Genomic DNA, 228,817 nt, shown 5'->3' with positions numbered 1-228,817 from the left:
AAACAGAACACCTAAGAAGGAAATCCTGTTTAAAAAAAGTTCCAAAAGCATAAAGAGTCACTTACATGTGCACCAGATAAATTCGCCTTTCTAAAAATTCTGGGAATGATTTACAACAGTAATTCAGACAGGTAATATCACTGCAGCCAGTGGATTAACTGTAAAGGTTCAAGGGTTGTAGCATACCATGCAAATCCTCTTCACGAACATCACTGTGAATATTAGGAAACTTCTTCGCCAATCTGAAATCTATCTACTCATTACCGCGTAAACAAGGTTAATCTCATCATTCCAATACCTGCTTTTTAAATATCTCTCAAGACAGCACACGGGATTTAATCAGGTTTACAGAAGGAATCAAAGATACTTTGCACAGATAGCTTGGGCTTAGTAGGTAGCGTAAGGACTTACTGATGCCATTCACATCTGCTCTGCACCTTCCCGTAAAACCTTTATTTCCCAGCTGATAATGAATTGCAGCTCTCAGACTTGTACAAGTCCTGAAGTGACATAATCATCCCATACTCTTCAGGTACATTGTTATGCTAAATAAGGTACCTCACCTATCTAAGGAGGTCCAGTCTCAAATTGCTGACACTGAATCTTGCTTTACCCATCTCCTAATGAGCGGCTTTCTTCTTCTTCTTGCATGGATAGTTATAATCTGATACAAGCACCTCTTGACACCTCCTGATAAGATCAATGTATTTGGTTTACCAACCTCAGTACAATCCAGTTTACAGAAGCCTAAAAGCTTCAGCAGTTTTTCTTCCACACCCTTTCCAATTTGTCAGCATCCCTTTTCATGCACAGAGCTGGACAGCAGAGTCAAGAAATGGTTCGTTACTGCCATATGTAGAGATAACAATACCTTGCAGCTTTTACACAGCCAAAAAAATCCTAACAGCGAGCTCACATTCAGCCCATTAAGACTGATAGCACATTATCCTAACACTAAGATATCCTGAAACTGTAGAATCTAAGGAGGTAAGCAGCTCAGAACACTGGACACGAAGCACAGTGCTCATTATTTAGACACCAACGTCCCACATGGTGGGCGCTGCTCAAGTGTCCAACAATCACCCACATCTAGCATCTTCACAGGGATCTGTGTGGAATGGTCTCCTTCATTCCAAGCTTCACATGAGAAAAATCTCTTTTCATGTTCAGCTTGCTGAAAGTTTCAGTAGATTTCTTTAACATCCTTTTCAAAGTATTAGCGCTAGCACTATACAAGCACACCACCATTACTGCTCACAATTAAAAAGCAGCAATGGACGTGAAGGATAAAGCACTTGGCAACTCCAAGTATAGTACTTCCAGCATGAAATGTGGTAGGTATCTCAAAGTAGCCACGGCCCACAGAACGCTAGGGGTTGGAAGGGACCTCAAACCCTTGGTACCTATATGCAGCATTCCACTTTTGGCTGTTGTCAAGATGACACATTTGGCTACCGTTAAACTCACAATAAGAATCATTTCCTCTGTCTCGTGGCTGAACTAGATGTTGACCCACCAGTAAGGGAAGGTGTGGCTCCACATCCTGAACCACTGCCTAAAACTGCGGCTCCTGCTTAATTATAAAAGCTCTGCCAAGCAGCAAATAAAAAGTACAAGATGCTTTTCCAAATCTAGGGTGCCAATGACAAAGCAGGTGCACAGCACTGTTACTTTCGAGGAGGCGCTGCTGATGACAAGTGGTAGTCCCGCTGCCAGTGCCATGAGCTTCCTACCCACTTAAAAAAGGCCGTGAGCACGTACGGAGGACTTCGGGGCAGGAAGTGGATTGCGGGGAGATGACTCGCCAAACTGCTCAGACGACCCCCCTTAGGAGCCTCTCCATCTAAGCAGAGGCGCTGTGAGCACATAAAGCATCCCTCAAACTGAAGGCAGCTGAAGTTTAGGATAGGCAAGTTGCCAGGAGAATCGCTATCCTAAAAGCATCACCAGACATGCCACCTCCCCTGGGGACTGCCACGTCCCGCATCGCTCCCGAGGTCACCACGCCAGGCGCGCCCACCACAGAACCGCCAGCCGCTGGCGCGCTTGGCCGGCCAAGCGCGGCGACCGGGTCCTCCGGTAGCAGCGGAGGTGCCTAACAATACGCCCGGCAGCCCCGCATCACACTGACCAACGCTTCGGGGCGGAACGGACGGGTCGGGCGGAACGACAAACGCGTCAAGCTCCGCGGCGGGAAACGGCCCCTCCGCTGCCGGTGTGTGTCGGGGTGGGGGGTGGGGGATAGGCGGTGTCACCACGCCCCCCTCGGCGGCTCGGCCCCTGCGCCGCGTGCTTGGGGTGGGGGGGGGCGCGCGGGGGAGAACGGGGGAGCGGGTTCCCCCCGCTGCCGCCGCGCGGTGCCCGCCGCCTTCCCGCCCTCCCCATGCCGGGCCAGCGGCGGGGAGCGCCGCGGTGAGGCGCGGCCAGGGGCGGCCGTCCGCGCCGGCCGTACGAGTGGTTGCTAAGGAAATGGGGAGGGCGGGCGGGAGAGGACGGGGCGGGCATCAATCACACAAATTCAATTACAGGTATCGGGGCTGGCCGTGAAAAGCGTTGCAGGGCTTCAAAAGCCGGGGATTAGCCGTGCCCCTGGGAGCTCCCCAGGCGAAAACAGCGACGCGCAGACCGCGCCGGCAAGGGCTCGGTGAAAAGAAAGGGGGGCCAGGGGATGGCGGGGAGAGGGACAAGTACAAAGGGAAAGGGCTGATCCTTCCTCCCCGGGAATTAGCCAGAAACCGAGGCGTGCGGAGTGGAATTGCTGCAGTGTGTGCCCCGACGTACGGCGGAGCTGGCCTCCCCTCGGGGGAAGGGGGGGGGAACGGGGCTGCCGCCTCATGAACAGCCTCCTCCGCCCCCCCCCCCCGGCTCCCCACCGAGGGGTCAGCTGTCATTGCATTTCGCAGAGGGGGATGCACAAAAGCAAACAACGTCCCCCGCCTTCCTTCCCTTCCCCCCCAACCCCCCCAAAAAAGCCAGCAGTCTAGAAAAATACACGGCTCCGCACACACAGCCCAACACGTATACACACACGCACTATATACACGACTCTGCATGAACAAAAAGTTGGAAAAAAAAAAGTACTGAACAAAGTTGGAGGTCACCAGACACACACACCCCTCGGCGAAAATTCAGAAGGAAAAGAGCGGGGGGGGGGGGGGGGGCGGGGAGGGGGAAGAAACAACACAGCCCAAAACCAAAAACACACACCTCCTCCCTAGAGAGGCTGAAGGGAAGAGTCTGGTTGCTGTGGTGGAGTTGATCCTAAAGTTAACTTTCAGCAGCCCGTTTCCAGACAGCAGCGCTGAATCTATTTGGATAAAACGCGTGTGACCCAGACACTTGGCGTTTGGCCCAAACGCGTTGCACCGGCAGCCCAAATAAAAACAAGAGTCTGCCTCTCCCTCTCTCTCCTCTCTCTCTCCCCTCTCTTGTACAACAATGAAAGAAAATAGCGAAGACAAAATCCGCACTCACATCGCCGGGGAGCGAGAGTCCACTTACCTCCTCCTACCAAACAAAGTCCCTTTGAACCCCGGGCCGCCGCGGAGACAGACACACACACACACACACCGATAAACGCGGCTCCGCGGGGTTAAGAGTCTGGCAAATCCCAAGCAGCTCGAAGTAAATCAAAACCACACGCTTCCATCTTCCTGACGAGCCCGGCGAGAGCCCGACATCCCCGCCAGCACCGGGCTGCGGAACGGCGGCCGCGCCGACCCTCCGAGCCCCGGCACAAAGTATGCACTTGTCTGACCGCGGCAGCGGACAACGCCGGACACGGCGCGGCCAAACGCGGGGCTTCCTTCACTGAAAGCGATCCGGAATAGCTGTGGGTTGTCGCTGGGGCTTGGGGGCTGCTTTGGTTTTCATCTGTTTTGCTGTTTGTTGGTTTTGGGTTTGGATTGGTTTTTTTGTCTTTTTTCCTTCCCTCCCTCTACAAACGATTTAGCATTAAAAGTTAGGAAAAATCTTTTTAAAAGCGCAGTACTCGAGACAGTACTTCATAAATCACTGTACTCCTCTCGGCTGAAAATCCTCGCACCCCCTTCCCCCATCCTCCAAGGTTTCTCTCTGAAATTACTCCAAATCCACCTCGCCTAATGCAATATAAACCTCCCCCCGCTCCCCAAAGCCCTGCACGCACCATTATTCGGGACACGAGAAAAGCAAAAAAGTTTCATTGAATAGCGTGAAATCTTCCTTACCGTTTTCATCTTCAATTTCTGATATAAAGTAAGTTTCAAACAATAGAGATTGCACAGGACGATCCCCGTATTCCTCTCTGCTTTTCCCCTCTGTGCAAGCAACCATCAGGGTTTATGCTCTCCAACAGAGTAAGATTCTCTAGCCTTCCTAAAAGGGGTTTTTAGAAAACGGGCTGGCTTGGCAGGAGGAAGGATGCCATCAATTCACCCAACCTATCACCCTGCACATTTTGTCTTTCCAACAAAAAGGGGGGGAGGAAGGAAGGAAAAACAGGCTTATATTGGGGTGGGGGTGGGTGCCCTCCTCTTGAGCAGCCTCCTCTGTGCAAAATACCATGTGAATATCATCTGAGTGGGGGGGGGGGGGGGAAGGGGGGGAGCGAGAGGCAGAGAGGGGAGGGAGAGAGAGGGGGGGGAGAGGGGAGGCAGGCAGAGCAGGAAGGACTCAGGAAAGTTTGGTTGAAGTAGCCCCAGACCTCCTCTCGCTGCCGGCCCCCGGCCAAGCCGAGCGCGGCGGCAGCAGGGAGCCTTGGCAGCCTCGCCCGGGGGACGGCGCGGAGCACGCTGACGTCAGCCTGCAGATGTGCCCCAGGCCGGCGGCGCTACCGCGCATGCGCGGGCCGTCACGTGGCGGCGGGGGGGGCAGGGGTACATTTGGGGTAAAGACAAACGGCGGGGGGGCGCTGAGGGGGGGGGAGGGGGCGGTAGGGCGGTGAGGCCGCGTGCACCTCGTAGCAGAGGGGGCCGGGGGGGGGGGGCACGGAGGCAGCGTCCCTGGCGCGACCCCCACCCGCTGCCGCGGGGTGAGGCGGGAGCCGCGCCGCCGGCGGGGAGCCTTGGCTGGCAGCGGCGGGGCTGCTGGGACGGCCGTGACACCGCTGCCGCGGCCCCGGCGTGCAGGCGGCTGGCGCCGGGCGGGGATGCTGCCGGTGGGCGGCGGGCCGGGGCGGCCCATCCCTCCCGTACCGGAGGCCCGACTCGCGCCCCATAACGGGCCTTCGCAAAACAGTTAAAATGTCACCGTTTCCAGATGAGAGGAGGCGGTGTCCGAAGCCCGCGCAGCGAGCAGCGGCTGGGCGACCACCGCAGCGGGGCCGGGACCGCCTGCCCGCTGGGCCGGGGGTCCCGCCTGGGGGTCCCGCGGGGCCGGGCCTTGCCCGCGTTGCGCTGCCGCTTTCATTCGCGGCGGGGTTGCGGGTGGCACTGGGCGGCCGCGGGGGCAGCGGGGCCACCCGCGGGCGGCGTCCCGATGTGGAGGCGAGAGGAGGGGACATGGCAGAGAGCAGCTCGCGGTCTGCGGGGTAGCTTGTGCTCCGTGAAGCCGGCGGTGGCGCGCAGGGGGGTGCGGGTGTGTGTGTGTGTGTGCATGGAATCCGAGACTTGCCCTCCTGACCGCCAAGTTAATTTCCGATACCCAAAAAAAAGAGAAAGAAAAAACCCTCCTGAATCGAGGCTCTGAGGTTTCATGCTTCTGCTAACTGTGTTTCCCGAACGGTGCGGGTGCGCCTTTTCCTCCCGAGCCGGAGGCAGTAGGTGTAACTCCTCTGCTGAATCTGTAATAGCTGGCTGGCCTGCGAAGCGATTCGCAAGGAAAGGGTCCAAAAGCACAGCTACTCCGGGGACTTTTCTCGGGGGTCGAAAGAACAGGATCGACCTGCAGAGCAACCCCCGCGACGGAGCAACCCCCGCGACGGAGCAGCCGGACCTGCGGCGGCCGCTCACCGTTTCCAATGGAGACGCTGAAGCGCTGCTGTAAGTGGAAATTTGGTTCCACGTGAAAGCACGTGAAATTTATCCTAGCAGCAGCTCTTAGGAAAATAAGCACAACCCCCTGAAAAGGTGTTCGCGTTTGTCACCGTTCTTACTGAACCTTCGCACTAAACACCGTAAGCACTTACTTGTGAGACGCTCGCACGGCCGCCGGGCACACGAGTGTTCGGGTGCTCCGGGGAGGAGCAGGACGCACCGAAAACCGGAGCCCCAAACCCAGTGCTCCTGAGGAGCACGGGCATGCGGGGAGACGCTTTATGCTGGAAATACGTTGTCAACCTGCTCCCCCCGGGTTAATTGCTCATACCGAGGGCGCCATCCTGCGTCGGCGAGCGGGGAGGGAGCGCCCGGGACGCGCAGGGCTGCTCACTGCCCTGGGACACCTCCTCCCCTCCTCTCTCCTTCATCCTATACGTGCTTGGACCATTCCTGCCTTGGTGGCTGCCTCTGGGTACGTCTACTCAACCGAAACGGGCATTGCTACGGCTGGGCTTTTTTGTCGTCGGCGTTCCGAAGTTGCTGCTTCTGCAGCAAATCCATACGGAAGACGTTCGCGGGGGTAAACCGGGCTCGCTGGCAGAGCCAGGTGCACTGTAGCCACATCATCCGTCTCCGTGGGCAGGCATGGTGACAGGCTCTGCTCAGCCTTCTCTGCAAACTGACTGGTATACGGGGGGAACTGGGAGACGCTGCCCCTTTGAAAGGACAGATTGTGAAGAGAGAGGGAGGTTTTTTTCCCCCCATTCTGCGTTAGGACCAAAAATAACGTTTTGAACAGACAGACGCGTATCGCAGCCGGTTGCCTCATGCCTGTGGTATCCTCATGGGATTTGGGAGACCTGACTTCAAATCAGACCCTGCCCGAATCAGACCGGGGAATGCTCATGTTGCCGTCTGACGGCTAAGCTGGGGACTATTCTGGTGTGGAAGACTGGCCTGTCCGTGGCTGGAGCTGCTCCACCGTGTATTACTAATGAAATACTCATCAAGCTAAAAAGAAAGACAGCTTATCACTGTCTGGTTAGGGCCCTCACATGGGTTCAACTCCCTGCTCTAAATCAAGCAAAGTAAAGCAAAGATATACGGGCTCTGCAAAACCCAGCTGCTTGCTCAGACCAACAAGTTATTTATTCCCTGTCTCAGACAACTACATTTTCTTGCCTACACAAGCTGCTGGAGCTGAGAAAATGTTTCCAATAGCAATTTTGTCAAAACTGGTATATTACCAGGAAAAGCTTTGGCTCCAGTTAAAAAATTCCTGACCATCTGTGATTAGAATTTCTGACAGAATTCCCAATACAGTTTGACTTACCTGTTTTGCTTTACTGCATACAGTAATTTTTCAGAGTGAACCTCATTCAGATAAAAATTGTGAGCTTATTTGATGACTTTTAATTTTGTTTCATCAGCCCAAGTGATAGCTATATACATTTTCTTCATAATCTGCTATTATTTTTTTTTTTTTGAAAGAAGCTTGAATGGAAAGTGGCATGCAGGTTCTTAGCATAAACTCTTCCTTTGCTGCAAGCAGAAGCTTTTGTAGCCAGGATAGGAATTCTACTGTGAATTCTGATAATACGTAAAACTCGTTTGGGCAACCGTGCCTCAGATGCTCTGGAGAGTATTACACGTTCACTGAACACAGAACATTTTACTACATGTCTTAACCAGTGTGTTAGTCTTTGCTGGCCATGGAAGCAGTTAGATAAAGCACTCTTTGACTTTAGTTCTTTGAGTCCTTGGTCTTGGCCAACAACCAGTAAGATTGGCAAGCTTGCTTTTTTGTTTAAATAAATATTTATATTAAACTTCAGTTTAACATTGTTAGGTATATTCACAGCTATTTGGGGTTGATTCCAGCAATCTTCCTTTTAATGGAAATAAATACGGAAGAGAAAGCTACAAGTCTTTGGTAAGCAGCACACTTCTGTAAGAAGAGATTCTTGTTACCTGTATATTTGGGTGGAAAGTATGAGGTTTTCTCTATGATTTCTTTTTTTACCTGGTCAGCGAAGACCTGAGGATAATAACCTACCATATTTAGAAATTTCCCAGCAGCATTTGGGGAGAGAACACTTTTAAAAATGAAATATAAAATGATGTTATAAATTGATGTTAAAAATTAGGCTAAAATACTTCGATTAACCATATAGTTGAACAAATAGTACATTACAACCTCACATTTTTATGTGCTGTGGGGAGAAAGGCTCTTGATGTGGTAAGGGCTTAATTTTCACTCCCGTGAACTAAAAGATTGCAGGAGTGCTTGAAGGTAATGATGCTATAGAGATCCAGTATTTCTCACTGGTATTTCCTTGTAAATTTTGCTTACAAATCTCATCTCCCCTTGTAGGAAGAGATCTATAAAACGTCTCTAGAAATGACCCCGGGCCATGTGTTCAGCCTAATACTGACCACTTGCCACCAGAAGTTGAAGCTATTGTGCCTGGCACTTTGTATTTCAGAGAGAGAATGCACATCAAAGTGTACTTCCCATTGGCAAATGCACTCCTTTTGAGTTGAGCTGTCCTCGATGGCCCTCTAAACAAAATTCACAGCCATCGATTTGGCTTCAGGGGCGGCTTTGAGGCTACTTCTGCTCAGCAATGTGGATATTGCCAAGAATGTCTTCATTTAAATACAAAGAGCCTTACCAAAGGCAGGATGGTAAGACCGTCCTTTTCTAGGATGCTCCCTGCAAGCAGCTGTGTGTGTTATGCTGATGTGGAGTTTATCCCAATTCTCCTTGTTTCTGCAAGACCCCGTGAACCCAGCCAACCCGATTCTTTCAGTATAAGATTTGGAAATAAAACTGGAAAACTTCATGTAAAGCTTGGCATCCTCCAGCATGTCCTGGCCAGTTTCCTCCCTGGTGGAACACAGATGAGGCAGGGCAGAGAAAATATCAGAGAATACAAATGTGGTGAGAGTAACACTTGCTCAAAAAAAAGGAGGGGGGAGGTGGACAGTGGGAGGGGTAAGATTAAATACTTCTCCAGTAAATCTGAAATGAGTAATCTTAGAGTACTCGAACTTATTAGAGAATCCCTATAGCAGAACGGATGTTGGCCTCAAATTTTGCAAGCAAATAAGATGGAACTGTTCTTATCCTCTTCAAAGCAGAAAGCTTAGGGAAAGCAATACAGTTCCATACAAGAACAGGAATAGTTGTAAGCAGAAAAGAAGAGGTAGCTTTGGTGGGGGAGTTGCTTTATATCAAAGACGGTATTTTTTTCCCGCTTTATCTATTTCCAGCTTCCCAAGTCAAGAGATAGATATCAGAAAGAAGATTGGGTCAGTAGGCATAACAGTTTGTTTAAAGGGAGCATTTTCCAGCTATATGTATTTCAATTTTTTTCTGTGTATTCTTGTTTTGTTATTCTCCTACTTCCACAGAAAGTTCTTTGTAAGGTCTGAACAATCTGTAAGACTTACGGAGAGCAAAGCTCAGACAAATTGTGCAGTATGTGGAAAATGTGTATGGAAAATCTCTATGGAAAAATTTGACAAATGGTATTCCTCAAAGATTGGTGTACACAGAAACATATAAAAACTATGCAGAAAATCTTAACAAATACACAAGAATTCTGTTATTTTGATTTTAGAATGAAAAATCTGGAATTAACTCACGAGAAGTCTTGGCTATTACCATGCAGAGCACTGCAGCATTTTGCAGTCTGGCACGCACCTCTGGGAATGACACTCCCTGTGCAGAATTAGGCCCCCCAGTCTCAGGTGCCTGAATGACTTGTTTAGATTTTGAATTGAAGGAGAGTTACGGTAGTCATATTGATGAGCATCACAGACTGCTCATTTAGCATCTGCTGAACTCTGTGGTGATTCCCCTTCTCTCAGTATGCTGCATATAAAAGCATGAACACATAGGCTAATGTCAGAGATTGTAAAATTGGATCGTGAAATGAGTACAGATTTATTTTGAATGGAAAAAAAGAATTGGACTTTCCTCTCCATATTCCTGGACTGTATAGCTGGAAAAGATTTATTAAAGACTCTAGACCATACGGTGCATACTGCTTTGGACACAGATTACAAATTAGTCTAATTTAGATGGTTTTCTGGCATTCTTTCTACCACAGTGTCTTGCAACAGCTTATAAATGGAACTATCTTTAATAAAAGCTGTTAGGCCAATGGTTTGAAGAAGAACTTAGAAAAAAAATAAATTACAGCACTCACCTCTCCGCTTGTAACTTTTAGGTATCCATCCAAAATGCAAAGACTTACTGTTAATGCAGTAAGGTGTTACGTGAGTCTGTTTAGTAATTGCATTTATTTCCTCTTCTCTCACAAGTAACTTCATTGTTCATTTTCTTACAGGATTATCACAGCACCAACAGCTAGCTCCCTGTTTAGGGAAGTGTTCTGCTTTTTGAAGGTGTTTATTAAAGCCCTTTTAAAGTGTCCAGCATTTCCCTTTTCCAATTGACTTAGGACTGGCTGGTTTTGTGCAAAGATAGCCTGTGTAGCAGTAAGGGCCCTGAACCTCGTATTGCCCCTAACCTGGGACTGGTTAGACACCAGAGACTGGAAAGTAGAAACAGGTATTGCCATGTATGCTTGCCCTCGTCTTTGCCCAGTTATCCCTAGTTATCCCCTTGTAGCCACTCTTGCAGACAAAATATAGGGCCCGATGAATCTTTGCATATGACCCAGCAGCTGTTCTTACATTAAGTACAGTCTTCTTCAGCTTCTTTGGTACAAGTTGTAAGTGGCTTAACTTAAAAGCACTTCCCAGTTCCCACTAATTTCTCCTGTAATCCACTGGCATTCACAGGCATCCACAAATCCACTGTGCTGTTGGATTTCATACTGAGGCAGCTCAGGAGTGTCCGTGTGTTGCATTTAGCTGCTCTGATGTGAGAGTAGTCATCTCCCATGAAAGAATACTAATAAAAGTCCAAAATTCCCCAAGTAGTGACATCAGCTATTTGTCAAATGAACTTCTCAAAGCCCTCTGCCACTTATGCAAAGCCTGGGAGCAAGAGCAAGTACCATGATGATTGAAATTTATATTAACCCTTTCAGAGGATGAACTTTCTGATATTTCACTTGAAATACATTCACTCTTGCATATATTTTCATTTATTATACATTAAAATCATACTGTTATACTCTAAAGATAAAACTAGAAGGACTTTCTGTAAAAGATCAGAGGCACAACATAAGTTTTGCAGGATCAAAAATGTCTTTTACACATTTTGCGGAAAACTCAGCTGTGCATTAAAGTCAGAAACAAGTTTTTGTTTCTAAGGAGTCAAATGATTACATTTCTTAGTTACAGGCCTATATTCTGGGCACGATCTGTGAATTGAAATATGAACTGTGTTTAGCGTACTTCTGTTCCTGCTATAGCAATTAGGTGATTATTTGCATTGATACGCAAGTTACACTGGAAAAGGATAAGATACAATTTTTCTCAAAAACTTTCAGGATTCTTAATACAATGGTTCTACAGACCTGTATAGTATATGCCATTATTTTTGCATTCTGGTATGAAGTAACCATAAAACCTTTTGGGGACATGAAGATGATGGTGTGTGTCTGTTCACACATTTGAGGGCAAAGCAGGAAGGAAGAGCAACGTGTTCCTGTGTTTGTACTTACATGATGACCCAAGATCAAAAGAGGCCTTATTCTCCATGTCATCATCACTGGAAACTGTGACATGGACTCTAGCAGCAACCTTCTGAGTTCATGAAAGACTAACTTCTCCTAACTTCCGTTTTCCCCTTCCACCACCCAAAAAACCCTCATCAACAAAAAAAACCCCAAACAAACCACAACCAACTCCTCTCTGTATTCCCGCCATGCTTGAAACTCAATTAGTAGTAATAACTTCTGTGTATTATTTTTGGTTTAACCCCAGCTGGCAGCTAAGCCCCGCACAGCTGCTTGCTCACTCCTCTCCAGTGGGATGGGGAAGAGAATCGGAAGAGTAAAAGTGAGAAAACTTGTGGGTTGAGATAAAGACAGTTTAATGGGTAAAGCAAAAATTGTGTGCACAAGCAAAGCGAAGCGAGGAATTCATGCACCACTTCCCATGGGCAGGCAGGTGTTCAGCTGTCTCCAGGAAAGCAGGGCTCCATCTCACCCAATGGTCACTTTTCTTCCCCCAGCTTTATATGCTGAGCATGACATCATATGGTATGGAATATCCCTTGAATCAGTTGGGGTCAGCTGTCCTGGCTGTGTCCCCTCCCAGCTCCCTGTGCACCCCCAGCCTCCTTGCTGGTGGGGTGAGGTGAAAAGCAGGGAGTACCTGTCTCTGTGTGACCACTGCTCAGCAGTAACAAAAGCATCCCTGCATTATCAACACTGCTTCCAGCACAAACTCAAAACACAGACCCATTCTTGCTGCTATTAAGAAAATTAACACTATCCCAGCCAAAGCCAGCAAGTAATTAATAGTCTGTCAAGAGATTTGTGAGCCAAAACAAAAGTACTCAAAGCAAATGGAGTAACAGCTAAAGAAATCTGCAGGCTTGCAGAAAATGCGGGACATTTATTTTTAGCTCATTGCATCCACAGTTGCAGCCAGCTATAAATCTACACAATTTCACTCACAGATTAAGCTTTCTGGCGATTAATGGAGTAAGCTCCTATATAAATTATTGCACGAACAGTTTTCTGCATACATTTAATTATAAACATAACATGATTCTTCCACTACTACCGGTCTGTATAAAGTTTGGCTAACATGAAGTACCTCCAGCCATCTTGATTTAAAAGTGTATTTACACGGACAGCCAGGAACATGCATAAGGAGTACAAACAGAGAGGGAGATATCCCATTAGCAAGTGTATCTATGGTGGGGGTTTTTTTCTGCTGTCTTTAAAAGAAGGACATAAATGTTTGTCTGCTTCCTCAGCCAGTTAATGCTCATCCTGAGTAGTGCATAAGTCGAAGATGCAGTTGGTGTTTTCTAAGATATCAGACGGGAGCAAAAGGGACAGAGGTTCAATTAAACATTAATTACTTCGTAATTCAAGGATCTGCGTAACTCAGATAGTTTAAGCTTGTGCAACATTACACCTTCATCTGGTACAAATATTAAGTCAGTAGAAGTACTACAGTTTAGTAATTATAAAAATGAGGTATTTTACAGCTAATTCCACCACTGCAAGACTGCGTATTCCCCAAGCCTCGGCTCATACCTCTTCTAAAGTGTCGTTAATTTTATGCCCCACCTGTGGGTACAGCCTGTCGTTTCTATTTAAAGTCTAGACACAGAGCATTTTTTAATTTCTCATTTTCGAATGCCTGTCCCTGGGCCGTTCTCCTTGTGCTCAGATGCAATGTCTGACTTTCAGAGGTGAGAAACAGAATTGGGATTCTCTCTGTGAATAGGCTTGGGGGAGGGTGGAAGAGTAACCTTTGCTCTGCCCCAGATTCTCGGCTTTGCACATGAATGGATACTCTTCCATTGGGGTCTTTCTTTGGGGGGATGAAGCAAATTAACTGCAAATGAATACCAGGGAATTCACTTTGTGCGCTATCTCTGCAAAGTTTTTTTTCTGAGACTCTGTGGAAAAAAAGAGAAGAAATTCAGGGGCCTGAAATGCTTTATGCAAAACTTTCAGAACAGGCCGGGCATGCCCGCATTCTTCCCATGCTGCTCTACAGTAATACTGCACACAGACCTCTCTAACCAGCAGCGAGGTTTCTTAGGAAAGATGGAGTGTAAAGTACATCACTATAATTCTTCTGAAGTTCAACCCTAGTTTTGAACATGAAAAAGGTTTATCCTTGTTTGTTTAATCAGTGCTCCCCAGCTAGGAAAGACAGAGGTGATGTGCTTAATTTTGTTTTTAGTTCGGAAATTGGGGAAATATGATGCGCAGAAAAGGATTTTTTCATCTTGGGAACAGAACTCTATGTGACAAAATGCCCACACTCACTCTTAAGTATGATTAGGCATTATAACTTATTTTCTCAAAGAAACCCTGATTGTGTGTGTGCTATTAAACAGGACGTATGTTCTAGTAAATGTGCTCGGGTGAACTTGTTACTACCAAAGAGTCTTCTGCCCCTTGCTGACATCTAGGCCCTTAAGCATCTCACAAGTTCTTCCAGCTGTTTCATGTGTGTGTTTCACATGGACACATGGGCAAACGTTGTATGACTCAGTATGAAAAAGGGGTAGAAAAAGATGGCCACTGCTACTTTTTATGGTGTCTCAGTTATGAAGGATGCAAGGTGCACTTACTGAATCTTACAGCGTTTTCAGGTGAGGCAGTGGCACTGTGATCAGCAATAGTGAATGTTGTGCTTTGTCCACTGAGCATGTATTGCCATCAGCACTGGGAAAAAGAACATACCAGGGTGATCCTAATTCTCTCTGCCTCTCCGATCCTGTGCTGGAAGAAAGTGAACTCTTCCCCTGAAGAGATGCATTAACAACATTAATGGTAAGTATGTGCAATATTAATCGTAAGCGTGTGCGGTCCAGTGGTCATTTCCCCTTAGTTTATTAAACAACTTTTCACAGATAAGTAGCAGCTTACTATATATTAGTTGGTAAGGTCACACAGGCTTAGCAACTCCAATGCATATAAAAAAATCTAAACTATTTTATTCAGGTCTATTTATATAGATTTAAATATAGGTTTGTTTCATAAACAATACGTATACATGAAAAAATTGTACATATGCTGCTATTAGGAGTCTGGGGGAAGGGTTACTATTTAAGTTAATTCTTTATAATTTCAATTAAATAATGCTTTGCTATTAAAAAAACAAACAAACCAACCCAACAAATGGATATTGTCTTATAGTTAGAGTAATTTGTTTTAATCCCGTCTTTTCTTGTCTTCATTTTTGACTAAGAATTTTCTGAAACATGCAGATGGTTTGATGGTACTTACAAGCTCTGTAAATTTAGTTATGAAGTATATAGCTGATTATCTGGTTTAGATTCAGCTTTTGAGACAGGTGTATAAGCCCTCAGACCAAGGAGTTCTGCTTTTGTGGATGAATACAAGTAGTGTAAATTACCCAAATTATTTAAAAAAAAAAAAACATTCAAATTTAACTTGAGCTAATTAACTATATAGTTAGAAGGTGATTTGAATGATTAACAAACATTTTTGGTTTATCCTTTGGGAAAAAATGAAAGTAATTGAAAGGAATTCCTCTTTTAACATACAGTTTATTTTGGATATACTTCTTATCCATCTTTCTTCCTGTTATTTTACTAAAATAAACATACTTAACTGTGTTACAAAAACAGTTAATGAGTTCAGAATCTCCCTACGAATGTTACAGTTCTGTCACTGTAGGTAATTTGTATTTCCCAGCTTCACACTTGGTCATCAGGCAATCGTCCCACATCAGGCAGCATAATACTTTAAACCCCTGAGCTATGGAGTCAGGGACCGGCCAGCTGGAAGCAAAGTAGGTTTCCCCTTACCCATTGCCAATGTGCTGGACTCAACCAATTCCCTGAAGAAAAATGACTCTATACTTGGCACACAGCAGCTACTAAATTTAAATTCCTACCGCCCCTATATACTAAGCTTTCTATCTGGTTCAACACTGAAGTCCTATGATTTGGCCAGCTTGGATTCAGAAAGGGATTTTAGCCATCAATAATTTTACTGAAAATGATGCTTTGCTTTCCTTTCTTTTACAGTACTAAAGGGAAGTTCCAGTGCGATGGAAAAAAGTGGTAGATACAGCCAACCTAACATGCCATCAACAATTGCTTTGGCTCCAGCACCTGCGCCAGTCCACATCCGATTGCAGGGTTTCATTTCTCTCATGAGTTACTGTCGGCTAGAGCAGTGTGCTTGTTTAACCAGCAAATCTGCATTGAATGCAGATCTTCTAGAAAGGAATGGACAAGGAGAATTGTTAGAATAGTTGCTTTCACTTAATGAGAAAAAAAAAATAGGGTTCTCAACTGTTCCTGGGACTCCATAAATTTCATCCAACATCATATGGAAGAAGCATTATATCTCCCGTTAGATCATGTTCTAAACTAGCCATGTCTGTTGTACCAGTGACGGATACTGGGTAGGAGGTAGATAAGCATCCACAACTTCGACTTAAGAGATCAATACTAAAATGCAACTATTATAGATGCAGAAGCATGATTCTCTGATTTTGTAAGCAATGAACTCAAGGTAATGTTGGCTTTCAATGAAAGCAGGATTGGCTGCTTTATTTTTATTACTCTAATTTCGGCACGCAGGACTCTGTAACTGTCTCCAGTTTCCTTTATGCCTACAGACCCTTTTTATGTCAAAGAAAGATGGGATGACCCAGTAAAACACCTTATAGACAACCATAGTATGTATACTAACATTGAGATGGATGTATACTAACTTAACAGAAAACTACTGTCAGGTGCTCAGAATCCTTATGTGTATCCCTGAAAACAGAACACAAAGAGAGCTAGCTTTTTCAGTTGTGGTGTTAGACAAAGAACTTTGGGATTTTTTTTCTGTGTGACATTCATATTCTAATGTCTAACCCATATTAAGTCAGACTCAATATTACTCACAACATTTGTTCAATAAAACAAAGGTTTAGAAAGAAGAGTCTTTATCCAAGCTGAATGCCGTTCAGGTTGCACTGCCTCCCTCCACTGCTCTTTCTTTTCTCTGCAATACACCATTTGTGTTTGAGGCCATGAAGACTCCCTAAATCCAGGTTTATCCACCTGTGGTCAAATCTTTGGACTTTTATTCACCTGTGATTACCCACTTACAATGGTCAGTGTTTTCACCTCCTTTCTTCTGGATTTAGGAATAGTGATGGTGAAGTTAAGAATAAAGTGGTTTATCTGATTTAAATATTTAGGCATCTTCACATTTAGCGGTGAGATAAAACACAATCTTCTGTTAAACTGTATATCCAGAGCACTTAGCTGGTATGTGAGAGACTCACTTTCATGTCCCTGTTTCGAGTAAGTCAGTATTATTTAGAATAACTGGGATTGATTTAAATAAAACCATGGAGAGACCTATGCTTGATGGGTAAATTGTTGTGTTGTCCTGTCATTCAGCTACAGAAATTAAGGATCACACCTTTGCTTTGCCCTAAGGAATTACATGTCCTATCTAGGAGCCCTTATTAATAGACTGGGAGGGCGGGTGGGTGAGGGGGAGAAAACTAGTTCTTTCTCTTTTATTCTTGTTGGTTTTGTTTTTGGTTTTTTTTTCCTTTGTAGAGCTGCTAATCATTTCCATAAAAATAATACAACAAACTATAATCTATGACTTGAATTTTAACTTCCATAAAACTGTAAAAACAAAAGTCCTTGTTGGTTCCACCTACTTTGGAGTATAACTACTACAACGAGAGAAAAAAAAAAGTCAATGAAACGGTACACCTTCCACTGAAAGATTTCCAACTATTCCAACACTACATTTATAGAAACTTGTTCTAAATTCGACTTTTTGGAAAGCTGCTCTTTTCCACAGTTTTCTTACTTTTCATAAAGCTTAAGAGAGGGAGTACGATTTGGAATATGCTTCTACAAATTGATCTGCCAGGAGTGAAGAATGTCAGCAATCAGCAAGCAAAATACAAATCCTTTCTAAAGAAAAGATGCTCCCTTGCAAACTCTTAACTGGTAACAGTTTTTTTTAAAAATAAGTAAGGACAGATAGCAGTAACAAATAAGCAGCAAATAGAAATGTAGTACCTAGCATGTGCTTGATGTTTGGTCCACAGTTTTCCACATATACAAAGTGTAATGGCAGCTCTAGACATTCAACAGGCGAAGCAATATGGTCACTCAGGCTACAGACTAAAGACAGAGCTAAGTACACAGTGCTGATTTATTCATGCTGTTTATCAGCCTCTTCCAACCAAGTGTTGTTTGCGTTTGTGATGGAAGTTACTTTTTCCACCTTCCCAGCTTTGGGCAGTGGCAGAGTTTGCCCTGTACCCAAATCCATTGTTGAGGAAATGTTGTCCTTTTCTGATGGAAATAAATTATTACATTCTGGGAACAAAGGACTGGAAGGCCCAGTGAAAGCTGACCTGGATCTCTGTGGCCTGTTAGCACAATCTATCTTTTAAAATACATTCACTGTCGGTGGCTTGGCATCAAGTAGTAGGCTAGTAGAAAGGAAAATGCGGCAGAATCCAAGGCCACCTACAAGAGAGGTCCACAGCTTTCTTTTGTGGGAATATTTTTTGTATTTTAGCATTTTCCAGCTGGTCCTGGCATGTGGGTTCACTCACAACACTTTCAGACTTCCCCCATGTGGAGGGGGACAGATGCCTGTCTCATTGCAGGTATGTGGTTACCAGGGTCAGTTTTCCATCTTTTAAAAAGTGTTGATATAGGTACCCAAGGCAGATTTTCTGGGTAATACCAAGTACCTTCTGGCCTTTCAGTTTCATGAGATAATCTTCTGACAAATGGTCCACTGAAGATGGGAGAGGGACAGCCGAATGATTGACAGAAAGTTTGATGTTTGTGCTGATGACGTCCTTCTCTGAAGACAGCATCAAGTAGCATATGAAGAGCCTTAAGAATTACCTCCCCAGGAGATTGAGACACTGGATCAAAATTGTTAGACTTTGTAGTCACATGGAAAGCAACTGTTCTTACTTCCATAAAGGAGACTTACCAGGTCTTCTTGGTTTCCTGTAAGCTGGAAATGGAAGGGTGATGCATCAACCCTTCTCTGAAGGTATTTATTGTCCTTGTTTTTTGCAGCAGCATCCCAATCAGATCAAGGTTGGCTGCCCAGAATGAGAAGACACTTGAAAACTCAAGATGACTCCCAGCAGCTGATGGTCTGTTACTTTTTTTCTTTTTTTCCCTGGTTAAGAGATGATGTAATGAGCTGCTGGAAGGGGACACTCTGCCATATAGCTCCTAATGTGTTGGGAAAGACCTAGACTTTTCCCGGTTTTATTTTGCATACCAGGGCTTTTGCTTCTAACATGATTCAGTGCAATTCTCTGAATTTTCTTTCACAGATTTACAACATAATGAATTACTCACACTTATGTTACTGAGAAATAATATATGTATTTATAATCCCGTGGTTATAGAGAAGGTTTTGGGAAAGTCTAAAAAAGAAAAACATGCCCTGAACTGAGAATTCTTCATTAATTTCAATGAAGAAGGACTGCAGGCCGTGCACTGCTCACAAAGCAGCTAAAACTCTGCATCTGGTAAAAAACTTCTTGATGGGAAAGTGTCTATTCCTTCCTCTGGACACGTCTGTACAAAGAACAGAGATGCATCCCTCAGTATTGCTTCAGAAACCAAACACAACTATTTTTTCAAGGCATTAGCTTTGAAGAGAAAATCTTGAGAGAAAGCTGTGCCACAAAGAAAGCAACTGGATAAAGGTTCAGAGCCAAATATAGGTCTGTTTTGAGTTACGATAGGGTTAGGGAACACCCCGCTGTGAATGCTGTCTGACCTAGAAGATACTGATTTTGGAAGGAGAAATGGGAGAAGAAAGGAAATAGAAAACATAAAAGAGAAAGTCGAGAACAAAGTATAAGGAAGGAAAACTTAGAATGTGTATGGAGGAAGATGGAAAAAGAAATAGACACAAAATCTCAAGAAAAATCTTATTCTTGACTTCCTCTGTGTGGAATACACGGGCTGAGATGTGTACACCATGACCTTCGTAAATATTTTTCTTTTTTTTTTTAAATTTTAGGCTAGTAAAGGATAAATAAATGCTTCATATACTGTGTGGTATATAAAAACAATAGCATGTTATTTTTACTTCATTATGTACCATTATGCCAAAACAGCTTTCTAAAACTGATCACATCTTGTCTAACCCTTGAATCATAAGTTTTTTGAAAGGAATAGTGATTAAAAACAACAAAACAAAACTGTCAATATGTATCTGCCATACAGGGTACTTACTAGTCATTGTGATGATGATTTATGTCTTAAGTTTGTTTGAAACATACTGTTAATGAACAATGACATTTTGAACACTAATACTATTGTCAGTAAATTTATGCAAGGGATTTCCTTAATCATAAAAAATCAGGCATAAATCTTTGAAATAAAATGTTTTCAGGGGAAAATATAACACCTTAATTAAGTACCCCATTCGGTCTGATTCAGACTGATTTGTTGCTTATGGACAATTTGTAGTGTGATAATAATTTGCTAAACGCCCGTATCTGACAATGCTTTTTCACATAAGCATTGTTCATATCACATTCTATGATTCTATGATAAGCCTGATCTCTTCCAGACATATGTAAGTTTATTGGGAAACAACAGGCTAATATTACTTCAGTATTATTTACTGCTTAAACTGCCTTCTGAACTGCCAGCACAAACTAGATGTTTCAAAGTGAAACACATCAACTTCAGTTTGATTGCTTCAGTCTCTAAGTACCCCTGTTTATTAAAATTGTCACTGGGTTTGTCTCCCCTTGCAGAGTGACAAGGACGTTGCCTACCTTCCAGACTGCATTTTGCAAAACAGCATCTTGAAAACAACCTTGCTAAAATGTGGCAGAGAGAACTTTGTTCAACAGTCATGATAATCCTGCTTGCTAAGCATTGACGGTGCAGTCATCCAGCGGGACCATTTCATCCGTAGTGTGGCCCCACAGACAGTCTTATCTCTAGTGGAAAAGAACTGCAGCAGGAATGAATTTGGCTGAGTAAAATAACTCTCTCTTGATTTAAGGTGAAGTTTGTATCTAACTCCTGATAGTGCTATATAAAGTTAGCTAATTTGTTTTAGCATGTTTTGGCATTTCATTTTAAGTATGATTCCTATCATACATCCTACTGGTACTCCACCTGTCCTCTACCAATTTCATTTGCTTTACGTGATTCTTGGCTCTCTAAAAAGTGCTGCTTCTCTTGCAGTAATTCACAGTTGATCTAGAGATGTAATATTTCATAAAATTAGTATCTGTGTTACATTATAAAATTTGAACGCTGTTGCAGCTACACTTTTCTTGACGTAGAACAGTCACAGTTTGACTAACTCAGTCAAGACACCGTTGTTATTCTCAGCTTCAGTGTTCCTGAACTGTAACCCATATGTGAGAGCTTTCTGAGTTAATCATCTCAGAGTCAGCAGCCCAGAAACTTGCAAATGTTCTTCAAAGCCCATTTTGTTTGTAACTGCCCACACCAGTCCTATCTGTAAGAGGGACGTTGCATTCAAATGTGTGGGTTGTTTTTACCAGGATTCTGCCAAGATTCTCACATACACAGCTATGGTGATGTTTTTATACCTTTCCCAGTTCTTCAATATTTCATCTTCCCAAGCAATCGACGGTGTGCAGTGTTGCCAGAATCTTGTCCTATACTTTTATCAGGTCACACTATTTTTGTCAAGCTTGTGCACAGTCAAAGAATGTACGGACTGGACAACTTTAGCCTTCATATGCAAGAGCATCAAAACTAAGCTCCTGTGTGCAGTCAGGGGTTGCCCTGCAAAGTTAAAGCCATCTGGGATCTACATGATAAAGTCTAGTTGAATTTTTAATTTGCAGAACAGGTAGGAGGACGACTCTGAACAGACTTGCTAACTGTAAATTCAGCTCAGTTGAAGTTTCACCTTTTCATGATGAAACACAGACCTGCTCCCTTTCTATTAAGCAATTTCACTCATGTTGACCTCAGCCTTTGGATTCTTCCCTTAAATACAACAAATTAATTACTCAGTTTTCCAGCATTGCAGGACTGTAATCCACACATTCGTGGATGTTATAAAAATACAACTTCCAATGCAGTGAGCGTCACAAAAAAACCAAAGTCTCTAACAATGAAATAGACACGAGCCCAAAAAGGAGTGATACTGAAATAAAAACATGATGCACACTCAAGTAAAAAAATCTAGATGCAACTGCATCATGTTATGCATAGACAGTAGTGTTGAAAGCTAACGCTTGCTCTTTGGGAACATTTATTAATATAGATTAATCATTTAATCATAAGAGCTTTACAGACAGTGCAGATATAGATGCAAAATAAAATATTTCTGTTCAATAGAACTTAAAGGAGTAACACAGATGAACTACTATAAGTTATATAGATTTTAAGCACTGTAATTTGTTTCTGTGGAGAATTCAGTGTTGTCTCAAAGATGTCTCTAGATGCTGACACCAGAACGATGGCTTGCCTCATCACCAAAGTTCTCCAGTGTTCTATTAAACGAAATAAAAGCACTTTATAATCTTAAGGAAACTTGAACAACCAATTGTCAGGGAAATGATCTATTGTAAATAGAAAAGGACTGCTTATTTATCAAGTAAACTGCAACATTAATCTACTTTAATTTGTATTTTAAGTCTTTCTGCCTGAAACAGTCTCCAGCAACTCATTTAAATGCAACCTAAATTACCATTAGAATAGAAATACCACCAAAATTGCATTTGTCTTGGCTAACTATAATCCAAAAGCTCATTTGGAAGCACCTGCAAGCAGCGTTTGTTGCCAAATAGAGAAGCAAGATTATGTTTCATTTGACACAATAAATTTTCTAAAGTACAGAATTTAAAACATTTGCAGAACAAAGGACTTCTTGTAACCATGGCTGATTATAATTACGAGTAGTTCGGCACTGCTGAGGTACCTTGGAATGCTCATTGTTTAACCTGGAAACAATCTGAACTATAACATAGTGTTAGTATTGCCTGAGAATATGCATGAAAGAAGGAGTCTCACAAGCTTAATCACTAGAATTTCACCTCCAGGAATGGGGAAAGGTATTGTGATCAAAAAGTTCTTATGCTAAAACAGTTTGAAGCAAAATAAACAAACAAATAAATAAATAAATTTAAAATCCAATTAAAAAAAAACCCAACCCACCAAAGCACAAAAGCAATAAAAAACCACAGTAGAACAAACCCAGTAAACCAAATCAAAACACTGAAAAAACCCCCCTAACTTTCTCCCAGAAAGTACATGGATTAGCTATACTTTGCAAATAAATAACTTAGAATGAATTGCAGACTGAAAGCAAACAGGCACGAGGTGATAATACCTTCCCAGATGGTTTTCTGTGCTGTTTATGGGACTTTTCCTTTTTTTTTTTTTAAAAAAAAAAGTTTCAAATACAATATAAGATTTGGAAAATGTAGTTGCATTGTACCAAAATACTGAAGAATAATCAAAGTTTCAAGATGGACTTACTTTTCCAAAGTTCAATGCCTATGACCAGCCATAGAGCAATCTTGATTAGCATCACCCATTTTCTCTCAAAACCACAAAGCTCACGTGTATTTCTGCCAAAGCTTCACATCCAGAAACTTTTATGCCAGTCTTTCATAACGACAATTCTTTTATCTGCAGCAAAATCCAGACAAACACAACAGTTGATTTTAATGCCACCATCAAAAGTTGAAAAAATATCTGCAGAACAATTTAGTTGATTCTCCTATATTTGGCCTCTGATTCAGCAGGTGGTTGTTTATCCATAAATTAAGCCCTGGATGGTGACAGGGTTGTGACTGACACCTTCTGCTTGACCATATAAAGCCATCAGCTCAATACTGGGAGAATATGGTACCAGTTAGATGGAGATGTAGGATAATATGATGTTGCTTTTCTTCAGATAAAGGAAATAAGAATTTTAGCTGATGGCTCGGCTTGATCTCTTCTACAACTCCAAAGTAAATCAAAACAACCACTTCTTTTTATAAGAGTTACTGAAGAGTGAGTGAGGTGCAAAAATTGTCATACAAATATAAAACGTTTGTCATTGCTGACAATATCTACTGTTCAAGTATCAACTGTAGTATCCGAACATGTCCAGGGGAACTCAGGTTTCCAAAAGTCAGCTCCAGGATAGTTTTAATGTAATTCAAGCTCATGCCATGAAACTGCAGACCACGCAGTCAATTCTTTTAAGAACAGACAGATAAGATACTGTCATCAGCTAGAATCCCAGACACCTAAATAGGTGTCTGAATTGTGACTCTTGTGGCCACAGATTAGGCATGCTAAAAGTTCTTTCATTACACAGATGATCCATATGAGCACTGAAGAGCTGATGATGAGGATATGAATAACCTGGGTACATCCTCTTGGATCACTGTTGCCTTAATTTTAAGCTCTAAATTATTTTCAAGAGGCTTAGAAGATCTGTAGGTTAGCAGCAGCCTGGCAGACTAAATTTCCTAAAAAGATGGGAAGGAATGAATTTTCTCATGAGACACATTTCTTTCTAGATCGGCACCTGCCCCTTTGCTCCTCCTCATCAGGATGCCACAGACCATGATGAGATCTCCCCTCAATCTTCTTTTCTCCAGGGTGAAAAAAACAAGGGACTTCAGCCTCTCCTCATAAGACTCCCCCTCCAGACCCTTCACCATCCTTGTTGCCTTCCTTTGGACACTCTCCAATATTTTTATGTCCCTCTTGTACTGTGGTGCCCAAAACTGCACGTAGCACTCAGTAGTGAGTGAGTAGTGAGCACGTAGCAGTAGTTGAGGCTGAACCAGCACAGTGTAGAGCAGGACAATCACCTCCCTGGACCGTCTGGCCGTGCCATGCTTGATGCACCCCAGGACATGGTTGGCCCTTCTGGCTGCCTGGGCACACTGCTGGCTCATGGGTAACTTGCTGTCAACCAAGATCCCCAAATCCCTCTCAGCATGGCTGGCCTCCAGAATCTGATCCCCCAGTCTGGATGTGCAGCCAGGGTCGCCCCTTCCCAGCTGCAGAATCCAGCACTTGCCCTTGTTGAACTTCATGCTGTTGGTGATTGCCCAGCTCTCCAATCTGTCCAGGTCTCTCTGCAAGGGTTCTGCACCCTCAACAGAGTTAACAGCTCCTCCCAATTTGGTGTCATCTGCAAGTTTAATTAAGACACCCTCTAGTCCTGTGTCCAGGCCATTTCTGAAAATACTAAAAAGAACTGGCCCTAAAATGATACCCTGGGGAGCCCCACTAGTGACTGGCCACCAGCCAGATGGAACCCCATTCACTATTACCCCCTGGGCCCAACCCTTCATCCAATTGCCCAGCCAGTGCATTGTGGCTTTGTCTAGTTTTATGCTGGACATTTTGACCAGCAAGATACTGTGAGACACAGTATCGAAGCCTTACTGAACCCCCAAAAAATAACATCAACTTGTTTCCCTTGGTCAACCAGCTGGGTGATCCTGTCATGAAAGGAAATCAGATTGGATAGAGAGGACCTTCTTCTTCTGAACCTGTGATGGCTGTGACCAATGACTGCATTACCCTTTAAGTGTGTTTCAATAACTCCCCGTAGGATTTTCTCCATCATTTTACCAGGCACTGAGGTGAGACTGACAGGCCTGCAACTACCAGGGTCTTCCCATGGGACAATGTTTGCCAGCTTTCAGTCAACTGGGACCAGTCATAGCCTGTTACAAACATGCTTGAGTTTCGTATTTCTTCCTCTTGGAAGTACAGGTATCTTTATTTTGAAGCTTCTTAAATTTTGGCTGAAGGACAATGACAAAAATAGCTCAAATGCTGTATCTTGAGTATTCAGGTGCAGGATGAATGTGAGAGCAATGGCTGTAGTGCTTGTGAATGATGTCTACACTTGCTGGCAGAAGATTTACCTGCTGTATTAATTAATGATACGAAACAATTATGACAGAGTAAATTCAGTCATTATCAATAGCTGAAGGTGGGGGTGTGGGGTAGTATTTGTGTGTATGCCCAAGTGGTCTCTGACTTGTTTCAGGGAGCAAAGGGCTAACATACCCAGAAAAAAATGTTTATGAAAGAAACAGTGCTGTTTTTATTCAAAGACAGAATTTGAACTTACAGTGATAGAGACCGCAAGTTCTTGCCATGAGCAGTGAGAGGGAAAGTTTTTATGCCATCCTGACCTTTCCCTTGCAGCAGTGTACCAGGTGTGTATATATTGCTCTAAGAAAAAGCTATTCAGGAGTTTATGAACTTGCATACTTAAAGTACAACGGTATGTACAGTGGAATCTACCCCAAACCACATGCAAAATAGAAATTTTTTCCATGAAGCGGAGCAGCATACTCAAGTGACAGATTTAATACTCAGTGTTAGATTTAAACCCACTGTACAGGTCTGCCCCTTTCCACTGAGGTTTCTCATCACCAAGGCAATTTATCCTAAGTAGTAGGAAATGAGAAACGAAGCCCGAGGAGCTGAGTAGGGAGGAATATGGTACACAGCCTTTGTTACTAGCAGTGTAAAGTGGGAGCAAAGGGGTATCTAAATGCACCGTAAAGCAGACCTGCTGTGCAGACCTCTACACTGTGAGTTGCTCAGTGTAATTCATTGATGTGAACGTGCCCTAAAGGAAAACTTCACCGATATCACCCCGGACAGGTCAGTGTCATGTCCAGTGAAAAACTGGATGTGCTACTTCCACAGTTCAACTGTGAAACTATTTGTCACAGGACATTCTGGACATTAAAAAAAAGTACATGGATTCAAAAAGTGATTACTCAAATGCACAGGAATCTCAGTGGAGGACATCACATTGGTGATTATGAAAACACTTGGCTCTCTTCCTGGCCCCTGCTGCAGGAATGGTACACACAGACCTGTTTTGAAAACCAAACAACACGCTGGATGTGAAGCACCTGTTGAGCTGTCCCAGCGCCATAGCTTTACCATGGGTAGCAAGCTCACCTCCTTCCTCTGATCCTTTGTGGCTTTTTCACAGTGAAGAGCTTTGAAGCTGTGCATTAATTTGCACACTAGCAAATACACTTGATACACTTACCTAAAGAAAATAAATGAAGGCTGCTCATTGTTTGCCCTTGACTGGATCCAGGAACAAAACTGTTATTGTGAAGTGACTGAGGGGTCCAACAACTTGAACCAGCCTCTAAGAAAATTCCTCACTATCCATGCATTTTCATTACATCGAATCTGCATCTGCTCAAACTGGTAGCTGTGAGCGTTCATCTAATTTCCCAGACTTTTTTTTCAGTTTTGTAAAGTTTACATTAACAATTCCCTATTCCACAGAGCACACGTAGGCAGTCTCAGTATCAGCATTTACGGAAGTGTTGATTCCAACCAAGTAACTGTCACTCTGACATGCACAGAGAAAAAAAATGGAGAAGTTACCCTATTCTGTCTTCAGATGTACACATCAACCTTACTGACTGTTGATACTATCGATGGAAGATCTTATTCCAAGTTCTTCTCATAAGGAAGATCTGTTTTTCATTACTGCCTTGAACTTCTTCCATTTACTTGCCAGGATGTTTCTAGGAGCTAAATTTTTCGGCTAGCCCTGTTTCAGTCTGAAACAGCTTCCCTTAAAAACTGATAGTGCACTTTAGGCCACAAGAGAAAACTCGTTACTTCTTTCTACAGCCTTCCTTTTGCTGTACTAAGTGACTTAACTGAGCCTGAAGAAAAAGCTCTACATTGAAGAGCTTTTTGGGTTCTGAGCATGTCTGAAACCTAAGCAGAAAGGCTTTAGGGAATGCAGTAAGTTACCGTGGAGCTGCAAGGAGTCTCAAGGAGTATCTAGGCATATATTCTCAGGGTCCCAGAATTAGCAGGATAGGTATTTCTGAAACAATTGACTCCTAATTTTCTTTAATAATCACTCATAAATCTAAATTCTGTAAACCTGCATATTTTGAAAATTTGTACTTGCCCTTCAAGTTGAGTTTTGTAATTCAATATAAAGCTTTATATGAAGTGCTTTCTCTTACATCTATTCTGGTAATTTACTCAGATGAGATGTGATTTTGTGTTATGAAAAATAATATTAGACCTTCTCTAGAGCACTCACTTGCAGACTATCCTATCTCCTCAGTGGTTTTGTGTTATTTTGGGGGATGGGGTGTTGGGCTTTTTTCTTTTTCTTCTTTTTAAAACTAAAGAAGTTATTTGTTGTTTAACGTTTTTTCTTCAACTTTCCAATGTCACCAGAGAAGCAGACATCCAGGGTCAGTGAAGTATTTGAGCTTTGTAATATCAGAAATAGAGTGAATGGATAGCAGAATACAAAGTATTTAAAAACAAATGAAAAAAAATCTAGTAAGACAATGCTAGAAAGCAGTCAAGAAATGTAGCTATTTCAATAATTTAAAATACTGTAAGGTAAATGTGTCTAGGCAGACATTAGACCTAGACTTTGAATAACAGAGAGTAGTTTGAAACAAAAAAAAGTCAATGTTTGTACACAATAGCATACACTGGGATCTATACTCATGCCTGATCACCACTTGCATGGGTAAAAAAAAACCAGCATTCACTCAATATTTTTCCTTAACGTTTCGTAGGGCTAGATCTTAGATGGTTTCCCTCTTCCTCCCCCATGCACTTTACCTTGTAAAATCATCACACGAAACAATCTATTCAAGACTTTAATTTTTCATAGTCTGATTTCAGTCATTGTGTTTAGTTTCTTTATCCTGGAAGATGAAGACAACTTCCCAGTACGTGTGATGGAGAGGGCTTGCATGGCAAGGTTTTGGTAGCAGTGGGGGCAACAGGGGTGGCTTTTGTGAGAAGCTGCTGTAAGCTTCCCCTGTGTCTGACAGAGCCAATGCCAGCCAGCTCCAAGACAGACCTAGTACTGCTGGCTAAGGTCAAGGCTGCAAGCCATGGTGGTAGTGCCTCTGGGGTAACATAGGTAAGCCAGATGAGGAGTGAGAAGATGGACTTCTCAGTGACATCCAGTGATGGGTGGGTGCAAGCTGGAGCATAGGAGATTCCATGTGAACGTAAGGAGAAACTTTTTCACTGTGAGGGTGGCAGAGCACTGGCACAGGCTGCCCAGACAGGCTGTGGAGTCTCCTCTGGAGACATTCACAACCCACCTGGACATGTTCTTGTGTGACCTGCTCTAGGTGATCCTGCTCTGGCGGGGGGTTTGGACTAGATGATCTTTCAGGGTCCCTTCCATCCCATTCTGTGATTCTGTGTAGATGTGAGAGGAACAGCTCTGCAGACAGCCAGGCCAGTGGGAAGGTGGGGTAGTCACAAAGATGTTCTTGCTGTGCAGGTAGGAACTTGGCCTCATTGCCCATGATCCCTTAAGTCACCACTTTCTGTCATGTGTCCAGCGGGCCTGCTGGGCCTTTCCTACAGACTATAAGCTGTGGTTCCAGTGACCTCTCTCTCTTACCCTCCCAAGATACACTTCAACCTACTCCCAGAGCTCTGTCACTAAGTGGAGGAGTTACTGAGTGGTGAGCACGTGCTCACCCCTGCTGTCCTGTCCCAGTGTAAAAGCAGGCACACCCTGCAGCCGGGCACCTGGGTGGCTGTGTGTTCCCACCATCACTGTCTGCATCCGTCACAGAGGGTGCAGAGCTGAGCTGAGAGTCCATGGCTTTCTGCAGGGTGGATATCATAGCTCCCTGGTTGAGGTGGCAGAGCTTCAGCACCCTTCCTGTGTGCCCTCCTGTGCCATGCCCTGGCTGCTCACACTCTTAGAAGCAATTTATACCCGGAGTGTGTGTGTGTGTGCTTGGCTGAAATTGCACCTGGCCCCATCCAGGTCTCATTCAGGCTCCTGGTGGGTCTCTTGGCTCCCCCTGACTTTCCCCCAGTTTGGGAAACCCCTGTGCACCATGCTGGAGCACTCCACCAGAGATCTGTCAGCCTTCTTACATGTTTATCTTGAAGCCAATAAATTTGTTTGCAAAGGCTCTGGAGAAAAAGCCCCCACATTCTTCAGATGATACTACATTGTTAGTTCCAAATGTTTGCAAGGCCGTGTACCAGAGGAGCTGAATTACTTCAAATTTTGCCACTGCAGAGTGCAACAAAATACAAAAGGAAACTGAGAAGAATTAGTGAAATCAAAAAAATTAACACATAAAACATAATGTACGAAGTGTAATTTTTAATAAACCCAAGATTGTTATAAATCTTTATTAATCTGAAATTGCATATTCTTAAACCAGCTAAATCTCTCCAATGCAAATCTTGGCATCACTTGCCATAAACCTGAAAGCAAACTCTTCACAGTGAACAGGTAAAAGCAGCGTGTTGGTATTTTTTTACCTGTTTTATGCCTTGGCTAAATATACACGGTATTTTTAAAACAATGAAAACCCAAAGAGTTCTATAAGAAGACACTGCAGATACAAAAGGAAAGCATGAGCTTATAGCACTAAAGTATGCCTCAACCCTGAATTAAGAGTGCTGATGTTTCTCATTTCATCACACACTGATAAACACCGAGGTCAGGCTACATGTGAAAGGCTTCCAGGCGAATTCTGTTTGGATCTTCTGGATGTCTCAGGGCAATTCCACTTCGCAGCAGCAACTCAATGTAAGGTTGCCAAAATGACTCCCTGATTTCTACATAGGGCTCATGCGGGGTGCTTATTATTTTGTCCACAAGAATCTGAAAGACCAAAAGAATAAGATTTAGGAAATGAACAAAACAGCTAGATTTTTATCTCCTTTACTTAAATTTGTACAACTTATTTTAATGAGATATTTATGTAGGCAATATAAGAAATGTAAGACCTGTTCAAGACAGAAGTAAAATGAAGCAGTTCCAATTAACTTCATTACATCTTTTTGAATGTTAACTTTTGAACAAGATTTCTCCTTTTATCCAGACTAAGTTTTTCACCATCTGTCAAAAATTCTGAGTGGGTTTTAGACAGTGTAACTGCAAATGCCTAAAAAATCTCAACATGAAGGTGTTAAATCCTTATATGATTAATCTTTAAATCAGTATCTGTTAATTTAAGATTAAAAGCATTAGGTAAGAGGGAAAGCTAGATTTTTGGTAATCACATGCATGAAAACCATAATGACTTAGTGTCAACAAATCACTATTCCTCACTCAGATTTTAGCAGAATAGAACGTCTACTTAAATGTTTTCAAAATTTTATTGCACTAATAGGCTAAAAAACCTGAATGTCAGTTTAAAGTGGGAATAATTAGTTTTTCCAGCATTTTGTGTCCTTCTGTAGGTAGTGTTAGAAATAAAAATGTTTTCACCTGTGAAAAGAAAGATATTGTAGTCCTGGATCGTTATGCTTGCACAACAAACCTTTTTGCTCTTCTCATAAACGGATTATCAAAGTTCTTAGCATCCCTCCTTGTTTGGCATCTGACAACAATTATCTCCCCTAGATAATTCTTTACTACTCCTTTGTTCCTCATCGAAAGATAGAATTTATTAATGGAGTTAGAAACCAAAGATCAGTTTTGAACATTCTTTCTCTGATCTTGGAGACCATGTTTATGCCCTCATAATCTTTCCGATCCTACAGCACTCTCTCTATTCATCCCAGATGTTTCATCTTTGTACTCAGAGCTTCTCTAAATGTTATAGGTTTCCTAATTTCAGTATGTACAGAATGTGTCTTCATTGCTCAAGGAAAGCTCAAAATCCTCACTGCCAGAATTTACTTTTTTTGACCTATTATTAAAGAAACCCAAACAACCACCAAACAACTACTCTTCTATTTCAGAACATTCCAGAGAATTATTTCACGTTATGTCTTATCTGCCCCAATTCTGAATATTTACTCCAAGTGCATTATTTTAGGTCTGTCTAGAGGTAGTCCTTTCTGACATCTGACATTCCAAAACAACCTTCATGGCTGCAATTTTACATACAATTGTATTGTAAACAGTCTTTCAGTTCTTAAACGAGTGCACTAAATTCTCAATCAGAAAGGAGCAGCTTTCAAACTGTTTAGAAGAATTACTACATTTGCAAAAAATTACAGCTCGTTACTGGAATAAAAAGTAGTATAATAAAAATGCTGAGGTTTGCATGAGAAAAGAGTTCCCTGCTTGCTTACTACTTTTGCTAATTCAACAAAGTTGGTACTTTATACCTAAATAATGTAAGTGCATACACCTAGCTTGTCAAAGTGCATTTATTGAAAATGTAGGCTTTCATTATTTAACAAAAAAGATGGAGGTTGAGGAGACATGGTTAGGAACATGCACACTGATTGTGATTTTGTGACTGAATTACGTTTTTACAGCAGCAAATCCTAAGTCTCCAATTATATTACAAAGATGACTTTGCATTTGTCTCTTTAAGAAACTTTATCTGCATCTAGGAAAGCACTTTTGAAATTTAGCAGGCACTTGAACCTAGAACCAAGTTGCTCAACAACAAAACCCAAAACAAAACAAAACAAAACAAAACACCCATAAAACAAAGATAAGGGATATTGACAGATTACGCCAAGATACTTAAAATTAAAAGTAAGTCTGGATTTTTGGAAGTGGTATGTTCTCCCAAATGGAAATCAGACATTGCTTGGATATGTTCACATTTTGAAGAGATTAACAATGTCAGAAAAATATGAAGAGCAATTTTGAAGCATTAGAAGAGCCTTTAAATTCCAATTCCACAGGGAATATGGCTATTTTAAATTCTGATCTGTTTTCAAGCTCTGCCTAATTTGGCATTAATAGCCATGCTGAGATACTTGAAGCATGTGAAATGATTTTGATGATGTAAGCTCAAAGTCTGGACTTTAAACTAAAGTACAACAATGTCATAATGACCAGATCATAGCATCGTAATACCACATAGTTGTTATTCATCAAGCTTTCCCTTGGGAAAAAACATTTCCCCCCCTGTGATGCTCTTGCACAGATGCTTACAATTGCCTGAACAGTGAGGACGGAGGAGAAACAGAAATTTTCTCTTCAAATGCTACATTTAAGATAAGAAGGAACAATGCTAGTGGAAAGATTTTTAAAGCTCCTTCAAAACTCTACTTTGCAATTCAAATCCATAAATTGCACTGTGAAAACACACACTTAGCAATGCTGCCATACTTGTAAAATCAGTCAGAAATGGATGGATCAGATTAATCTATCGCCTCATGTGAGAGAATAAACCAGTTAATACACAAGCCTACATATTAATTGGTCCTTCTATATCTGTTAATATATTTCACAAATAACTCTACTGAAGCAGTGCAAAATATAGCATGAAATGGAACAACAGATATTTTGTTAAACATAGTATTTGTCTCCCCTAATATTATCCACTAAGTCTCATACAACATTTTTAAAATGACCATTATAAAATTAAAGAGTAAGGGGTAATAATTCTCCAGTTTTAAGGTGAAGTTTGGTCATCTAAATTATTGTCACATCTCTTGCAATTTGCAAAAAATTAGGGTCTTCATTTGATAGGAATTAAAATAGAAATCTGACCTAATATTCTTAAACACTCTACTTTTCAATTAATGATCTTAACCATATGTTGCATACTGTTATTTATCTTATTGGAAAATGCCCCAAAGCTCTACATAAAAACCTTCATCTTACCTCTAACATTTCTGGCAGTGTATTCAGTTTTACAGATGGATTTTCATTAGATTTCTGGAAAGAAAACCACACACACAATCCCCGCAAAATTAAAAGAAACCAAAGCTAAATAGTCAGGAAAACTGTTAATTAACAAATAAAAATAATTACAGAATTGCTTAATTGTGTACTACACATCAGATAAAAACTTTTCTGTAGATTTAGTAATGACAAAAATACACAGCAGTATTTAAATCATTTATCTACAGGTTCAATATTAGATACTTTATATGTAATATTTTGAAAAAAAGAAACATTAAAAGGATTAATCTTAAGACATCATAGTATATCTACCTTGGTTTAAGTTTAAAAAAACCCAAGTACATCACATTTATAAATGTAGTGCAGTGCAAAACATTCTATGAATATGATCTGTTAGGAAAAAATGTTTTTCTTGAACTTCAGAAAAATGTTTACAGTGCAAATTTAACACAGCTCAACACTGAATTCATAGTGTCTTAATATTTATTCACGATTAGCCAATGTCTTTACTTACTCTGACTTTGGTTTAAAAAATTGGAAAAGCTTAAAAAGCTTTAGTGATTTAAGCTTCAAATCATTAAAAACTTGGAAAAAGAAGTCTCTGATAAAGTATCATTTTTAGATCAATCCACTGGAAAATTACTCCGTTTCATTAGCAAATAAAGTCGTTGGCCTATAGATAAAAATATGATTCTGTGAATTCCCTAGGCAGCAATGCCAACAAAACTGCTCGTGCTGCTGCACAGTGAACCCAATTCTTTAATTTTTCCATTCTATCATTTTTCCCCTTCCACTTCACATCCCATAGAAAGAAGATTATACAGCAGTGCTGTTGAATATATGAACTTAAGGTATTAACAGCTGTGCAGCACCCTACACAGATTCCATTTATGGAATAGAAGAATACAAGCAATCAAGAAGAATTTCTGAAAGTTAAGTTCTGGCTCCTTTTTTTTGTAGTCACAGTTCTTAATATTCTCACCTTCAGAAAGGTTGCAACCTATGGAGCTAGGGCTCAATAACACCTGCCTTTGTGCCTTTATTTGTTTTATTTATAAGGAAATACAATCCACACCAAGGAACTATGAAAACTTCTTTGGAGCAATCATGAGGATATTTTGTTGCCTCAGTTCTATTTCTCTGGCCAAAAATATTACTGTGTAACTTAGGTAGTGGGTACAATATTCATGTTACGAAGTTAAAATAACTTCAGGAATTACTAGAACCGATACACTAAGAATAAAATCTGAGGGTATCAGTGTAAAGAGGCTTGCACTCTCACAGCACTAACATTTTCCTAAGTTTTTAATATACATTGACTATATTGTTTTGTAAAATTGAATTAGTTACATATTTTAAGTGTCATCAGAATAATACACAGCTCTAAAAAATGCATGCAAAGCCACTTGAAAGTGGGATGGCCAGCATTTATTTATTTATTTGAACTGAAAGGCACCTATTCCTTCCACAAGATAGATTAGCATAAAGAAATACTCCCCAACACATGACTTCTCATATTTCTCATCTTAAGCTTGCTTCTTTTTTCACCCGAGGTTTGAAACCTGGGATAATTCTTGCCTCAGTCACTACCTACACTAAAGGAGTTGGTTGGGTCATCGCAACAGCAGCTAACCTGGCCTGCTCTGATGCAGTCTTACCTCCCAGTCCCAGATGCAGGTGCTTGGTGAAAGGAGGGTGGAACAAGAACAGCAACAATTGGGCCACTTCCCCCTACACTGAAGCCATCCCCTACAGACATGTCCTCATGCAGAGCTACTGACAACACAGGAAGCTTCCACAAAGTGAAGCAAGGTTCCTGATGTACGCAGAGGTAAGAGCTGGGTGCTTCCAGAGCACTGAATCAAGCTGACAATAGATGCAAATCGTGCTCCCTGCAATCAGTGTAGTAGTAAATTTCATTGCTAATGCCTTCAAATTCCATTTCTGATATAATAAAGAAAACTGTAGAGGTGAAATGGCTGCCTCTCCTGCTTTCACAGCTTACCACTTAGTTGCACATTACAGGGGGACCTGCAGTTGAACCAGTGAAACTGAACTGAATGAAAAGATACAGAAGAAACTATGAATTCACAAGAAGTCAAAAGAAAGAAGAAAAACTGTTTAAGAGTTCAGAGAACACATAAATAAAATGAAAACTAGGACAAGATAAGACCTTGTTTGGAAATTTATCAAAATACACTTTACATTTAAGTTAAATTTAAAAACCACCCCCATACACCAACCCCCTCCCCCAACAACCCAACGAAAAAACAGCCCCATAAAAAGCCTCACAGACTTTAGAAGGTGGCTTCTGCAAGCATGGAAAGGGTTGATTAATCCCCAATATCTTGAGTCTTTTTTTTTTCCTTCTTTAGAGCTTAATAAGGCAAATTACATGGGAAAGAGATGAAGGCAGGGTAGCTGATAAAAATTTCTGACAGTATATTATAGAATCATAGAAGGGGCCTTTAGAGGTCATCTAGTCCAATGCCTCTGCAGTAAAGCAGGGACACCTTTAACTAGGTAAGAGGTTGAGAAAATTCAAGCAGTTTATTTTGCTCTTGTGCAGGAGATTTTACATAAAATCTTTTTCAGATTTCGGAAACACACAGGAATTCACTGTTTCTTATATTTAAAATACAGCTGGATATGACCGTGAGCAACTCGATCCAACTTTGACATTGGCACTACCTGATGATAGTGTTGGAATGGAAGATCTCCAGGGGTTGCTTCCAGCCTAGATTTTTCTATGACGTCACATAAATGGGAGCAAAGAAGTTGGTGTATCGTATTACAGAAAAAATATTTTTAAGGAAATAATAATGACATATATGGGAAAACAGACAAGCACTTAAAATGCATCTGGGAAAGTCATTAGTGTTTAAAGAGGCATGTCCTAGAACAACTCTAAGATTAGTAAGTTTGGGCAAACAGGGAGATGACATATTCAGGCTGAAATCAAGAAATGTATGACTGAAAGATGACTGGTAGTGAACATCTCTGAAGTTTTGATTTCTTAATGTTGGAACAAAATGTCGCTTATTTAGTAACAATGGGAAAATGGAAGGCTTTGGTATGTTAAAGAACTAAGACAGACCAAGATATTTGCAGATGGTTGAATGAGACTTTGAAAAAGGACACAATGGCCTTGAAGACTCCGTTTGGTATTTTTATGTGCAAAATATGTATTTCTTTGCAAAACTAAGATTTCCCCCCTCCCATCAACTGGAAGTAACAGGAAGAAAAAGGCAAAGATGTCATCAGTTGCTTTTGTGATGACTGTGAGCTAGTTGTTGTGGTTATAAGATTTAATTTTTTTTTTTTACCAGGTTCAGAAAAGATGAATCTAAGTCAAAGCAAATATATCAAATTAGTATTACTAGGATAAGCCAGGGAATTGAAAAAAAATCTTATAGAAGAACAAGAAAGCTTTGCTAGTTGAATTAGTAAAACAAACACAAAGAAGGTATAAGATTGCTGTATATAAAATATACCAGGAGGAATAAACACAAGAAAGAAAAAAAGAGCTTTTCTCAGGACAATACTGGCATAGCAATGCATGGACCTGTGTTATAAATCTGTGAATAAATTTAGACTGGAAGTTAGGGTACAGTTTCTAACCAGAGTACTGAGGTACTAGAACAAGCCCCAAAAGAAACAATATTAACAAAAATGATTAGTTTTAAAATTGACCTCAATGATAATATTAGAGAAATTATATTATGGTGTTGTCTGAAATAACAGGGAATTGGATTAAAGAAATTATTTCTATTTCTGTATTCTTAAGCGTGTCTGAAATCAAAATCAACCCCTGCCATTTTTGCAATTGTTCTTTCAAATAGTACTGGTAAAAGGTTTATTTTTACTGCAGACTTTGAATTTATTATGCAAAATACTCCCTTACTATTTTCCCCTAAAGTTTTAAGATAATTTTTGGCCCAGTTTTCCTGAACAGAAACTGATGGTTAACATTCCAAACTACACTGTAATTATAAACACTTGTCCTTATTATTGTTCCAAAAACATTGTTAGACAATTAAAATTTGCTTTGCCAAGGAAAATATGAATCTCCTTGCCTAGTCCAGTAAAAAAGAAAATGGAACAATTTGGAGTGAACCCCTCACCATTTCCAAATTTGGCACAGTTTGCAGTTCAGTAAGAAATACAATACATTGCTATGCATCTCATTGGGTAAAGGATATATGCATTAAAAAGAAAATATCCAGCTGGGAACAGGCTTAAATAATATAAACCAGCCTGAAAAATATCAATTAAACCTAAAAGATCAGCTGTAAGAACTATACTTACTTCAAAATATAACTCCAGATTCCATGCTAGAACTTATAAAAGATATTGCATGTAATGAAATAGAAATTCAACATTGCAAACTTAACAGTTAAGAAAATCTTACCTTCTTTTCAGCAATTCCAGCTTCCTCTGGAAGGGAAAAATGTTTTCTTAGGAATTCACAGAACTCATTCAAGAGATGCTCCTTAAACAATTTTACTTTCTGTGTTTTATTTTTGATTTTTGATTCCTTCACCCTAACACTAAAAACACAGCAATAAAACATGAAATCAGTAAAATAATTAAGGAGTTATTCTCAAGTAAACAAATAACTTATTTTCTATTGCTATATGATCAAAGACATGGATCACAGGATATAAGCACAGTAACCATATTTTCCATGTTTCAAATATGGATTACTAAGTTATCATATGATCCATTTAACAAACAGGGACCATGTTTTAAAAGTTTGTTTGCTCTTGTTGATATTTAAATTCTTCAATATACAAACACAATACTGCAGAAATACCTTTTACTGGAACATGGATTAACTTGCTTTTTTGCTTCTTCTTCAATTTTATCAAGAATACATACAAGCCTCTTCTGTTCGTTGTAATACTGCTGTTCTCTTTGAAACATGAAAAAATAGGAAATGGCACAACATATAAATAGTCTTCCTCGACAATCAAAAAAAAGGCAAAAAAAAGCAAGCATGGTAAAAAAAAAAGCTTAGAGCATTTCTAAGTTAAAATTATTCTATTACCTTTTCAGAGCTTCTTCCAGTTGTTTATCCTTTGACTGAAGTGCTGACAACAACGTTTCAAGATCACTCTTTGCTTTCTGCAACTAATAAAAAGTAAAAATAAACCTCTAGTTTGCAGGTAGCTCAGTTTGTTGTATTTGTCCTATGTAAGATTATATCTGTAAACCTGTTAAAGAGGGCCAGTGTTATCCAGAATTTCTTCAGAAATATGGCTACAGAGTGATGCACTATTTTAAAATCCAGTTGGAGCTATTTAAAATGTTACTGTCACCAGTTGCTCATTAGTGACTTATTGAAGCTCTGTAAAACAACACAGTTGAATTTACCTGAAGAGAACTATAGAGCACACACCAGCCGCTCATCTGATGAAAGAGTGAAAAGGAAACACCTGCAGCACCAAGGCTGCATTGTCTAAACCATTTCAGCTGTCTGCAAGAATGAATCTGTGCTAATTGCACCAACATAAAATGTTCAGCACTCAGAAAACAAAGATGCTGCAAAGACAGACTAAGCGCACACATGAACTAAATAGTTCTTAGTGATACCGACATATATGGGAGAGAGGGAGAAATAAAGACTACTGCAGCCAGAGGTTATATGAATTGCTGAAGACAGGAAACAGTGGACTGACATTGGACTGGGTCTTTCATTAGTGCATTATCTTCTACGAAGTGGTCTATGGATTTTTTAAATATAAACCTATGATTTGGCTGTATTTTGTCTCCTTCCACGCAAACTATAAGAACTTTCATATTTAGCTCACAGAAATAAAAGTTGTGAAAATATTCAGAGACAAGTACGCTCTATACATGCAATACCTGGAAAAAAAATCTTGAATCCTCAGGAAAACACAAAATGGGTATCAGATCAAACATGCCATAGCAATACAGTCAAATGAAAAGTGTGTAACCAAATTGTTAATAGTGACTATTAACAGTAGTTTAGTTCCCTGATGTGATACTAGAGGAAGGAAAGCTGCTCATAATGCCAATTTTGTTGGTTTGTTTTGGTGTTGGGCATTTTTTGAAGCCATATCCACTGGAATATTCTCAGGTCACGTTTCATAGCAATATGCAATCAATATAGTGTAATGCTATCTCTAGGAAATTGTTGATTTGCTCTTTCTTCCAAGGTTGGAAGAAATCAACAAAGTATTTGCAAATTATTGTCACAGAATTCTGTATCTAAGAATGTTATGTTACACATAACATTATTTTATATCAAGTATGAAATGTAATATAGAAAAGCTTTTTGTGTCAATGATCATTCATTACAAGTAGGAAATTTTAGTAGCTATAATACAGAAGAAAAACATTAGAACATCAACAATACCTGAAAAAATATATGCAATATTTTAGCAGTAGTCCACCACAGGAGTAGAAAGAGGAAAATGAAGCAATTGTATGCACTTATTTTATTTTTCTTTCCATTAAATGTTATTATCAAACAAACAAACAAAAATATTTACCTCTTGTTTTCCTAATGCTACCAGTACATCCGGACCAGAAGAAACCACTGAAAAATAAAATGAATTTGGTGTTTTGCATGGGTTGATATAGACTTGTTTATACTGAAAAGCAGCCTGACTAGAGTGGAACTTGCATAGCCTCTAAAAAAGTATCACGGCTGTCAGCAACTGTTTAAGCCCATTTTGTGGTGTTCTGCTGGGCTAGGCTACTGTCACTTTTCAGGAAGCTAAATTAGACTGAAAAAAAAAGTGTGGTGCTAATACTTATGGTGGGTTTTTTGTGTGGTTTGGTGTTTTTGTATAAATTCCTGATCTAGTTCAGATACATAGTACTGAAATATGAAGTACAGTCACACTTTAAGACAAAGAAGCCCAATATTTTCAGTGGAAATTCTTCCAGTCTTCCAATTCCCCAGAACAGCTTCATTTAAGGTGGAAGGCCCAGCAAGACCAATATCCTAACCAATATCCTAACTCCAACCCTGAGCAACTGCAGTGCTTAAGGGAAAGTATGACACTGTTCAACAAAGCGGCAATGTTTCCCCAGAATGCTTCTGCAAAACACAGTGATTCATGGCGCAGGGATCTTCTGAATAAAAAGTGAACTTTTGTATTTGATAGCCTTTGAAGAACTCCAATCAATTCTTGTTTCCACGTCAACAGGCAGCATATGACTTCAGAAAAAGTGAAGCATTTTAATCTATTAACAGGAGAAATGAAAGCTAATCTAACAGAATTAAATCTTAATATGGTAATTTTTGTCTAAGCTTCAGCTCCAAATCACTAACTTTAAATATAATTACTTCAATAAAAGCTTTTCCTTTAATTAATAGGAAAACCCTTAACCCTCCCAAAAAGAATTAAATAGTGGCTAAATACCACACAGTTGATTTCACAAATTTAGAAAATAACTGGTTTTGGTAATTTTATAGTTTTTATCTCCACAAATTTTGAGAAGCCTTAGATTAGTAGTTCTAAAAAGTATTCTGAAAATCAGTAAAACTACTGCATTCAAAATGCATTAAATTCTACCACAATAAAATCTCTTTTCCACAGATAACTACTGTCTGTAAATCTTGACACAAAATATGAGTGCTCCCAAATTAAACTCATATTAAAGAGCTGTGGGAGGTAGCAGTTTGTGCTATTATTATAGGAAGATTTCTTTAATGACTGGAATGTCCTCCATACACATTTAATTGGTATACTTTTATTCACCTTCACTGGCGTATTTGAAGAAACCCATACAAGCCTCTCCACCTCCACCCCTCTATAATTATAGTGAGCCCCCACTACCTGGAATTATCAATTTCTACTATTGGTTGCTGTTAATTAATCTTTTTTTAGATGCCAAACCCTGAGTAAAGGCCGAGTGTCAGGAGAAGGGTGCCAGGTTCTTCTCAGTGACATCCAATGACAGGACAAAGGGCAACAGGTGCAAGCTGGAGCATAGAGGGTTCCATGTGAACATAAGGAGAAACTTTTTCACTGTGAGGGTGACAGAGCACTGGCACAGGCTGCTCAGAGAGGTGGTGGATTCTCCTTCTCTGCAGACATTCATAACCCACCTGGACGTGTTCCTGTGTGACCTAACCTAGGTGATCCTGCTCTGGCGGGGGGTTTGGACTAGATGATCTTTCAGGGTCCCTTCCATCCCGTTCTGTGATTCTGTGTGATTCTATCAGTTAAAGCTTTTTCAGTTACGAATCAGTGCACTCACAAAAAAAAACCCAAGCCCAAATGTCAAACAGAATTGCCTAGTGATACATAGTACAATTACTAAGCAAAATACTACCAGACACTAGGAATGTAAAAACAACTACTATGCACATGTTTATTCAGAAACTCCTATTAAAACATGAGGAATTTGGCAGAATACTGATATTTTGCAAAGAAAACCAGAAATTATGCAGCGACCAGAACTGTTTTATATGGCTTAAAATATGGTTGCTTCCACTTCCTTATTTTGCAAAGGTAAAAGTTAAATTATATTTTTATGAGCCAAATGCTTGTTAAAAACAAGTTTTAATTCAGCCGACTTAGCAGCATTAGAGCTACATAAATAGTACCAGAAATTAAGAACAAGAGACTAAAGAAAAAAGCTTTGAAAAAAGTAAAATCTGCATTGTGGATTTAAGTCTGTTTGCCAATACTGTGCCCAAAGAAACATAGAACTGCCAAGTTATAACCTCTGAAAATAATGTTTAAAATCAAAATGCTGACAGGCCCTCATTTACAAGAAATGAACTGGCCATTACTAAAGCAGAAACCAAAGTAAAAAGACAGCCTGACATTCAGGGTCTATTAGTGAATTGTATGAAATTAGTATTTATGCTATTCCTATTCAGATAAATTCAGAAAATGTTTTTGATTAATTAATTCCTCCTTCAAAACAAACTATGTAGAAAGGAGCCAAGATTGACAGAGAAGATGTAACCACAGTAGACTTCATTTTCATATAAGCAATGTAACTCTATTAAAATTCTTAGCAGCAACTTCTTTTTTGTTCCCTCAAGAAGATAGCCAAGAAGGCAAAGGTTTGGCTGCAAAATATTATTTGCATTATAATATGCATAGATCATTTCTCTAGTACAAAATTAAGATTTCTAATAATAAATCTTATCATCTGGGAACAAAAAAGAATGGTTGAGCAAAGCAAATCAGCAAGCCAATAAAAATAGGTCAAGCCCCAAGAATATTTTTAAGCAAATAGCTTAAAGTTTAAAATAATTGCATATTTTAGTAAGGAAACCTAACACATCCAGGTATTTTACCCAGATAAAAACCTCTAAGTGCTCTCAGTTCATTTACTTTAAGCCAGCAGCTTATTAATGAGCAGCAGCCAAGAGCCAGTATTTCCGAAATTCATTCAATGTCATACTTTTGGTCTAAATACCTCTAAGAAGCATTTGAAGCTCACCAGACAAGACAGGCTTGCAAAGTACATTAACTATGTACTACTATGTACTACTTTCAAAGTACATTAACTATGTACTATGTACATTAACTATGAATTTATTCTAATAGGGCAACAATATCTATTTATAAGAAAGAATAAATATTTTTTCCTCCTCCTATTATTTGATCACAATATACACCAAGGACAAGAGCTTTGAAAGAAGCTGTAAAAGTGACTACCCCAACCCTGTTCTGGCATAAGTACATTCAAGTGAGTCAATGTATCCATTTAACTGTGTTGAAAGGTGCCGACAGTTCCTTCACAGAAGGAAGACAGAACAAGCACTACCATGATACTAATGATAGTGTAGTGTGAACTGTTTTAGGAGTCTCCAAACGGAACATCTGAAAAAACATATTACTTTACTCACACTTATATTCTGAATGGTTTTATTTTCAGTGTCTGGCCACGTCAGCCTTGCAACAGGATTAAATGAGTTGGCAGTGATGCTAATGTACTAAAACAATTTTGAAGAACTGAAGAACTTAAACCTTTTCACTGATAATGCCTAACAAAGATAAGAGTTACCACTTGTCTCAGTGGTTTGTGCTTCTTAGGATCAATAAGTAATCTGTATTCCCATGTTTGTAAAATAAACTGGAGTGTTTTTCACCACTTTTTCTTGACCTGAAATCTCTGACCCCTGTTAAATACAAACTAGGTATTTCATTACAGCGTAATGGGCTTAACACTAAAAGCTTATTTCAAAGTTTCAGTTTTCATAAATCAACATGCTTTTGTGAAGTATTAAGATTAAAAAAATATCGTAGGAGGCATGGTTAAAATATTTCAGCATAAATTATTGTATTAGCAATACTTGCAAAGATTAAAAAAAGAAAAAAGAAAACAAAGACAAATTCCTTGCCAAAGCAGTTCTGTCCTAAGAAAGGAAATACAAATGAAAGATGAAGAAGCAATCACAGAAAGAAGTAACCTGAAGAAGGGTAACGGCATTATGAACTTCTATTGTTTTGTTAGGAGATAATAATAAATAACTGCTAACCGTTATTTTTCCATTTAATGGACTGACTGATGAATGGTGACATGAATCACACGTTTATTTGTCCAGAGTCATACAGAATCACAGAATCACAGAATCTTAGGGGTTGGAAGGGACCTCAAGAGATCATCGGGTCTAACCCCCCTGCCAAAGCAGGCTCCCTATCTCATATTACACAGATACAACTAAGTTGTAGTAGGATTCCATTTGAATTCTAAGTTCAATTTAAAGCTGAAGTGCATACAGAATATAGAAATGACAAATCATGCTACTGTGGGAAGTATTCAAATTAATTTTTATGTAGTTACAGTAAGAAAATACACTCATCAGATGTTCAAAATCCATAATTTAAGATGCCTAGCAGTGTGGCCTTGTAGCCAAGAAGGCTAGCAGCATCCTGGGGTGCATCAAGAAGAGTATTCTGGGTCCCCAGTTCAAGAAAGACAGGGAACTACTGGAGATTCCAGTGGAGGGCTATGAGGATAATAATGGGACTTGAACACCTTCCATATGAGGAAAGGCTGAGAGCTCTGGGTCTGTTTAGCCCAGAGAAGACTAAGAAGGGATCTCATGAACCCTTAGAAAAACCTGAAGGGTGGGTGTCTAGAGGAAAGGACCAGGCTCTTCTCAGCAGTACCCAGTGACAGGACAAGGGGCAATGGGCACAAACTGGAACACAGGAATTTCCATCTCCATATGAGAAAAATCTTGTTTACTATGAGGGTGACTGAGCACTGGGACACTGTCCAGTGTGGTTGTGGAGTCTCCTTCTCAGGGGATACTCAAGACCCACCTGGATGTCATCCTCTGCAGCCTGCTCTAGGTGATCCTGCTGTAGTAGGGGGATGGGGCTAGATTATCTCCAGAAATCCCTTCTAACCCCTATGAATCTGTGAATCTGTAAAGATACTTTGTAGTAGTTTATATGTGTATATCTTACATGGAAGAACTTACTTACCTTCAGGGGTTCTTTTTTGCCATTGATGTAATTCCTCTAATAAACTTTTTACTTGCATTATTAAAAGGGAAACCTGTATAACAAGAAAAGAAGCAAGTCTTGAAGTGTGATGCCTTGTATTGGAGTAAAATGAGATAAAACAGGACAAAAATTAAGTTTATACAGCAGAAATTAAAAGAGCATCTATTACAATAAACCACTTACTCCTTGAAAAGATTAAAAAAGTCACTTGCAGGGATCAAGAAACATTTTTATCCTTTTGTCAAAAGAGAGAATCAGACATAGACAGAGTTGGTATTTTCCTCCCTAACCCCCTAATTTTGTCTGTAATATCAGACAATGACCACAACTGAAGATGAGCCACTGGAAACATTGACTATATGTCACATCCCCATCCCTCCTTAAGATGCACCACTGATACACATTTAAGGATAAACAGACTGTGTTTGATCTGTGTAATAACCAGTTAAAAAAAGTTAGTTGAAAACCCGAAACAACTACAGATTTTAAAAAAATTATCTATTTTAATATCTTCCTGTGCTCTAAAGAAATAATATACTCATTACTACCATTCCACTTCCTGAAACTGAAGACTACACCTATAATTTTTCTCAGATAGCATACTACAAGTAATTGGATAAGAAATTAGCATATATTCAAATACAAAAGGTACTGCTGATATGGTCAAGCATTCCATAATTCCACTGTAGACTGCATTTGGCTTTCACTGACTAAAAAGAGATAAATACGCTAAGAAGCATCAGCCAAGTTTCATAATAGAAATATTAAGAATTGACAACTTCAGTTTTAGGTTTTCACTACTCAAAATAACTTTGTAAAGTGCATCTTCAAAAAACAACCTTTTAAAACAAAGGAAAATAAACCCAAACCAAACAAAATAATCACCATACAAACATCTTCTATTTTCTAGATTAGGTGGTGTCATCTCTTTTGTAATGGAGCACTAGTCTTGAAAATGTCATCAATTCATTCTTTGTTCTTTTAAACTTGATAAAAAAAGGAGGTACAAAACATTCTGGATATTCTAGTAACTGGAAAAAACCCCTTTCAAATAAATTAACACTACCACTTGGCAACCTTAAATACATACAGTGAATATGTACATCAGAAGTCTCTCTCTCATGCCCTATATAAACTCCTAGCAAAATATGCTGCTCCGTAAATAATCCGCTACATTGTAGAGTAGAATCAGTCCTGTGGTGGTCCAACCCCCCCTCCTTCAGCTGCCTGGTACTTGGCACAATTTCTCCCCTTCTTGTGAGCAACATACCTGTTCAACAGACCAGAGTGTCAAGGTAACCCCTTAATGTGCCTGGCTCTTGCTTACTTGGTAGGAAGAATGGTACACCTGTGCTTGAACAGCTGTGACATTCCTGTTCCCTCATTACTTGTGAACAATAGTGATAATCGATCATGTCCTGACAAGTGGTACACCTGAACCTGAGCTGTGGCCCAAAACATATCATCATTCAAGCTGGGCCAAAGTGGAAAAGTACTTGGCAAAAGTTAATTATACCAGCTCCTACAAATAATGACTTTGAGATCCTTGGGAGCTCTCCTGGATTGCTGCAGGCTATGACCAGTATAACATTCACATTCACACTCCCCCCACTCCAAGCTGAGACACCACTCAGATGCAAAGATCACCATAATCATCCACCAGGGCAAAACCACCTTTCTCCAGTCTCAGCTATTGCCCATTGAGGAATGCAAATGAATTGTATTTACTCTAAACTCAAAGAGGGATATTCTAATCATAAACAAGGTTACAGTCTTGACTGTCAGCTGTTGAGAAATACTGATGCATTGTGAGAATTTACTCTAAACTCAAAGAAGGAAATCTTAACTATAAGCTACCTTCCTTCAGTCACCTCTGTTGTGGGTTTGTGTGGCAAGGTTTTGATGGTGCTAGTGGGGCTGCAGGGGTGGCTTCTGCAGGAAGCAGCTAGAAGCTTCCCCTGGGCCCAAAAGAGTAAACACCAGATGGGGTCAAGGACAGACCCACCGCTGACCAAGGCCAAGCACATCAGTGATGGTCACAGCACCTCTGGGAATCACATTTACGAGAAAAAAACCTGCAAGCAGCTGCTTTTTGCCTGCGGATGGTCTCTAAGGTCCCTTCTAACCCAAACCATTCTGTGATTCTATGAGATACATATATATCATTACACTTAAAGTTAGCGTTAATCTTACGTTCAAATGTGTAATTATGTTACTGTTTTGGTCATAAATATATTTTACTGAATTACTTTACAGTTAGTCAGTTGTCCCTATTCCCACACGTCCTGTCACTGGATCCAAGGGAAAGGAGCTCAGCACCTCTCTCCCCATAACCCCTCCTCAGGAAGCTGCAGAGGGCAATGAGGTTGCACCTCAGCCTCCTTTCTCTCCAAACCAGACAAGCCCAAAGTCCTCAGCTGCTCCTCACAGGACATGCCTGCCAGTCCTGTCACCAGCTGTGTTGCTCTCCTCTGGATATGTTCAAGGACCTTAACATCTTTCTTAAATGGTGGGGCCCAGCACTACACATAGTACTCAAGGTCAAGCTGCACCAGTATTAAAGTAGCAGGGTAGCCCCCCCTTCTGAACAGCTGGTTACTGTTTTGATGCACCCTGGAATGTACTGAACTTATTGTTAAACCAGCACCCCAGATCCCTTTCTATGGGGCTGCTCTCACAGAACAGTAGGGGTTGGAAGGTCCCTCTGGAGATTATCTAGTCTCACCTGCCTGCTAGAGCAGGATCACCTAAAGCAGGCCGCACAGGACGGTCCTAAATGTCTCCAGAGGAGATTCCACAACCCCCCTGGGCAGCCTGTTCAGTAGTCTGCCATGTCAGAGCTGAGAAGAATTTCCTCTAACTAAGATGGAACTTCCTGTATTCCAGCTTGTGCCCAATACCGCTTGGTCCGTCACTACTGAGAAGAGCCTCGCTCCTTTCTCTACACATCCACCCTTTAGGTATCTATAAGCATTACTTACAATCTCTCTTCGTCTTTTCTTCTCTAGCCTAAACAGACCCAGCTCTCAGCCCTTCCTCATAAGAAAGATACTCCAGTCCCATCAACACAGCCTGGTGCCTGGGGTTATTCCTCCCTGAGTACAGGATCCTACACATACCCCTGTTGTTCCTCTCTGCCCAACTCTCCAGATCTCACTGACTGGCAGTGCAGCTTTCTGTTGTGTTGGCCACTCCTCCCAGTTTTGTATCATCAGAAAGTTTGCTGAGGGTACATTCTGTCCCCTTGTCCAGGTCATTGGTAAGTATGTTGAAAAAGACTAAACTTGATTATAAGGATGCTATGAGAGACAGTGGCAAAAGCCTTGCTGAAGGCAAGGTAGACAACATCCACTGCTCTCTCCTCATCCACCCAGCCAGCCATACCATTATAGGAAGCTGTCACATTGGTCAGGTATGATTTTGCCTTGCTTAATCCATGTTGAAGCACTCCTGTTAAACCTCTTTTCCTTCACATGTTTAAGAAGGATTGCCAGAACAAGCTGTTCCGTCACCTTTCCAGGGATGGAAGTGAGGCTGACTGGCCTGCAGTTTCCCCGTGTCCGCCTTCTTGCCCTGTTTGAAGACCAGAGTGACATTGGCTTTCCTCCAGTCCTCAGGCATCTCTCCTGTTCTTCATGACCTTTCAAAGATGATGGAGAGCAGCTTAGTAATAACATCTGCCAGGTCCCTGAGCACTCGTGGGTGCATCCCTGCAGGGCCCATGAATTTGTGAATGTCAAGTTAGGTTAAATGTTCTCTAACCCGATCCTCCTCAATCAAGGGAAGGTCTTCTTTTCTCCAGACTTTCTCCCCTGTCTCCAGGGTCTGGGATAAGTGTAAGCTGGCATCAGTAGTAAAGGCAAGAAAATTGTATCTTGAAAGTTTAAGTATTAATTACAAGGGTATCATGTGTCTCAGTAAAGCTGCAGAGAAACAAAACCCTCAGTCTATATCCAAAGTTATACAAAATTTATTTCTGTTTAGAGAATTTTATCCAGGGTCACAAAAGGAGAAGATTGTATTTTAAGCATTTGAATATGTATCTTCATTTATTTATTCTGATCAAACAATAGTTTAGAACAGTTTATTACTAGCAAGAGATTAATGTCAGTAATGACATTGCAATTAAAAATCAGAATACATTAAAAAGATTCACCATCTGAATAAAAGTGCTCCTTTTCTTAGTTACTCAGTCAAGTGCATTGAATCAACCATCTGAATACTCTTACTGAAATCACATAAGATTAAAATTTGTCGACCTATGTGTTTTACCTGACCAGCCTAATGTCAACTATTTATACTTCCCAAATCTGTGTCCTCTTATAAATTCTACTTTAAATGTTCATATTTTGGATTTAAAAAAAACCCAAACCTCAAACCAGTGAGCCAGCACTGCCTTTTCGCACGTTCTCCAAAATTTGTGGGATACAGGAGCTCACATTCATACACTCAACATAACTGTTCATTTCTAATTGAAACACATCAGTTTCCCAACGATATCCAGAAATGGGGAATAACTGCAATTTGAAAATACAAAGTTCCAGAGTAAAAGGATCCATGTAAAGTTTCACAAATTACAAACTACAAATTACATATACACAGATAAATAAATAGTCCAAATGGGTATTGAAGTTACATGCTCCTCCACTTAGCTGCCTATGTTAATAATTTGTCAGTTGTGTGGCATGTAACTTTTTTGCTATACATAAATGTAACTTTTCACTATTTGCTAGACACCTACTTCAGAATACAGCTTCATGATTAATAAAGAGTAAAACTGTTCAGCTTTAGAGAATGAGTGAAGATTAATTTAGTTTCCTTCTTTTGGGAAAACACCATTATCTTTACAGAAAATTAAATACTTTGTGGAGAACACTAATAAATAAAAGGTCTTACCTTGTCATCTGAATTCAGTATCGGTTGTTTTCCTGGAAGTGTTAGCTTGTGCTGAGCCTTAGTAGAAAACAACAAAACACAAAAAATCTTTACTTACTCTTTGCTTTTGTAAGAAACATGAAGCTTAGTAATTTCAACAAATCCTTTAGTATAGGAAAAAGTGTTGTCTTGGCTTTTATCACATCCCTCAAGAGCCTGACCCACAATAGCAAATTAAGAAGTATTTTTAAATCACACAACAGTAAAAAGAACCCCAAACCAAACAACAACCCCCCCCCTTCAATTAACTGAAAAGCAGAAAAGTAGCAGCCACTTCATATAAATATACATACATATTAATTGATGAAAAAGATACAGTTTAAGGGAAAACGGTATCTTACAGTTTAAAGGAAAAGTTGATGTGGGGAAAGACACTGAACACATGAAATACATGAGAAACTGGGAAAAGAGAGTCATAAATGAGGCTGGATAGGAAAGCTGCTAATAAATTAAGACACTTGCTGCTACTATTCTGGCTCTTCAAACAAAGCAATTACATTATAAAATATATTTTTAGTTTTAACACATTTAGAAAAATATACAGTACACTTCAGAAATGGTCTGGTTTTCAGAAGTGCACAACATCAGCTCCCACGACTGCCATGGGATACATATCAGGTCTGAAATTCAGGCCACTGCAGATATCCATGGTTTCAGCAGAAAACACCTGCAAAAGTCTGCCTTGTTTCATAAATGTCAGCAATTCAACCTGCCACATGATGGGGCAGGATGCATTCTACTAAGCAGTAAAACTACTATATGATTTGGAAACCTTGTTGTTAATGTTTTGGAACCAAAACACAATATAGAATTTCTTCAATAAAAACTGCTAATGCTGACACTCAACCATTGGAATATTAGACCACAAACCACACAACCTGGAAGGTCATTTGATGGCTATTGTTTAAATCTTTTGCTGAAACGCATGCACCCAGGATACAACAATCACAAAGAAGTAAAAATAACGTTTTAATAAACTTCTAAAAAATAATGCACATTATCACTCCCCATATGTTTCTGGGGATGCTGAGAACAACATACAAGACAGTAAATATTTTCAATTAAATTCGCAAATGATAACCCTTCTAACTTTTAATCTAAAAAATTCAAATAAAGTTCTCGTAACACTCAGACTTGTAAGATGCATAGCATTCTCCCAGACCTGTTTAAAATTTGTCTTTCCTGGGATCCTGTAAATAAAATTAAATCACTCCAAAACGTTATCCTACTGAACTATATACTGGGGAAATGAATTTTATGCTTGAGGATGCAACTATCATTTTGCATGAGTGGATGTTAACACCATAGTTCTTCTAAGGCTCTTTCTCCTCCCATTCTCTCTCTCCTTTAAGATCCAAAGTACTTGTGAACAGCCGTTGAATCCCGTCTTACATAAGGCTAAAAAGAGAAGGATCTGAAGTCTCAGTGTGGCAGTACTACCAGAACACAAGTAAATTGTTTAATTTTCTTTTTGTTTCAATGCATACTCCCATTCTATTTAACTAAATCATAACATCTTTACAGCACACTGCAAAGAAAATTTGAAACTGCAAGGCATTCTTCAACCCTGCCAGGCTTTCTGAATCTCATTTTTCTTCCCACAATTTTTTGGGGGCTCATTTTGTTGTGGTGGTTTCATTTGGAGGGGGTGAGGTAAGCATGCAATGAAAGATGGGGGACACACACCGAAAAAACACAAAGAAAAGTTTACAACAAATCTAGTCTATCACTTGTGATTTCCATACCTCTTGCATCTGCGTCCAAAGACTCTCACATTCATCCAAGAGTTTTGTTTTGGCATCTGCAGGAACAGACGTGTTGTCCATGACTTCTAATGAATCTTCAGCCTACTCAAACAGAACAGTTATCATGTAGATACACAATAATTATTAACAGGTTACTGAATAATATGTTTTTGACCTGAAGTATAAGGTAACAGAACAATTCCTCTTAATCCAAAGCTCTCAGTTAACTCCCTGGCATTACTAGATAGCACCCAGCCATTCAGTAAAATCAGATAAGTACATTGCTACAGTAAAATCTGAAAACATTAATAAGATCACAAAGTCCTAAACTTTCAAAACTGCTTTGATTATCTGTAATGGCAATTTTTATTTTGACATTAATAAACAGTAAGAGAATCTCAAATCTACAAAGCTACACTTTTCTTTCATATATCTGTGAAGTTATTAAGCATAGTTACTTTTGCTCTGCCTTCCAACAAGTGTTCTAATCTATTTCTCCTTATGACATCTTGAATACAGAATCTTTCTTATTAACAAATTAAAATATCCTGGAGGTTACTAGAAAAACACACAAAAGAACCCTAAAGATATACAGGCAACCAAGGAAAGAAGGTACTAGGGCAACCAAGAGAAAAATCAATTAAAGTTAAAGAGTTTGAGAAACTGTTGGGTCAGATAAAAACCATATAAATTCAGAAATCTAATACAAGTTATATCTATAAGGAGATGCATGAACAACGGGAGCATTCAAAAGGCAGACCCAAGAAGGGATAAAATGGCATTCAAAGGGTTTGTTTTTTACTAAGGTAAATCAAACTACAGGAATTCCCTAGATGTACAAAGCACAGAAAACCTTTAAAAACAATTAAACAGATCACTATGACCAAATAGTTAAGAGATTAAAAAGAGGCATTAAAAAAGATAAAGATCTAAAGAAGAAATAAACATCTCTGCCTTTTAATGAGGCACAAATTCCTAACTCAACCTTTTGTTCATTTTCGGAGCAAAAACACAGCATCAGAAAAATTTATGTTGAAAACCCAAATAATTCAAAGGGAGCAAAATATTCAGCTTGTACCTCCAAAGTTCAAGTATGTCATAGCAGAATGTCTAAGAAAAAAAACAGAAAGACTCACTGAACACTGAAATTATTCTAGAGAACTGAAAGGTAGCAATATTTCTACTAAGCCTTCCTGGCAATTTTGGTACATTAATAATTAAAACCAGAACACTAGAAAATCTTGATTGCCATGATCAGATAAGGTCTAACAAGCACAGGTTTTGCAAAGGAAAATAATTATCTTCCTAGGAGTCTTGGAATGACTCCATAACATAAAAGAGAACCAGTTCACATAATTTATTAAGACTTCTGAAATGCCTCCAGTGAAGTCCCCCACAGAAGGCTAATAAAGAAACTAAGCAGTCTTGAAATGCAATGTACTTTTTTTTTTCTAAGACGAAAAACTGTCAAGGAGACAAAGAAAGAAAGAAAGAAAGAAAGAGCCTAAACAGTAAATTTTCATCAAAGCAAAAAGGCTCCGCAGCAGACCTAAGAGGGCCGAATGAAAATAACGTAAAAGTGGGGAGAAAGCAAAAAGCCCACAGGTTTGTTAAAAGGGTCCTAGGGTGGAATAAACAGCCCAGTCCCGCTGTGTCCCCCTGCAGTAATACAATCCATCAACATGGAAACACGACATGACATAAATTTCTATTAAAAACCCCGAAGAAAATACCAACCAAAAAGCAAAACCCCAAAATGTTTACATTATTACAATGATTTTGTTGTTGTTGACTGTCAAAATGTCCGTGATGGTTTTTATAAGAAGTTTCAAAATGTACATGTTATGATGAGGTACTACAGGCCCTTGTAGCAATGAGCGTAACTGACTTGTGGTTTGAATATTGTGCTGCTAATTACCTTATAAACTATATGCATCAAAGTGTAATCTTCAGGTGTTTTTCCTTGTGGCTTGCAGTTTTCCCTATTTCCATATGGTGAAATTAGGTTTCAATTTGTACACCCTACTTGAAAACTGAAGAAGTTCTTTGCACATCATTAATCTCAACTCATTCTCATTTCAACATAGGATTCCTTCTTTCCTCATTTTAGAACTAGGTAAAAACTACACACAGTGGGAAGTGTGCATTCTGGTGAAACAGCAAAGTTGATACCAAATCCGTGGTCAGGTTGGTTTTCCAAAACTAACAAATAATTTGTTCGGAAGGGAACAAATAATAGCTTGTTGTTAGTGAGTGATAGAAGAGGTTAGCAAATCACATCAGTAAATATACAAAAATATAAGATTTCCTGAAAAGGGCAGTCTTACGTTGATGAGTTCTGGGATTTCATTTACACAGCCCAAGCATGTGCAGTAAAATTAGGGTTAGGTTCTTTCCACCCTCCAGTGGTCATCAATTGTCTTCCTCCTACTATGTGCTAGTTTAACTTCAGGCTTCCTTTGTCCCAGGCCATCCTTCAGCCCCGGATTCCCTACTTAAGTGACAGCAGGCAGGTGGATAACACCACCTGGGGCGCTTGTCTTTAGCAGTGATCCCCCAAATCTTTATTTGATTATTGAACCTCATGGGTGAGGTTCACTCCTATTGCCTATCTTTTGCACGTTTGTATTGTTTGGGGCCACTGAAGCCAAATGGAAACCCTCTGGCTTGACTTTTAGGCAACTGAATAGTGGTTTGATTTGGGCTCAGGGCATATTATCTGTTAAAGTAATTCAAGGCTCAAACACTTCAGTCTCAGCTTACAGGACCACTCAAGTTTGAACTACCTACACAGCGCCCCTTCCCAAGCCCTCCCCCTCCCCGGGTTGTCTCTGCAGAGATGGGGCCTCAAGGCAATCCAAGGCTGAGTCGCCTTGCGGCACCCACCCTGCGAGTGGCCCTAAACGTTACCAAAGCCTATTTCTGAACTCTGAGACAGACGATACTTTAGTAGATCCATGTATTCCCCAGTTTCTAGGTGAATCCTTCCCCGAGAGATCGATTTTACCATTATTATTTTAAGGCAACCGACAGCAATACCTATCACAGCAACAGTAACTGTAGAGTGTCCGCAACTGGTTAGTAACCCGCACATAAAAAACCACTTCCCAGCCAGCCGCCTTCATTTCCTGGAGGTTTTCCCGAGTAGGAATTGGGGTAAAGCTTTCATGGATCACAGCGGGGCCTGAGTTAGGGGTCTAACCCTTCCATCGGCCTCTGCGCCAGCCGCGCTTTATGGGGAAAAGGTTTCGCGTCAAGGAACACAAACCGACCCGCTCCCGGAAGAAATCGCGCGGAAGAGTGACGGCAGCCCAGGGGAAACCAACGGGGAGGAAACCCCAGGGAGAGGAAGAGCGAAGCCGGGTACGCATAACGCCACATAAGCGGCTAGGCACGGCGTTCCCGCTCTCTCTGGCGCCAAGCCCCGAGCACCCGCAGCGGCGGGAGAGGGGAGCGAAGAGGTGGCGCCTCGCGGGCTGGTGCTGGGCGCGCCGCTCCCGCGTAGGCGGGCAGGGCACTGCCGGGTCGCGGGGCCAGCTCGTTCCCTGCCTTCCCCGCAGCGCCGCCACCGTACAGGCTGCGAGCCGCCCAGAGGCACGGAGAGCCGCTCAGCTCGGCGGCCAAAGCTGCCCTCGGGTATGCGGCGGCGGCCGGCGGGGCCGGGACTGTGTCACCTACCTCGTCCCCGGCCGTTACCGCGGCGGAATCACGGGCGATTCGATTCAATCCGGCCCCACCCAATCTCCTTTCTCCTCTTCGCGCGCTTCGCCCTCATTGGCTGCAGCCCGTGGCGTCACTCCCCAAGCTTCCGCTGCCGGGGGTGGGGGTTGGGAGTGTGGTCGGGCAGCATGGCGTCGGGCCACTCGGAGCGTAAGCGAAAGCAGCCTGAAGCGGTGAGCGGCAGCGAGGAGGAGGAGACGGCGGTGGCCGTGCCAGCAGCAGCAGCAGACGAGGAGGATGAGGAGGAGCGCTGGGTCGGGCCGCTGCCGGGGGAGGCCGCGCAGGCGAAAAAGCGGAGAGGTAACGGGAGCGGAGCCTTCGCCCGCCTGCCCCTACTCGGGGCAGCGGTGCAGGAGCCGCTCGCGCCTGGTCCGGAGCGGTGGGGTCACCTCCGGGTCGCAGGCCCTTGCGCCGGGCTAGGAGCGCCTGGGGACAGCTGGGCAGCCGGCGGGGCACGGCGAGGCCCCGCGGAAGCCTGCGGCTTGTTGCTGTGTCTGGTCCGTAGAGCGACCCGGCGCTGCAGGGGCCGCTCGAGTGCAGGGTTATGGGCCGGTGCCACCGTGTATCTGCTTCGTTTGGAAGCCGCCCTCATGCTTACAGCGCTTGTGTTGCTGAAGCTGGGCCGCTTGCAGCTATGGGTTACCTCTTCTGGACCCCTGCCCTAAGCGGGAGGAGGCAGAGAGGCCCCGAGGATGTATTGATGCACCCGTCAGTTCACAGCTCTCTGGGTGCTGTGGTGAAATAAATGTGAGTTTAACGATGATCCGCAGATGCAAACCGGCTGCTTCAGTAACAGATTCCACGGTGCAGGTATAAGTGTAAACAGTCGAGGGACAAAGGCTTAAAATCAGATTATTCTAGGTGGGACAGTTAATGGAATAGGTCATTGCCAGTGCTGAGACTTTAAGCAGCCACACCTGAATGGGACCTTGAGTCTTCTAACAGCTTTAGGTGTACATTTGGCTTTGGAAGAAAATGAGATGGGAATGGCATTGTAACAGTAACCTAAAAACTGTTGTACTGATTATGTATGATTTTTTATATACATTCAAACAACTAAAGTAATAATCACTTTAAAAGGGAGCATCTGTATGGATTAAACCAGAGTTTGGGTGGCTTTTGTCTAGCAAGAATCTGTGTGCAAAGACACAGTAGCTTTTATTATGTTTGCACATATTATTACTAAAATGTCAGTAAACTGTTCAAGGATAAGTAAGGGAGAAGATAGATGCACTTCTGTGAAGAAAAAAATCCTAATTTTTCTTTTTATTCTGTTTAGTGCTTGAATTTGAACGTGTCTATCTTGAAAACCTACCGAGTGCTTCAATGTATGAACGCAGTTACATGCACAGAGATGTCATTACACATGTAGCATGTACTAAGTAAGTGTCTCTCTTTCCCCACTATATCTCATTTTCAGAATTGTATTTTTGTATCTGCTAGGAAGTTTTCCTTGTAGAAATGTTGTAATGGAAAGGTACTATGTCAAAAGGTGGTATATTAAGTTTGTTTTTTTTTTCTTTGTTTGGGGTTTTTTGTGTGATTTTTGGTTTGTTTTTTAAGTAAGTGCAAAGGAAAGGACTTACTGGGAAGCAAGATGAAGATAGTTAAAATAGCCTACAAGAGGATCTTGTTCAGTATATAGAGGAGTAAGAGCAACAGACTGAACCTGAGCAAATTATGATTCATTAGAACTGCTGTGATTGAGGAGATGGCTTTCTTCTCTTTAGGGAAACAAATGTGATGGGTTGACCCTGGCTGGAGGCCAGATGCCCACTGAAGTCATTCTATCACTCACCTCCTCAGCTAGATGGGAGAATATATGTAATGACGGGCTTACTAGTTGAGACATGGACAGGGAGAGATCATTCAGCAATTAACCTCATGGGTAGAACAGACACAACAAGAAATGAAATGCATTTAATTTGTTACCCACTGAAACCACAGTAGGATAAGGAGAAATAAATCCAAATTTTAAAACACCTCCTCCACCCCTCCCTTCTTTCCAGGCTCAACTTTATTCAGGATTTCACTCTCTTCCCCTTCTTCCCCCCGCCCCAAGCAGCACAGAGGACAGGGAGTGGGGGTTTCTGTCAGTTTATCACAAGTTGTCTTTGCCAGACCTTCCCCCTTCTAGGAAGGGCTACTCACACCTTACTCCTGCTCCAGCATGGGATCCCTCCCACAGAGACAGACTTCCACCAGCTTCTCTGATGTCAGCCCTTTCCCATGGTGGCTTCAGTTCTTCACAAACTGTTCTACTGTGGCTGGAGGTACAGACCTCCAGGCCCAGACTGCTCCAACCTGGTCCCCCATGGAGTCACAAGTCCCCCTCAGCAAACCTACTCCAGCCTGGGCCTTTCTCTCCATGAGCTCCAAGTCCTGCGAGGAGCTTGCTCCAGTGCGGGCTTCCCATGGGGTGACAGCATCCTTCATCTGTCTCCACCAGCTCCAGTGTGGGGTCTCTGCTCCTGTGGTGGTTCAGCCCCAAGCAGCAGCTGAGCACTACACACCACTCCCCAAGGAGAAACAGACAGAGCCTCTGTGGGTTGGGATAAGGACAGTTTACTGACAGAAGCACCACGAAAGGCGAACAGTAACAGCCAATTACACTCAGACACTGTGATAACACAGAGTACCTGACAGTGCTGCACCATGCAAGGACTGACCTGATGCCCCAGCCACTCTCAGGCTGCCCTCAAGGCACATGCAGGAGCACCCCTCTCCAACCAGCCCCTTTTATGGGGGAGTGATGTCAGGTGGTGTGGAAACAGCCTGGGCTAACTCAGCTCACCTGTGCTGGCTGCTTGGGGAGGTTACCTCTGGCCTGGCCAGAACCAGGACAGCTCCCCATCATCTTCTGTGGGCTGCAGAGGGACATCCTGCTCCACCACAGTCTTCTCCATGGCCTGCAGAAGAATTTGCTACAGTGCCTGCAGAGCCTCCTACCCCCTCTTCTTCACTGACCTTAGTGCCTGCAAAGTTTCTTGCATTTTCTCGCTCCCTTCTGTATTGGCAAAAAGTTTGTGATGTTTGTCTTTTTTTGTCCATCTTAGATACATTATCCCAGAGGTGCTGTGACTGTGGCTGATGGGCTTGGCCTTGCTCAGCGTTGGGTCCATCCTTGAGTTGTCTGGTGTTTACTCTGTCAGACCTAGAGGAAGCTTCTAGCTGCTTCTTGCAGAAGCCACCCCTGCAGCCCCCCATTCACTCCCAAAACCTTGATATAAAAATGAACAGCATTTGGGGAAATCAGACCTAAAGTAGAAGTAAAATTTGCAGTGTTGGAGAGGGTATTGTTTTGTATTTCTTCAGTTCAGGCTGTTGTCTTTTCAACAGATTAATTCAGAATGTGTTAAAATGCAACAGATTAATACAGAGTGTGTTTACTTTTCTGGGAGTGATATTGCCCATTCAGATAGTTTGGCACAGTAATTAGTTTAAAGTTCATTCTCTGCACAGCATTAATTATAGTGCAGATTACTGCCCCAGAGTGGTGTGGAAGTGCATATGTATATCTTTTGTTATTTTGCTTTTGTAGGACAGATTTTATCATAACAGCCAGTCATGATGGACATGTAAAATTTTGGAAAAAACTTGAAGAAGGAATTGAGTTTGTGAAACACTTCCGGAGTCACTTGGGTGAGAAGTTGCTTCTTCTCTAAAGATGATCCTTTTTTCAGAATCAGATTTCCTCCACCTTGCTCCTAGTTTTTCAAGAGGGAGTGGAAATAAAGAGGAGAGGGATTCTGGGATTCATCTACTGTGGCCAGGGATTCAGTGATACCTACCTATCTCACTTCATTCCCCTGTGCTTTGCTCCTGAATTGCAGGAGCGGTAGAGTGAGAATGAACAAGTGAGGGTACTCCTGCACAGGTACCCTAAATCCCTGGCATTACCATGTGCCTCTCCCATGAGGAGAATGCCTAGGCAATGAAACTGTTTACTTAAAAATAACTGAACAAGGTGCATAATGGGGCTCTTAAAATCCAGAGAACTTAAGATGTACTTTAATTAAAGTTACCTTCATCCCTTTTTTTATTTTTGAGGGAGGGAGAAAGTTATTTTCGTCTGGAATTATTTCAACTGTAGATTCTGCATCGTCGTGATTGAGTTGCATTGCAATTAGGAATTAATAATTGTAACCTAATTTTCTGACTTAGGAAGTAGACATATCTTTTCCATACTATGCTAAGCATTAAATAGACTGGACAGAAAATGAGGTTTTCATTGCTATTAGATATGAATGTATACCTGATTGGGGAAAAAACCCACGGTTTGATACGCAGACTGTTAAAATAGCAAAAATACATAATAATGGACAGTAAAAGCACAGGGTTTTTCTGGAGCTAGAAAAAAAAGATATGTTCTTGATCTGAATTACCAACATATTATATACAGAAACAAAATGTGAGAGCAAAGGCTACTAAGCAAATATAGCTGTTGTGAAAAACTTGCCAAAGGCTCAGTAGCAGAGCAATTTTGAAACCTGTAGCTTCCTGTAGTGCTGTTTTTTTGAGAGATGCAAGCTGAAGAACACACAATGTTTTACCATATCATAATGTTGTTCTCAGGGTTTTTTTAATGAAAATAATTCCATTATAATCTTTCATTTATGTGTATGTTAAGTATTTCATTATCTCACATGTGATTCTCAACAGTCATATGATACAAAGTATTGCTTTGTGTGTTTTGGGGTTTTTTGGGGCTTTTTTTAATTGAAGCCAGGTGTTCTTTTAAGTCAAAAGGTGGAGAAACAGATTTCAACATCTGTAAGGGTTTTTTTTTCCTATGAAATACCGAAATGAATAGTGTTTCTCTCCTGTGTCTTAATGGTATGTTAACTTTTTTAATAGGTGTCATTGAGAGTATTGCTGTTAGTTCAGAGGGTGCGTTATTCTGTTCAGTTGGAGATGACAAAGCAATGAAGGTTTTTGATGTAGTCAACTTTGATATGATCAACATGCTGAAACTTGGGTAAGTTCCTTAGTTCTTCAAAATGTTTAACGTTACAAGTGGTGGTTATTTTGCTAAATTGTAACCCAATAATTTGTGGGGTGTTTTTTGAGCGTTTTGTCCCCAAATAAGATGAAGCTGACTCAGTTGCATTATTCAGAGTGCATCCAGTGGCTGGAGGCTGCCTGACTGAATAGAAAAAATTGGACTCTGTATGCAAGAGTACATGAGTGGAGTTGGTTCATGCCTTTCCTCAGGGTCAAATTTTATGCACGAAGATGTGATGTTTCTCAAAAGACGTAGTAGGCATATTTTTTCCTGTTGTTTGACACTGGATTTAAAAACTACAGTTCCTGTGGAGAAGGAAGTTGGCCTGTATGTATTGTCTTACTTGTTGTCATAGGGATAGAAGTCTCCTGTTTTAAAAAATGTTGCTTCCCTAGCCTGTGGTAGGATTTCTGTACTTACACAGTATGTAGCTAAAGGATCTGGGAGAAATAGGAGTAGATTTTATTAGAATTACAACAGTATCAGAGGAAAACAAGCCCCATGCTGTTAGGAGTGGGGTTTCGAGGTTGGAGGATCAACAAATGGTAGAAGTGCTGATTTTTCCACAAGCCTTTTAAGACTGGAAAACTTCTTCGGGGTGGTCCAGGAGTTGGACTTGATGATCCTTATGGGCCCCTTCCAGCTCAGGAGTTTCTATGATATGATTTGTCAGTTAATTGTGAAACTGAGCAGGACTCAGGGTGGGAGGGTGGAAGGTGTTTCAGAATGCCTGTAGAAAAACTTAGGTTATCTGATTATATGTAGTACAGTTTTAGTGTCATCCTGCAGACAATGTTCTTAACCTATAGGAATCACAGAATGACAGAAGACTGACCCCATACTCCAGACACCCACCCCTCAAGTATTTATAAGCCTTGGTAGTATCCCCCCTCAGTCTTCTGTATTCCCTCTTGGCTCTCTTTTGTGGAAAAATTGTAGTTCCACTCAGTCTTTCGGTTTTGTTTTGTCTTTCCTAACTAGGAGCCCTGCACTGGTAAAATTACAAGATGAAATAAAATTAATTTAATGTTATGAAAAATGTAATTCAATGCTGCAATAGAAGGTGGGGGTTTTTTCTGTTTTGAGAATTCAGGAAAAACTGAGGTAGACCTTAAATCAATTTTGCTTCTGATATACCCTGAGAAGACTACCCATCATTTTTTTTCTATAGCATGTTCCCTGATTTATCTTTAAGTAGATTTTTTTTATAAATCTCCTTACAGATTATTTTTCAAAGATAACTGGGTTTTACCTGAAGTGAACTCTTTAATAACAAATAGTATACACCATTGTCCTGAATGACCTTTAAAACTTAATGCTTGCTGCTCTGTCTTGTGGAGTGCTGTTTATTGACCAGATAGTTTGGTTGACCTAGCTGAGATTTTTTTTTCATGGCCATTTGTTTAGGTTTGTAGTCATTAATGAGGAACCAAGGTCTGTGCAGTCTTATAAGCTCATGGTACCTTGTGTTGCCTGCTTTGATGGATGTATCCTGCTATATTGTGGGGCTGATTGGTTTTGTTTCAAATTCTTCAGATCCTTTCAGTTCTAATTAATTTATACAGTGTGTCTGTGCACATTCCCATGATGTATGCTTCCATCAGTGATCTGGAGAAAGGCAGCTGTTTCTGCAGAAGCTTTAGACAATGATACATTGATCAATGGGACGTCATACTTATTTAATTATTTGATGCTGTTCTTTCTAGTGAGACTGAGACAAAGTTCAGGTTGTGTTCCTCTGTATGAAAATCTTCACTGGAGAGGCACTATTACTTGTCAGTCCTCCAGTATCTGTTAATTTGATTTGTGAAAGGATGCTAAATATGAATTTCTCAGGGGGACTGTTTAATTTCCCTGTGGTATTGTCATTTAGTTTCTAAGTTCTGGTTCTCAAAATCTTTTAAAACTTCTTCAGAAACAGGCATTCCTCACTGTTGACCATATCTCTGCCTTGTTTTAATTCTATAATATGTTTTTGCTAGTATTCCTCATTGAAAATGCTCATTGACTATAGGTTGCTTGTCTTTTTTACCTACACCACTTCTTAGTTTTGGTTTGCTTTTTGCAAGGCCTAGTTGAACTTTTCTTTAAGCTTATGGCAAAGGTGCAGTTGTCTTTGTTTTCACTGAAGCATTAATCACTTCACAGATGGAAGAGAAATGCTGTTGAGTCACAGAAATAGAGTAGTAGGCATTAATGCCACTTGTGCTATTTAGCTGGATTTCCATCCTTATTGTTCTTTTACACCCACCTTCTGCCTTTGGTTTCTATCACAGCTTCTTTATAAAACACTACGGGAGCAACAGGAATTGGCCCAGCCATCCACTGAGTTGTGTTGTTTGGGAAAGCTTGGTTGTAACACCGTTGAATTTTAGCAAGACAAGTATTAGCTAGTAAATACAGTTGAAAATTTGCTTCTGATGCTTGATTTCAAGTTGAAAGCAGAATGTGATTCTTGTCTAAGTAACACCAATCCTTACTACTTTTTTGTTTTTTTCCTCTCTCCTTCCACTCTTTGTTGCAGCTACTACCCAGGCCAGTGTGAATGGGTGTATTGCCCTGGAGATGCCATATCTTCTGTTGCAACATCTGAGAAGAGCACAGGAAAAATATTCATATATGATGGACGAGGCAATAACCAGCCGCTTCATGTTTTTGATAAACTCCATACTTCCCCTCTTACTCAGATACGGCTGAACCCTGTCTACAAAGCAGTAGTGTCTTCTGACAAATCTGGAATGATTGAGTACTGGACTGGAACTCCTCACGAATATAAATTTCCTAAGAATGTGACTTGGGAGTATAAAACAGACACTGATCTGTATGAATTTGCTAAATGCAAGGCTTACCCATCGAGTATAAGTTTTTCACCCGATGGAAAGAAAATGGCCACTCTTGGGTCTGACAGAAAAGTCAGGATTTTCCGTTTTCTAACGGGGAAGCTTATGAGGGTCTTTGATGAATCCCTCAGTGTGAGTTTGGTCTTGCTTCTCTTTCTCTGAGGTGGCTTCTCTGCTTATTGGAATTTATTTATCAACACATTCCCCAGAGTTAACATCATTCTGTTTTTTTCTTGCAGAAAAGGTTTTCTGGTTTCTTTTACTTGCCTCTTGTATTGCTTTGCCCCAGAATTAATTCTTAGTGATTTGTATTAGTTATGCAGTGACACAGAGTTGTGGATTTCCATCTGTGTTTTTATACTGCTGGACTTCCTTTTACTAGAAAGTAATTATGGAAAACACCCATTTTAGATAATACCCAAATAATGAATTAAATTTGTCATCTTCTAAGAACTTCGTTAGACAGTGACACAGTTTCCTTTCTGTGCTCAGTCTTAGAACTGCAGCTGCCTGGTGGATCATTAAAATAGAGTATTACTGGCATTTATTTTATTTCTTCAGTCAAGTTTGCATGCAGTAGTCTCACATGATTTTCTAATCATGTCTGTAAGTGTTTTTCTGGATCAAAATGATTTTCTTTTTTCTGTTCTTTTTCTTTCTTTCTGTAGATGTTCACTGAACTTCAGCAGATGAGACAGCAACTGCCAGACATGGAGTTTGGCCGACGTATGGCAGTTGAGCGTGAGCTGGAGAAAGTTGATGCAGTAAGATTAATTAACATAATTTTTGATGAAACTGGACACTTTGTTCTCTATGGAACAATGTTGGGCATCAAGGTCATAAATGTCGAGACTAACAGGTAAGTTCTGGTGACACATGTTGAGATGTTTGTTTTAAAGTCTAGTCAGTCATATTTATAGTGTATTTAAAACTTCGTATGACTGTGGGGGTGTCACAAGTCACAGCCTGGACAAGACTTAATTTGGCAGAGATTAAACCCTCTTGTGTTCCAGCTGAACCTCAGGTCGCTCTGGGTGGCTGGGGGCAGCTGGCCTTAACCCCTGAGTGACGCCCAGGTGATGTGTGTTTTACTGGGATCAATTCTTTGCAATTCTCGGAGAACAGAATTGAGACTCGAAAGGGAGTCAAGGTTAAAGATGCTTTATTTGGCCCACAACAAACGTGCAGGGGGAAGGGGGGAAGGAAGAGAAAAGGGTGGAAAAGAGAGGTAGAGCGAGATAGAGAGTGGAAAAGAGGAGGAGAGGGGGCTTGGGGCTATATCTACCACCATGAGCCTACGGCATTCTATCTGATGGTAGAGTATTCTTCCTTGGTTGTTCATTCTCCATTGCTTCCCTCGTTTGTCCTTAGATGTGTGCCGTTTGTCCTTAGATGTGTGCCGTTTGTCCTTAGATGTGTGCCGTTTGTCCTTAGATGTGTGCCATGTCTTCCTTGGTTGTCCCTCAATGTGTTCGTTCTCTGTTGCTTCCCTTCCCTCTGTTGCTTGGTTCCTTTCCATGGCCAAATGCTCCCCTTTTGTAGCCATCCTTGGTATAGCCACAAGCTTCCACCTGTTTTGTGGGAATTGTTTGATGTGTGAATGGCTCCTTCTGTCTTTCCTGATAGTGGAATGCTCTCCTGATGTGTGTCCTGATATCTTTTGGGTGGGTATGTGGAAGGAATGCTTTCTTGATGTCTTCAGGGTGGCTCGTTGAATAGTCATTAGGACCTTGGCATAAGGCCCTTTAAGTCTGACTGGTGGTAATGTGTGGTAGAAATAAGGTTTGGTTATGTAAGAGAAAAAAGAGGGGGTATGGTTCTGTTGGCAATTGTTAAGGCATATTTCTAGTACCTTACAGGGCGGTTTCTAACTTTTTTCTTGTTATCTGGGATCCTCATGTTATGCTGTTGATGAGAGACTCGTTATTTGTAAGGAGTCATTGCAGGTTAAAGCTTAGTAAAATGAGGAGAAAACATGGCAAATATATCTATATATTAAAAACGTGTCATGAGTGAATGTGTTAACATAAAATAAATGCGGATTGTGCAGTTGGGGTTTTGTCATGTGAGGAGGCTAACTAGAACGTGTGTATCAAGTTTGAAAGAGAAGCATCAAAGAACTAGTAAAACTTATTTTGCGAGGGTTTTGGAATTGTGCTTTGAGTCAGAAAGGAGACATTCTATGACTGTAGGCAGTAAACAGTGGTTATACTTTTTTACATTTTGTACTTCAGGTGTATTCGTATCTTGGGAAAACAAGAGAACATCAGAGTGATGCAACTAGCTTTGTTCCAAGGAGTAGCAAAGAAACATCGTGCTGCAGTCACTATAGAAATGAAGGCATCTGAAAATCCTGTTCTTCAGAATATCCAGGCAGATCCAACAGTAATATGCACAGCTTTTAAGAAAAACAGGTTTTATATGGTGTGTGGGGTTTCTATTTCATTGTCCCCATTGTATTGATGCTTCCTCTGCATTTTTTTTAATCTCTGTATGCTTTCACTGCTTTTTTTGTCTTAAGTATTTGCGAACACAGCTTTTCCAGAAGAGTCCCTTTATACTGCAAGTATAAAGTCCCTTTATATTGCAGCTTGAGCTAGCTGTAAATTGACTAGAAGCAGCTTTGCAATCTTTAGTTTTTTTTATTGTTGCTCAAGCAGTTAAATAAACTTGGATGGTTTTGGCGCTCTAAATTACATTTTTTTGAGAAGGGTATACGTTTTTGTTGTAATTGAAAAAACACAAACCTAAACAACCTTAAATAAATACATTAAAAATCCTAACCAAATGTTATAAAGAAATAATAATTAACTGTATAAAATATTTAATTAAAAATAACTAAATTCAGAGCAGCGTTAGTGACACCAAGTACATTATGGGCAACTTAAGACAGGAGTCATCTCCTTGGCATTTCACTTAAAATCTACATTGTGAACAAGACAAACAGATAAGCAACTCTGGAATGGTTAGTAGTTTGTCTGGGATGTGATCACCATAGGCCTTAAAGATCTACTTGTCTGTCTTTTGTGCTTGAAGTTGATTGTGCTTTCCATTGGAGCAAGATACTACACTCTCTAAAGCTTTGTGTGGTGAGTGTGTAGTGTATAATAGAATATGCTACTGTGAAAAAATTGACAAGTGAGGAGGAAGAGTTAGTAAAAATCTGGAAACATTACTCACTGCTGGAGAAAACAAGGTTGTATGCTTGCAGAAAGATTAGTGATTGTCATTTGATATATGTGTACTACTTCCTGAAGCAGGTGCTCGTGTATTTGTATGTTTTCCTGTGAGTGCTATAAAAATTACATGCCTGAGATTTCTCCTGTTTTGAGTTAAATTTGCAGGATCTTTATAGTTTTGTATTAATGCAGTTTGTGTGACTTTGTAGTGAAACTAAAGGTTATGTGAGGAAACCTGCCTGTTCTATCTGAATATAACAGAACAACTTGATGTTCTTCGCTCTCTTTTAAAGAACTGAGCTACTGTGAGTTTTCTGTTGAAAAGGGGAGGAGGTTCAGATACAACAGATCATAACAAGTTACTTGAGTTTGTGTGTAGCTGTACTGCAATTTCTGACTTCAGAAATGCTGGTAAGGCACAACACTGGAAGGCAATGGTCTGAGTTCTCCTCCTACATTCACAACTAATTGGAATGAATAATCACAATGGTATCTTGGGTACGGAACATGTGTGAGAGGATTAAAAAAAAAAGAAGCCCAAGCAGTTAATCTCCTTTTCTTCTATTTTTCAGTTTACCAAGCGTGAACCAGAAGATACGAAGAGTGCAGATTCTGACAGAGATGTCTTTAATGAGAAACCTTCTAAAGAAGAGGTTATGGCAGCTACTCAGGCAGAAGGTCCCAAAAGAGTTTCAGACAGTGCCATCATCCACACAAGCATGGGAGATATTCATATCAAGCTTTTTCCTGTTGAGTATGTATCTGGTAGTTTTTTCTGTTCTTTTTTTTTTCCTTCCTTCTGTGCTTGTTGATGGCAGTAACCAAGACTTACATATCAAAATAAGTCTATTCTTCCTTTTTTTTCTACTGTCCCTGTTTCTTTACAGTTTCTTAATATACCCAGCTGTGAATGTGACTTTTCACAATCACAAATAGAGTAAAAATAGGTCTAAATAACAGTTGGGGGTACAGGGGTTTTTATGATTTTCACTTTTATTTAATTACTGGTTTAAGAGGTGTATTCCTTTCTTAACTTTTGTTCGTTCTGTAAACCACAAATCTGGATAGGCCATGATGCTGCTTTTGTGTAAGCTGCATATTACTGAAAAGCAGTGCTATTTGATCCCTTCTTGAAAAAGGATGATGGCAACAGCAGTAGATTTGGCAGTAGGTCTGTGTAAGCCAGAGGAACCATAGTTTGTTCCTTCAAGAGCAACATAAAACTTATACTAGTACATAATGATAGTACTGTGTATATCCAAAGCCAGGCATATAATTCAGAAAGAGCTTGTTTGCATGACAGCTGCTGAAGTTACTGTGCCAGTATCTTTCTTTGTGATCATAGCCTGGTTAGGGCTGGAAGGGACTTCAAAGCCCATCTAGTTCCAGCCCCCTGCCATGGGCAGGGACACCCTCCACTAGACCAGGGTGCCCAAAAACACATCCAACCTGGCCTTGAGCACTGCCAGGGAGGGGGCAGCCACAGCTTCTCTGGGCAGCCTGTGCCATGGCCTCACCACCCTCACAGGGAAGAATTTCTTCCTACTATCATCTCATCTACATCCACCTGCTTTTAGTTTAAACTGTTAGCCCTCATGCTCTCATGCCATGCCCTTGTAAACAATCCCTCCCCAGCTTTATTGTAGGGCCCTTTAGGTACTGGAAGGCTGCCATTAGGTCTTCTTGGAGCTACCTTTTCTCCAGGCTGAAGAAGCCAAACTCTCAGCCTGTTTTCATATGAGAGGTGCTCCAGCCCTGGCCCTCCTCTGGACTTGTTCCAACAGCCCCATGTCCTTCTTTCTTGTAGTGGAGGCTCCAGAACTGGATGCAATACTCCAGCTGGGGTTTCACCAGAGCAGAGGGGCAGAATCACAGCTGATCATGCTTCTTTTTATGCAGCACAGGACAGAGTTGAATTTCTGGGCTTCAAGCTGGCTCATGTCCAGCGTTATCAATGAACATCCCTGAGCTCTTCTCCGAGCTGCTCTTAATCCCTTCTCCGAGCTGCTCTTAATCCCTTCTCCACCCAGCCTGTAGCTGTGCTTGGGATTGCCCTGGCCCATGTGCAGGACCTTGTTGAACTTTGTGTTTTGCATGGGCTCACCTTTGAAGCCTGTCAGGGTCCCTCTGGATGGCATCCCTTCCCTCCAGCAAGTCAGCCTGGTGTCATTGTCAAACTTGCTGAGGGTGCACTCGATACCACTGTCCATGTCACTAATAAAGAAGTTAAACAGTGCTGGGCCCAGGATTGATCCCTGAGGAATGCCTCTGGTCTCAATACAGACATTCAGCTGTTGACCACAACTCTCTTGTGTGTGACTGTCCAGCCCATTCCTTATCCATCCGTTAAATCCATGCCTCTTCAGTTTACGACAAGGATACCATGTGGAACAGTGTGAAAGACATTGCACAAGTAGATGACATCAGTCACACCTCCCTTATCATTCCTATAGTTTAACCCCATTGTAGAATGCCACCAGACTTACCAGGCATGATTTGCCCTTAGTGAAGCCCTGCTGACTGTCCCCAGTCGCCACCTTACTTCCCATGTACCTGAGCACAGCTGTCAGGAGGATCTGCTCCATGCTCTTCCCAGGCACAGAGGTGTCCAGCCTGTAGTTCCCCAGGTCATTTCCCTTTTTAAAGGTGGGGGTTATGTTTCCCCTTTTTCAGTCAGTAGGAATTTCCCTGGACTGTGACAACTTCTCAGATATGATGGAGAGTGGCTTGGCCACTTCATCTGCCAGTGGGAAAGCACTGTTCAGCAGCAGTGAAAACATTGCTGTGTGGTCAACACTACTGCTGCCTTCCCGTGTAATCATGCAGCTTCCTACTCAAGCCTTTTTACTTCCAGCTCTGTGTGTGAGGAAGTGGGTTTGGTTTTCTCCCTTATTTGATGAATGCCCTTTCTACAGTGCAGCTCGGTTACACCTGAAATCTTTACGGCCTTGCCAATGAAGTATTTACTGTAGCCTGTATTTCCTGTTATGTGATTTTAGGTGTCCCAAAACAGTGGAAAACTTCTGTGTGCACAGCAGAAATGGTTATTACAATGGGCACATATTTCACCGTATCATCAAGGTAAATTGTAAAAAGTTCCTTCCTTGTTTGTGTAGATCATGTACCTTTGTGGTCATGATTGATCTCCCTGTTAACCCTTTCCTTCCCTTCCCCTTTTGCACCACGGGTTTCTGGAGTGGCTTCAGTTCCCCACAGTGTCTGAAACTCCGAGCTTCCAAACATTGTCACTTACTGAAGTTGTTTAATCGTTGTTCTGTAGATGACATGGTGGAAGAAATCTGAAAATTGAAAGATCAATTTGGCTTGAATTACGACTTTGTTTTGTGTCAGAAGACACTTGTTGTCAGGCTTCTTACTTCTGTTGCACCAGAATCAAGCTGGTACAGCCAGGGTTTGCAGAAGGTACCAACAGCCAGGTGTCTGTTCCTCCCGAGCAGGAGCAGCACATAAACTTGCTTTACTTACTCGATTACCACTTTATGAGTGGTTTGTCCCTTATCCACACCCTTTTCACGTGTCTTGTTGAGAGGTTTGAAGTAAGTTGGAAAAAAAGTCACCTGGCGTAAGCCACTTTTGCTTATGTGTTCCATATGATGATGTATTAACATTTAATTTCCATGCAGGGTTTCATGATTCAGACTGGTGACCCAACTGGCACAGGAATGGGAGGTGAAAGTATTTGGGGAGGAGAATTTGAAGATGAGTTTCACTCAACTTTACGACATGACAGACCGTACACACTCAGCATGGCTAATGCAGGAGCAAATACCAATGGATCCCAGTTCTTTGTAACAGTAGTGCCAACTGTAAGTAATACTAAAAGCTTGATTTAAAACCTGGTAAAACTAGATAAGAAAAATACAGGGTTTTTTTCCTGAAGGAAAAAAGGAACACTAGAGTTCTGTATTTTTTGTTTTGCAAATAAATGCTGCACATTTATTTGCATATTGTGTAGGCTTCAGAAAACCAAGTAAAGTATTTTTGTAATTTATGATCAAGAGGCTTTCTGCCATTAATTAAAGAGTGGTAACAAATTTTTAGTAAATCAGACATGGGATTTTATATTAATATACTGGTTAAAATTTGATAGAGATCTAGTTATTGCATAGATTGCTAGTTTTTGGATAGAGATAAGGATTATACCTTAATACTGCCTAGTTTACAACTCTACAAGAAGCCAGTGTTCAGGTTTGAAGATCTCCTTTGGTCTAAGTACAATTTCAGAGCCAAAAAAAAGGAAGAAAATTTTGATATGTGGATCTAACAGATAGAAACCAAATCCTTAAAGACAGCACTTAAAAATTGCATTCTTACAGCACTTGTTTCAAATTTGGCCTTTTTAACAAAAAACCCACAAACCAACCTACTCATCTGCCACAATTTTGAGGCTTAATTGTATTCGTGCCTGTATTAGATTACTGATTGGGATACTGTATGAATGTGAGTTCAAATAAAGCAGAGTTCTGGGCTGGCACTTATAATTCAGCTATGAAAGTATCACGAAAGAGAGACTGAAACAGCATTTCTCTGAACTGAGCATCCACTTTAAAATAGCTTATGAAACACTACTGCATTGCTAGAACTTGACCTCTGTAGTATTTTAAGAAAAAAAACTGAAAAGGTTCATGTAAATGCATGTGTCTTAGCCAGACTCTAATATTAACTTACCTGCTAGTATTTGCATGGTGTTGGGTTTCGTAGTCTGAGCATGTCCGCTCGCCTTAGGTCAGTCCCTTTCTGGTTTGGTACCTAACCTACATGCTGCCTTCTATTTCAACATGCTGCTTTTCTCCTCCTGTGCCCTCAAACAGCCATGGCTAGACAACAAGCACAGTGTGTTCGGGCGGGTGACTAAAGGAATGGAAGTTGTTCAGAGAATCTCCAATGTAAAAGTCAATCCCAAAACAGACAAACCCTATGAGGACATCAGCATTATTAATATCACCGTGAAGTAACCAGGAGTTGAAGATTCCATCTTCAGCAGAAAAAACTCAGCACAGAGAGACACAAAAATGGACCTTGAAAGAACAGAAACATTTTTTGTAATTCCTAGATGTAAGAAGAGCCAGGACAGGAATCAGTTCTGGTGTTCTTAATTACCTAAAGCACCCTGATTATGTATTTCTGGTAACTTTGTATTTTAAAGTAAAAAAATCTGCATGTTTCTTAACGTCTGCTGTTTTTCTTGCATCTCTTCTATGCAAAACTGAAGATTAAAAACCCATGCTATGTCTCATGATAGTGTTTATAAAAGAGGATCAAGGTGTAGTTCATAACTTTCACGTTTATTTGCATCTTACCTAACTAACCATTTTCACAGTATTGAAATCCTTAATGAAGGAAAAGGTCAGAAATCCTAAGCTGAGTAAACTCTCCATAGGTCCATGCATCAAGAATTATGATAGCTGCTTGCTATGACAAGGTACATAATTACCTCAGTGCCTTAAAGATCGTTCTTCTGTCTCCAAAAGAAGCAATGGTCAACTCTTGGAATGCCAGTTTATAATGTTGTGTGCAACTTGTTTGGCACTGCCTGTATTTTTTTTTCTTTCAAGTGTTTATTTTTGTAATACTTTATCTTAGGGAGTATGTTTCTGGCTTGATTTTTATCTAGTCCTACAATTATTGTACTACTTCTCCTGCTATCCTTAGTTTAAAATAAGCATTTGAGATGATTGCTACCATTTCTAGCAAGCATTTCTTATGCAGATCTTAATGAAAATTGAGGGCAAATCATGAGGAGCAGCAGCAGAGGGAGATGGGGCTGTTTAGCCTGGAGAAGAGGAGGCTGAGGGGAGACCTTAGCACTGCCTACAACTACCTGAAGCTCAGACAACTTTTCAAGCTGTTGTGAATCTCAGACTACAGTCCTGTTACTATGCTGGATAGTTAAGTCTGCTTCAAACAGAGAGCATTAACTCCAGCTCTTCATGTTCACGTAACACCACTGCACTCATACAAGACGCAGGAGTTTACTGTTCTGACAGTTTCATGAATGAAACTAGACATGATGCGCGCTAATAAAATCCATTCCTCAAGAGCTGCTCCCACTAGGATGCTTATCTTCAGTGAGGAAAAGGGCTATCTTCAGGGATCAGCAAGAAGTTCTACAATTAGTTAGAAGTAGCATACCTCTATTCTGAGATAACCTTGGCAAAAAAAGAAAGGGAGGGCAAGTTTGTCAGAAATTTTCAAAGCTTTAGACACCTTTATTGAAAAGAATTCATTTTCTGGTTAACTCAAACTGCAGCAGATCATGAATTGCTCCACTGAAGAACCCTTTCGTTCAAGGAATCTTTCCATAGCATCCACACCTACTCCAACAGTTCAGGATAATTATTATCTCAGTAAAACCCTCACATATCACATAATAAATGCAAAGCTGGCATACAGTAAGACCATATCAAGTGACAAAACAGAATTTTCTAGTTAGCCTCAACATACTACTCATGAGCTGAAAGTCTTTAAAGTAAGCCACAACACAGTTACTGGATGTTGTATTTACTTGGTTCCATAAGTCAAAATTCTATGAAAAATTGCTCCATCTTTTCCAATAGTCCCCATAGTAATGCTTGAGTGAGTTCTAGTTGAGGAAAAACACCAATTACATATTGTATCAGTACACTAAAAACTACAGCTCAGAAAAACGTGAAATCAGTTACAAATTTAAGCTTAAGCAGTTTATACATAATATTAATTTATAATACAAATAAGCCTCTCTTTAGTGTACTTCTACACTGAAGAGTTCACAGACAAATGCAACACTTTCACAGTTACTTCAAGTCATCTTAAATAAATTCCATTTAAAAACACTTTTATGGTAGCATTCCATGTGTCACAAGCAATCCTTTGTACTCAGAAATATGCGTAAGTGAGAATTTTTCCTCTGCCCTCAAATGTAACATTGCAAAAATTCCAAGCTGGTCACCCTGAACATTTTAATGTAGAACCATACTGAGAGACATGAACAACTGAAGCACAAGCCAGTTAAATGAAAATTACAGAACGGGGATTTTTCTAAATACTACATGTCTTCTGTGTTAAAAACACTCCAGGAACAGTTATTTACCATGCCTAGCAGAGTTTGCTCAGGTTTTAAAAAGAGCTACGAAGGGACAGCCAGGCCTAACTTGGGCCTGGGACTGTTCTGCTGTACAGGCTAAGCAGGGGCTCAAGCCAGAGTAGCCAACTACTTGTGTAAGAAATTACTGGCTGGGAAGGATGAACGCTTTTTAGTTCAGCAGGTGAAAGGAAACTTGTGGTCTATTGTAAAATATTTGCAACTGATCCAGGTTGTCTGAAGAAACAGTAAATGCCTCTTCTCAGTTCCTTGCAGATACATAGGCACTGAAGCCTGTTTCACAAACATTTAACTACTTTAAAGCTTAGTGTTTGTTCTGCCACTATTCAAGTCTTGCTGAACCTAAGGCTGCATTTAATACCATTTACATGAAATTTAAGTCACAAGAGACAACTGCAAGTAAGTGTCATAACGAAGAAAAGTGCAAATGTACTAAATAATTTGTTTATACATTCTTGGTCTTACCTAAGGTATGTAGTGGGAAAACACCGTAAAATCGGTAATATTACAATACAAGCCATAGCCACAGACAATGGGTTACATCTTTGCCAGGTGAGGCCCAGAGCTCTCAGAGGTAAACACGCTTTTCAGCATGGCAAAAATCTATCTACCCATCTGTGAAACAACACTGCTCACTTCCAGTGTCTTCTTACTGGAATAGAGGTGACTCGGGAGAAGCAAAGTGATGACACACAGTTTTGGTGTATTGGCCATGCTCTTTGTAGCTTCTCACCTGCCATGACAAGGTCCATGGCATGGCCTCTTCAATTGGCAGTGGCTGTGCACTTACAGAGGAGGGCAGAAGATTCTGATGCGCATACCAGACAGATAAAATTGTTAGCTGAGCTGCATGGGCAGCAGAAAGAGGCATCATGAAGTCGTTTCAACCTGCTCTAAATTTAAACCGTGCTACACCCATACTTCATGGGTTTGTGAATGAGTAATCCTCAAAAATAGAGGCATTGGTGACAGTTCCATGTAGAAGATACAGTAAGAACTGAAAATCTAATTATGGAAGATTTTGCCATCTGCTCTTCTAAGTAAGAGTTATAATTAGTGTATACTGTTTTTACATTGTGTTATTTGCCATTTTAAGGCCACTAACTTTATCTGGAAGCATGACTTCTACATAAGAGTACATAGCTGGATTGACATTGCACCACACTACTTAAAGTAACTTTTTAGGGGTTTTTTTGAACTTCATTTGACTTCTTGAGGAGTAAATTTACTCTCTAAAGGGAGATTACGTCCTCAAGCGCGACCAAAACACTTCCACCTCAGTATCACTAGTCAGCCCATAAATAAAACCCAACTGATCTGTCTCCCCGTAACTAAGAAATGGCTAGCTGAACAGTGCCACAGCCTCCTCGCCCTGCAACACTGTTCCCCATTCTCAGTTTCCTTTGCACAGACATGCTGCCTTGTAACAAACAGGAAGCTAACAAATATCGGGGGAAATACTTTCTTTCTGTGCCGTATAATGCACCTTTAGATGAACATAGTCTTTAGATTTTACAAAGTAGCACCATTTATTTCTGACTAATAGGCAGAGCTGGCTATTGTAATAACTTGAGACAGATTTTGGTATAGTTTCCCAGGAAAGCATTCCTAAACTCCTCAATTTTTTTTCCAATACCAATTAACCTGGGTGTAATTATTAAATGACCTAACTGCGTATTTTATCAGGGAAGAATTTTAAGTTGTTACAGCCTAATTTCACAAAAAAAAAAAAAAGATAAAGAATTTCAAGGCACCCTTGTAACTAGCCCATTCAATTATTTGAAAATACATCAAAATTCAAAACCACTATTAACTGCACAAGCTTATGAAAACCAATCATCCAATCCAAGGTAAAGGCCTGTATTTTTCTGTAACCAGCAAGTTAAATAAAATCCCCTCTTCAGTCGGCAGACCTGGCTACAACATCCTAAAATGTGCAAACAAAACAAAACAGTAAACTGCCACCTTAAATTGCAGCTGCTGTAAAATTAAGCCACATCCAGGACACCAGCAGCCACTAACTGCCTTGAAAGCCAGTCCAATCCTTCATAAAGTCCTGTACCACTTCGGGCATCGCAACCCTGAATATACCAGCTACGGCCACAGCAGAGTTTGTGGAGACTCAGCAGTTCTGTGATTTCTTCCACTGAAAGCGCGCCTGCTACATCCTGCAACAGAATCAAAGTCTCAATTATTCCTTTGTGTGATGTTTGAAGCATTTTATTTTTAACTGATGGCTTAGACTGAAGCTATCACGGAAGAGATTTTCACGCACAAAAGCTAAATAAAAGAGTTAAAATGGAAAACAAAAACTGGCTCTTGAGTCTACTAAGCAGTCTATAGCACCACTTACTTTACCAGCATTAAACGTAAGAACAACACCTACATTTTAACCTTTCCACATCACCATTGGAATTTGATAGACAAACTGAGGAAGAGCATAGAGTGAAAAAACCCACAAGTACCTGTTTATTAGCAAAGATCAAGAGCAAGGCATCCCGCAATTCCTTCTCTGTTATTAATTTTGCAAGTTCACTGTGAGCTTCACTGACCCTGTCTCTGTGACTGCTGTCGACAACAAACATCACGGCTGTGAAAGAAGAGAAATGTTTTACATACATTCAAATATAAGGTCTGTAAAATTAGCTTTCAATTTATACTTTTTTTTTTCTTGCAGTCTTCTATGTTAAGCATCTCAGCAGTGCACAACTTTATTTTCAAATCAAGGAGGACTGAGAAATGCCTTACATATCCCTATACTTTTGACAAAACTCTAGAATTCATCCTAAAGCAGGGGGAAAAAAAGGCTAACGTTTTGTGGCTAGTCTAACAAAGTTTGCAAAATTTAAACTACTTAGGTCTAAAACTAGATTTACTATGTGTGGATTTGAGCAGTTAAGTTTAAAACATTTCCTGATCCATTTATACTCAACTCCCACATGACTCTTCCAGTTTCTTTTAACTGGCTGTGAAACCTACAAGTTCGGCCAAACTGGCACAGCTTCCTTCAGGTACGGACAACACGATCCAGAGAAGATTGCCACGCACCCAACATGGCAGCAGTAGGTTTCACTATCCACTACAGAGAGTAGTCAAGATGCCAGAGAGACCGGAGAGTCACGGAGGCAGAGTTCTGGGCCACAATTTAACATCAGGGAATCTGCAGTGAGAAAACCCAAACCCCAAAACTTACTCCAGACATAAACCAGCTTAGCTGATTACACTTTCCTCTCCAACATACACTTTTTCAAGGCAGACATGACTCCATGCTACTGGTGTTTACGTGGTAAGTTTTAAGAGGACAAAAGAAATACCTCAATATGATTTTTTAGAAGTTTGAGAAGATGAACTATTTAAAACGTCAGAGTTTGTAATGAAAGCTGAAATAATGCACAGTGTAGCACATGAACTGATCATAGAATGGTCTGGGTTGGAAGGGACCCCAAGGATCAGAGTTCCAAAACCCCTGCCACAGGCAGGGACACCAACCTCCAGGCCTGGATCTACACAAAGTTGCCCAGGGACCCATCCAACCTGGCTTTGAAAACCTCCAGGGATGGGGCATCCACCACCTCTCTGGGCAGCCTGTCCCAGCACCTCACCACTCCCTCTGTAAAAAAAACTTCCCCCTAATATCTAATCTAAACCTCGCCTCCTTTAGCTTTAATCCATTCCCCCTTGTCCTGCCATTGTCAACCCTTTAAAAAAGTTGATTCCTCTCCTGTTTGTATGCTCCCTTCAGGGACTGGAAGGCTGCAATGAGGTCCCCCCGCAGCCTTCTCTTCTCTTGGCTGAACAAGCCCAGCTCCCCCATCCTCTCTTTGTAGGGGAGGTGCTCCAGCCCTCTAATCATCTTTGTGGCCTCCTCTGAACCCTCTCCAACAGTTCCACATCTTTTTTGTACTGGGGCTCCCAGACCTGGACACAGGACTCCAGATGGGGCCTCACAAGGGCAGAGTAGAGAGGGACAATCACCTCCCTGTCCCTGCTGGTCACCCCTCTTCTGATGGAGCCCAGGATACCATTGGCCTTCTGAGCTACAAGAGCACACTGCTGGCTCATGTTAAGTTTCTCCTCCACCATGACACCCAGGTCCTTCTCAGCAGGGCTACTCTCAAAGAGCATTTCTCCCAGACTCTATCTATGTCTGGGATTCTTCCGGCCCAAGTGCAACACTGGACACTTCACAAACTGATCTTTGTCATTCCTAAGCTTTTCAGATAATTCTGAATGAATTAGTGAAAAGGTATTGCTTTCTTAACTGGAAACCATTTGCAGAACAGCATGAATTTCTAAGTTGATACCATTTAGATCAATGTTCCAGAATCAGTAATCTAGTCTGATACTACACTGCAATACCAAATCAGAAGTTACAGAGCTTCGTAGTTTTTTAAGTTGCCAACTAAAGGCTCCTAAAGGCTGAGTATTTTAATTTCATGTGCTTTCATACCTGGCAAGTACTACCTCTCACTATGCAAACTTTGGAACACTGTACCTTGTCTGTTGTCAGCTAGAACCAGTTTAATAGAGATTCTAATTTTGTTTAGCTCCATGAGCTGTCTGATGGATTTATGGAGAACGCACCTTTATCATGCAGCAGACACTATGACCAATTGGATTAAAATTTATTAGCTCATGAACCTAGCAGCTGTACTTTGAATCAGAAGAGTAATTTTCTACAGTTATAAATTATGTCTATTAATAATCTTTTTGGCTCTGAAACACAGGCTAGTAGACAAAATAGAGTTAAAAAATTACATTAGTCCTACCTTGTGTATTGAGATAATAATGTTTCCATAAGGGCCTCAGTTTGTGTTTCCCTCCTACATCCCAAATAGTAAACTTCAGATTCTTGTATTCTACTGTTTCAACATTAAAACCTAGAATAAAAATACTGGAGTTTCATAATCTTGTTCTTTATGAATATAAGATAATGAAATTCTACAGATCAGTCAACATTCAGAAAAATCATTACATGTAAACTGTTGCTACTAACCTATTGTTGGAATTGGCTGCATGAATTCATCTTGCTTTAATTTAAACAAAATAGTTGTTTTCCCAGCTCCATCTAATCCTAGAGTGACAACCCGAATTTCCATTTTTGGTCCAATATGTACCCTGTTGTCCTGGAAGAAATACCCACAAAGCAAGAACAAGCTTAGGAAATTAAAATTATAAAACCTTTATCTTTAAAGATACTTGTCACTACTTGTAAAGTGATTAAGTACATGAACTCCAAAAACACAAGGCACAGTCACCTCCAGTGATAATATAATCCAAAATATCCAATAATCTCTGTGGTGAGTTTGAATAATTCTGCCTGAATTATCACATGGTTTTCAGAAAGACAGCCAATCTCATGCTAGTATGCCTGTACTTGATGAAATTCCAAATTCTTTCATCATTCTTGGCTCAAAACACAGGAGTTGTTCATAGCAATTACTTAGAAATCTCTGTCAAGAAAACTCTCTTGGGTTTGCAGCTTTTCCACTATGTTTTGTCACATTATAAATGCCCTCACTTACAGAACTATTTCCTTGCTGGAGGCTGCATTGGTCCACCTCTTAACCTCAAGCCACTTCCAATCTTTTACCACGTTACAACACCAACAATATTAACATTAAGCAGCAATCTGAATTAGTAAAGAAAAACAAACTAAAAAAACCCAACCCAGTAAACCCAAGCCTTGCCAAGACAAAGAATCAACTTCTTATTTGTAGATCAGTCAAAGCTACTGTGAGTATTGAACAAGCTGATGCCAACCATGCAATCAAGTGGTATTACTAATATAAAGGAGCAAACTGTATCCTTGAAGCATATTTTGAAATACTTAGAAGTGCTACCTCAATGAAATACTAGACTTTCAATCATCTGAACTACGTGACAATGCATTAATTTTCTCACAAAATCCAGACTGCGCTGTGCTGGCAAGAAATACACAAACCTCTATGTCTAACAGACACATCTCTTTTTTTTTTTACCCTCTCTCCTGGCATTAGAAATGCTACTTATGGAAGTGTAAAAATACCATAACCTCTCTTCTGGCAAAAGACCAACATGCATCAATGTAAACGGATGTATAAATATCTACATCATGTGACTTCACACACACACAATCCATTATATAGATGGATATGTGTCATCATGACACACAACTCCTTTCTCCTCTCTGTCACAGATGAAGTATCACACAGCCAGAATAATCAATACAGATTAGTTCAATGACCATATGCTACTGCAAGCTTCAAAGAGAGCAAAAGCACCTCTAGAAACTGGTTTCTAAAAAAAACCCAAAACAACCCCCAAACCACAGTGTAAAAGTCAGCAACATTGTGATTAAGTGTAAAGAGTCAGATCAAAGTCTATCTAATCTAGGACATCCTCGGAAGCCTGGTAAAGATGGATACAAGTGAAAGGGAGGAACAGGGAAAGCACATAGTGGTAAGTCCCCTAAACACACTCTCCAACTGCCTGCAGCTCATGGACTACTGAGACAACAATGTGGTTTCTGCAGCTAAGAGAGCTTGATGTATTACTGCTCTATGAATCTCTCTGCTGCTTGAAACCACATTTAGAGGAGAGATGATCCTGGGCGCAGAACTCCCTATTGTAAAATAATGACTGCACTTGAATCCCTGAAATAAACTTGTACAAGCCAAGCAGCCTCAGTGCTACAGTTTTGATACTACACAAGGCAGATGTTCCAAAACTGAAACACTGAGTATTTGAGATCTGGAAAATAAAACTTTGAGACTTACTTCCTTTTCCATAAATTTCCTCTAAGTTCTAGATTTTTTGATTCAGAGCTGAAGCTGCCAAATTCAGTGACAACAGCGCAACACAGCATGTTATCAGAAAGGGTTATGGCCTTCTGTAGAAGAAAAACCTGTGGACAGATTCTTGACAACTATGTCAGCAGGAAAGGTGCAGGCAAAGGGAAAGACAAAGTAGTATGCAAAAGGCACTCAGGTATCCAAAAAAATGCTATGCTTCCTGCAGCCTTTTCACACTCAAGTTTCAGTTCTGATTTTGTCTAAAAATTCTGGGCATGAACCACCCAATTCTTCTCTGTGCTTGAAAGGAACAAGGAAAGAAAAGTGGCAGCTATGGATAGAACTGCTCAGTTTTTGTGTCGCAGTTTAGCCCCAGCCCATAGCTGAGCGCAATGCGGCTGCTGGCCCAGCCTCTAGCCCACCCCCAGCCAGTGGGCTGTTTGAAATGTTTCATTTTATCATGGATGCAGCCTTCAGTGCATGAACATTCCTGAGAAAGATCACTTCAGTGACCTAACAGTTTACAGTGTTTGATTTTAGGATTTTCTATGCCTGAAATACGTTGTCAGGCACAGACCTTTCAGGTACAACAAGCCTCAGGACAAGGCACAGAGGGCATCAGCATGACAGTATTCTAAGGAAAAAAACAACACTGTGTAGAAAGACAGCTTTAAATTTTGTCTGAAGTGAGGTAACATAAAAAGTAAGACTAAAGTAATTATTTTCAACTTGTTTTCATGGCTGCTGTCATTTTTGTGAAAAATTACATTTGCTTTTGCACCTTTGAAATTCAGAATCTAAGTTTCAGAAGATTCCATGAAAATATAAATGTGTCACAGGAGAAAAACAATAGAAGCTCCTTTTCTTTCTAAAGAAAGCTGAGGTGTAGAGAGAGACTGGAAAACTTCTGGGTTCCCCAAGCCAAGACTTCTTTCAGATCTCCTGTTACAGCTTCACTGGCTGCAATTATCATCTTTCCAATTAGTCAGAAATTCATAAAATTTGCTGCATCAGATTAACAGCTCCTAAAGGAAAAAACAGACATCCACAATGCCTGACTCAGCCCCATAAGATGGCAACATCAATCAGCTCTGAATACATAGCATGTAACTCATCATCTGTGAAATGTGAATGCTGCTCCGTTCATGGAACAATGGGGGTTTGGGCCCTACTAACTCTGGTCTCTGCTGAATAGGGAAGGGGGCGGGGCGGGGGGGGGGGAGGGCAGAAGGGAAAGTGCTGCATTTCAGTTATTGCATGAAACTACAATATACTGAAGTTACAAAACAGATTATTTGGAAGGCATTGAATTTTTGACACTGACAAGGACAGAATCCCCATGGAAGTGGGGGATGTTGATGTAAAAAGCTTCAACAGCAACAGTTAAATCCCCAGTTTTATCTCAGCAATAATAGGTCCTATTTTTCTTGTGCCTATTCAGAACAAAAAAACCCAACTCCATAAATCAAAGCACTTCTGGCTCCTCAGTTTCAAACTTAAGCACTCTTCTACATGAAAAGTATCACAATTATCCAGATGATTTAATCTCTCTCAAAGCATAAATGGTATTGAAATGATATTAATTAAAAAAATAGAAAATCAACTATTAATGAATACAAACTTCTATAAGATAAACTATCATTTAATGAATTGAAAAACCCCACATTATTTATAATATTATATATATAAAGTTATAGTGTTACTGCATTTAAAAATAGGTGTGAAATTTTTAGGAAATACAATATTAAACAATCTGCAGAAGCTAAGCTGCCCTCATGGAAAAACGAAGGGCAGATTCCTGTTTTGAGATGAATGTACAACAGATCAGGGATGTTTCCAAAGAAAGGTGTTTCCAGAATTCACAACTACTATCTTACATATTTAAAAGGAAGCAGATAATGTTCAAACAAAGCTACTGATGCAGTCTATGCCAAACAAATGTTTCTCAGGCTAAGCACAGCAGTACAGTAGTTTTGTCACTCAAATACCGGACGGCAGCAATCAGACGATGTCACTGTGGCTCTAACAGATACGGAACTACCTAAATTTGCTGCAACAAATACAGAATCATAATGAATATATATTATTCCTGTTTTAAGTTACATTTGGCAGTTCATAACCTGTTGGCTGCACTTTCATGGCATTATGAATACCTTAGTAAAAGTGACAGGTATGCTAGCATCCAGCTGTACATGATCTGCAAGTTCTGTAAACTGCTGCTGCTGTTTCTGTAATGTCTCTAGCAATCTTGTAATTTCCTGTTTGGCCAACACTACCCTGCAGTCATCCTAAACAGACAAAGGAAACAGAAGCATTTAGTAACTTAATTAAAAATAGCCAAACACAATATAGAAATGATGGCTGGAAAAGAAGCATTTTTAAACAGAAACACTCTAGTTAAAGAAACTCACATTTACAAAACAGTTTTCTGTAAAATTGCAATACAAATAAGGTCTTGTCATTCTTCCTTAATACTAACAGACACTAAACAGTTCTGCAGTTAAAAAAACCCCAAACATTTTCCTTTTCTTAGTCCTGTAGGAATAAGAATGTAAATTATAAGAGACAGTAGTGTAATATATAAAGATTATTTATACCATTCATACATCATTCCAGCAGCTGGAAGACAGCATCTGCTTTGTAGCGTACAGCAACTCACTTAGAGTAAGATGAATATTCACCCATTAATGATAGGAACACTTGCATAGTTAAAAGTACATCTGAATAAACAGCCAGTCACTAGCTCTAAGCAAAATTTTTTAAAAAGAAACATAATCCATTAATTAAGTAACTTCTTATACTCAGTTTACTGTTCACTAATTACTTCTTGCTATCACTAAATTAAGTGAATAATGGGCCAACTAGATACCCTCATATAGCCATTTTCTTCACATATTTACTATGTTGGATTACCTGTATTGCAAGTGCTACCAAAAATTATTTAGTCTTAAAATATTTTTTCCTACAAGCCTTGAATGACAACTGTTTTCAAACACCTATACTGGTAATTGCAACTGGAAAATCCTTCCCATAAATCTTGTAGATTTTCTGCTTCAGTTTCATCTCTCTTTCCCACTAACCTTATAAGTAACCAGAAATTACTCCACACAAGAGAATCAGGCCACAGGATTTTCAGCAACTGGAGGACTTGATGCTTTTGTACTGATTATTCCTGTCTAACACTCCCTTTTAATGAACACTTCAATCTCATGTTATCATAACTGGTTTAATACTGTCAAGGAAATAAAAATCTTGAGTACCACCAAAGCTTTTTGTTTATAGCTTAAACTTAATTTGCTGTTCCAGATATTTGGCTATATGTTACAGCTCACTTGTCAACCTACCTGTTGTAAAGTTTTTTCACAATGAAGGCAAGCTGTTGAAACCTGTGACAAGAGGATGGTCATGTCTTCTTGCTGTTGTCTAAGCCAAATCAACTTCTCTCTCACATGGGCATCAACAACACTAAGAGCCATTTCCTCCTGACGACAAAGGGTTTCATGAAGATCGGAAAAATAGGCTCGGACACAGGAGCGAGCGTTCTCTGCAGTCCCTGGTACCTACAATGTTGCAGTCAGGAGATCCAGAGGACTAAGGACATCAGTTGATTCCACAAGTACATTCTTCATTTTATGCCCGTTTCTAACTTATCTTCACATCTGTTTGGCTACACCACACTTCAAGTCCCAGTTACACAGAAAGTCTTATCAGCCCTAAAACCAAGATCCTCCAAGAAGTTACTACAATAAGGAAGTAGTTTATTTTTATGTGTACACTCCCTACTAAAAATGAGGGAAAGATGACTCAATAGTATCACAGAAAACAGATACAATCTGTCACAGTACTTCAATACTGTACTAGCAGTTACACATCTTTCCTTACAGCCTCCTTTTTCTCCTATAGTCTAAACATTGTAATAGACTGCAAGTTCTTCTTTATCTGCTTGCTTAAACCTCAAAAATGACTTATCTCTAGTAAGAACTTAAGGTATTGTCTTATAAAACCTATGTATAATTTTCAAAGAAATTCCTTATCTTGGTTATTATAAAAAGCAAATATTCTGTGCACATGGTGAGGAAAAAAGCATAAGCATACATGTTCAGTATGGGCCATTCCAACTCCATCTTCAACTATTTGTTCTCCTCCTTCTATATTCTGGACAATTCCAACTAATTTTCTGGAATAATCTGATATTTCTTCTGTGAAAGTTCTTATACAGTGAGCCATGTCCAAAATGGATGCACGAATCTGGTTTGCTTCTGGTTCCAAGACAGAATGCTATTAATTAAAAGTAACATATAAAATATCAATCAAATATCTTTCTTAACCATATTTTCTATTTTACTATGTATTTAACATATACACATACATATATATATATGGAAAGGCAGAAAGAATTTAAAACCAATGTGCAATGTAAAATGGAATCAGGATTATGTTGTGATGAAGACTGGGATCTAGCAACTACACAAGTAAACATAAAAATCTGCCTGGTTACCATAATCAATTATAAAAAAAAATACAAGTGGTTAGATAGCATCAAGCTGGGCGAACTTAAGTGTTTGCATGATGAAAACAACTTTCAGTAAATCTATGCTGAGTGAAGTTCAAAAAAGGATAAAAGGACTGTCCATCTTAATATATAAATAACTTATTCTGGTCCTAGAAAGAATGTGGGTTCAGGCAGCTACCTGAAATGCAAGGGAAATGAAAGAACAGTATAAAGTTGCATCCATAAAGACATATCAAGACTCCACTGTCCTGTCTTGATAATATTTTGTTATTATAATTGGATAAATAACTGTGTAAGCCCCTCCAAGGCATGATTACAAACAGATTATTATCAGTACCTTATGACCTTGATGCTTCCCATACTCCTTGCAGACACAACACATAAGGGGACTGGCCTGACAGCCCTCTTCTAAACAAACAAATTCAATAGCATGTACTTGATGTTGAGAGCACATGGTCTTCTCATGAGGCTTATCTGCGAGAGGTACACGCCTGTGTTTCGCTAGTGTCTTTGTAGAATGAGTGAGCTGGGAACAGTCTGCACACAGGTGGGTGGCACACACAGTGCAATATACAGATGCAACGTGGGCTTCATCTTCATCACACCGAATGATACTCTAACAGAAAAACCCAAAAAACAAATCTGAATTTGTTAACTTTTAATCTCAGTAACTGAGGAAAACCATACAACCTGACACCAATATAAGCCTGAAAACAGACTTTCTTTGAAAGCTACACACTAAAAATATTTGGAATACTTTGAAAACCTGATTTTAAGTTCTTGAAAAAAATTTAACACATAAAAGTTAGTTTCCTTTGAAGTCAACTCCAATAAATTATTCTAAGGGTGTTCAGTGATTTTATAAATCCAAACTTCAGTGGAATTTGCAAAGATTTGGAGGCTAAAATAACTCCGGCTCCAGTGATTTCCTTCAACAGTTATTACAGAACAACGTATTACAAAGTTACAGACAGACAAAACACCAGTGGATGAATAGGCAATTTGGACAGTTAATCTATTCCTAGCATGGCACTGCATGATACTGTTTGCATACCAGTTGTTAATACTGGAATGATTAAAGCAGCAAGTATATAATAAAATACTATCACACAATGTAATGACCCTAAATGACTATAAAAGGCAACTAGTCATGAATAAGAGTTGTTAAAGTCTTCAGAAAGAGTTTCTGAGAAGATTTATAAAACTGTTAAGTCACTGTAACCAAAATACAAATGAGTAACCTTTTCTAAAAAATATTAAAAGCCTAAAAAGGGGAAAAGAGTATGCATGCTTGGTAATTGCTTTTTATTTTCTGCTTTCATCAGTACAGATTAGCATTATTTATGAAACAATTAACTGAAGCCTTAATAGTAGATACTGAAAGAAAAGAGCAGCATTATTAATGAAATTATGTTTGTACAAAAACCTGACTCTTTCTATTTCCTATCTAGGGATAATTCCAAGCAAATGTGAAAACCTTTTTGCTGTTTTTCAAACTCTGTACCTCTCCAGAGAGACCGATGCCTTCTTCTGCTGTCCCACACTGCCCAGCAGGTCCATTCTGCAACCGTTCCAAGAGTTCCAACAAAGCAAAATTCTTTTTCAAGCCCCAGACACCAGAATCTCCTGTTTTTGAGGGAGAGTTAAATGAAGTAGAGAAGAAAATCTGCAATATCAAGTAAAGACTACGAGGAACACACAAACTCTATTGTGTATCACAAAAATGAACATTTTGCATAACTACATGCTGCGAACTGTTCTACTGTACTAACAGAAGCTCTGAAGAATTCCCACTGGCAAATCTCATATTCCCTGAATCACAAGATGCAACACTTAGTGCAGATGTCAGTCCAGCAAAACCCTGAATAACACCTAAAACAATATTCAGAAAGGCCCACGTACAACACTACTTGATACAGTAAAAAAAGAAGATATACTCCCTAGAACAAATTGGAAGTCCATATCTACTCCTGTATTACCCTTCATTTTGCTGACGTTAACATGAAGCAACCCTTGACTTTTTTCAGCACCACTCTAATCAGTTTTAAGACGTTTTCTCTTTGCAAGGTAAAGGTGCCTGAAGAGATGAACCATCATCCCTGACTGCTGAATCATTACTCAATGGTATCACAGAACAACTGCAGTTGGAAGAGGCCTTGGGACATGACCTTCCCCAGTCCACCAGCTCAAGTAGGGGACCAGCTGCCAGGACCACACCCAGGCAGCTTTTGACAACCTCCAAGGAGTGAGATTTGACCACACATATGGGTAGCACTTCAGAACTTCTTATCCTCATGTTCCAAATTGTTTCTATATGCGGAGACAGAACTTTCTGTGTTTCACTCTGTGCACACTACTTCTAGTTCTGTCACTAGACACACTGAAAAAAGGCTAGATCCATCTTATTTATATCCTCCCTTCCCACACCCTTTTCTCATGAGAGATGTTTCAGTCCCTAAACTACCTTACTGACTTTTTGCTCCAGTAGCTCCACATCTCTATTGCACTGGCGATCCCAAAACTGGATAGAGGACTCCACATGGTAGCTCCCCAAAGACCAATGTATACTTCTTTCTGTACCAGAGATGAAAAAGCAGATGAATAGCTGCTGAAAACCATAAGGGCATTGCCAAGGCCTACAGCGGTGCAGTTAGAAAAGCAGAAGTTCAGCTTGAACAGAGATATCAAAAACTACATGAAAGGATTGCTGAGGTATGTAAACAACAGGCAGAAGCAGAAGGAAAATACTGGCCTGCTGTTAAACTGGAGATGTGAATTAGTCACCAAGAACACTGAAATGATGGGTTCTCAACACTTCCTTCACCTCTGTTTTTAGCAGCACTGATGGGTCCCAGGCCTTGGTAACAAAAATCCAGGTCAATGTAGCGACCATCAGTGAAGGAAGAACAAGTATGCCAACTATTACAGGAGCTTGAGCTCTACAAATCAATGGCCCCAGTGATATCTACCCAGGGTGTTAAGAGAGCTCACTGACATTGTATTGAGGCCAGTCTCCATAATCTTTCAGAAGCCACAGAGACTGGGAGACATCCCAGAACACTGGAAGAACAGTGTCACCCCCATGTACAAGAAGGGCCTAAAGAAGGATCCAGGAAATTATGAGCTCATAATTTTCCCAGCCCCTGGGAAAACTGTGGAATGAATCCTCCTGGGGGCTACAACAAGTCAAATGAAGCAAATGATTGGGAAAAGCCAGTATGGATTCATTCAACAAAGGCAAATTGCACCTAATCACCTTGTACAACATAAACTGCTTATATGATGTTGGGCAAGCGGTGGGCATTGTCCACCTGGACTTCTCCAAAGATTTGGATAGTTTCCCACAGCTTCCTCCTCGAGAACCTTATGGTCTAGACAAGTTGTCCATGTCATGGGTGGGCAACTGACAGGCCACACCCAGACAGTGGTGGTAAATAGCTCCTTTTCATACTGGCAACATGTCACAACTGGGGTCCCCCTGGGATTGATATTGGGCTCAATGCTGCTTAACATCTTCCTAAGAGATCTGGGATCAAGCACACTCTGATTACTTTTGCTGATGATACCAAACTGAGGGGGAAGTAGGTACTTTGGAAGTGAGAGCCACCCTGCAGGAAGACCTGAGAAGCCTGGAAGAGTGGGCTAACAAGGCCCTTAAGTTCAGCATGGACAAATGTAGGGTCTTGTCCCTCAGAAAACCTAACTCAGGAGTGCAGCACAGGCTCGGACCTACCTGCCTGGGGAGCGGCTCTGTGGAAAGGGTCCTGGGAGTCCTGGTGGGCAGCAAACTCAATAGGACCAAACAGCATGCTGGGTTGCATCAGCCAGGGTATCACGAGCAGAGATACAGAAGTCATCAACCTATGCAGCACTTGTCAGGCCACACCTGGAATACCATGCTTGGTTTTGGTCCCCGCTGTACAAGAAAGATGTGGGTAGGCTGGGAAGGGTCCAGAAAAAAACACCCAGATGATCAAAGGACAGGGAAGCCTGCCATATGAGGAATGGCTGAGAGAACTGGGATTTTCAGCTTTGGGAAAATAAGGCTTAGGGGTGACCTTATCACCATGTTCCAGTATTTTTCAAAGATGGCTACAAAGATGGAGACACTCTTTTTATGAGGATTCAACACAGAAAAGACAAAGATTAATGGGTACAAGTAACTTCTTGGGAGATTCTGATTGTGGAAACTTTACTGTTGTGTCTAATGAGAGCAATCAGTCATTGGAATAATCTCCACAGAGAAGTGATGGATTCACAAACACTGGACACTTTTTAAGATCTGGATGGACAGGGTAATGAGCATCTTGTCTACAGTGTGCTTTTGCCATTTCTGATACGACCAGACGATTCTTGAGGTCCCCTCCAACCTGATATTCTGTGGTTCTGTTCACATATTTAAAAAAAAAAATTCTGTTCTTCACAACACTGTCCAGCCTGAACTCTAACTGAGCTTTGGCCACACAAATTTTCTCCCCACAGTGGAAAACAGCATCTCTGTAGTTCTGCAATGTCACCTCTCATTGCTTCCAAGTCCGTACACTTCCCTTTTCTACCTAAGTTCTACAAGGTTGCTGGTCAGCCAAGCCAGCCTTCCACCCCACTTTCTTGACCCCTGACACTTTGGAATTGCCTGCTCCTGCACTCTATTTAAAGATGGTTCTTAAAAACTTATTTACACATAACACAGAAAGCACCTATCAAACTTCCTCTCAGTAGAGCTGTTACATATAAAATAAAAAAACCCACATAGTTTAGTAGTATGCTATCAGACATTCCTCAAATGGGATGTTTGCCAGTACACAGTCTCAGAATCTGAGTGTTCTCAATATACAACATTAGAAAGTTCTAGCTGATTAACTGCAATAGGCTGACTATAACTGCTGAATCACAACTACATACTTTTGGAAATGAGGAATGACCAATATGAAAATAGGGAGGTGCTTAGTGTTGAATTCAATATGAATTTCCAGAATTAGTATCACTTCTGTGTGTGGATTTGGGGTTTTTCCTTTTCTTTACAATCAGGGCAGACCAACATTTGAAGTTGCTTACTGCCCAAACTAAGCCCTTATTACTGCAGTTTAGAATCAGTTTAACTCCTCATGGACACTACCCAAGACATGTATATATAGTATCAATACATGCCAATCTAGGCAGAGGATGCAAATAATTACTAACAATTCCTAATTTGGAAGGGTCAAGTAAAGAGAAGTATGAGGGTCTTTCTCCAGCCTCAACACTATGACAAGCTATTCTGCTGTTGTTACAGGGATTTTGTTATGACTGGTTCACCAAAATTGGTAGAATGCAGATATATAAACCCTCCTCATTAAAACCTCCAAACATCCTGTTTTCCTAAAAAATATCACAGACCTGACCTCAACATGGCTATAATTTTTTCAACATTTTTACAAGCTCTTGAAACAACATAGCAAATACTAAGAGAAGCTCAAGAAAAGGCTGAAACAGTTTTGGAGTGTGGGACACCACTATCTAGACAAAACTGCATATGCATGCTACTCTAGCAAGTCAAGTATTTTTTTCTTCATGCAAACATACATATCTAAGAATACAAGCCAAGTTTTCGATGAATTTCTGCTAGTCACAGTAAAAAATAATACGTATTATTAAATTCAAGTAACTGCTTTAGTCAATTTACATTTTGCTTCAAGCACTATCCGGAAAACGCAGCTACAGAAAACAACACACATCTAGAAGAAAGTTGGGCTGCTTCTCAATCTAGATGCAAAGACTAGCAGAACAGCAACTGGAGGTTGATACTTGATGATGCATAAAAACTCTCTGAGATTTTCAGTCTACATATCTAGTATCTGACAGAATTCTACATTTGGCATGAACTCACAGGGAAACATTTTCCCCAAAGAGAAAGCACATGCTACTTCAGTTGTCTGGTTCTCCTGAGTGTTGTTTCCTACCTCCTAAATTATGCTGCCCAGTGGTGGTCTGGTAAGCATGTGCTCTTCTGCATTCTTCTAGAATTCAGGTATCACCCCACTGATCCTATGCAGACAGTAAGCCTTGCTTCTTCAATACTGATATTTATCAAACCCTTCATAGATTCTGATGTATCATTAGACTCAAAGTGATAGTTCAAATTAACAGACAGGCATCAACTACTATGAGTAGCAGGCAGTTATAGGAACCAGCAAAATGAAGTACCCATCGCAAATGCTTAAGTTTCACTGCTCCTCAGCTTGGTACACACAGACAGAAAGTCATCAGTGTTTTCATGGTTCTCAGAACATGGAGCTTCAACTCCCAAAGAAGTCTCCATTTGGAGCACACAGAAAATATACCCTGCTATAAAGGCTCTTTGTAGAATTGCACAAACACTGTTAAAACGTAGACATCGCATAAAAGGCAATGCTTTTAAGAGATAGATATGTTAAAATATTGTTTATAAGGAATCCCAACCCAAAACCCAAATGCACCTCCAAGTTCTCTTATCTCCAGCTTGTTAAGAGTGATTCTTTGTACTGGTTTGGCTGGGTTTGAATTATTTGTCTTTGTGATAGTTGGTGCAGGGCTACGTTTCAGACTTGTGACCAAACCAGTGATAATACAAATGTATTTTAGCTATTGTTGAGGACTGTTCACATACCACTGATGCCTTTTTCCATTTCCCATGCTGACCTGCCAGCCACTAGGCTGAAAAGCTACCAAATGGATATTCCACGCTACACGACATCATGTTCAGCCATCAAAGCTGGAGTGAAGAAGGAGCAAGCAGAGCGTTGTTCAGAGTTGTGGTGTTTGTCTTTCAAAGTAACCACTACGTATGATGGAATAAATTCCTTATTTTGCTTGGCTTGTGTGCATGGCTTTTGTCTTACCCATTAAATTGTCTTTACCTCAACTCACTTTGGTCTCCTGATTCTCCCCCATCCCACTGCAGGGGAATGTGTGAGTGGCTGTGCAGTGCTGAGCTTGAGCTGCAGGGGTTAAACCACAAGATTCTCTCTTACTTAAAGAGCTATGAAACAAGAAAAATGGAACTTGCTTTCAATCTTAAGACTTCAAAACTTGTTTGAAATACATGCAAGTGCTTTAACTACCTGACAATATTTTTCCTGCAACACTATTTCAACAAGCACAGCTGCATTACACAGCTAGGCACAATTACATGGAAGACTGGAATGCTCACACTGTTTTCCTATTAAGTGGACCAGAACAAGTAGGCTCATGAGGTGCATGCCATATCTGGCCAAAGTGAGGATAACAATGCTATGGTACCCCTGAAGAGGCATACAAACAGGAACCAACACATCCATACTGCATACCTTACTGCTTTGTGTAGCTGCCAGTTTTGCTACATTAAACTTTTTCTCCTAGGGAGTCTTCCCCACAGTTTAAACCATCAACCATAATATTCTCAGTGGCCAAACTCAAAACAGAAGTTACACGCCTCACATAAAAGTTACTCAAGAGAACAGACAAATTGACTGATACTCTTTTCTTATAGTTAGAGACAGGAGCATATATAAGCTATTTCCCCCTCCAGCACCTTCAACCTGTACATAAAAACACTGGCTGTTTAAAGAACATGCTCACCATTAGAAGACCATTAATCTTAGCAAGTCTTCTCTTTATGGAAATGGGCCTATCAAGGTACAAGTTAGCAATTTTGAAGTTAGGTATTAAAGTAAAGGCATGTTAGTGCTTTCTGTAGCCATCTTGGAAGCCTCCTCAGGTGCAGACAGCATTATCAACACCCAGTTGAAACTTTACTCCACAAAATGAATTACAAACAAAAAAAGAAGCATTTTAACTTTTATTTGCCACAGATATTTAATGAGTTATATTCTGGCTGTCCACAATTACAACTAGCACCAGCATAGTCCACTGCTTTGATATATTCTGACTTCAGAGCTTAGTTATTTTTTAGCTCTAGCACTCCTAACAGGACCACAGTGTTTTTCACCACACAGAGCATAAAAGAATCACCTCTTATTACAAGCTGAAGAAATACAGAGCACATTATCCACTTCCAGAATCTGAATTATGTCAAAGCAGTTTGTAAATGGAGCCTGGATATGCTGACACTGTATCTAGGCAGATTTCTAGACACTAACTCCCAGAAAGTAAAGAGCAGAAAAGTGGCTAGACCATTACCTTCTACAGTGTTTAGAACAGCACTGTCCTATAGCAAACTGTGTACAACCATCAGTTACTATAGTATATAAAATATCCACATTAACAACATCCCATTATAACGGCTGTTGATGTTCAGGTGGATTTCGTATCTCAAGTCTAGCAACTAATCCAGACAACCAACAGCAGTGTATATATGGATGTGTACACATCAAAAGGATAAACCTATCCTACAGGACATATTATAGTAAAAAAGCCTTTAAGCACACACTGGATTAAGCTGAGAGGAAAAAATGGTTTAACTGTTACAGAATTTCTTATAGAAATATTTTTTCATAGGATTGAATACATTTTACTATGTTTATTAAAAAACCCAGCAAACTAAGAAGGTACTCTCCTCAGTTTACATTCTTGTATCTGATTTTAATCATGTTAGTTCTGTTCCACATCCAGCATGAAGACAAAGCCAAGCCAGAAAAGTCAAAATCGACCCAATTGCCTGAAATACATATTTTGTTTGCTCCATCTGTAGCTATGCCGTGTTTATACTGCTTTTACAGTCTAACTTTTTATTCTATATCTAGAGATTTGCTAATACCTGATATACACATTATATGTATCACTACATTGTCAATCTTGGACACAGATGGAACCCAGGCAAAGCTTACATACCAACTATTAACCTATTAAAACAGAATTTCTAACCAGTAAGCATCCATTATCATACAGAAAGTCATGTCTCTGCTATCTACCATAAAGCATGTTTGAGAAAAGCCATTTTGCTTCTTTTTATACTAAGCCTATTACAATATTACTACATGCTGAACTTACACATTTTCAACACTTCAGATCAAGTGCTTATTTTATATTTAAAGAAACTAAAAGATGAGTTGTGTAAATACATCTATTTAATCTGTTGGACTTTAGGTCAAATTCTACTTTAGTTACAAATGTGAAAGAGTCTAGTGATCTCATCCCTGTGCCTGCAAGGGATGTTTGTGCCCATTACAAAACCACTACACGATCCGACTGTCTCTTCTCAAAAGAAGAAACGAATAGCAGGAAGTGTGTCAGCCAGAAATGAGATAGTGACAGAGTGAAGATATTAAGATCAACTCCAGCCAACAATACAAATTTTCAAAAACCATGAAGCTTGTCTGCAAAAGGATTATAAATAATGAAAGGAATAAAGGAGCAACTTTTGTCTAAAGGTCTGAACAAAGCCAAGAGAATGTTATATTATATCCACATTTTCTTACACAATGTTTGGAAGTTTTATCTTAGCATTCAAACACTAGCAAAATAATGTATAAACATAAACAATACTAAAGGGATTAATTCCATGAAGGATGTCAACACCTGCACACATCAGTTCAACAAGTTCTAATTACAGAAAACAGTTTCAGCCCTGTAATGTGATCATGGGAAGGAGAGTTCACCTGAGCCATAAACCGGTTCAAGGCTTCCTTACCAGAGATGCACACCTAAACATAAACCACAGAGCCTCCAAAGCCATTACACAAGCACATGTGTTCAAAAACCACCACTAACAACAAGCCCTCCACCCCTCTCCAAAACAATTCCAACACCACTCAAAAAACACAACTCACTAATCCAATGCAGGAAGAAAAGAGAAAGAAGTTTGCAATGAATTATTCACCTCTTCTCCTAAATCAAGATACTTTAAGGAAAAGTATCTTCTTATACAAAGATAATTTTATGGATTGTTTTCCCTTAAACATATTGCCTGAGTCAACATACTCTCCAGAGTTTTGAAACTTACAGCTTTTTGGTTAAGGAATATTAATCCTGTGGAGGATAACAGCTCACATGCCTTCAACATGCACAAAATTCACCACTAATCACAGACAACTTCATTAAAGAACTCACAAAACCACCCCAAAAATCTATGTTTAGTCTACACTGCAAAGCAGTATTGTTTGGGCAGGCTTTAGTCCTACCAGTTCCTTACTAAGTATCTTCTCTCATAACAAGATTTTATTAGCTGTTTGAGTATCTTGCTAAGCATATAAACAATGTGTTGTCAATTTTCACCTGCAGTCTCTGTACTTAGAGAAATACTGATTGACACAGTACTTCTCACCTTGCCTTCCCATATATAAACATAATATATAAACAAGAAACAGGCCAGTAAATTTAAACCAAGTGTCTACTTCAGAAGGGAAGAAATACAGCTATATCTATTGATATATACATATACAGATCCTTGAGTATTTCTTCACAAAAGTTGCCAAGATTCCTTGGGAAAACTTGGGACAAATATAGGACTAAGTGATTTAGTGCTGGAACAGGCTGCCCAGAGAGGTGGTGGATTCCCCGTCCCTGGAGGTGTTCAAGGCCAAGTTGGATGTGGCCCTGGGCAGCCTTGTGTAGATCCAGGCCTGGAGGTTGGTGTCCCTGCCTGTGGCAGGGGGGTTGGAGCTCTATGATCCTTGGGGTCCCTTCCAACCCAGACCATTCTATGATTCTATGATAATAAGAGCAAAGGAAACCAGCAAGACTAACTGCTGACCTGTGTAGGTTAAGTGACCAACTAAAAGTATCCATAAAATCCACAGCTACTGATTAAGGAACTTTGTTCACCACAAGTAGCTTTATGCCCCCATTATACAGCTTTTCTCTCAGAATCTTCTCTTGGCAGCGATCCTGCAATCTAGATTTAGATGCTAAAAACCTTTTCATTCAAGGGCAGAACAGCAATCCCAGAAACAGAGCTTGATTTCTCACGGGCCCTCATAAGGAGATGAGGGAAGGATAATAAGGTCCCTGGGCCGAAAGTTGCCATGCCTTCCTCCCAGCTCCACTCCTGGGCTCTCAGACAGAAACAGAGCTACAAGCATAGCAGATTTAACCAACAACAGTAACTATTAGGAAATGAGAACAAGACGATAAAAGCTCAGACACATCTAAGAGGGGCCATAACGAGTTGCATTCCACAAGTCACCCCATTCTTACATGGAAGAAGCAATAGTGTATTTAAAGCCAGTTCTTATAAACCTGCTGAGACTAGAAATGCCTGTAACTTCTTTCTATGCGAATCACTACGCAGAATAATTGTATTCACAGAAGGACTTTCACTTTCAAGGTGTTTTGCTAAAATTTTCTACCCATTCAGTTTGAGCAACTGTTGGTCACAGCATACCATCCTTCTTTCCTAGCATTGGCCAGCAGGATGCAAGTCTACTACTCTAGACACAAAAGCTGTTTTTTCTTCTCTCTTCCCACCTGTAGAAACCTTGCAGGGGTGGCTTCAAGAAGCAGCTAGAAGCTCATCCTAGGCCTGACAGAGTAAACACCACCTGGGCTCAAGGCTGGACCTGCTGCTGACCAAGGGTGAGTCAATCAGCAACAGTCATAGTGTCTCTGGGATAACATATTTAAGAGGTAAAAAACCTGTAAGTGGCTGCTTTTTGCTGCAAGAGAAAGGAGTGCGGAGACATAAGAAACTCTGCAGACACTAAGGTCAGTGAAGAAGGAGGGGAGGAGGTGCTCCAGGTGCCAGAGACAGATTCCCCTGCAGCCTGTGGAGAAGACCATGATGGAGCAGGTGTCTACCCACAGGTCATGGAAGATGATGGGGCATACAGACCCCCACCTGCAACCCCTGGAGGACCCCATGCTCGATGGAGCAGATGGAGACACATGAAGGATGCTGTGACCCACATTGGAGCAGGCTACTGGCCAGACCTGCATCCCATGGAGATAGAGGCACATACAATACAGCAGGCTTGCTGGAGGGACCTGTGACTCCACAGGGGACCAGGCTGGAGCAATCTGGGCCTGAGAGACTGCACCCCACAAAAGTGACCTACACTGGGTCTGCTGGTGAAATGCTGAAGCCCATGGGAAAGGACTCAGGGAAGCTTGTGAAAGACTGTCTCCCATGGGTGGGACCCCACACTGCAGCAAGGGAAGAATGTGAGAAATCCCACACCCCACACTCCCTCCCCCCTCAAGAAGGAAAGCCACTTTGGATGAATTGACTGAAATCCCCATCTTCTTCTGTGACACCTGCAGGGAGAAACGGAGAGAAATCCTGAACAAAGATGAGCCTGGGAAGAAGGGAGGGGCGGGAGGAGGTGTATTAAGTTTTATTTCTCCTTATCCTACTCTGGTTTCATTGTGTGTGTATGTGTGTAGTTAGATGGAGTCTTTATTCCCTGTGGAGTCTGTTTTGCCCATGACAAATTCCAGACTGATCTCCCCCTGCCCTTATCTCGACTCCTAAGCCTCTCAATATATTTTTTTCTCCCCTCTTCACATGAAGAGGGGAGTGATAAAGCAACTTTGGTGTGCATCTGGTCTCCCGCCAGGGTCAAACTGCCACAGTCCTCAGTATTATTTAAGATTAAAAAAAACAAACAACCTTTAATTTTTTGGTTTTTAATGCAGTTTCATTTTTGCTAGGCCTGAAACCCTCTAATAATTATGACAGAATCCTTTCAGACGACTGGGAAAAATGCACGATAAGAACTAAGAAGTGACAAGTTCACAAACATCAGAAAAACACTGCTTTCACTTTATGAAATACAAGGAGTGGTCTTGGATAGAGATATTTCAAAACAGCACAACTGACTGTTGTGCTCTGAAGTTCTCTCCTTAAAAGCATACTTTAAGAAACTCCATGCAGCTGTATAGTCACAGATAAGAAGTAGAACAAAATCATGCCTCTTAACCACATCTTCTAGACTGGCAATCATTCATGATACTCATACTTCCCACCTCCCTCCCCCCAAAAAACAAACACCTCTTTCATATGAGATTGATACTTCTTTTGCTGACACATACTTGCATGAAAGCATCCCAGAGAGTGCCTTAATACTCCTTTCATTTTGGTCTACAACCTAGCAGACTGTCTTACTTCAAAGTAAATTCTTACCAAGTGAATTTGATATTTTAACATTTCTTTCATGGACTGCTAGATTAGGCATCTCTTCCTTTGAGGATTCTCCTCCTTCCAATGGCTTTTTTTTTTTTACTCTGTGCTATTCAAAACTGCTGAAACCAGTTCTATTAAATTGTTCTCAATACAAATTCTTCTGGTAACTCATCTTAACCAGTTCTATTAAATTGTTCTCAATACAAATTCTTCTGGTAACTCATCTTATCTGTAACCCAATATTGAATAGGCAATTCACATTCTGGAGTAATTACAAGCATGTGCCACCTTTCCCATAAAATAAGCTTCTGCTGTTGGATAAAAGCTGTACCTTATTCTTTTGAACACTATCTGCAGACATTCCTGGAGTACAGGAATTCCTCTTAACACCCTGCCACTATTGGTTACTGCATACATAGATTTATTTTACATTTAAAACATTCCAGGTTTGTTATGAATGACACTTTGCTCTGTGTCACTTTATCATTAATCCAGACAAATCCGTTTCTCAAAGAAACTACCTATTTAATTGCATTGTTTACTTAGTGTTTAGGACAACAGGAAAGTAATGCCCATTAAGGAACCATCAGACACTAACCTAAAGTGGAGCTAGTCCCTTTTTAAATATAGATCTAAAAAATACTTTCAGGTATAAAGCTTGCAAGCCCAGGTTCAAAAAAACAATGATAAATCTTGGCTTTCTTTTTCCAAGATGCCTATCTTAACAGTGCTATGAGGTTCTCTGAATAAAATCAAACACTGTATATTCATTACTCACAAATATTATTACTACATGGAGAACTAAGAACCTATATCTACCGTTATTTTCTACACATCCTTGGCTGAACTTTAGACTTACGTTTTCTTACCTAGTTCAGTAACTTGTCGATCAAAAGGACAACGAACTGCTCTGCCATGAAGGGGAAGCCGTGTAAGACAGTCATGGCAGACAGTGTGGCCACACAAAAGCAGACGGGGAACTTTGTCACCTTGCAAAGAAAAGACATCTTCACAGACTCCACACTCAAGAACCTATAATTTAAGAAGAGACACTATTTGGCTTTGAGTTGATAAAAAAAAGACTGTATGACACAGTTTATGTTATAAAAGCTCCTGCAATCACAGCAGATAGGCCAAGTCATTAATTTTGCTTTGTACGCATAACGATCACACAAATCATAATTTAAAAATAGACACGACCATAACATTTTAACTCTTCAGCATCCCACCTGATCACTGCTAGTTCTTGCCCACATCATTTAATGCGCTGCCACAAGAGAAGCCCACTGGTCAAGCAGCAAAGCTAAGTAAGCAGAAACATCCTCGCAGGAAAAGGAAACGGAGGGCAAGACCCTGCCAAAGCAGACGATCAGCCGGTGGAGACAGTTTCCATTCATAGCTGATGCATATAAAAAGGTCAGTCATACCACGTTAGCCATTTATGAAGCTACAAACACGGCATCGAGGTAGCAGGAACAAACAGCAGGGGCCCGGAACATCTTAAACTACTAATAAAAAGCAAAATTGATCGTCATTTAGAAAAATAAAGCCAAAACCCACCAGACAATGCTTTAATACAACAGCGCCAGCTAACCACCTTCGGGAACCGAGGCGCTACATTCTCTCCGAGACAGGTCCCCGCTTCGAGGCAGCCGCCCTCCCCCTCAGGCAGAGGCCTCCCGCCTTACAGCCTGCTCCGAGGCACCCTACGGCAGTGAGGCTCCGAGCAGACGGGGAAGGAAAAGGGCCTCCGAAGCGGCATCCCAGCCCGAGCCGAGCCCCGCCACCTTCGAGGGCGCCTCCCGTCCCCGAGACCCCTCACCCCTTGCGCTACCCCCTTCCCCAGCCGGAGCAGCAACGGCGCAACCTGGGCCGCCACAGCCTGTCCAGCTGCAAGGAGGTGGCCGAGTCAGACGGCGCGAAAGCCCAGGCAGCCCACCTCACCTTCACCGCAGCGCCAGCCGGGCCACGGCCGCCAGACGCACGGCCGCCATCCGACCCAACACCGGCCCCAACCTTGTTTACGCCGACGGCCGCCATGTTAGGGAGGGCGGACCTGAGCGGACACCGGCAGGAAGAAGCCGGCGGCCACAACAGGCCCCGCCCCGCCCCGCCCCGCCCCTCCTCTCCCTCCCCCCTCGGGCCCCGTCCTGGCAGGCGCATACGCTCCCCTCCTTTGACTCGCACTGGAGAACTACGGTTCCCGTCGTGCCGCGCTGCATAGCCACTCCCGCGGCTTCCTGAGGCCTACCTTCCCCAGCATGCCTTCTCAGGAGGCCCACGGCGCAGCCGTCTGCCAGCGCGGGAGCGAGAGGCAGTGCGCTCTGAGGGCTGTAGTTCCGCCCGCCGCCGTCTCCTGCCGGTCACCGTTGCACCCTGGGACGGCTGTTTCCGGCCTCGGCGGTATTTACCGCGCCCGGACTATAAGTACCGGGTCAGCCCGGATATTCTGGTTGCGGGGTTTGTGACTCCGGCAGTGTTTTGGTGTGTTTGCTCTCCCCGGGGGTTGAACGGCGGTGCCATGGACGTTAACCAGCCCAAGCAGGAGCACTTGCTGGCTCTAAAAGGTACCGACAGCGTAGCCCGCTGGTATTCTGCCCCCCTCTTGGGCCGCTAGTGCTGCCCTCAGCCCCTGCTGGTTTTGGGGCTGGCCCTGGGGGGTGAGGTGGGCTGGCTGGGCCCGGGGGAGAGGCTGGGAGCTTGCGGCCGGGCCGGGCGCTACGGTTGACGGGGGTGGTGGTGTGCCGCGGGGTTGTCGAAGCGGTCGTGAAACACCGTGTCTGTTCTGGAGGCCTGTCCGTTTCTTCCTTCCCTTCTATGAGAAGGTCAAGCAAGGAGCAGCCCGGCCGGAGCGCCTGGCGCTGTGGCGCCGGCTGGGGGCTGTCCGAGGGTGAACGGAGAGGGTGGGGAGCGAGCAGTAGGTGGCCCCGCACAGGGGCTGGCGCCTCGCCTTGCTGGATGCAGCCGTCGAGGCTGTGCGAGGTGGTTGCATTTCACACAAGGCTTTCGGCAGTTACGAGTTTGGTTTTGTTTTTTCTTTCTAAAATTTCGAGTTTCTTGCTGTGTCGTTTGCGTTTTCCCCACAGTTTCATTTATTTTGCTTCCTGTCGTGGCTTTACCCCGGCTGAGAGCCGAGATCCATGCAGCTGCCTGCTCTTTAAAGGAAAAGAGCAAGGGGAGAAGGGAGGGGGGATGAGGCAAGGGAAGGGAAAAGGAAGGGGCAAATAACAACCCCAAAACCAAGAAACCAAAAGGCCCGTGGGTTGGGATAAGGACAGTTTACTAAAATAGTAGAAAGATAAAATATAACAATGCTAACAGGACTTTAGAGAAAAAAAAAATGAAGCTGTTGATACACAATGCAGTTTCTCACCGAATCCACAACTCAGGCCGTGCCACCCAGAGCTGTCCGAGAACCCGACCGTACCCCAAAAACCGCGCGTCCCGGAGCTGCCCCCCCGCGCCTCCCACCAGCCCCCTTTATACTGAGCAGGACGTAATTGGCATGGAATACTCCCTTTGGCCCGTTTGAGTCACCTGTCCTGGCTTCGCCCCTCCTTTCTCATTAATAGAGAAATATGAAGAACTGAAAAAGTCCTTGACTGTCTGACAGCAACTAAAACCATCAGGGTGTTATCAGCACTGCTCCCATTTTAACTCTGAAACTCAGCATTCCACCCGCTGCTACAAAAGAAGTTAACTCCATCCTGACCGAAACCAGGACACTTCCTCAGCCTCACACTTAGTGCACAGCTACTGTGTATCTGCCCTTAATTGAGGCATTGACAGTAGTGAAATTAAAAATGTGGAGTCTCTCCCATACCTTGTAGAAATAGGGCAGAAATCAGGAGAGCTTGCTGTAAGAATGTGATCGCTTCTGTTGGCAGTTGGGAACCAGTAACTCAGCAATTGAAACACTGAAAAGCCTGAATCTACTTTCACATTATTTGGCAAAAGCAAATGCTTACTTTTTTCCCCTAACTGTGCTTGTATCTAAAATAAGTCTTACTAGTTAAGCCAGAGTAATAAAAGGTTAAAACCTAAATTCTGCAAGAACTCTGAATCAGTGAGGCTGCTAAGATGGATAAAATAGTGAAGGTTTGTAAATTATTTTAGTGCTCATCCACTGCCCATTTACTAATTTTTAAGCACTCTGGGAGAGAGAGTCTATTGGTGTGTACATGTCAGTAAAATCTGTTAACCAGAATTCAAAGATCAACAAGCAGATCAAATGCAATACAAAGATCAATGTACACAGACCAAAGCCAGAAACCTCAGAACATGAAACTTCATCAGCTGATATTGCAAATATGTTTTGATAGTACTTCAATGGGGGGAAAAAATGATAACTCTGCTTTTGTAAGAAACCAACAAAGTCCTTGGACTTGTGTTGAGTTTGGTGCAGCTGTAGATTTCGCAAAAGAGTGACAAGTATCAGGTTTTCTTTGTATAGTGCGTATTTTAAACAAAATAGTGGTAGTGTAATTATTAATCAAGCCTAGGTTGTTCCTTACCATTGTATATTGCTGGTTTCTCTTAGAGAGCCTGAAATGATTACAAACTTGTTAAAGGGGAAAAAACAGGAGAGTGAGTGTGTGTTATGTTTCATAGTAGCATTTCTAGTCTGTCCCTCCCTGCATTTAGTATAAACTTTGTGGGAGACCACTGATGTGTGAAAGTAAAAAGTCTGTAAAGACTTAATGAGAGTCCTTTAGTTATTCTTGAAGTCTAATAAATTAAGAAATCGACAAGTCGTTCAGGACCAAAAGGATGCCTACATGTATTACTTAGAAGCTCTGAAACTAAAACTAAATGTGTTTAGTGATACAAAATGGAAGCTGAGAGCTTTAATTAGTAACAAATAGAACTTTCCTTTAATCTGTGCCTTTAAAAACTGCTGAAAGAGTCAGTACTATTACAGGAAGGGTTTTTGTAACCCGTATGTTTTTAGTTGTTTTATGTGCACTGGTTTAAAATGTTATAGTAGGAAAATACGTTGTGGGTCAGGGAGATTCATGTAGCAAATTTGAGAAAATAAGCAGTAGTAATTCTATGTCTTTTAATGTGCCTCATAACAGTATAACAAAAATAACAATAGATGGCAAGTACGAGATGGTGACAGGAAAAAAAAAAACCCAAAACTCTTGCAAAGGACAGTACTGAGTAAACTGCATGTGTACAGGTAATGGTCAGCATGCTGAAATTACACCAGTAATGATGGAGCACAGTCACTGACGTTCTGCATGGGTGGAGTAGAATGTTCTGATGTGTATTTAGCTTATTTTTATTACATCTTCCTTTTTTTGTAAAATATCCTAGTAATGTTTTTTGTAATATGGTATTATCTTAATTTTTTATAACACTTCTGCTTCAGGTCCTGTTTTCCACAGATCTTTTCAGCATGGGGCAAGGAAATTCTTGTAAATAAGATGTTTCAGTCTAGATTTGAGAATCTTAATCAAGAGACTGTTCCTCTTTTAAGAATTATTGGATTCCTGCTATACAAGCATGGAAGTGGTCTTGCATTATCGACCACATCAGACAGATCTAATAAAACTGCAGAAATTTGCAGAAGCAGCCTTGAAGGACTTTCCCATTCGCCAGTTGCCAAGATTCATGCCCTGGTTTCCAAATGACTTATACAGACTTCCCCTCAAACCAAAAAAGCAGCCACCTGTTATTTCTTATGAGGAAGCAGAAGAACTGAAACAGCTTTGCACACCTTCAGAATATGTTACAGGATCTCCTGATTATGACTGCACAAAACATCTCCTTGAGTTTCAGTCTAACGTGAAAAATGGGCAGACTCTAATTCAAGCACAAACTGTTCCCAGACCAATTCACTTGGAGAATCAAGGTGAACCACCACCTAATGGAAAAGGAAAATTGCAGAGGTCTTGGAGTGTCTCTCTCCCTAGCCCTAAGCTTAAAGAAAAGATTCTTCCTTTATCTCAAGAACTGCAAAATAATTTGGAAAGACTAAACCTGCATGCATTTTATAGAGCTAAGTGGACAATTGAACAATCTATTTGTAATAATTGGAATTTGGAGGACATCTGGATAAAAGTGAATAAACTCATCAAGCAGAATGAATTGCCATCTTGCAATGCTACTATCCAAAGATCTGTGGGACAGATATGGATTTTTTGTGATATATTGTACTGTGAATATGTTAGAAATATTCTTAGGGAAAAGTTATGCCTCACTGGCAAAATGGACTTGCTTGTACATAAATTTGGAATTATATTTAGTGTATGATTTTAAGATAAGAGTTTCATAACAAAATGCTCTCTGAAGTGCTAGAGTTTTTAGACAGCTTAAAATACAGAAACTTCAGAACAACTGATGAACTAACAAGCAAAAAACTTAATTATTTGCAGCAGTGTTTTAGCTGTAATAAATATATTTAACTTTGTTTTGTCAAGAGATTTATGAATGTTTCTGTTGAGATTAGTGAATTTCTGTTTGGCTGAGTACTGCTTTTCTCTACTTCCATGGTTTAAAGGGGAAAAAAAATTCCAGATTTATGGCAAGCTGCGTGAGATAATAAAATTCATGCTTTGAATCAAGTAAAATACATCCTTGCTATGTTTCTTTCAAATTAAGACCAGGAAAATTGTTTTTAACCCAGATGTTATAATCCCAATAAGGATCTGTAATTATTTTTGACACTGATTATTTACTGAAAGTAGTACGTGTGGGTTTCTTTAATGAAGATATTGCCCTCATAAAATACAAACTTGTAAGTTTCACTGGAAGTTTTCTACTGAAAAATAATGAAGAAGTTAGCGTTTGCTGGTTTAGGAGTTTGGTATCAGGGTGTTTTCTTCCCTGTGATGTTGTCTTTTGTCTTTATGCTGGGGAACAAACAACACCAGTTTCCAGCTGCAGGCCAGGAAATTAAGAAATTTGACATCCACCTGTAAATGTATTTGTTGTCATTAGGGAAGGTAGGTGTCTCTGAGGTTTTGAATGCTTTTTATCATGATAAAAGGGTAAGTTTTAACATGCGTTTTTGTCACCTGAAAGAATAAAGTGTTTTAAGGTCATGTTGTCCCTGCTTAATTCAATATTTGGAGGGTCAGTCGAGCAGTTAAACTGAGATTGATAGGACTGCAGGGGTGTATATTTCTCTTGGGCACCTATGTTTATTCTAGATAAATTGCTGACTAGATGTCAAGGTCTGTGGAAAAAGTGCATGTAAGCATAACAGATACCTCAGTGTAAAAACTAAGTAAAATTGACTTGGGCTTTTACTTTTTTCTTTTGAGGACATCCTTATGTTGGAATAATTTTATCTTATCATAGCTATTACGTGTGTGTGTATATTAGTTTAAAATTAAGAATATTGCTCAGTTTGATCATTGACATGCATTTCTGAATGCTGACTGAATGTTAAGGAGGTCTTATATTGATGCTTGGAGTGTTTTTGTCATTTAATATTACCACTTAGAAAAAGCGATGTAAAATGCTGTTTAGAGTAACACAGGGTCATTGTCAGTTTTAAAGCTTGCACAGCCAAGTCATCTCTCTGAAATGATTTTTCTGTGCTTTATGCTAATAGTAACAATTTCTTTGTGCATCAGTGTTTTAAAGATAGAACAAAATAGAACGAAACATGACTTCAGCTTTTTTTAGTGATGTGTTCCGTGCCTAGGATCTTGGAGAAGAGATGCTGTCCTGCAAAGATACAATATTTCCTGATGTTGATAATCAATAATATGATAGTAATAACAATTTTTCTCATATGATAATCTGCATGTCTTAGATGACTTAATTTTTTTTTTCTTCATTCTTTTATTTATTGTCTTAAATGTGACGAACCTTGATCTGTAACTATTCATCTAGGAATAGAAGAGTGAGCAAGAATTAATTTATATGGGCTTACTGTAGAATTGGGTAAAATTAGGTTTACGCCAGTAAATACAGTTCCACTATATATAATATACCAACACAGCTAAATAAACATTTGTTCAGAGTGATGTCACTGCTCAGTGGTAGCTGTCAGCTTTCTGCTGCTTTGGCTCGTGTGTGAATCGTGATGCATGCACGGCGAGTGGTGAGCACCTTAGGTGGGTAACTGTCATGTAATAAAAAGAGCACACCACATTTAGTTTCTCTAGAGAATTACTGTGGTTTTGGCTAGCACCATCTTGCAAGCTGAAATCTAGACTTTCATTTTGAGCTGTTCCAGAAATGCATAGTATGTATGTATAATTCAGTATTTCTCTCTTTGGTTTTCAGTGTTGAATCTGGCTTTTTATTTACTGCGTTGTGTATATTTTAGGGCTTTTCATTTACCTTGTGTTTCTCAGCCTTCAGAGGTCATGGCTTTCAATCTTTTCACTAAAGCAAAGAGAACTTACTGCCTTTTTTATAGGAAAATGATTAGTTTGTGTCAGTGCTACCTTGTATAGGACTACTGTGTGGTGGCATAAGTTCTTGTGAAACAATATGCTGAAAAGTCTATCAAAATAATTGAGTATTTTACAATAACTGGCAATAGCGCTTCCTGACCAGGCACATAAAATGATCAAAGTACAGTAAAGGTAAACGCACAAGCTTTTTTCAGGCTAACTTGTAGTCAAGAGAAATCCTTCTATTTTTTAGTTTTAGTTTTCAAACTGAATGTAAGACTAGGGCCATTGCTGTCTATGAATAGGGTAGAATTATTTTAAGAAGCAGTATCTTAGATCTGTAATACAAGTAAAAATAACCTAATTTTGAGTATTCTGAGTTAAAATAGCCTTTGAAAATACCACTTTCTTGAAGTAGAGGTTTGTTAATAGCAACATCCTAATAATTTTGATAGTATCAGTAAGAGTGTTCCTGAGGTTTTTGTGATAGTTTAAAATTTGTCACTAAAAGAAAAAGCAGTTGTATAGATATTTGAGACTTAGAACTCTACCTTAGATCTGGAGATTAGGATTTAAATTAAATTCCTTGTAGTCTGGAGTTTGGCTGAGGGTCTCCATGCAAGTCATCATGTCCCATTCTGGAGCTACCAGGATCACAGAACAGGTGTTTTGCCTGGAAGGGTTGGCAAAAGTGAAACTTAGAGTTCTCCTGAAGTCCACAAAGCACTTAACACTGTAACAAATAGAAAACTTTTAGCACATAGAGTTTGAAAGCCATAGATACAAGTGTACCAGAGGGAATAATGGCATTGCTTTTGGATCTCTGAGTAGCAGGGAATTATTTATATTGAAAAAGACCTAGTGATCCAAAAAAGAGATGTTACCCTTTTTCAGGCTAAGATTTGGTAGTTGTGTTTTTTGAAGGAAGGGAAAACAAGACAAAATTATAATTTCAAAAAATAAATGAAAAGAAAATACATGTTGCATTGACCTGTGGCTTATTTTCTTATTTTTGCAGTGATGAGGCTAACCAAACCTACTTTGTTCACTAATATCCCGGTGACTTGTGAAGAAAGGGATCTGCCCGGTATGTCTTTTCTACTGTCTAATTATAATATATACATTAACAGGCTTAAGCAGTGGGAGCATCTGAAGCTTGGATATCACAGGAGTCTTAAAACTTGCCATGTTGGCAATTTTTTGCTGAAGCAACAATGTGCTTTGTTTTTTAATAGCCATAGGAAAATATCAAGGTGCACTCTACAACTCTTGACCTACAGTTTTGAAAACTTGGTGATCATATTGCAAACGTGACCTCAAAATCTGAACGATGAACACAGAAAATGGAAGGAGATTGTGAGAGGAATTTGTAATTGTAGAAAGTTTGGTGTTACTGTTTTCTTCATCTGGAGAAAGCGCCCTGCCCTGGTAATTAGAACCAACACATGACTGTTCCATGAAAAAATACTTTGCTGGAATCATTGCTCTTGATTTGTGCTGTGCTTGGTGTACAGTCATAAATCAGAAATCCCTAGGTTGCCCCCAGTTATAGTTGCAGTCTAGAAATTACATATCAGAAAAAGGTAAAGGAAAGATCCAGCAAGAGAGCATTGCAGAGATATACAAAGCAAGGAGGGAAGTAAAGTAAATGGTTTTGACTAGTTCTGTTACATAATGTGCTTTACTTGGGCAGAATTTCTCTTAAAAGTTTAATGTTATTTTGAGCAATGCTTTTGGGAATGTGCCCTTCAGTATGTATATTGAATGATTTATTGGACACAAGTGCTTGGAACTAAGAATTTATAGGCAGGCCTATAGATTATGTATCTTCTGGTTGTAAAATATGTCTAAAATAAACTACATCTAAATAAGTGGTTACTTAACTGTAGGCAGCACTTTGGAATTGACATTTCGATATTTGCAATTTGATATTTCTACAGGTACTTTATTTAACCAGCTCATGAAAGATGATCCTTCTACTGTAATGGGAGCAGAAACTTTGATGCTAGGAGAAATGCTGACTTTGCCTCAAAATTTTGGGTAAGAACTAATTCTAACTGTTGCATGCAATGTTTAGAATTCAGTTAATGGTAATGAATTTATTACTGTTCTTTTTTAATTTTGTTGTCATGCAATGAAATATTAAATTGTTTTACAAAGATGTGACAATTTAAAATGCAGCACAATGTATGAATGTGTGCTGTATGATGTTGCTCATCCATAGCCTGGATGCAAGGAAGATTGAAAGTTGAAAGAAATTTCTAGCTTTAGGTCAATTTCTAAGGTAATGGGCTACTATAAACCACAACTTGTACTACAAGAGTTTACTACAATGTTTTTTCTAGGTACTATAAGACATCTTATTAGGGTTTTATCTAGAAAAAAAAATCTGTTTTTTTGTTTTCTCTTAAAATTGTTTCTCTTATAAGGATGACATTTAAAAGTATGTATGTGAAAATGCCACCGCACTTTTAGGATTTGATGTGGCATATGTGTGTGCATGTGTGCATATGTATATTTTAATTAGCAGTTAAAGGGGTTACAGTGAAATTGAAATATTCTATTAAAAAAATAACTTTTACTAAACTTTTCTTTAAACATAGAAATATATTTCTGGGAGAGACGTTTTCCAGTTACATTAGTGTACACAATGATAGCAATCAAGTTGTCAAAGACATATTGGTGAAGGTATGTGAAGATAAATCTATTTACTTAATTTATTAGAAATAAATGTGTTTTCCATAAATATTTTTATATTTTATGCTAATATATAGACTCTAGGAAATGTCTGGCACTTTCCAACCCAGAAAATACATCTGGAAATTGGAAATGAGACATAAAATAAAAATGATGCTAGAAAGATTTAAAGATTAAAATGAAACATGAGGATTGTATATAAAAAAAAAGACTGTTAGAGCTTCTATGGTGAATTGGTGTAGCAAAACTTCCACAGCTAAATAATTTGAGTTACATTTGTTTACTTGGGCTTTCAATGATGTTATCAAGGTAAGTCTGTAAAGTAAACATTAGCTTGTATTTTGTTTATATTTTGAATTAGTACTCTTCTAGGGCATTCTCTCTTCCATTTTCTGCTGAACAAATAACGCATTGAGAATGAAATTCCAGAATTGTGGAATTAAATGTAAAGAATAAGTAGAGATTTTTATAACCTGCATGTTAAAGGATCGAACTGTTTATGTAGATACATAAGTTGCTTTTCTTTAGATTGCTTTAAGCAGCTGTAGTTCTAACCATTACTTTATTTTTTTGTCCCCAGGCTGATCTTCAGACAAGTTCTCAGCGCTTGAACCTTTCAGCTTCTAGTGCTGCAGTGTCAGAACTTAAACCTGACTGCTGCATTGATGATGTGATCCATCATGAAGTAAAGGAGATAGGAACACACATGTAAAGCTTTACATTTTTCTGTTATTAAATGACTTAAATGAAATAGCAGCACATTCATGCTATTCTCTTACTGCTTTGATATAGGTACAAAATTTAAAGTAATTCTAAATTACTGTAAAAAAAATTGTTCTTGCAGCTTAGTTTGTGCTGTAAGCTACACTACGCAGACAGGAGAGAAGATGTACTTCAGGAAGTTCTTCAAATTTCAGGTATGGCACAAAGCATTATATTCTATTTTTACTAAGTGACTGAATCTGGAAAAGCTATTTGAAAACATTGGGTACTTGAAAAGTGATTTGACATACTAAAAATCTGTGTGACTTCTAAAAGTGAACGATAAAAACTGTTGCTTCAAACTTCATATGAACTGATGGTTACCATGCAGAAATAATACACATTCCCCCTTATTCATCTAATGAAAAAGAAAAATCTGTTGTCTAAAAAACCACCAACTTTTTATAGCAGTCAGCTTCTGAACAGAACAAGTGTTGTCCATTCTGACTCTAACACATCTCATCTTTGTGTTTAGACAGTAAAATTTTGATGTTTTCCTTTAGTGTGTGTAACCTCTTCTTGAATTGGAACTCACGGGTTTATTTTTTAAAGGAAACTAAGCAGTTTAATGTGTTGCATCTGACTAATATTCACAGATGAATAGTTGAAACCTTTGTTCCACTCCACAAAGACATAAGGGTGGATTAACTGAGGAAAGTGGGAAATTAGTGTTGCCTGTGGACTGGTTCTGGTATGAAATAGTATATTTTAACTGTGTATTTAATGGATGTTATTTTTTAAACAAATGTGCTAAGACTTGGGTAATTGTGGCCTGTTTCCCACGGAACAGAGGAGGAGGTGGTGTACTGTCCCCCCCTCCCTTCTCCTTCCCCCCTCCCACCTTTTCAATTTCTCCATTTTTTATTGAGGAGTTTGGTATTCTGTCCCCCTCATGCCCCACTTTCTATGATCACTGATGTACACATCTGAAGGCTTCCTATTCTTATCTCTTCCTGTGCTACCCTGATGCTGCCAGAGCCTTGTTCAGGATGTCACTTTGTTGCCCTTGGTTTTGATGTGGAAACGTGCACATTTTTCAAGGGTGTATATGCATATTGTAACTTCTAGATTTCTTTTTAACTGATCCTAACACAGGCAGTTTGAATGTCAAAATAGCTAAGACTGGCTGTCATATTTGAAGCTCTTTCTTCATAGAAAGCAGTGTAAGAGCTTCTCAGAAAGTATATATACTCTTCAACATAATGAACTGGAGAGTATTTATAGAATTATGAGGAAAGCACTTCCCTGAATGATTAATTTTTAAGCTTGACTTTGAAACACCAGCTAGAGAATAAACAAAAAGAAATGTTAGAGAAAATTGTACAATGTCTTTATATTGGGAATTGATGGCTGCTAGTGCCACCAGCTATTTTATAACACAAAAAAACATTTTCTCTTTGACAGCTTCTCAATGCTTTCACTTGTTTTCTAGAATCTCTGAAGTTGAACTGGGGTTATAATTGGTTTTAAGCAGCTGCTTTTTCAACCATTATATGTGTAATACTGATCAATACTGACCTTTTTGTTGCAAAGTTTTCTCTGACTGAAGAAATTATGTTTAGACAGCAAAAAAATATTCTTTCTAGGGGTTGGTTGGTTTGGGGGATGGAGGGTGTTTGAATGTCACAAAACTGATCTGAGTTTCACTGGAAGGCAACTTGAAATTCCTGGATGGAATTGGAAAGAGTTTTTATCAGAAAGAGGTAGAAAACCTCAGCATTTTGAGAAATGAACAAGCTCACTGAAGCAAAACATTTCACAGAAAAACCCAACAAAACAAACATCAAAATGCTCAACCAAGACACCTGAATTTTTTTTTTGTTTTCTTTTTTGTGGCTAGAGACAGTTATGACTGTATGAAAGATTTGAACATTATACCTGTTATGATGCAGAAATCTCTAAGGAATAATTTTTAATCTTGAATTCTTCAGGATTAAAAAACTTGTTCACAACTTGGAAGAACTTTAAGGGTTTTGGTACACTTGCATGTAATCAAAAGAAAAGTTTCCCAGTGTAAAAGGAAATAAATGAATTCCAGATCATTTGATATTTTTTTTCTCTTACAAGTATAATAGAAGATTATATTTTTCAGTTACATCAATGTATAACTATTTCATATTTGACTGTGCTAATTGTTGTGTCTTATGCACAGAATTCAACCATTTAACCAATACTTTATGATCAGCTTTTATATAATCAAATTGGTTTCTCTTGCTGATGAATTTCATGCACTTACAATGATTTACTGACTTTTATTTCTTGTAACAGTTGCATTTTCAAGCAGGAAGTGAAACGTATTAATGGTTTGTTGCTAAGCTAATCATGTGAATAGTTATTTATAGAGATGCCTCAGCTCGTTTGCTGCAGAACACTGCAGGTTCTTTCTCACTCTTGAAAGCAAGTGCAGACTGCTTGAAGTTACAAGATGGGTCTAATGTTATTATAAAAACATAGATGTGCTTAGTGCACAGGGTTTGTCTGGTTTTGCAAGAGGACGGTGCTTAAGTGAAGTATGTTTTCAAGTCTGGTTAGTTGCAAAGAAGCTGTGAATATATATTCTGTATTACGAGGTTTTAGCAGAGTTCATTGTCTCATATATTCCATTCTGTACCTCTTCTGTGTACTCAGAAGATCAAAAAGCAAAATAATGCTTTAGTAGAGATTCTAAAAATTACAATTTTTTCTGAAGTTGTCTGAAAAACCAATTGTCAGTCTGTCTCTCTTCCCATTTCATTCAGGTTCTTAAACCACTAGATGTGAAAACCAAATTCTACAATGCTGAGGTAAGAAAAGGCAGTGTGTATTTGGGTTTGTGTATGTTGGGTTTAGTACATGAGTTCCAAAGGGAAAAAATTAGCTGGTGGGTTTATATCATTTAGGTTAGAAATAGATATACTGACTAAGGCAACACATCAGAACTTTAATGCAATTGACTGATAACTTTGCACATTTTCCACTTTCCCTTGAACTCAAATATTTTCAGTTATTGCTTGTATACTTAGGCTGATTGAGCGCTTACTGTAAGGAAGATTGATTAGTGTCCTGGTTTACGACAATTAGTCATAAAGCAGATAAATTTCCCCCAATCTGGTAAACTGTTAAGTTATTGAACAAAGGGATCATACTTGCATTAGCAAAACTTCAGTAATTTTATTTAGGTTTGTGGCAGTAATACCAGTGCTTCAAAACTTAATGACATTTTATATACCTTGTATATTTATTTGGGCACACTTAGGCATCTGTCTTTGGCTCTTCGTGGGAATAACTTTAACTGAAGGTGACAAAGATTGTGAAAACTCTTACATATGCAAGAGAATGCATACAGCATTCTCTTGATAGATATTTCCTGTGGATATATAGGTCTGTTGTACAGTATAAATGTCTGCAGTATCTCATTACTGAGGGAGTTAGGGCATTTCGTTTTCTATCATTACCACTTAACTGCTTTGTGATAGTGAGCAAATAGCTTAATGTTGTGAGTACCATATTGTTTTTATGAAGTTTAGTTTGATACATGCAAAGTACTTTGAGAGCTTCTGTTATGAGTATTTTTCCCATAACCTCAATTATTAGACTGCTAGTCATTTGGTTGAAAACCTTCATTAGTATTCTTAAACTGTTTGAAAGAGTTTAAAGATAGAATGAACTTGGAGGTTTTTTATGTTGCTGTGAATAGTAGAAAAAATATCAAGGTGTTAGAAGAAAATACAGAATTAACTTGTGCTAAGCTGAGAAGAAAATATTTTGCTTTCTTGTTTGCTCTTAACTAAGCAGAGATATGTATTTGCATGTAGAAAAGCAGAGGCTGTCCAGAGCTACTGTTCTAATTACTTATCTCCATCATTCACACACCCAGGGTTCATTATGCGAGATTATGGCTATAGAGGTGTGTCAGGTCTACTGCTTTCTCTTCCTGACAGTGTAAGTAGAGGAAACACAAGGGAGAAATAACAGATTAAAACATCTGCTCTATAAATGAGGATTCCAGATGTAAAGATCTGTCTTGGTCAGAGTTGTTCAGGAAACTTGCCATAAAGACTTTCCTCTGCTGTGAATTAATAGTATGTAAATCAAGACATTTGATACATAGTGTGTTATTTATTTAGAGGATAAATCAAGGTATAGGTCATAAGTGATTTAGAAACTGTAGCACAGAGGAAAAGGGGGGGGGGGGGAAATCCTAAAAGTCTTTTGTGTATCTAGGTCACAGGCTTCAGTCTTTCAATCCTTAGGTTGACCAAGTGTGAGATATCAGAGTACAGTTGGAACATAAGCACATACCACTGGTCAACTGCTTTATGGAACTGGTGTTACCTGTAATTAGGAATGTCTGGAAATGTCCCTTGCTGTGACTTAAGAACAAAAATAATCCTAAGAAACTAGGTAGTTCCTCTGGGAACAAAGTCAGCCTCCCATTTTGTGTGTGGATTATATTGTTATTTAAGATGGAAAATATGTCTGTATGTTTTTTCCTCTTTTTCCTACCACATCTTAAATTAAATGTTACTGTCTGTTTATATTTCATGTGTAAATTTTGCTTTGTGCTGAAGCACTTAACAAATGGATATAAGAACCTCTTTATGGTAAACTCTGGGCAAACTTTTGACAGAGAGAGGAAGTACTCTTAATATTGTTTTACTGGCTGGCCTTAGTAAGGGATTTAAAATCCTTTCCTCAATTAGCCTCATAATACTAGAACCTTTTCTGTCTGAGCTGGTGTGTGTGGGAGTGGTAGGTATTTATTGTTTTGTTGGGGTTTTTTTTCCATAATTTTTTTAAAAGGCTGCTTTGCCTTTTTTCTTCCTGTTCAGGAATTTATGCAACTCCCATTACCATATCATGCATATGATGGATTGGGAAAAAAAAAAAATAGATTGAATGTGGATGGTATTAACTAAACCTTTTTCATTTGCCTGGCAAACTGATATAGTACCATTCAGATTTCACTTCTGAAAGTATAAGAAGTGCTGCTAGGTGTTGTGACCAAAGAAGTCAAAACCCAGAAACAAGCCTTTGGTTAGATGTTATATGTAATAGTATGTTGCTGTCAAAGCACCAAGATCTTAATCCTGAAGGTTAAGAAAGACTGTTATCCTTAGGAACCACAAGAAAAAAAAAAATGTATGTGTTGGTTATTAGTTACCTAAAGGTCTTTAAAGGTTGACTAATGAGTTATACTGTTGCCACTAACATTACAAATGTAATGGTATCTATTCATAAAGTCTGTCACTAAAATTTTTTCTTCTAGAAATTCTAAACCATAATTTCATTTTTTCCTAAGATGAGGAATGATGCTGATCCTTCATTTTCTTGCTTGTTGCTCATACTGCAGTAGCGTCCCAATCAAGTTGATCACTGAAATTTGTGCACAGAACGCATGCCCTGTTGCCCTAACCTGCTGTAACCCTGACACTGAATTACCTGCCCCTATCTGTTGAAAGTCTCTCACTGACTCTGGTGTGCCTGGCAAAAGGCTTTGCAAAAGGTTCTGCTCCTGCGAACACGCAGAAGAAAAAAATAGGCAGACACTTGAAGGGAATTTACAGTTAGGTTTTTGGAATGGTGGATATTCAGAAAAGGAGTTTTTCCTACTGACGTTATGCCAGATTCCGTTGTAAGCTGCAGAGTTTATGTGGTGGCTTTGCTGGTACTCGTGACCACACTGGTTTTTATTTTGCAACCTTACACATGTGGATGCTTATTTTCTGTAAATTGGTGAGGACTGTTTTTCCATTTCATGTACTACCCGTTGCATGGGTTCTGAATTCAGGACAAACTTTTTAAACTTGCTCAAAAACAATCTTTTTTTGGGTCAGTTTGTTCTACCGTATCTTACCTGTGACTCATGTACCTAGGCTCTACTTTGGATTGGGTCTGAAGCAAAGCTAGTAAACAATGTAACCACACTAGCTATGACTTATTAGAAATGTAGTTGTCATCTTTGTTTGCATCCATTTTTATTTACGTTTCTGTCATACTAATGCTATCTTGTGTAGATGGTGCAAAAAAAATGCAGAAATGCATTTTGTTTGAAAGTTAGCCTCCTTTTTCTTTAACATTTAACCCTGATTTCTCTAATGTGTTCTTTTTTTTATTTTCCCATTAGAGTGACCTCAGTTCTGTGGTAATTTTTATTTATTTTTTTATAAATATGTATGCTTTTTTTAATTGCCTACCTGTCTCTGTGCTTGTTGACGTAATGGAAGCATAATGGAAAAGCAATGTTTGTTCTGCATATCATGAACTGATGTTTTCTCATCTTTGTATGTGCAGCTAATCATTAAATGGTTAGCTTGCTCTTTGATACCCATTTTCAAAGCAAAAAGTTGATTATTACAGACTTTCACTTGTCAATCGCTCTGTAAAATACCTCACCAAAATGTGACAGAGTTCATTATTTGAAGGTGGCAGTTAATCCCTTCTAATATTTTCCTGCTTTTGACCCATAGAAATGTAGGCTTTGTTACAGTGCTGCTTGTGTAAACTGTGACAGAATTTTTCATGCCTGGTTGGTGGAGGCAGTGGCTTTGAGGAGAAAGCAGCAGTTGGATGTTCTTCCTTTCTTTTACTACCTTGAACTGCACTTCCCAACCTTTAACTGCATGCACCAGTTGATGAATTAGTATGATACAGCTGCAGTTTGATTTCACTTTAAGGTGTGCCTTCTATTAAAATGAACCACATTTTTTCTGATGTACTTAAGGATATATTTTTTAAACCCATGTGATAGTAAATTAATTTAGGAATAGTAGAAAACTAACTTGCTTTTTCATTATGCTGCTTGTTTTTTCTTTTCTCTTTCAAATTAGCATTTTCTGCCTATGGTTGCTGCATTGAAAATAACTAAAATCTGGGTAATTGGACACTTTGAGCAATGGATTTATGGGATATCAATCTAAGTGACAGTCAAATGGTACTAGTAATGATTGCTGAGAGCTATGCTTGAGGTTATTTCCAGCTCCTCCTGTAAGTGTGAGGTAGTCCATAACTTATGGCACTTGCACACTTTGCATTACTGTATATTATACATCTGTTTTGTGCTTAACATGTTTAAAAGGCACAACAAATAGTCCAGTACCATTCTATATTTCTCCTCCTAACACAATCCACTTGATACTAAAAATATTTTAACTATTTTGTCCAATCATTATTTTGTAATTTACAAGCAGGACTCCATTTGCATAATGAAGCAACTTATTTACACCGATTAAAAAGAAACTCTAAGCTTCCTTCTACCTTTCCCATAAATATACTTTTTTAAAAATCATAACGAATTACTTAAACTTCTTCATGCTAAAATTATAGAATAGAATATTAAATTTGGAAGGGACCTGCAAGATCATCTAGTCCAACTGCCTGAATCAATACCTGTTTCATAAATGAAGATTTAGTATGTTTCCCCCAACCCCCTCAACCCCTGTTTTTTTTATTGGCATTTCTTTGTTTTTTTCACTTTTCCAGGGGCTCATATCTCTAGATTGAGCATTCTGTAATTAATCTGTCCAGAGATTTTAAAGCTGTAAATTGACTTTACTGGTCTGCAGTTCCACAGAAGCAGAGACAAACCCTCCCTCTAGTCCCTTTTATTTTTTACCTTCTGGAGTTTCAGTCAGTAGCTTTCATTCCTCTACTAGAGTTGGTCCATGTACACCATCTTCAGGCATTAGCTTCTTTAAGTAGATAAGTCTTGTAGGATGCTTTGAAGGTAGTTAAATTGCTGGATGCATATAATATTGGTAACCATTGGCATGGTACAGCTATAAGAGGAGGTTTTTGCTCTTAGCCAGTATATCAGTGTTTCATAATAAAATCTCAAAGCATGTACTTGAACTGTTTTACTTCAGCTAAAGAATCCGAACACACTTATTTTGTTTTTTTATATAGCTTGATGCACTAGTAATCTGGCATGGCATGTCATTGTGCACTGCAATTCCTTACCATGTAGTCAATTTTTTTTTTTTCTTTTTAATAATTTGGATTAAAACTTGAGTTGCTGTTGAGTTGACAAAAGTCTTGGGAAGTGGTGATCTGATGCGTTACAAATAAGTAATATCTAGAATAAAGCAAAATTATCCCACATCCATTGTTTGGCAAGATACCTGATGACTAACACTTATGCTCCTATTGTTACTGGGATTAAGGTTTTTCCTTGCATTAATTACTTTAATTTGATTTGCAGGCATGAACTAAACACATTTTTTTTTTTAACAATAGGACTGTATACTCTTTTAGTAACACATTTTCTTGAACTTGCACTTTTGGTTTTGGTTGTGGTTTGTTTTTTTTCAGACAGATGAAGTATTTCTGGAAGCTCAGATTCAGAATATCACTACCTCTCCGATGTTTATGGAGAAGGTTTCTTTAGAGCCATCCATGATGTACAACGTTGCAGAACTGAACACAGTTGACACAGCAGGAGAAAGGTACGTTTAGATTTGGGATATTTGACTTTGAAACTGTTTGTATTACAATTTCATGGGATACAGCAACTAGCTGTAATGGTTATAATGGAAGGATTGTACTTCAAATAAAAAGATCAAATTTCTATACGTTTTCAGCTGGGAAAGCAGTTTTCTTTTTATAGAAATTATTCTTAAGACTTTGTAATTCTACCTGATACAGAAATCTGTAGCTTCATGTTCAAATAATTGGTAACATGAAAATGCACTATTTCTCCAGTATCTTCTATATAAAATTTAGTTGGCATCTGGTTCTGACTTGATCTGTGTACATGTATTTAGCCTTCTAGGACCCATCTGACCTGTCCTTGCTTGTTTCTAGTAGACTGCCAGCTGTTTTCAGTTGTTCTAATCAAGATGTAGCAAGAGAACAGTCAAAGTCAATTGGTGGAACATACAGAATCTTAGAATATAAAAAATTGTCACATTTAAATTAAATTCATTAATTGTCATTACTACATTTATGTAGTAAAACACATAATAGGGGAATTGTCTGTTGTGTTCAGTAAACTGTTGTCAAGGCTTGTGATACCTGGGTAGAAGCTACTTTTGGCTGTTTGTGCTCTGCAGTTGTTTGGGGTTTTGGAGGAGGTGATGTAGATTGTGTGTAATTGTTGATCAGTTCTGAGACATCATCTGAGATATGGGCATGGTTGCAATGCCACATAAAATGACCAGATTAACCTCATGACCAGTGATGTTACTGTATCAATTCTGATATTACATGGTACAGCAAAATGAGAGTACTGACCACTCTCCCAGCGGTGATAAACAGCACTGCAGGGGATAGAGCAAGTACCACAGCCCTGTGGCCAAACACAGTGCCATTGTGACCAGCAGTTGTTTAAATAACACAATGGATGCTTATCACAGCTTTGTTTTGAACATGCTGGGTCAACTCCCCAAAAAGGACTGTTGTAGTTCAGTCCCAGCCATCAACTGAGCCCTGCATAGCTAATTGATCGCATCTCTTAAGGGGATGGAAAGAACAGGGTGAAAAAAGGTAAAAATTGTGCGTCAGGGTAAGGACAGCTTACTGGGACAGCAAAGGGAGAGGGAAATTGTAACAACAGTGATTAGAATATGCAGAATGGGTGATACAATGCAGTTTCTCACTCTGACCATACACCCAGATCCTCCTCAAGCTGCATTGCTCCTCCATAACTGACCTCTTTTTATGTTGAGCATGATGTCATATGGTGTGGAATATCCCCTTGGCTAGTTTGGGTCACCTATCCTGGCTGTGTCCCTTCCCAGCTTCTGGTGAAAAGTAGCTCTATTCCAGCTGAACCCAGGACAACTAGGAAGAAGTAAAATGGCAGAAGTAAGATTACCAGCATTGTTCTTCTAACTGCTAAGATGCTAAATAATAAATGAAAATGTAGCAAAGTAGATTTCCACTTCAGTTTTCTGTCCCAGATGGAACATCTTTCCCCCATTCATCCTTGATCCTACATAAATTACAGTATTGTTTTCTCCAGTGCAAACACAAAAGTACTGTGTTTTGCTGTGAATAAAATACACAGTATGATTGGCGAGGGATGGAAAAAAGTTTGAGTTCTTAAGCCTTATTAAAAATGACTTTAAAATAAGCACCCGTGTTGGTTGTTTTGTTTTTTTATTTTAGTGAATCTACTTTTGGCTCAAGGACTTATTTACAACCTATGGATACACGTCAGTACTTATACTGCCTAAAACCAAAGCAAGAATTTGCAGAGAAAGCTGGAGTGATAAAAGGTGTAACAGTGATTGGTAAACTAGATATTGTATGGAAAACTAATCTGGGTGAGCGAGGAAGATTGCAAACAAGCCAGCTACAAAGGATGGTAAGTTTAATTACTGATTTAAGTTAGCATCTATTTGTAAGGCAATTGAATGAACAACTAAATGATGTGAAGGATTAGATGTAGCAAAATACACTGCTTAGAATAAAATTAACTTCTTGGATGCCATTTGGTCACAAACTGAGAAGCACTGACAAAATTCCTCTAGGAATGCCAGCTGTTGACACAGAAGTCTGCTCCATAATTCATACAGATGCTTTAGCTTATTTGAGTAACAATTTTTATGTATAGAGGAATACTATTTAGCTTTTGTGTCCATAGCTTTGACTGTATCTATTCCATTCTGATTGATTTGTAAATTGCTCATGAATTTTACATTGCAGTTGCTAGCTTGCTTAAGTCAGCTGCATAGCCTCTTCAATGCCTAAACCTGGCTTGTATTTTTTCAGTTGAGGATGGTGTAATACAGGAGAGAAGTAAAAAAAGCTTTTACAGTTCAATCTTAGAGTTTACAAAGCTTGTGTTTGGTTATCTGCCTCAGTCTCTTCTCTCCACTCCCATCTTCTAGTAAAATAAGCAGTTCTGTAGGGAAATTGCATTGCCTTGGAACTAGGCAGTTAAACTTGAATATTGGAAATCCACACCTAAGTCACTAAAGCTTCTCTTTGTTTTTAATCAATATATATCTGTATAACCCTATCAAATTAGAAATTGCCTTTTCCCTAAAATTTTATTCCCATTACTTTGAAATATTTTCAATGGTCTCATTTTTCAACCGACCTATCATTTCTCTTTAAAAAGAGATACCTTTTTTCCCCTTCCTTAAATCAGTATTCGTTCACTCTGCATGCCTTCTTGTTGAACCTTGAGAATTGAAACACAGTGGCAATTAATGCAGGTCCACACTCCATGATTAGTTTTAGTCATTCATGGGTTTTTTTGTGCTTGTGATTAACAGAAAACCATGAGTTGTTCTTTGTACTTCAAGAAAAATCTGTCTTCAGAAATTCAGCAAATAGGGTTTTTTTTTTTTCTCTTTTTGTGTTGCAATCCAACTCCTTCTCATCTTCTTTTCAAGCTTTTAAGTGCTATTGGATTATTTTATTTCTAGGCTCCTTTCACCTTCCATCATTTTTCTCCTAATCCATTTACTAGCCCTGTAATCACTGCTTTCTTAACAGGTCCAGAATTTACCTGTACTGTGCCTCTCTGAGGTTTTGGGGTTTTTTTGTTTGGGTATTCTGTTTGGTTGGTTTTTTGTGGAGCAGTCTTGGAATTAAAAACTTGGTTTCAGCTAGGGTCAAACCACCACAAATGTTTATCATAGGTCTGTGAGTAGACCATATAAAATTTGTTCAGCTTCTGACATAATCAGGTAGTGTTTTAGCTGGTGGCAGTTAATTTTCTGGGCAGACGCTTGTGAGTACTGGAATGGCAAATAGAATGAACAACTTCTTATTTCTTAGGACGTGGAATAGCAGTGGATTTATGCAGAAAAAACATACTTATGTTGTTCATGGTAATTCAGTTACCTGCCTAACAGAGAGGTCTTAGAATAAAGATGATCTTCTTGGGAACTGTATATTAAAACTTGAAGGTTGTCAACTTTCTGAATAAACGTAGTAATAAAAATAATCCTTATCTAATGAAGGTGGTGATCAGTAATGGATGAATCATTGCTCTGATTTGAGCACAACTGTAAACCAGGAAAAGCCACTCTTCTTTCTTCAGTTTGCTCTAAGTTTATTGCAAGAAACAAAATCTTTAGTAAAAGCCTCAGCTTTAGTATCCAGTATCTGAGAACATGCTTTCTTGTCCTTCCCAGGCTCCTGGTTATGGCGATGTAAGGCTTTCTTTGGAGACAATACCAGATACTGTAAATTTGGAAGAACCATTTGACATTACGTGTAAAATAACAAATTGCAGGTAATGATGTCATGTGATTCTTGTGCTTTTTCCTGAGTGGGTAAGTTGTGGCTGTTTGATATTTAGTATATGATGCTGAAACGACTCAAATCTGGTCTTTGCTGTGAGTTGTAGCAACACAGAACTACTGGTCTACTACTTGAAATGTATGTTTTTAGATTACAATGATTTTAAACCTGAAGAAACAAGGACTAAAAAGCTTCCATCATGACTGTTAATACTACAGCAGTTTTGAGCACCTAAACAGGGCTGTTATACTATCCAGTGTTGCTAAATGCATGGCAGAATGCTCACGTTGGACAAAGCCACAGGCAACTGAGAATCACAGTAAATCTTGCTTGCGGCCTACAAGTATTTTAAAATGCTTGATTAATAATAATCTTGATAATAAAATAATAAAGCTGCTACGTGTCTGCAGTCCTTGAACGCTTGGAAAAAGCCCACAGGTTTATTCTTGGTTTATAATTTCTTCTAGCAGTGAAAGGACTATGGACCTGGTGTTAGAAATGTGCAATACCAATTCCATCCACTGGTGTGGAGTTTCAGGAAGGCAACTTGGAAAGCTGCACCCAAGTTCATCCCTCCATCTTGCACTTACCTTGCTATCTTCAGTGCAGGGATTGCAAGTAAGTCTTTATGGAGTATTTTGTTATAGAAGAGTTTTTTATAATCTTAGCCATTTCTTCTAATAACTCTTACAAATATTTTCCCTTTCTAGAGTGTATCTGGCTTAAGACTTACAGACACGTTTTTGAAGAGAACATACGAGTATGATGATATTGCACAAGTCTGTGTAGTTTCCTCAGAAGTCAAACAAAGCTGAAAAAAAATCTTTATTTCTGCTGGGCTTCTTTTTTGGACCAACTTCTTGATGTTTTTGCAGCTGAATCATTAAGATGTGTACAAAGAAAGCCAAATCCTGATGTATCTATACCTGTAACTACCCTTATTTAATTTCTCTGGGGATTTTTTGAATGTTTTACATTCTTTTTGAAAACATGCATATGCATTCTACGTACTGAAAATACTGCATTTGAAAAAAGTGTAGCTCTAGCAAATTGTGTTGCATTAACATCACGTCATTAACATAACGTCATTATTGATATGAAATAGTAGCATTTTGTACCTTCAATTGCTTTGAAAATATTAAAACAGTTTTCAAATTGTGGTTCTGACAAAACTGCTTCAGTTTGAAGATACTGACCTTACACAGACAAGCTCCTGGAATCCAAACCCCTGAAAGAGAAACTTTGGGGTAGCTGATGTGGTATTTGCATAGTACATGCATCTGGGGATGCACTGGACTTCTCCAGCTGGAGCAGTACCCCCAGCAAACCTGCTCCAGTGTGGGTCTTCTCTGCATGGGCTGCAAGTCCTGCCAGGACCATGCTCCAACATGGGTCACAGCATCTTCCATAGGTCTCTACCTGCTCCAGCATGAGCTCCTCCAAGAGCTGCATGTGGGGTCTCTGTGCCCAATCATCTTCCATGGGCTGCAGGAGTACAGCCTCCTCCACCATGGTCTTCTCCATCGTCTGCAGGGGAATCTCTCCTCCAGTACCTGGAGCACCACCTCCTCCCTCCTCCTTTACTGGCCATGGTATCTGCAGAGTTTCTTGCATCTTCTCACTCCCTCCTCTGGCAGCAAAAAAGCAGCATGATTCTTCCCTCTTAAATGTGATTCCCAGAGGCGCTGTGACTGGTGCTGTTTGGCTTGGCCTTGGTCAGTGGTGGGTCTGGCCTTGAGCCCAGCTGATGTTTAGTCTGTCAAACCTAGGTAGAGACTTATAGCTGCTTGCAGAAGCCATCCCTGCAGCCCCCCTTCTTCACCAGAACTTTGCCATGCAAACCTGCAACACTTAACCACTGCAATGTATTTTTACCTACCTTTGTTTTGACTAGCTAAACTAGTGTTAAAGATTCTACCCAGGTGGCTTGTTGTATTTCTCAGCATGTTACTTGAGACAGAAATCAATGTTAAAATACAGGATAAATTCAGGGCCAGCTTACTAAATGGAGGGAATGAGTCTATATAGGAAACAGTTTTAATTTTTATCTTGTACATCTAATAAAATCATAGAATCATAGAATTGTAGGGGTTGGAAGGGACCTCGAGAGATCATCTTGTCCAACCCCCCTGCCAAAGCAGCTCCCCAGGACATATCACTCAGATAGGCGTCCAGACGGATCTTGAATATCTCCAGAGATGGAGACTCCACCACCTCCCTGGGCAGCCTGTCCCAGGGCTCTGTCACCCTCACTGGGAAAAAGTTCTTCTGCATGTTGGTGCGGAACTTCCTGTGCTCCAACTTGCAGCCATTGCCCCTTGTCCCGTGTCCACAGACCACTGAAAAGGGGCTGGCTGATTCCCCCTGCATCCCCTGCTTACCCCCCCTTAGTCTTCTCAAGGCTGAAGAGTCCCAACTTACTCAGCCTTTCCTCATAGGGGAGATGTTCCAGGCCCCTAATCATCTTCGTAGCCCTTCTTTGGACTCTCTCCAGGAGATCCCTGTCCTTTTTATACCAAGGAGCCCAGAACTGGACACAATACTCCAGGTGGGGCCTGACCAGGGCAGAGTAGAGGGGGAGGATCACCTCCTTTGACCTGCTGGCTACACTCCGGATGCGCCCCAGGATCCCATTGGCTCTCTTAGCCACCAGGGTACACTGCTGGCTCATGGCCAACCTGTCATCAACCAGGACTCCCAGGTCCTTTTCCACAGAGCTCTTCTCCAGCAGGTCATCCCCCAGCCTGTACTGATACAAATGGTTGTTCCTTCCCAGGTGCAAGACTCTACACTTGCTTTTGTTGAACTTCATCTGGTTTCTCCCTGCCCAGCTCTCCAGCCTGTCCAGGTCTCTCTGGATGGCAGCGCAGTGTTCCTGTGTGTCAGCCACTCCTCCCAGCTTTGTATCATTGGTGTACTTGCTGAGGGTGGATGCTATTCCCTCATCAAGGTCGTCAATGAAGATATTAAACAGGACTGGACCCAACACCGAGCCCTGGGGAACACCGCTAGTAACAGGCCTCCAGTCAGATTCTGCTCCTCGAATCACAACCCTCTGGGCTCGGTCTGACAGCCAATTCTCAACCCAAAATGCAGAGCAACAAACAGAAAATGGTATTTTAAATAATGCAATTTACCTGTTACTTGATAAACCAACAAACTAAACCAGTAAAACCACAACTTTCCACACAAAAAAATGTAAAGAACTTTATTTATAGTCTATTTTCAAGTTAAACTGACACAAGTTGAAGGAGATGTAACCACATGGTAATAAGAGGTAGGAGATACAGAAATGGTAGGTAAGTTGCATTTTGCCAGTATGACTTTCTGCAGCCTTGAAACAGTGTATGGATCCAAAGGTCCAGACTTGGTTCTTTCTCAGTAGGCTGAATTTTTTTTTTTACTTTATCCATGTAACAAAACCAAAAGTGCAAATGAAACTATTTTGAGGCTGAGTATTTAGTTATGTGTGTTTATGTTCAGGCATCGTTAGAAGAATATATTTCCATGCAAGCAGGTTACAGGAGCTTACAACTTGAGTGCAAAACATTTTCTTCTCTAGCAATTATCACACTTACATGTGGATGGAACAGTAATGATACAAAACCAATTAGGTGTTAAAGATATATTTGCTTAGTTGAATGGTGAACTGCAATTGACCATAAATTTAAGTACTATTTATGGGGAACTGTGGTTTGCCACTTGATCTAGCAGGATGAAAAATTTTAGTGCAAAATAAAGTGCAGTTATTACACAGGAAAAGATTCCTTCCTTACCCTGTGATTAAGACATATTGCATGACTCTGAAACAAACAATCTAGCTTATTCAAGGCAAAATAGATTTTAGCATAAATGATCCCTCTGTTCCTGGCTTCAATAGAAAAGCATGTAGTAACAGCTCCTGTTCTTGGTTTCACTAGTCTTTATTTAGGCTATAAAGCCCTTTCTGTTAATATACAAGAAACAAAGAATGTTTACAAGTGAAGTACTGTGCCATTTGTAGCACATTCCCAAAGGGTTAGCTAATGCCATCAATTTCTAAGAAATATTCTGGTAACATTGTCTATACTGGAGTAAAACCCTGACATGACAATATAGAATAATTTTTCCCAGCGTACAATAAAGATCATTTCAAGAGGAGTTTTGTGATAACTATCCAATGCCTCATTCCACTTAACCTTAGGGATAGTTCTTCCATAAATCCAGTAGCCTACAGGGCTTGTACTTGACAGCCCAACTTCCACAGACAGTCTTTGGATATTACCATACTTTGTAGTTCTTAAAGAACTCTCAATAGGTTCTTACAGGCTTTCTGTCTTAAAGTAGAACGGTAACTGACTGTGAAAGGGAGAATAAATTGAGTGGGAGAGACATTGCAGTGATGTCCAGTCTGCACTGAATTTATTAGTTCCCCTTATCCAAGTCCATAAAAGCTCACTTTGAGCAGCTGAAAATAGTAAAGAACAAAGAGGAACCATGAAGTTTAACAGGAGATATGCTAAGAGCAGTGTTTCTCTCCTGGCACACTAATCGTGCAGTGTTTGTACAGTAGTGTAGCCCATCTACAGCCTCCCATTGCATGTCCTGGTAAATTCGGTTAGATTTAAGTAGCTATTTTCTTCTATGGATTAGCTTCAGGATCTGAACTACCTCTGAAAAAAGATCCTGTTAGAGATTTTCTTCTTTGTCATCAGATGTTGAATCAGAAGCTGTTACTTGGAAATGTATTTAATGTAATGTTTGTTTATGTTTTTCCACAGCCTCAAAAAGGCAGCTACAGCAACTTACATACAGAGTTCTAAAAAGCGTTTTAATGCATGTAGGCAAGCTCTACTGAATAAAGTATCAAATGTCTTAAAGTTGTTGAAGTTACTCTATTAAACTCTACTTTTTATTCAACAGACACTTATACAAGAATAGGAAATCTGTTTTCTCCAATTCTTTTCGCTTCTTGGATCCAGCTGCATTTCCCCCGTTTCAGCAGGGAAAGACATACAATAGATGCACAAATAGCATTTGTTAGTCAAGTACATGACTTGACTTATCCCCAAATTTTGCATTTGTTTTAATGCGAGGTGCTATGTTTTGGCCACAAGATGAATCAGATATAAAGTCTGAGGTCCAGGAGCTCTGTGTATTTGTCCATTTGGGAGTCTATCATTACTCCTCCATGTACCAACCTCCAGTCTCACTGGCCAGCAGAGGTCACTTTGTCTCAAGAATCAAAGCAGGCTCCTCAAATTAGTTTTGATACACAAAGAGAAAACCTCCTGGAGTAAAAACAATGTACCTTGTACTGGAGAGCAGAATAAACAATAAGCAGAATAAAGTTAACATGATGAAAATATGGAAAAGCAATGGTTTATGAAAGAGTAAGATTAATTGAGGAAGAAAAAAACAGGGTAGGAACAGAAATACTGTAGCATGGAAAAGTTAACTCGGCCCTATAACCATCACTTAAGATAGAAGAAATGTGTAATGAAACTTAAAAGGAATCTTTTAATGCTTTAACCTAGCAATTTACCACACAAAAATAGAAAGAAGTATTCTCTTTCTAAGGCAGTTATTTTTTGATAACTTTTCAGTACTAGTTACTTGTACAGTGACAGGATCAGCTTTAGCTTATTACAGTTAAGAATTTTAAGCTTATGTTAAATACTGCATACATACAGAATGTAGTACAGTTTGCCATGCCTAGGAAAACAGTGCCCTACTGCTGACCTCCAGGGCTACGACCCATACCATGATTTGAGGGTATACATGGCAGTAGAAAAGCCAGAAACTTCTTAATACTCCTTCCTTTCCCAAGCCAAATTCTGTTTTGGTTTCTGTGTTATCCTGCTTGGGCTTAGCATCTTCTCTTTCTCTGTGATTTATGGTACTCCTTCATATGCTATCATCTCCTTCCCTCTTGCCCAATGAGGTTGAAAAGTATTTCATGTTACTAATGACAGCCCCTCCCCAGACTAAAGAAACAGACTTCCCAAGCGTTAGTTTTAAGTACACTCTATATTCCAGCACTGGATTATTCTTGTTATAAAGGGGGACATCAGATGGGCCTGTTTTGTCGGTGTCTAACAGGGAGTACAGCCACAACAATTCTCACCATAAGAACAGAACATGCCTTTTGCACTAGTATTTTAGAACTAAGCTGTCTAGGCAAGATCAGCCCACTACAAAGCTCCTCCCCACTCAGCAGCCCTGGAGATCAGTCTAATGCACATACTGAGTATTACTTGCACTTGGGGATTTTAATAAACCACCTATTAGTGTATAATTTTCAGAGGAGTAACTATACATAGACGATATGTTCCAAGTAATGTGCAATAGATCTGTTTAACAGATTTATTCTTGTTTGCAAACACGCACAAAGAATTTTCTGTCTTCTATTCAAGCAGAAGAGTTACAATGGTGCTTTTGCTACTAACTATGGTATGCGTTTTGGGGTTATATACCATTCCAATTCACATGCCTCCTTTGAGTCAGGAATGCTCTTCAGTGCTGCCACTGAAAGATCTGCTCCGGACATGATTTCTCAGTTGCTCTATGAGCTCTGGATTCTGCTGCTGTATCTGCTGTGCAAACTGCTGCCCCCTGTGTTGAACAGTTTTAAGTAAAATCAACAAATGAAAAAAACTGACAAGCAGCATCTGGAAGAAAAGAGGATATTCTAATACAACTGAAGTGTGCATTGCATGAACGTTAAGACTGAGGGTAACATGCTGGTATAATCTTAATCAAGTTATTTATTATATTATTAAGTCTATCCAGATAGGATTATCATCATTTTTACACTTTAGCACTATTACTTTCTACTTGATAATATGGAAAGCAAGGTTATTACCTTACTTGGTAAAACTAAATTTTAACAAAAGTCTGCTGCAGTGATTTGCTCCTTTCTTTCTGAGAGGATCCAATCTTGTTAACTACTCTTGTAGTCAAAGTGGATCCTTGTATGAGTTTTCCCAGAAACACAGTGTGCAGCTGCTGACTTGTACTTGTGAGCAAGACCTCTTTAGCAGAAAGCAAGCATACAGTTACACCTTTGTGTCTTGTAGGACCAAGGTAATGACAGATCCATCTCCATAACAGTTTCAGCTTCAGAGTGAAATTAATAGGTGAGAAATTCCATGTAAAAGATAAGCATGACACTCATTTATTAGAAAAAGCAAGTGAGTAAAAACATCACTTCATGAATAGCTGTGTTTTGCCCAAGTAGCAAACTAGCAGGAGTTCTTTAACCACAGGGCAGGTTGAAGGAATGCCACTGTTCTCATAGATCTAGATGTAGGACATGTGTTTTGTGAATACAGCCCTTGCTTTGTGAGGGCACAATCCTGCCCTGATGTGAGTTATAAATTACTTTTGCCCTGAAGTGGCAAAATCTTAAAAATAGTTTAAAACAGTGTAGAATGCTGAAATAAAGTAAAATTCTATGTCCTTTAAGAGGTCTCACCATATAAGCAAATGGCATGTTTCTGTGCAGACTCTTCAGATGGATTACCAGTTACACAGTAAGAGACTTGGGTTCTGATTTTTGTGAAAGCTGCTACTCAATACAGGGAGTTCCCCGAAGCCTTCCTAGGCTACATGGAGGAATGCCAGAGCAGAACTTGATGCAACCTGTGCTGACTAAATCTGTCGCTAACTAGTGTCTGCGGTATCAGGTGCTAAATGAATCAACACAATTTGAATGCACACATAGGAGGGAGGACTTAGGAGATTTAAAGGGAACGTGTGTAGTAAGTGGCCTTCAGAAAGTAAACAGTGTATGAGAACTGGAAAGTGAAAGTTGGCACACAATTCAGTCATTCCAATGATGGAGATGTGCAAAGCAAGCAACCAAGGTAGTGGGTAATAAGTCTTCAAGTTCTCAGCTTTAATAATAATCAGGCATACAACACAGTCATGCCACAGTGTAATTGGCTCGACACTGTCCCTTCTAAATAGATGTCACAAAATGACCCTTCTACAAACCTAGCAGTTAAAAGCCATGGAATTCACAAGACTTACGCATGGATCAGGCTGGACAAATCCGACAGGCCACCGACGCCTGCAGCAGGGCCACCAATGGCGTTTGACATCATCCCTGACATCCTGGAACAGTGAGCACAGGTGTTATTGAGGCATGCAGGAACCTTTACAGTATGCAATAAACTGCAGCTCTTTTTTTGAACTGCTGGGAGGATACGAGCTGCCAAAGGAAGAAACTGCAGAAGTTTTATTTATAGTAAGCAGGGATACAGTACTATCCACCTTTTCTCTTACTGATTCAAACCCCTACATGCAATTGTTTCAATGGATCTCCATTCTTGTACTTACAGTTGTTGAACTTGAGGATTCTGCATTAAGCTTGCTGCCTAGAATAGACAATATATAGTTTTCATTACAATACATTTACTACCTAGGTATCATTGAGGCAATAAACAAAAGTTTTCTGTTGGGCTTTTTGGAGAAAGGGCTGTATTGTATTGATTCCCAGCCTGGAGAAATCAGTTTTGCACCTATATCACTACTGTGTAAAAACTGTTAAGATTACAGCCACCAAATATTGCAGAATAAACCAGGGTGTGGACTTTGTAGCATGGTTTTGGGCAACACATATCCTATGTGTATCTTCTAGCTTCACTGTAAGCATGAGGTTATTTAAATTTCTCATTCATGAGCTACCCCCAAAACTTTACCATAGTGTAAGGGTGTATATGGACAGATACCATAGAATAATGTTTTAAAGGTAGCAGCTAATTCCTACAGAAATCAGTCTCTATGTGAATGCAGAACCAATAAGCACAACACACCATGTGATTGTTCACTCTCTTTTTAAAAGGTACTACAAACCCCACATACAGACAATACTAATTTTATTAGTGAATAAATAATACACACATATATAATATAAATATTAAAATCATACACAAATATATGTATCTCAAAAGTAAATAATCTTTTTCCTCTGGTCTACAGTTTGATATGGAATTCCAAATTCAAGTCAATTCTATGGCTCATTTTGCATGCCCCGCCCCCCTCTGTTCTATCCACTAGACCAGTTATCTCTCAGAAAGGATGCAAAAAATCCTTTCCCTGCAGTTAGCTCCATATTGAAGAGTACATCTTTGAATGGAGACAGATGCAGACTAGGTCATGTGGCCTACATGAAGTGGTACATGGAGTTCCAGTGCTACTTAACCCCTAATTTCATCAGAGAACTTGCTTAATTCTTCCTTGCCTACTGTCTCCATTACCTGGACCATAGTATCAGACCAGATGTACTGATCTGCCTTGCATACAGCACTGGTTGAAATGTCTTGTCCTAATGAAGCTACTAGGAGGGAGGGCAGCAAAGTTTTAATTGCGGTCTCAAAGGAAATTACATCTTTTGTATTTTTTCCCTACAAATTCTGTTCTTTGAAGTTAATACCATTTAGCTAAGAAAGCCACACATGGAAAAAAAACCCTACTGAGGGACAAACCCACAATTCATTGTTGTACTGGAAGTAAAGGAATTCACTGTATGTTATTTATTCTCATTTGCACACCTCATGAAGTTTTGCACACTTAAGGATGTCAGGGATAACGTGAAACAGTAAAACCAGAAAGGTCTCTTGCATAGTTCTCCCCAAGCAGAGTTAATTTAGTCTTTTAGTATTCATGGTTAATTGCTATGTGGAGATGAGAAATTTTCACCATGCTGTTGACAAATATTATACTCTCATGCCATCTATAAAAGCAGCATAGCTAATCTAGGCATGCTGATGTTCATAAGTAAGATGGAATCAGCTGTAAATAAGGCAGACATTAAATAAGGAGATTCATGCTTCACTTGTTTTGAGTGTAAAATTACTTAGAAAAGCTTAAATTCAGTATAATGAAACCACTAACATTATAATAACCATTAAAATCGCTTGTGTTATGAAACAAGAGCCATCCTTGAAACTTCAGTTTTAAAAACAGTATAATGTAAAGCTTGAAATATACTCACCATACTAATGAAAGCAGGATTGTTTATCAAGCTTGCCATGTCAAAACTCAGTCCAGTTCCAGTCTACAAACAAATTGCAATTAAAGATAAGTTTACCTACAAAATGCCAGTTAAAACTATTGTAAATAAATAGACTCAGAGCTAACTTACAGGACTGGACACGTCTCTTAGTTTCTGTTCTGCTATTTTCAAATTTGATTTATAAGAGTCATTCTCTGGATCAAGATCCAGTGCTTTTTGGTAACTGGTAACTGCTTCTTCGTATTTATTCACTGAGGTCAGAGCCAACCTAATGCAAAATAAAGAAATCCTAGGTAGAACATAAATGACCATCAAAAGATAATGATACATTTTCTGTTCTGAGTAAAACAGTATCTCACAACTAATTTTTAGATTGAGCACAGAGTTAAAGCAGGTTTTGCTGTCGTGGTACTACTGCGTAGTGTAAGGGCTTGTTTTTGCAGAAGAGATTAACCCTCTTTGCAGAAGAGATGATCCCTCAAGAACTCATCTTTTTATTGTCTGTTTCATATATATATATGCAAGTTTCACGAAAAACTCCCTAGCTTCAAGAGCAGAAGCTGAATCCAGCATCCATGACTTTTTGCATAAGCTCAGAAATTCCTTTCAATGTTTCCTCCAGTCCTAAGAGATTACTCAGAAGAGTACATGGTTAAGTAGGGTGAACATACTCTTAAATGTGAGTTCTACAGCTTCAAGAAACAAAATACTGGAACAACAAGGTTCAGCATAACAGATTTTTGCCTTAGGGTTGGTGCAAGGTTCTCCTTCAGGACCTTCTACTTCCATGTCTTGACAGATGAGTTGTACAGGATAGTAGTAACATCTGTAAGATGCTGTGAGAAACTGTTGTATCAGGGAAGTCTCCCTAATGTTTTGGGTAAGCTTTTTCTCCAGCAGCTCAGGAGAGCACAGAATAGATCCATCACTTCCAAAAACAGTACTGGTTTTTAAATTTGATTAGCTACTGCATTCAAAACACAGCCAGAGGTCTGTCTGCTTTGTATTTAAATTCCATCTTCTACTGTATTTTCAGTTTACACAGACCACAAAACTAAACTGATCTTTTCCACATTTTGTGGAGGACTTGTGCAATTCACATTCAGCTATTAAGTACTTCAGTCCCCCTTGGTATGTGCTGAGCTGTGCAGACTTGATTGATAAGCCTGTGCTAGTGCTCACTAACAGACTGTAGCCTTAACTCAGGCAAGAGAGCTCAGTGTGTGAGATAAATCAGTCGCAGTCATTACGCTCAGTGATGATAAACTCAGTATGAAACTCCAGGAGTTTCCCCATAATGCCCCTGGAGGAGCCCACTCAATATCCATGTTTTCTCCCTTAACACAGTTACTCCCATAAAAAAACATTCTCCATTTTGTCCCAATAACTCAACAAAATAGTTTCCGCCCAGACAAGACATGCAATCAGGTACTTCAGTGATGCAATCATGTTATTTTTACAGGGAAACTATGTTCAATTCTGCTTCTTGGAAGACAGAACAAGTCAGAACAGCGGGTGACATTTTCTTTGCTCACAATTCCTAGTCAGACAAGTGCTCTCTCAGGGTCATGCTGGAAACATCACTTTAACTGTCTACGTGGCTCCTGTCTCTGCATATTTCTGTGGCACATAGGGAGCTTCTGTCAAATCCTGAGAAGAACTGATATGCCTGCATAATGCAGTCAGAAACCACAGCTTTCTTCTAAAGATTTTCTGTCAAGGAGGTGATTTCTGCACTTTTTGTCCCCCAGTTATAATTAAACAAGTGCTGTTTCCTCATTCAGCCTAAGCCAAACGTTATCATATTCAGCTGCTGAGTTAAGCAATGGATTCTAGCTCAAATTATATCCTCTATCAAAACACTAGACAAAAAAAGGGAAACTTGACCACCCAAGAACGATCCCACTTTACACTGTATCTAAAGGCATTCTGTTGTTACACCTAAAACTCTAAAATAATCCTCAATTCCCAATTAAATCAGCCTGTAGTTTCCCTCCATCTCACTGAAAGCAGGGGATCTCAGGTTGTGCTATATGAAGAAATAATCTAAAGAGTTAAATAAGACAAAGCCAATTTAACAGTCCCTAAGTTTTCAAAATTACCTATCTCAAAAGCCACTCAGGCTACGTTTATATTAGGAAAATAAACTGTACTGTGCAAAGTTTTCAAGTGATAGAATTCCATCATCTTTTATCTTAAATAAATGCCCCCTGGCATGGTTTTGTCTCAGGCCAACAAGCATTATCCCAGACAATTTTGGGGCATGGTTCAGAATTTAATACAGGCCAACACAATTTAGCAATAGGGGGTTTGGATGTGGCCACTCCATGCTGCAAACTGGATTTTAATAACATGGACACGGGCCATTTTGTGCCAGCTGACTCAGTGAACAATCCCAAGCATTTTCTAATTTACTAGTACAGATATAACCTCAAGAGCCTTATGCAGCATTCAGCCCACACCCACAATATATTTGATTATTGAAACAGCAGAGCTACACATCTTGGGTGAATGGCCCTTCACATAAGTAGATATCCCCATGCAGAACATCCCTGACTTCTTTTAATTTTTTTTCTCTGGTGCTACTTAATCAGACCAACTGCCTAAAGAGGCAACACTGTTAATCTCCCAGATATGACCGAGGAAAAAACACCAAAGGGGCATAGCTGAGTCTTGCTAAAATACCTGCTTCCAAAGAGCCATCCAACAGAAAAATTAAGTCTCTATTCCAGCTGGTGTGAAGCCCCAATACTTTCAGGATTCTGTTCTCTAACAGCATCATTAACAGATTCCAACTGCAGAATTTTGATTAACTAGGCAGGAAGTAGGAAAAAACCCATCATGACTTCTGAACTAAATTTGCAAAGTTGGTAAACTGAAAGAAAAAAATTGCAAACTGATGAAACCTGGCAGGAAAATGCTGAGATCAATCACATACATAAAACTTAAAGCTGACAGCCTGATGGGGTCATCTTCAGAAAACTGCTACACTTCCAAAACAAGAATGTCAGCTAAGTCAAACAACATAACTCCACTTATTTCAGAAGAATCTATGGTGGTTCACACTTGGGTCATCAGTGCTTACTCAGATTCCTATTAGCTTACCCCATTCTCCCATATGCTTTGCTGTACTTCGGGTCTATTGCTATGGCTCTCTCACAGTCCTTTATCGCTTCACTGTAGTTGCTGAGCTTACTTTGAGCAGCAGCCCTATGAAGAGAATGGAAGGGAAGGGAGAGAGCTTTGTAAAAAAATTAAATAAATAAAAGGGGGAAAAAGCCCACAAAATCCCCAAGCCCAAGGCTAGAAATTCACATGTCCATGTCTAACTTCACATTGGTTTAATCTTTAGACTTCAATCACTATTTAGGCAGCACCTTCGTTTTCCACAATTAAGTAGGACAAGCAAATGCTCTGAATTAAGTGTATGCTTAAGTACATTGCTAGACAAGGACTTTGGAGAGCACACACTTACTTCAGAGGACATAAAGAACAAGTAATTCCAACAAACAGCATTAGATCCAGCATATGGCTATACACAAAATTAATCATAAAACCAATTACAAGAAGCAAAACTTTCAAGTAGTAGCTTAGGTAAAATCATTGTTTGAGCAAATATTTTATGCAATTGGCATTTCCCAACAAGAAGTATAGTTTTACCAACATTCAAAGGAATGTTGTGGTTTTTCCCTGCTCAGTCTATTAGCAAGTAACTCATGCTGGCAGGTAAATCAGGATAACATTTCTCAACAATCTGAATTACAGAATTACAATTGCATCTCTAGTCCATAGAAATACTAAGTGTTGCAGACATTTACACATATGATTAAAGACTCGCCCAAGTTAAAAAGGACATTGAACAGATTAATAATCAAAACTTCCTGAGTTTGAAAGAGGACATTTACTCTAATCTGGGGGGGCAAACACTCTGAATTGTTAATTCTTTGATAAAAGATTTTAAAAAAAAAGTAGACATTAAAATACTTCAATTGCGTAAAGTATGCTTTTTATAATTATAATATTTAATTTTTTCTTTATAATTATAATATTTAATTTTTTCTCTTGTGATAGCCTTCAAATTGCATGGGTTTTCTGACTTTGATTAAAGCATCTTCTGGACGGGACTACTTACGTATTTTAAATATTTGGGCTGCTTAACTGTTGACCAACCCCACAGATGCCAGTAAAGATATGTAGGTAAAAACTATAGGCAATATTCAGTTTCTCATATGTTTTTACAGAAAATGTTTTTTCCCACATTTAGAAAAAAAAAAAAAAGCCATTTAAAACTTTGAGGGCATCTCAGCTTTCTCCTTTTTTGTCACTCTTGTGAGTAAAAAGCCATCAGGTTGAAGGCAGCATGTCTCCATTTCTATCTTAAGAAATATACAAATAAGGCCTCTATTTATTCAAATACCACATCCCCCAGAAATCCAACACCTCCTTGTCTTCTTTTAAATAAATTAATGCAATAATGGGCTTAGTGACATCAAGATCCATAACATCAGTGTTAGTTTTTAACAGGTCATGCATAAAAATGCTGTGTATTTATACAGTGCTTGAAATCTCCAAAATGGTATTGCTACACTGATTTTTTTTCTAGGGAAAGTGAAGACTAGATGTTAGAGATGACAGCCAGAACACCAGAAAAAAGGGTACTTAACACTTTCAACCAACTGGAAATCACAGCCTAGGTTATGATTTAATATAGATACCTAACTCACAAAAATCCGATCTCAAGTGTTATAAGTAATTTTAAACCCCATATTATACCTCCAATTGATACAGATATGCTAAATGTGCTCACTTTTGCTTCAGATCATTTACAAACTTGACATTATACATTTCTGATTAGTGGGATTTTCCAGCCTTTAGTTGTTTCGGTGTACTTCACAGTTTGTCTTTAAAATAATGTTAATGGAATTAATTAATTAATGTTAATGTTCAGGAATTAAAAGCATGTATTATGTTGGTTTTACCTGTTGCAGTAGTAGACTGCATTGTTTGGATCCAGTTTTATAGCCCTAGTGTAACAATCCACTGCTGCACCATAGTTTTCTTCTTTCATATGATTATTACCTGAAATGAATTATAAAAAGCTCTATTAACTACTCTTGTAGTTAAAAGACACAGTGCTATGTATAAAAGAAATAGTGTAGCCACATTTGTAGCTCCTGTGTAAGGTAGTTATGACTGCATTTTTTGAAATACATTCTTTTAAATAGAACTGGCATGGAATAATTCAAATAAAAATACCTACTACGTCTGTAAAGTTTATTATGTACATCACAGTCCACCACATCAACCTTCCCCATCTCAACTTGCAATTTTATGCTTTCCAGATATTTTCTGCTGTTAAGCAAATACCACCATGTTGAGAAGTGTAACTGCAATACAGATTGGCCAGTCTTACCCATCTTTGCAAGCCTCATAATGCAATAGGCTATATGTTAATCCCATTTTGGTCTTGTTCTCTCACATGTGCCAGCAACTAGCTTGTAACTACCCATATAACATGGAAAATCAAAAAGCAAAATTAAGCACATAATCCCCAGTTTTGTGTTGCCACAAAATTATTGAGAAGTATGTATAGCACTGGCAACCTGAAATGAGTGAGAGGTAAAATTTCTCACCAACCAAGCTCAGAACTACTCTATAATGAAGTTTCATATTTCTTAAGTCCAGTAAAAAGCCTAGAAAATGATAACTTTGCTATGGAAAGGAAATTCTTGAGTAAGGTCTTTCAAAACAAAATATATCTTACACGTTCCTTCCTCCCCAACACAGGGCAGTCCTGCTGGTTTGTTTCTTTCCTCATGACAGTGTAGTAGACAAAGTCCTAGTTTAGAATGCCCAAGCTTGAGGTTGTCCCTGGTCCTGCAACTACAGATCTTTGACCTGCTAAATCCAAAAAAAGCCTTGGTTTCCCAGCAACGTAAAGAAATTGGCAGGAAAATTAGACTTCCACTAACTTCCCTGTATTTTGGCAAAATATTTCAACCCTTTCCCAAAATAAGCAAAAGGGGTAGATGTACTGGTTTCGGCTAGGACAGAGTTAATTTCTTTCTAGCAGTGGATGGAATGCCCTGTTTGGGAGTTAGGATGAGAGCAGTGCTAGTAACACCCTGATGTTTCCAGTTGTTGCCAAGCAGTCAAGGACTTTTCAGTTGTTCGTATTTCCCTGCTAAGGAGAAGGGAGGGGATGCAGCCAGGACAGGTGACCCAAAGTGGCCAAAGGGGATATTCCATGCCAATTACGTCCTGCTCAGCATAAAGTGGGGCGGGTGGGGAGAGGAGCGGGAAGCTCCATGGCATGTGGTTTTGGGGACGATCTGGTTTTGGGACAGCTCTAAGCTGCACGGCCTGAGTTGTGTGGTTTGGTGAGAAACTGCATTGTGTATCAACAGCTTTATATATTTTTCCATAAAGACCTATTATTCTATCTATCTATCTATCTATCTATCTATCTATCTATCTATCTATCTATCTATCTATCTATCTATCTATCATCCCAGTAAACTAGCCTTATCCCAGCCCGCCAGGTTTTGGTTCCATAGGTTTTCTTCTCCCTCCCTTTACCCCTTCCTCAGTCCCACCCCCTTCCCCCCTGCTCAAGCCTGCCTGGCTCTCAACTGGGGCAAAACCACGACAGTAGGTCAACAGGTTACCACAGATGTAGCTGACTGCATAAGCAAAGCCTGGAAATTCAGCCAGTGCAACAGTGCTTTCTGGTTTATCAGCTTTGCTTTGCCAACACAAAGCAAAAGACTGCAGCAAGCAGCCCTAAGTGAAAACAACTATACTCACATTTACTTGTGAACACAGCTTAATAAAGAAAACCCGATTTAAGTAACTCAAGGTAGTATAAAATCACCTCTTCCAAACTGCAATATATTAAATCAGTCAGTAATCTCTGCCAGTGACAGGCAAACTGGAACTGTAATTGCATTTATACCTTCAGAACACAGGCAGAATGTAACTCTGCCTGTCTCATCTAAACAGGCCCACCATCTAACACATCTTCTCTTTGATCTACAGTAATTCTGTACACCAAATCCTGTCCTCACATAAAAGACTTTCAGGTTAGCTGCAGTCAACAAGACTGCAGCTTGTTAACGTCTCTCTCAAACAAAACTGCCATCAAACTTGGAATTGCTGATACTGCTTTGAACTAAAGATGACCTGAAGTACAAATGTAAATTGGAGCTAGTACTAGTGGGTACCCTTCTTGCTTGCTCTCTGTCCAGCTCAAAGTTACTTACTTTGTTTTGCCATTCATTAGCCAGTTTCTACAAGTACTAGGGGTGGTTTGAGGGCAGGGAAAGAGCAGGCTGAACGCTGCAGAGGTGAGGGAAGTTATTCCATTGGTGAGGATGGTGAGGACATACAGACAGAAATGAGGAAGCGACAGAATTATAGAATTACTATGTTATAGAAGGTATGGGTCAAATGGACTTTCCCAACTCATATAATTTATCTCCCTAACTCTGGGCAAAGAAGTATTCATAGCTGAACAGCACAGTAGTGGTGACAGGTATTACTTGTGTGGAAAAGAGGAGGATTAATATAACAGAGTAGCATTGCAAAACAGGACAGGAAGTTTTAATTTTGTTACAGAAAATTAACCAGAGGCTTTTCAAGCAGTTCCAATCTCTTTACTAATGCCCCCAATAGCTGACAATTTAAATGTCCCCTTCTCAAAGTTTAGACACTTTCAGTTTTTTCAGCAGGGGTATGGAATTGCTTTAGAAATACCACACAAGGACTAGCTGCACACATTAAATTTCCCCAGTCTATTTCACAAACCCCTGTGGACTGACAGATGACAAGACAGAAGTCATAGACTTAAAACAGGCTCTGCTTTAACACCCACACCTGGAAAGCACTGAATACCCCAATAGTCCAGTATCCCATTCTGTGTGGTACAGCTATTCCTCACTTCCCATGAGCTAGCAGTAACAGACAGCAAAATTAAAAGCCAGCATGCACAGCAAGTACATTACAACTTTCAAACTGATTTTCAGTTGTGATCTAACCTTGTTTGAGCTCTTATCCTCGTAACTAAAGAGCTAGTGAGTAACTTCATCAATAAGAAAAACTCATTTCAGATCCAGTAATGGACTGCATTCACGACTACAGATGACCCGTTTTAAGATATCACAGACATGGAACTCATTTGCAAAACCAGTACAACTTTTTCTGCATCATTATCCTGATATTTTTGAGAGAATTACATCTACCTTGCAATTAGAAATGTATTTGGTTTTGGGTTTTTTTTTCCCTCCTCTAAAACTGAAATATCTGAAAATCCATCAGGTCAAAAAAATTTGATTTACAACACATTGATCCACTTGACAACAATTCATATCATTATCAGTGCTACATGCCTTTTTTTCCCCCTCTTTCTTTTTGGAGGGAAATAAATTTGATTTCTTCTTGGGTAGCATTAGTAAAGACTTCTACAGCACAGATAGTTTTCAACATATAACAGCAAAAACATCTATGAAAGGGAAAACAAACAACTGGCTTTTCTGCAATTTTTACAGAGCAAACAAATTATTTCACATAAATAATATACTGATCCTAGTAAGTTCCCAATACCTTTTCCATTTGTTTCAGCTGAGTCTCATTCTGCTACTTTAATACCCAGCTAGCACATAGTCCTTGGCATCGCATCATTTTTTCAATATAGAGACCTCTATAGCAACTCCACAGACAAACAGAAAAATTCACAATACACCAAACAATAGCTGTTCATTCTTTAAAGCCTGTACTGTTCAGAAATGTTGTTCACAGCTTCACATTATCCCTTTGTTTTTAAGCAACCTCCTGAGCAAGGGAGAGAATAGACTCTATTTTCTTAAACCCCAGGTGAGGCAAATCACAGCCCTCTTACAACATAACGATCATCAGCGAAGAGAAGTTACAGTTTTTGTGTGGAGCCTGTGTTTCCCAGCTGCTATACTATCACTACCCCCAATAACCCAAAAATCTTAATAAAAGCATAAGATGTTTATTCCTATGTTTATTACAAACCTTCATCCTTCAGTTGGTCAGCCTTTGCAACATCCTCTGGTAAAGAACGTGAGAGAGGCAGCATGTCATTCTGTATGTAAACAAAATAAGATTTTTATATTCTGCTCAGGAACTATGAAAGAGCTAAACGTCACTAAAACATCCTTGGAAGAGAAAGATAGCTTGCTTTCTATGACTAAAAAAAACCTTACAGCTCATCACACATTTTAGAGAAGCCAAGGGGAGTCTTTGCTGTCTTTCTTCTGACTCTCCTATTTGCTGTCCTGGCAGCTCCTGTGCTTCCTGTTCTGACAATCACAGGTAACACATAGAATCAGAACTTCTGAAGTTGGCATTGTAAGGTTAGTGTTCTTGGGAGATGTTTTAAAACAACTAAATTATTTCCAGAAGGGAGTGAGAAGCATCAGCAAACTGCGAATGACCTCCAGCATCTCAGACATTCATCTCTGGGAACTGCAAAATGCTTAACTGAATGATAAAATCCTTGAAATGAGATAGAGACCTCCACTGTTTATTAATTTTCTACATTGAATTCTCCTTGTCTAGCTGAAATTAATTCCTCACATCCCCTCTCACATTCTCATTCTACTAGCTTTTATGGAAATTTAACTTTTAAAATGTTTTTCTTAAGTTCCTACATTGTTTTGACCTATACAGCACTGAAGTTGTGTATCTAATATGAAACGTTAGCACACAGTGGCATACTAACTCTAGAATCTAAATTAAATTCTTACCTTGTGAAAAGAATTTGTGAACATTTCTATCAAATGCTGTGGAGGTGCAAGGTGAGTATCTTCCAGGTTAACCTTAAACACAGTCTCCAGACACTGAATTGCAACTTAAAGGAAAAAAAAAAAGTTTCTTAGTGGAAGTGCACTAATTTACTTATGAAGCCATGATTAACTTCCTTATTCAGAGAATAAAAGCAGCTCTTTGGAATGTATCATAAAATAAAGACAGGTTTCCTGATCCCCACAGAATTAAGTTGCTGAAAAATAGTACAAGCTGTACAGAATCTATACATATTTCAGACATTATTCTTAAACTAATTTAGAACTTTTATTTCAATTATTTTAATCATTTAATGTCTTTCTACAAACAAACAAAGACACCCAAAAAACAACCACAAAATCAAAACATGAGGATTTAACAAAAGCATTGCAATTTGTAATTAAGCTATGCAGGTGTCAAAACACCATATCCAAGATATATTTGCATGGCATAATTGGAAGAAAGTGGCTCATCTTTATGAAGAGTATATGCCAGACACTTACTACTCTTGACTTTTTTGGAACAAAATATATTCATTTGAAGACATTATTAATAAAATCCTTCATTAATCACAAGCCTTTAACCTATTAAAAGAGTGTATCTGCAGTATCCTTTCACATATTCTGCTGTGCAAGCATCAAATGGCCCTCTCAAACCTGTCATAATGCAAATAAACTCACAATAACCAATTCCAAAAAAGCAGAGCCAAATACCTAAATGAAGTTTTAAATGTGCTTACATGTAAGGCAAAAGGTCACATTAGGCAAAAGAAGATCAATGGCGATTGTTATATAAAATTTATATATATATATATAATGTTCTGCTACTTAAAGTATCTCAAATTATATTATATACTGTCACCTTGAGAATCTAGGGGAATGTTTTTATTAAAGTAAATCATCTAAATGTCTTAGACTGAAAACCAAGGAGGAACAACAAAAAAAAGCCTTTGTAAAGCCTAATTTGAACAGAAAAATTACTTTTTAAACTCAAACTAAAGATAACCAGGAGTAGCTGAATTCAAATTAAGTATCAATGAAAACAGAATATCAGAATTCAAATCTGAGTTAAATTTTAATATAATAAATATAATTTGAATTCTTATTTGCATTACAATGAATCTGAACACTCACCCAAAATTAAAAAAGTAAGGTTACTGAATGTTAACAACAGTAAGGTCAGTTTGAGTAGCCTATTTTCTACATCACAGCTGTGAGAAAGGGGGAAAAGTAGACTTGTAAAATAATCAGTAAAACTTGGAAGATATATTTTTTAAAAACTCAAATAACATAAAATAGAAAATTATTCAGCAAAAGTACAATACAAAATTAATGTTGATATGGATCAACTGAATACATTGCTAAATATGCATACAACTTGCTCTTATAACAGAAAAATATTTAAAATTTATCCAATTTGTCAGGTTCTACATTACCCAGTAATAGTGCTGAAGAATTTGTTAAATCCCTGTCTCCTGCTATGTAGAAAATCTGACTCCTCCTAAAGTAAGCGCTGATGATGCTGAATTCTGAATTATATATTTATAAAACTTATTACCAGACTATCATAAAATCGGTGGAATTACAGATCTAATTTTTCCTTATGTGACATAATAGGAATCCACTTGCTGTATGTATACTTCTTAATTTTCCCCTCAAACCTATTCCCACCTAAATCATTCCCTTTCCTGAATGCCTCACCTCTTTTGCAGTTTTGCATACCTTAAAAATACAACCTCCTCCTCTATCTTTCTCCAGGCATTAAGTCTGTGACACCAGCTTTCCATCATACAGGATATTACTGTGAAGTGCAGTACTGCAAATTACGCTTAACACAATAATCTTGAGTATAGTATCACTACTAGTAAGCATTTCCATTAAATAATCAGTTACTACAGTGAACTCCCACATTTCTCCTTTAACTGAAATATGGAATTTATAATACTTAAAATCTTTCACAAACGTAACAAAATTAGGAACTCTTGTGGGATGAATCCATAGGTTGGATTAATAACCACTGGCTAGCAAGTGAGCCAATTGAAACCTGTGTAAAAATAAACACAGGCAAACTGTAAACTTTTCCAGAAGATGTATTAAGTTGTGAAAAGATCAGTAAGCACCCTGCTCATCTTTATATGATGTAAAAGCCTTCTTTTAAAAACCCCTTCTTCAGTAAAAAAATGATTGAAATAAAGTCAAAGGAGTAAAGACTTGGTTTTCTGTCTGACAAGTATCTCAAGAACCTAGACTGCAAGCATCACTCTCGAAGTGAGGCACTGTCAACTTGACACCACCAGTAACCTGGGAAGGACTTGCTGCACCATGTGAGTTGTTACCCTGAGAATTTTTCCCGCGCCTGATTCCAAAGGCCGAAGTTAACTATTCTCCCTGTTACCTCCAGCATCATGCACACCTTCAGAGGCCTAGGCAGATGCTGAAGCTTGGACTGACCATCTTGCAAACCCATACAGCTACCTGCCCCCCCGCTGAACAGCTGGACCTCACACAAACACCTACCACCTGGCCACCGGAGCACTTGGCTTATGCTGGAGCCAAGCTCTGCATCCCCAGTGTCACACAACTCCAGGACTTTTTGCTGTCCAAGCACAAGCTGCAAGCAACATCAAGGCATCACAGCAGACATGCAGGCTGTTGATCACTGAACAATGAATATTAATTGGTCTGCTGAGGCCCCTTTAGTACTCGTTATTATCCTGTTTCATCTTAGACATACCCTTCCCCATCTCAAGTATTACATGTATCCCTTGCCTTAAGGGGTGCATACCACTTTTCTGGAAACATTGCCTTAGAGAAATATATTGCAGTAAACTGATTTCAGAAGTAAGGGAAAAAAATCACAGCGTTGTGCACATTGTTGAGAGTTTCTGCTTTGTCACACAGAAATAGGGACTGTAGTCAAGGAAAAAAAAAGAAACTAAACAGGACAGATAAATAGCTGCCATTTAAACACACTGTCTAAAATATAACTTGGAAGAAGGGAAGTTTCTAGTTCATACAATAGGGTTGAGCATTAACCATCATAGATCTAGATCCTATGTTGTATTTCTCCAGACCAACTTCTGATTACTCTGCTTTCTCAAATTAAGGCACTTTTCTTCATCATGCAAGTACAAAATTCCTAGAGGAAATTTACACTGTCACTGGCATTGCTATGTAATCCAAACACGCAGAATACAGTTTATCAATGTAAATGGCGTTTGAATATGAGACAGATTTCTATTCTGATACTCAACTGTATCTTTAATGTTTGAGCTCTTTTTGTTGCTTTGAAGGGAATGGGAACTGTTAAAGTCTCTTCTTGGCACAGACAATCACACTGTGTTCTATCTTTTCATAGATGTCAAGTAGGTACATGAGGTACCACTGAAAAGATCAGCCAATTTCTTTTTATCCCTTATGTCTCCACCTAACAATAAACACTTCAATGGGTGGGACTTGGGCCACTGCTGCTCCACATGCACTAAAGATATATTTTGCACAACTAAAATGAGTCAACTATTCAGAATGCCCACCTCCTATCTTCTAACACATAGCATATGGTACCATGCTTTTGGCAGGATACAGGTCTAAAATTAGAATTTCATATCTGTATTAAAATAGGAAATTTTACATCAGCATTTAAGCACAACCAAGGCTTTATAATTTTTTTTTCAGAAAGCAATCTTAAAATTGTTCATTCCTTCATATAGACACTGGCTAAGGCTGTTCTAAGACAAGTTATCAGGCAAATATTCACTCATAAACCAATACTTACAAGTTTTATTATAAAAACAAAAGGAATACTCTTCATCTCTCATTTAATGATTTGCAAAAACATTGCTTTCTTTGATCAGCTGAACTTCATCATAAGCTGATACAGGTCAAATTCAGAGCTGACTACCACGTTTTAAATATACAAAATGCTCCATACTCTGATGTAAAACCAAATCTTCTAGCTTTTATTCTTTTTGGAGTACCCTTTGAGTATTATGAAACAAGTGTTTCTTTCCTGCTTACAGTAGTGAACAACTACACCATAAAACCAACACAGACACTGGAAGGAAGGCCACTCTGGGTTTATCTTTTTACATTTACACCTCTGAGAAGCAGAGGTGCTATGCACCTCAGGAGAGTCTGCTCTCCACACCTCAGGTTTCAGGTAATTTGATCAACTGCCTGGATGTTGCTTATTGCACTGCTGGCTCTTGACATCCCCTCTTACCTCCAAATTGCTCCTCTGGCTGAGTCATACAAGAGGCTTGGAACAGTGCAAAGGTGTTTCAATAGACGCTATGAAAAGCTTGTTGAAGAATTAAGACCTTTTTGTTCTTCTCCTGCTAAAGTCCACGTTGTGATATCACCTGCCTTGAAATCTCCATGAATTTGGGAAAATGAGTAACAGCAGTATGAAGGAGGAAGACAGATACTATGAAGTTACAAAGACCTAACGAATGTCTGCCAACAGAGAAAGACACACCAAGGTCCAACTTTCTGTAGCTATGTTAACAAAGAGATGGACTTAGGTGTTGCATTTGGGCCGGAAGAATCCCAGACATAGATACAGACTGGGAGAAGAGCTCCTTGAGAGTAGCCCTGCTGAGAAGGACCTGGGTGTCATTGTGGATGAGCCAGCACTGTGCTCTTGCAGCTCGCAAGGCCAATGGTACCCTGGGCTCCATCAGAAGAGGGGTGGCCAGCAGGGACAGGGAGGTGATTGTCCCCCTCTACTCTGCCCTCGTGAGGCCCCATCTGGAGTCCTGTGTCCAGGTCTGGGGCCCCAAATACAAGAAAGATGTGGAACTGTTGGAGAGGGTTCAGAGGAGGTCCACAAGGATGATTAGAGAGCTGGAGCACCTCCCCTACAAAGAGAGGCTGAGGGAGCTGGGCTTGTTCAGCCTGGAGAAGAGAAGGCTGCGGGGGGACCTCGTTGCAGCCTTCCAGTCCCTGAAGGGAACATACAAACAGGAGGGGAATCAACTTTTTAAAAGGGTAGACAATGGCAGGACAAGGGGAAATGGATTAATTCTAAAGGAGGGAAGGTTTAGGTTGGATATTATGGGGAAGTTTTTTACAGAAGGAGTGGTGAGGTTCTGGAACAGGCTGCCCAGAGATGTGTTGGATGCCCCGTCCCTGGAGGTGTTCAAGGCCAGGTTGGATGGGGCCCTGGGCAACCTTGTGTAGATCAGCCTGGAGCTTGGTGTCCCTGCCTGTGGCAGGGGTGTTGGAACTCTGTGATCCTTGACCATTTTATGATTCGCGATTTTATGCATAAGAGAAACCACATTATACTGAAAACTTTCACTATCATGTCCTCTTTGGAATTGCTATTCAAGTGAAAAAGAAATGTAAATAATTTATTTTCCATATTCTTAGGACCACATAAATTACAAAGAGTTCTTGCAAATGTGACACAGGAGTTCTTCCCATACACCAAAACTAGTATGTAGCAATTGTTTCACTTTCTCTGTGGCCAGTATTGCTACTATGAGACACAAAACACAGAAAGAAACCAAACAAGTCAATAGAAAAAGAATCAGCAGGTAGAAATTTGTGGGACAGCTACACAAATGATTACTGTAGCCTACAATTTAGCACTGTGTAGCTTGTGATTCAAAGTATCCGTAGTCAAAAATTAAGGTAGTACACATCTTGTAACTTAATAACATTTGTAAAATGAGAAATGTTTTAATGTCAGAAACATTAAGATCATGATCCCGCTCACAGATAATACTTGGTGGCAGTTTCAGTTAGGTCCCTACAGTTACTTTCTATGATAATATACATCCAGCAATTTAACACGTGGGTATGTAATATACATACATATATAAGACCCTTTATCACATACCTTCCAAGCTTTCTTGTTCATCTGGAGTGAAAGTACCCATCTGACTCTGGTCCCTCAAGAAATGGATGACTGCATAAACCAAGCGTTTGACTGATGACATTTTGAAATTGATGTTTCTCCTGTGTCTTAAAAACAACAGTATGCTGTATTTCAGAAAATTACTTCCTAGAGTACTCCAACCTCCCACTGAGCTCAGTAAGAAGCCCAGACAAAACAAAAAAAAAACCCTTATCCTTTGCCAGAAAGTGCAATAAAGCGATGCCTTGAAACAAGTGGTTAAGTTGTACAGACTGGGGAGAACTCCTGCAATCATCTAGTCTATCAGCACAAGAACACAGATTTCCTCAGATTCATTCCTGCAGGAGAGTTCACCAAGGCCAAAATAATTCAGCAACTTATGATTCATTTTCTTTATTTCCGAAAAATACGCACTTGGAAGCGGGAGCCCCTGTTTAAGCAAAACTCGATTAAGAAGCCCCACTGAAAATGTACCAGGACGTGAAGGAACATGGTTTAACACCAGGCAGTCTGTCTCCCGAGATCGTGCCGCTGAACGGTTCGCATTCGCTCTGGACGGAAAACTGGAACACCGTGACCTCGGTGCACACCCGTGCTCAGCCTGAGGTGCGTCCCGCATCAGCGGGGAGTTACGTAACTTCGGAGGAAAATATTAGTTCCAGCTTTCCGAGTTATTTTCCCTGAAACCGCTTCGACCCGAACACGCACGACCTTGCCCAGTCGCCCGGGGAAGTGGGTGTGAAAGCCAGCGTTAAGCGAACGGGAAGACCCCGAGGCAGCCCTCGCTACATCCCCTTCTCTCCACGAGCCCCGAGCGAGCCGATGCGCAGCCCGCCCCGCGCCGAGCAGCCACCGCCGCGAGGACGGGGGAGAAGCGGCTCCCCGCCAGCGGGGCGGCTGCCCGCGGCGCGCAGCAGCCGCGCCCACCGCGTTCGGGCTCCCCTCACGGAAGGGCCGAGGAAGCGGCGGCCGCTGCCGTGCCCGGCTCCTCGGCCGCCGACGCGCCCCACCGGGCGGGCAGCACGGGGTGCCGCCGGCTGGGGCGCGTCCCCGCGGGCAAGGCCGGGGACCGCGATCCCTGTACCCCCCCAGCAAGCTCCCGGTCCCGCGGCAGGCCCGGAGCCGCTGGCTCAGGCCCGGAGGACAGGCATGCCCCGCACAACCCGCGCATCCCTCCGCCCGTACTGCCCCCTCGGCGCCGGGGAGACAGCGCCGCGCCGCCCAGCTCTGCCCAGCTCTACCCACCGCACGCTCACCGCCCCGCGCCACCGCCCCCGGGCTCCAGGGACGAGGGGCGCCCTGGAGGCGGCGCGCAGCCGCCCAGCGCCCGCAAGAGCTGCGCTCGCGGCGGAGACAGGACATCCATCGTCCTTACCGTGTGAGAGCCCCGCGGCAGACGCTGTCCCTCTGTCAGCGCCGGCGCCGGGCGGGAAAGGCGGGGGAGGGGCGCGGAGCACCGCCGCGGCGGGAGGAAGGCGGCGGAGCGGGGGCCGTGCGCGCGGCAGGCGTGCGCGGTGGCTGCGCGAGCTCGCTGCGAGTACGCGCTCGCTCGGCCACGGCGGGGAGAGCGCGAGGGGGCGGTGGCAGCGACGGAAGCGGATGTGCGGAGCGGCGGCGCGGGGCCGGGGAAGTAACCGAGGGGGCGGGGCGTCAGTGGGCGTGTAGCCGGCCCTGCCTCCCGCCGCGACCCCGTCCCCCCCCTCCTCGCACCACCCTCCCCATGCTGGCCCTGTGCGCGGGCGCGGCTCGCAGGTAGGCGCGGCGGGGAATGCGGCGCCGCGGGCCCCGGGCTGGGGGACGCCTCACGGCGAGTCGCCTCCGGTGTGGGGGCTGCCTGACCGCGAGAGTCGCGAGTAGCCCGCGGCTGCCGGGGAGGTTCCCGTCCTTGGGGGAGCCCGGCCCGGGCTGCGTCCGGGTGTCCTGGCGTGGCGCTGGCGCTGCGAGCTGCTGGCTGACCCACGTGTGGCCGGGCCGGGGCGGCTGCCCGCAGGCTGTGAGATGAGGAACGCCCGCTCGCCGGCGGGGCGGGCGGCGGGCTGCAGGTGTGCCAGGCAGACAATAGGGCAGGAGCTCTGCAGCCTGAGGGGCTTATTGCCTCGGCCCCTGGCGCCGTCCGGCCTCCCTGAAATAATCCCCTGCTACGTGCAGCTTACAGGTGGGCGGGGGGGGGGGGGGGGGCTGTAGCCTTTTTATTCTTGCACCGGCTGTCGGATGCCCGCCGGGAAAAACAGTAGATAGGGAGCTAAAGCTGTAGCGGTGGGGCTCTTTGGCAGGGTGGGTGTGAAATGAAACGGGGCAGCCGGGTTTCAATGGCGTTATCGGAAGGTGTGTCGCTGTGTCACGTTTGTGTGAGAGTTGAGACCGGTACGAGCGCGTTACCAGGAGTTTTTTAAAAGAAGGGGTGAATTCTTTTTCTCCGTGGTGGATTCTGGCTCTGCACAGACCCAGAAAACCAGCGCGGAAGAAGCCTTGTAGGGAGTTGTAGCTGGGGTAGACAAATAAGCATCATTGAGGCAACAGAAAGGGCAGAAAAACACGAGCAAAGGGCCAGGTGTAATAGGAAACGTGTGAATAGTCACCATAGAACTGAATTGGAGTGCGAAATGAAGATGATGGTTACCTCTTGTGGGCTTTTGAGAAATGGCAGTTCTGTGCTTACTGCATAAAACGTGCCATTTTTGTCCTATTTCACAGCCTTTGTTCAGACTCAATTAGGATTGAGGGGTACTAGCAGTTAGAAAATAAGATCCAGGTTTTTTTTTTCTTTACATAAGGCTCCTGCTGTTATAAATTAATTGACCAACTTACTTTTGTCAAGTGAAAGGCACAAATTATCTTTTCCTAATTTATGTTCTTTTTACATAGTCGTTTTTACTTGTTTGACAGTCCTTATTTATCCTTCAGATTTTTCCAACAAAAAGGAAAGAAACTGGAAGTTTTTTTCTTTAGAAAAAAAAGGTTTATCTTTGTTTGGGTTTGCATTTGGAAACTAAAGATACCTCCTTCTTAAGTAATAATAAAGTGTTGGGGTTTTTTTTTTTTCATCAGTGGTGATAAGTACAACAGGGAATGATCACTGCACTTGGCTAATTGTGGGGTTTTTTTCCCAGTCATCTTTTGTGTGTGTCCAAATAATTATTTCACAAGAGAGAGTGGTCTTGAATGCCTGATACTAACCTCTAGCTTTCAGAAGTTAAGCAGTTGGTTACAGAGACGTTGAATTGAGCAAAGATTCTTAGCTTCTATTTTTCCCGCAGGAAAAATCTTAACATGGCATAAAAATAGCAAATTTCACATATCCTGCTTCAGGCTGTATAAAACTACATTAAGAGTTTTGGTTAAAATAGGTAGCTGTTGGGGGGGAGGCTATTTCCAATTAAATACCATATGGCAATTCAAAAGATTCAGTGGTGACTATTTAGTTGAGTAAAATGCATGGAAAAAGTCAGGCTAAGATATGATATAGGTTAATTAAGTGCAGTAGTCTGTTTACTTCTTGAGTATATTCTTAGAAATGGAAAAAATATTTGAAAAGTAATTTCAGTGTCCTAAAATAATTCTCTAGGATACTTGAGTTCTGGAGTGTATGGGACAGAAAAGGGGACATGGCAAAGGCAGGTAGGAGCTGAAACGATGGAGAGAAGAGAGAGAAGGCCAGGGAGCGGGAGAGACACGTGTGGAGGAAGGGAAGCAGAGCCCTGGGACAGGCTGCCCAGGGGGTGTGGAGTCTCATCTCTGGAGATATACTAGATATACCCATCTGGATTCCTATCTGCCATCTGTGCTAAGTACCTGGCTTTGGCAGGGGGTTGGACTCGATGATCTCTTGAGGTCCCTTCCAGCCCCTACAATTTTGTGATTCTGTGATCTTCAAAATCAGCTTTTGAATAAGAAAATATATCTAGTTAGACTATGGAGAAACTAGAATTTATATTTAAGATCTAATTTTAAATTTCAAACTCTGGAAAGTCTGAATGCTGGTATTTCTCTTGATAAGGAAGTAAAACACCAACAAAATGTGGCAGGGGGAGGAATGACACTGGAAAGTAAAGAAACAGGAAGAACTTTTGTAGTCACTTTCTTCTTTCATACTTATTAGTGTGCATGTGTGCTTTCATTAAGTTACCAGATCCAACATCTCAGCAATGGAAAGGACCAGACAGGACCCTCTGAATGTTTTTACCTTTCACCTTTGACCACACAACCTCCTCTACGTTCTGTAGCAGTGATTTCTTTCCTGTGGTCTTTCCACCTTTCAAACACAGCAGGCTTCAGAAGACCAATTTTTCTATTAGACAGAGTTTGCAGAACAAAATTATTCCTTGGACTGGCTGAGACAAAAATGTCAGGCTCAAAAGCCTTTTGTGTACTGAATTTGACCCATGGATCACCAGTTGGACCATACTAAGCAATGCAATTAATGACTTTGAGGACATACCTGTTCTGTCATGTTCTGTACAAAGGAAGAAATGCCCAGCTTATGGAGGTTCCTTTTAAATGGTTGGGGTTTGTACAAAAATCTGTCCTTTCTTCTACAGGAGCCAGGGCCAGGTACCTTGGTGAACATTCACTACTAGCTTTTCAGAACAGCCTAGGAATTGGCGACTTCCCAACACAGGAACAAGTGGCTTATATGATCTTGTACAAAAATTGGTCCAGAAATGGTTTTGCATTGAAATTCCCCTCTAAAACTATTTAATATCTTCCTGAATTGTTGGTAATTGAGGCAGTGGGGGGAAAAACTGATCCCTGTTCATTCTCTCTATTCTCTTCATTGTTTTATAAATCTCTGAAGTACTTCCTCTGTTGTCTTTCCCTCTCCCCCACCCCAGCCCCCGTTTAGTTAGTTCTACTTAGTTCTTTGAATGGAGTTCACTGCTCACTACAGCTGATTGTTACTAACTCATGGTGACTTGGTAGAACAGGAGAAGGTTTTGGGCAGGTGGGAGAACAGAAGGGAAGTGTTTGTAACTGCTAGGAAGTTCAGAACTAAACATAGTATTTGGGTGCTTTATGGTATTGTGGAGTTGTATAGAAATCTTTGTTTTGTTCTCTGTTGTACCTCTAGTCAATCCTATCATTTTCTTCTTTTCAACTGCTTCTTGGCTGATGTTTTTGTGAAACTGTTATGTCTCCAGAATAATTAGATAGCTCACAGCTCATCACTGTGTGTGTAAAGTCAGAAATGTGTCACTTCATATTTATTAAGACTAAAACTCACATTGTTAGTGATTTTAAGCTTCACTCAGTGTTGCAACATTATTTCACATCTTGCTCTGGCTGCCTTTAGTACACTGGATTATCATCAGTAGATTTTGTCACTTCACTAACCCCACCTTTTGTTAATGAGGTATAAATATGTGAAAGAATACAGAACCCAGCCTGGAACCCTGCAAGGTCCCATTGGTCACCCAGTTCCATTCAGAAAAACGAGCAACCATTTCTGTTTATTTCCTGCCTTTTACCCATTTTTCCATAAGAGGATCTCCCTTTTCATTGCACTGTCATGTTTATGGAGTCACAGATTGCCTTAGGCTGGAACGGACTGTTAAAGGTCATCTAGTGCAACCCCAGGACTATGTTTCTTTAGGACCTTCTGATCAACAATCTTTGGAAATCAAATAGATTCTATGAACTGATCTCTCTCTATTGTGACCTCTTACAAGAATTCTAGTAGATATGTGAGTTGGGATTTCCCTGTTTTACAGGACATGTTTTGTGTATTTAGCTTAGGGAAGACGACGTGAGGGTAGGTGGAATTACACTTGTCTCTGAGCAAAGAGTGGGGGGCAGTGTATGTTCATCATACTGACGCTATGAGAGTTCCATCTTTCACAGAAACACTTTTTTATTTGAATTTTATTTAAATGAATAAGGTTCAAATTCAAAATGAATTTGAATTTTATTTAAATGAATAAGGTTCTTGGCCATACTTCTAATGCTGGAACAATTTTTCATGTGGCCTGGAACTGGCCTGGGCAGCACTCAGTGATGTCTGGTCACTTATCACTCAAAAGGTAGAGCAGGAAGGAGGGTTTATTTGTTTGCCTAGTTGCAGTGTCCAGCAAGTACACTGTAGCACAGAGCTTTGGAGGGGAGGGGATTCTGCAAGTGAGGTACCAAAAGATGTAATAAAGATGTAATGAGCACATCCTGCAACAAATTCAATGTAGTACACTTGCTGTCTACATGTGAATGTTGAAAATTTGTCTCTCCACTAACTTTCTTAAGATCCTCCATGCAAGTTTACGCTAGGATGAGGTTTACTGTGGCACCGGATGGATTCAGTTCACACAGTGAGTTTGAACCCTAGCTTAGCAGTCCTAGTAATTCTTTTGTTTGATTTGGGTTGCTTGGTTGTCTGTTTGTTGGGTAGGGTTGGGGGGGGGTGTTGTGGGTTGGTTTGGGTTTTTTATTTTAAAACTACAACCGTGGATGCTGTAATTCTAGAGATCACACACTCCGCAGAAACAGTACCCTGACACTACTGTGTGTTCCACTCCAGACTACAGTGTCGAAATCACCTCCTCCTATGAAATTCAATCAGACCAGTTTCCAAATTCCTTTTGTTAAGAGGCTGCAGGAATGGGCGGGACAGAGAGGGTATAAATACCTCTCCTATGAAGACTGACTGAGAGAGTTGGACTTGTTCAGTTTGAAGAAGGCTGAGGGGAAACCTTATAGCAGCTGTCCAGTACCTGAAAGGTGCCTATAAAAAAGCTGGGGAAGAACTGTTCACACGGACATGTAGCAATAGGATGAGGGTTAATGGTTTTAAACTTGAAAAGGGGAGTTTTAGCTTGGGTATTAGGAAAAAGTTCTTCACTATGAGGGTGGTAGATCACTGGAACAGGTTTGCCAGAGAGGTAGAAGAGGCCCCATCCCTGGAGATATTCAAGGTCAGGCTTGACAGGGCTCTGAGCGGCTTCATCTAGTGAAGATGTCACTGCTTACTGCAGGGAGGTTGCACTAGATGACCTTTAAAGGTCCTTTCCAACCTAAAACATTCTATGGTTCCATGAAATAAGTTGATACTTGTTGTGCACATGTATGAGTTTCTACTTAAGGTCTGTATTTTCTGTAGCTTCCAGAGAGTGCCTGTTTCAATTACCTTGCTGTTAATTTTATCAGTAAAACCAGCAACATGTTGCCAGATAGTAAGGTTACAGATGTAGCATGTGTCAATAAAAATTTTTAAATATTTGTGTAACTTGAAGCTTTTTTGTCTTTGACTCACTCACGTTGATCTGAAGAGCTAAAAGTATATTATATGACTGTAATAACATAGAATATACAAGAGCTAAAAGTGTATTATAGGACTAGAGTCAAAGTAGGGTGTACAGTGAATTGTTAGGCCTATTTTTCCTGAAAGATATAGTGACAAAGTAGATAGTTTAGTGTTAAAAGGCACTAGATTTTCTTCTGTTCCTTCAGATGCAGCTTAAGGAAAAAAAAATAATTTCTAATGGCAGTTACAGAGCCTTAAATTAGGACGTACTAATCATGCTGTCCTTGCTATACTGTGAGGTCTGTGTGTGCCAAACAGTCATGACGCAGAGCCAAGTACATTTCTAAGGAAAGTGGACCGTGAATTCAAGGCACGTACTCACTGTTCCATACACTGTCAAGAGCCAAACAGATGAAAGGACTGAGAAGTCAAGTGTTAATAAGGCCATTAAATGTGTTAGTCCAGCAAGAAAAAGGGATGACTTATATTGTGGGGCCTTTGGCTCCTCTGAAAAAGTGTTGCCCTGTGACTAGCTTTGACCTGTTTCACTGTACTTTGCTTGTTCAGTCTTAGATTTTTTTTTACCTTTGTTTTTGTTTTGTTTTGGCTTGGGTTATGCAGTCCTCTGCTTATTTTGTTTGATTTTTGGCCTTGCTTTACTATAAGATATACAGAATCCCAAGGTTGGAAAAGACCTTTAAGATCATTAAGTCCAACTGTTCCGATCCTATGCTAAACCATACCCTAAGTACCTGATCTATGCTTTTTTAAAACACATCCAGGGATGGTGACTCAACCACCTCCCTCGGCAGTCTTTTCCAGGCCCTGACAACTCTTTCAGTAAAGAATTTTTTCCTAACATCTACTCTGAACCTGTCCTGGCACAGCTTTGTGCCATTTCCCCTTGTCATCTGTCACCTGGCTGAAGAGACCATCGCCCACCTTTCTACAACCTCCATTCAGGTATTGTAGGCAGTGATAGAGCCTCCTCTTCTCCAGACTCAACATCCTCATCTGCCTCAGCCATTCCTCATATGATTTGCCCTCCAGCTCCTTCACCAGCCTGGTTGCCCTTCTCTGGACTCACTCAAGGACCTCAATGAGTCAAGAACTGGACACAGCACTCGAGGTGCGGCCTCACTGATGCCAAGTACAGGGGCACAGTCACCTCCCTAGCCCTACTGGCCACACTATTTTTGATACAAGCTTCTTGTCTGAAACTGGGAATGAAAAGTGAAACAATATGGAGATGTATTTTTAATTCAAGCAAGAATGAAGGATCTCTAAATATTGCAAAGTCTTGTATTAAATTTCTATCTTACCCATTCTGAGAATACAAACCAACTGAGATGTGTCTTACATTATATTAGAAGCTGCTGAATGCTAATTGTGGTTTGTTTCTTTTTAACTTCTTCATTTAAAGAAAAGAAAAAAGCAGTCCATTTCCATGTGAGCCTGGACTGTTGTGTAGCCTTGCTTTAACCACGTGGGTCCCTCTGCTACTGTTTGTATCTGTTTCTGAATAGAATCATAGAATGGTCTGGGTTGGAAGGGACCCCAAGGATCATAGAGCTCCAACCCCTCTGCCACAGGCAGGGCCACCAACCACCAGGCCTGTATCCACATGAGGTTGCCCAGGGCCCCATCCAGTCTGGCCTTGAACACTTCCAGGGACGGGGCATCCACCACTTCTCTGGGCAGCCCCTTCCAGCACCTCACCACTCTGTAAAAAAACTTTCCCGGAATATCTAGACCAAACCTTCCTTCCTTTAGCTTCAACCCACTCCCCCTTGTCCTGCAATTGTCTACCCTTTTAAAAAGTTGATTCCCCCCCTGCTTATATGTTCCCTTGAGGGACTGGAAGGCTGTAGTGAGGCCCCTCCGTACTTCGGTATTACTTTCAGGCAAATATTGACATGTGGCATATCATTCGAGTACTAAGTAATTTACCCTAAGGCAAACTATCGGGCTTTATATTGCCTTAAAATGTCATGGTTTTGTGGGGATTTTGGTTGGGGCTCTGTTTTTGTGTTTTTGAAGGAGGCCGCTAGGTGGAGCCCAAACACCGGGACCTTCTGATGTTGGCTGCAGGCACCTGATGAATTTGGTCTTTGTACACAACCAGAGGTGGCTGCAGCGCTGGTCCCGCAGCCCGTAGGGCTGGAAAGCGTTGTTTAACTGAGAGCCACTGTTTCGAAGGACAGGAAGAGCAAAAAGGCGCTGCTGTTGTTCTTAACTTTGTCAGCTTTTACAAAACTCCATCAACTGCTGACTGGAAAAAGCTGTCAATTGTGTTCCTTGTGACTGGCAAATCTGCTCTTACTTGTATCCGTAAGAATGTCCCCTGAAGTGTGTAATACATAAGGTGCATCAAGCAAAACTTTATTGTATTTATTTGCCATGAGAGTATTTAAAAAGCTGGATGATTGCTAAGTTATCTGAGTTTGAGACACATCTTTTTTTTTTAAATTTTGCTTCCATGTTAGCCTGAAACTGTTATTCCATACTTTTGTCAGCAGAGAATACACTTTTCCTTCCTATACGAAGCTGATACACTCTGATTTTTGTGTGGTTACATGGACCTGTCAGGTCTATTAGCAAGTACAGCAATCTCATCTGTATATATGTTTACCAGAAATACATTTATTAATCTTTTTTTTTTCCAGTAAAATTATACCTGTCATTGTAACTAATACTGTTTAGGTGAAGATTAGTTTGAAAACTGGATGTACCATTGAATATTCTTGGTGGAGTCATAGCTATCCATATGCAGTTAGAGTTAAGTGAGAGAGAAAGCCTAAATCCTGACCATATTATAAAGCAATTATGAGTAGTAGAAGCATAATGTGGACAAGCTTGCAGGTTTTTATATTTGTATTCTCTAAAGCTGGAGCTACCCTTTGCTGCTTCTGCTTCATAGATTGTGGCTTTCTTGTTTTATATTAATAACTCTAATGGAACATGCCAACAAAGGGTTGCTTGGCATGTTCTAGTCACGGAAAATGTTTCTAAACTAACCAGACTTAGATAAATGTTTAATATGTTTAAAATACTTACTGCACGAGTTAAAAATCAGTCTGTAAATTCAATTGCTTTGTTTGTCTTTGCAGCAGTTATGTTGGACGCTGTATTGCTGTAATAGAGTATTAGAAAGGTCCTTCTAAAATCAAATTTCTTTTTTCCAGAAGCAGCAAGTAATTAAATTGTAGATTTGTTGGTAAAATAAATTACCTGGCATTCTAGTGAAAATAGCAATGATCGCAGTCTGTAAATTAGAAGATTTGTTTTCTTTTTAAAAATTCTCTTTTGTAAGTAGCTACAGCTTTTGGTAGAAATTACTGTTCTCAAGGCTTTTGAGATTTGCAGATTAATACCATAATTTGTGAAAACAGCTGCCCCTATAGTACACTTTGTTGTAAGTGAAAGTCCAAACCAAACTTTCTGTGTCTCCTCCTGAACTTCTCATAGACAGATGCATATTATCTTTGTCTGCTCTGTATGTCATTCCAATGCCATTATTAGATGTTATAGGACTCACCCAAGAACAAGACCTACACAGATTGTCAGAAGGGGCCAACTGGATATTCATAGTAGAAAGGCAATGTAAATAAATAATCATGCTTTAATTTTGAAATATCTCACAGAAACATAGGGACAGGAAGGGACAGTGGGGGTGATCAAGTCTAGTCCTATGTTACTTCAGGTAACCAAGTAATATAATCTATTTTATATGCTGGTCAAGCTCCATGTTTTAAAGAGAGGTTTTTTCACTTTCTGGTGCTTGTTGGGCAGCTGTTTCAGGATCTCACTGACCTGAAGGTTACAAACATTTCTTAAAATTCTAGTTGACATGTATTCCTGAGTATTGCCTGTTTAACATGAATAGTTCCTTTTCCCTTTAGAGCACTTGTGTGGTATGCTTAATGACAGCAGTTGTACTGAGACTGTTTTTGCTACATTTCATACAAGTTTCTAGCATCAGTGCCAGCTTAGATGGCTGTTGACACTTTTGATCGTTCATTTTGGGCCAGCACAGCTGTTTTGAAGTTCCTTATCAAATAGCTGAAAAGAACACCCACCCCTGCGTTTTTTGGGTCCGCTTCATTGTTCACCTGTATGCTGCCCTGATTCTTTTCAAAGTATGACCCAAGCAACAGTTATGCTGCCATCATTGATGGAGTAGTGCTCAGGGACAGAAATGAGCAGCAGAGGAAGCAGCAGGAAAGAATAGATATCATAAGGCAATACTGCTGCTGGACACGAACCTTATCCTTAACCTGGGCTTGTTTAGATACAAAAAATTGAGTGTAACATCTGAAACAGTTTGAACTAGTCAGTTCAGGCATTAGTCAGCCTACCAGTGGCTACATGGGATAATTGCAGCATACATGTACATCGTGCACAGACCTACATTTGTTTATCCCTCCATCTGATTTTAAACTGAATAAACTGCTTGCTCAGTCCTAGCAATAGCTGGTTCTCCTCTAGTGTTGCTGCCATTTGGCAAAAACAAGCCTAAAATACTAATGGCATCTTGTTGGCTCAGTTGCTGTTCAAAGAAAGCTGTTTGCAGTTGCATCTGTTTCCTACCATTATTAATAGACTTTATTTTCCAGTTTATATCTGGGAAGTTAAAGGTTCCCAATGATACAATTTACTGTAACATTTTCTCTCTAATAACATGATAAGCATAGTTGCAGAGTACTTTTGAAATAGTCATGCTATTTTAATTATACTCTTCTTTCTTGTTTATAGTCTATTAAAAATTAATTGTGGCATTGTTTCTTTATTTCTTAAAAAATAAGGTAAAGTTAGTAAATTATCAATTTTATTGCAGTGTGCTATATGGAGCTTGGGGAATTTTAATTTATGTAGACAAGGAGTATAAAATACTAAGTCATGAAAGATATGGCTAAGATTTAACTTACATATTTTTACTAGCGTTGCTTTTTATTAATCTGGTGTCAGTTATATTGGGCCTAAGTACAATCTGATAGAGTGGTAGCAAAGTAATAGCACATGTAAACAAGTATTTGAAGAGTTGCATGTAGTGATTTGTTTTGTACAAAATGCTGCCTTACAAATTTTGAAGGCCCACCTTAATGTGGTAAATCAGAAAGATTTTGGGGCTTTCTGAGTGTACTGCTTTTGTTAATGTGCATAAATGACTATTTCTTTGTATCAGCAGGAGGTATCAGGATTTCAGAACCAGGTGGTTCTGTGTTTTGCTAAGAGACAGACATTATGCAGCTGTCAAATTTGTAGATGACAAACATACTAAGAAAATCAGGTAACATCTTTTTCTTTATTTAACAGCAGTACTTTGCAGCAGTTAGGGCCCCCACATTCAAGTTAATTAAATCAGTCCAACTTCATTTATTAGTTAAGATGTTGGACAGGCTGAAATTAATATAATCTATTCGTGCTATGACTATTTTTATATTTATTGCTGATAATATGTAGTTAGTGACATGTCTAGGTGAAGCTAATGAATTACAGAAAGCTGTAGCTTCTTTTTAAAAACAGTATCTGCCTTGTATCTTGCTTTTCAGCATAGTTGCTAGCGATTGTGGTGTTCAGGCTATTGTTTTCCTTTGAGTCCATTTTACTTCTATTTTGACCTTAATTTGACACCTTTCAGATACTTTCTGATGTTCTCGAGGAGTCTGGGGTGAGAGGGTAGAGTTCGGAGCCTTGAACTTACTTTTCAGGAGGTTCCCCTTCAGCTTTCCTGTGGTTTACCAGAGCTGCACTAACAATGTGTGAAAAAGTAAATATAGGACAGTCCACTGGGAAGCTGTTCATGACTTAATGAATTACTGTTCTTTAATGTATGTCCAGATTCAGGGTAGAATTCAGTGGTTTTGGGGATGGGAAACTAATGCATTTTAAGAATGCTAATACTGAAACTTTTGCTTTCATGAAAACAGCTTCATTTATCACAGAATCATAGGGGTTAGAAGGGACCTCAAGAGATCATCGGGTCCAATCCCCCTGCCAAAGCAGGTTCCTTAGGACAGATTGCACAGGGAGGCATCCAAACAGGTGTTGAATATCTCCAGAGATGGAGACTCCACAACCCCCCTGGGCAGCCTGTCCCAGGGCTCTGTCACCCTCACTGGGAAAAAGTTCTTCTGCATCTTGGTGCAGAACTTCCTGTGCTCCAACTTGCAGCCATTGCCCCTTGTCCTGTCTCCACAGATGATTGAAAAGGGACTGGCCACTTCCCACTCTGTCCCACACTTCAGATGTTTATAAACATTAGTATCATAACATTTATCATAAGCTTCTGAGGCTCAAATTTTCAGTAGTTCAGTAGAGAAGCTAAGGCATTAATGGCAGAACTGACTTGGTATTGGAGAGAGAAGTGGAAGGGGTACGCTTGTGGGTTTTATTCAGACAAATCGTCTGTGTGATAGGTGATTGTCCCTCTCTACTCTGCCCTCGTGAGGCCCCATCTGGAGTCCTGTGTCCAGATCTGGGGCCCCAAATACAGGAAAGATGTGGAACTGTTGGAGAGGGTTCAGAGGAGGCCACAAAGGTGATTAGATGGTTGGAGCACCTCCCCTATGAAGAGAGGCTGAGGAAGCTGGTCTTGTTCAGCCTGGAGAAGAGAAAGCTGCAGGGGGACCTCACTGCAGCCTTCCAGTACCTGAAGGGAGCATAGAAATAGGAGGGGAATCAACTTTTGAAAAGGGTAGACTATGGCACGACAAGGGGAATGGGTTGAAGCTGAAGGAGGGAAAGCTTACATTAGATATTCTGGGGAAGTTCTTTACAGAGAGAGGGTTGTGGTGCTGGAACAGGCTGCCCAGAGAGATGGTGGATGCCCCGTCCCTGGAGGTGTTCAAGGCCAGGTTGGATGGGTCCCTGGGCAACCTTGTATAGATCAGCCTGGAGGTTGGTGTCCCTGCCTGTGGCAGGGGTGTTGGAACTCTGTGATCTTTGAGTCAGACTATAAATCTATGATTTTATGATATGTTGAACATCTATGTTCCTGTGTGCAAGGAGAAGGGAAAAGTAAACATTGTGTCTACACTGGTATTGGATGATTTGAAGAAACCATGGACTCAAGGAGAGATAGTTCTCAGCTGTCATCATTTAACCCTAGCCAGCAGTTGGGCCCCATGCAGGCACTCACCTCAGTCCCCTATGGTGGGATGTGTGAGACAGTCGGAAGAGTAAAAGTGAGAAGACTCATGGTTTGAGATAAGACAGGTTACTTGGAAAAGCAAAAGCCACACACACAAGGGCATGCAGGCATTCAGCCCTCCCCAGTAAAGCAAGGCTCTGTCACATGTAATGTTGAGTTGGGAAGACAAAACGTCATCATTTCAAATGTGTCCTCTGCCCTTCCTTCTTCGTCCCACAAGTTTATATGCTGAGCATGATGCCATATGGTATGGAATATCACTTTGGACAGTCAGGGTCAGCTGTCCTGGCTGTGCCCTCTCTCAACTCACTGTGCACCCCAGCCTCCTTGCTGGTGGGGTGGGGTGAGAAGCAGAAAAAGCCTTGGTTCTGTGTAGGCACTGCTCAGCAGCAATGAAAACATCTGCATTATCAACACAGTTTTCAGCACAAACCTAAACCACAGCCCCACGCTAGCTGCTATGAGGCAAGTTAACTCTATCCCAGCCAAAACCAGCACATCAAGATAAAGAGTACCTAGAAATGTCTTTCATTTTCATTTCGTGTAAAAATAATTGTGGCTAGTCTATTTCTAGACAATTCCTCTTACAGACAAGTGAGACTTGCAATAAAAAAGTCTTACTGTCAAACAGAAGCCCTGTGTTTGGTGCTTTTCAGATTGTTGGCATTTCACTCTTCTGCTTTCTTTTTCCTCTAGGCTAAAATTGCCTATCCTTTTATGCATGCTCCCTGCAATATATGCCAAAACCTATGTGAGCACTTATGCACATACCAGACTGGTTTTGTAATAAAATTGATACAGGTACAGTGGCTAGGGTTAAGATTGAAAGTTATTTAATATAAAATAGTGTTATGTAAACATCCCTTTTAGTAGTAAGCTCTCTCTGTGAATTCTTTTATTTTAGTTAATTGGAAATTTTAAGTTGTCATTATTGCTATAACAGTGTAAGATTTATTTCTTTTAAACTATGGGACTGAAATAAGAAGGCAGATAGTAAATCTCTGCCAGCCAGAGATCCTCCTCTAATGTTCCTATGATCACTTTATGATAGTAAATACTGCACTAAGCTTTACTCCTTGAATGCAACTGTATTTTAATTACTATTAAATTATCTCCTTCAATGACTACTTCAGATATAACAGAGCTATTGTAGTTGCCAGGTAGACTGGAGACTTGTGACTCTGTGGGTTTCCACTAGCCCCACTTCAGTCAGTTGCCTGAGTCTGTATCCTCCTTTATACAACCAAGCTGAGTGTTCGTTTGTTGGGGTGGGTGGGTAGAAGCATCTATGTTTTTAAGCCAGTATCCTATTACTTATGTTTGGATTTGTTGCTCAAGCCACTTAAAAAAAAAATACTGTCAAAAAGATTAGTGGAAAGGTAGCCATTGATTGCACAGCATGCTAACATGCTAAGATCAGTTACATATGTAAACTTTTCTGGTAACTAAAGCTAAAATACAGTTGGTTTGTATAATCAGGATTAGTAGCACAGAAATGATAGTAAACTTACCTACCTCTTCTGGCAATAGAGTGAAACTGTATTTAAAATCCACAACAATTAGATTTTCAAGTGAGAAGTAACTAGAAGTTTTCCTTCCATGGCTGATTGCGGTAGACATCGTGTATAAATATGAAATTATTTGTTATAATGAATTTCTTTTATGCATCTTTACAGTTCTTGGTTTTCATAATCAACAAATTGCTGTGTGGATTTTATTCCTTATTTCAAAAATGCAGAGTTCTGTAGAGTTTCAGTAACGGCAATTCTGTTTTTTCTTAGAAAACTGAATAGTAACTTAATCTGTCTAGTTTTGTCGATACCAAAGCTTTTATCCCTGTCCACACTTAGTCATCCTCTAGATGGGGAGAAAGTAGAAAACAGACCTCTGATTTATTAAAAATTAGACTTAATTGATAAGGGTGACGTCTGTGTATGTTCCTGCTGTACAAGCTATGTTGTTGCTCCTAAAAATAATCTGTAATAGTACTGTAAACTACCTCTTGAACTAGAGTCTTGCTATGCAAAGATCATTTTTATACTTCCAGGTCCGTTGGGCCACGACTTGTGTTGAGAATGACATTAGGAGCAGAAATTACTAGCCAGCTCAAGGCTTCTTCATACATAGCATCAGGCCGAAACCTTTTGAGATGGGACCTGTCACCAGAGCAAATTAGAACAAGAACAGAAGAGCTGATCAGGAAGACAAAGCATGTATATGACAGTGTCGGGATGCTTGATATTGGAGATGTAACACATGAAAATACTGTGCGGGCCTTGGCAGACATAGAAGTGGAATACGCAGGTTAGTGTGCATTTTCTTTCCCTAGGGCGTTCCATTTGCACCTGAAGGAACATTGAGAAGAGATAGGTGTTGCTTTCAATTCTGATCTATGCTGTTCTTCTGTAGAATGTGTAAACGTGTCTCAAAGGTCCTTTGGGCATAATACTCTCTCAGTACCTCTCAGCAATAAGTACCATGCTCATCTATGGAGTTCTGCTGCTTTAATTCTAGAGATGAAAATAAGCATTAGCAAAATTGTGCTGTTGATCTCTTTGTCCAGAGAACTGCATTGGCCACCTGTTTTGTTTTTGCATGTGAAGCTCCTCAATTAATGTTTTCTTTTCCAGCTGTGTACAATCATTGTGGAACAGGGTGCAACAAAGTAGGCTGCTGGTAAGCATAATAGATTCACCCTGATAAGCTGCAATTTTTTTCAGGCACTTCAGAATCTGAGACAAGGAAGTCAAATAGAATAATGGAAAAGTTGATAAATGTAATGGTTGACAATGGCAACATTTTTGAATGCTTTTTTTTTTGAAAGCAAACTGCTTTACCTGCTTGCTTTTTATATTATTGCTTGCAATGCCTTGAAGAATCCAGGGAGGTCTTGGTCATGCAGTCACATCTAGATTGTTTTGAGTGATAAAGACATGCCAGTATGTGGATGGAGTTTAATAGTCAAACATGGGACATTCTGTTTTTTAAATAATTGTCGGTCAGAGGAGATGAGGAAAATAAAGATGTCTTGGGTGGCTTTGTTTTGAAAAGCCTATCACACAATGTTCACATGACTCAAAAAGTAGTCAGTGTAATAAAATGTCATGTTCTCTTAAACCCTTTCAAAAAAATCTGTACTTGCACCAGAATTGTGAAAAACAGCAACAAAAATATTTTCCTAGCAAAAGAGAGCGGCCTACAGCTCAATTGTTTGTACTGAATATTGCATGCTACTTAGCAATACAGTTTAGGCACATCCAGCAGATCGACTGGATTTGATGCTGGCAGAAAGACTGAGGAATCTTCATCCAAACAGCTTCCTGTTAGGTTCAGGTTACATTGTACCAAGTATAATTACTGTAAGCTTAATTGTACCAAGTATAATCATTATAAGCCTTTTCACCAAAATATAAACCTCCCTGCTTTAAATTAAATTAGAAGGAAAAAAAAAATCTGTTTGATTCAGAATACAGTGTCCATCAGCTTCTCAGCATAGCCACCAAGGACTGCGTCTTCCAAGACCATCTCTTTCCCTCTACATGCTATTCCAGTAATGGCTTGTATTTAAGCTTTAATGATAATCTTCAAAGCTGCATGTGAAATTAGCATGACTCAGTGGTGAAACAGCCTATGGCATATAAGAATGTATTACCAAAGCAAAACTTCCATTAGAACCTTGCATTTTTAAGTCTGTGTGTCCCTTTCACATGTACATGAAAGACCTACCACAGTAACTGGAACTTATTAGCTGAAAAGGCACAGCTGACAACAGGCCTTACATTTCACTTGGAAGCTGCCAAAACTTGCTTCATCATTTTGAAACATCTTGGCATGAGGACAGGAGAGGGGAAAGAAAAGGTTTCCTGGGGACTTCAAGAAGAACCATATGCCCATGTTTGCATTCCAGAGGTTTCTGAAGGGCTGAGGGTATCTCAGGGTTTGCTAAAACAACTTCAGGTTAGGATTTTAAAGCTTTGTAATTTTATGTAAAGTGTTACTCTAAAAGGTGTTTTTGAGGAGATGGATGGGGTTTGGATTATGTTAATTCAACAGGTTATAACAGTCTTAATTAACATCACTGTAAGATCCAATATTTCTTTAATAATAAGCAAGGATTTACTTAGTCTCAAAAGTGTATTCTAAAAAAGATGAGAACACATAGACAGCATCTTACGTTTCCCTTGTTGTTTCTCCCTAAACACGGAAGATAAGATGGGGATTTGACACTTCTCATAACAATGTAAAAATTAACTGTGGGATAGATGGGCCTATTTGAAAGATTGAGAGCTTTACACTGTCATTGCTAACATGGAAGCATCAATACCAGCTATGAAACAGCGTCAGTCTTCACTTGCAAATGGTTTGTCTTTCAAAGACCACGTGTCATGTTTATACACCTTTCAGTTGACTATGTAGAAGTAAAAAAGTGACGTAATTGGGCTTGGGTAATAGATAGTTTCTGTAAAATGTTTATTTGTTACAATGGTGTGCAGTTTGGTCCTTCCATCTATTAATTTGTGTGTTATCTGAAACCGCTGTATTTGCTTCAAGCCTGAAGTGTCCAGGTTGCTTTGGGCAACTGTTTCTTCTACCTTTCGTAAATATCAGAAGGGAGGGAAAGTATCTTATCTTTAAAGAATTTCTAGCCCTCTGTGTAAGTTTTCATTGCATTTTATTTCAACAGTGGAAAGAAGCATGTTGGATTTTCCTCAGCATGTCTCGCCTGACAAAGAGGTACGCTTAGCAAGTACAGAAGCTGACAAAAGACTTTCAAATTTTGATGTGGAGATGAGCATGAGAGAAGATGTGTTTCAGAAGATTGTTTATTTGCAGGTAAATCACAATTATGTCTGCATAACTTGTGGAAATGTAGATAAAATTCCAGCAGTGAAAAATGTTTCTCTAAAGAAGTTAGCGTCCACAGTGCTTTTCAAGATACTTATCCCTTTGTGCGATTCCCATGTGTCCATACCAGTGAAATCTTTCCAGTGGGACACAGGTATACAAAAAGCCTCTGGTTGCCCAAAAACTTAGGCCAGTGTAACTTGGCGCTGCTTTTCTTTGCCTGTTGTGTCTAGATGTGTGCATCCTTCTCTGCATTGCAGTAGCTTTGACTTTTGTCTATTCTTCCAATCAGCCGGTACAAGGAAACCCATTAGGGAAGACTAAAATTTATTGTTTTCTGCTGGCTGAGCACCCTGAAAGGGTCTGCCCAGAGCATCAACAAGGAGGGAGGAAGGAAAAAGGTGATACAGCAGTGTGTTTAGGTTGGTGTGCACCGTTTTTGAATTTGCTTCCATGATCGTGCTTTATTGAAGTTGTTGGGAATTTTAAAGTTGAGTTATAGGTTCTCATTAACTTCTGTAACTTAAAACTTTTATAACTTAAAACCTCCAAAATAACCTCTGTTGATCTGCTAATTATAGATCGCTACATTGTATTCTCCTCATGTATTGCTTAAGCCTCAAAGTAAAAGTCAGTCAAAAGATACTTACTGTTGAACTATTTTATATCCCTTTTGTTTTTCTCTCTAGCTTTCCTTCTAATTGAACACTTACAGGTATCTTGTATTCTTCATTTGTACTATTTATTTTGTAGCTCAAAAAAGAATATTTGGTTTTGTTCAAATGCATCTAGTGATGCATTTAGTAGTTTTCCAAAGGTGTAATTTAAAGATAATGCAAGGAAGCTATCTGATGTGAAAACTAATATATACACATTTGTCTGTGCTTCAGATTTGAGTCATCCCTTTCAACTCCACTGATTTTTTTTTTTTTTTTAACTTGCTTGTGGTGCTGATAACATACTGGAGCCCTGTTCCTTGGAGTCATAGTTTGTGCTTTTTGCAACGTTGACTGGGAACCAGGATAATATTTACAGCATCTTATTAAAGTGCTGTCCAGTACCATTGTCTTATCTTGATGTGTTTTCTAGGCACATTTTCAAGTGTTCTCTCCAGCTGGATATTGTTGGTTTTGTGTTTGTGGAGGTATTTAACAGCCCCACTCTGAGAACCTTCTGTTGTGTGTTGACAGATAGCCCCTTACGTTGACTTTTCTTGTTCTCCTCATGCCTTATGCTCATTCCCTTCCCTTACCCACTGCTCTGTTGCTGGTAATTAAATAGTTTGATATGTAGTTATTATTTGTTTTGATTTTTCTCCACCCTATAGTAAAGTATCCACATACATTTAATCTGCTGTACTTGTGTATTTATCTAGTTTTAGTTACTATCAGAAATTTCTCTAATTATTGAAAACTGATAGCTGTTACTTGCTAGTATTATTACTGGGGTTTTTCGTTAAATCTTTTTAATTTAGTGCTTTCCTGCTTAATTTTCCTTTGCAACGATACTTGGCTTTTGTAACAATTAGATCTGTTGCTCAAATCTCTCTCAAATTTAACTTTTAAAAGAGATCTTTCTTGGCTTAACTGCAGCAAGCAAGCATGTTTTAGTCTTTGTTTTCCAGAGATACAACCTCTGAGCATATATCAACTCCATAATAACTATGAAAGTAGTAGCAAGCTTTGCTCTAGAACAAATGTGAAATCGCCAATGGTGCCAAACTGATCAAGTTTTGTTATTTCAATATCACAAAGGGTTTTTTTAATTCTTGGTAAATTTCTAATGCTTTCTTTTGTTAGAAACTCTTAGTTAAAAAGTCAGGGTCCAGGAGCACATTAAAAAAAAAAAAGTCTTCCACAAGCAGAAATGCTTTGCTGAAAGTATTTTCTTAGTTTAAATAAGTCAGTATAAGAATTGGTTATATCGGTAATATCTAGTTTTTTATGGCCTCATTGAGGATTCAGTAATTGAGGTTTGATAATCTGAATACACAAGGGCTGGATTAAAACATGATAGGGAGAGTGAGTGCCCTCACACTCCCATGTTATTTCCAATACAGTCAGTCCACTAAAAGATTAGTAAATCTGCTTGATCTTAGTGGTATCTTGAAGAATTTTGCTCCCTTTAACAAGGACTAAATGAACTGTTCAGTATTCTTCCTTAATTGTGCTTTTAATGGTGGAAGGTGTGTAATATTTTTATATTTAAATATATAAAAACAAACAATTGAAATTTGTTTTTCTTTTCCCCACCTGTTAGAGGGGGAAAAAAATCCAGATAAATTTATGCTGGTGAATATGATCTAGATCTTACTCTTTAGAAAACAATTATTTTGGGGACTGAAACATAATAAAGGTGAATTTGGTAGTGAAACTGTCATTTTAAATTTTATTACTTTCAGCATCTGCACATGTTGGCTAGCAGAGGCACGCTCAAGAATGTTGCCAAACTTCTCCACCCACATGCCTTCAGGAAATTCACATATAAACAGCTGTTGCAGTTTTTATTCATTATATTCTAAGTAGCTTTTGTTTCTTACTCTGCTGAAAATTTCTTTCTTGAATAAAGTAGCATAGTTTTCTAAAACAAGTGTGAAATGGTACATACAATCACCAACTATGACCATCCTAAAATTTCTGGAAAGTTTCAGAATTTCATGTGTGTAGTATATTTGAAATTAGCACTTCTGTTGGGAAAATTGTACATCAAACATAGAACAACAGATCCCATCCTGACTGAACCAAAGGACAGAGCTGACCACAAGAGTACCCTTGGTTTCTGTGCCCATAAATGTTTGTATGCTTGTTTATACGTAAGGACCTGATAAGTGTCTTTGAATGTGTATCCTCTGTACTTTAAGCATGTTTGTGACGTAGATAAACGTCAATAAGTCTAAATCTAAGAGAAGAAGCTATTTAATATTGATTTTTTAAAAGTAGATAGAGATAATGAGGATGAGGATGTGAGGTTTCAGTTGGAGAAGGCAGAGGGCATGACTCCTCACTTACTTTCTTACCAAAAGGAGATTTTGCACCATTTACAACATCTTACTTAAAACAAAAACAACCAAACAAAAAAAGTGACAGCTGAGTGCTACAGAAAAAAAAATCCTAGCTGTGGGGAAGAGAACATCATGCAGCCGAGTGGCTCAGTCATCATTGACTTTAGTTGTGTGGTGACCTATGTTCATGGTTCATGTTTTTGCGAATCCATGGATTCAGTTAACAATTACCTGTTAAAAAGAAAGAATATTCATCATATGGCAGTTTCAGTAAACTAACCTAAAAATACCTATTGCTATAGAAAAGGTAATTTATCACAAAGTGTAGTGATTGTTGTCTTTTTTTTCCACTGGACTTCAAAATTCTATAAATAGACTGTTGGTATATGTGTAAGAGTTTTAGGCACGATGCTATTAATTCTTAGCAGTCCTACTGTAGTATTACTACTGCGACTTGTGACTCTTTGCAGAGTAAAAACATAACTAAACTCTTCTAAGCTCTTTCATGGCTGTTAAAACTAATCTCTGCTAATTTTTTAATTCTACTCTCAGGGACCTGGTGGAAGTAGATATTGTTTATGCTGTGTTGTGTGGATTATTTTTTAAATTCCAGTTGGGAGAATATATGTTTGAGAGTTTTTATTCAATATAACAATGTTCCAGTCTCTTCATTTTTTTTTTTTTTTCTGTTTAAGAAATGTTTTACACTGGCAGGTTGTTAGTTGACAGCTGTACATTGCATGTGTCAGTGTCAGTATTCAGAGTCAAGAATTAATTGTATGTAAGTAACCTGACAAGAGGGTGGTTAGGACACGTCAGAGCTAATTCCAGAAGCTTCATATTAGGTGAACTTAAACGGAATATGTCCTTTTTAATACGGTCTATAAGTTAACACCTTTTTCAAATGTTCACCCTTAGATAAGGGAACATAAATTTAGAGTGTTTACGGCATTATTTTCAATTTAGAACAGAATGGCAAGTTTCAGAATTAAACAATTATGCTGTAGTCAGTTTGAAAGAAAACTGTCACAGGACTGATTAGTGTTGTGTTACAACCAGTAACTTGCCTCTTAATGTTGTTTGCTTTGGGAAATGACTGTTTAAGAAACTTTGTAATGCCAAACTTAATTATTCTGTATTCTCATTTCAGCAAACCTGTGATCTTCAAAATGTAAAGCCTGAAACAAAACGCTATCTAGAGAAATCAGTTCAAGTGGGAAAAAGAAATGGACTCCATCTTCCTAAAGAAGTCCAGAATGTAAATATGGTCTGCTAATTTATAAAGCAATAGTTATAAGCAAACTGTTGAAGGAATGAAATTAGGGTTGTATAGCTGTACTAAGCATATACTTGAACTTTGTGCTTTTGGACTTGTTTAATTATTCCTCTGCTCTTGGTTCCACATCCACCCTTTAAAATTCAATCACCATAAAGTTTTCAAATTAATCTGACACTCATGTTACTCAATGAATATAAGTGGTATATATCATCTCTTAGCTCCCCTAGAGTAACAGAAGCCAAAACTCTGGAAGAGTTTTGTTATATATTCCGATTACAGAGAATGCCTAAATTAGATAGATTCCTATCTAAAAGACCCCTCAAAAATGTTATGAGTCCAAGCTGTAGAAGTATATATAATTGATAAAAACTGACAGTTATTTTAATTTGATTGATAACCAGTGTTGTAAAATGTGTCCAAGCCTTTAGCATTTTGACTGAAAGAAAACTTCAAGTAGTTTAAAAGGGAGCACAAGCTACGCTGAGAATTTTGGCATGGAGGGAGGAAGGATTTACTCAAGCATATAAAAGTACTTTTAACTTCTGCAAATCATGAAGTACCTTTGTCAGCATCAGAGATGCTGACATAATTCTCTTTAAATTCTGAGTGATGTTGTATAACAGTCTCAATTTATGACTCTTGAATGGACTTTAGCTTTTTTGGAAAATAATGGCTCTTTATCCACTTAAGTTTATGGGAAACTTCATGTGTGTTTTCATTGCTTGAGGGCAACTGATGCCTCTACAGGAATTTTAAAATACTTTATAAGGAGGCAATAGTTGAATTACATTTAAGTAAAAACTTGACACTTGATAGCCTCTGCCAAGTTTTGTATCTTATGTATATTCTACTAGTAACTACTGTATTTATGTGAACTTGACAGTAAAGGGTAGAGACATGCTATGAGATATATCAGAAAATGTTTCAGAATGATGAATATCAGGATTTCTAAAGTTTTGGAATGGTATTGTGTTGTGTGGGTATTCTTTACTTTTTGGCATACCTCTACAATTCTAAAAGACTGTTTTTCAATGTTACATGCATTTTTGCTACCTCAATTCTCATTGATTTTAAATAATTGAATGCTAGCACATAATGCTGTTCAGACAACATGTTCAGTTCCCTTTGAGATGAGAAAGTATTTGAAACACTGTCCAAGCAATAGCACTGACCCAGGGTTCATTGGCAACAATATTGCTCAGGGCCAAAAAAAAGAAGAAAAGGCAGGATAAGGGAGAGCGAAGTACAACACTACCTACAGCGTGTTTCTTGCTTCACGGACAGGTAGTAGAGAGCCAGCTGGAAAAAGTGAAATACTATTCATGTGGAGGATAGTAATTGCCCGATTTGGTTTCTGTTTTTTCTGCTAAGTTCAGTTTATACCCGATACAGGAAATAAAGACAATGAAGAAAAAATTGAGCGAACTCTGTATAGACTTTAACAAAAACCTGAATGAGGAAAACACGTTTCTTGTATTTTCTAAGGAAGAACTTGGTGAGTAGTGTGCTTCCTCTTTCCATTTTTTCAACCTTCCATTTTTACTGGAGTAATCTTTCTTTTTTTGCCCAGTGAATGATGGTTAGATCAAGTGGAATTCTGTTTTCCAATCTTCCATGTTTTCTTTTTAATCCTTCCTCAAAGTCAGTTTAGAATTACGCTTCACAGGTTCATAGATTTGTGCTTCTGGAAGTGTCCTCTCTGCTTCTTTCTCACTTCTCCACTATCAGGTAATTCTCTGTGTGTTATATTCATTATCATTACTGGAAAAAAAATTCTGTCACACAACATGTTTTAGTTACTTCAGTCATTCAAACTGATCTAGATATTTCATGTGAGAAAACTTAGGGATTCATGAACTGAAGGACATGGCATAAAGTGTCCTTTTGTAACTTCTAAAGTCATACTCAGATTTTTATCAGGTAGCCTTACATATATTTCTCTTTCCCTTACAAGTGTTTCCAGTTTTTATTTTGCTTGGCTATGATTGGAAAAAGTTTCACCGAATAGTTGTACAAAGAGAGGTTATGTTTCTGTGGAGATTTCTAATGTCAAATTAGATTGCAGCAAAACAAACACAGCAATCTCACAAAAAGAAAGGGAATTCGGTAATTCTGATGAACATTTTTTTATTAAATTCTGTTCTATAGAAGGCCTTCCTGATGACTTTATTAAGAGTTTAGAGAAGACTGAGGAAGACAAGTATAAAATTACTTTGAAGTATCCCCACTATTTTCCTGTCATGAAGAAGTGCTGCATTTCAGAAACCAGGAGAAAAATGGAATCTGCTTTTAACTCAAGATGTAAAGAGGTATGTTTTATAATGACTATTACAGAGTAATGACAGAGTTGAAAAATGGAGCTAGGCGTTCAAATGTGAGATTGAAGTTTTATATATTGCCAATTACTATGGAATCAAAACATAGCACTTCCTTGCTCCAGTTTATCCTGATGTCTGAAGAGTTTAGGAGTTCACGAACTGCCTCAGTGTGTGTAGGTATCTGAAAGTTTCAGTGGTGCTGTTAACAGGAGTAGGCTATTTCTTTTTTGCCACATGTCTCAGCAGTGTCGTGCAGCTGCACACTGGTGCTGTCCTCCAGAAAAAGCACCTCTGATTGCAGCTTCTGTAGGACTTTGCGCTTCTTCAGAATGAGACGGGGTTTTTTAAGCATGTTTTAATTGTGAACTCTAAGTGATTAAGTTAGTGCATATCAATGAGAATTTTAATGTAACATTAATTTTTTAATAATTTTAAATTTTAAATAAGATTAATTTAACTATCTGAAAAAGCTGGAAACATGTCTTAGAAGAAATTTCACAAATAATTTGTGTGATACTGATGAGGCCAGGCCACCTAGACAGGTACAAAAATGATGAAACACTTAGAAAGGACAGAAGAAGTGTCATTCAGGCAATTGTACCAACCATTCACTAGAGACCAATGGCAAAGTTGAGCTGTTATACCTGAAGTGCTGTGAAATGTGAAGTGTACAGGAGAAGATAGAATAGCAACAAGAACTGAACACTCTGGAAGTCAGCACACATAAAGGGATTTACTGTTAAAAATGTGGGACAACCTTTGAACCCAGTGCTTGAAAAAGAGGTTTTAAATGAGAGATCCCACATTTTGATAACTGGATGTTAATACAGTTACATTTTTCAGCTTTTCAAGGATCCTCCACTGTATTTAGCACAGGGCCTGGGGTTTTTGTGTTTCACATCTTTGACTCATATCATCAAAGTGGCAAAAGAGGGAAATTTGCAAACAAGTTTTGAATTGGCATAGTAGCTTTGCAATCTGTCTTTGCCACTAACAAGCAATTAAGCCTGCTGTCAACCATTTCCCTGTTATCTTTCACATTTAAATTATTGAAAAGGCAATAAACTCTTTGCAACAGCTCAAGATTTATTATCCTAAAAGGAAATAATGTATCTTTTGATTAATTAAAACAGATAAATATTACAGGCACAGTAATGAGTCAGATGGAGTAGAAAACTAGCTACCTGGAATCAACTGCTGTGGCAAAAAAAAAACAACAAGTATTTTAGCTAATCATACATTATTCTTTATTTATGTCTTAAATAAAGAATGATTTTATGTCTGATTTTAAATGCTGTTTCTTATGCTTACAGATATTATTCAGATAATTGTTCTCTACTTTCACTTTACAAATTTGCCTGCTTTCTGTTTTAGGAGAACACAAAAATTCTTCAGCAACTGCTTCCACTAAGGGCAAAAGTAGCAGAGCTTCTTGGTTATAATACACATGCCAACTTTGTCCTGGAGGTAAACACTGCGAAGAGCACAGATAATGTAACAGCCTTCTTAGGTTTGTTCTTATTTATAAACAGTACCTTTATATATGGTGTGACAACATGACTCCTCAGCCAAGAGAAATTTAAATACACAAGTAGGTCACATTGTCCATCGTGTTTAGATAGAAAAGGAATTCTCTGTGGCCTCTTTTCTGGTATATATTTTATTTAGACCATAGCTGTACAAATGCAATTGCGCCAAAACAGGGAAGCACAGGACAAAAATCTGAGAATAACTGCTTTGTGACAGCTACAGTAGGCAAGTAGTTATGTCTTTCTCTGCCCCCAAAATGCAGGTATCATAATTTAGAACCAGAATAACATATGCAGCCTAAGCAATGTTATCAGTTCAAGAGGCTGCATCACAGTTGCAGCTTTTCATTCCCTTAGGTTAGCCACAATTTCTTCTGTGTCTGTAGCTTGCAGTGGGGAAGACTGCAGTATGTGATGATAGAACTTCCATGAGCTGAATTAAAGAATTAAATCTGAAATGATAGATTAAATTTGGAATTCAGCAGGAGCTTGATCTGAAAACAAGCAATCTTGAAAATTTTTAACTGAGCAGTTTACAAATTTATAGTCATTCTTTTGACCTCAGTGGGCCCACTGGTGTGTATAGAGTTAACCTCTACTTTCTGAAATTACGCAGTTCCAGAGAGTAGTGTGTCTACCTCTATTAATATGTTCTTGCCGTGAGGAGAGGGAAGAATGCTGCCAATCAATGTGATTGATAGAGCACTTCAACTTTATTGCAAGCACACACTCCCTTTTATACTATTCCTACCACCTGTTATACTTGTCGTATTCTAATTGGCTCTTAACTAAAAGTTACATTTACATACTCCACCCATCTTGCAGCTTGGGAATCATGTCTTTCTCAGTCCCAGGAACGCTGAATCCTTATCACACCTCCTGCTCCCACATCTTGGGACCATGCTGTATGATACACAAAAATATGCTGACTGATTGTTGCCCCTTCTGTTCCCACCAAGACGGCGTGGGGCCTGGTCTTACTAAGCTATATAGGCGACTGCTTGGACAACTGCTCCATAGGCTCATGGCCTTGCTTCTCAAGCCATTCTGCAACATGTTCTAACACCACTTAGGATTGTAAATTGATATATTGTGTAAATAAGCTTCCCCAAATAATTCAGTAGAAAATAAAGTCTTGTATGGTGGTAGTGGTGGTTTTTATGTGGTTTTACATCACTAAAGAGGTTCAAATGCACATCTTCCTTCACCTGCAGTTCTGCTGTATTTCTCCCGTTACAGTGTGAGCTGAGCTCCCTATTTGGCAATACCATTATCTGTATATTTGTCAATGAACTTACAGTTATTTTTTAATAATAATTAAATGTTTGAATTATTTGTTTTTTCAAGTGTACTTAAAGTGGTTTGGACTCCTTTCTAAATGGGCTTATATAATACTGTGTCTTTTCATGTGTTTTAAAGGTGGCACATCTCATAATCTAGCAGCTATTGTAACTAACTTTTTACAGTATGAGATCATATACTTTGCATGCATATCATGTTTCATTGTAATTCTCCTATAGGGATAATGTTCATCAAGTTAATTGTCAGGTTTAATTTAATTCTTTTGATATATCCTCAGCTACAAACATGACAGTATGAGTCACTCTACTTTGTTCATATATATCCATGTTTTACATCAATGTTCATAAGCTGATCTTATGTCTAGGAAGAAAAGCATTCTGTCCTATGACATATTCTGAATCTAGCGTAATATGAGCTGCAAACATTGTTTCAGTCATGTAAATGCATATAGTGTCTTCCAGCCTATCTATAAAACCAAGTGCCAATTCTTAAGTTTTACATGCCAGATAACAATAGTGAATAATAACCTGAATTCTTAAAGAAGGAAAAGATGTTTCATAGTCCAGAAATACTTAAAGATAGTAACTACAGTATGTACTTCACAGAGTTTCAGTAAGCTTGAATGTTTTACATTCAGTATGTTGGGTTCATAGTTCTATTGGGTTCATAGTGCTGTGACCCTTTCTTGTCCAAAAAAAGCTATGTTGAGGAAAAAAAAAAGTGATCACAGAAATTAATATGCAGTGACTTCAGTAGTCTAGAAGCTAGTGATCATATAGGAAAGAACTCTCTAGTCTCTTCTGCTTTTGTAGGATTTAAGGTAGAAGTAGGTCATGGTCTATTCTGAAAAGTCTTGGAAGAAAAAGTAGTGCGTATTGCGTTGCACTTTCAGTAACTAATAGTAGTTGGAGTCTTAGGCTGTTTCTGCAGAAAGACATCAAGAAAACAGATTACAAGAGGTAAAAAGAAAGGTTTAAAGCAAAACTGTTTAGTGTTACTTTCTATTTCTGATGTCTTTGAAAGTCTAAGCTTACCAAAACCCTTTACAATACTGCTAGGCTTATGTGGACTATTTCTGCCTGCAATTTCAAGACAAGAAAGTAGATTGTTTGCTTGCTGTTAACCAACAAACTCAAAACTCTAGAATCCACTCAGGGCATGTGCTTAAAGCTATGAGTATTTTCTAGGAGTATATATTATAGTAAGGAACACAGAAGTTGATTCCAAGACAATCTTTGTTTCAGATGATTTGAGTAAGAAGCTGCAGCCGTTGGCTGAGGAAGAAAGGGAATTCATTCTAGATTTGAAGAAAAAGGAGTGTAAAGAAAGAAACTTTGATTATGATGGACGAATCAATGCATGGGATCTTCATTATTATATGAACAAAACAGAAGAGCTGAAGTACTCAATAGATCAAGAAAAGCTGAAGGAATACTTCCCAATTGAGGCTGTTACAGAAGGCTTACTGAATATTTACCAGAAACTGCTTGGACTTGTATTTGAGCAAGTAGAAGGTGCGCACGTTTGGCACGACAGTGTTACTCTCTATACAGTCAAGGATAATTCAACAGGAGAAATGTTAGGGCAGTTCTATTTGGATCTTTACCCCAGGTAATTATGACTTAGTGTTTTACAATATGTTTAAAGTGGAATTGGTTTTAGTGGGTTGCTGGTGTGGTTGAAATTACATGCATTTGGAAGTGAATCTGTCTCACTGTGTTCAGTCCTCTGGACTGTTTTCAGATTGTTCACTTTTTTTTAGTATTTCTGTGTTCCTTGTTCATATTTGGATTATGAAGCATTTGTTCATTTTCTGTAGTTTTACTCTGTAGTGAGTTGCCCATGATTTTTTGCCTCTCTAAACTTTTTTCCCCTTCCAAACTGTACTAGTGTTTTAATTTCTGTTGAACCATTGCTCCAGTCTGTTCAGATAAATTACATTTCTGACTGTCAAAGTGTTCCTAGTTTCTCTCAGATCCTCTTTACACTTTACATGTTGTCCAAACTGCTAAAGGAAACATCAAATAGATCAAGACCAAGAATGGATTCCTATTGAGCACACCTTGAAATGTACTTCCAGGTTGATCTCTGTAGTTCTCCAGCCCTCTTTAAAGAAAACAGATGAAGCTGTAAATAGCTACATAGATTAGGAGACTCGACTGATTTTATTTATTTACTTATTACTGGATTTATTCTTGGCTTGTCCATTTTGACTGTTTATCACTGGGGCTTTTAAAAAAAAAATTCTTTAGCAACTTACAAATTGGCTGAAACTGGTATTTATTATAATTTGACATAAGGCTTCTCCACATTGAGAAAATCAGGTAGTTGATACAACAGTACATCAATTATTCTTTTAAAGATAGGCACATGTTACCATCTTCACTTACTTCCCTGCTTCCCTCTTTCTGCAGATCATGTGAACTGCTGAAGCTATTTGTTAATGAGACTCTCCTGACTTAACTAGCCAGTTCACTACTAAGGCTTTGGGCAAAAATGTCAAAATAATTTGTCTTTGCACTTACGGATCACACTGAAAATGCAGTCAACTTCATTCAACTCCTGTAATGAAAGAAAAAATACTGCTTCAGAGGACAGAGCTTAGTCCTTCCTGTTACAGTAGCAGTTTAAAGTAGAATTGACATCTGAAGTATGTATACTTTGAGTATTTGATTAAAAATCAGATTCTTCTAAATGCTGCTGTGAATCATAAACTGATGCAATTTAAGTACTGGGTATTTTTTCCCCTTATGCTTTTAACAGGATCCTAAACTCTAGTCTTAGAAGTCATGAAGAGATGTACTTTCTTTGTGTAATGTTTTAGAGGGACGCTGACTGATTGTCCCTGTTCTTGAATAGGCTTCACCATTTCTGTGAGTAGGCTTATGTTTTGAAGATAGTGTCTGATATATTTTCTTATACAGAGAAGGAAAGTATGGGCATGCAGCATGCTTTGGTCTCCAGCCTGGCTGTCTTCTCTCTGACGGCAGCCGGATGATGTCTGTAGCTGCTCTGGTAACCAACTTCACAAAGCCAGCATCGGATCGCCCATCGTTGCTGCGACATGATGAAGTGAAGACTTACTTCCATGAATTTGGTCATGTAATGCATCAGATATGTGCACAGGTTAGTGATGTTTCAATTCCCATGTAAGACGTTTTCTGCATTGTCAAGGTGTAAGTCTTCTTTTGGTTGTTAATCATTTTAATAAAGCTCATAGATAGGTTTTTGGTGACCAATTTTTCAGGTTGGTAACATGTGTGGTTTTGGTTTAATTTTTATTTAAAACTACAGCAATGAATACACACCTCCTTAGGAAAACATTTTCCTAGAAACACATGCTTTTGCATTTGCACCACACAGAAACCTGTGACAAGGGAATAGATCCATGTGTAAGGTAAAGGAGATACTCAGTGGTGGCTTCTGTTCTAGCTGTCAGAGGGCTTTTTATTGCTTCTAGTAGCATGCTAGATATTAGAAGCAAGAGAAGATTGCTGTTCCTAGCTACAGGATTTGTGAATCCAGGTCACTAGCAGCATTTTGGCATTTACTGCTCTTGAGATCATTAAAAGCATAAAATGGTTGTTGCGTTCCTGTCTGACAATCAGGATTCTCTCAGTGACTAGAAAAAACTAAAGCTAGCCTGCAGATTTTACATCAGGATGTCAATAAAGACATGTGTAAGGACATGTAAAATTGATTCTGCCAGATGATAAATTTATTATTGACCTAATGAAAATTTTGCATTCGAGTCAAATCTCAGTATTCATACGCAAAAAAACTTGCATAATTATCTACAAATCGAAACTTTATGTAGCACTGCTTTCATCTTCTTTAGACATAAGTACCAAATAATAAAATCAGAGAAATGTCACATACAATAGATGCTAGTTCTTGACCTTGATCCTTGAGACTGCAGAATAAAGAAACAGTCATGGAAGTCCATGTAATAAATCCAGAATTAAACAAATAACATTCAAGCAAACTTCATAACAAGTAGCTAGACTTGTATAGGTATTTTTGCAGCATATTGAAGGTAGAAAAATGATTATTTGATCATCTACACCCTAAGACAGGTGCTTCTGAGCACAGAAAAAAAATAAACCCTGTTCTTTCTTTTAAACTACCCAGAAGATATTTATGAATCAGATGCATTCAGCATTGGTATAAAGCTAACTGCAGCATTCTCATAACCAAGGAGGATGTGCCCAAGTGTTATAGAACCCTTCTGGGCAGTCCAAGCCAACAGTTCCAATGCTTATACACTTGACTTACTGTGGAAGTGCACACACGTCCAGGATGCCTACTTTCCCGTGGGCTCTCCTACTGCTGAGGTGGTTTCTGCCTGCACAGCCACTGTGCTTACTGCCGTTGTGTTCTATCTAAAGAGCTGCTTGCACATCAGCATGTCGCATAAGAAGATCCTCTGGGATTTGTGCATGCAAAGCACTATGTTGTTTCATACAATGGTTTATATAAGCATGTTAAAACTTAACATTTAAAGGGTGTGGGGGTATCAGACTGGGTGGGAATCTCTGAGCTTCTGTTATAGACCAGCTTTTGGAGACTGATGCTCCTTGTCCTTGGGGTCTGCTGAAAAATGATATATCGGGTCAAGGAGGGAATCTGTTCATGCCATTCCAGAAGGAAAGCTATTCAGGTACCTGAACCAAATGTCTTGATATTTTTTTGTTAGCATGGTGCACTTGTGCATGAGTAAATGAGGATATCTGGAGGCTAACAAACACCTGCACATCTGTTGCCTTTTGCTCTAGCCACACTCTGTCAATGTTTCTTCCCAGTTGATGCTTCCTAGCTTTTCTTTATAGCTGCTATTCAAGTACAGTAAGAAGGGCTTGCCTGTTACAACTGTAGATTTGAATAACCCACAAGTGTAAAAGAAGGCAAATGCTCACTTTTTCTGCTGTTCTTCTGTAGATACAGGAGAGGAAGATACATGCATAACTGTCAGTTCAGTGTGTCTCCTGTATTATACATTCCTTTTTATTTGTAACTCTGCAAGAAAGTAAGTTCAAAAGTCACTACTTCTCTAGGCATCCATTTTCTGTTGGAGGATGGAGCCTAAGAGTATTTATAGCTCTTAGAGAAGGCGTTGGGGAAACTGAGAATTTTTTTTTTTTTTTTTTTTTTTTTTTGGCACTTGAAATGTTTTGTTAGAATGTTGCTGAGAAGGGAAGAACCATAAAATTGCATTGGCAAGAGGAAGTAGACTTACTACAAGACATGTGGAGTGAGACCAAATAATTTCTGTTGTCATTTGAACAACTGTCTTTTGAAAGTGACCATTTCTTTTTTAGAATTATTTTGGGTTGGGAATATATTTTAATGAAGATTTTTAATGGTATAAAACTTTTCTTTGAAATTATTATCTGGAGGGGGCTTTTTAAGCATGAACACATTGGCGATACTAAAGTAAAAAATAAAAGTCTGTAATACGCTTGGGTTTCAGAAGGAAGATTCTTCTGTGAGTGATTGAGTGTCAGATTTGGAGACCTTTCATGGATAACGTTGCTAGGATTCTTTTCAGGCCATGTATTGTTGGCTCAAGAAATTGGGCTATACATTAACCATATGCCTTGCAAATGAAGACAGGACAAGCCTTTAACAGAATAAGTTACAGTTAAGTCAACTAAAATCTGTGAATCTGTGCAGTCAACTGCAACACAATTTTATAGCAATTTGCAAACTATGTCATTGTTGTTAAGACAACACAGAAACATTTGTTTTGCTGTCATAGCCTAAAAAGTAAAAATCAGTAATAAGAAAACTCCAGTACTGTTTCACACCAGGGGAGAATACAGTAAATAACTACTGAGTAATATATTTTGTTGTATAGTAATAGTCTTATATCTGAATTTTTGTCCTCCTTTCTTTAAAATTAATTTTGTGGTTATTGTTACTATTGACCTGTTCAAATGATTCCTTTTACTGTGATTATCTCTAAAATGTTGGCTTCTAACAGTTTACATTCTGCTAGAAATACTGGCTTCTATTTTCATGTAATGGAATGGCTTTTCCTTTTAGACTGATTTTGCTAGGTTTAGCGGAACCAATGTGGAAACAGACTTTGTAGAGGTACCCTCACAAATGTTTGAGAACTGGGTGTGGGAAAAAGAACCACTACAGCAAATGTCAAGACATTATAAAGACGAGAGTCATGTTGCAGACACTCTCCTTGAGAAACTGCCTGCCTCTAGACTGGCTAATACAGGTATTTATCTCCCCTCTTTCTCTATCTAGTGTATGTATAAAAACATATCATAACAAAAATAAAGGTGGGAAACATTAAAGACAAATCTAACAAGTCCATGGCATTTTTTCTGTGACTACACTTGTCACTGTCTTTCTGGGTTTATCTGCATGGGTACCACCATTAGTAAAGGCTGTAATGGCAAAGACCACTAACAACAGGAACAGTAGGAGCTCTGATTTTTGCAGGCTACCCACAGGAATAAAATACCTGTATATTCCTCTAAATGTGATTTTTACCTACCTACCAGCTTCGCTCATTTAAAATTGGGGGTTGGAGGTAAGGTCCTGGGTTTTCTGTTGGTGTTTTGGTTTTGTTTTTCCTGGTAATCCAGGGCAAGCACTGTGCATTAATACAGTATCAGATTTTCTACATGCATCATCTACATTTGGTTTGCACGTGACACTTGACAGACATGAAAGCTGTTTGAAAATTTACTGAACATACACAGCACATCCCAGACAGAACTGTTGTAGTCTTGCATGGCTCAAACAGCCTCTTCGCAATCCAGAACCTTAAATCCATGTTCTTTCCCTTCAGAGCAGATACGCTGCCCTCCCAAACTAAGGTCCTGATTCTGTTCTCTTCCCATGTCTTGTAATACCCTTCATGTATCTCCAAACTGTTATTATAATCTCATGTCATTACCTATCATTTCACCGTTGTTCTGCCTCTCTCACCTCTCTGGTGCTGTCATCAGAACTCTCCCAGTACCAGAGCCTACCCATTTACGGTACAATTTGTCATTAAGTCACTGCTGTCCATTTCATACTGCTTCTCTATCCTGAACAAGAAGTTCCTGTCCTCCTGGCTTGTACCGGCACTGTAGGTACATAAACATTTTGACTGAGTAATGGTTCACATCTTGTAGCTTCTTCAAGAAAGCCTATAGCAGCTGCAGCAGCTGTTCTTTCTGTTCTTTGAAGTGTCTTAGGGTGAGTCTACTATCATCTCTGAAAGCCCTGAATGAAGTGGTATACTTCATTCAGGTGAAAATAGCTGAAAAAATCATTCTAAATACTAAATTTGCTTTTAAAATACCTGCTTTGTTTTGTTTTTTATCTGTGAGGAAAATAACATCTGAAAAGATGTCACTTATAATGACAATTCCTTTATTAAAAAATATGCCTCTCAACTTTTGTAACTGAAATTACACAATTCCAAGTGTTTTTCTATGGTTCTAATAATGTGGATGCATGTTAAGCTCTTTGAAAGTTGGGAAAGAAACAACTTTGATACTTACTTAAATGTTCTTACCCAATTAGGCCTTTTAACCCTCTGCCAGATTGTTCTGAGCAAAGTTGACCAGGCACTGCATACAAAGCCATCTGTTAACCCAGCAGATGAATATGCCAAATACTGTATGGAGACTCTAGGAATTCCTGCCACCCCAGGTATGTCACAATTAAGCTTTTATATAGCGTGTCCAAATGGTTTGATTAAACATGACTTTCCCAATAATGCTTGGCATACAAAAAATCTGAGTTGTTGTCTATAAAAAAAAATGTATGTTATGAAGCTGAAATAATTATTTTCGAACTGACAGTGATGCTAATGATCTCTTCTGAAGCAATATGAATGTAAAGATAAAATTTCACCTTCTGCAAGTTATATTTTAGAGTGACATGAAGTGAATACCACTTTAGATGTTCTGTTACATCCTTGTTGGATGTACAACTAGCTGAAAATGAGAGTTTCCTTTGTACAGCAGAATATAGCCAGTACTTTTAGAGGTATACTCAGACCCTTTATGCTTGAAGTTTCAAAGTAGTTTATACAAATTCCTTACTAGTTTATTTTTAATTAGTGTACCTCAAAAATAACTGCATTTGATTTAAATAAATTCATTTTCTTACTTTTGAAGGAACAAACATGCCAGCTACATTTGGACATCTGGCAGGTGGTTATGATGGTCAGTACTATGGATACCTGTGGAGTGAAGTGTTTTCCATGGACATTTTTTATAGCTGCTTTAAGCAAGAAGGAATTATGAATCCAAAGGTAGGAGATGAATACATTTTACTAAAGCCTTTTTTTTGCACTTTGTCTCTAAAACCACATTGATTGCAAGTGTGATCCATAGGTACAATATCTCAGTACTTCTGTACCTGTCAAGTTCAGATCAGGGGGGAAAAAAAAAGTTTACAAATAATTGCTTTAGAAAATAATCTTAAAATTTCCAAAAAGCATTTGGATTTTAATACAATCCTTAAATAGTCAAATCCTTAGTGTTATGACACCTGACTAATGACTTCCTCTTTAATTTAGACTGAAAACCCACATTCCTCCATTGCTAGAGCAGACAGCAATGCTTCTGCGGTGAAAGCTGTATGATAGCAATGTTTCCATTAATAATACCTCAAGTGGCTGCTACTTTTATGTAGCTATTATTTAGAAAAACTTAATGTATTTTTATCTTTCACACCACAGTGTATTTCACTATTTTTTCTTCCATTAGTTTTTCTCCCAAGTAGCTTTTGAAATTCCAATCAGTGTCAGGTTCTAGATTTACTATTTTTTTTTCCACTCGTGTCATTTTCCAGCCTCTTCTGCCTTCAGGCAGCAGGAAAGGGATAGTTAGCAACGTGGTTAGTAGTTCTGCCAATTCTGGCAGCCTTTGTTCAGAGATTGTAGTTGAGATGCTGTAGTTCTATCATAGGGAAGACTTTTTGGTTTTCCTGATCCTTTTATCTGTCTTCTGGATTCAGCAGCCAGCATTAGTTCTTCCTTTCAGTAAATGTATACGAGAGACAAGTAAAGGAGAGAGTAGAAAGTGCTTGACTTTCTTGTTCCTCCCCTGATACCTGCCTTCATTGCCCTCTTTCTTTATCACAGCAAACAGAAATTCTACAACTGTCCCTCCCTCTAGAGGGTGGAGGAAAATAAGATTGCTTTGACCTGGATACACAGAGTCCAAAGAAGAGATAGTAGAGGCTAGAAAATTGAGGCAGTGGTTAGGCCAATAAAATTAAAAAGGGGCTTTACAATCAAAAGCAGCAAACTGGATAGTTTGGGAGGAGAGGTGATAAAAAGTTTGGAGGTAAAGATTGATTTTGAAGTGCTAGAGATCCACAGCAGGTAAATGTGAGAATGAGCACTCCTGCTTAGTCAGTGGAAATGTTGTCACTTGTAAGTAAGAGCAGGAGAGAAGAACAAAATTACTTTTTAATAAAATGTTTAATAAAATGCTGTTCATTTGGAGAGGGGTGAATCACAGAATCACAGAATTGAGGGGTTAGAAGGGACCTTGAGAGATCATCGGGTCCAACCCCCCTGCCAAAGCGGCTCCCTAGCTCATATTGCACAGATAGGCATCCAGACAGGTCTTGAATATCTCCAGAGAAAGAGACTCCACCACCTCCCTGGGCAGCCTGTCCCAGGGCTCTGTCACCCTCACTGGGAAAAAGTTCTTCTGCATGTTGGTGCAGAACTTCCTGTGCTCCAACTTGCAGCCGTTGCCCCTTGTCCTGTCTCCACAGAGCACTGAAAAGGGGCTGGACATTTCCCCCTGTGTTCCACACTTGAGATATTTATAAGCATTAATAAGATCCCCCTCTTAACCTTTTCTCAAGGCTGAACAGCCCCAGCTCTTTCAGCCTTTCCTCATAGGGGAGATGCTCCAGGCCCTTAATCATCTTTGTAGCCCTCAGCTGGACTCTCTCCAGGACATCCCTGTCTTTTGTATACCAGGGAGCCCAGAACTGGACACAATACTCCAGGTGCGGCCTGACCAGGGCAGAGTAGAGGGGGAGAATCACCTCCTTTGACCTGCTGGCCATGCTCCTTTTGATGCACCAGACGTGCTGGGTTTTTTAACTCTGCAGCTGGGACAGATGGATAGGGGTGCTGGTGCCATGACTTGTGGGACTTTGTCAGTTCCCTGTTCTGACCCCTCCGCTATCAATCACAGACCTCTTTTCTGTTAGCTTTACTCCCTGCTCTCAAAACTCTGTTCTGAATGATTGTATAGTCAAACCTCTAAGCTCAAGTTTGGCAGAGTTGCCCTGTGACCTCAACTTCTCTTGATGGATGAAAGTGACTTTTTTTTCCCCAAATGTGGGGAGTTTTGCTTTCTTTTTCTGTGTATGTGAGGCTTTGAGAATAATTTAATTATGCTAGGAATGAATATTGCTACAGTTCAGCTAAAAAGCAACTAGTGCCTACTTGAAATTTTAAACTTGCTATCCAGGCTAAGACATGAAGAAAAATCATTTGTGTGTGTGCACTCACTCTCTAGCATAATTGCACACATACACATTTTGCTTGAATGATGATAGGGTAATTCTGTGGAGATTTAGGGGTAATTCTATGGAGATTTTCACTCCCTTGTAAGAGCAGCACTGTGTTCCCAAACTGACTCTCCTTCAACTTGTTTTCCTTCTTTGCACTCCATGTAAACACAATAGAATTCCACAGGATAGGACAAATAATCTTTTATAAACAAATACTAGACACCACTGTGACTATTGTATTTACTCACATTTTATTATATCTAGATTTAGACTAGTCTTCAGAACATCAGGAAAAGACAGTGGTTATGATATTATGACTAGGGCTTGTAGAAATTTGGCTTACCTCTTCCTGTTAGAATAAAACCTCTCTTCCTGTTTTGAGCAACAGTTATAGGAGCTAGTTTCAGAGATTCTATTTATAAAAATTCTTCAATAACCAACTTCATTGGGTGTCACACTCCTCAGTTTTTGTACATCATCTGAAATCATTCTAGGGAGACCAGTAGTTGGGTAATATGCTGGGTCTGGAGAGACATCAGCAAAGACTCAAATCCACTCAAATAACACTTTTAAACTACAAGGAACGTTATCTAAATTGCCTACTAATATTCAGGAAACTAACACAAATAGCGACATAGAAGCAATGCTTCAGTGTGTTATCTTTTTTGCTTTTTATTTTTTCCAGCTGTTAACTCAGACAGTGTAAATGGTAATGCAGTTCAGCCATGGAGGTCCATCAGTTAACAGGACCTATGCTTGCTTTTGCAGTACAGCTATCAGGAAGCGGTGTAGTCTTGTGATCTCATAGCATTGACGTGTTGGGGGGAAGTATGTTTGTGTGTATACAGTGACTAAAAGGAAGAATGCTGTTTTCTTCAGTATCAGAAGCATCTGAGCAAGTAAAATAGTATTTTCTCATTGATAGTCATGTCTCAGAAACTCAAAATTCTCCAGATACGTTCTTTAAAATATGACCTTTTACTAGTCATGTCCTCATTACTTACTGCTGTCTGAAAAGCTTGGTTCATTCTTTTTAATGGAATTCATTCCTTCGGAAGTAATAATGATTCTTCCCAAAAATAAAGCCTGATTTAAGTGTCTGTTGTTACAAGATACTTCAATGGGGGAGTTAGATCTGTTTGTCTATATTATATACACTACTATGTAGATAATATGCTTGTATGTGCCATGTCACTCCTCAACACTGTATCTATCTATGAACTATCATCTCTGGTCTCCAGAGATTAAAGAAAGGGAAGTCATCGAGTAAGAGAATGGATGTTAGGCTTCCTTTTCCTGCCAGTCATTCATGGGAGTAATGCATCGCTGAAGACTGTGTGGAAATTGTGTGTGTTATGCTTTATAGAATGTCTTCCTGCTGAGTTGTGGTTGTTACTTGCGAAATAGTGTAAAACGATGAGAAAAAAGTATTTCTTCCAGAACAGGTTATATTTCTTGTTTCTTGTGTTCTTTGAGGAGATCTAAATTATATTTGTGGTGTATCCTTATTTTGTATTAAGAAATATGTGTTTAATCACGAGTAGATCTTAAAATATGCAATAAATACAGAAAACCAGCAGTTTACAAGATAAATACTAAAATTCTGCTTTACCTTTTATCAGGCCGGGATGAAATACAGAAACCTCATTTTGAAACCTGGAGGATCTTTGGATGGGATGGATATGCTACAAAATTTCTTGGAGCGTAAACCAAACCAGAGGGCTTTCCTATTGAGTAAGGGATTATGTGTTCCATAAAATTATGGTTCCTTTGTAATGCCATAAGACTATGGAATGAGCTGGAAAAGCCGTGGAAATTTACACCTTAATTATTTATCACTCTAGGGAAATTGGGGCACTCTTTGATTTTTTTTTTAAAATTGTATAAATATATATGTGAATTTTTTTCTTTTTTTAAAATTGCATAGAACCACAAAACTCAACACATCAGGGAAAAAATCTGAGATGTGCAGTAGCTGAGGAATTTGGATGGTAACTTTTTTGAATAGTTATCAAATAATACTAATCAGTATGGGGATTTATGCCAAGTTTCTCATAATTAATGCACTTAAACTATGTGTTGTGAATGAAATTTAAAACTGGAGGAGAAAAAAGGGATGCTACCAGCAATAAATGAAACATTAATTCTTACTGTGTATTCTCTTGTGTTTATTGCTCACAGATGTCTCTGATGGAGAGGAAGTGTGCTTGATTTTAACATGGTTTGGGTTCAGTCTAGCTTTCTGACAAATTTCAAGTCTGAGAACCAGCCCCAGACAGCTTTACAGCAGAGACACTTGTGTTGTGATACTTTTAGGCTTCATTCTGATGCATGTTTCGTTCTAGTATCATCTATAAACTTTACACAATATGGCTAAAAAAAAGAAAACCCACCATTTGAGATAGATTTTTGTTGTTTTTCTGTAATGAACGGAAGAAAATCATAGAATCATAGAATTGAGGGGTTGGAAGGGACCTCAAGAGATCATCAGGTCCAACCCCCCTGCCAAAGCAGCTCCCTAGGACATATCACTCAGATAGGCGTCCAGACGGGTCTTGAATATCTCCAGAGATGGAGACTCCACCACCTCCCTGGGCAGCCTGTCCCAGGGCTCTGTCACCCTCACTGGGAAAAAGTTCTTCCGCATGTTGGTGTGGAACTTCCTGTGCTCCAACTTGCAGCCATTGCCCCTTGTCCTGTCTCCACAGACCACTGAAAAGGGGCTGGCTGATTCCCCCTGCATCCCCTGCTTCAGATAATTATAGACTTTAATTAGATCCCCCCTTAGTCTTCTCTTCTCAAGGCTGAACAGTCCCAACTTACTCAGCCTTTCCTCATAGGGGAGATGCTCCAGGCCCTTAATCATCTTCGTAGCCCTCAGCTGGACTCTTTCCAGGAGATCCCTGTCCTTTTTATACCAAGGAGTCCAGAACTGGACACAATAAAAATAAATAATAAAAAATGAATGGTATGTCCTTGGCAGTTCTTCAGCCACTTTTTCTTTTTTGATGGTGATCAGAAATCAGCTCTTTGTTTTCCAGACCAGCATTGGCACTGGAAAGTTATACTTGAGCAATTATAATGGTTTCAGTTGGTTTGTATATATTTTGAGATATGTATTAGGAAGGAAGATGACATTCCCAGTGGGAATGGTTAAACTCAATCCAAGATTTTCCTTTCTAGTGTAGTATCTATGGGTGCTACAGAAAAAACTCATAGACTTAATTAATGGGAGTATGAAAGTAATCAAGAATTTATTTCCTGATCTTGCAGAAAAACTGGAAATAGGAGTCTTAGAAGTCAACTCTACACCATCCAAATGAAAGTGGTCACCCAAGTGTACTTTCCTTATCTTTAGATATCACACCTTATTTGGTTTTTGGTATTACAACATATTTATATACACAACCACAGAATAAGAAAATGTGCCTGGCAAGCTCAAAATGCTTCCTCATTTTCTGGCAAAATAAAACTGAAAGCATTTGCTGTGGGTCAAATGTATGTGTTTGGGAAGGGGGTGGGGGGAATACAATTGTGAATGTTCAGTTGAAACTCTATTTCTGTATATTTTTCTTTTAAAGCATTTAAACTGGGGGGGGGGGGGGCGGGGAGACGGAGCCTAATTCCCTTTTGCAGTGGAAGATTTGACAGAACTTTTTTTTTTTTTTTTTTGAGCCACACTGGTTACAGATGTGAGGAAACAAATATTTGTGGCCAAAACATATTAAGTATGTAGTGTTACCAGAGCACATAATTAAGTCAGTTCTAACTCCTCGTCTACTTCTCCCAGTTGTGCTGGGTCATGAAAGTGAGATGCATGAAAATCACACCCATGAAAACATCATGACCAGTGTTCACAACATCTATAAAGTATATTTCTTTTGCTAAATATTTAAATTATTGTGATTTTCTTTCACACTGTAACAGTATCTCCAATTGAACTAAAAGGTTGTAAAAAATATGCTAAGTGATACTTTCCAAAACTTAGTTGGCTAACCTAAGCAACAGAACCTTTACTAAGGAGCAAAATGCAGGTTTATTTTATAGCTGGTAGGCAGATTTCCACATGAGGGAGACCTTTCTCTGCATAAACTGGCAGGCTTGACTCAAGGTGGATAATTGCAAATTTAATAATTATAAACAAAAGGTGATGATAAAAAGTTATGCAATGATTTTAGGACAGTGATTTTAGGACAGTGATTTTAGGACAGTGCTGATGCTACTTTAGTTAACTCATTTACTTTGCAGTTCTTTGGAGTGCGTGTGCTATACAGTGTATAGTAACTAAGACAGTTCAGGTGAATCCTATCACATGTATGTGAAAAAACTGCACTTGTGTAGGCAATGTTGGCATCAGCTTGGTATCTGTGCATGTAGAGAGGAGAAAAATCTAAACCAAACTGTGACCAGAAATGAAAGTGCTGTGTTCTATACCTGCCCCAAAGAACAGGTATTTGTGTAATTTGTTTTTGTAGAAGTTAGTTCCCTCAGACTGCATCAGGTAACAATTAAGGGCAGGTCCAATGTTTAAAACTGCACTCAATGCAGAAGCCTGGTGTGTATGTTCTGAAGTGCTTCTGAAACATTTAATGTGGCAACATACTAAACTTGCATGCTAATATTTATATCAGCTTTGTGGAGCCTTCTGGGTCAAGTTCATGTTCACATTCCTTATTGTAAAGGTCCGATCTTGGGATGGAATAGATAACCTGGAGAAGGACTTTTTGCAGCTCTCCATCATAGCTGTGAACCTTTGTATAGGAAATAACTTACTCTGACAGTATTCTGTGGCTGTGACTTAAGCTCCCCCAAGAAAACAAGGAACACTTCTGCTTTGGAAACATGCATTAATTGCTTTGACGCTACACAGAAACCATCACATACGTTCAAACATGCCAAGAGTTGGGTATCTGGCAAAACCTACCCTACCTGAGAGTTGCTAGACACATGCTTCCGCTGAATTAAATTTCAAAACAGTAAAGCCTGTGTTTATTCCAACCCAACTCTAAGTATTCACTGTAATAACTAAAAAAGTAACTTGTAATCTTAGTCTGTAGCCAGCAGCTGCCTTTCCAGGTTAGTAATGTATCGTTTTGGAATTTAATTGTATTTAGGATTAATCTTTTTTCCCCTCTGTCAGAAATTCAAAGGGGACATTGGCTGGCTTCACAAGAAAAGGTTCAAATGAAAGGAAAAGGGTAAAACAGGACACTTGGGAGAGACCGTCGGTAACCGTTCAGGAAGTGGGTAACAGACACTGGCTTTCTCACTCTGCCGCTTGGCTGCAAAGGACAGAATGGGCTGGCCATGCAAATTGGTCATAAGATGGCTTGGTGATGGTCTCAGCAGCTCCTGCTGCTAATTGTCTGATGTAGTTCCAGCATATAGGCTGTCCCTGGATTGCTTGCAAGTCATGTGGTCAGACTAAATGGAAGAAGGAGCCTGAAGAAAATGTTTACGCTTTGCTCTCTGAGCTGTGGTGGCTGCCAGGCTCTTAGGCTGTGATGTTTAAGAGAGCATTTAGGACATAGAGAGCCCTTGTTTGTGGAAGTGGGTGGAATATACTGGCTGTCTCTTGGTCTTCTAATACTACTAAAGTTGGTTTTATTACGTAAATAGTTCTCTGTTGTATGTTAAAATAACAACATTGATCAAAATGAGGAAGTGCTTTTTTTTCTGCAGTAATCCCGTCAGTCAGCTGCTGACCTTGTTTGACAAACAACTTTGTTAACCGTGGTTTTAGGAGGTAGGCAGCAGCTAATTCTAATGGCTGTAGTCATTTGGTACGGGAGAAGTAAAATTACTGCAACAAGAAGTGAATCACAAGGTCAAGATCTCAGCTTCCTCTCTGAAAAATGAAACAATTTCCAAATAACCCTCAGAGGCAGCGGGGGGTGGCTGAGTTAGGTGGAGACTCCTGGAGGGGTTTTCCAGGTGCGTAGAGATGTTTGCCTGACAAGGTCTAGAGGGGCTGGACACCAGGAGGTTGTGTGACAAGCCAAAGGGAAAGCAGTAGGTAGAAGAATGAAGTTGGTTGGAGAAGGTTGTTTTGCCAAGACTTGTAGAAGGGTTGGAGTGGGTATCAGAGGCAGGAAAAAGAGGCTTGCTTAATGAATACTGGTGGATGAAAAGCTGCTGAATGCTTCGCATTGTTTTATGAATTAGAAACAAGATGTACTTGTCTATGAATAGATTTCTTATCTTTTTATTTGCATGCCAAAGAAGAGATTACATGCCAGCTTGTTGCATGAATACTAGTGTTTCTTCCTGACAGCTGGAGATTAATTTTTGTTTTACCACTATTTTCTTCATTAATATATTTTAAATAGTATTTCCTCATGGTGTCAGGATAAAAGGGCAATGTTATGGGGGGGGACACACACAATGCTGGAAATCCTGTATTGCTAATTGTCATTAGCCATTGTAAAAAGTATAGATAATACAAAAGACATGGTAGGAAACAACAATCAATCTAATTTGGACCTAATTAGGATAGATAAAGACAAATGAATTCAATGAATTGGAAGTTAGTGGTTGCCTAGGAACCGATCATCATGACCTAATTTTGTTTGGTATCGATTAACAGAGGATATACTCAACCAGTATTTGCTTACAGTATACTCCTGGTGAATTAAAAAGGCTAAAGATAAAAGTACTAAGACAACCAATGAGTAAAACTATTGGAAGAGAAATTATGAATGAGAAGTAGTATGTATGTCTTTAAAATTCAATTAGCCAAAATCCAAAATTTCATAACAATTCTAAGAACCAATCAGTTCACCAGTAGGAACAGCAATTAAAAATAAACAAAACAGAAGTGGTGGGTCAAGAATAGGAAATAGTTATAAAACGAGAAATTGTGAATTGTTAAAATTACAAAGAAGGCTAAGACTGTCCAGAAAAAAAAAAAAGGATGAAAGAATTATGGCAAATACGACGTATAACTTAATGTATTAAGAACTAATCTGTCTTATAAACCCTTTAGTAGATGGAAATGCTAATATTGCAAATGACAGAAGGTGCAGTGTTTAATTACTGTTTCTCTTCTGCGTTTAGAAAGCAGCAGCATGATGTAATCATATCATATGAGAACAAAGGGGTACTTTCCAGTCCATTATTAAGTGAGGAGGATATTAAGCAACACCTACTAAGAATAAACATTCTAGAGGAGTAGGATTGAATAACATGTACTCTTTTGTCCTGGGTTCGGCTAGGACAGGGTTAGTTTTCACCAGGGGTTGGGATGGGACTCAGCCAGGACAGCTGACCCAAACTAGCCATACCATATGACGTCATGCTGGGTATAAAAGGGGTAGTTGGGGAGGGGCAGTGTGGGTCCGGCAGTTTGCCTTTGCCCGTGCTCCTCCCCATCCCGCACTGGGGAGGGGGTGAGGGAGCAGCGCCTGGTGCTCAGCTGCAGCCGAACCCCACAGCCCTGCCTGGCACCCAGCGCGGGGCGCGGGGTGGGGATACTGACGCCTGACCCGGCCCGGTGAAAGCAAAGCTGTGAGAAGCATTCGCCGTGTTACTGGAGCCACCGCTGGTCACGGAGGGGCCGTGTCTGGTCACAGGGCTGTGGCCTGTCCATCCTTACCTGCTGCACGTGTGCCCTGCGGTGCTGCCTGTCACCTCTGGGACAGGGGTCGGGATTCTCCTTCTGCTGCACTGTGTGATACCGACCCGCTGTAACAGCCCTGGTCATGAGCTCAGGCTGGGGTTGGAGTGGGGTCTCGCTGTCCTGGCCTTACCTCAGACCCCATCTCTTTAATCATCACACCCCATCTATGGGGAAGGAGGGAGGGAGGGTGGTGGATACTTTCTCCGGCTCTTTCACCTCCCCATTTCCCTCCAGCCTGGTTACAGCAGCTTTTGGGATTTTGGATACTCCTGGGATGTTGAGAGCAGCATGTTCCTACCACAATGTCTTCGGAATGTGTTTCAAGTCCCATTCAGGGTTACAAAATACTGTTTCAAGAATATCACCCAGAGATCTGTGCCAGGGCTGGGCTGTTAGGGGCAGCGTGGCACGTGGGAGAGTATGGGCAGGTGTCTAGAGACCTTCTCACCCCCAATGGTCTAGAGCTTCTCTCCAAACAAGTATGGGACCCTGATAAACTGACAGAATATTTGTGCTGTGGCCATTCCGAGGTAGCACAGCTCCCTGCACTCTGCTGGGCCCTGGCCACTGTCTACTAAATGCTGAAGAGAGCAAAAACAAACCGACTAACACTGCAGCTACCCAAATACCCGTGACAGACACTGCATACCCAAACCCCTGTGACAAGCAATGCTGCTAAGCCAAAAAAAAATAAAAGAAAGAACCCATACCAGTATCAGTCACCCTTATACAGAAGAAGAAATGCACAATGAAATCAGCTCGCTTAGTAAGGGATAATGGTGAACCAGGACCATCACAAGACCAGGAGGAAGAGGCAGAATCAGAGGTCATTGCCCAATCCCTGTCCCTGAGTGAACTCAAGATGTGAGAAAAGATTTCAGCTGCCTTCCAGATGAGCACATCATTACCTGACTGCTCCAATGCTGGGATAACAAAGGCAGTAGCCTAGAATTAGAGGGTAGGGAAGCCCAAGAGCTGGGATCCCTGTCTGGGGAAGGGGGCATCGACAAAGCAAGCGGGAAAAAGACACAAGCCCTCAGCCTCTGTGGGCCACCTCTGTTAGGTGTGAAGGAAAGGTGTACCTTCAGTGAAGATACTCTTGTCATCTAGGCACAGGGACCACCATGGAGCAAGGCATCCAGTATCTAAGGGAATTAGCCAAGAGATGGTTTATTATGATCCAGGCCATACATATTTACCCACCAAGTCCTATGGGTAGACCATCACCATATGTGAACTCACAGTCTGTAATGGACTGAAAAGGTGAAGAAGCACTGACAGGATGAGGTGGCCTTCCAGCTCCAGCAATACAAAGAATTTCTTTTTCCCTCATCTCAGTTGTGGAGAAACTGTCCCAAGAGGTCCAGCAACTTGAAGAGTCCTACTCCCCACCTGTACAGAACAGTAGTGCAGCTATTAGGAGTAAGCATTCCTCTGCTCCAGAGAGAGGATATAGAGAGTACACACCATAAAGCTCCCTGTGGTTTTACTTGCGGGACCATGGAGAAATGGGACGGAAAGCCTACCTCGACCCTACAGGCATGAGTAGCAAGGCAGAAGAATCACTAAAGGGGCTTGTTGCAAGAAAAGCCTCTCCCTGCCCCAGAGCAAGGGGAAGTCTACTCATATGTGTGATCCTGTTGAAGGTACCTCTTGAGTCCTTTTTGCAGGAAGTGAGCAGTGAGTATGATGAGCAGGATTAGAGGGACCCTGATCCAGCCAGCTGGATGGAGAGGGACAACAGGATTTATGGGAATGTGTAGATCCACTGACCTGGCACATCAGACCCACAGGAGTACAAGGCTCTAGTGGACACCAGTGCACTGTGTACCCTAATGCCATTGAGCCACAAAGGGGCAGAACCCATCTGTGTTTCTGGTGTGACAGAGGGATCCCAGCATCTAGCTGTACTGGAGGCTGAGGTGAGCCTAACTGGGAAGGGCTGGCACCCAGCAACTTCCTTCAAATCAACACCTTCCACCCGCAGACCATGAGCGTGGACTCTGTGCCAGATACAACAGCCCCAAGATCTGGGTGCAGCATGCAACAGCCCAAAAGCACGCTCCATCTCTGCTGCCCTGAGAGACTGTTAGGACAGATGGAGCCCAAAGTCATGGACTAAATGAACTCAACAATTTAAGGCCTATAGGCTAAGGGAATGATATCTGTGTGTATGTATATATCCAAAGACAGGGAAAATGGTGGTAAATGCTGGACCTGGGCATGGTGTAGATGATATGGAATAAGGGGTGGATAGTGTCCTAGGTTTAGCTGGGATTTAGTCTTTCTGGTTAATTTTCCCTAGAAGCTGGGGTGGGACACAGCAGGACAGGTGACCCAAACTAGCCAAAGGGTATTCCGTGCCACATGACACCACACTCAGTATAAAAGGGTGCTAGCTGGGGAGGGGTGGAGTGACTCCAGGACATGTGGCTTAGGGATGTCCAGATTCCAGATGCATTTGAGCATGCAGTCTGAGTTGGTGAGAAACCACACTGTGTACCACTATTTTTCTATACTCTAAGCCCTGCTGTTGTTTTCACCTCCCTGTGCTCTCCCAGCAAACTGTCCTTATCCCAACGCCACGGTTTGCCTTTGCCCCTTCTCCTCCCCATCCTGCTGCGGGGAGAGGGGTGAGCAAGCAGCCCATGGTGCTCAGCTGCCAGCTGATGATGACTTAATTATGGTTTCTAGTATTGTTGTTACATATTAAGCCTCTTCAGTCTTCAGCAGGAGAATGTCAGCTCAAAGCTGGGGCCAGCCATTTCAAAGGGAAAGTAAAGGCACTTTTAGCAGTGAAGGGGACTGACTATTGGGCCAGACTGCTCAGAAAATTACTCAGGTTTTCAGCTCTTAATGTCTTCAAATCAAGACAAGGGAAAGCTGTTCTAGAAAATACGCTTTCACTGGATTACACGTCATTTAGAGTAATGAAGTGAAATAGAATGGCTGGTGGTATACAAATCAGATTGATTTCATGGGCCTTTCCATGTAAAAGTTTGCAATTCTGTAAATCTTGTGTAAAACCAAAAAAGCTTGTTGCATTTTTCTGCAGGGCAGAGGTGTAAAACTACCTGATGTAATACACTGCTTGAGGACTTCTTACCTGCTAAACCACTAATGGAAAGCAAAAGCAAAGGGATGGAGTACCTCTAAACTGAGCCAATATTTCAACCTGAAATAGTTTCCTTTAACTGCATAATTGTGAGATTTACAAGCTTTTATAAGAAAACTGAGCAAATGTTTTTCCACATAACAGAGGAAAAACTTACCCATTGAATTCTGGTTGAAGAAGGCAGTATTTTTCTCTGTAGAAGAGGAAATTGAGTAGTATACCCAAGTTACTTCTACAAATAAGATTTTTAACTAGCCACAGCTCATTGCTTTTTCTTCTTTCAGTTGTCCCCATCAAAGTTCCAGATTTCAGATGACGTCTTTTTGCAGAGCTAATACTTTCTGATTGGACCCACTATAAGGCCAAAACCTTACCCTCTACTCCTCTCTCTCCCTCGCCTCTCCATTAAAGTGTTTCTCTCTCCAGGAATTCTGTCAACTCATTAGCTGAGATGTATTCTTTAAGGCTGGGAGAATCACTGGCAGAGAACTGAACAATTGCATTTAGCCTTACTCTTTTATCACACTGTTTTACTTGTTAAGAACTGGTCATGTTTCACCATCCAAGATAAGTCACATCCAACATCTGGCAAAAGATCCATATAGTGCATGAAATGTTATGAATATTGTCAGTAATGGAAGGTTTTTACAGGGACTAATTGCTCCTGTACTCTAAACATGCAAGAGTTTGGGGCCTGAAGCATTAATGAAGATGAATCGGAAGTTGAAAGACATGTTGTAGGTATGTGGCCTGTGTACATACTCACATTGTGAATGTGCTCGTGCCCAAGTGTGCTTATGCCTTATCTGTTACTACAGGGACATTCTTGTTCTTTTTCCTGTGAAGCATGGCAAGCACTGGCTAAGCCCTGCCGCAGGGCCCTCCACCATTTCTAATGAAATCTTAGTGATCAAGGGGAGATTGAGCAAGTGTGAATTTGCATATAGGCAAAAACACACATGAAGATCTTCTAATTTCCTGGGAAATCATTATCTTTTGTTTCTTCAGGTTGAGAAAAAAACCAAAACATACCCAGAGAACTGGGTATTGATTTCTAAGACTTTTGGGATGAGACGGAGAGGGGGGTCCTCATTATAAGGGAAGATTTATTTGTACACCAGAGAAAAATCCTGTCATCTTAGTCACTTAACTGGGACAGTATGTGGGCCTTGAAAAGAAGATAACCAACAAGGATCAGAGACACAGACTGGTTCTGCAGCAGAAGAGGTGCCATTTCTTGTTGGTGTCCAAAGGTCCTCAGATCTTGACAAGTTCACAGAGTACTTCTGTGGTTTCAAATTTTTTGCTTTGGACTGTCCACATCCTAAGCAGGGACTGAGCCTGACTGCCTCAAAGCAACAAGAGGAAAGGTTACAATTCAGGCCTTCTTAAGCACTTTTTGGGCTAGAGAAGCCTTGGAGACTAGAAATCCTACTTGCCTGATAAACATACCTGATTAATTTGGGCTCAGTTCTGTAACTTGGCACACTGTTTAGCAAGCTGCACAGGTGTGACCCCCTATGCCACTGTAGAATGTTTTGCCAAATAAATCCATAATACATCTATTCAAATAGTATTTCTTTAGTTGTCAACCAAGTTCCTAAAATATTAAAAATGGGTATTGAAACCTTTTTATTATTACTGCTGGCCAACATTCATAGCAAAAACATGCCTCTCAATTATTTCCTCACAGTAACAAAGATGTTTCAGCTTGGGTTTTGTGCAGAACCATTATGATAAGAAGGTAGAATTTAACATAAAAATAAAGAATAAATCTAGACAGTGGCAGTATCGGAGTTTTCAGAAGGAAAATTTTAGAAGTAAGAGAGTAAATCTCTCAATCATTTTTAGCGCTGCGCTTCACTCAGGATTGCATCCCAGAGCTTAGCATCTAACTGCTATGAAAAGACCTAATTTTAAGGTATTACACATTTTATATTTGCTTTTTCTCTTCTTATTTAGGCTAGTTATTGTCAAAGGAGAAATTCTGTCTGCAGAAGGTTGTTCAGTCTGTTACATAAAACAAATAATAATTTTATTTGTGAAATACCGCTACGTCATACAAATAAAAATCAGCAACATGTCTAAGAAAATATCAGAGACTTAATTTTCTTTTATAGACTTGATGAAAAATAATTGTCTTTGTTTAAAAGAAAATACAAGAGAGTACAATTTTGTTCTTGATGTTTAATTAGATTTGGCTGTTGCAGTTCTATCAATAACTGGATAATATCATGAGTTCAGGCCAATGAATTCTGAAATGGTTCTTCCAGTGTTTGAAAACTTTCTCTACTTGACTTGCAAGCAACAGCACACCTGTTTATGATTATTTTGATGTCTTTAATACATCCAAAATAGCTTTCAGAATGGAGAGTAGTTTAAAACAACATTTCTGTACTCATATTTTAATCAGATTGTCATTAGAGAGCCTGAATCTTCTTAAATGGCAAATAAATACAGGTTGAGCATGAAGTTTACAAGCACCCTCACATCTTAAGTTCTTAAGTTCTGGCTGTGCCTTGTCTTTTGGTAGCAGTTATGCCTCTGTGAAGCCTCTTTACTCCTGTTGTAGCTACTTCGACCTCAACATGTTTTATGTTTGTAAGTACTTTGTTCTGCTGGCAGAGAAGGATGGAGTAGATCTAAATAACCATCTCACTTTTCTCCAATTTTTTTTTTGGCTACAATTTTACATGTTAAAATGCAGAGCACAAGGTTAGTTATTTAAGAGAAGGTGATTTTTCAGAGAACAAGGAACTATTGAGCTCATTGAAACCCATTGTTAAGGGAGCTGGAAAAATCATACTATGCTAACTTGCCTAACATCTAAAAAATGTTATCCTCCTCTTGCTGACCATTTTTTGCTTAAAGCATTTTACAGAGTGCATAACAAAGATATGAATATCCCTCTTTCCATGCAAAAAATAGTGAGACCTAGAAAAGGTATTTTTGGCAAACACCAGACAATGAGTCATTTTAGATTTGAAAATGCAAGAATGCCTATATCCCTATGCCATACTTATTGGGGATGCTGACATGTCCATTTTCTTTAGAGAACCTGTGTTCAAGTGCTGTAAACAATTTTGGTTTTGGAAAAGAAAAAGAGGAATAATGTTCAGCTAGAAAAGCAGAAGGTATTTGGTGTGACTGCAGGAAATGTCATAAAAAGAGAGATTGGTACTGTGATGATAAGATTTCCCTTCGCTGGAAGAACTGTTGTCGTGGTTTATAATATTTCGCCAGGGAACACAAATAAGAATGTATCGTTCATTATATATATAAAAATATAAAATTAAACACATATTTAGTATCTATTATAAAAGGAGGTGTATAAAGTACTGGGAAGCAGCAGTATTTCAGATTCTTTTATGCTGACTAGTGCAATTTCAGTGACCCAAATGCCCAAAAGGAATTGCTATGAAAAGAATGATTTACTTTGCGTGCTCTCTGCCTGATTCAACATGCACACCGACATGTGTTCAAGTCCATCCCTACTCTGAAAGCACTTGAACAAATGCTCTGATTAAAAAGCTTTAAATTCTAAGCCTTGTAATTAATTGCTTTTGGCACTGACTTTTCTGATAACAAATATGCTGATGAGCTTGGGTGAAGAGATTTGGGGCCCTTATGCTGGGCATCACAGACACTAGTTAGTGTCTATTAGTTTCCGAGATCTCAGGTGCTGGTGCTGTTGTGGCTACGTGTGAGGACCTAGATCATGAGTTTCAGGAAAAAAAGATGTCCCTGGCACAGAGAGAAATAGTATTGGTTTCAAAGATGTTTCACAAGGACACAATGATTAAATTACAGTAGGAAACACAGGGCACAAAGTACATTTTGTTTTTAATTATATATGCACAGTCCACCGAGAACATAAAGGATATAATGAGATACTATCTCGACAGCCTTTTCTACAACACTGATTTATGTGCAACGACTCACAATCCACAATTTGTGCCTCAGATTCAAGATCGAGAAGAATTGTTCAGTCAGTCCCTTCGCAGTTCATGCTGCATTAGCAACAGGGAGCTCCCTCCCACCTCCTTATCTGCTGCCAAGAAAACGGTCAGGGAGGACACACAAGGGATAAACTATGCTTCCACAGTTCCTCTAGTTTATCTCGCCGGAGCTGGAGCTGGTTAGCACCTGTTATTATGGCAGGCCCAACTTCAGGCCTGTGGTTGTGGCCTGGAGGGAGCCCTCTTGCGTGGGATGAAATGGCTCATGCGCAGTTGGACCTGCTCTAAGAGCTGCGGGAGATTCAAGCATTTAAAGGGATTTCAGATAAATGCAGCCAGCTTTTCCTGAGCTGTACATTTTTAAGGGCACATAACCCAGGTAGGCATAGGTGTATCTTCACAAGAAGAGCAAAAAGGACACTTCAAAACAAGCTTTTTCTCTGCCCAGTTTCAAATCTTTACTCTGAAGCATAGATACCGCATGGTTTTAATTATTGAAATAGTATGTAGAACACTGTGCTTTGATTTTAGAAGCAGTCAAAATAATTCAGCTGAAATTTTCCCCACCAAAAGTAGTCTGGGGAGTATATTCAGCATGGAGAGCTTCAGCTCAATTATAGTTTGACAAATCTAAACCCAATTGAAAACGGTCCATTAAAATAGGAAATATTGAGCAACCTGAACTGCAGGCAGGTCTACAAGCCCAAACTGTAACTTACCACACGTTAGAAGTTACTTGTAAGTGTAAGATGATAATTTATAAAAGTAGGTGGAGAAAGAGTTTGTCGGTATGGTTTGTCAGAGTTGTTACTGGTAAAAATGTTTTAATATTTTTAATGTTGACATGTATTTTTAGTCAGAGCTCTGCATTTCAATTGGGATTGTACTCAATGATCTCTTGAGGTCCCTTCCAACCCCTACAATTCTGTGAACATGACTTTTTTGTAAAAAAAAAAAAACCCACCACTTTTACTTCCTCATGTTTTTGCATCATTTAATTTTGGTTACTGGTAGTTGAAAAATTCAGTAGGACTTTTCACTGGAATACTAGTGAAGAAAATTATTCCTTTTTTTTAATCAAGACACTTACAGAAGTATTCCTTTCCATAAAAAGCAGAGTTTTTATAGAATGGTCAGGTTAAAGTTTACTCTAACATGCATACGATGTGTTTTCAGGTGGTTGTTAGGGATTCACTGGTAAAGGTCTGCTAAAAGTCAGGGGAGCTGCCTAGTCATTGAGAGAATACATGAACTGTGCGGATCACGGAATGTTTAGATGTCTGTGAAGGTAACTTTCTTCAACTTTAAAAAGAGAAAACACTGTGTTTTCTGTAAGGGATAGATTTACCTCAGCCATCATATTATTTAACTGATGCCTATTAGTACTACCCCTAAGTTCTCAACTGGACCTGAAATCTCACACTGCAGAACGAGCTGTAAAGCAAAAGCCTGAGAAGACGCAGAGATACTCTGTCTCGGCTAAGGAAGCTACCAAGGCAGTTACTTCAAACAACTGTACGCTCAAAGCTTGAATGAAGAAGTTGCAACTATGTCCCAGAAGCAAGCCCACACCTCAAGACACCAAAGCCACAACTGGCAGTTTCTGGTGAGAACAACTATTGACAAGGTCGCTGTTGCAAGAAACATGAGCTAACTATCCACGTGGCTTCTTCCTCTATGTCTGACACTTGGAGATGTGGATAAAAGGGTGTCAGGCTGACAGATGCAAATGTAGATGTCACACACTAAGAAAGGAGTGTTGTATTTACTGCCAAGGGCTGGAAAGCAGCTTGCCAAATGACAACAGTCTGTATTTCGTTGGAAGATGTGTTGAAACTAAAAGCAGGGTGACACCTGAGTGAGCAGTAATTATAGAAGTAAACAGGAGGGTGACTGTAATATTTAACTTCAGAGTTAATCCTTACTTGATAGTGAAACCTGATATCCTGATGTTTTAACTTTTAAAAGTAGAAATGGGAGAAGTCATCATCAGGAGTATGAACTAGAGTCAATGAGATACCAGTAAGAGAACTACATGTTTAATAAACAGGATATAAATAAGAGATTGAGGTTAAAAATATTTATTGCTGTGGGAAGACAGAGGAAGGGAATACAACTTTATTGAAACACTTGTATTGTTTCCAGATATACGATAAGATCTTTAATGTTATTTATCCTAGTGTAACGCAATATATCAGATAACCTTCTCCAGTTGTTCCAGTGGCACTGAATCATAACAGCTCTGAGTTGTCCAGTGTGATTAGAGGAAGGTAGAAATAGTTCTGTTCCTGCTGCCAGAAATTTCGCTGAGACTTTACTGAATGGAATTTGTGGTGCTGAGCAAGAATGCCATGCCAAGTGGTCTGCTGCCGGAAGGGAGGTACCCTCACGGAGTTATTTCATAGAGTGGCTTCCCAAGTTGGCCACTGCAAATTAAAAATAAATTACTCCTGAAATGTGTGATCTCTTCTTGTTTGGACTCCCTCACTAAGTTTGTATCTCTTTTGCATATTTGTTTGATACATGCATATTTTGCATTTCTTTTTCAGTTCTTCCTATTTCAGAGGTTAGCTAGTTTTACTGCTAATTAGACTAAAATAAGGTCTTTGTATGAAAACCCAACACATGTCATCTTCTTGAACTTTCAAATTATTATAGACCAAGCTCCATGATTTAAGTGTCTAATTTTACATTATAAGGAGATAAATAATTTAATGGTATCTTTTTAAAACTCAGACTTAGGTTAGCCTGTCATTTAGGACTCTGTTTTAGTACCATCAATGTAATTGCTGTATAGATTATTTACACTCATTTCAGACAGACAGCCTAAGATTATGAATGGTTAAATTTCTATATTGCCATTGCATTAGTTATTTCAAAAGTATGACCAAAACGATGATTCTACATTGCTTCAAAAGTAGAAGATGTTAATGAGCTGCAATTACGAAAGATTGCTATTAGCTGCTCACAGTGTAAATATTTCTTCATGATGCTGACATGTGAGTGCCTGTAAAAGACAAGTGCTCCGTTCTGCCTTTCAGCATGCACACAAAAGTTTGCCAGGTGTATTTAAAAAACCCCAAAACAAACCAGCTCACTTTTTCGGTGTAAGCTACAGAAATAAATAGCCTTTCAGTCGGTCGTGCTATATGCATATATTTTTCCTACGAATTGAGAACTGACCTGTGGAGTTTTTCCTGTTGGTTTGGCTGAACTGAACAGAGCTGTGTTGGGAATAGGACCGGATAACAGATGCCAGAGGCATGATCCTGTTCCCACTTCAGTCAATAAGAATTTTAACACAGAAACAGGAGCTGGATAGGGCCTTTTGTTTAAAAATAAAATAAAATAAAATTTTAAAAAACCAAATCAGTCCTGGTAAGGAGCTTCTTATCCTAGAGTTAAGAAAGCAGCTCATAAAGATGTTGCATATCAGCAGAGATTTATGGAGTTGGGCTTTAATAATATGCAAATCAGACAAATGGATCTGTAATTTTTTCAAAGCTGTGTGAGAACATTTTAGGTTGTAAGCTCAGGCTTCTTGTGCCTCAAGCATCTCTGTCACGAGCCTCACTTCACACAAAGGCCGATTGTCCCGGCGAGGGTGCAGTGCAAATGCTGCTGTGGCCCCCAGTGTCCTACGCAGCATGTTTCATGGCCGCTTGGGCTGCGCTGCGGTCCTGACACAGGCCAAGGTCCCATAGGAAACAGGAGAAAGAGGCGGTCATGTAATTGAAGACTGTATCATAAAGCGCAGTCACCAGTGGGTGTAATTATGGTTGAGCGTAATTATGCACCTCCTAACCTTATGTACCTTAATTATAGCACCTCCTAAATCTGTGAGTGCTTGCCTTGGACCTCGACTTGGTGTCACTCTGCTGGCCTACAAAACACACCGTGGTTGTATCAGTTGTGGCCCCTCCTGCTGCCAAGGACGGTTACTTGCTCAGGGCACACACATGTGCCCCTTCTCTACGCGTTTAACTTCTTTAAAGCTAGTTGGTGAAGAAACCTGACAGTAGACTCTGAAGAAATTAAAGCTGTTGCTGAGGGCTCTGCCTGTCCTGTTTTTCTGGGGAATGAGAGGTATTTAGGAGGGCTCCGGGTAGCAGCTAGGGAGACCAGGAATCTTGGAAGCTTCTCAGAGCGTTTGGAGCAGAGCACGTCCTTTTGGACACCGTCCAAAGCGAGTGTCAGAGCAAAACACAGTGCCCAGCAGCCACAGTCCCTCCTGCTGCAGTCACATGGGACGACAGTTCCCACTAGCACCCTTCCCTGGGTGAGCTTACCCACTCTTGCCCCTACCTACCTGCCTTTCTTTGTGGGGAAAACCTTCAGTCTTCTCTGAAACCAGCCATGGTAAAATGCGTGTGCTTCACATGCACATGTCTCAAGGGCTCTCTACGGCGAGGAAGTTGTCCAGCCAGTTCAGTCTATGTCATCATGGTGAAAGCAGAGAAGTGTTCCACCCACAGCGATGTTTTGCGCTTAATGGAAGAAATTAGCCTAACCCTCACACTCATTTGAAAACACTTAACAGTGGTAGGCAGGGAGACAGACTGTGACAAACGCATGATATAATCTTTTCGTCTCAGTAGTATTTTACTGAAGGATAACAACAACTTTGGATTTCGGCGTCTTTAAGAAGAATTCCTCCGCTGAGTATGAGAAAATCGCTTGTCATCCCAAGGTGTCCTGAAAATCCAGATGCATGAGAAGCAGCTGTACTACAACGCATACCTTAAAGCAAAAACAAAACATTTCGCTAACGAAGTGAAGGATCACCTAGTGCTCTTAAATGTCGCTACTTTTTGATGGGGGTGGGAGGTTACAAAGCAGCTTTATTTGCTCTGCTGTGCGGTGACTATGCTGTGTAACCACAATCGAGTAAGGAGACACTCCAAAGGGAACAGGTTGGGTGTGAGGGCTGAAGGGGGTAGTGGGGGGAGTAGGGGTGGACGGCTACTAGCTAGTAGAACTTGCACAAAAGACTCCCCAGGGACACAGCTTCATTTCAGATGGATCTACGTGAAGCCTGGCTCTACTGCCCAGCCCTGCCCATAGGCATCCTGCATCCTTATGTGGCTCTGAAAAAGCACTGTAAGATGAGCACAGGTAATTAGTATCAAGGATTTTTTTAAAATTACAATATGTGTTTAGGCATTGTCAAAATCCACTAGCAAACCAAGACATCCACTACGAAATTCTTCCTGCTATCTTGCCCTTTCTCTAGAGCATGCATCAGTTTCCTCAGAAAGCACATCTCTTTCTGCTGAATAACCACAGCTGAAACCTTTCAGGCTGTATCCAGCCAAATGTTAATGTTGCTAGAAGCAGTAATAATTATGCAAGCAGTTGCTTCGCTGGCTGCTAAAGGTGAGTCCTGTCTTCAACCCAAACACAAGCAGGCTGTTATGTTTTCAGTGAAGAAGTGTGAAATCACGGATCAGAAACTAAAATTCCCTGCCAGCTCCTCCATAGGTAAAGGTGATGTTGCTGGGAAAGGTGACGGAGCTTTGACAGCTTTTGCAGCGCTGTGGTGAGTGAGCGATGCCGATCACAGTGTACTAACCAAGGCACTTGCTGATGCCTGGATGAAAGATGCACAGTGTGTCTCGTGGCTGGGTAGCACTGTTCCGATCAGCAGTTCATCACACGGAGCATTTCATTCGGGCAGTCTCTGTGTAACGAGGCAAAGACCGGTACTTGGACTTCCCAGCATGGCTGCTGTACAGCATGTCTGTTGAGGTTTCTTCCTTGCTATTATCTTGAGATTTGTTACTCTAATGACTTCTTTCCCCTCCCCCTCTTCTGCAAACTTTATTGAGCCATCACTGGGAGCTCCTCTTCACGTTTGTGCCCTTTCTCTTGACTCTGAATTAATTAAGGGTGAAACTGGAACAGTGACTCATAGCAAAGGAGGAGTGCTTCTTATTAGTAATAAGCAAAGAAGGCCGCAGGAACCCAGTTTCCCGGCTCCAACAATGCCTTCCTTTCGTGTGTCACTCCCACATTGATCATGATAACTGATGGCTCTTTAGACACTAATTGCTGTATTGATGAGTCTGAATTGGACGGTTTCACTATTTGGGGTCTTTGGGGGAGCCAATCTCCAAAAAGGTGAAAGTGCTAATTATATTTGTAATTACTTTAAAGCTCTTATCCTACTTTTGCCAGTGTCCATTTCCATGGTAACAGGAGCAGGTACAGCAAGCAGCAGTCAGCCAAGCGGCACAGAGCTCTTGCCTACGTCAGCAGTGGCTGGGGTTGGAAAGACACTCCACAAACTGGGCTTACAGATTGTTCTCCGAGACTTGTCCGCCACAGATCTAACCTGAAATATCAAAAAGGTATTCTAAAAAATGAGATTCCCTCTTTGTGAGCTGTATAGGCTCTTTCAAAAGGCTTTGGTTTTACCCTTAGGTGAGCTGGCATGTCTTTTAAAGGCTGGGCTGCAGCCAGAGTCCTCAGGGGAAATTCTGTCTGACTCAGCAACTATTTCTTTTTTTTTTTTTTTTTCCTGTAGCCTCCTAGGCTGAGAACAACAGCTTTGCCACTTCCTGACTCTCTGGCCCTGCCTGCTAGGCAAATTTCGAAAAAGAAATTCCCACCAGGGCTTCGAGCGTGTCTGAAATTGTAAACAGACCATATTCGTTGTGGTTTATGTCACTGACCCACAGTGAGCCTCGAACTTAACTTCAGCTGCCGTCAGCTCCAACAACTTCCCAGGCGTTCAGGCGTTTAGCAGGTAACCCTAACATCTCCCCCCCCCCACCCCCCCCCCAAAGCATTGTAAACACAAATCGTTTGCTTTTTCTTTATGCAGCAGCCACAATTCCAGGCTCTCATGCGCCCAGCAAAACCCAGCCTGACATTTCTGTGCACTGGAGTCAAAGTTCTGAAGTGAGCTGAGTGGAGCTCTCAGCCAGAAAGGATCGTAAGTTATCCTGCTTTCCGCCTGGGTGAGCTTCAGAGCACAAAACAAGCTCCAACAAGAGCACTTCAACAAGGAGAGCAAAATATTTGGCTCTACTGACAGGTGCCTCTGTAAGGCAATTAAAAAAAAAAAAAAAAAGAAAAGAAAAAAAGGCATCACAATGCAATAAGGATCATAAGGATTCTCTAGCATCGATTCCTATCCCGTACTTCTGGGAATATTAACATCTAGAAATACTAGGTTTTTTTACTGTGATTAGCAGGAAAATTCTTTGTTAGCTAATACAATACCTCTTCTTTAACCTAAATAAAGTTTATTCAATTCTGAATTATTAGATTTCAGCAAGTGTGATGTCCAGTGAGTTATACCTACCTGGTTTGTTTAAAAGAAATAACTGAGAACAGATAAGCCATAGATAAATAATACACGGTGCCCTAGAATTTAAGGAGGAACTGAATTATCCTAAATTTTTAAGCTCGGGGCACTTACTTTAATTACTTCTGTCAGAACATAGGACCTTGAATATTTGCATGTGCTTTATTTATTTCCTTTTATTCTTGGCATTGATTTTTATGACAAAGGGTCAGTGTTCTAGTTTTACGTATCTAGTAGAAGTGACAGTTAATAACATGGCTTATCATCCCCAATTTCAAGCAAAGAAGGACTGTGTTAAGTTCATAGGGCTTTTCCATACTAAGGGATACCTCACCTCTCCGTAAGCTGCACTGTGCTCTGCCCAGCAAAACCTTTAATGTACTAGCAAGGGATAAAACTCAGGGTGAATGGGGGGGAGAGAGGGAGGTGTAGTGGGGTTGGAGGTGGTGTCCTACCTTTTCCAGAAGAGAAATTAAAAGGCGGTCATGATGTCTAGCGAAGTAGGGGGCAGGGGAAGGACAGAGAGTAGTTGGTAAATGTATTCGTGCAGTGCTGCTGTAATTTAAAGACAAGTGACAAGGTTGCTACCAGCAACTAGTCCCTGTATTGGGAAAGGGTAAGACACACTCTCTTCTCTGGATGTCTGTCCTGTAGAGTCTGCCTGCTTTCCTTGGATCTTTCCACTCTCCGAAACCAAACTATGTTACTGGCTGTTAGCGTTTGATAGCGCACTTACTCGGAGACAGCCACAATGGGGCTGAGACACCTTGTGTCATCCTCTTGTCCTCATTTGCTACCTTATTATTTTGCTAGTGTGCCTGCACCCAGGGTTAAGGGGAGTTATCCCTGGGTTTTCTGTGTGGTTGCACATTAGCTACAGATTGCTTTTTCATGCAGGACATGTCTGTCTGTCAAATGTTCCAGCCCTGTGCGAGCTGGACTAAAAGCAGAGGAGGTATCGCACTCGCTTGTCTCTGTCACAATGCTTTAAAGAAATCCTATGGGAGAAGAAACATGAAGAAAATGATTCTTCATAATAACCTACATAACTGCAGAGACAAAAAGGCTCCTCTGCACCCGAGCAGACCAGCTACATAAAGCCTGATGGCAGATCTACCAGAAACTCAAGAGAGTTCTCCGCAGCTGGAAAACAAGCAGGCTAAATCAGAGCATATGATGTTGTTCTACATGCTGGCAGAGAGATGGCTGTCATCCAAATTTCTCTCATGGAGAAATTTAGCAGAACTTTTGGACCCAGCATCTAGGGTAAATTCGGGATAGCGTACTTACAAACGTTTACATAAACAAATAGCAGTGTTAAGGTTGTTTACCCTAATTGGGTTACATGGCAACAACAATAACCTGAAACTGAAAAAACCCTAAAATAAAAGCTTTTCTGAATATACAATAACATACTCTTCTCATCTTCAGCTGCATTCTGCAGAGTGGACCAACTACTAGCATCTAGACATGAAGAATCTAACACAGCAAACCTACAGACTGCTGGGTCAGAGAAATGGACAGTTGGTCTGGTTCATCTGACGTTTAAAACTTATGTGCACAATATTTAATAATCTGACTGACTTGATTCTGAGTATCTGTATTTGAAAGCAGAAGTCCTATGAAGCAATAGAGGAGTCTGAAGACAAAAAATAGTGAAGCAAGAGGGAGAAGAGAAAGCATTGTGTGGAAAGCAAATACTGATGTGCTTTAGTGAAGAGGGACGGGGTGGGAGAAGGTAGGACCTATACCTAGCACCTGATGCAAATTCTGCAAATTGGGATTTTGGGGAACGGTTTCCTTATCTGCACTCATGTTTACAGCTGCTTTGCAGAAACTACTTGCTATTATGACAGATGACAGCTCAGAGAGATCCCACTCTGCCCAGGATGCTGCAGCTTGTATCCCACTGAAGTGCGTTTCCCATCTTTGGATTTGACTTCATTTGTATGTCCAGTAATGAGGCCCCGGAGCTGTATGGTGCTGACAACAAAACCATTCTCCTGGGCTGCTTCTGCCCTTGAGTTTGTCCCCACATAACTTTATTTATTCCCTTTGTGCTTCCTGGGCCATGTGGGGTTTTTTGCACCTTTTAGAGGAAGCTGTGCGGCCACCTGTTCTTATTGGCAGCCTGAACTCTCAAAATACTTGCTTCTCACAGGCCTGAGGCTGGCTTACGGGGAAGAAAACAGCAAAACACGACCATATTGTGCCCTTCACCACCCCTGAGCAACCAAGCGCAGCATCACAGGCTTTTGTAAGCCAGGTGGCATGCTAAAGTCCATGCAAGGGCTGTGCCTGCCCTGGGAGTTTTGAATGGCTGAGGAAAACACCTGTGATTTTTTTTTTTTTTTGTTCCATTCAGCTATTGTCATAATGTTTGTGACAATTAATGAGCCAGCAAGTGTGGAAACTTAGCCGGTTTATCAAGCTGAACTGCCTCCTTTTACTTTGATTTAACTCTTGTTGTTTCCCTGCGAGGTGTAAAAGCACTTTGTGGTTTGCCTGGGGCCTTCGTCAGCGAGGAGGGGGGCAGCATGGCAGCCCCGCTGTCACCCAGCAGCTCTGGAGGACATGGTATTCAGATACCAGAAGCTGAAGGTACATCTATTTCTGTCCCTCTGCGGCTGGTCACACTCAGCTCGTGACATCACCGCGGCCACCAGCCATTCCCTGCCGACAGAAGCGGCGGCTGGACTCAATGTGCAGCCAGCCCCATGCTGCGTAACCGAGCTGCTTCTGTCAGTCACGGTTTCCTGCCGAGGTTCAGCAGAGAGTGGCACACAGCCAAGAAGAGGTCAACGACTCTGACAGGTTCTTCTCACACTGCAGCACCTATTATTCGTATTACAATGGTGTGCAGGGTGCTGAAAGTACTAAAGACGGGAGGTTCCCTCTCCCAGGTGGTGTACCAAGCAAAGCTGGAGGGAACACCACGCTCCTGCAGAGCATGGTCCGTGGCAGACCCGGATCCAGCCTCCTGAGCTTCTAAATCCTAGATCAGAGAATTAACAAGATTATCCTTTTGCTCTAAAAACAAGATTGAGAGGGATTTTTCATAACGGCAGGCCACCCATAAACTAAATTAGATTAAACTGCATGGAACTGTGAAACATTTAGATTTTATACTGCATATATACTTAAGAAAAAAAGCCCCAGAACTCTGACAGCTCTGATGGTTAATTGTAAAAGTGCTACCTTGATCGAACAGATACAGTCACTCATCAGTTGTGAGGCAGTTTGAAAGTTATCCTACTGACCTGTCTTTTATTTTTAATAGCTCCCATGACATTATGAGCACTTTCATAATTAAAATAACTTCTTCTGTGAAAGAGATGTCTTGGCGCGTAAATACACAGTGTTGCCACGTTGACGTCTTCTGCTTAATAGCATTAGAAGCAGTAGTTTGTTCTGATCAACAGCTCTGCTGACATACTGGATGTCACCAAGAGCCAGAACAGGTGGGTCTTCCATAAACAAGAGTCTTAATGGGCCAGGTTTCTTACAAAGAGCCGGGCGCATGCAGTGCTGCAGAGCAATTCCCGGCATTGGCCACTTAGGCTGGTCTCTGTGTGTCTATCGTAAACTCTTCCCTGACGTTTATGACATGTCCATATGAAGGATTGCTCTGTGCACAGGCAGTACTAGATGAAGCCAGGCCAAAATAATGAACTGTCTCAGGGAAACAAAAAGTCGCACACACAAACCTTGCATTTAAAGAAGTCCTTAACCCAAAGGAGACTTCAGCTGTTCCCTCACAAAAATTCAGCCACACATTTTCCCTAGTTTCTCTTGCAGCAGAGGAGGTCCTCTCCTGGTTCCCCTTCACCACATCTTTCAATCCATTTCTTTCTTCCTTAAAATAATTACCACCTGAAGCCTCTGTACTTTCTAGGGTCTGCTGAGGGTGGAGCAACAGATTGGACCCTCTGAGACTAGGTTCTTGCAGGTGCAAGAGAGTTTTGGTATGTGCCTGTCTTTGAGTGGTGTGGGGATGCCCATAGGGTCTGGGCTCCATCCGGTTCCTCCTCACTCCCTTTACTCCAACCACAACAGCACTTCAGTGCAATGACAGACATGTCAGGGTAAGCAAGTGCCCACACTGCTCCTCACCTCACCCCAGAACATGGCAGATGGGTACCTATTAACACCAGACAACAGCATACCCTCTTCTTTGTCTGGTGTGTAGGGGACACACATATCCTACAACCTGCCTACTTGTGTACCCTTTATGGGGCTAAAAGCAACTGTTACCCTACCTATCATGGCTAGATGTGCTCCCAGCATGCGTTTGGGACTATGAAGGCTTTTGTCATATCAGATTTAAGTTCAGTACATGCCATGGAAGGAGCTTTGTCCATGTCTCCAGTGACTCCTTAAAAGGCTCTGTTGGCCCAAGCAGGGCTCAGTGTGCTTCATCTCAGCTCCTGACACTGATGTCTGAGTACAACGGGGGCTGTGCCCAGGAGCTGCCAGGACTGCACAGTACAGCCTTCAGGAGGGAGGGCAGAAAAGATGACCTAATTGTAGACATGTTCGCTTGAAACTTGTCTGTGAGGAATATGAGCAGTGGAAAAACTACCTTTAACATGTCTGTAGGGCTGGATCTGTGCTCCTGCCAGCATTTGTCACATTGAGAAAGAACACCTATTCTACCCAGTAAAATTTAATAATAACAACAACAATCCATCCTAGCCCAGTTCTGTGCTACTGCCTTGCTGGATCATTTAGCTCATTAGCATGACTAGCATTTACAGCAAAACTCAGACACACAAAGAGGTTGAGGGAAAGCAGATCCATACTGATGGTTAATGGCCATCTCTGTATTCATGTTCACGGAGTAAGGCACCACCATTTTCCCTATGAAATCCTCTTTTAGGTGTTTAAAGTCACGTCTATATTGTATTATTCCATTAGTTTTCACTGATGGTTATAATTTGCCTGTATGAAACCCACTGGAGGTTGATATCAGAAGCAATATCTAGACTGCCTTAGGAATGTCCTTACACCTAGAGGGGATTTTGTGGACTTGCAAATGATCCTACAGCCCTCAGCACACTGCTGAACATGTTGCAGGATAAGGGTCCAGTGGAGTAGCTCTGAAACATCAGCCTTCCCCTCAGGCTGTTTGACACCTCTGCTGCTGCCTGTTGGCTGACTACAAGGATGAATGTCCTTTGTGCACTGTGTCCTGGCCCACACCTTAGACAGGGCCAAAGTGCAAACCTCACAGCCTGGGACAGGAGTGGAGAGAAAACGCCTGTTGCTTCCCTTACTCTGTGACACCAGAGACCCGGGCTGTGTGGGGGCACCGAGTGACCCCTTCTCTCAGCAGCCGGGACCCTGCTGCCAGCTCTGTCCCAAGAACACAATTAATCAAGGGAATAAATTGTGGCAACTGCTGTCTTCCACCAGGTCTGGAGTCCAGAGGCTCCTCTTGCTGTTGGAAGGCTCTGTGCATGAAGCCCAGCTGCGCTTCAGGATTGGAAAAGTTGTTTTGGTTTTGTGTTATTCCTTCCCCCTCCCCCACCCCTGCCACCTTCAGCCCTCCCTACATACACCCACCCACCCCCCCTCCACGTGTTTTAGTTCTGAAAACTGATTCTGTGGAGATTCAGATTCTGCTACTGCTGCCAAGTGTTTGCCACAAATTTTGTGATATAGGATATAGATACTTTAAAAGTCTCACCTCACTGTGCTCATTATAGAACTATTTGCATGGGGAAACCGATTCTGCATAACTGGATAAACCACTGAGGTGACATTTCTTTTCTTCTTTTCCAAACCATTGTTATACAGGGTATTAACACTGAATCTTAAATTGCCCTGCATATTTATCTGACAATACTGTATTGTGCTTTGGTCTCAACGTACCTTATCATCAGTCGGGCTTTTTTGCTGGTAGATTCTCTCTGCCTGGGAAATGTCCGAAGAACACTGGGGGGAATAGCCTTAGTTGTAAAGATGTCAGTGATCTACAATGGAAACATTTTAGAGCTGAACATATATGCCAGAACAGAAGTTTAGAGGGAATTTCATAAGACATTACTCCTAGCTATCAAATAAGTTAAAATATTTCCTGAAATTATCTAACACATGGATAAACAGTCAAGATTTGGAATAAACCCCGACAGTAAAAATGTTTAGTAACTGAGCTTAACAAACAACAGTGTAGAGTATCACAAACAGGCAGGGCACTAAAAATAGGTATTTACAAGTTTGACTTTGGAAAATTTGCATCCTCATGAGTATTTTAGAAAAACAAAACATCAGTAGACCTAAGAGTTCCATGAACTCAAGAAAAATCTTATAGCCACTCCAGTTCAGCCCATTCTAATTATATATTCAGACTGTTCTGCTTATCTGATTGGCAGTCTGCTTACTGAATGCTGATTTCTAGTGCATCCCTCCCATGAGGTCTTTTTTCTCCTCAAATCCAACTAAAACCACTAGTGACATGTGTAGTATGTTTAGAACATGGTCAATAGTCCTGGGTGTTCATCACCATCTTTTGGTCTTCTGATGTCTCTGGAAAAGTCAGCTATTTTGTCTTGGACGCCAAGTGACGCATCGTTGGTGGAGGTAATGGTGGAAGCAACAAAATACCACTTAGTTAATCAAACAGGAAAATTGTTTAGAAAGTACAATTCTCAGTGCACAGAGTAATAAAAATAATGGTGACCCAACTGCCTTGGTGATGCAGCCCTTCCTGATCTCAAGGGTAATGAGAGGTAGTAAACCACTGATACATATATTTCAAGCTGATAAATGTTAGAATTTATTTGTAAGTGAGCTTTCAATATTTTAACGCAGCTGAATGACTCTCGTATCTCTTCTGAATCTGTGATAATGCCAGGGCATAATGCTACTCCTTAAAGCATTTTCCACAAGTAATACATGGAATGACTACTGTACAGCCTTCAGATCTGGAACAGAACTGTACCTGCTTATTGTAATCTTAAAACCCACTTTCCCATGTCCTAAGAAGTTCTTTCTAAATACCCTATGAAATAAGATTACTTATAATTACAAAAACTCAAACCCCAGCCACCAAACTAAAACCCCCAACCCTTATTTGTTCTGTTTTCTGTTGATCAAGACTGGATGCCTGTTCTTATCATACAGGTAATAGATGCATTAGCATTCATGCCATAAACCTGTACTTTACCAAACATGAAGGAATTCTCATTGAATTTTTTCAGCAAGAGATTGTTCAAATGGTACATGCATGCAGAAAAATACTGTACTGGAGAAAGCAGTATTGGATCCTGGTTGACAAAACCAAGTGGAATGGAATTAATTAATTGCCTCTGCTTCTTTTCGGGTATCATGTAGCACCCCTAATTTCTGAATGATTAGCCTACACATCACTGTAAAGAACTCTAGGCAAATGTAATTATGCTTTCATCGTATATGCTTAGTTTTGTTATGCTAAAAAAGCACAGATCTTTTCCATCCTAGCCTAAAGAAAATAAATGCTTTATAATCTAAACATTCATTTTCAGTAAGAGATATAAATGAGTCTACCTTTTTCCAACTGGTAATGAGGTTTAGTGATGCTTATTATTTATTGCCTTTATTACTGTATTTCTTAATTTAATTAGAGGTCTAAGTCACCAGGAAATTCCCATCACTAACAAGTGCTGTTCAGGGTCCCAGGAGCATGGGTCGAATGAGAAAATCCAGTATGCCTTTTTCGAAACAAAATCTTTAGTGCTGGAAAACACAATGTAAATTTAAATCACTTATTTGATACTAAAAGCTAAGTTAATCATCGCTTAAGGCATATTGGTTTTGTGTTTTCTGGTCAAAGACTCATGTAATACTCATAACTGAATTTATTTTTAACTGAGACTTTGGAAAATATGAAATTTTTTTATGATTTTATGTTGGTCAGAGAGTAGGCCAGCCTACCACTTCTCCCCCATGAAGGTGTCTGTGTGGTAGGGGTAGTTGCTTCTCAGTGAGATCTGTCTGCCAGTTTTACAACTTTTTTTGAGGACATTTTTAAGGGAGAGAGGAGTGCAGACTTAAAGCAAAGGTCTGCTGTCGAACTGTGCCCTAGTGTGATTAGCAGAACTGGCAGCCTTTAAACTTATGCCTTTGCCTCTCTTTCCCTACACTGTCAAGCTGCTGCAGGGCACTACCCAGTCCCACGCACAGAACTTTCTCTTTCACTTTTTGTATAGCCTCGACAAACAGAACATTGACCCAGGACGGTAACACCATGAGAAATGCTATCTTTCTGCTCAAGCTAGTTTTGTGACTTCTACAGATGCACAGACAGGAGTTTTGTCTGCGTTTCTGTACCATAGGACATCCCACGTGGGAAATAGTGGTTGTGCAACGTGGAAATAAAAAGCCAGGAGCGGGGCTATATCTATCTAGGTGTGATTAAGTTGAGCTCAATTTTTCACTGCAGTGTTTACTTTGTCCCTTTGCAACTGAAATCTGAAAGCTATGCAAAAATATGTGTCAAGAGAGCGAAACGGAGGATTTCTCTGTGTGTTCTCATTCTGAAAACAGCACAAGGAATTAATTTTAACTTAGGTTTGTGTTATGTAAATTGCTGTCAATGGAAACGGGAAACTTCTGAGACAAATGTAGACAGTTCCGGGTCATTTTTAAAAGCAGCGTGACTTGTTCAACTTTTTAATATTTTAATCAACAAAGCGTAACAAGTAGTGGTAGTGCATCAAAGCAGAATATACGTAAAAGGTGGATTTTACAATGGTGTCAGCTATAGACCATTGTCAGCCTTCCTAAAAACGATAGTTCTTTAAAAAAGGCATAACGTTAAGCTCCAATATATATGAAAATGTTCCTTAGAAAACGAAACAGATTGAAACAACCCAAACAAGAGCAACAACAAAAAGGGAGTATTTCCACACTTTTAATTTAAAATGAACCGGTGAAAAAATGGCTCCCTGCCTACAAAAAAAAATTGCTCTGTTTAAAGTTTAAGTAATCAGACAGCAAAGCTCACATGAACTGAAACTTCGTATTTTATTATTCAGTAGTCAAGTAAGGAGAAATGAAAAAATGTACACAAAACATAAAAAATGACAAGTATAAATATCAAGATATTCTTACAGAATGTTTAGCATTTTAGTCACCTAAAAGGATGCAAGTCTCTGTAAAAAAAAGTTTGTGTGCAGTGTGACTCATTTGGGTGCCTCAGCTTTATACTTCCAGCAAACAGAAATAATACTTAACAGCTGACTAATTAATTTCAAGCATCAGAGGACAACTAAAATCTAACCCAGTTTAATTCTTTAAACTGTGCACTGGATTAACAAAGCATATTCTGAGTGTATCTTATTAACTACAAGCAAAGTATCACTAATTTCCATGGGTTGTGCTTACTGCACTGTGGCACAGTTGTGGGGTTTTTTCCTGCAACTGTGAGGAGAATTATCAAGTGGGATAAATTAGTGGAGTCCTAGGACCTCCATTGTAACCGTCCTTTTTGTGAGCGAGAAATCCAGCCCACACCAGAGGAAGTATTTAGGACTTTTACTTCCCCTAAAACAAATGGAAGTAAATGCCAAAATACATTCATTTTAGCTAGATTCTAGCCTTTTATTCAAAAGTCTGTAATACATATTCAGTCTTCAGTATCCAAGCGGCTGCAAGCAACCGCAAGGCTCTGGCAGAAAAATGGAAAAGTACTGAAATGCCATTTGAATCCTTTGACAGGAGTTCCAGAGACTTGATGTTACATATGCATTCATTTAGTTAAGTGCGATATTTGCATAGGTCTGGAGTTTTCTTTTCGGAGCAATGTGCTGTGCTGAGTGAGTATTTCAGTACCTCTATCTCTTCTGTCCTCTCCTTACCCTTCCCTTCTGTCTACTCCTTCATTTACTAATCTCCCTCTCCTTTGTAGTCTTCTCCCACAGACTTAATGACTTCTCCTTTCTCCCAGTCCTTTGTTTGTCTCTACCTCATTTTCCATCAAACCATCACTTCTGCTCTTCAATAAAGTTGTAGGAGAAAAAAAGCAAATTACTTTGAAGAGAGAGACAGACTAGTTGATGAAAGGGTCGCATGGCTGTTGCCACCGCGGTAGGGAAGCGGACACGGCAGCTTTCTGCCTAGCATAGTATTCACCCTAATTTCATTTCCCTGCTCATGCTGCTGAATGATTTTGCAGTGTGCCTGCATTTTCCCAGCCATATGTGACTACACTAATTTTGAGAACGAGTTCATCTCCTTTCATTTCCTTTTTTCAACTGCTTCTCTCTTTCCCCAAGGCTGTGAGAAGACCACTGAATATCCTTCTGCTCTATTTGATAATACTTATTGTCACTTATCTCCCTCGTCTCCTTGCAGATAGACACTAATTTAAGAATACATGCAAACTGCTTACATCCATTTCTTCCGCAGTCACTAACAGGTATTACTTCCTCAGTATTATTCCTCAGGTTTCTCAGTGTCAGCACCTCCTCCCTACACTGTAGCCTTCTTCATTGAACATTCACCTGCATTTCTTTCCTAAAGAATCGCTCCTGCCACTTCCAGAGTGCTGATCCCTCCTTTACAAGAGAACTAACTTCCACTTGCTTTTTTTTCTTCATTTCCAGAAGCCTCTATTCACAGGCAGTGAGACTGGAATTTGCCAGTACTATTATTTACTTCACACATAAGGAAGCAAAGCCACTGCTGGGGCACCTGCATGATATTTGGGAGTGGTAGAACTGGCGTCTCACTCCACCGTGTTCTGCCTGGACCTACTTTTCTCTTCCCAATGCAGTGCTCTTCCTCATGGAGGACCGAAACACTTCTGCTTTTTGCTCTTTTTCACCCTTCAAAGGCCAGTCCTTCTCAGAAGGTCAGCTGGACTCTTTCATTCAGCTCCAGGAAGAGAGGAAGTTCTTCAGCATTCATTAGTGGCTAAATGCTCCCCTTTTTATTGCAGTCCCATATCAGGAGACAGAATGCAGCACTGCACTCCATGTGATTTCCCTCTTTATGCAATCATTGTAGGGAGAAGGAATTCACAGAACATTTCCTATATGTGGTGAAACAGAAGCAGTCTAATCTCTGGAAGAATAGCCACATGTGGCTGGGAAGGCATTGCTTTCAGCGCTGTAATGAGGGACAGGACAGATGTAAATTAGTAATTTTGGCATCCTAAATGAAAATTTTATTCCCCTAAGGAATGCTTCAAGTTTCCACGGAAGCTTTGTTGTTCAAAATTTCAGCAGCCAACAGTGGCTTGTGGGTCTTTTTTTACTGGTGAGGGGTGATGGCAGAGATCTTTGACTTGTTTGCTGCAATACTGAGATCTTTCTTCTTTCAAAGATCAAGCAGTTGAGGGGGAGGTGAGGAAAGAGAAAATGTGTGTGGTGGCAACAACAGCAAGGAAAGAAAGGAGTGTTTTCCACTTGAACATCTGAGAGTGAGTAAAGTATTCTATCTGCTGAGACATCATTATTTTTTAACTATCTCTTGAAACTTCTGGCATGGTTACTGCCAGGAACATACAAATGAAGGCAACAGAAACGAGGAGTCAGGGGAAGAAGAGATCTGCAGAGGCGCAAGTGGTTGTTATGAGCAGAGGAATTTAAAATGCCCACAGCAGCACTGGAAGTCACACTCCCTCATCTGACAACTACAAGAATGCTACCTCTTGTACAACCTTTCACATTAATGACATAAAGGCAAAACAAGGCTGATGTTCCTTTCTCAGGATTGCTAGCCCAAGCAGACCACACAAGATGGTTCCTAACGTCTCCAGGATGTTCTCGGCTGGGGAAGGGCAGGAAGGCGGTAGCTTAGTAAAACATTATGCATGTCTCATTTTATAAGCTTCAAGCAGGTATATGGACTCTACGTTATCTCAACAGCCTAGTATGTACTAAGACTGTGTCACATGAAATGAAGGTGTTTCAGTGTACGTAGGTTAAACGTACTTCTCTCTGTCAGTGTAAACAAGGCCTTAGGTCACAGATCTACAGTCAGGTGTGTAACTTAATTTCTATTGGTAATCTCACTGAAGGCAATAAGTTTACTTACATGAAAAATATCTCTGTGTTTGAAAAAGCATTTCCTTATATTTTCAATCTCTGTAGCAGCAGCATGCCTGTTAAATGACCTAACTTCCTGGGACATCACCCATTTTTTCCAAACTTCCTCAAATACACATGGATTTCATGTCCATATATTATAATTGACATTTATTTGATGTAAAATTAAAGAGTAATTAAACTTAGTTCTTAGGTATTCTTGACTAAAAGGGTAAATGCTTATCAGTCAAGTACTTCACCATATGTATGCCATATATATTATTTATGTACATATGTCTCATATATCATATTTCAGACTTCTGCTTTAGCAGATTGATGTATGTGTATATGTATATATTTATGTGTGTGCATATATATCCAGAACTTAATTTATTAAGAGTTGTATTGAAACATAAATGCATGGCTGACAAAAAGTGATAATACGAATTACCCAAATGAAACCACAAATCAACAAACTCTTCAGAAAATCAGCCACCATGCAAAACACACTAGAAAAAAAGGCTCTAGAACTGCTTCACAGAGACCAAATTCAAATTTGGTTTGAATTAACCACCCAAATACCATCTTTGAATCTAATAATGCAAAAAGGAAACCCTTGCCTGGAGTATCTTTCTACTACATACTAGTTGACACTAGTATATATCTGTAGAAAATTATTAATTAATTACAGCAACTACTAAAGCACACAGACTTGTTGAATCATAGAATATCCTGAGTTGAAAGGGACCCATACAGATCATCAGGTTCAACTCCACACAGGGCCAGCCACATCAGAGGATGGGACTGAGGGCATTGTCATCCTTCAAGGGTTCTCCATGGAGCCCTTTTCCACCTTTCTTTTCAAACAACAGTTCCAGTATTAAACTCACAATCCAAAGCAGATTTCCCCTGTACTAAGAAACATTCATTAGAAGCAAACATTGCTGGCACGGCAAATGCAAAATTCATGAATACTGATGTATTTAACATAATTGATGTCATTGCTCAGAAGAACTATTCATATCCATGGGTCTTCTTCATACGCTTTTAAAAAATGTGATATATTACACTAAACATACCCTCATAAGAGTTATGTGTGTGAAACTAATCAAAGATAATTCACTGCAATGAACCCACACAGATAACTGATCAAGGACAAAACACAGCAAAGGATAGGAGAATACTTTTTTCATAAAGAAAATATTCCAGCTTTTGCACAGTCCAGGTCCTCACAGGAGACCTACAAGTCGTGTTTAAAAAATAATCCTGGGAATAAAGTTCTTAAGAGTAAGTAAACAAATGGTGTACTCAGTAGCAACATTATTCTTAAAGCTTACAGTTTTCTTGCTGATTCATCTATGTTCATTCATGTCATCAACTGTTTTCTCTCCACTGCTTTAACTGATAAAAATTATTTTATTATGCTAACAACAGTCTTGGCCCAACCGCATTTAGTTTGTATTTCGCCACTTGTCAAATCTGATTAATGGGTGTCAGTCAAGTCAAAAATTTTGGTTTTTTTCTCCAGTGGTATCAGTTTGTCTAATTGAAGATGTCACTTCTACAAATCTTGTCTCATTTGTACCACACAGTGTAAATAGCTACTGCATCATATCTGTGTTCTCAAAATGAACAGAAGTGAGATAGACTTTTCATGGAAGCAGTTCTAATTTTACAGCAAGTGGAATGGGTATGGGAGGAAGAGGGAGATAGTGCAATAAATTTCCACTTCAGATAAAGACAGACCACTATATGAAGGTTGGAAAGCAGTGACCTAAAGGGCGCTCAGGACAGCATCAGTATTTTACACTGAACGTTTCTGCATTAATTGATAGCTTTCTGTGCCACCTGCATTTAGGTTCAAGTGTGTTTGTCTCACCAGCGGTAAAAAACAAGCCTATTTTTGTCTTCGATTAAATCTTCCCTGTGCAAAGTCAAAGAGGGGCTTTCTTGTGAAAGCTGTGTGTCTGTTTAATCTGAATGTATGCTGTCTAGTCATGACAGTTCATGAAAATGTGGGGGACTGATGCTGTTAACTGATGTTGTGAACTCAGCAATGCTGCTAATAGAGTTATCAGAACCTATGCAACCTTAGTTTAACAAAGTAAAATATTTTAAAGATTTCATTTATAGAAATCATAATAGAGAGTAATTACAGGTCTAGACTAAAGTGCACTTCTCAAAGCCACTTTCTCTCTTGAGACCTTTAACTTGTTTGCAGGCATGGAAATGAGTTAATACACAACTTCTTCACCTCTGTGGCCTGGAAAGTCACTATTTCCTCGTTGACACAGCATAATACTCATACATTCCATATAAGACTTGTATTAAAATACTCTTTTAATAGAGAAAATCAGTAGATGAAATCCATGACTTAAAATATTAAAAATATTACTTTAGTTTTCTTGTTTGCAAGTTACCATGCCTTAGAACATATATAACTGGAAAAAAGGTCTATTTTAGATTTTAAAATGCGACTCTGAAACTGTTCTTGTCAAAGGAAAATTAAAATTTCTGTAATGGCTGTTAGTAACACTACTCATACAAGAGCAATCTTTTATATTTGGATTATTCAAAGGAGTAGGGGAAAATAGTTTTAAAAAAGGAGAATATTTCTTAGAACTACATCATTTATATTTGTTGGGTGGAGAGAAGTGAAGATCATTGACGAGTGGCATTGGTACTGGGACTGGCACTGTTTAAGAGCTTTGCTGGAGACATGGACAGTGGGATTGAGTTCACCCTCATCATGTTTGCCAGTGATACCAAGCTGTGTGGTGTGTTTGACAAGCTGGAGGGAAGGGATACAATCCAGAGACCTTGACTGGCTTGAGAGGTGGGCCCATGGGAACTGCATGACATTCAGTAAGGCCAAGTGCAAGGTCCTGCATGTGGGTCAGGGCAATTCCAAGCACAACTACAAGCCAGACAGAGAATGGACTGAGAGCAGCCCTGAGGAGACAGACTGGGGGGAGTGTCAATGGACAAAAATCTCAACATCGGGCAAGTTGCAACCCAGAAAACCAGCTGTGGCCTGAGCTGCATCAAAAGAAGTGTGACCAGCAGGTAGAGAGAGGTGAATCTGCTCCTCTGCTCTGTGTGATCCCACCTGGAATGCTATGTCCAGCTCTGGGACCCCCACCACATGAAAGACATGGAACTGTTGGAGTGAGTCCAGAGGAAGGCCACAAAGATGATCAGAGGGCTGGAGCATCTCTCCTATAAAGACAGGATGAAAGAGTTGAACTTATTCAACCTGGAGAAAAGGCTTCAGGGAGATCTTATGGCAGCCTTCTAGTACCTAAAAGGGGTCCTACCAGAATGATGGAGGGAATGTAGTGACAGGAAAAAGGGCTTTAAACTAAAAGAGGGCAGATTTAGATGAGATGTAAGGATGAAATTCTTCCTTGTGAGGATGGTGAGGCCCTGGCACAGGCTGCCCAGAGAAGCTGTGGCTGCCCCCTCCCTGGCAGTGTTAAAGGCCAGGATGTATGGGGCTTTGGGCAACCTGGTCTAGTGGAGGGTGTCCCTGCCCATGGCAGGGAGGGTTGAGAGTTGGTGATCTTTGAGGTTCCTTCCAGCATAAACTGTTCTGTGATTGTATGTGTCCTGGTTTTGTCTGAGATAGAGTTGATCTTCTTTCTAGTAGCAGGTACAGTGCTGTGCTTTGGATTTAGTATGAGAACAGTGTTGATAACAGACTGATGGTTTTAGATGTTGCTGGGTAGTTTTCATGCTTACACTGAGTTGGAGACTTGTCAGCTTCTCACACCCTGCCAGGCGCAGAAGAAGCTGCGAGAGCACAGCAAGGACAGCTGACCCTGGCTGTCCACAGGGATATTCCCTGACACAGAACACCATGCTCCACATACAACCAGGGAAGCGAGCTCAGAAGTGGAATGGGCATTGGGTTGGGTTTTCTTCCTTTTCCATGTGGTGAACGATTGCATTTGTGCATCACTTGTAGCATTATTATTACTATTTTTATTTTTACTTTGTTATTAAACTGTCTTTTTCTCAACCCATGATTTGCTTTTCACATTCTCTTCCCCATCTCCTTTGTGGGGGGCGAGTGCCTGGATGGTGCTCAGTTAGCAGCTGAGGTTAAAAACCAACAGTATGATTGTATAGGAAGACAGGGAAAAATAACTAAAGAAAGAGAATTGAAGATTTAAAAAATAATAGAAATGGACAAGACAAACAGATTCTTGTTTAATTACATGAATTTCTCATAATGAAAAAACAATTGTTTTAACAAATTCTGAAAAAATAATGTATTTTCGCAAAACAAATGCTTTATTGTGAACCCTAATTTTGCAGATGGAGGAGAATCAAAAGGATTGTTTTTTTTGAAGTCTCCTAAAATTGCTCTGTGGTACCTTTTCTACGAATTTAAACCTCTTCCCTTAAAGTACAATCCATTATTATAACAGGGCTAGAGACAGAATATTTAATCTCAGCATACTGTCTGAATCTCCTCGCTTCAAATGGATTTAACCCATGGTCCCATAAATGGCAATCCCTAAGATATTCAGTCTTAAAATCGAGACAAGACTTAAGCCAGAAATTCATATATTGATGGTTTCTATTTTATGTGACTAAAATTATTGAGAGAAAAGAGATGTCAAGGAAAAGTTAAGAATTCATTAAGTGTGCACATATGCATCAGTGCTGCTATAAACTGCTAAGAGATTTTTATTGTCAGCATTAGCCCCTTGTAAGAAAAATTAATGTTCAGAATGGAGATAAGTAAGCCAAAAAATGTACAGCAAATGCAATTCATTCTGTAGTTAGAGAAACCTGAATGTACTGAATGGCTAGCAAGCTGGGTGGGCTCCATCATCAATCTGCCCATAATAATTCAGGAATATTTGTGAAAACATTTATAGTGTCTAACTACACATCACCAATCCAACAACTTCTTACTCCAGACCACATGATCATGAGTTTTCATCAGCTTAAAAAAACCCCAATAAATGTTTAAAACAAACTTGTCATAGAAATTCTTCTTTCCTAACTGGACAAATAGAGGAGTGATAGTTTTCCTATGGGACACAGCTCTAATTGCTGACTTTGGAAGAAACATATAAACATTATAGAGCTTCTGTAGAGCTAGTGTAACTAATTACCTATAGAAGAGCTTTCTGAGGTCTGATTTGGGGTTGGTATAGTATTCTTTTCGGATTTCTTCAGCAGAAATATCCCCAGCAGGATTCACTGCTACCCTTTTTGGATGCAAGAACCCTACCAAAGCCAGTCCAAAACCATCATCAGTGCATAGGCAAAATACTGAACAAATAGCTTATTTTAGGCAACTTCATAGTTGACTCTTTCTGCCAACTTCATGTTTAACTCTATGTAGTGTGGCCTGAAGCAACTCTGCAGGAGCTTGCGAGCAAAGGACTGATGGTTACGATCCACAGATGCCTGTGTCCTCACATGGCATGGCTGCATTTTCATTCCTTTCTGTTTGTTTTGACCAGCCCAAGATTTATATGGGGGCATCAGCTGTCAAAACAGACCCTTAGGCTAAGAGGCTGCAGTGTAGCTGAAAGTTAGCACTAAGGGGACTGTCCAGGAGGAAAGCAGTCCAAACCAGTGAAGAGTAAAGGTGGCTTAACATCATCTTTTTATCTTTCCTTCTCCATGTGAAAAGCCTTGCCACGTGTTCCTCTGTCAGAATTCAGAAGCTCACCCGTGGTAACCAAGGAAAGAAATACAAACAAAAACTCACAATAAAATGTTTAAAAATAACTCCCAAACATTCCTGACCATTTCTGGAACACAGCATATACAAAATAGGTTGTGGTGTTACAAAGGTTTTCTACTGGTACTTGGGATAATATTCCAAAACTTAGTCACAGAATACATTTACATTCATTGCTGCTCTGTTTGATTTCACTATTTGAAAAATAATGCAACCAAATACAGAGAAAACTTCTCTGTATGGTATAACACAGTCTTTAACCAGTGTAAATTTTCCATTAGATCGAAGTTAGACTCAGCAGAGGCCATTTACTTAGCTTCTCCTTAAATACAATAGCTACGCGTTATGCATGTAGGATGTCATAACAATATACTTCTGAGAATTAACTGCCAATGAATTATACCAGTTTTGTGATGATTTCACCAGAATAAATGTGGTGTAACCCAGTTGGGAAGCAGACCAATTCAGAAAATGTTACAGCAAGACATTTGGAATGGACAATGCACAAATTTAGATTATGGATTACCTAAAATAAACTTCAATATATAGTTGCTAAAGAAAAGATTACTTCTTGTCTCTTTATGTCTGTTATGCAGTTATCACTTCCAGTAGTTATTATTTAATGTTTATATTGCAATGATGACCAGAAGTCCCAACTCAAATCAAGTTAAAATTCACTGTTCAAGTCGCTACCCGAGCATTTAATAAACTAACCCTGGAGGCCTTTTGATCTAGTTCTTGGAAAAGAGGAAATGCAGGAAGGTAACTAACAACAGTAGCAAGAATAGGGAAAATCTTCAATAAACCCCTGCAACTCTGAAAAATTATGTACACATTGCTCAGGCCATTCAACCCTTGAAAGGGAAAAACATAGAGGTGGTTGGTTCATCAACTGTTCTTTCAGTTTAGCCTCATGTTGTTACAGTATTTACTAGTGTTCTTGTTCAAATATAAAAATAGAAATTTGAATGAGAGGAGTTGGGGCTTGGTGTCTTCTGTGAAATCGTGCATAAAGAACTTGTTTAAACTTTCAGTGGGATCAGTTGCATAGTCCCACTTGAAAGAGTCATTATGTAACTCTATATTTTGTACTTTGTGCACTTAATCTGTAATTATTTGGTAACTGGGATACCAACTCTGGGAATTAATGTTGCTGGGGACTTTGTTGAAGCTGTAATCTAAATACTGTCTTGATATTTATAGCACTTTTAAATCCCTGGGATAACTCCTGGTATTTTCTTAATTTGTATATATAGTTGCATCTTGTCAATGTAAAATGTCTTCAGGAGCTGTGGTCTAGCTAGCTATAGTTTCAGCGGACTTTGGCTAGGCTTTCATTTTTGATGGTTACAACCGTAAGTGAAATAGTATCTTACATTAAAACTAACATTACAACTACAGTAGACTTACCATGGGAGCAACAATTGCTATCAATTTCCCACGCCCATCTATTACCCTGCTGCAATAATAAATGGATTGGGCAATCTGCAGCAAACATTGCCAAAGAACATTTTCACATTAAAAAAGTTACGGAAATTGACAAATGAAAGAGGTGCTTTGAAGAGTTCATGATGGAAGACATCAGTTACAGAGAGCCATTCCTATTAATTATGATAAGATACATTATTGTCTATTAGACAGGAATTATCACTGTTTGCATGAGATTTAAAAAAAAAAAAAAGTCGTTTTACTGTAGCACCAGTGTAGTGCACTAGAGTGAAAAATTCTAAATGTTGTCAGTGGGGGTGAAGTTCTTATATTTGGCCTTAGTCCAAAGCTGATTCATTCTAAGAAAATGGCTTATCTGAACATGAAAAAAATTAAGTGATTTAATATTTTTGGAAATGCATATTGATACATAATTTTTTTTTTTTTTTGCAAACTCAGAGGGATATATTTAATTTAGATTAATTATTCACATGTTGGCATAGATGTAATCCCCAAAGAGGACTGTACGCTCTGTAAAGATGGAGAAAAATAAACAAAGAACAATTGAATATTATTACCGTAGTAGAAATGCATGCTTATTTTCTGTACCTGGAAGCAAACTGGGTATTTGAACACACAATTCCTACACAGAGACAAGTTTTAAATAAATGGCAGCATTGTTAAACATAGCAGACTTCTCTAAATGTGATCAACTGTAGATTTTGTTGCTAAAGATTAAACCTTCTTCATCCAAGGCCCTGGATGACACTGGATGAAGCAACTAGTGATCTGGAACAGGAGAGATCTATTGCAGTTACCGGAGATGGTTTAAAGGACTTTTTGCTTTTAATTGTGTGCTAAAATCAGGAGCAGGTTGGTACTAACCTGACATACCACTTCCCTTTGCTGTTCAGTGGCTCATACAAAAGAGCATTTTTTAGCATTTTGTCCATTTCGCAGTAAACAGATCATCATAATAAAACACTATCCCAGTTTAGTTGGTGGCAGTCCCAGGAGAGAAGCCAGGGATTAAATGGGTGTGAAAACCAAACTACCTCTGTCCTTAGACATGGTCTCTGCAGAACACAATTAAGGAGCATAAGGTGAGCAGCATGTACAAATCCACCCTGCTGTCAGCTTTGTGCACTGTTTTATGGCTGAGCAGAACTCCAGGCTCCAGGACTGTTAAAATGGCATATTGCATACACAATAGGTTGTCAAATACCCATTTCAAACAATCAAGGAAATTAAACAGAAAAACATTTCCATCAACGTACTCTTGTGATCCAACAAACACGAGTATTTAAGTCATGTAACCTACAATAAACACACTGGCTGCTTTTCAAACATATTTGAACATGATTATGTTAC

The 228,817-nt window shown here is 40.0% G+C and overlaps 6 protein-coding genes across 8 annotated transcripts; 3 read left to right on the top strand and 3 right to left on the bottom strand.

Moving 5' to 3' along the window:
• Positions 1-30,097: 30,097 nt before the first annotated feature.
• On the bottom strand, positions 30,098-54,700 carry CENPK (centromere protein K; the record flags this gene model as incomplete). The annotated part of the gene is made up of 7 exons (XM_084278503.1): positions 30,098-30,256; positions 37,605-37,743; positions 38,244-38,326; positions 39,712-39,852; positions 49,546-49,602; positions 51,330-51,431; positions 54,602-54,700. 7 exons carry the CDS (start codon positions 54,698-54,700, stop codon positions 30,098-30,100), a joined length of 780 nt encoding a protein of 259 aa, XP_084134629.1.
• Positions 54,701-55,177: 477 nt separating this feature from the next.
• Positions 55,178-71,259, top strand: PPWD1 (peptidylprolyl isomerase domain and WD repeat containing 1; the record flags this gene model as incomplete). Its single annotated transcript, XM_084278603.1, has 11 exons — positions 55,178-55,349; positions 56,329-56,431; positions 58,591-58,691; positions 59,907-60,027; positions 62,579-63,026; positions 63,563-63,753; positions 65,129-65,318; positions 66,646-66,827; positions 69,073-69,154; positions 69,718-69,900; positions 70,906-71,259. The coding sequence occupies 11 exons, from the start codon at positions 55,178-55,180 to the stop codon at positions 71,047-71,049; spliced, it is 1,917 nt and encodes a 638-aa protein (XP_084134729.1). The 3' UTR covers positions 71,050-71,259.
• Positions 71,260-72,659: 1,400 nt separating this feature from the next.
• TRIM23 (tripartite motif containing 23) lies at positions 72,660-99,516 on the bottom strand (the record flags this gene model as incomplete). Its single annotated transcript, XM_084277935.1, has 12 exons — positions 72,660-72,677; positions 75,141-75,343; positions 75,641-75,765; positions 77,945-78,055; positions 78,172-78,301; positions 82,102-82,236; positions 83,293-83,508; positions 84,044-84,226; positions 84,799-85,077; positions 85,966-86,087; positions 98,346-98,508; positions 99,421-99,516. 11 exons carry the CDS (start codon positions 99,514-99,516, stop codon positions 75,164-75,166), a joined length of 1,740 nt encoding a protein of 579 aa, XP_084134061.1. The 3' UTR covers positions 72,660-72,677; positions 75,141-75,163.
• A 474-nt stretch (positions 99,517-99,990) lies between these two features.
• Positions 99,991-122,635, top strand: LOC311203426 (trafficking protein particle complex subunit 13; the record flags this gene model as incomplete). 3 transcript variants are annotated; one of them, XM_084278117.1, is made up of 13 exons in its annotated part: positions 99,991-100,043; positions 106,852-106,920; positions 107,774-107,873; positions 108,437-108,521; positions 109,111-109,238; positions 109,375-109,447; positions 112,031-112,075; positions 115,399-115,416; positions 117,582-117,715; positions 119,379-119,577; positions 121,361-121,461; positions 121,940-122,087; positions 122,180-122,635. In XM_084278117.1, 13 exons carry the CDS (start codon positions 99,998-100,000, stop codon positions 122,282-122,284), a joined length of 1,251 nt encoding a protein of 416 aa, XP_084134243.1. In that variant the 3' UTR covers positions 122,285-122,635. The 3 variants fall into 3 exon arrangements, with proteins under 3 accessions (XP_084134243.1, XP_084134242.1, XP_084134244.1); XM_084278116.1 differs by having other exon boundaries at positions 121,937-122,087; XM_084278118.1 differs by lacking the exon at positions 99,991-100,043 and adding an exon at positions 102,985-103,624 and having other exon boundaries at positions 121,937-122,087.
• A 5,250-nt stretch (positions 122,636-127,885) lies between these two features.
• Positions 127,886-147,220, bottom strand: SGTB (small glutamine rich tetratricopeptide repeat co-chaperone beta; the record flags this gene model as incomplete). The annotated part of the gene is made up of 10 exons (XM_084278865.1): positions 127,886-128,063; positions 129,483-129,566; positions 129,792-129,829; positions 131,449-131,511; positions 131,599-131,737; positions 134,575-134,679; positions 136,449-136,548; positions 140,506-140,575; positions 141,240-141,343; positions 147,121-147,220. 10 exons carry the CDS (start codon positions 147,218-147,220, stop codon positions 127,952-127,954), a joined length of 915 nt encoding a protein of 304 aa, XP_084134991.1. The 3' UTR covers positions 127,886-127,951.
• Positions 147,221-148,858: 1,638 nt separating this feature from the next.
• NLN (neurolysin) lies at positions 148,859-188,436 on the top strand (the record flags this gene model as incomplete). Its single annotated transcript, XM_084278183.1, has 13 exons — positions 148,859-148,890; positions 163,567-163,823; positions 166,204-166,352; positions 170,516-170,623; positions 172,037-172,139; positions 172,793-172,953; positions 174,337-174,472; positions 177,038-177,404; positions 178,718-178,919; positions 181,839-182,025; positions 183,330-183,458; positions 183,929-184,065; positions 187,919-188,436. The coding sequence occupies 13 exons, from the start codon at positions 148,859-148,861 to the stop codon at positions 188,051-188,053; spliced, it is 2,103 nt and encodes a 700-aa protein (XP_084134309.1). The 3' UTR covers positions 188,054-188,436.
• Between the last annotated feature and the right edge of the window lie 40,381 nt (positions 188,437-228,817).

Source organism: Gallinula chloropus (assembly GCF_964237585.1).
Source record: "Gallinula chloropus genome assembly, chromosome: Z".
NCBI lineage: Eukaryota > Metazoa > Chordata > Aves > Gruiformes > Rallidae > Gallinula > Gallinula chloropus.
This window is presented reverse-complemented; position numbering and strand designations above follow the sequence as displayed.